Source organism: Chionomys nivalis, chromosome 3, assembly GCF_950005125.1.
Source record: "Chionomys nivalis chromosome 3, mChiNiv1.1, whole genome shotgun sequence".
Lineage (NCBI taxonomy): Eukaryota > Metazoa > Chordata > Mammalia > Rodentia > Cricetidae > Chionomys > Chionomys nivalis.
In genome coordinates, this window is record NC_080088.1 from 112,834,870 (window position 1) to 113,086,910 (window position 252,041).

Consider the following 252,041-nt stretch of genomic DNA (forward strand, 5'->3'; position numbering starts at 1 on the left):
ATCCACCTGCCTCTACCTCCTGAGTGTAGTAATATGAGCGGCAGGGCTGCGTCCCCAGCACCCAGCCGCCCGCATGGCTAGCTTATGCCCCGAAATAATTACATGGAAACTGTATTCTTTTAATCACTGCCTGTCCCATTAGCTCCAGCCTCTTATTGGCTAGCTCTTACATATTGATCTAACCCATTTCTAATATTCTGTGTAGTACCACGAGCTGGCTTACCAGGAAAGATCTTAACCTGCGTCTGTCTGGAGTGGGAGAATCATGGCGACTCAGTGACTCAGCTTCTTTCTCCCAGCATTCTCTTCTGTTTACTCCACCCACCTAAGGGTTGGCCAATCAAATGGGCCAAGGCAGTTTCTTTATTAGTTAACCAATGACCTTCCTCCATCATTTCCCCTTTTTCTGTTTAAACAAAAAAGAAAGGCTTTCACTTTAACATAGTAAGATTACATATAGCAAAACAGTTATCAGGCAAGAATTACAGTTATAATATTTATATCTATTTTATCATAACTAAGGAAAACTATAACTATCTATCCATTCTTCAACTCCATCAAAGACTCCAGAAGGATATAATATTACCTAAGAAAACAAGAGATCCAAAACTCTAGAAATGACAGAGACATCTCACTGCCTGGACAGTCACCCAAAGTTCTTTTGTACTGTTGGGGCATCCATCTTCAACCTTCAGGCTCATAGTATCCAGCAGACATTTTCATCAAGCAGGAAATTCCAAAGACAGTTCAGTCACTTTTTGCTGTGTCCTGCAGAATGTCTCGCAGACTCTTTTAGGAGTCAGGAACCCCGAAAAGCCATCTCACCTTTAGGCAAGTTCAGCAGTCCTCTTTCTGCGGGTTCTCTGTGTCCAGTTTATGCAACAGTCCAGGCAAGAGCAGTTTCTTGCCCAAATGGCTATCAAACTCCTTAAGGAGCCTCTTCGGTGCCCATCTTCCTCTTGAAGTAGATTGGTGCTGCCAGGAGCAGACGTGTCTCATTATCATGAAAAGCCCTAAGTTATTAAAACATTTAAATGCCATATTCTGCAGTCTTTGAAAGATATGAAGAATGCCTATCTAGCTGAAATATATCTATGCACATCTAGAAAATCTAACTAACATGACTAAAAGCTTGACAATTATCGATGATTATCCATTAACAACCTATATACATTACATTTTTTAATGAACTATACAATCACAATACCTTAATCAAGATTAGAAATATGCATATATACATATAACAAAATTGACCTTCAAACCCACACCAATGCAAATTATTCATATCTATATCATATCCCCCTTTAAATGTAAAAGAACATTTATAAACCATATTTGGGAACATGGGCACAGTTTTTCTCTCCAAACTGCTTCCTGCTGTATGGGGGCGCTGTATTCAGATCTTTCATGGTGTAACCTGTGTGTCAGGGTCATCTCAGTCAGCAGTTGAGTGAAGTAATTTTCTGAAAGTGTTCACAGCAACCTTTCAGGAGGGCGTGGTCTATCATACCATATTGGGATAGAAGCAATTAACAGGGTCTCGTCCTCTGTGAAAACAAAAGAAGACCCTCTCCAAAGCATCATATCCTTAGACCCATATTCTGAAATCATAATACCCTTGTATCCATTCTGGTTTAGCTTGGCAGCCCATATAATTAAATGTCTCTCTGTAGTTAGCTCCTTCACAGTCAAAAATTTTAAAGAAAACACAATAATACAAAGAATCCAGACTCTCTGTGAATTTTCCATTTTTACGTGGCTTATTTTTCTTTATTTTTTTTTATCTATAACTATCTGTACTCTGTCTCTTTAAAGACTTTACCCTTTTTTTAAGACATTAACTTTATTCTTTATATTCTTTTCTTCTCTCTCTCAAGCCTACGTACATTCATCCAACAGTGTCTGAATCAGTTCTATTGTGAATCTGTAATTTTTTTACTATCCAGGAGCATTTCTTAAAATGTTAAGCACTTCTTAAAAACTTAAGTTGCACCATGTACAGATAATACGGTACCGCCTGTGTCCTGCTCAGTCCAAACCTTAACTGCGCTGTTATTATGGTAATTACGGTAGTTCCTGCCTGAGACCAGCAGAGTTCCTCATGGTGGAGTTGAGCTGCTCCTGCCTCAGAGCCATTTGGTGCCGCTGAGCCACACACAGTTCCAGGCACACAGCAGTCCACATTGCCATCAAGCAAGCCGTAGCACTTTACTCCAAATGCTCCATTCAAAAGCTCTGTCTCCAGCAGGAGCCAAACAGAGATCGCAATGGCAGCACAGCCCAGAAAGCCGGCATTTTAAAACAGCCAGTTTTTTCCTGTTGCTGAGTCAGGACAATTTCTTTGCCGCACGCAACCCACAAACAGCAAAAAGCTGTCTTAAATTCTCTCTGTGTCCTTTTTAAGCCCTCTCAGGTTTTACGTGGAGTTCATTATCACGCTGGGTGCCACTCTGTTGTAATAAAAGCGGCAGGGCTGCGTCCCCAGCACCCAGCCGCCCGCATGGCTAGCTTATGCCCCGAAATAATTACACGGAAACTGTATTCTTTTAATCACTGCCTGGCCCATTAGCTCCAGCCTCTTATTGGCTAGCTCTTACATATTGATCTAACCCATTTCTAATATTCTGTGTAGTACCACGAGCTGGCTTACCAGGAAAGATCTTAACCTGCGTCTGTCTGGAGTGGGAGAATCATGGCGACTCAGTGACTCAGCTTCTTTCTCCCAGCATTCTCTTCTGTTTACTCCACCCACCTAAGGGTTGGCCAATCAAATGGGCCAAGGCAGTTTCTTTATTAGTTAACCAATGACCTTCCTCCATCACCTGAGTGCTGGGATTAAAGGCGTGCGCCACCACTGCCTGGCTTTATAACTAGCTGTTGTATCTACAAGGACAGAGCTTTTCCGTATAAATTGAGAATAGTGTCCTGGCCATCCTTGATAAACAACAGATGTAAATTGAGTTAATCTTTAGGAGACAGAGATATGTGACCTCTGGGTTAGACTCTGTTTCCGTTATGAAAAACTGGCGCCACCAAAGGAGAGGCATAAGATTCCAGTTACATCTGGAGGTACAGGAGACAGTGGACAAATACAATGGTTTACTTGATGAGCTCTGATAGTGGAGGCTGTAAAGTATGGCAGTCAGTATTTGAGTTTTACCTTGAGATAGTGTGAAAAGCTTTCTGCTATCTTCTAAATTCTCAGCCTAAGAACCAGTTAATCCTAATTTATTAACCTTCTAGTATTACTATCAGTCCCTTTCTGACTAATTGCTAAAGACATCTGTTTTCTCGCAATTAGTGACTTTCATTATAATCTCCTCTGAAACATATTTCATGATGGCTGCCTGGTTACTCATTGACATTAGAATTCACTCCCCTCTTTAGGGTCTCCGCTGACCAACCTACGGGTCAGGGCAAGGTTATAAAAATTCATTTGTTCAGAGCTAATGCCTGGTGTCCCTACTATAAAAAGTGGGTTCAGGCCGGGCGGTGGTGGCGCACGCCTTTAATCCCAGCACTTGGGAGGCAGAGGCAGGCAGATCTCTGTGAGTTCGAGACCAGCCTGGTCTACAAGAGCTAGTTCCAGGACAGGCTCCAAAACCACAGAGAAACCCTGTCTTGAAAAACCAAAAAAAAAAAAAAAAAAAAAGTGGGGTCTCAGATAGCTGATAAGCCTCTGTGCCCCATGTTTTATTTTTATTTTTTTATTTTTAAGTTTTCTTCTGGTTTTCCTAAGATCTAGTTTCTGAAATAAAGTTTGCTTCTGGTTTATTAGAGTTGGTGGTATTCTCATCTTTGCGTGACCCCCCTGGACCCAATAGTCTACAGAGCTAGTTCCAGGACAGGCTCCAAAAGGTACAGAGAAACCATGTCTCAAAAAAAAAACAAAAAACAGCAAACAAAACCACAAAGAGCCAGTAAAAAGGTCTCCAGTTTTTGTTTTGCTTTTTGAAATGAAGAGTAAAGGCATGTATGCATACACACATACAATCACACACACACACCAAACACACTCATACACATGCTCACACACATATTTATACACACACACAAGTAATAAGTCAAATACACACATACAGTCACACAGACACACAACATATTTACGTACATACTCACACACACACTTACACACAAGAAATAATCAAATAAATCCAGCCACAGAGCTGGGCTGATTTCATGCTTCTTTTCACAAGAAATGCCCAGGTAAGGCCAGGGGAACAAGTTAAAGGCAATAAATGGTGAAGGAGGCAGTGCTGTTTCTTTGGGGGCCAGGAATGGTTTGACCATATTTCTCTTTGTAGCCCTGGCTGTTCTGGAACTCGCTCTGTAGACCAGGCTGATCTCGAACTTACAGAGATCTGCCTGTCTCTGCCTCCCAAGCACTGGGAATAAAGATGTGCACCACCACACCCTGACCCAGCTAACACGTTTCTTAAAAAACGTTTTCAAGTATGGCACACTAGCAATGGGTGAAATTATATGGCCTGAATATGGCTCAATGGAGCAGTTAGGTAATTTTAGCATTGGGCAATACACTAAAGATGTATGTACTTTAAGGGGCTAGCAAGATGGCTCAGTGGATAAATGGGCTTGCCAGTGGACCCAATGACCTAGGTTTGATCCCTGGATCCCATTTGGTAGAGGGAGAAAACTCCCATAGCTGTCTTCTGGCCTCCAGACATACCAGGGACTTGTGCCTGCCAAATATATAAATACATGTAATAAAATGTTTATGAACTTTATTGTATGCAATTATACTCCAATAAAATGTAAAATAACTCAAAGCTACTCCTACCTTTGTCCCAGCAGTGTTGGAGAAGGTGGGTGGTAGAAGAGAAGGTGTTGCCAGGGATCTACAGAGTCACTCCCTGCTTCAGAATACAAAATGAGATGCCTCTAAGGGTACAGGTGCTTGCTGCCAAACCTGGTGACCAGGGTTCAATCTTGGGGTCCCCCAGGGTGGAAGGAGAGAACTGATTCATGAAAGATGTCCTCTGACCTCTACATTCATGCCCAAGTCCACACCAACATCATCCTCCTTACAACACCAGCATTGATAAGTAAAACACATTTCATTTTTTAAATTTTTTTTAGCATGTGCATATTTGTCTGTGTGAAGGTGTTCGATTCCCTGGATGTGGAGTTACAGGCAGTTGAGAGCTGCCATGTGGATGTGGGAAAATGAACTTAGATCCTCTGGAAAGAAGTCGGTGCTCTGAACCACTGAACCATCTCTCCACCCCCTAAAATACATTTGAAAAGGGAATTCAGTAACAAATTTGGAACCTGGCATGGTGGTGCATGTCTTTAACCCTAGCATTTAGGCAGAACTTTGTGGGATTGGGGCCAGCCTGGTCTATACAGGGAGTTTCAGGACAGCCAGGGTTACACAGTGAGATCCAGGCTCAAAAGAAAACAAATTTGTAGCCAGGTGGTGGTGGTGCACACCTAGCACTTAGGAGGCAAAGGAAAGTGGATTTCTGAGTTTGAGGCCAGCCTGGTCCACATAATGAGTTCCAGGACAGCCAGGACTGTTTCACAGAGAAGTTCTGTCCTGAAAACCCAAAACCCAAACCAAACCAAACAATAAATAAATAAATTTGCTGCTTGTCAGTGACAAGGAGAGTAACTTTTTTTTTTTTTAAAGATTTATTTATTTATTATGTACATAGTGTTCAGCCTCCATGTAAGCCTGCAGGCCAGAAGAGGGTTCCAGATCTCATTACAGATGGTTGTAAGCCACCATGTGGGTTGCTGGGAATTGAACTCAGGACCTCCGGAAGAGCAGTCAGTGCTCTTAACCTCTGAGCCATCTCTCCAGCCCCCGAGAGTAACTTTTAATGTCTATCGCTAAGCAGCAAAAACAAAACTAACAATTTGAAGAAACTAGAGTTAAATAAACCCCGTGAGCACCTGGCTATAACTCAGCGAGTATGGAGACTCTTCCGAAGTGAGTCCCAGTCCCAGCTGGGCATCTGGCCAGGGGTCTGAGAATCTCAGTAGTTGCTGGGAAGTCAGAGGGAGAAAGTGAAGGGGCAGGCAGCAAGGACCAGGTGCCTAAACTTCCTGTTAAGGAGAGCCTGGAGCTGAAGTGGGGGTTGGGAGTTGGGGGTAGAAGTAGTGACAGCCTTGTCTAGGGCGGGGCTCCCTCTCTCAGCCTGGCAGAGCCTTGAGCCCAGCTGGGCTGAGAAGGGCAGCACACCACCTCCTCCCCTGGGGCTTTATCCAAGTTCCACACAGTCAGTACTGAAGCTGGCAGAGCTCAGACAGATGTTTTGACTATGACATTCAGATTCAGATAATTTGCCACACATGTGGAGACAGAGGGCTATCCACATCCAAATATTAATTTGAAATGCTTTTAGTAGCATATGTTTCCTTATGACATTCTCACACATGCTACCCTCACCCTCTGTTGTGACCCCCATTCTACTGATCTCTTTTCTTTTCTCTGTTAGCCCCCTTCTCCATTCATGTCTTTGTTTTAGACAGAGTCTCTCTATGTAGCCCTGGCTGTCCCGGAACTCCTCGAGATCTATCGGCCTCTACCTCCTGAGTGCTGGGAACAAGGTGGGCATCTCCACACTGGACTGTTTACTGTTTTGGACAGAGGGTCTCACCATGTAGACCAGGCTAGCCTAGAACTACAGCCATCTTCCTGCCTCAGCCTCCCAAGTGCTGGAATTAAATGTGTTCGCTGTCACAGTGAGCCCCAAACTTTCATTTTTAACAAAGGCAAGCAGTTAAGCCGACTCTGAGGTGGTCAGTCAGCCTTCCCACATCACCGCTGACCTTCCCTTGGAAACTCTGAATCCGAGGGAGCCTCTGAGTCACCTTCCCAGTGAGGAAAGTGATTGTTTCCAGGAGACAGGACTGCCATTCTCTGGTTTATTTCTTCTGAATGTATTTATATCTTGTTGGGAACATGTGGGGCATCTGGAACTTTTCTCCATTCCCGATGGGAATGTTAAATGGTGCCGTCACTTTCAGAAACAGTTTGTCAGTTAAAAACAAAAAACAGAAACATGGGTAACCACAGCAGCAGAACCAACAGCAAACCCACAGTTCTAATTTCAAATATTTGAGAGAAATAGAAACATATGGCAATCAGCTGGCTGAGGTCACAAGCCTGCAAAACCAGCACTTGGGAGATGGAGGCAGGAGGATATTGAATGAGGTCAACCTTGGAGCATAGGCAGTTGAGGCCAGAGTGCTGGGATTAAAGGTGTGTGTCTCAGGGTTTTGCTTTTTCTCTTTAACATTTTAAAAATATTTTGCTTTTGTGTGTGTCGGTCGGGCTGTCTGTCTGCCTGCAGAGGACCGAATCATTGGCTATCCTGGAGCTGAACATAGAGGTGGTTGTGAACCACCTGTTGTGGTTGCTGAGCTCCGTACTTGGGTCCTCTGTCAGAGCAGCAAGCTCTCTGAACCACGGAGCCACTCTCCCTCTACACAGCTCTTTGCAGTTTACACGCCAGGTCAGACTTCGAATTTTCACCTCTGTATCCATGAGGTATGAGATGCTCAGGTGAGGTTTTCCACCAAGGCCTAAGGAGGCTTTGGCTGTCGCATCCGAGTCTCCAGCGCCTCCAAGAGGTCTGGCACGAGGAAGCGTTAATGACGAGTGGATGGCAAGTGGGTATTAACGGCCCATGACAAGGCACAAACGCCACCCACCGTCTTACCGGGCACATCGGATCGGGAATGTTGGCCCAGTATCATTCAATCAGTGCCTGAGTCCACAGAGGCCTCCGCTTTCCGAGGTGAGGGGGTCGGGGAACGTACAGACCACGCCCCCTGGTTTCCGTAAGCCAATGGGAATGAGGAGGTGGGCCAGAGGGAGCGGCAGCGCTGCCGACCAATGGGCGTCCGGAATTGCCCCGCGGCCGTCCAATGGGCGCGCCCCTCGGTGACGGTGGGAAGCAGCCTGGTGGCTGGGCCGTTGTCGGCGCGGGGCGGCCGAGGCGTCTGTGGCGGTGGCGTTCCCGCTGGGCTCCGAGGTGAACGTGGGCGGCGGGGTGGGGCGGGGCGGGTGGCAGCGGCGGTGACCGAGGCTCGCGGCGAGAGGTGGAGGTCGGGCCGGCTCCAACCGCTCCGACCCGCGGAGAGCAGAACTGCTGCTCCCCGAGGCGCGGTCGTGGCGTGTGGCCGGGCCTTGCCTTCGCCTCCCCGGGCCTCCTGCCCGCAGAGCCTTCCCTGCCGTCGCTAGAGGTCCGTCCGCCCCGCAGCCCGCTTTGTCTGCGAGCTTTCCCTTAAGACACTCACCTTAGGTTACCTAGATTCGTTTGCTTATTTTCTGGGCTCTGCGACATTGGACTCTTTAATTCGTTAATAGTCTCAGTTGCCAGGCCACCGAGAGTGGCAGGTGGCTTGACAATGCCCAGATCAGCCTGGCGCCCTGTTAGCAGTCAGTACCTAAATCTATTTCTGTGTCATGGGAAGGAGTAATGTAAACATTGACGCTGCAGTTGACAGCGCTTCGCCATTTGTACGGAAAACGAGAGAAAGGACTTTGCCTGGCGTGCCCGGGTGGGAGGGCCTCAAACTTGACAGAGAAAAACCATGGTAGGCCCCATCTCAGTTAAGCAGGCAACTTCACTAGTCATCCTGTTCCTTTTGATGTGATGTACCAACATGAGTTCGCTGCTGCCTTTTTTTTTTTTCGGTTGTGTTTTCTATGAAATAGGGTCTAATGCATCCCAGGTTGACTTTGAACTTACTAACTTACTATATTGCCAAGAAGGTTTTGAACTTCGGATTCTTCTGCCTCCATATATCCCTAGTGGTAATATTACAGGCATGTACCATCATGCCCAGTTTGATGGCTGGTCAGGGAACACAGGGCCCTCCCTGTACCACCTGAGCCCCAGCCGAGTCTCATCACAGCAATGATACTCCTGCCAAAAGTGTATAGCATGAATTTAGTCCCAAGAAAACATCAGGCAAACCCAGACTGAAGGATTCTCTACAAAATAACTAGCCGGTAGCTAGGAACTACTCTTAACTGCTAGTGACTAGCAAGCTGTGATTCAGGTACTAATTAACTGAATAAGCAATAAGAGAAAAAAACTAGAGGGATTTCAAATCAGAGTGAGGAGCAACATCTAAGTGCTTTATGTGTTTCAGGACTGAACCAGAAAAGGAGACTGGTGATCTCACTGACATTTGAATAAAGTCTATAGATTAGTTACAGTTATTTTTAAAATTAATATTAGGACTTAAGAATGTTAACTTTTACTGCAGTTGGGTGAAGGCCATAAGAGAATTATTTGTATTTTAAGCTTTTTTTGCAACATTTTGTAAGTCTCATTTTTTTTAATTGGAAATTTAAAAACCAGTGGAAAGGAATGCCCCGAGTGTTTATTCTTTTGCATGTCATCCCTGAAGCAGAAATGAAACAGAAAGTGACATCTCTTCCTTTGCACTTTCCAGGAAGAGCTAAGATGGCTGAGTTTCCAGATGACCAGGCTGCTCGGCTGTGTGACAACTGGTAAGACATGGGGTCTAAAGGTTGGACATGAGGCCATGCCAGCTCTGTAAAGACTTGGGTGTTTTTTTTTGTTTGTTTGTTTGTTTTTTTGTTTTTTCGAGACAGGGTTTCTCTGTAGTTTTGGAGCCTGTCCTGGAACTAGCTCTTGTAGACCAGGCTGGTCTCGAACTCACAGAGATCCGCCTGCTTCTGCCTCCCAAGTGCTGGGATTAAAGGCGTGCGCCACCACCGCCCGGCTTAAGACTTGGGTGTTTTATTTGCAGGTTGTGACTGGGGGTGTGTAACCATAAACTGTACAAGTCATTGGAACTAGAGCCTTTTAACCATTTGGGAAAATTGCTTGTTTAGAACTTGGTGGGACGGTTTCCTGGGTAGAATAAGGATTGGAATGGATCAAGCTGGGGCTTGGGACTCTGTCCTGCCTTTAATGGATGACTTAGCAAGAAAAGACTAGGGCTGGAGAGACGGCTAAGTGGTTAGAGCACTGTTTGCTCTTCTAGAGGACCTGGGTTTGGTTACCAGAGCCCAGTGGTGGCTCACAACCATCTGAAACTCCAGTCACAGAAGATCCAATGGTTCTGGCCTTTCTGGACAACAGGCACACATGTTTACAGACATGCAGGCAGGCAAAACACCCATATAGAGAATAAAATAAATAAAATTTTTAAAAAAGATACTGGAGATGGGTGGGGTGGCACATACCTAATTCCAGCACTCTGGAGGCAGAGGCAGGAAAATCTTTGTGAGTTCGAGGCCAGCCTGGTCTACCGTGTGCTATATAGGGAGCCCCTTCTCCAAAAAACAAAACAAAAAAACAACAATAAAAATCCTTACTCTTCACCTTTTTTGGAAGTGGTGGTAGGTAGTGGTAGGAATTGTATGTAGCCTTGTGTGTGGTAGGCAGGCTCTGTCACTGAGCTACCTTCTGTCCCTGCAGTCTTTATTCACATACAATAAGCAAACTTGATTTTTTTTTTTTATGTTTACAAAAGTAGATATTTTGTTTCTATTTATTTATTTTTGAGATGGTCTCATGGCTGGCCTGGAACTCTTTGCAGAACAGATGGCATTGAACTTAGAGATCCACCTTCCTCTCCCAGTGTGAAAGGAAGGAGTTCCCCGAGTGGTCCCAGGGTTGTCTTCGGGTGCTTGGGACAGTCTTTGTGAACTGGCTCTATGTGTAGTGATGGAAAAGTTAGCTAAGCAGATCAGTATAAACTTTTTTTTCTTTCACTTGTGGGATGTTTGGAAGCAGGGTCTTGGTATTTAGCCCAGGCTGGCCTAGTATTAGATATGTAACCTCCAGAGCTCTGGGATGACAAGTATGAGTTACATGCTGGGCTCTTCTTTTTGAGATGGTTCATGTAGCTCAGGCTAGTTTCAAAGACAGCGAATAGTCAAAAATGACCTAAATCACAGACCTTCAATCTTTACTTTCCAAGCACTAGGTCTGGAGGTGTGAACTTCCTACTGTTGGTAACTACAGCATGAACTTGTCCAGTCTGGGAGCAGACTCAGCAGGAAGCAGCACACCCAAGGACTGGGATTAAAGGATAAGCCACCATGCCTCCTCACCACCACCTCCTTTTCCCCCACTTTGAGTGCAGGGGATTAAACCTGGGGCATGTGCTAGCATGGTGGCAGGAAACCAATTCCTAAGGCAGCTATGGTCAATTGTTATCGTGTCATGGTTGGAAGACTGCTAGTGAGGTCTGTGCAGCAGTCTTGAATGCTAAACTTAGGATTTTCATGTTTTAATCCAAGTGTTGAAAGAGAAACCTAAAAAAACCCATAGATTTGCTGGGTGGTGTAGATGCATGCCTTTAATTCCAGCACTTGGGAGACAAAGACAGGTGGATCTCTGAGTTCAAAGTCAGCCTGTTCTACAGAGTGAGTTCCAGGACAGTCAAGACTGTTACACAGTAAAATCTGTCTCACCTCCTACCCCCCAAAAGAGAATTTGCAGTGTCAAGCCAAGTGGTGGCAGCGCACATCTTTATCCCGCACTTGAGAGGCAAAGACAGGTGGATCTCTGAGTTCGAGGCCAGTCTGGTCTACAGAGTGAGTTCCAGGACAGCCAAAGTTACACAGAGAAACACTGTCTTGAAAAATCAACAACAACAAAACATACAACCCAGTCAACCAAACAAAACCCCCAAACCATATATTTTGTATATGAGTAAGAGGGTGTATGAATGCTGCTGCTTGCTGTGGTTCAGAGGACATCTTGCCAGACTCTGTTCTTGGTTTCTACCATGCGGTGTCTTTGCCTGTTGGAATGAGAACTATGCAGGGAGGCGAGAGTAGCTGCTTCCTCGTGTGGCTTTCTCAAGAATTTTCCTTCCTCCTTTGAGATAAGGTTTGTTTTGTTGTGTGGCCCCAGACTTTAGTTTGTAGCCTACTAGTTCCAACTCTTGATCTTTTCGCCTTAGCTCCTGAGTGCTGGGTTATGGGCATGCATCACTGCTCCTGACTCCATTCATACACACACTTAAGATTTGTTTGTGTGAGTGGTCTGTCTGCATATATGTATGTGCACCATGTGTGTGCCTCATGCCTATGGTGATCAGAAGAGGGCACTGGGTCCCCTTAGGCTAGAGTTACAGGTAGTAGTGAGCCACCTTGTAGTTCTGGGAACTGACTCCAGATTCTCTGTAAGAGCAGTGAGTGCTCTAATCCTCCAAGCCATCTTCCCACACTTTGCACTAATACTCTTACTGAAAACTAATGAAGAAAGAACTTTTTATTCTTTTTGTGTACATGTGTAGTGGGCATCTTGCCATTTCGCAAGCCCCAAATCTGACTGTCTCTGCCATGACACCTGGCTTTTACATGTGTCTGGGAATCTAAACTCAAGTGTGCTAGTACAGCAAACATTTTATCCACTGAGTGGAACTGCAGTGTGGTGTGCCTGTTCACTTACCACATGGCGGTGGGAGGTGCTGGTGGAGGAGTTTGCTCTGCTCTGCTGCTGGCCCTGCCCTCATGGGTGGAGGGCGCATTTTAGAGAGTGGCTTTCTACTGGTGTTCCCTCTTTGCCACTGTAGACTCTCCGCGCATCATTTGCATGTAAGTCAGTGGCTTTGTCATCATTGGCATGGATAAAGTAAGAAAATGTGACTTGAGCAGGCGGATCTCTGTGAGTTCGAGACCAGCCTGGTCTACAAGAGCTAGTTCCAGGACAGGCTCCAAAACCACAGAGAAACCCTGTCTCGAAAAACCAAAAAAAGAAAATAAGAAAATGTGACTTGAGAAGCAAAATGACATTTGGCTGAGACATCCTGATTTTCAGTCTGTTCTAATTTGAAGGAGTCTAAGGCCTGGGACAGTGTATAAATAACTGTGCTAAGGGAGTTCAAACAGCACAAGGGAGAAGCTAGTGAAAACAAGGTTACCCAGAGCAGAGCAACTTAAAGATGAAAAGCAGCTTAGCACGGCAGACTGACCTAGCCCACGCCTGCTGGCCAGCCTGAGGAACTGTTTATATTGCAGCTTTTGAAAGCTGTAGAGATAGCTCAGTGGTTAGAGCATGCACCACTCCAGCAGAGTATTTGAGTTCAGTTCCCAACACTGACATCTTGTGGTTTACAATCACCTATAATTCCAGCTCTAGGGGAATCAGATGCCTCTGTCCACATGGACACCTGCCCTCATGTGCACATACCCATACATACATGCATGTCAAAAATATTGAAGCTAAATCTCTTTTTAAAAGTTGGGCCGGGCGGTGGTGGCGCACGCCTTTAATCCCAGCACTTGGGAGGCAGAGGCAAGCAGATCTCTGTGAGTTCGAGACCAGCCTGGTCTAAAGAGCTAGTTCCAGGACAGGCTCCAAAACCACAGAGAAACCCTGTCTCGAAAAACGAAAAAAAAAAAAAAAAAAAAGTTGGTTTTCGGGGCTGGAGAGATGGCTCAGCGGTTAAGAGCATTGCCTGCTCTTCCAAAGGTCCTGAGTTCAATTCCCAGCAACCACATGGTGGCTCACAACCATCTGCAGTGAGGTTTGGTGCCCTCTTCTGGCCTGCAGGCATACACACAGACAGAATATTGTATGCATAATAAATAAATATTTAAAAATAAATAAATAAATAAATAAATAAAAGTTGGTTTTCAAATACATAGCTGGGTGTGGTGGCGCACGCCTTTAATCCCAGTACTCCAGAGGCAGAGGTCAGAGGATCTCTGTGAGTTTGAGCCCAGCATGGTCTACAGAGCAAGTTCCAGGACAGCCAGGACTGTTAAACAGAGAAACACTATTTTGAAAAACAAACCAACCAAATGAAAAAAGGTTGGTTTTGGTTTTAGACTGGGTAGATGGTTCAATGATTAATAGTGCTCTTGTTTGTTTGTTTGTTTGTTTGTTTGTTTTCGAGACGGGTTTTTCTGTAGCTTTGGAACCTGTCCTGGCACTAGCTCTTGTAGACCAGCCTGGCCTTGAACTCATAGAGATCCACCTGCCTCTGCCTCCCAAGTGCTGGGATTAAAGGCGTGTGCCACCACCACCCAGTGATTAATAGTAGTGCTTTTACAGAGGAGATCTAGATTCAGTTCCCATATGGTGGCTCCCAAGCTGTCTGTTCCAAGGTATCTGATGCCATCTTCTGGCTTGTATGGGCACCAGACATGTACACATATATACATGCAGGCATAACACCCATATACACAAACTAAATATACCGAATATAAAACCATGTTGGTCTTTAGCCAGGCATATACCTTTGATTCCAGTACCTGGAAGGCAGAGGCAGGTGGATCTCTCGTATGTTAGCGGATAACCTGGTCTACATAGAGAGATCCTGTTTTCAAAACAAAACCAACCTTCCAATCAAACAAGAAAACATTTGGTCTTTGAAGTTTTCTGTCATCTCTCTCTGATCCCCATTTCCCACCCTTTCATTTTCAACATTGGGTTTCTCTGTGTGGCTCTGGCTATCCTGAATCGAAGTCACTCTCTAGACAATGCTGGCCTCAAACTCAAATCTACCTATCTGGCTCCTATATTGTGTGCCACCATACCTGTCTTTCTGTCATCCCAGCACATGTTCTGAGCAAGCAGATATCTGAGTTTGAGGTCAGGACGTCCAGGGCCACACAGAGAAACCCTATCTCGAAATACCAAAAATAAATGAGTAAATAACTAAAGGAAGGGATAAGGTATTCCTCAGCATCAACATTGCATTGGACACAACTAGGCAGTTAGTAGAAAAGTTTGTTGTGATTGAAAATCCTTTCTTCCTAAATGCTGTCTAGTATATTTTGTTTTTATTTTGTATGTGTGCACATGCACATGCATGCCACACTGCAATGAAGGCCAAACGACAGCCTTTGGAATCAGTTCTCTCTCCACCCGCCATCCCTTTAGGATTACATTTAGGTTGCTAGGCTTGGCAACAAGTACTTTGGTTCACTGAACCATCTCACCAGCCCCTGAAATTGTTTGTGGTTACCTCTTTTCTTATGGCATCTGATATTCCAGGACATGGGAATATCAGGGTTTGAAGGCCTGAACCTGAGAGGCTAAGGAAGGAGGTCCAGGCCAACCAGAGCTACAATAGCAACACCCTGTCTTAAAAGTAAAATAGCAAATAAGCAAACAAGACAGAAATAAAAAATTGTTAGTCAGGCAAAGTAGTTAACACCTTCATTCCAGCACTCAGTAAGCTAGGGCAGGAAGATTGCTATGAATTTGAGGATGTCTGTGTTCCAGTGTGAGAATCTGTCTCAAAAACAAGTGGGGCATGGTGATCCACACCTATAGTCTTACCTGGGAGGTAGAGAAAGGAAGATCAAGGTCTTTCCTGCATAGTGACTTGAGGCCAGCCTGTGAAAAGATAAGCATATAACCAAAATGTTCATGGAGACGAAGACCTGTAGGATGGGTGCCCATGTGATGATCACTCTTTGAGAAAAGTCATTGATCAGTTAGTAATGTTTGCCTTTTTTTTTTTTTTTGCTTATTTCTGTAGCAAAAAGGAAATTCCTGTGTTTAATTTTACCATCCATGAAATCCACTGTCAAAGGAACATTGGGGTGTGCCCTGTCTGCAAGGAACCATTTCCCAAATCTGACATGGACATTCACATGGCCACAGAGCACTGTCAGGTGAACTGCCCATTCCCTGATATGTAATAGGAAAATATGTTGTTACAGAGACACTTGATTGACTCTTTTTATCCTAGGTGACATGCAAATGTAACAAGAAGTTGGAGAAGAGGCACTTACAGCAGCATACGGTTAGTCTCACCCTGGGAAGAGGGACTTCTGGGGCCAAGCCCGGTGAGATCAGAGCCACGAGCAGTAAGAAAGCCAATACACAGCCTGTTTTCCACCCTCTCTCGTGCAGAGCCAGGCTCAAGGCCCATTTGAAGCTTTGGCTGACTCCCGCCAGATGGGACTACCTAGCTCTTGTACTCCCTTCCTTTGGAATTTTGTTCTTTCTCCTTTGGAACCAAGTCTGTCTGTCCAATGAGTTTGACCTGTTGATGCCTTCCTGGGACATATGAAACCAAGTCTGTGACTTATCTTATATGTTGAAAGCTGGCATTTCCTTTTATTTTAAATTACTTTTAGTTAGTGTGTGTATGTGCTGTCTGTGCGCCACAGTGCAAATGTGGAGGTCAGGACAACTTGTAGGAGTCAGTTCTTCTTCCACCATGTAGGTCCTGGACTTCAAACTCAGGCTGTCAGCTTTGGAGGCATGCACTTTCACTTGCAAAACCATCAAACAGGCCCCACAGGTTATAATTCTTAGAAAGCATAGCATTCTAGCCAGAGTCGGAGTTTTCTTGCCCTGTGCTGAACTCCAGCCTGTGTATAAGCACCTTTCCGCCTTGCCTTGCAGGAGACTGAGTGTCCTCTGCGACTTGCTGTCTGTCAGCACTGTGATCTGGAGCTTTCTGTTCTCAAGCTAAAGGAGCATGAAGATTACTGTGGCGCCCGGACAGAGCTGTGTGGCAGTTGTGGGCGCAATGTGCTTGTGAAAGAGCTGAAGACCCACCCTGAAGTCTGTGGGAGAGTGGAGGAGGAAAAGAGAAATGAGGCTGCCATCCCTCCTGATGCCTATGATGAGTCTTGGAGTCAGGATGGAATCTGGATTGCATCCCAGCTCCTCAGACAGATTGAGGCCCTGGACCCTCCCATGAGACTCCCTGGAAGGCCCCTGAGAGCCTTTGAGTTGGACCCTTTCCACAGTAGGACTGTCAGCCAGAGGAACACGACAGCCCATTTTCCAGTTCAGAATAATCTGGGTGCGTTGTATTTTGCCTTAGGAAATGAGAGTGAGGCCGCAACCCTAGGACAAAAGGGCAACAGGACTTTGGAGCCAATAGATCTTGATACTAGAAACAGAGGACACTCACTGGAGAGGATGCTAGACTTGCCTGTAGAGCAGGAATGATGGAACCTTGTGGTATGCTGTTGCTGTTAGGATTGATGGTGCTAGGCCTGACAGTGTCCATAGTCCCCGAGGCACCTGCAGAATGCTCTCAGATTCTTTTTTTTTTGTTGTTGTTGTTGTTTTTTGTTTTTTTTCGAGACAGGGTTTCTCTGTGGCTTTGGAGCCTGTCCTGGAACTAGCTCTGTAGACCAGGCTGGTCTCGAACTCACAGAGATCCGCCTGCCTCTGCCTCCCGAGTGCTGGGATTAAAGGCGTGCGCCACCATCGCCCAGCTTGCTCTCAGATTCTTTTTTTTTTTTGGTTTTTCGAGACAGGGTTTCTCTGTAGCTTTGGTGCCTGTCCCGGAACTAAGTCTTGTAGACCAGGCTGGCCTCGAACTCAGAGATCCGCCTGCCTCTGCCTTGTTCTCAGATTCTTAATGGCTCACAGGCACAGGGAAAGGTCAGACTCAGGTTGTCTACACAGCCTGAGTCTGCTTATTCATAGCACAGATAAGACATACGCAGTGTCCAGCATGGTTTCTGTCTCATAGTGACAGCTCAGTAATACTGTTGACTAGTCATTTGTTTATGATCCCAATGGACTGTTGTCTCCCGGCAGGTTCAGAGTCCCTGACAGCAGAGGGTTCAGGTTGCTAGTGAGGTTGGCAAGTTTCTGTTAATCTTGACAGCTTGTCAGACATGGATGGTGGCAATCTCTAATGTGCTAATGAGTTGTTTTCTTCCCAGTTGAAGAACAAGAAAGGCAGGAAAGGAATAGAAGTCAGCAGTCGTCAAGAGAGAGTGCTGAAAATAATGCACACTTGGACTTCATGTTGGCCCTGAGTCTGCAGAATGAGGGACAGGCCTCCAGCATGGCAGAACAGGGCTTCTGGGGGTCTGTGCCTGAGGCGGATCCAGCACATGGTGGGTCCACTTCTCTGGGTGACATAAAGGGTAAGTCTGCTTATTCTGCATAGACTCTACAATGTTTTACTGTTTTTTAATTTTTATGAGTGTTTTGCCTGTTTGTATGTATATGCACCATCTGCACTTAGTGCCTCAGGAAGCAGAAGCACCTAGAACTGGAGCTGCATTGGTGGTGAACCACCACTCAGGTGCCAGGAAGAGAACCGGGTCCTCTGCAAGAACAGCAAGGGCTCTCAACCACTGAGCAGTCTCTCCAGCCCCTCCTGTCACCATAATTTTTGTTAGTTTTACATTATATAACTCATGAATAATTGAAATACTGGGTTGTGAGATGGCTCATTGGTTAGAGGTACTTGTTGCCAAGACCAGCGATTCTGGGTTTGGAACCAACTCCCATAGTTGCTCTTTGACACTACATGAGCCCCATGGCATAATTGTGCCATCTCCCACTACAAACAAAAATTTTAAATAAATAAAGGTTTATTATCATACACTTTTTTTTTTTTTTTAAATATTTATTTATTTATTATGTATACAATATTCTGTCTGCATATATGCCTGAAGGCCAGAAGAGGGCGCCAGATCTCTTTACAGATGGTTGTGAGCCACCATGTGGTTGCTGGGAATTGAACTCAGGACCTTTGGAAGAGCAGGCAATGCTCTTAACCACTGAGCCATCTCTCCAGCCCTATCATACACTTTTAATCCCAGTACTTGGGATGTAAAGTAGGCAAATCTCTGTGAATTCCAAGCCTGGGCTGTATCACAAGAATCTGTCTCAAAAATATAGATTGTATTTATTGTTGTTTTTTTAGTTTTTTTTTTTTTTTGGTTTTTCGAGACAGGGTTTCTCTGTGGTTTTGGAGCCTGTCCTGGAACTAGCTCTTGTAGACCAGGCTGGTCTCGAACTCACAGAGATCTGCCTGCCTCTGCCTCCCAAGTGCTGGGATTAAAGGCGTGCGCCACCACCGCCCGGCTATGTTTTTTTAGTTTTTCAAGACAGGGTTTCTCTGTGTAGTCTGGCTGTCCTCGAACTCACAGAGATCTGCCTGCTTCTGCTTCCTGGGTGCTGGGATTAAAGGTGTGCACCACCACCGCCTGGCTGAAAATACAAGTGTTTAATGAGATAGTCTTTGTATTATTTTTGCCTCCTTACCCCTCTTCTTTTTTTGTTTTTGTATTTTTTGGGGTTTTTTTGTTGTTTTTTTTTTTTGGTTTTTTTGAGACAGGGTTTCTCTGTAACTTTGGAGCCTGACCTGGCACTAGCTCCTGTAGACCAGGCTGGCCTCGAACTCACAGAAATCCGCCTGCATCTGCCTCCCGAGAGCCACCCCTATTCTGAACCGTTCTCAGAACAGTCAGTGAACCCCAAAAGCTCATCATCTGTGCTCTGTTCTCTACACTTACCTCAGTATATTCCCCTTGAGCTCTCTTATCCAAACATATACTTCTTAACAAGAGCACCCTCCTGTGTAAACAAGACAATGTCACAAAAGTTTCTCACTTTTTTGGTGTGTGTGGTTTGTTTTTTGAGACAGTTTTCCTATGTAGTGCTGGGATCAGAGATGTGTGCTACCACCACCTGGCCACGGCTCTTACATACTTAATACTGTTCCTTAGCACTTGTTTTTGTTCCAAGTGTTTATGCATCGGCACTTTTGGTTTGGTTTATTATTATCATTTTGAGACTGGGTCTCATTATACAATCTTGACTGACCTGGAAATCACAGAGATCCACCTGACTCTGCCTCTGAGTGCTGGGATTAAAGGCATGCGCCACCACTGCCCGGCCACACTGGTACTTTTGAAAAGTCCATAGTAGCTATCTGTGCAGAGCGTTCTTCCTCTGTGTTTGGCTGTTTTCCATGTCTAGTGTCTCGATACAGTTCTGTCAGGACTGTCTATAGCTTTTTCACTATTTTCTTTTTTTTTGAGACAAGCTATCTTTGTAGCCTCGCCTCATCCTCCCAAGTGCCAAGGCTATATAGAGTGTGCCATATACCAGGATTCTTTTTTTTTTAAAAAAGATTTATTGGGCTGGAGAGATGGCTCAGAGGTTAAGAGCATTGCCTGCTCTTCCAAAGGTCCTGAGTTCAATTCCCAGCAACCACATGGTGGTTCACAACCATCTGTAATGGGGTTTGGTGCCCTCTTCTGGCCTGCAGGCACACACACAGACAGAATATTGTATATATAATAAATACATAAATATTTAAAAAATAAATAAATAAAAATAAAAAAGATTTATTTTTTCATTATGTATACAGTGTTCTGCATGCCACAAGAGGGCACCTGATCTTACTACAAATGGTTGTGAGCCACCAGGTGGTTGCTGGGAATTGGACTCAGGACTTCTGGAAGAGCAGGAGTGGTCTTAACTGCTGAGTCATCTCTCCAGCCCATACCAGGATTCTTGCTTGGTAGTAAGACTGTACAGCAAGCAATGGGGGCGGGTGGGGAGAAGAGCCAAGTGTGATGGTGCACGCCTTTAATCCCAGCACTGGGGAGGCAGAAGCAGGAGGATCTACAGAGTGAATTCCAGGATAGCCAGGACTGTCTTGAAAACAAAGAACAAAACAAAACAAAATGTACAGCCAGATGTCTGTGTTTCCTGACCCTTTATGATGGGGTTCTTCCTTCATTATGTTTAGGTCATTCCATCTTTACCTAATTGTTTCTTTTCAAGTGTCCTGTTTCCAAACAGTCTTTCTCAAATTTTCTTTTCTTGTGAAACCTCCCCTTGAACCAGATTGTTTATTTGTGTCCTTTCACGGCAGTCCAGCACCTCCCCTGCCCCAAGTCAGACTTGTGTGTCAGATCCTCTACGGGTGAAAAGGTTGACTGCGGGTCTTGTTCCTGTGGCCCCAGGTGCGGCTGATGAGACTCTGCTGCCCTGTGAGTTCTGTGAGGAGCTGTATCCAGAGGAACTGCTCATTGACCATCAGGTGTGTATTACTTGACAGCTTCTGACAGGAACATGAGCAGGCGATCGTCAGTGTGAGAAGCCACGAGAGCCATAATGAGTGCAGTGCCTGTGGTGAGGTGTAACTGTTTCACCATATGGCTGCAGCGCTCAGCCTCATCCCCTCTTAGACTCAAATGACCTTTCTGCTTCAGTGTCCCAAGCAACCGGGACCGTGAGCATGTAACCCTGTGCCTGGTTATAAGGGAGCCATGTTTCCCTTTATACCATATATAGTGAGGTCGAGTCCAGCATTTACAAGGTACCGAGCTCTCTCAGCTTTGGGCAACCATTTCTGCTCTCAGAAATGTTGCTGAAAATTTTGACTACATCTAGTGCTTGGTCCTTTAACATGGATAAAAAGACTGTTTGGCCTCTGTTTTATTGTATCGTCGTGGGCGGTATGTGATGGTGCAGGTGCTGTGGTGCTCTCTGGCTTCCAGCTCTGCACTTGGGGTTGAAGCAGTTTCTTGGAGAAATGTTTTAGCAGTATAATTTTCCCTTAACCTCTTTATTTTGTAACATGTTTTTTGAATGACAGACAAGCTGCAACCCTTCACATGCCTTACGTTCACTCAATACTGGCAGCTCTTCCATCAGGGGGGCAGAGGATCCTGGTGTCATCTTCCAGAACTTTCTACAGCAGGCAACAAGTAACCAGTTAGACACTTTAATGGGCCTGAGCAACACAGCTGCTGTGGAAGACAGCGTTATCATCCCCTGTGAGTTCTGTGGGGTACAGCTGGAAGAGGAGGTGCTGTTCCATCATCAGGTGAGAATCCCTAGAGCCCTCTGGTCCCCATGTGGGTCATCTGGGAGTGCAGGTGATGCCATCCGGCCTCCAGCTGCATCCTGTCCTCAGAGCCCTGCTTTCTAGTAGCTGAGTCCATGGTGTCTGCATTTGAGACTGCAGAGGGCTGAGGATCACCTCCCTGAGAGCAGAGGCATCTTGCATTTGACAGGCAGGCTCTTCTGTCTGCTATTTGAGAGTTAGGTCCATGAGACCTGGGCTCCAGCTCTGGCTTTTCCATGTAGTGGCCTGGTTCTGTGATAGAAGGAGGGGGTGGTACACTACATACTCCAAAGTCCTTTTCCAATATTCTAATCTGGAATCACAGGTTGTTCACAGAATATACTTTTTTTTTTTTTAAATGAAGAGCCAGCAGTACAGGCCTCATTTCTTTCTTTGCTCTTTATACATCTCAGATTTCAAGGACAAGCCTGCTGTTTGTCACCTAGGAGAGACTGGACTAAGCCACCACTCCAATGCTCCAGCCAGATTACCTTTCTGACTTTTCCACACCAGCCCTTGCTGCATCCCTGCGCAGAGCCTCAGGAGCCCATGATGATTGTCCATTCTCAGGATCTGGCTTCCTCTTAGCTTCCAGATTTTCTTAATGGTTCTCAGTGTCCCTGTGGGGTGGATGATCACCCCGTCTTCTCTTGCTCTTCTCCCCAACACCCTAAGTACTAACAGTACTCACTTTCTTTTCCATTTTTTTTTTTGTTTGTTTGTTTTTTAGGAGCAGTGTGACCAACGCCCAGCCACAGCAAACTACCATGCAATGGAGGGCATCCCTACACAGGATTCCCAGCCTGAAGACACTTCACCAGAGCTGCCCAGGAGGAGGATCAAACACCAGGGTATCGGCTGGGGCTGAGCTAGGCCACAGCATTGCTGGCTCAGGGATGCTTCCTACTTCTCACTTCTCCAGGAGGCTTAACTCACCACTCATTGGCACGCATGAGGGTCTCCTGGGGAACTGTTGAGGTTAAGTGATCCCCACATGACCCCTAGCTGTCATCAGTGCAGATTTTGTAGGGTACGATTGTCAGAAACAGCTGTGAATCACAGGTTGTGGGGAGCCACAGCTCCTGACTGCTTTATTATCCTCTGACTGGGCATGTGAACTGTTGCTGAAACTTCCCACCACAAAGCCAATCGCAAACTACTCCAAGTTTGCCAGCATCCGTTCGCTGCTAAGTTAGGAGACCGTCTCTAAGGGTCAGAAAGTCAGCATACAGAGTAGGGAAGAGAGCATCTGACTCCTCTGGAGCTCAGTGGGAAGCAGCTGTCTGTTGTCTGCCCTGCATCCAGCACTAACAGCTAAGTAGCCTTTTCCCTAAAGCCACCACCGCCTTCTCTTCCCAGGAGAACTGTCTTCAGGCTACATGGATGCTGTCAAGCAGGAAGCAGCAAAAGGCTCCACTTACTCGCTGTCTCCCAGCAGAACCATGAACAACGTTACTACCTGTAACCCACTGTTGAACTCAGCATCAGGCTCCAGATCTGAGTGCCAGCCTAGCCCTCCTCACGTGCTGAAGCTCAACAACTCAGACAGCCAGGACATTCGAGGGCGGAATCGAGGCAGCCAGAATGGGCCTGTAACATCTGGGCATGCTCCAGTGATCCACTCTATTCAAAATCTCTATCCAGAAAACCTTGCGCCCTCTTTTCCTCAGGGCCCCCCTGGGAGATATGGAGCCAGGTAAGCAGCAGCCCCAGAGTGGATGGAGCTGATAGTGGCTAAAGAGAGCATGGGCAGGCAGTCTGGGGCTGGCAAGATGGCTCAGTGGGTAAAAGCACTGATTTGAGTTCTATCCACGTAGAAGCAGGTCACAAAGTTATCCTCTGACCACCACATACATTGCACACACGCAGAATAATTAAAATGCAGTGAGTCTTTTTTTTTTTTTTAGAGTGTTGGGGCGCACACCTTTAATCCCAGCACTCGGGAGGCAGAGGCAGGAGGATCTCTGCGAGTTCAAGGCGAGCCTGGTCTATTAGAACTAGTTCCAGGACAGCTAGAACTGTTACACAGAGAAACCCTGTCTTGAAAAAACAAAAAAAAAAAAAAAAGAAAAGTCTGTTCACACTGGTCCATCATGTCCCATGATGCCGGGGTGGAGCCCCATTTTCATTGAGTCTGGATTTTGCCTGTGTTGCCACCATATCTGCTGTGCACAGGGGTTTGCTGTGTTGGTGTCCCCTCCTCCAGCCCTCAACACTTGGTTCCTGTTTTGTTTTTTTTTTTACAGTGGGAGGAGTGAAGGTGGTTGGAGCTCTCGGGTCACCCCTGCAGCTGCCAGCTACCACAGCAGATCCCCAAAGGTAACTGGGGTCCCAGAGTTACGCTCAGGGCAGATGCAGACATGGCTGGGCCTGGTGGGTTGTGAGATGAGAAGTCTTGCTGGGCAGACTCCCAGTGGCTTTTTGTGAGGAAAGCTGTCTGAGAGTAGTTTCCCTGCTTAGTCTCCCCTTGTGTTATTCAACAGGCAAAGCCTCCGAAGCAACAGGAAGCAGGGGATGCAGAGGAGGAAGAGGAGTAATGGTCACTATGGGGGGCTCTTCCTGCCCACCCCTATGCATAGCAGCATGTGCTGGTGCAGTGTCCAACTGCCTCTCCGGCTCATCAAGCAGGAGAGACTTCAGATTTTTTTTCCAGGTTACGGCCATTTTGTGTCTTTGAGATTGTGCTGTGGGTGTTTGGGTTGGAGGGAGGGCTAGCTGGGAGACCCTTGCTGCTACTGTTGGGCAGCAGTGAGATGAGGGCATCTGTGCCCTCTTGGCCCATAAGGGCTCCATCCATAGACATACCATCACCACTGCTTCTTGGTGCTTTGTGGTCCTGGTGGACAGAGAGGAGGGTTCTGGGAATCTCAGAGCTACCAGTGAAGCAATTCTTTGTGAGGGCCTAAGCTTGGGTTTACAGCATGTTAGGAACAAGCTGAGCTGCAGGTACATGGACTAGAGGCCACCTTGGTGCTTCTGGGTCACTCACCACCCTCTATTCCTGATGGGGAATGTATTGCTTTATTCTCAATGTCCCTACCAGGGCCACGCCTGCCCTCATGAGGACTGAGGTTCCAGCCCCTTCCCTTTTTGTTTTACTGTTCTAATTATCTATTTCCTTGTAATAGAAATAAAGTTTGTATTCAGAGCTCAGCTGAGGCTTGTGGGGTTTTTTTGTGCAGATGGTGGAGTGTGCAGTCATTGTATAGCCTAGACTGACTGTGAACTTCTAGTCTTCCTGTTTCAACCTCTAGACTGTAGGCACAGTTGAGGAACTGAGTGAGCTCTTTGTTGGATCTCCAGCACATATTCCTTCTTAGAGTGCCCAGAATCAAGGGGTTTCTTAAGATGGTCCCTTGTAGACCAGGCTGACCTCACCTTAAGTGTTGGCAGTTTCCCCCAGAATTTGTTCTTTGGAGGACACTCAGAGAGAGGTTCACTGTAGGTGTGGAGGTATGTGGGGCCTAGAAGAGAAAAAGGAGGCTTCTTAGGAGCCTCAGTCCTGGGCCAGCCACACTGCTGCACACTTGGAGCCACTGGAAAGCTGAGGAAGATTGCTCAGGATTTGTCTCAAAGCAAAATATACAAAATTGTGAATCCCAAAGGGAGCCATGCCTTTGAAGGACACCCACTTCTACTTCAGCACTCCCGTGAGCCACAAGGATTGAGTAGACAGATGGAAGAACCATCACTTCCATGGATGGAGCATCGAAACTATGACCTACAGCAGTCATATGCTTCGCAGACACCAAAGAGAATTGTGTCCCCAGTGAAACATACTGTAGGTAGATATATCACTCAGACACAGACTCACAAAGGGTGGTTAGTTCACAAAAGCTATCTTCAGTGTCACTGTCATCCTCTTGGGACTTGAAAGAGGTGGCAGGAAGGGTCTGGGGCAACTTGGCCTCTCCCTGGTGAGGCCCAGGCTGGAGCACAGGCTTGCCAGGAAGTAGAGCTCTCATCCCACAGGATGCTGTATGGATGAGACGTGGTGCATCAGCTTGGCTCATTTGTAATCTGCTGTCCTGAATGGCTTGTGAAAACTTTTAAAATACACTCACACATGCCGCTAAATTAAGCTGAGGATAGCAAAAAGATTTCCCTGTATTCTCAGGAATTTGCATGATGTCTCAGCCATCCTGCTGTTCACAGCCATGATTTGAAGCCATTGCTTTGGCATTTTTTGTTCAAACTGTCATATATCCTTAGTGTAATTCCCTCTGAATTCCCAGAGTTGCAGGTATTATATACCCTTGCTTAGTTTTTTTTTAAATTAGTATATATTAGTTGTAATTTCAATATGACTTTCTTATACTTAAAAAGTCAAACGTCTCACAGTGTAATCCTCCTTGGCCTGGAATTTATTAAGTAGACCAGACTGGCCTTGAACTTGTGACAATCCTTGCCCCCCTGGGTGCTGGTACAACTAATGCCTATGTCCTTCCCATATAATGAACTCTGATCATACTTACATCCTTGTTATTTTCCTTTTTCTGGGGGGAGGTGGTTTGAGAGACACGGCCTCCTGTAACCCAGGCTGACCTTGAGTTTTTCCCTTTTCCTCCTCAGTGTACCACTGTCCCTCACTTGACTAGAGCTTAGTCTTTGCTGGTAGGTGTTAACTGGAAACCTGTCTCCCAGTTGTGTCTGTCCCAGTTGTTTGATGTAGCGGGTAACTTTTGCTCGGCTAGGGTTAGAAGGTATTTGTCATTTTCTAGGTTACAAAGTCTCCGCGACAGACACAAAGCTGATTTTGTCCTTTGAAGCTCTGCACACTCGTAGAATTGGAAGTCTACCTTATATGTGTGGCCTGTGCCGCTTCCATATACAGAGCGCCCTCTGCTGGAGGGCGTGTGTCCCTTACCTCTTTAGAGCCTTTGGACTCAATATAGGTAGTGTCGGCATTTCTTCACAGAACCCAGACCACTGCATTCCTCGACTGACCCTAACAATTTTTAAACATCTCTTTGTCCTTTGGTTCTCCACAGACTAACTTCTTTTCATCCTTAAACTGCTTTAATGCCAACCTTCAAAGCCTATCTTCTGTCCCCTCAGGTTGTGTCTGTTGTCTACTTCCTGCTTAGACTCACTCACCAAGTCAGGATGGGCACTAAGCCCTTAGGCAGCTCCCAGCAGCCTTCACTATGACAATCAGCTGGCACTTCCCCAGGTCTGTCTTTCTTTCTTTCTTTAGATTTATTATGTTTACAACATTCTGCCTCAATGTATGCCCGCACACCAGAGGAGGGCACCAGATCTCAGTACAGATGGTTGTGAGCCACCATGTGGTTGCTGGGAATTGAACTCAAGACCTCTGGAAGAGCAGCCAGTGCTCTTAACCTCTGAGCCATCTCTCCAGCCCCCCCCTCCCCCGCCCCAGGTCTTTCTTTTAGGATAGCTGAAAGCCCCTACCCCCACCCCCATCTGCTTGAGATTCTGTTGTTTTCTCCTGGCACACAGCCCCCACCCTTTTCTTTCTTCTTTTTTTCTTTTTTGAAGACAGGGTCTCTACATAGCCCTGGCTGGGAACTCAAGAGGGATCCACCTGCCTCTGCCTGCCAAGGCTGGGATTAAAGGTGTGTGCCACTTTGCCCAGCCACATTCCTTTTTAAAATTGAAACAGGAAACAGCCTGAGTCCTAAGAATGTTTCCTTCAACTCAGTCATTTTACATGGGCTGGCCTTGTTCAGAAACTGTGACCTAAGATGGATCCCTCACAGATATTTCACCGTTCTGTACAGCAGATGTGTGCCCCTGGTTCCACTGTCTTCCAGTCTTCATTAGAGACCTTCTCAGTGGAGCCTCCCAGCAGAAAGGTCTGTGCACACCCAGGGGAGTTGCTCTCCCAGTCACTACTGTGCTGGTTTCTTTCTGGGACCAATGCCTCAGACGCTTGAGGTGTTGCAGGTGGATGCTTCATTCTGCTCTTGCAGACCTCACCTTGCTGGCTGGGTTGGGGCTCTTTGGTGTCTCTCATGTGGGTCCTGATGAACAGGCATCCCTTTCTACTGGTTTTCCACCCAGTAGAGCTGCCGTGGACACATGGTGCAGAAAACCAAAAACCTTCAGGGTCACACTGCATGCCCCAGACTACACGAGTGTCTCTGCCCTAGGGCGCTGTGGAACACCTCCCTGTGTCCCAGCAGTAGTCTCCAGCTGAGGGCATCTCCAGCACTGGGCGAGAAGCCTTCTGAATGTGCTTTTTTAAAAAAATATTTATTTATTTATTATACAATATTCTCTCTGTGTGTATGTCTGCAGGCCAGAAGAGGGCACCAGACCTCATTACAGATGGCTGTGAGCCACCATGTGGTTGCCGGGAATTGAACTCAGGACCTCTGGAAGAGCAGGCAGTGCTCTTAGCCACTGAGCCATCTCTCCAGCCCCTGAATGTGCTTTGTAAGGAGAGGATACTGCAGAGTGGGGAGTCTTTGCTGTGCCCGAGTGTGAGCAGAGCAGTGAGTGAGTGCTGGCTTGTGCTGTTTCCAGTGACAGGATTAGGAAAGAGAAAGATGCTTGGTTGGCACCCACATGGGTCCTTTCTGTCCCTGTGATGAAGATGTATTTAGGAGTCTGAGTGAGGATGACCACGGAGCGGTAGGAGGGGACAAGCAGGTTACAACAGAATTGGGGTCCCTGGGATGGGTGGTCGCTGTTCAAGCAGCTCTAGATGCACTGCCACTCCAAGAAGGACTGTTTAGAAACAGCAAATGCTTCCAGAGTAATAGTTGGCTCTGGAAAAGCCCCATGCCAGGCTCCAGAGCAGATGAGCTGTCAGGACAGAGTGGGCAGCATATGCAGGGCTAGGCTGAGCTCTGACCGTGACTCTTCCCTTCCACATGGACCAGGAAGAGGGTGTTCATAAGCTAATGGAATGAGTGCAGAGAGACCCTGCTAACTACAAATGTTAATTCCTAGCCACTTGTGACATTAGGGATCAGAGCCATCTAGCAGTGCCAGCCTGTGAGCTTACTCAGCAAGAGGACATGATCACACACTCTTAGGGTCAATCAGTTAGATGAAGGTATTTATTGGTGTGACTTTTTCCTGTAGTGAGCTTCCTTTACACAGCATAGTGTAAATGGCATCAGACTGAATGGGAGTCTGTTAACGCAATCATAAATAATTATAATAAATATACATCAAGTAACTTTACAGCACACATTGTTCAGGGCCAAGGTTGGGATCTGTCTGAACCTCAGTGTGCTCTCTAGGAGAAGCAGCTGAGTTAGCAGCAGATATCTCACTCACAGCTGTCATTTAATCAAGGAATGGGCCAAATAAGCTTCCAGAACCCTCCTGAGGAGGTAGCTGACAGAATCCCAAGTCCATTCGTGGGAAGAGGATTGAAGGGAATCAAGAATTTGAGGGTACAGGGATGAAAACCCACTTTAGTAAATTCAGAGGCTCTTTCCTTCTGTAGAATGCAGTCAGGATCCTTAAGGTCGCTGGGGGTGGGTCCCAAGCAGCGGCCACTATCTTCTTTATGACAGGGACTTACTTGGGCACTCCCCTTCAAGTGAGTGCTGCAGCCCAGTGACTGGCATGGCAGTCACACTGAGCTGGGTGTATCTCTTCCTCGGATGGGGTTGGGTGGGGGTCTTTTCTGTAATGGTCCTCAACACATTTCCTAAGCGTAACAGGGAGGAGATGGATGCTGGCATGCCAACCCTAAACCCTGCACACCTTCCGGAAGGCCAGATGCTGTGGAGGAGTGTACCCTCCTTACCCTTCTCGGGACTTCTGTGTGCACAGTATCATACAATAGCTACAGCACTGCCATTCTGTGATGACTGGCAAGGCCCGAATGACTGTCCAACAAGGTGGCATGTATTGTTCTTGAACAAAGTACCATTGGACAAAGACTTATTTAGGGCACAGATGCACTGGGGTAGTAGGCGAACCTGCAGGCAGCTCTGCCCTGGCGCACACACACACATACTTGGGGTGTGAAGGGTGCTGGGCAGATCAGTTAGGGCACAGAGGAATCCCCTGCAGTCTCCGTCTGGGTCACTGATGCAGCCCTTACTGGGTAGAGGCACCTCAGTATTTAAAGACGGGTTGTAACCCTTCCCTGGGTTCCTTCCAGCACTGTGCTGAGGAATGGCCGTCTTTGAGCACAGAGTGGGGCAGGCTTGAATCATGTGCTTTCCTGTGCAGTCGGTGTAGAAAAGGCCCATTCAGCACTATCCCTCCAGCTTGCTGTCTTTTCAACTCCAACCACCAGGAGGTACCCAACCTGTCTCTCTGAACTAAGGCCTGGAGTAGCTCCTGGGTGTCTGCTCCTGAGGAGTCATCAGAGGAAACTCAGCCCAGGGGCCCAGAAGAGACAGGTGGCAGATAGGGTTGTCTGAATTGGGAGGAAACAAGGGGCCTCTGTGGGTTTTTACAAAAAAAAAAAAAAAAAAAAAAAGGAAAAAGGAAAAAGAAAAACAAATAAAAAACTACGGCCAGGAACACACGGTAAAGCAGGAAGGTGAACACAGGAGCTTCCTGTATATCTCTTGCATGTTTGAGCACTAGCTCAACCATTTCAAGATGGAAGAAGCACTAGCTCAACCATTTCAAGATGGCCTCTGGGAGAGATGCCAGCTCAGAGCAGGAGGGCAGGACTGGCCACACACATTTGTGGAGATACTCTATAGAGAGAACAGAACACTTCGTGTGGCTGAGGTCATCTCACCCCCAGCTTTCCACTGGTGACTTTGTGATGAGGAACCAGCTGGAATCTTGTGGCATCAGAATCTGATAGCCACCGAGGACAGTGTCCAGGAAGATCAAATTAGACACAAACTGTCTGCGAACTAAACTATCCTACATATGTACCACAAATAGGCAGCAAAGGAACAGACCCTCACAAAACGGACACATATAAAAGGTGTCTTCCAGGTGGCTCTGGGACACTGACGAAAGTTCAGAAAAGCAAAATGTCGCCGGCTTCTCACTCAGGACCCTGGAGGGATGTGCCTGCACTGGCAAGCTTCCCAAGTCGGCAGAATGATGCCTTGGTGATAGCCTAACCTTCTGGTTCACTCCCATCAGCCACTTAGGGGGTCTTCTCGGTAGTGAATGGCACAGCGCAGCTTCTCCAGCATGATCTCCAGGGAGGAGTACTGGGGAAGCTTGATCATGAACATGCAGGTCTCCACTCGGATGTAGCGGGAGTCGGGGGGACCTAGAGAAGTACAACACCCACTTTAGGGGGCTGGAGACAGGCTAGCCTTTTTGGCACCCATTTGTTTATCTGGCAAATGCTCTGTGTGTGTGTGTGTGTGTGCATGTGCGTGCAGGTACACTGTGTGTGTCTCGGTGTCCCTGTGCATGTGTGCTTGTGTGTCTGGAGGACAGAGTATAACTCTGGGCTGTTCCCAAGGAGCAGGCTGGATTGGCTACAGTGAGCCTGTCTCTGTTTCTCCAGAGCTGGGACCACAAGTATGCCACCATGCCTGGCTTTAAAAAAAAGATTGTGTGTGTGTGTGTGTGTGTGTATGTGTGTAGTGTTTCACATGTCATCAGAAGACAATTTATAGGAGTCAGCTTTCTCCACCACATGGGTCCCAGGGATAGAATTCAAGTCAGGCTTGAACCATCTTGCTAGTTCCTGACCAGCCTGTCTTCCTTCCTTTCAAAATGTGAGTTCCATAGGTTAAACTCCTACTGTCTTCACAAGTACAGTAGTAAAAATCCCCACCTGTCACTAGTTTACACCTATAATCCCAGCACTTGGGAGGTAGAGGCAAGAGGATTACAAGTTCAAGGTCATTCTCAACTACATAGTGAATCTGAGGCCAGACTCAAACAAAATATGCTGTCAAAAAAATCAAAACAGAAATTATCAGTTTCTGCATTTGAAAGTTTAGAAACTAGGCATGTGCCTTAGAGGTATCTAGTCTCCCTAGCTCATGGGGGGTCCCTGGATTTAATTTCTAGTAGAACTAAAAATAAAATAATGGTAAGAAATTTAGCCTGGCGGTGGTGGTGCACACCTTAAATTCCAGCACTCAGGAAGCAGAGGCAGGTGGATCTCTGTGAGTTCAAGGCCAGCCTGGTCTACAAAGTGAGTTCCAGGACAACCAAGGCTATTACATAGAGAAACCCTGTCTTGGAAAACAAAAACAAAAACCAAAAAAAATTTAAAAGGAAGGAAGGGAGGGAGGGAGGGAGGGAGGGAGGGAGGGAGGGAGGGAGGGAGGGAGGGAGGGAGGAATTTAAAGCTATGGCTCCTTGGCTTTCTTTAAAATGCTGGATGCTGTGCAGCATCAGGGCCTGGTGGCAACAGAGCTCACCAAGCCTCCCCCTTCACATATAAGTCTTGGTATGTGGGGTCACTGTTTTCCACAAGGACCTAAAGGTCCCACCTAGAACAGGAGCTGGGAAGGGCAATACCTGCTGTGCCGTCTGGAGGGGCAATCTTCATGGGGTATGGTGGCACATGGGCTGTGTCGGGGCCCCCATCCTTGCAAGGGCAGGTAAAAGGGATGCGTTCCTGGTTGCAGGCAAACTTGATGAACTTGCACAGCTCCTCCTGAGTGAACGTCTCCAGAGCCCCCCAGAAGAGCTCTATGTGTTGGTCTGTCTCCATCAGCCCCACCTGGTACATGGTGTGAGCCTGGGGAAGAAAGGCCAAGGTGTGAGCAGGCCTGGCCCAATCCCAGGCGAGGGGTAGGAGTTGTGTGTGGGCCAGAACACAGAGCAACTGTGGCAAAGGCAGAGTGCTGAGACAGGCCTGAAGGGCTGCCTACCTTTAGGAACTCTAAGTTGATGTATGGGAGGCCACAGGTACGCAATTCCATCTCCAGTGGGCTGAGGGTGGTGAGCAACTGCAGGGGGATGACAGAGCCTAGGCCAGCACGCACAGCTGTTACACACTCCACGTTCTGTAGCTCACGCAACCGCAGACTCCGGATGGCTGCCGCGTAGATATCCTTGTTCTCCCAACTGCTGGGTTGAGGATCAACAGTGAGGGTTGGGGAGAGTGATGGCACAGCTCTTGGGCCTGAGGGCCACACCTACATAGGCGGTTGAGCCCTGGCTTCAGTGGCTCACCTCTCTCCTTCAGAGCTGTGTGGTTTCTCTACCATCCTAACATTGCGACCCTTTAACACAGTTCCTCATATTGTGGTGACCTCCAACTATAAAATTATTTTTGATATGATGTGCAGGATATCTCATATATGACCCCAGTGAAAGAGTCATTTGACTCTCAAAGGGGTCATGACCCACAGGTTGAGAACTACCACTTTAAGGAAAGTCTTTAAACTGAAGGTCATCTTTCCTTTGTGCCTAGTGTCCTACCTCCTATTTTATGCCGTCCCCTACGAACATCCCCCTTACTGGTGTGGTTCACCCCCACCATGTCACACACTCACGCCACAGGGATGTGCCGACCACGGCTGCACAGCTCCACCTCCTCGCCAGTCATGGTCAGGTAGGTAAACCGGCAGCAGGGCTTGGGACCTTCAGGGCTCTCAGTGGCCAGATGCTGGGAGGCAATCTCGGCACACAAGGCCTCCAGCTCACTCTCGTCGTTGATCTGCAGGGCACAGGCAGGGTGAGGCTGACTGATGCACTGCTGCCAAGCCCCTTAGCAGTGGAACTGTTCTCCAGCTGGCAAACATTGGCATAGTCAAAGGCCCAGAGTTGCCACTAGTTCAGGGCTGTGCCTGTATTGCGGGGCAGGCTCAGGGAACTCAAAGAGAGGCTGTCTGGAGGGCAGCCCTCTTTCCCGAGTGCATCTCTTGATCCTTCTGTCCACTTCCAGGGACTGCTGCCACTTTTTAGCAGTCTGAGGCAAGAGCTTGCTAAGCTGCCTTATTTGATGTGTATCCCAGACAGACCATGAACTCATGATCCTCCCGACAGTCTCCCAAGTAACTAGGATTAAACACCTGCTCTAGACACCTGGCCTAAGACTGACTTTATTTTTTTGGTCTGGTTTATTTTGTTTGGGACCAGGTCTCATTATGGCCTTGAACGCCCCCTCTGAAGCTGGAGATCTCTTGAGTCTCATGCTTCCTCCTCCAAAGTACCAGGATTCTGGTGTGTGCTTCTGAGACTGATTTTTTATTGTGTATGGGTGTTTTGCACGCATCTATGTCTGTACATAACATGCATGCACTGCCCAGAGGGAAGGGCATGCAGGTGGGAAGATGGCATCAGATCCCTGAGACTGGAGTTACTGATGGTTGTGAGCTGGCAAATGAACCCAAGAGCTCCTCTGGATGAGCAGCCAGTGCTCTTACCCACTGAGCCATCTCCCCAGCCTTTAAAAAGCTGGTATTGAACTTAGAGATCCAACTGCCTCTGAGTACTGGGAATAAAGGTGTTTGATGTGAGACTGAGACTTGATGACATCAGTTGAACTCCTTGATTCAGTCCTGCCTAAAGTCAAGCCATTATGTTTTTCCCCCATGATTGAAATGTTTTGATGTGTATGAGTGTTTTGCCTGCATGTGATGTACCATGTGCTTGCAGGAACCTGCAGAAATCGGAAGAAGGCACTGAATCTCCTAAAACTGAAGTTACAGCTGACACGTGGTGCCAGGAATCAAACCCATGTCCTCTGAAAGAACAGTCAATGTTCTCAACCCCAGAGCCATCTCCCTGGCCCCTTTCTGAGAATTTCAAAATCAGATTAATTTATGGAGGGGGAGGGCACCTAGTGGCAAGCACCTTTACCTTTTAAGCCATCTTGCTAGCTAGTAAGTATATACATGACTCCACATGTCCACACCCCATCCCGTGGCCCCAAGACAAGGTTTCTCTGTGTAGCCCTGGCTGTCCTGGAATTTACTTTGTAGACCAGGCTGGCCTCAAATCGATGTTCCTGCTTCTTGTCTCCTGAGTGCTGGGATTAAAGGCATACCACCACTGTCTGACATCTATGACTTTTGAGAGTGGACATTTTTGCTTTTGTAATGTTCTTTAGTTGGTTGGAGCTGGGCTTTCTGTCACTTGCTACCAAAGAGTTATGACTTAATTCTCTCCTAAGAAGATGTCCATACTGGGCTAAAGGGACATGACAAGATCTGACCCAGGGGAACCAGCCTACAGCTGAAGGCAGTAATAGTGGGGTCAGGGTCAGAGTCTATCATCCATCCCCAGCAGTGAGGACCCACCCAAAGAGTCCTTAACAACCTGTGAGCATGGTTCTCTCTCTACCACCTGGCTTCTGCAGAACAAACACAGACGGTAAGGCTTGGTGAAAACTGCCTTTACCCACTGTGCCAACTCACAAGCCCAAGAGACAGTACTTGTTCATTAGAGGCACCAGTATTTCTATAGGTCCTGCCTTGTTTGTATACCACTGCTTGTTCCAGCCCCTTGTTCCCACTTAGAACTTTGGTATGCTTTCAGTAAGCACTGCCTAGTAGTCACATTGTGGTGGTTTGAATAAGAATGGGACTCTTATACAGCCTGGGGGTGGTAGTGTACACCTTTAATCCCAGGACTCAGGCCAGAGGCAGGTGGATCTCTGAGTTTGAGGCTAGCCTGGTCTACAGAGTTAGTTCCAGGACAGCCATAGCTACACAGAGAAACCTTGTTTCAGTAAACAAAACAAAACAAAACAAAAAAAAAAAAAAAAGAGAGAGAGAGAGAGAGAAGAATGGTCTCCACAGGTTCATGTATTTGAATGCTTGCTTAGTCATCAGGGAGTGGTACCATTTGAGATGGACTAGGAGGTCTGGACTTGTTGGAGGATGGGGAAGCTTTAGGGTTTCAAAAGTTCAGATTAGGCCCAGTTCCCTCTCTGCCTGTGGATCAGGATGTAACTCTTAGCTACCTCTCCAATGCCATATGCCTGTCTGATTCCTGCTGTGATGATAATGACCTAAGTCCCCAATTAAATGCTTTATGAGTTGCCTTGGTTATGTGTCTGGGGTAGTTCTAATATAATAATTAGCCCACATAGTCTCATAAGGATTGGCACTATTAAGAGGTGTGGCTGTGTTGGAGTGGGTATGGCTTTGATGGAGGAAGTGTGTCACTGTGGGGGCAGGCTTTGAAGTTTTTTATGTTCAGGATACTGCCCAGTGTCTTAGTCAACTTCCTGTTGCCTGCAAGATGCAGGATTCTCAGGCACAGCTCCAGCACCATGTCTGCCTGCATGTCGTCATGCTTCCTGCCCAGACAATAATGGACTGAACCTCTGAAACTGTAAGTGAGCCACGTTAATTAAACGTTTTTCTTCTAAGAGTTTCCATGGTCATGATGCCTCCTCACAGTGATAGAAACCTTAATTAAGACAGTGTTTCTTTATAATAATAGAACAGTGGCTAAGACACACACATCCCCAGCCCGCAGTGGGTATATTCCTGGGACCCTTCAGATGATTTCAGTGTTCCTGCTTTTTATTCTGTTTTGTTTTTACTTTTTTTTTTTTTTTTTTTTTGGATTTTCAAGACAGGGTTTCTCTGTGTAGCCCTGGAACTCACTCTGTAGACCAGGCTGGCCTTGAACTCAGATCCATCTGCCTCTGCCTCTGTGTTGGGATTAAATCTTGCACCACCACCATCCCCACTGTTCAGCCAGTGGTTCTGTTTTTATGCAGACGAACAGCCAGTGCTTTGCTGCTCCCTGTGGTGGCTAAGGGGAACAATAAACCACTTGTCCTTGAGGTCCCTCACAGGCTGACAAGGTGACAGAGGCAAAACAAGAATCAGCCCGAACTCCCTCAGTCAAGGTCCTGCAGAGAACAGCCTTGCCAGGCCTCAGACACACATCTCATCCTATGTCAGCAAAAGGGGACCTGGAGGGAGAAGTAGCTGGATGCCCCTTTCCCAACTCTCTCTCAAATCTTGAAGATGAGGAAAGCATGCATTCCCTGACAGCTTTGTGCCTTGCCCTGTCACCTCTTCCAGACACTCTTCCCTTGGTGCTGGAAGAGGGGAAGAAAGTCCTCAGTGTGGTGTGTATACAGGGAAGGGTAATCTGGAGCTCCTGAGGAGACAGCCTGGCCTATACAGGGACACAGTGGCTCTGCAAAAGCAATGAGACTCTCTAGTGGCTCCACAGGCCCAGCTACAAGGCACGCACTAGGCACCTCCTCCTGGAGGAGGGCTATAGCCTGACCATCTACACATGTGTTCCGAGAGGGCAAAAGGGAAACAGGAATGCCAGCTTCATAAGTCTCTGCTGTCTGCATGGGTCCCACACTCACTTCTTGCTCCCTTTTGGAAGCCCTAACCTGGTGTGTATGCATGTACATACACACACCTGGTCTTTCAGCTGCTGGAATACTCCATTATATCCTTGGTTGTAGACATGGTAAATGCACCCCATAGAGTGGCAGCAACATCCATTTGCTTCTGTCAGTTGCATGGGATGCCTGAGGCTCTGGTCCCAAAACAAGCCTTCTGTGGAGAATCCCAATTCCCTTTCCCTGGAAGCTTAGGTCCTTATGGAGTGCTAGCCCAGGTTACCCTGAGGCCCTGTTGCCCCAAAACAGTGTGCCTTCACTCACACTCTCAAACTTCTTGACGTAATTATAAGTGAGGATGTCTGCTTCTTGCAGGTCCTGGTCAGGATCGAGGGGTTCGCCAACCAGCGTCTTCCAGAAGGAGGGCAGCAGGTCTAGGGGGAGAGGCACATCTGCACGAATGGCAATCCCCAGCAGCTGGCCTAAGAAGTGCAGCAGCTGCTCCTCCCCGTAGGTGATGGGGCTTGGCGTCAGGATGTACTTGCCCTGCAAGATAAGGTCAGGTCACTTCTGAGCATGTGTCCCATGCTCAGTCAGCTGGGCATCAAAGCTACTCCACCTGGGCCAGGAAATTCTGTGGAGAGGGTCTGGACCACAAGGATACTTGCCCCTGCCTCACCTTGTTCTTGTTGACAGCAGAGCTGGGGCACAGCAGGAGCAGTGACAGTGAGGAACTCTGCAACTCCTTACACACCTGCCACAAGAAGTGACGAAAGGAGCCACCTGCAGAGCAGACAGACCATGAGGTCTCAGCATTGGCTGAGAGTTCCCTGGATAGCACTTCCTCCATACAACCATCTGCCAGGCCGGCAAGGCCAACTTATTGCCAAGTCCTATAGTGTGTGGAAAGAAGCCTTGACTGTTTGAGCATGGAGGCCTGAGGTTGAGTCTGCTGAGCTGTTGGCCCCAGCTCTCCACAAAGGTACCTGTGCCCAGGCTTAGTTGTCTCCTGTCATATGGGGGAAGAAATGGAACCTGAAGCTTGAGGAGTAAATGAAGCTAGTGCCAGTCCCAGGCTTGGCTTAACTGTGTCAGCATCCTCAGCGGAAGGGGTTGCTTTTGTTCAGTGCTGCCTCCCACCATCTCTCAGAGCTATCCTGCCTCAGTGAATACAGATGAGAATGGCCAGAAGTGGCAGCATTGCAGACAGCTGGGGCCCCTCTGTCCCCTCTCACTCAGAATGCTCCTGCTGGCACTCATGGGTCAGGAGGCTGAAGGCAGTTCAGGACACTGTAGGCTGGGTGTGGGCCTTGGGGAAGCCCAATCTGGGGCAAGCTGTCAAGGCCTGAGAGGCAGGAGCCTGGTTCAGGCTGGAGTCCATGGTCAGCAGTGCCTCAGCTTGGGGTTGCAACTGCCTTAGCAGGCTGTGGGGATGCTGCAAAACTTTCTGGAGTTCAGGTCCCCATCTGTGTGATGGTAAGATGCTGGTTTTACAGCAAGACATGGAGCCTGCACCTGGCACTCATGGATGCAGCTGCTCACTGCTGTTCATGGGACTCTTCAAAAGTTTCCCTGATAGCCGGGCGGTGGTGGCACACGCCTTTAATCCCAGCACCTGGGAGGCAGAGGCAGGCGGATCTCTGGGAGTTCGAGACCAGCCTGGTCTACAAGAGCTAGTTCCAGGACAGGCTCCAAAACCACAGAGAAACCCTGTCTCGAAAAACCAAAAAAAAAAAAAAAAAAGTTTCCCTGACTGAGGCTGCTTGTGTTATCCATGGGGCAGAACATAGGGAAAGAGGGGGCAGAGTGGGTTCTTCACCCACTTACAACAGGTAAAAGTTCCAAACATGACTGGCAAGGCTAAGGGACATCTCAGCTGTTCTTCCTCATTGCCAATGAGTGTTATGATGCCGAGTGTCACTTTAATGGAGGGACCCCAATGTGTATGAATCATGGGCAACTCAAGCTTTGGGCTCAAGCAGCTGCTTAGCTGTGCCTCTCACTAGGAAAGGTGTGTGGGTAGGACCAGTGTGCTAAGAAGGGTGTGGTCCCCACATCTGGAGAGACAGACCAAGGTCTCAGACAAGTGCAGGCACTAGTTCCCATGTGGTTGGTGACAGGACATCAATGGATGCTAGCCCGATTGGTAACCCAGTACAAGGACATTTGCCACTTTGCATTGAGAATTGAGCCTAAGAGCTCATAAAAGTGCCCTACAACTGAACATACTTCCAGTCCCCTCCACTCCACCCCTGTTCCCCCAGTCCCCTCCACTCCACCCCTCTGCTCCTCCAGTCCCCTCCACTCTGTCCCTCTCCTCCCTCTGTTCCCTCCACTCCACCCTCTGCTCCCCCAGCCCTCCCCCATCCCTCTGAGCCTCTAGCCCTGTACACCTCCAGTCCTGCCATATCCCTAGTCATCTATACTGCCAGTTTCCTACACACCCGGCTCTTTCCACCTAAGCCCTCTCCAGCGCAGCTCTTCTTTCCCCCTACGTTTTATATTTGGGGAAAGCTGTCACAAAATTGCCTCGGTTGCCCTTGAACTCACTCTATAACCCCAAAATGATCTTCAACTTGTGATGCTCCTTCCTGTCTTAGTCCTCCAAATGACTTGGTATGACAGGAATGTGCCACCAGACCCGTTTGTGGCATTTCTTCTCACCAGCAGGGCACTCCTTGGATTTCAGTCCTCCCCCGCCCCGACCCAGTGCACCCAGCCACTTACTGGTGCCATGAACCTCCTCCCCAGTAAAGCGGATGTTGAAGGCATATGTGGGGTCACCACCACTGGCCAGCTTGACACAGAGCTGAGAGGATGGCACAGAGGACAGTTGTCGGGCAGCCTGGCAGAAGTAGGAGTTTTCTGAGGCTCTGATTTCCCCTGGAAGTGGAAGGTAGATCATAAGCTCAGCAGCCACACCCTACCTGTTCACCAGGAGACTCAAGCCTGGCCAGCACAGGCCAGCTTTTCTTCCCACTGTGCATATGTGGTGCTCTGGTAGCTAACCTAGAGGCTCTCAGAGGCTTTTCCTCAAAATTCACACCTGGCTCCTCCCTTGAGTCCTTCATGTTTGCTTCAGGCCTACAACAAGTCTGTCTGTACTACAGGACTAGGGCATGTTCCCAGGTAGAATGGCTTCTGCACCCTCCTACAGTCAGAGAGGAAAGGCGCTGAGGCAGGGAAGGCTAAGTGCCTCTTCTTCCCCTCCTTGGAGCTGGAAGGTCCCATCAGGAGCCTAATACACAGACAAAGGCAGCCCGATGAGTAAGGGGTGGGACTGCCCCACCACTCTCCAGGCCTCCCTGGTGGTTTCAGGCCAGTTTTCCTAAGGACCGAAGCCTGCCTTACCTCCCACAATTTCTAGTGGGTCCAAGGTGATCTCCGGAGCTGCATGGTCCGCTGTCCTCTGCACAGTGGCATTGAGCACTCGATTCATCACAGTCACCTTGGTGTCGTAGAAGATCAGTCCTGAAGAGAGATGTGGGAGAGAGGTGGGTTGTAGTTGCTTCTCTTCATTCCCAGTCACCCCTGCAACCCAGGGAAGACCATGTTCACCCCTCAGCCCTTTGGCAGGTCTTCTAGTCAGGCTCCTGGGTATTCCAGAAACACAGACAAGCTGGGAGATAAAAACACACCATGTAAAATGCCATCTATTTTATGTGTGTGGTACAGGAACACACGTGTGCCTATGCAGAGGACAGAGGTCAACATAAGATACTCTATCTCTGCCTGTCTTATTCTTTGGTGTGTGTGTCTGCAATTCCCTGTGTGGGTGTGTATGATGCAGAAAGGCCTGGAGGATGCTGGTGTTCTTCTGTTACTGTCTTATTCCTTTGAGACAGTCCTTCACTGAAACTGGAGTTCACTGATTCAGCTAAGCTGACTGGCCAGCAAGCTCCCCGAACCTACCTGTCTCTGCCCCAGCTCACTGTGTGTAAACAGAGGACTGGACAGACAGCCTGGCACTAACTAATTCCTAAGGGCACCTTGGAATAAGTGGCACCAACCTTATTTCGGAATGCATTGAACTTTTACAGTTTTTTTTTTCAGAGATCTACTTTTAATTAGCTTCTCTTAGAGAAGCTGCTGCTTGACAGAAGAAAGGTAAGCCTTCCTGCTCGCCAGCTCTGAGGGCGGCCCAGCACTGACCTTTTGCCTCCTTCAGCAGGGCAGCGATGCTGTGTGTGTACATGGGTGTCTGGCGCAGCTCCACTAGGGGCAAGAAGAAGGTCTCCAGTGTGGTGTTGAGAGACTGGAGAAGTGCGAAGCGTAGGCGCAAGCTCTCAATAGGCACATCTGCAGGGAGAAGGTGGTCAGGCTGAGTGCCCACCAAGCCAGACAGTCTGTTCCCAGGAGAACACCTGGATCAGGGGGCTCTCCTCTGTGGCTTTATCCCTGGGAACCCAGAAGAGCTGAGCGAGGGGCTCCCCAGTACATAGCAGATCCAGAGGGGAGGCCCTGGGAATTCAAGTCATACCCCTATCCTTCCCTTGAGCCACGCCAGGGCTACATATGATCTTACTGTTTTTGTGGAGACAGAACCCAAGGCCTTATGCATACCAGACAAGCACTCTACTCCTGGGTTACACTTTCTACCTTACATGTATTTTTTTTTTTTTGTGTGTGTGTTTTGTAAAATTAATTTATTTATTTTACATCCTGAACACAGTTTCCCCTCCCTCCTCTCCTCCCATTCATTCTTCTTACTTCTGCCCCCTACTCCCCCAAATCCACTCCTCTGTTTCTGTTCAGAAAGGGGCAGGCCTCCCATGGGTATCAACAAAGCATGGCATATCAAGTTGCAGTAGAACTAAGCACCTTCCCTTATATTAAGGCTAGGCAAGGCGACCCAGTACAAGACTAGGGTTCCAAGAGTCAGCCCCTAAAATTTTTTTTTTAAGATTTATTTATTTATTATACACACAGTGTTCAGTCTCCATGTATTCCTGCAGGCCAGAAGAGGGCACCAGATCTCATTACAGATGGTTGTGAGCCACCATGTGGTTGCTGGGAATTGAACTCAGGACCTCTGGAAGAGCAGTCAGTGCTCTTAACCTCTGAGCCATCTCTCCAGCCCCCTAAATGGGTATTAAACATTGAAATAATGACAGATTATAAGAAGTGGCAAATGCAGTGCGCAGTCTGGCATGCTCTTTGCCCAGCTGCCTTTGGCAGTGACAAAACAGGGTCACTGGCACACTGCCTTTTAGCTCATTCCCTTTCACAGCTGTGTCCTATCCCCTGTGAGAGACTAGCATCATGGACAACTTGCCCATCTTTGTCTCCCGCATCCAGAAGAACAAGGGTCCTGCCCTTGCTGCCAGGCAAGGCAGTGGCCCTATGGCACCTGTGTGCAGCCTCGCATGGGCTCTGCCAGGGTGATGCCTGGTGGAGTGGTAACTAACTAGTGCTTTCTTGCTATTCATTTCTTGTTTTTAAGGAAAATGTGCTGCCCACCCCATGGACAATCCCTCTACCGCAGGTCAGCAGTGATCTGACCCTCTGACCTCACAGCAACCTGACCTCAGTGGGTGTGGTGGCAGGAATCTCTGTCCACTCTGAGCTCATTACCCAGCCTTGGCTTTGTTTTAATGAGCATTAAACAAAGGCCAGCGTAAGAGCTCCCTCTGCCCTTTTGGTTGATGCACATGGAGAGCCCTAAGTATTCCTGCAACATAGGTGAATGCCCTTGGAGGCAACATACTCGAGAGACAGGCCATCCTGGGGTCGGTGGCATCAGCTGGGTCAAGATACACCTCATGAGGGTGAAGCCGTGCTGGCGTGATAGCAAGATGGCGGCACAGCCTGTTGATATATTGTACAAGAGCCACATCCATCTCCAGAGTCCACTTCCTGGAGGCTTTCTGTGCATGTCGGACGTCGATGCAGGCACACCTGGGGCAGGACAGTTTCCTGGTAAGACACTGTTAGAGCCACACCTAACCCCTGTCTTTCAGGGATTTGGGGGGAGGACCAGATTGCTCCTCATGAGGGAAAGCTTTTCAGAGTACAAACAATAGGTGTGGGCACAGAGGGGCCTTGTGGGAAGTCTGGAAACCCACATGCACAAGTGCTTCCCTCTTATTAGGTTGAGGGATGGGGTCCTCAGGAGATACGGGGACCAGCAGTGACCTGGGCTAAAGCACACCCACTTCTGAGCCTGGGTTTACTTTTCCATAACATGAGTTCAGAATGGCATTGGTGTACTTGTCACAAGAATTCAATGAGAGGTTGCCTGTGAAGCACATGGCATGGTGCCCAAGTGCCCACCACGTAGCTGCTGCTGGTACCAACATGGTTCCCTCAGCTAGGTGACCCCATTCCAGCATTTATCTACACAGCTGTCAGGACAGACAGACCAAGGTGTACTTGAAGTGTGCTTTACTGCAAGGCTATATTGTTTTGTTTTTGTTTTTGTTTTTTTTTGGGGGGGTTTTAGAGACAGGGTTTCTCTGTGGTTTTGGAGCCTGTCCTGGAACTAGCTCTTGTAGACCAGGCTGGTCTCGAACTCACAGAGATCCGCCTGCCTCTGCCTCCCGAGTGCTGGGATTAAAGGCGTGCGCCACCACCGCCCGGCGCAAGGCTATATTGTTGCAGTAACACTGGGTGCAACCTGCAAGTCCATCCCTGGAAACTGCTGCCTAAACTGTGCTATACTTAGCAATGGAACTCTGGGCAACATGGGAATGATTGCATGGAACCCCATAACACCAACTGTACGAAAAACTGAAAAACTAAACCTAATTAATGTCTTCAATAAGCAGATTCTCAAATCAGGGTAGAGTATAAACATAGTCCCCCAGGGCTACAAATGATGGGGCTGGGTTTCCCACATTTGGCAAAATTACAGGGATCAGCATGTTCAGAGTGTAATGGGTAAGCTGCACCCTGGGAAAAGCACTCTGTGATCATGGGATCGCCTCCGCCAAGTAAGTCTCTGAAGTCTGATTTCTCAGAATGTCTATATTGGACAGCCCCTCCTTTGTGGCCCAGCATGTCCACCTATGGACAAGGCTGAGGGACTGTGTGTGATTTAGAGTACTGGCCTCCTCAGTTCTGCAGGTTCCTTGTTTGCTCCATATTCACCTGTGAACAGGAATGAGCCCTGCTCATTCAGTCCATTGGACCTGAAGGCTTGGCCCATACCTTGCTGCCTTCATGGGAAGGGAAACAATGGAGACCCAAGGAAATCTGAGGAAGACTTTAGAATAAACAATGTTCTTAACAGGGACTAAATTGTGTGCCCCAATACAGTGTGACAGCACTTGGAGAGATAACTATGATAATTATAGAATTAAAGCTAAATAAAATCATGTAAGTGGGTGCTGTGGGACAATGGTCTTTTATCTTGCCACTTGTATTATTTTTAATAAAACACTGATTGGCCAGTAGCCAGGCAGGAAGTAGAGGCGGGGCAATGAGAACAGGAGAATTCTGGGAAGAGGAAAGCTCAGTCTGCAGTCGTCACCCAGACAGAGAGGAAGCAAGATGAGAATGCCTTGCTGATGAAAGTTACCAAGACATGTGGCTAACACAGACAAGAAAAATAGGCTAATATAAGATGTAAGAAAGTGTTAATAAAAAGCCTGAGCTAATAGGTCAATCAGTTTATGAATAACGCAGACCTCTGTGTGTTTCTTTGGGACTGAATGACTATGGGACAGGGTGGGACAGAAACCTCAGCCAACAAGTGGGCCCCAACTCAACAGGGTTGATGTCACTTTAAGAAAAATGAGATTAAAGCCAGGCATAATGGCCAATGCCTTTAATCCCAGCATTTAGGAGGCAGAGGCAGATGGATCTCTATGCCTTCAATGTTAGTATGGTCTATATAGGGAGCTCTAGGACAGCCAGGGCTACATAGTGAGACATTGTCTTGAAAAGAAATAAATAAAAAGAAATAAAGAGGGAGGGAAGGAAAAGAAAAGCAAGCAAGCAAACAAGCAGAGATTAGGTCATACAAGGACAGAGAAAGGTTGAATGAGATGAAATGAGCGGGGTACCATGTGCTGGTCACTGGAGGCCCCAGGTACCCTCCAGAACTGGATGGGGAAGTGTCTGCTATTTCAGCCATGTGTGTAATGGCACCAAGAAGTCAAGATTTGAAGGAAAAGAACAGTCTGTCTTCAAACATGTACGAAAAAGTCACTTGAAAATCACGTAAACTCAGGGAGTAGCTTCGAAGGCTAGAGCATCACAGACAGAGCAGACCCTCAGCAGGATGACAGCTGAGATATCCACCTGCCAAAACCAGTTCTATCCCAGACTCAACTTAGAGGAAGGCCCATTTCTCACCTCTCAAAATGAAGGTCATAACCACAGGATAAGATTGCCCTCCAGACACTGCGGATATCTTGCTTGGCTCGGTCAATGACGAATTTGTGAAAGCCTTCTAGGGTCAGGTACTTTTCCTCAGGAACTGATGGTACAGCACGTGCATGCCGTCAGAGGTGGGAACAAGAATGTGTACAATCAGGGTGGAAAGCCTGCACACTGTGGCCCTTCACTGTCTGTCACTGCTCCTCTTGTCCATGGACTCCTCCTCTGTTGTCCCCAGCCCTGTCACAGTGCGGTGCAGCATTCACATACTCCACCTCTCACCCAGGCTTTGCCATGGCTTACCGTCTCCCTTATTTCTCCAAGTCTCAGAAGCACAAGGCTAACAAAGCAGTTCGTACACAGTGAACAGATTTCTCTGCCTGTGCTTAAGACATCAGCGCCCCTCCTTCATTAGTTATTCACTGGTTCAGGCAAAAGCCTTCTAGAAACCCCAAGCAAATTTCCACACCTTTACTTTTCAGTTAAAACTATCTATTCTTCACCTTATATTTATTCCTTAAGCTGATGGCCACAAAGCTGGCAGTCAGGAATACATCCCACTGTCCGCATAAACATTGTCTCACCTCAACTACAACTTAAAAGAGCTTGGAGCTAAAGAGCTGGGCTATCCTAGTGGGTAGAGCCATCCAGGCAGGCCTTGGCCAACAGGCCTGTCCTGGAGTGGGCTGCTGTCCCCAGGATGAAAGCAGGTTCTCCAGCCACTAATGTACCTTCTTGCTTTTTGGTGGGTGACTTTTCTGGATCTTTTTCATCTGGTTTGCTTTTCTCAGGTGACTTTGCCTTCACGGTTGGCTTCTTCTCACTTAATGCAGTCCTGCTACAAACCAAAGCACTGCAGTTAGGGTGTGCATGTCTGCGCCACCTCCCAATATGAAACACAGAACTTCACACACCCCAACTATGGCATAGGGGTACCTAGGGCTGAGTTTAAGGCTTTGTTCTGAGCAGATTACAAAGACAAACCAATGCTTTAAGACATGAGAACTCCTGAAACTCTTTTCAGACATTTTCTATATATTTAGAGTGGCACTGCTCAATAAAGTAGCCAGTAGCAAGATTAGCTACCTAAGGTTAAATTAGGCAAAACTGAGTAATTCACAAGCTCAGGTTCTCAGCTGCACTCACATTTTCAGTGCTGCCGAGAGACCACAGGGCAGCAGTACTGAGCAGCGCAGGGACATCACCGAGTGCTGTCAGCACTGGGGACTCTGCAGGACAGGGCCATTTCCACACAGTGGATTAATGGAAGGGAATAGGGTATCTCTGGTCATTCACAGAATTCTTCTAAATACACTTGCAGTGCAAGGGCTATCAGAACAGTGAGGATGGAGTCATAAACTAAGCTAGGCATGACAAGGAGTGCCAGCGATTCCTGAGCTGATATAGGAGAATCATTAGTTTGAGCCTAGCCGGGGTTGTAAAATAAGATAATGGTTTTTTTTTTTTTTTTTTTTTTTTTGATTTTTCGAAACATTCAACCCCTGCCCTCACTGGTCTTGAGAGGGAGGCAGAGGCAGATAGATCTCTGAGTTCGAGGCCAGTCTGGTCTACAGAGTGAGTTTCAGGACAGTCAGAGATACACAGAAAAGTCCTGCCTCAATATAATAAAAAAAATAAAAAAGAAAGAAAAAAATTACACTAAACATATATAAAGACTCAAATATGGAATATTATATAACTACCAATAAGAAAGGAAGTAGGCTCAAAGGGAGAAGAATGGTTCAAGAGTTAGAAGTGCTTATTGTTCTTGCAGGACCCAGATTTGGTTCCCGCCACTAACAAGGTAACTCATAACCATCTGTAGCTCCAATTCCCGGGCCCCCCTGAGGCACCTGCAAGCATGTGGTTTACACAATAAGTTCATCCAGGCTCACACACCTACACATTAGTAACAAATAAATTTTTATAGAACATTTTTTTCTTTTTTTTTGATTTTCGAAACAGGGTTTCTCCGTAGCTTTTGGTTCCTGTCCTGGAACTAGCTCTTGTAGACCAGGCTGGCATTGAACTCACAAAGATCCATCTGCCTCTGCCTCCCGAGTGCTGGGATTAAAGGCGTGCGCCACCACCACTCGGCCTAGAACAATTTTTTTTTAAAATGTTGTTGTTCCATCTTTTTTTTAAAAGATTTTTTAAAATTTATTATGTATACAATACAGTGTGCTGCCTCCATGTATGACTGCATGCCAGAAGAGGGCACCAGATATCATTGTAGATGGTTGTTAGTCACCATGTGGTTGCTGGGAATTGAACTCAGGACCTCTGGAAGAACAGTGTCCTTAACCTCTGAGCCATCTCTCCAGCCCCCTTGTCGAACATTTTTTTTTTTTTTTTTTTTGGTTTTTCGAGACAGGGTTTCTCTGTGGCTTTGGAGCCTGTCCTGGAACTAGCTCTGTAGACCAGGCTGGTCTCGAACTCACAGAGATCCGCCTGCCTCTGCCTCCCGAGTGCTGGGATTAAAGGCGTGCGCCACCATCGCCCGGCTATTGTCGAACATTTTTTAAAAGATAGGAAGGTTGCTAGGTGGTCATGGTGCACACCTTTAAACCCAGCACTTGGGAGGCAGAAGCTGGTGGATCTCTTTGAGTTTGAGGCCAGCCTGGTCTCCAGAGCAAGTTCCAGGACAGCAAAGGCTATGCAGAGAGACCCTGTCTCAAAAAACCAACATCAAACCAAACCACCCAAACAAAAAGATGGGGAGGTTATTTTTGTGCTGAGCCAAGACTAGTATTAAAACAGAAATATCAGGGTGCTCACACTGTACAGAGTACCCATATTTCCATATGAATATATTCACTAGCATGCCACAGACAACTCTAAAAGGCTTCTAACATAATACAGCAGTCTTAGGGAAGGGGACCCTGAAGTAAGTTATCATTCATTTATTCATTTATTTATGTAGTGCTGGCAACTGAACCCAGAGCCTAAGGCATACTAAGCAACTGCTCTACCACTAAGCTATATCCCTAGCCCTGTTTATTTACTTATTTATTTGAGATGACAGGATTTCAATATATAGCCTTAGCTGTCCTGGGGCTTGCTATGTGTAACAGGCTAGCCTCAGACTCACAGAGGTGGATTAAAGGTGTGTCCTCAGTCTTTTGGCTTTTTGTTTTGAGACAGGCAATTTAGGAACTCACTCTCTGGCCAAATAGGCCTTGAGTCTGTGATCTTTTTGCCACAGCCTCTTCTGAATTTTGTGTCAGTTAAGAAAATGATGCATACGGCAGGGCGGTGGTGATACACGCCTTTAATCCCAGCAGGAAGAGAGAAGCAAGTGGATCTTTGTGAGTTTGAGGTCAGCCTGGTCTACAGAGCAAGTTCCAGGATATCTAGGGCTGTTACACAGAGAAACCTTGTCTCGAAAAACTAAAAACAAGGGGCTGGAGAAATGGCTCAGAGGTTAAGAGCAGGCAGCTCTTCCAAAGGTCCTGAGTTCAATTCCCAGCAACCACATGGTGGCTCACAACCATCTGTAATGGTGTCTGGTGCCCTCTTCTGGCCTGCAGGCATACACATAGACATAATATTGTATACATAATAAATAAATAAATAAATAAATAAATAAATAAATAAATAAATATTTTTAAAAAAACAAAGAAAAACTAAAAACAAAAAAAAAAAGGAAAAGAAAATGATACATGCATATAAATAAAAGGCCCTGGGTCCTGCACACACTGAATGGACATTCTGCTGAGGTATGTACCCAGCCCCAGTCTTTCCCTACAAGGTTTTTTTTTTTTTCGAGACAGGGTTTCTCTGTGGCTTTGGAGCCTGTCCTGGAACTAGCTCTGTAGACCAGGCTGGTCTCGAACTCACAGAGATCCGCCTGCCTCTGCCTCCCGAGTGCTGAGATTAAAGGCGTGCGCCACCACGCCCGGCACTCCCTACAAGCTTTTAGGAGCTCTCTAAAACAACTGCTTTATGTGTATGGATAAAGTCTGACTTATTTCAAAGTATACACGTGTGATGTTTTCTCAAGGTACACTGTCTGCCTGACAGTTCACACGGCCCAGGAGGTGAGATAAAATGTTAACTTGCAATAGATGAGGCCAAGGGCTGATTGGACCTCAGCAGCAGAGCAGTCTCTCAGACGCCTGCTGGAAGGCCACACCATAGCCACCGTCCTCCCAAGCTCCTTGGGTGTGCACCTGAGATTGCTGAGCACGGCTTTGTCCTTGGCAGGTGGCTTGGTGACAGGCCGCTTCGTGCTCACCACCTTCACAGGGTGCTGCTCCTTCCCGGCTTTGCTGTACTTGCTCTTATCCAGCTTGGGTTTGGGCACGCCATATTTCCTCAGGATCTGCAGAGCACACAAGTAGTGAGGGGGATTCTCAGGCCAGCTCAGAAGAGGAACCCAGGCTCAGCACAGAGACTATGTGGAAAGAGTGGCTACCTGTGTGAGCTGGTCCTCCAGCACCTTCTTTGGAGGCCGGACGTTGGTGAAGAAGAGGTGCAGGAGGTTGCCTGGGCTCTGGGAGTTGATCTGTTCTTTGCTAAGATAGATGTCAGAGACCCTAATTGGTTTCGCTGGTGTTAGGCTCAGTGTTTGCTCTGAGTGGGCACAGCTTTTAAATATTTCTGTCAGGACCTCTCTGGCCCCAGGCACCAATTTCTCACCTGTTACAAAATAAAAGGTCAAATAATTTTCATAAACATACCATGCCAGGATACACCCTAGAAAAGCATCTTTCCTAGAAACTGTGGGTTTTGTTTTCAGAGACAAGGTCTTATGTAGGAGAGGCTAGCTTTCAATTTCTGGGATTTTTTTTGTTTGTTTGTTTGGTTGGTTTTTTTTTGGTTTTTTGAGACAGGGTTTCTCTGTAGTTTTGGAGCCTGTCCTGGAACTAGCTCTTGTAGTCCAGGCTGATCTCAAACTCACAGAGATCCACCTGTCTCTGCCTCCTGAGTTCCTGAGTGTTGGGATTAAAGGCCTGCGTCATCACTGCCCAGCAATTTCTGATTCTTTTGCCTGGCTAGCAACCACACATTTAAAATGTGTGTGCATCACGGAGGTGTGTGTACCACATCATATGTGTTGAGAACAACACTGTAGAGTAAGTCTCCTCTCTTCAACATTATATGGGCTTCAGGTTGGACTTGGGTAGCGAGGTTTTTACAGCAAATTCCTTCACTCACTGAGTCATCTCTGCCCACAATCACACATTTTTTGCAGGTAGATAATAGACTAAATTAGGGGAAGTAGTTACTTGGGTCCTCATCCTTAATTACATACCCAGACTTCCTTGCAGTGAGGTGTAACTCTCTGAGCAGGTCTTCTGGGTCAGGTTGCTGTCCTCTCTACAGTTGTTAGGAAGCGATAAGCTTCCTTGCTCGCTCTGGACTCTTAAATCAGTTGCTGTGCTCTCAGGCCTACTTGTCCCACTGCTTAGCTAATTTTTATTATTATTTTTCTTATTTTTTAAAGGTGTGCACCACCATTTGGCCTGATTCTATTTTTAGATTTATTTTTATTTTATGTGAATGACTGTTTTGCCCACATTTAAGTATGTGCACCACATGAATGCCTGGTGTCAGAGGAAGTAAGAAAAGAGCATGAGATCCCCTGGAACTGGAGTTATGGACGGTTGTGAATTTCCAGGTAAGCACTGGGAACCAAACCCAGATCCTTTGCAAGAGTAACAAGTGCTCTTAATTACCGAGCCGTCCCTCTAGTCGCAGCTCATCTTAATTTAAACAGCACAAATGTACTAGACAATCCAAATTAGTAAAATAATACATTGCAGTATGACAGAGCAAGGAAATTAATCTTTGTGCTGTGAGAGAGCATGTGAAACTGGCAGGGTGTACAGGGAGAGAAGCAGGGTCTCTGAGGCTGTGCATGGTGCCACACACCTGTAATCTCACCACTTGTGAGGGTGAAGCAGGAAGACCAGGAATTCAAAATCAGTGTTGGCTACATGGTGAGTCTGAAGCCAGTCTGGACTACGTGAGATCATTGTGTGTGTTGGGGTGGGAGGCATATGGCAAAATGAGGCCCTAGTCTACATTAACAAAGCCTTGAGCACTGTCAACAGAAGGGTTGACTGCAATAAGATCAGAAGCTAAGAGTGCATCTGGATTCAAAGTGGGAGAGACAAGGAAGCAATAACAGCAAGAAGCCCTTGAGCATCCTGTAAATAAATCCTCCACTGTTCATCTTCTAAGGGGACAGCCAAGGTGAGGGGCGAAATACAGCCTCATCTAGGACAGGCTCCAAAGCTACAGTGAAACCCTGTCTAGAAAAAGAAAGAAGAAAAGAAAAAAAGAAAAAGAAAAGAAAAGAAAAAAGAAATACAGCCTCAAAGAAACAGTGCAGGACCTTGGGAGCGCCAGGCAGCTACTCAGGGACAAAATTTAAGGTACCTCCCTCCAAACAAAATACTACCAGATCAACAGTGCTGCTTTAAATTTGCTGGGGCCTGGATGAAGAATCACTAGCATTTTATTCATTTATTATTTATTTCTGAGTGTGTACTTGCACTGACACAAGTGTGTAAGCCAAAAGACAACTATTTGTGTATGTTGGTTCTCTCCTTATACTGTGTGGTATTGGGGGATCATCAGTTCTGATGGCAGGCATACTTATCTGCTGAGCCACCTTGGTAGCCGTCCTCTCTGCCTGTTTCTGAGATGGGGTATTATAGGCTGGAATTGAACTCTTGAGATCAGACAATCCTTCTGCCCTAGCCTCCCAAACGCTGGGACTGCAAGATGCTGGATTATTTCTTCCTGGTCAGATTTTTTCATTTTTAAAAGATTTTACTATTTTTATGTATGAATGTTTTACCTGTATGTATGTATGGGTGCCACATGTGTGCCTGGTGCCCACAGAGATCAAAAGAGGGCATCAGGCCCTCTGGAACTGGAGTTACAGACTGCTGTGAGCCTCCATGTGGGTGCTGGGACCTGAACTCAGGTCCTTTAGAAGAACAGCAATACTCTCAAGCACTGACCGAGCCAATGTTCTAACCCCTGGCTTATTGGGTTTTAATTTTTTTATTTTTTGAGGCCTGGTTTCTCCATTTAAGTCCTAGCTCTTCTGGGAACTAGCTCTGTAAACCAGGCTGGCCTTGAACTCACAGAGATCCCCTACCTCTGACCCCTGGAGTGCTAGGATTAAAGGTGTGCGCCACCACTACCTGGCCGTAGCCCCTGGCTAGATGTAAAAGTGAGACATGAACCCTGTAAACACAAGTAGTCCTGTCTGTGGCTACACAGGACAGTGCACCACAATACACTGTGACAAGGAAGGTCACAGTGGGGCTTAGAGTAGGAGGGTCCTTCTCAGGGTCTCTAGCTGGAACATGGGTTGTGGCTCCCCGCCAACCATCATCACAAAGCCCATAGCACCAGGCTGAATTCTAGTGCTTATTACAGAGATGCACAGACTTGGCCACAATCAGCCAACAGACAATTCAAAAATTTCTGTACACTTAAAACTGTTCACCAAAGGAGTAAATAAAATTGAAATTAAATAAGAATATAACTCAAACCTATATTCTTAGTACTGGAAGGGTAGAGGCACATTGGGAATTCAAGGTCAACCTGGGTTATATGAGACTCTTATTTCAAAACCCAAAATCTGGGCCTGTGAGACAGCTTAGTGGTTAAGGGTGCTTGCCTCTAAGGTTGATGACCCGAGTTTGATCCCTGGGTCCCACATGGTGGAAGGAGAAGGACCACCACAGTTTTCCTCTGACCTCTACATGGGTACCATAATGGGTATGCACACTCACACACAAATAAATACACAGGATTAAAAAATAAAAACTACAAACACTAAGCACATACACCCTGCAGCCCACCTTTAATGGACTTGTCATTGAAGTAGTCTTCTAGTCCCGGGCTCCCCTGAGTGTCAAACAGACTCTGGTTCACCACAGACACTGTCAGAATCTCCTCTGTGGACATCTCCATCAACTCATCCTCACCGTCGAGACTTGATAAGCCAATCAAATCATTATTGTTAAATAAACTTGCTCGGATTTTCTCAATTTTGGCTCGGGACCTTATCTGTATGAACAAAGAGAAAGGTTGGGCTCTGAATGGATCTGCCCTGACAGAGCACGGGTACTGCTGGCCTGCCTTCTTGAGATGCTCCCTCCCAATGCCAACACGGCCATTATAGAACAGCTCACCTGGGAAGTTCTGGAGCCTAAAGACTGGCCAGTCCCCAAGAAGGTAGCCCGGTTGGGAGGGCAACTGATAGAAGTTCTTGCCCTTGGGCTTTACGTAGCCAAAGGAGAGGGCACTTACTCTTATGTGGTTCTGGGTCATGCGCCTGGTTCAGGGCTTTGTGCACACTAAGCAAATGCTGCACCCCACTGCTGGATTTTACCTTTGAGTCTAACTCTTGCAAAAGTGCAGGAAGTCACAGTGTACATGATTCTCACACTGCCAACACAGTGCCTCTCAAAACACTGCCATGGTCCTCCAGTATACCTGCCAGAGACTCTCACATCAATGAACTGCCTATGCCTTATAACACCAGTCTGGATGTCCCTCTTAATAGTTGACCTCAAGAAAAGCAGTTGCTGAGAGGTGCCCAGGAGCTCCCCAGAACCCCATGTTGCCTACTAGCTAACTCCTTGGAAGTAGCTTGGAGAAGCCATGTTGGCCAGGTCAAGGTTGAGTGACTTTCAAGGCTGAGAGCTATTACCTCCACCACTGCAAAGCCTTTGATAGGGCGCGCTGTGAGGGGCTGGGTATCCAGGGAAGTGACCGTGTACATGGAGCCCACGTCTGACACAGATGCTGTCTCTGCATTGTCCATAGGTTCCCCTAGGCTACCCAGGCTACCCAGGCTGCCAGTGCTGCACAAGGAAATGTCCAGGCTCTCCTGGCTGGACACCACGTGGGGTTCCAACAGGACAGGAGGAACAGGTAGCTCCAGGCCTGAGGGAAGTTGGTCCACTGAGAGGTCACTAGCAGTCTGTGAAACACCCTGGGAGCTACAGACTGAGGCCTGGCTGGTAGAAGCTGAGGCGCTGATGCTCATGGCAGGGGCTAAACTGCTGGATGTGCTCCCCTCCAAGCTGTCCACACTGGGGAACCCCAGCAACTTCTCAGACTCAACCTTGCTGTCACCACCCTCGGCCTTGTCTTTTGGCTTCTTGGGGTCTTCCTCCTGCAGTGGGATGTAGATCTCATCTTTGAAGACACCGCCATGGGCATTGCAGGCCTTGCGGATAGCACCTCTGACAACAGCTTCATCCAGGTGTGTAGGAATGCCTGAGATTACTAGCAGGCGACTGTGGGCAGTGGGGCCCACCAGGGCCTGGCAGGCATCAGCAATGGCATCACTCGTCACACCCAGGCCTTGTGGATCCTTTCTGGTAAGGTGCCGGAGGATGATGAGCAAGGTGAGGGCACGGTGGAACCACAGCATGTCCTCAGGTTTGCTCCCCCCAATGCTGAGCATGGTGGAATCTGCATCTGTGGTACGGGAGGACTGGCGCTTGCTGGAGGATGAGGCCTTCTCCCGCTTCATCTTGACTTTCTTCCTCTTGGACAGGAGACTAGGGCTCTGTGGGGTCTGTCCTGGGGAGGAGGAGGATGATGAGGATGAGTCGCTGAGGTTTGGGGTGGTCGTTGAGGTCACCCCACTAGCTGTGACACTGATATTGGTAGGCAGGGTTACTTCAGCAACTGCCAGGCAGCCTTCCATGAGAGCATGGAAGTAGGTGGAAAACCTGCCCTGGTCACCCACAGCTACTACTCCAGAGCCACCACAAGCACTGCCTGAGCCCCAGCTCTGGGTCTCCTCGTCGTACAGTTTATGAAGCTCTGACTGTAAGGCCATCAGCATGGCCAGGCAGGGGTTGAGTTGGAGGGCGATAGAGGAGGACAGGCCAGCGGGGTGTTTCCGTTGCTCCAGGGTGTGTACTGTACGCAAGAGCTCAGCCAAGAGGTGGAAGACCAACTCCTTCACACAGGCCGCCATGTCTGTGGTCCACAGAAAGTTTCCTGAGACAAAGAGAAAACAAAGTAACCATGTCACTGCTCATCATTTCCCAGAACAGCTCTGAGCACTGTGGTGGAGCTTAGACATGGAGAGACCAGTATAGTCTGGCCGGCTGGTTGTGGCCGTTAGCCAACGATTTTGACAGCATGCCACCTTCTTCTGGATCTTAGGCCAGACATCTCTGCATAGGACTAGTCAGAAGCCATTAGAATGCTTTCCAATAGAAAGGATGCCTGCCACTGGGGATGAATAACTCAGTCTACTCAAAAACACACACTGAATGATGATTTAAAGCTGACCCAACTTAGTCAACAAGAAAGCCTTACTCTGGTTTAGAGTATAGCTCAGGAGCAGAGCATTTGCCCAGCATACTCAAGGCCCTAGATTTTACCCCAGTACTGCCAAGGGCAGGAAAGGGAAAAAGAAAGGAATGAAGAGAGGGGACTGAGGTAGGGGAGGGGAGGAAGGAAAAGATGGAAGAAGGGAAGTAGGGGGAAGGAAGAGGAGGGACTCTGAGGTAATCTTTTTAAAGACTGGTTTTTATTTTTTAAAAATAGGATTTACTAAATTTTAATTTATATGTATATGTACCCCTGTAAAACTTTATAAGGTGCCCACATGTACCCACTCAGAAGGTGTAGGTCTGGAACTGGAGTTACATATGGCCATTTGATGTGGATGCTGGGAACTAAACCCAGGTCCTCTGAAAGAGCAGTAATTGCTCTTAACAACTGACCATCTCTCCAGCTCAGTTTTTATTTTTATGTATTTGAATGTGTTGTGTCTGTGTGTCCACCTGCCAAGTGTGTGCAGGTATCCACGAAGACCAGAAGATGATTTCAGATCCCTTGGAGCTGGAGTTACAGGCAGCTGTAAACTACTACATATGGATGCTGAGAACTGAATCCAGGTCCTCTGGGAGAGCAGCAACTGCTCTTAACTGCTCAGCCACCCTCCCACCCTCATGTGTCTGTTTTAACATAGTAGCCTTCAATAGACTACAACATGTAGCTTCACAACAGCCTTTATTTTCCTTGTGTTTCTCTTATACTTACATTTTACAGTTATGACAAGGTATACTAACTTTCCATGTACAGCAAGGGTGCAAAAAACTCCTTGAAAATTAAGTTTAAGCTGGGAAGTGGTGACGCACACCTTTAATCTCAGCACTTGGGAGGCAGAGGCAGAGGCAGGCGGATCTCTGAGTTCGAGGCCAGCCTGGTCTACAGAGCGAGCTCTAGGACAGGCTCCAAAGCTACAGAGAAACCTTTTCTTAAAAAAAAAAACAAACAAAAAAAGAAAAGAAAATTAAGTTTAGAAGAAGAAAGTGGCTGGGGAGGCAGCTCAGCTAGTAAATGCATGCTGTATAAGCATGAAGCCCTGAGTATGATTCTCACATCCACATATAAGCTGGGTACAGTATAACTTTACTTCTGGGATGGCAGACAGGTGACTCCCAGGAGCTTGTTGGCCAGCCAGCCAAGCAAAACCAGTGAGTCTCAGATTCAGTAAAAATAGAGTGGAGAAGAACTGAGGAAGACACCTAACAGTGACCTCGGGTCTCCACACACGCGCACACACACGTACTCGCACATACATGCACACAAGGAAAGGAATCAAGCATGGGTGCACACACCTATAATTCCAGCATTCAGAAGGTAGAGGCAGAAAGAGCAGAAATTCAAATTCATCCTCGGCTATACAGTAAGTTCAAGAGCAGGCTGGCTAAACTGAGACTCAATCTTCAAAAAAAAAAAAAATCCAATGGACCAAACAAACAAACCAGGAAGGAGCTGAATTGAATAAAAGTATTACATTCTCCAAGCACACATGTCTGAAATAAGACATACATGGTACTCTACACATGTAATCTCAGCACAAGAAGTGGAGGCAGAAGAATCAGAAATTTGAAATCATCCTTGCCTATATAGTGAGTTCCAGGCTAGCCTGGCTTACATAAGATCTTAAATTAAAGAAAATCCTACTTGATGGGTGTGATAGTTTGAATGTAATTGTCCCCATAAGCTCATAGAGAGTGGCACTATTAGCACACGTGGCATTGTTGGAAGAAGTATGTCTCAGTTCACTTCCGGATGCCTGAGGATCAAGATATAGAACTTTCAGCTCCTTCTCCAAGCACCATGTCTGCATGCACACCACCATGCCCCACCATGGTGATAATGGACTGAACCTTGAAACAATAAGCCACCTCATTAAATGTTTCCTCTGTAAGGGTTGTAGTAGTCATGGTGTCTTCACAGCAATAGAAACCCTGGCTAAGACAATAAGAAAAGGATTTGTGGGCTGGAGAGATGGCTCAGAGGGCAAGAGCATTGCCTGCTCTTCCAAAGGTCTTGCGTTCAATTCCCAGCAACCACATGGTGGCTCACAACCATCTGTAATGAGGCCTGCAGGAAGAATACTATATACATAATAAACAAATAAATAAATAAAATTTTTTTAAAAAAAAGTATACAGTGTATGAAACCGAATGATTAAAGAAAAAAAATCCAACAAAATAATGTCTTGATCTCTTCACATCAGATGCATACCTGGGTTATGCAGTGTTAGGGATTGAACTCAGGGCTTTGGACATGCTAGGCAGGTGCTTTTCTAGCTGTGCCATAGCCCCAGCTCCCAAATGCTTCTATTCATGTTGGCTGAGACAGGATGGATGCATGAAAACTCAGGTATTTGAGCAACTGAGGATGGTTAACATTTTGGTTCAGTCCCAAGGAGGCAGTTGAGTCCAGAGCTGCAAGGGAACAGGCTGCAGCTGCTTCCACCCAGATGGGGTTTGCACTGGGTAGAGCACTTCCTGGGGCTCCTAAGTCTTCTGCTTAGGTGCAACACCTTCCAGAAAAGGCATTGAGCTTCCTGCTCTCTCAGGAGGAGGCTGCTTGGAAGTTCTTACTGAAAATAAGTTCATTGGTTCTTATGGAGCCTTCCAAGGCCAAGGTTAAAGTTCCCCTGTCCCTAGCTTCAAGGCTTACGTTACCCACACCAAGTCTTTTCTTTACCATAGGACACTTATGTAACAGGACAGGCATCCTCAAACAGAATTCTTCACCAAACCCGAACAAGGCAGCACACATATCTGTTCCTGCACCACCCAGAGTGTCTTAAATGTCCTACAAGTTTGACTGAGTTGCCAATATTTAAAAATTGGGAGGATCACAAAAAAATTTACTTTTCTATCTTTTATTGAAATGAAAATAAAAACAAGTTTGACCGAGTTGCCAATATTTAAAAATTGGGAGGATCACAAAAAAATTTACTTTTCTATCTTTTATTGAAATGAAAATAAAAACAAGTTTGACCGAGTTGCCAATATTTAAAAATTGGGAGGATCACAAAAAAATTTACTTTTCTATCTTTTATTGAAATGAAAATAAAAATACTGGGGCTGGAGAGATGGCTTAGCGGTTAAGAGCAATGACTGCTCTTCCAGAGGACCCGGGTTCAATTCCCAGCACCCACATGGCAGCTCACAACTGTCTGAAAATGCAGTTCCACGAGATCTGACACCTTCACACCAATGCACATAAAATAAAGTTAAATAAATTTAAAAAATGTACCAAAAAAAAGAAGAAAATAAAAATTCTGGCTCAGCATGTTGTCGTATACCTTTAATCACAGTATGAACCATCTGGTTTCCACAGGCAGTTCCAGGCCATCCAGGGCTACAAAGTGAACCACTGTCTACTTAAAAGAAGGAAGAGAGAGAAAGAGAGAGAGAGAGAGAAGAAAGAAAGAAACAAAACAACAAAACCACACACCTCTAGCCAGATGTCATCTGACAGTGAACAGTCAGGATGTGGTCACTGCCAGGTGGACATATGTCAACACTCCTTTTCCTCTGGCTATTTGTGCCAGTGACATAGATAGGCCCCGAGGCATCTGGGACTGCTACCTGGTTTGTTTTATTTTTTCATCAGGGTTTATTTCTCTATCATTCAGAGTCCACCATTAACAAGTCACTGGATTGGCTTTAGCACACACTCATCTGTGCCTCTAGCCATCCAGCCCCTATGTCCAGATTAATATGAAGACTTACTTCTAAACTGTGAGCAGACACATCGTGAATTAAAGTTCAATATTTACTTCAAATATTTTAGAGGTAAGTTTCTTGTAGTTAAAAAATCTGACACCTCAGCTGACCATTTTGTGAGTGTTATATGCTTTAAGTCTGTCAGTAGCTCTAGGGCTGTAGCGTTCCATACATCAGTTATAAAAAACAGCATATGAGGCAAACATTTACATTGTGTTGTTTATAGACAGGGTCTCACAGTTTAGTCCCAGCTGGCATAAACCTCACTCTGTAGACCAGGTTGGCCTCAAACTCACAGAGATCAGCCTGCTTCTGCCTCCATTAATGGCAAACATTTAACACTTTAAAGCATGACAATGCTGTTCTTCACTTCATAGGCAGCTGCTACCTGATGGTACAGTGGTGATACCCTGCAGACCACTGACTAGAGTCAGGACTCCCAAGCCTACTTTCAGAGGAAGTGCTCTGGCAGGTTGCAGCTGCCTGGGCTACCAAACTCCACCTACCCGACACTTGCTTACCCAGCAGTTCCACCACGTGGAGGAGGACTGCAGCAGGAATGGCATCAGGCTCGTCCTCTGACTTCCCTTCACTGTCCTCTGATTTCCAGGACAGCAGCTGCTCTGCAAAGGCCATAGCCAGGGGAAACTCCAGGGGCAGAGAGTGCAAGACCAGCACAGCTCCAGGAGGTGGGGACACTCCTAAGAGAAGGGCCCAGAAAAAAACATGTGTGACTGGCAGCATCTGACCCAGATACATTTGAGAAAGCACCTGCTGCCCAGTGTCTCCAAACAGTTATCCATAGGTATGGCAATCAGAAGCCAGCTGCACCATACCTGCTGGTGTGGCAATGGGATAAAGCAACATCTAGGGAGGTGTCACTGGGCAGGCCAGACATAGTGGCATAGTGGCTCACATTTGCCACCCTACAACTTGCAAGGCTAAGGCAGGAATATTTTGAGTTTGAAGCCAGTCTGGCTACATAGCAAAACAATTAAAAATAAACTAAGTGAAGAAAGAAGAAGATACCAAGTGCCTTGAGTCCAGAGTTAGAGATGGGCGTAAGGCCTATGCTAAAAGGGGCTTTCCTGAAGCCTGCCCAGCTTGAAGACACGGCCCTTTTGCATGGCCACAACTCACTAAGACCTTAAACCTACAAAAACGGCCTTAAGTCCCAAGGACACTCAGGACCCAGGCAGGGGAACTGGGAAGGTTTCTGTGCTCTTTGTAGTGATAGCAATTGTGCTCAGGGCTCTGCACAGACCTCCACCTCCAACTTTGACCATTATTACCTGCTTTCACTGCCACAGCCAAAGTGACCTCCTATGAGAAGCAAAGTGTCAAACCTCCTACCCTGTACTGCAACCCATCCCCTCTGTGAACACCAGGGATGGAAAGTGAGTCTCGAGGGCCTTTGGGCTTTTCCCTCACCTGTACCTTGAGGTAGATGTCTGTATGCCAAAAATGTGAATGACAGAAAACCTCTGTTTTAGGTTGTTATGCTGGAAGTGCACCACAGGGCCTGGCACATGGTAAACCCTTGCAATGAACTACACTCCTAGCAAGATCCTGTGGGGTTTTTTGTTTGTTTGGTTAGTTTGTTTTTTATTTTTTCAAGACATGGTTTCTCTCTGTAGACCAGGCTGGCCTTGAACTCACAGAGTTCTGTGATTAAAGGCATGCATCACCACTGCCAAGCTGAGATTCTGATTTTAATGTAAAGCTTAAATAACAGGAGGTGAAGACAAAAGACTATGGGAAAAAAGATTAAGAAAAGAGTGTAGGAGCCGGGCGGTGGTGGCGCACGCCTTTAATCCCAGCACTCGGGAGGCAGAGGCAGGCGGATCTCTGTGAGTTCGAGACCAGCCTGGTCTACAAGAGCTAGTTCCAGGACAGGCTCCAAAACCACAGAGAAACCCTGTCTTGAAAAACAAAAAAAAAAAACAAAAAAAAAAAAAATGTAGGTTGCTGGGTAGTGTAGGGAACACCTTTAATCCCAGCACTCAGGAGGCAGAAGCAGGTGAATCTCTGTGAAGTTCTGCTAGAGCAAATGACTGTCTTGGGCAGATACAGGCTACTTTTTTCTGGTTAAATAGGTTGAGCAAGAGTGGAAATCTGGAATAAAGATTTCTTTCCTTTCAGTTGGCTTTGTCAAGGATAGGCATTGACAGCTTCATCAAGACCCTAATCCCTGAGGCTTACTAGGGATGCCAGAGATAAGCACAGCAGATGCTCACAGGTCATATCAGAACCAGAGCATTGTCATAACAAAAACTCCAGGAACATTTGGCAACTAGGACTGCTATAGCCAGTGATACTTGCAAGAATGTGACTGCCGTTCTTTGCAGATGGCTCCCTGTAGCTTGAGGAGGAAGGCAATCCCTCTTTGCCTGGGTGGCCTCTAACCGGTGTTAATCTACTGTCTCTCAAACACTGCTCTGAGCAGTCTTTCTTCACTCACTCCTAGCAATGGGACTGGGAGCTCCCAAAAAAGGCCAGTAGAGCACAGCTGCTCATCATCTGCATCATTGTGAGCTGAGAAAGACTTACCTAGTTTGATGTGGACCTTGTCTGTGGAGAGAACCACGGAAGGGTACTGGTCAGCTGTGGGTGGAGGAGCGAGCCCAGTGTTGGCTGGGGAGGCATCTCGGGGGTAGCAGGCAGCTTCAATGAGGTTCAGTTGGCCGGTGCGCTTCACTTTGTGGCCAAGCCCATAGACGAGAACACGTGCCCACGGGGCCTTGTACAGAGAGGAGCTGAGAGGAAGTGGGGGTTAAGACAGACTTGGCCAGGCCATGCACTGGGCATAAGTCATCTCCACCACCTTTAGAAGGTTGTTTTCTATAAAGCCTAGTTCCCCACCGTAGGAGATACAGGAAGAACTGAAAGTTAGCTTTAAAGATAGTGTGCACTCGAGGGCAAGGACAGCTGGACACATGTTCCTGGGGCAGTGCTGCTTTCTCTCCCCAGCACTGACTTCTGGAGAATGGACAACTTACTCTTTGCGGAATCCAGACTGACTTTCTTTGCAAGACACAACAACAAAAGCTGCTCCAGGGAAATTCACATCCATATTGACTTTGGACTCAGAAATTGGGAATTCTTCAGAGGGAAACTGCTCCGGTGCTGTCTGAAAGGAGACATGCAATAAGCAAGCATGGGAAAGACACAGGCAACACACATTCCATCTCCTCATATCACAAGGAAGACAAATCATCCAGGACATGCTGAAATAGGTGCAAGTGGCTGATGGCCTCTGGAGGAGAAGACCACCAAAGGCAGAAGAGTCTTCAAGAATGCCTGCCCAGCGGCTCAAGGGAGAGCACTATTCAGCAAGTCAATGAAACTCCTGTTTCAATGGTGTCCACAGCTGAGATCCATGAGCACAAGCCTATACCTGCAGGAAAGCGCAGATCTGCTTTGTCAGTTCCAGAAGGCTGTCCTCGCCCTGGTGCAGGGTGCGGGTGATGGCCACGCTGAGCCACTCCCTCAGCGTCTGGGAGCTGCCCTGGTAGAAGAGGTCGGTGGCAGAGCAGCTCTGTGAGTGGATACAGTGCTGCAGAGACTGTGCCAGGAGGATGGAGCTGGAGCTGATGGTACCATCTATGGACAGGGAAAGAAAGAGACATTGACAGAACTGCAGCCTTCAGTGCCTGTGAGAGACTGCAAAACAGACAAATAAGCGATGACCCACCAGAAAAGATGGCACAGAGGGGAAATGGTAGATGGAAAGTCCCGAGCCATCAGGACAGTGTGAAGAAGTCAAGGGCTTGTGACCTTTAAATGTATATTTTCTTTTTAGCAGTAACACAGTGCTTCAAATAACACCTTCAGTGGAAGCCCAAGCTTCTTGTTCTGTGTACACGTATGTGTATGTACATGTATGCAGGTGTACACGAATGCCTGGAGGCTGGAGGTTGACATTAGGTGTCTTCCTGAGTAGCTCTTTGCCTTATTTTGTGAGATAGGGTTTTTCACTGAAGCTGGAACTCACCGATTCAGCTAACCTGGCTTGCCTCTCCCTAACAGTGAGGTTACAGATGCACACCACTGTACCCAGACAGGGTTTCTCTGTGTAGCCCTGGCTATCCTGAAATTTGCATTGTAGGGCAGGCTAACCTCAAACTCACAGAGATTCTCTTGCCTCTGCCTCCCACGTATTAGGATTAAAGGTGTGCACCCAGCTTGTGCCCAACTTTTTATATGAATGCTGGCAACCTGAATTTGGGTCCTTATGCTTATAGTAAGTATTTTATTGATGTCATTTCCCCTGCTAAATTTCTTAAAGACCAACATGGGATGGCCCATCTAGCTGTTCCGGGCCAGCCTAGCTTCACTAAGGTGTTGAGGTGGCCAGTGTATTACTCAGTTGTCATGGCAAAGCTCCTCTTATGGTGTGTTCCTTGAAGAGGGCTGATGAATGCTGGTGCTCTGTCAGGCTAGAGGAGAGACGGTTTGTATATGCTGGCTGGGATCCTGTGGCTGTCTAAAATGCCATGGGCTCACAGTGCCCTTGCAACAGAGTCTGGGGGTGGGGGTGGGGCCTGTGCCTCCCTTACCACTCACTCCTATCTTAGGTGCTCAGAAGAAAAAGGGAGGGTGAGGTACTAGAGGCAGACAGAGGAGCCTCTCAGTCATGAGTGGACCAAGGAATGATTCCCTCACTTAGCACTGCCCAAATGGACACAAAGAGCCCTTGCCTGAAGTATTCCAGGCTTAGCTGATTCACATGAGCAGCTTAGGAGCAGGTCCTGCCATGGGAACCTACGTCTGTTTCCAGGGTCAAGCAGAACATCTGTGACAGCAGCTCCATGTTTAGTAAGCACAAGGCAGATGACTAAAGGACTAGGGTGAAAGTGCACTCACAGTTGTCTAAGAGCAGACAGACTGCCATTTCAGGTCTCCTGACCCCACCATGGAGAACTAGCATGCTAGGCAGCCTATGTGACCTGCCTCAACCTTGGGGCTCTTTTCCTCTGGCCAAGTCTTACCTGGGAGCGGAGGCGCAAGGAGCTGATTGGACAGGAGCTGCAGGTGTTCTAATGTAATGTCTCGGATGGCGGGGATGTGGAAGAGGCGAGTGAATAAGTGAGGTAGCTTGGGAGCGAAGATGTTGAGCAGGGCCATGCGACAGTACAGCCTAGCCAGTGCAGCCTCACACCGCAGCAGCTCTCTGAGGGATGAGAAAGGTGAGACATACTGACTGTTGAGCAGAGCTCTTGAGGGTAGAGTGGGGACAATGACAGATAACATTACATCTCAGGCTTCTCTTCTGGCCCTATCTTCTGTGTTTCAAGTAACTCACTTGAGTTTTAAATAAAAGTCACAATAGTTTGCTTTGTGGTTTGTCTTTTTTTCCCTCAACTCAGAAAACACCCTTGAGGCCGGGCAGTGGTGGCGCACACTTTTAATCCCAGAACTCAGGAGGCAGAGGCAGGAAGATCTCTGTGAGTTTGAGACCAGCCTGGTCTACAGAGCAAGTTTCAGGACAGGCTCCAAAGGTACACAGAGAAAACCTGTCACAAAAACAAAAGCGAAAACCAAACCAAAAAAAAAAAAAAACAAAAAAAAAACCTTAAAAAGGAAATGAAAATGTACGTCCACACAAAAACTTGTAAACACAAATATATAGTAAGTGTTTCTAAGGGCCAAATAGCGGAAACAGTCTTAAAGTTTATTAATTTAGTGGTAAGTTCAAACAACTGAATGTGACTAGGTAAGATAAAGGAATAATATATCAATGTTTTGAAGGGAGACCTTTTGAAGAGGTAACAGTTTATGGAAATTAGCAGAATTAGAGTGAGATGGCCACACAGGTGCCAGAGGCAGAAATGAGTCCAGTATGCAGAGAACAGAAAACCCAGCATGGCCTAAGGAGGGAAGACGCCTCCGAGGCTCACAGGGATGTAACAAGAGGCACAGTTTGGAGCCCTCCATATGGGTCTGGTCAGAGGCACAAGCATTGACTTCAACCTGATCCCAACCATTCTTTCCAGAGTGCTCGCACCAGCTGTCTGTGCAGAGAGACTAGAGAGGAAGGCTATTGGTCTAGATCAGTTTTCAATTCAGTTGTCTACGAGCAGATGGCATGGCTATCTCAGGCCCCCCACCATTGAAAACTAGCATGCTAGGCAGCCTGGCTCAACCTTGGGGCTCTTTTCCTTTGACCAAATCTTACCCAACCATAAAGTTATTTTGTTACTACTTCATAACTGCAATTTTGCTACTGTTATGAACTGTAATGGAAATATCGGATTACAGACCCCAAAGGGTCTAGAAGTCTGTGGACAACTTTGGTGTGGAGGCTGGAAGGTGATTGCTCATTTGACCTCCAGATTGACAGGATCAGAGACAGAAGGAAGTCTGAGGTGAAATCTAACCCCACCCCACATGCCACATTCAGGTCAGCCAAACCGTTTCCTCGACTCCACCAAAATGGCCTCAGTCAGTCCAGCTCTCCTTTGGGTTCTGGAAGCCTGACAGCAGCTCATCCCAAGAGGTACTGCAGGTGGTGAGAGGAACCACACTGGCAGCAGCTTGCAAACATTCCTGACTGTCACTAGACACTGCCCTCTGTGAGTGACAGTGAGGACTTCTGTTGGAGTGACAGCTGTGCAGCATGCCATTCCTCCTGCCCTACTGACTTGCTTGAGTGCCACAGACCATGGCCTGTTTGGTTTTTTTTATTTTTTTTTTTCCCAGACAGTGCCTCATTATGTAACTGGCTGCCCTGTAACTCTCTATATAGACCAGGTTGGCTTGAACTCAGAGATCCATCTCCTTCTGCCTCCTGAGTGCTAGAATTAAAGGTGTATGGCCTGTTTTGATCTAGTGAATAACTGAGCTTCAGACAACCCATAGAATAATGTAATATCTCAGTGGACAGCAAGGTGGAAGGCGAGTTTAGATAGAAGCCTAGAGTTGCTAAATACAGTCAAGACAGGCATGGTGGCTTGCTCCTATGATCTGAGCACTTGGGAGGCGAGGCGAGAGGACTGACGACGTGAGTTTGAGACCAGCCAGAATGACATAGTCTTTAAAAACGAGAGGGCAGTTAGAGACATAATCAACTTAGGTCCAAACTGACACCCTAGAGAGAAAATTTTTGCTATCGCTATTTGGCTGCTTTTTGGCTAGGGTCTCAATGTATCAAGCTCAGGTGATCCTCCCAGCTCAGCTTCCCAGCATGGGTTTCCCTAAGGAGGAACTAGGATGTTAAAGGACAGATGCCATGGAATACAGTCTGTAGAGACTTTTAGTAGAGAACTGCACTTGTTACACTGCCTTCCTCTCAACTGCAGCAAGGATTTCTTTTCTTTCTTCTTTTTTTAATGATTTGTTTATTTGCATTGGTGTTTGACTACATGTGTGTCTGTGTAAGAGGGTTAGATCCTCTGGAACTGGAGTTATAGACAGTTGTGAGTTGCCATATGGGTGCTGGGAATTGAACCCAGGGCCTCTGGAAGAAAACCAGAGTCCTTTAACTATTGAGCTACTCTTCAGTCCCACAGCAGGAATTTCTATGATGGGAAGGAACAAACCACAAAAAATTATTTATTTATTTATTTTTAATAAACATAATCCTTGACTGGCCTGGAATTCATTATGCAGACCAGGCTGGCCTCCAAGCCACAGAGATTTTCCTGCCAGTGCTCTTAAACTATGAGCCATCTCTCAAACCCCATAGGGGCATTATTTAACAGTGCATGGCAAAGAATGGTGACTGATATCATTAGATTTTCATCTGTAGAGGGCAGGCATGTCTCCACTGTAGCTCTATCCCTTTCAGAATCCTGTGCTGTACCGTGCACAGAGCCAGTGTTCAGGGTACACTTCGTTAGCCAAGACAGAGACAGCTGACTGTTTTACATGGATGAACTGGATGTCGCGTACCTGTTCCCTCCTGACTTCTTTCCTCTGCATGTCTTCATATTGCCTTTCTAGTTGGCTCCAGCCCCAAGTATACAATTGAGTGCATGTGACACAGGCCATGTGCTTTTAGACCCCTCTTTTCTTCCCAATTCCTACAAGTATTCAACTGTCTTCCCACCTTCCAACTCTTAGCTTTGAAGGAAAAGCCTTCTAGACAAGTATAAATGGGACACATGGAAAAACACAGTAAATAGATCTTTATTCCCCAAAGAAAGAAAGATTCAATTTTACCTGTGAATTTGAAGGTTGGTATTGTCCAGTGTGACCAGTCCATTAGTGGCCGTCCTTCGGTAGCCTGCAGGGGGGCGTTCCAACATATCGATGGGATACCAGTAGCGCACTAGCACCCCTTCACTCCGCAGGTACGTCTCCACCTGCACCAGTTCATTCACCTGCAGTGGAAAAGCAAATATCCAATCTGCTTTTCTGAGACTTTATTTTTCAAGTTCATGCAAAGATATGTACATATGAAACCTTTAGATTTATAATTTGTATCTAGTTGCTATTTTATGAACAAAATTAATGAACCCAAAGTGAATTTACAAAACACATGTTTATTTAATTTTTCCCCAAAAAGTATTTGAGGCAGGGTCTCACTGTGTACTCCTGGTTGACCTGGAACTCAGAGATCCACCTGCTTCTGCCTCCAGAGAGTTGGAATTACTAAAAGATTCATTTTTTATTACTTTTAATTACATGTATATCTGTGTATATCTATGTGTATGTATGCACACTGAGGGCAGTTGACCATGGAGGACAGAATAAGGTGTCAGATTCCTGGAACTGGAGTTACAGATAGTTGTGAGTTGCCAAACCCAAGTCCCCTGTAGGAACAGCAAGTGCTTACCTATTGAGCTATTTCTTCAGTATTCTCCCCCAAATAAATTCTTAATTATAAATTAACACATAATAGAAAACATAAAAAAAATAGTTATTTTAAAAAATCCTTATGGGTAGGTGGGGCTGAAGAGATGGCTCAGGGGTTGAAAGAACTGACTGTTCTTCCAGAGGACCCTAGTTCAATTCCCAGCACCCACATGGCAGCTCAAGACTGTCTATAACTCTAGTTTCAGGGACTCCAACACTCTCACACAGACATGCATGCAGTCAAAACACCAATGCAAATAAAAATAGAAATAAATAAAATATTTTTAAAAAGCAATTGGGAAAAACTGGAAAAAAACTTCAAATCAAATAAAAATTAGAAAGAACAAATTTTGTTAAAATAGCCCTTGTATTATTTTGTAATTTTTAAATTGCTTTTATTTTAAGTAAATCTTTAATAATCCCTAGGTAAAAATTATATTGGTATTTGAATCCAGAATGTATACGTATCAGCTTACTTTCAATTTTCACAAATAAAATTAAGCTATCAGAAAGATTCCCTGCTTTGAAAAAGTTATTAGCAAAGGGGCTGGAAACAAGGCTCAGGCAGCTTTCAAACCTCTGGCCCCCTGTACCCCTTCTCTCGGTCTCTCCTTGGCTCCTACCCCATCGAATCCTTTTGAGCTTCAGGAGAGAGCTTTGCAAAATGGAGGCAAGTACTGATGAGCATAAGACACTTGCTTGGCAGAGGGGAGATCGATACTGGAACAGTCCATGCAATGATGTGATTGGAACAATTTTTCTCTTCCACCATCTCAAGAATCAGAGGCCCAGCCTAAATTTTTAACTTCTGTCTGTAACAATCCTGATGTTGTCCTCAAGGATAACAGCCCACTTTGCTCCACACTGAAGAGATGTGAGGCACTGACAGCTTAGCAGGGCTCCCAGTGCAACTTCATTCCCATAAATGTGAGATGTTCTCATTGAGGCCTTCCACACAGCTGTACTTCCATTTGGTTTCCTTTATTTCTTTATATGGCTTATTTATATGTATTTGTCCATGTGACTATATGCACATGTGTGATTGGGTGCCCACAGAGGCCAGAAGACCCTTCTGATCCATTGGAGTGAAGGTGTCTGACATGGGTGCTGGGATCTGAACTCTGTTCCTAATGATAGAATGAGTGCTTTTAACCATTGAGTCATCTCTCTAGTCCAGTTTCTTTGTCTTTCTTTCTTTCTTTCTTTCTTTCTTTCTTTCTTTCTTTCTTTTTTTTTTTTTTTTTTTTGGTTTTTCGAGACAGGGTTTCTCTAGCTTTTTTTGTGCCTGTCCCGGAACTAGCTCTTGTAGACCAGGCTGGCCTCGAACTCCCAGAGATCCACCTGCCTCTCAAGTGCTGGGATTAAAGGCGTGTGCCACCACCACCAGGCTCAGTTTCTTTGTTTCCTTTTTTTTTTTTTTTCCGAGACAGGGTTTCTCTGTAGCTTTTGGTTCCTGTCCTGGAACTAGCTCTTGTAGACCAGGCTGGCCTCGAACTCACAGAGATCCGCCTGCCTCTGCCTCCCAAGTGCTGGGATTAAAGGCATGTGCCACCACTGCCTGGCTACTTTCTTTGTTTCTAACTTGAAGAGAAATCTCAAAGCACAATCCCCTTTTCATGTGTCTGTGTGGAGCTGAGGACAGAACCCCAAGGGTCTTGCACACATTAAGCATCCCTGCCTATAGTCCCTTTGAATGGTACATGGCATATAAGCCTCTCTACACATACAGGACTGAATAAACCAGAGTGGCTGTTCACTTACTGAATCAACATCTAGGACAACTCCATGAAGGCCAAAAGTTTTTAGCATCCCTCGGATAGCAAATTTTGGCAAGGCTGTTCCCACAGTACTGCTGGCTACATTGCTGCTATCTGGAGAGCGGGTTACAACTGTGAGACCTAGGAGGTAAAAGAAGTACCATGTTACCAGGGAAGGCTACACTTACTATAGGGTCTAAAATAGCTCTGCAACATGTGACAGTACAAAGGAACACACCTCAGCCTGTAAAGTAATAAGAGAATGATAAACTCTTCCAATTCTGAGTTAAGAAGACAAGTAAAATGGGCAGAGGACTTGGATAAATACTTTCTCCAAAAGAAATAAAAAAGGTAACACTTGAAACAATGTTCATTATTACTGATCAATCACCAGGGAGATGTATGTCAGAGCCACAGTGAGACCTCTCATACTAACAGCAATGGCTGAGGTAAAAAGACAGATGGAGCATAGAACACATTGCCACACATGTACAGAAACTGGAACACTCAGGCATAGCTAGCTGGTAAGCTGCTGGGAATGCAGGACGGTCTAGTTGCTTTATAAAGTATTTTGGCAGTTTCTCAAAAGGTTAAACATAAAGTTATCATATCACCCAACAATTCTACTCATGCTTATAGATTCTAATTTACTATAATACATATGCATTTCTCCTAGAGAAATGAAGATATATATCCATACAAGAATGTGTATACAAAAACAACTCTGAGATTCCATCTTACACCTGTAAGAATGGCCAAGATCATTCTTCCACTGAAGGGCATCTAGGTTGTTCCCAGGTTCTGGCTATTACAAATAATGCTGCTATGAACATAGCTGAACAAATGCTTTTGTAATATGATAGGGCATCTCTTGGGTATATTCCCAAGAGTGGTATTGCTGGGGCCTGGGGTAGGTTGATCCCGAATTTCCTGAGAAACCACCACACTGATTTCCAAAGGAAGAATGGATGAAGAAAGTGTGGAATATATACATGTTTTTTTACCGCTGAGTAGTACTCTAATATGTACTACTCAGCGGTAAAAAACAATGACATCTTGAATTTTGCATGCAAATGGATGGAAATAGAAAACACTATCCTGAGTGATGAACATGGGATGTACTCACTCATAATTGGTTTCTAGCCATAAATAAAAGACATTGAGCCTATAATTCATGATCCTAAAGAAGCTAAATAAGGTGAACCCAAAGAAAAACATATAGTTATTCTCCTGGATATTGGAAGTAGACAAGATTGCTGGACAAAAATTGGGAACTTGGTGGTGGGGTGGGATGGGGTAAGGGAAAATGGGGAGAGAAAAGTGAGAAGGGGAGGATGGGGAGAGCTTGGGGGAATGGGATGGTTGGGATAAAGGAAGGGTGGATATGGGAGCAGGGAAGTATATATCTTAATTAAGGGAGCCATTTTAGGGTTGGCAAGAGACTTGACTCTAGAAGGGTTCCCAGGTGTCCAGGGAGATGTCCCCATCTAGTTCCTTGGGCAGCTGAGGAGAGGGCGCCTGAACTGGCCCTATACTATAGCCATACTGATGAATATCTTGTATATCACCATAGAACCTTCATCTGGCGATGGTTGGAGATAGAGACAGAGACCCACATTGGAGTACCGGACTGAGCTCCCAAGGTCCAAATGAGGAGAAGGAGGGAGAACATGAGCAAGGAAGTCAGGACCGCGAGGGGTTCACCCACCCACTGAGACAGTGGGGCCGATCTATTGGGAGCTCACCAAGGCCAGCTGGACTGGAACTGAAAAAGCATGGGATAAAATCAGATTTTCTGAACATGGTGGACAATGAGGGCTGATGAGAAGCCAAGGACAATGGCACTGGGTTTTGATCCTACTGCATGTACTGGCTTTGTGGGAGCCTAGCCTGTTTGGATGCTCACCTTCCTAGACATGGATGGAGGGGGGAGGACCTTGGACTTCCCACAGGGCAGGGAACCCTGACTGTTCTTCAGACTGGAGAGGGAGGGGGAGAAGAGTGGGGGGGAGGGGGAGAGAAATGGGAGGCGGGAGGAGGCGGAAATTTTTCAATAATAAAAAAAAAAAAAAGAATGGCCAAGATCAAAAACACTAATGACAACTTATGCTGAAGAGGATATGGGGTAAAGGGAACACTTCTGCATTGCTGGTGGGAATGCAAGCGGGTACAACCCCTTTAGATGTCAGTATGGCAATTAGGAAACAACCTTCCTCAAGACCCAGCAATACCACTTTTGGGTATATATCCAAAGGATGATCAATCATGCCACAAGGACATGTGTTCAACTATGTTCACAGCAGCTTTGTTTGTCATAGCCAGAACCTGTAAACAACCTAAATGCCCCTTGACGAAAGAATGGATTAAAAAAAATTGTGGTACATTTACATAACGGAGTACTACACAGCAGAAAAAAATAACGACATCTTGAAATTTGCAGGCAAATGGATGGATCTAGAAAACATCATATTGAGTGAGGTAACCCAGGCCCAGAAGGACAATTATCACATGTACTCACTCATAAGTGGTTTTTAGACATAAAGCAAAGAAAACCAGTGTACAATTCATAATCCCAGAGAACCTAGACAACAAAGAGGACCCTAAGAGAGACATACCTGGATATAATCTACATGGGAAGTAGAAAAACAAGATCTCCTGAGTAAATTGGGAGCATGGGGATCATGGGAGAGGGTTGAAGGGGAGGGGAGAGAAAGGGAGGGGAGTGGAGAAAAATGTAGAGCTCTATAAAAAAAAAAGAATTAAAAAAAAAAGAATGTGCATACAAATGTTTACAGTATTCCTAATAGCCAAAAAGTAGGATCAATTCAATCTTCCATCAACAATGAATGAAAGAAAGTAAGAGTTACATCTATACAATGGAGTATTGCTTAACAATAGAGTGAAGTATGGATGAGTGTTGTGGAATATTTAACTGTGTAAAGTCGTGTTACATTTGTTTATGCTGCATTTGTTTAACTAGGCAAAGATGTGTTACATTTGTCTATGCTGCATTTAATTATGTAAAGATGTGTTGCTGTTTCATCTTGCCTGCCTAAGGTACCTGATTGGTCTAATAAAAAGCTGAATGGCAAATAGCGAGGCAGTAGAGGTGGGGCTGTGAGCAGAGAAAATAAGAAGGAATCTAGGCTCAGGTAAAGAGAATCAGAGAGGAGAGAACGAGGGAGAAAGAAAGGGAGACAACTGGGGCCATCCAGCCAGGTGAGCCCCAGCTAGCCAGACATGGAGTAAGACATACAGAAGTGGGGGTGGGGGTGATGATGGGTGGATGAGGAGTAAAAAGCCCCAAGGCAAAACATAGATAAAGAGAAACAGACTAAAACAAGAGTTAAGATAAGGTTGAATGTTAACAACTAATAATAAGTCTTCATGCCATGAATTGGGAGTTGGTTGGTGGCCCAAAAGAAAAATCCTGTTACATTTAGTGCCCAAAATGGGGCCAACATTTCCACATAGGGCCTGAGACAGTTGGAAAAAAAGAACAGAAAAAAAAGAAAAAAGCCAGCACACTAAGTAGAAATAGCAAACTAAGTAAAAATGCCTGCCCCAATGCAGTCACCAACTTCCTAGAGGTGAGGTGGATGAATCCAGTTTCCAGTCAGGTTAGAGTCTGGCTCATACATCAGAGAACGCTGCAAGTGTGCAGATGTAGGCACTGGTAGAGAAAGTTCAGAAAGAAAAAACCTCTAAACAGGTTACAGTGCACTTAAAAATGTGTGTAGGCTTAAGAAATAAAAGGCATGGACAATCATAGAAAATATAATCTAAAAATAATAAAGCCTTTAAAGAAAAAATAAAGTAATATAAAAGGAATAAGCCACATCAAGATGGTAAATATACAGGGAGTGTGGATCCTATATGGTGCCTTGTTGATTTTGAAATTTTTGATTGCTGATAAGCAAAGGACAGCTGCTGAGAGACATGGGATTGTAAGAGGGACTGCTGAATTAAACCTGCCTAGATACTTTAGGAATGCCTTAACTTTAAAACGGAAGTCAAAATATGTATTGAGTTGGGGAAGAGATTATGCTTTTTCCACAAGAAATGAAAGGCTGTGGATTCATGCAATGTTTTTTTTTGTTGTTGTTGTTGTTGTGTTTTTTGTTTGTTTTTCGAGACAGGGTTTCTCTGTAGCTTTGGTGCCTGTCCTGGAACTAGCTCTTGTAGACCAGGCTGGCCTCAAACTCACAAAGATCAGCCTGCCTCTGCTTTCTGAGTGCTGGGATTAAAGGCGTGCGCCACCACTGCCTGGCAAGGATTCATGCAATGTTAATATAGATAATGTTTGACTAGGGAGACCTGAAAATCTTGGCTACAGATATAAAGAAATAAACTAAATAAACTTAGAAAAACTACAAGACAGGTAACATACCTACTCAAACATAAAACAAAAATTATCTTTGGCTGGCTGTGTACAACACACAGCCCATACTTGTGTTAATGCAGATATGTATGTTAGAAAGTTTGTGTGTTTTCAGAGCAAGGGGACCAGACACCAGTGAAATGGGTGACCCAGGTGATCCAGACTTTCAAGAGTGACTTTGGCAGTTTCCTCAGAGTTCTGCATCCAGAATAGCTTCAAGGCTGCTGGCTCACAGACTATTCTAGGCAAGACGTCAGATAGGTCTTGTGCTTTCCCACTGCACAGAGACTGTACAACAATGTTATAGCTAGCTTTACCAGAACTTGACCATTATCTCAATTTTTTTCAGGATTCCTAAAGAAGCTGTTGCACACAGACAACAGAAGCAGTCTAAGAACACAATACCCACATTCCAAGAAGTGGACTGGATGGTTTTTGGTCATTTCATGGGTTTTAGATGTTTGTCATCATTTGGGGGGATATAGGATAAAAAGACAACTATTAACCTCAAATGTTTTATATAGGTATGGACTTTGCTATATTGATACAAATTTAAAGATATTTTTGTTATCCTGAATATATTCTTCTACTCTTGGCTGGGGTATTGTGCTCATGCAGCTCATTTAAAAGTGCAACATATAATTAAGAAATGAAGGTTAGTAGTTTGTCATTTATAATAATAAAACCTGTAGTCTCATATTAGATATGTTTTCAAGGTTAAATAGATATAGATGTTCTTCAAAAACTTCAAAGACCTATACAGAATATGACATTTTAAATGTTTTGTTAACATAGGACTTTTCATTGACAGTGAGATGCATTTGTTCCTGACAGTGTCAATTTACTTCAGAAAGGCTGATGAGCATGGAAACACCTCCCTACAGAGCTTGCTTTCAATGTGGCAAAGCTAGCCATTTGGGCAACAAACTGCTCTTGCCTTGACTGCTGACATATACCATTTAAACTGAACATGTAGGACACAAAGGAAAGCAACTGCCAAATTTTGCCAAAACAAGGCAGGACAGTCCTTGAAATTCCTGCTTCACAGAAAAGTCTGCAAGATATTCTGCAAGACACAAAGGAAAGTGACTGCTGAACTTTGTCAAAATAAGGTGGGACAATTCTTCAATATTCCTTCAATATTCCATAGAAAAGTCTGTCATATATTCTAGGCCTGTAGGCCAAAGATGGATGTCCCAATGTTGTAGAGGAACCCTGGGTGACTGTCCAGAAAGCCAGATGTCTCTGTCATTTTGGACTCAGGTAATATTATATCCTTCTGGTGTCTTTAATAGAGTTGAAGACTAGATAGTTATAGTTACAGTTTTCCTTAGCTATGATAGGTAATTTAGGCACAGAGCTTTGGACTCATCAAGATAGGATAGATAATATAGTGATTTCTCTAAATTTGTCAAGTGCAAAGGGACTGGATATTCTACATGCAATTTTTTCAAAGATTTACTTATTATGTATAGACAGCGTTCTGTCTGCATGTATGCCTGCACTCCAGAAGAGGGTACCAATTCTCATTACAGATGGTTCTGAGCCACAATTTGATTGCTGGGAATTGAATTTAGGACTTCTGGAAGAGCAGTCAGTACTCTCAACCACTCTCCAGCCTTACCTGTAATTCTTACTTGATGACTATTCTTACTGTATATAATCCTACTATGTTAAAGTTAAAACCTTTCTTTTTATTTAGTTAAAATGGGGAATATGAGCCTGGGAAGAGAAGTCCGACCTGAAAGAGCACATGTTAAATGATTCCATTTGTAACAAACATCCAGAATAGGTAAACACACAGACAAGAAGCAGAGACACAGTTCAGAGTCTAGGGAGAGGGAAGGATGGGCAGATGGAGAGCACAGAATTTCTCTGCGGATATGAATATTCTAAAGAATTAGATAGAGGAAATAGTTTGGTAGATCCCATGGAACTGGAATTCTTGGTGGTTGTGAGCTACCATGTGGGTGCTGGGAGCCAAACTCAAGTAAGTCCTCTACAAGAGCAGCCAGCACCCTTAACTGCTGAGTAACTTCTCCAGCTCCAGCTATCATGTTTAGGTTAAAAAAAATGAGATTAAAATTCTTTGTGTATGTGTTTTTCTGTTGTTTCTTCAAAATGCGTAACAGATTATTTTTGTGAAAAGCATATTTAAATTCTACAAAGCTCTATAAACCATGGTCATATGGTTTTGGTGTTTTATGTGTTTTGTTGTTTGTTTGTTTGTTTGTTTTTGAAACAGGGCTTCACATAACCTAGGCTGTTCTCAAGCTGTAGCGAATGCTGACCTTGAACAGATCTCAGTAACTCCAGGAGAGTGCCACTATGGCCAGCTAAACTTGTGGCTTATTAACTCAGAGTCCATGCCCGTGCCAGAAAGCCTACCTGAAGCCCCACTTCCTTCCTTTACTCTCAGCCCTGCCACAGCTGCTTATGCCTAGTGAAGTTTGGGCACATCGGGGAGACTACCAGAGACCACATGACTTCTTGTGACCTCCTAGGACACTTGAAGGCTTCACATGAGAATCTGGAGGTCAAGTCACTCAGAGAAAGATCTCTCTAGGGAACCAACAGCTGCTCCTTTCAGAGGAACTGCCACACACAGAACAAGGAGGAAACAAAAGCAAAACCTTTTCGAACTTTGTCAATTGTAAACTTGTTTGCTTCATCTTTAATGTCCTCAATGGTGGGAAGATAAAGGTCTCTTGGGATGCCGCCGTTCTCCTCATAGAGAAATTCAACTGTCTGCCGGGCGATATCCACCATGCCTGCAAACATAGCACACCGAGTAACTCCTCAGGAGACATAATCTTCAGACCAACAGGGCACTTACTCGTGCCTGGAACGAAACAATGGAGAATGTTTCCGTGCCCATATTGGGAGGACAGTTTCTACTCAGTTTAAATACTAAAGATATCACTTCTAGGAGCCTCAGATCTACCTTGCTAAGTGTGCCAAGGAGTGAGAGCACCTGAGTTAGCGCTGCTGATGTACAAGAAGTGAGAGCACCTGAGTTAGCACTGCCAGTATGCATCAGCAGAGCAGGAAGAGCTGGAGCCCCAGACCAGGATGGTTAACAAGACATACAACTATGCTGCATTTAACTCGGGCTAACTGAAGAACAAATGGGGCAAATAGGGAGGAGGAGAACATAAGAGCAGTGTTTGCTTCTGACTCTGCACACTATTTAGAAGGCAGAGAGGACACTAAGAACCTTCTACTCACTACTGAGATGTGCTGTGGGATTTTTGTTTGTTTTGAGAGGATCTCACTAAGTGGCCCAGGATGGTCTTGAACTTGTCATTTTGTATCACAGGACTGCACCACTATATTAAGCTGCGTTGTTTTTCCTTTCCATAGGAGAGGATATGACTATACTTATTAGCAAAAATGGCATTATCATATTAATTATATTAATAAGCCAAGTAAAGAGATGTTCAAACAGTAACAAAACAAAAAGCACTGTGGGGAGTTCAGCAAGGTGTTTCCTTTTGCTGTAGCTGTTTCAGACCCACAATCCTTAGCCACCACGGACAAGACAATATGGGTTGACAGGAGACTGTTTTTAAACAGCCCAGCCATCATACAGCTACAGTCTTCCATTCACTGGCCTTTCTATAATGAAAAGGGGTAGCAATGTGAGCACTCTCTAAAGGAAGTTGCAATTACAGAAGGACGCCATGGAAAGCAGCAGCAGTCACCAGGGTGGGCAAGAAGCTGGGCTCAGCATTATAAGATTACAGAACAGTAATCTTTGTATCTTTTTCAAAAGGAATAGTACAGAGGAGGAAAAACTACTGTTTAAGGAACAAGTCAGGGGACACAGGAAAATCCCATGTTAAACCTTCCAGGTCTTGTGGGTGGCCCATTAGCCTTCCCCATAGGACTCAGTGACAGCAGCTGTCCTCTGGGTGCTGGGAGCTATCACCCAACCTCCTTCTCACCTTTGTCACCGCTCTGTTGAAGGGGAAACGACACCACCACCATCATTGTTGTTATGACACTGAGGACTGTATTGAGAGCACTACTATACACCAGGATGTGATCTTAGGAACATTCATTGATTTCACACATGCTCATGAGGTAGAGACTCCATTCAAGATGGGGAAGCCCAAGCTCCATCAGCTAATAAACAGCCCATCTATGATTGCAGATGTGAACACTCTTCACCAGGCCACACAGCCTCCCAGGGCAACTATACCAGCTTCACAAGTCACACTGACAAGGAAGATCAAGTCTAGCAATGAGGGCAAAGGACCCTGAGTTCACTGACATGCATGGGGTAAGACACCATCAAGCCAGATATGCCATGTGAGGAGCACTTCTTCTCAACTCTATCTCCCTCATCCCTCAAGCCTCTGAGTGACTCTTCAGGTAACAGAACACAGCAGACCTAGTTGTAAAGCGCCCTTGATCTGGTCCAGGCCCGACTTTCGCTCAGCTTCATTGCGGAAGCGTCTTCGAATGGTAGGAAAAACCTTGGTCTCCCATGCTTTCACCAACAGGGCATAATGGTCCTCCTGCGGGGAGAGGAAGCCCGTGACCTGAGGAAGAGCTTCATGGCGGCACCTGTAAGACCCGCCCTGCTCGAGCCTGGCCTAAACACACACATCCAGGCACACCCCCACCCCCAGAAGCCCTTCCTCCTCAGCAAGTGCCTCTTTCCCTTCAAAGCCACCAAAGGGTTCTCACTATAGCCTAGGATACCTGCTGAGCTACCATCAAGGTACTTCACCCTTCAACAGGTAGACCTCTCTAGGGCAGCCCAGCCTACTAGACATGGCTGCTCATGGGTGGTTCAGAGTTGGCATTTGCCAAGGTAACTACTCACACAAGGACACAGCTGAAAGCTAACATCATAGGTTTATTCCCGAGGCTCTTACCTGTGGGATGTCATCATCATCATCGTCATCACTTTCATCATCTGCAATGGGAGGTGGATGGGGGTCTGGGCCAGAGGTGATGAAATTCTCATAGCTGAGTTCGACTTTATAATGGCAGGAGGTATCACTATCGTATTCTGTAACAAAACACAGTTAGGCCCTTTCCCTTTCTTTACCTTCTATCTTCTTTCACAGGTCTAGGGATGGGATCTTATCTATTCTAGGTATGGCTTTTACCACTAAGATACATGCCTAGCTTCTGTCAATGTATGTATGTATGCATGCATCTATCTGTCCGTCTGGCTGGCTGTGTATCTAAATGTTGAAATAGGGTCATGCTAAGTTGCTCAGGCTGGCCTTGAACATACTCTATAGCACACACAGGCCTTGAATTTATTATCCTCCTGCTTAAGCCTCCTGAATCACCTGACCAGGCTTAATATGATTTTTTAAAAATGATCAGCCGGGCGGTGGTGACGCACGCCTTTAATCCCAGCACTCGGGAGGCAGAGGTAGGCGGATCTCTGTGAGTTCGAGACCAGTCTGGTCTACAAGAGCTAGTTCTGGGACGGGCACCAAAGCTACAGAGAAACCCTGTCTCGAAAAACCAAAAAAAAGAAAAAAAAAAAAAAATCAGGAAACATTGCAGTTTTCTATCCATGTCCTTAATTCTACCAATTTATTATTGATGATCTCAGTTTAAAAGTATTTTTAAAAAACGAGTAACACTATCAAGTGAAGTAAGTGATTTCACACAAATGTCGGGGTTCTTAGCTTCCTACACGTACTTCCTATACCTACACTTTTATGTAGTGGGAACACTTCCAGTTTGATACCTTCTCCTGTATCTTTTTTTAGGAAAGCCTCTCACTGCACTTCAGATGCCCACCCTAAGTGGACTTGTGAAATTCACAGCACTCCTGATAGCACTAGCAGCAGGGCTAAAAGATGATGTGACTTACGTTGCTGGGCTGTGGCCACTGCAGCAATTCGGCATGGTGGCCCATGAGTGCCTGGGTCTGATGCAATACTGGTGCCAGCATCGTTGTCACTGTCAGATGCCATGGCAAATGGCAGAGCCTCAAAGTTAGCGCTGATCTCCTCTGCCAGATCAGTGCACAGGTCTGCAGCATTACGATGGGCCTGTCCTTCCGCATATGCAAATGGGCGGGAGCCAAAATTGGCTCGAGTTTTTGTGTTCTAGAAAAAGCAAATAAAAGATTTAGGATTATTTAGATTTTCTTTCTTTCTTTTTAAACAACAAAGTGCACTTCAGTGAATATTAAGCCTAAAGAATGGCCCAGGAGTGGGAAGCAGGAAAAATAGGCAAAGGAGCAGGTATGTGTGTGCTATGCCTGGAGTGCTGCAAGACCCACCACACATGCTCAGGTTCCTTGCCACTCACTGTCTTTAAGGCTCTTACCCTCTCCTGGTTACCAGTATTTTACTACATAGCCCATGCTCACCTCAAACATTCAATAATCATCTTCTTTCAAAATTTATTTTATGTACACAAGAATTTTGCCTGCATGTATGTCTCTGTATCTCATGTGTGCCTGGTATCTGAAGATGCTAGAAGAGAGTGTTGGGTCTCTCAGAACTGCAATTATAGGTGGTTGAGCATCTCCAGCTCCAACAATCTTCTTAACTCATCTCTCAAGAGCAGGATTACAAGTGTGCAAAACACACCTGGTCAATGGCTCTGTACCCAGCACTATTCACATGCTACTCATCTCTCTCTGTCTGCAACATTCTTCCCACTAACTCTCCAAGACTAGCTAATGTCCAGGCCTGGCTTAATCATCATGTCTTCAGAGGGCAGGGATATGCTTGGTACTCAAGAGACTAGTTCCCACTCTAAGTACTTATTAGTTTGTGATTATATATGTTTCTGTGATTATCTGATTAATTTCCAATTCCTCCAATTGATTATAGTGTGAGAGAGATAGACAGCATCAACATTTTGTTCTCTGCTTCAATTCGGAACATGATGTAGGGCTGACACATAGACGCTGGGTATTTATTTGCTGAATGAATGAAAGCAAGAGACAGGGTGAGACAGGAAGACCAGAGAAGCAGTTCATCTTGAACATGGGTTCTGCTGCTGCCTAGCTGCTGAGTACATGAGGATGGGCATCTGGACTGGGAAGTGGACACACAGGGGCTGCAGCATGTCATCAGTAATAACGTCCCATAGAACAGCAGGTGTTCCTGGGTGCTCCTTCATAGTCAACAGAAGGGCAGGGAGAGAGGGAGGGAGGGAGGGAGGAAGGGAGGGAGGGAGGGAGGGAGGGAGGGAGAGAGAGAGAGAGAGAGAGAGAGAGAGAGAGAGAGAGAGAGAGAGAGAGAGAGAGAGAGAAAGCGAGTGCACGCACTCTGGGGGAAGAGGAGTATTGAACTTTTGAGTCTTTACCAGAGGACAACTGTCCAGATTTCTGCCATACTACATGACTTAGAAGGTCAGTCTTATAAGCCTTTTTTAAGAGACATTTCACTGCCATTTCTTTCCTTGTTAAGGAAGGATGGCTAAGAGGTGGTCACAGCAGATTCGTACTAAATTCTGGACATAGCATCGTTCAAATTAAGACTGCAGGGTCCACCAGGGGAAGGAAGCACTTGTCCAGGCTTGCCATGTCCTATCACTGTGCAAAGAATGGCTAGACAAAAGCTTTTCTCATGTCCCTTCTGGTCAGGAAGACATTTCCTTAAAGAATTTATTCTTCTTTCCTATCATGGTGACTTGCCTTTTTCTGAATGTGCACCACAGGCCACATTCCCCCAGAGACATCTTCCAGGTATGGTGTGAGCCGCTGCCCGCAGTATGTGAAGTACACCCGGCCTTTGGCTGGCTGCCCTGGAGGAGGTGGGGTCCCCTCGGTCCTTTCCCAGCCAATTCCTGCCACATCACCTACAGCAGAGAGCAGGAAGGGCACACATTTTCCCATTTTACTATCAAGTGAACTGCTAATTTGCAACCCCGTGACTGAAGGACTAAGTTACAAGATAGCGGCTTTAAGGGTAATGGCTTCAGAATGTGGGAGTTGTGTTGTAACTAGCAGACAACAAGGGCAGGTGTTTGGCTGTCACTCAGAGACAAATGGCCCATTTCCAACTGCCAAGATTATTTTAACTTTAACCCATCTAGCTCTAAGGCTGGTCCCCACAGAAGCATGCAGAGTCAGAAGGCCCCACTGCACTCACCAGGAGAGAGTGTGACATCTAGGCGGACACTCTTCCACTGTAGCAGACTGGAGCCATTGTAGTGTACAGCTCGGCCATTGCTGGGAGGAGAACAAGGGGTCAAAGCTGAGACTCACCAGCCATGTGGCGGGACAGAAAGAAGAAAGGAGGGAGAGAAGGGGCAGGCAAGGAGGAAACCCCATAGTTGTAAGCAATGCTTTCCTAAACACTAACAGATTTCCAACTGGCACTATCTACATATGGCTTGGGGATATTATACTGTGCCTTTAGTATTACAACAGCCTAGCAAATCCCTAGCCTACATCATAGCACCATGGTATATGGGTTCAAATATGTTTGGGAAATGAAGAAAAACAAGTCTCTTGTTGCAGGATAACTAGGAAGGGATGGTATTGAGGAACCATAAACAACCAAAGAGAAAAACAACATTTCGCTGTCCCCACTTCCTCAGACACACAACCACACTTTAGCTCCCTGAATATCCATAAACACCTACAGGAAGTCACTTTCCCAAGAATACTGACCCACTTTTAAGACAAGGTTTCACTATGAAGCCTTGGGGGGCCTCGAACTCGCTATATAGACCACGTTGCCCTCAACCTCACAAAGATTTGCTGGGATTAAAAGCAAGACCATGTCCAGCAGCACTTTTTCTCTTTAGCTGTAGCAGGAACAGTCACTTACTTGTGGAAAAGGCAAGTGCCAACTGGATTGGTCCATGCCCCATCACGCTTCTCAGCTTCTGTAGCAAAGCCAAATGAGACGATTGGTCCAGTGTCATCATCAGTATCTCCATAGGAAACAATCTCAATCTCCCAGTAAAAAGACGGGGCCTGAAGAGACACCAGAAGAGGGTGAGACTCACAAGGCAACAATAGACAAGGCACACCACCTACCTCTTCTTACCAGTTTCAAGTACAGGAAGAGGCAGGGTTGCCATGAGCCTCTCACCTGAACCGGCAGTGGGGAGGTGGCATAGATAAACGTGCCCCGGGGAAGACCTCCACCAGCGCTGGGGTCAGCCAGGAAGGTGACAGACGTGAGGTGAGATGAGAACATGCAGGCACGAACTGGAGGGAATACTCGAGAAGGGCTCCAGGTGATCTCTTTGGGCTGCAGGAGGAAGAATTTCACTCAACAAAGCAGGCAAATCTCCTTACTCTCTCAGAGAAAAAAATCATTTTTATCTGATATGATTAAAATCTTGTTTCTCTGCTCTTTCTATTTTAATTTTTTGTTATATGGCTGGGAAGGGATTCCAAAGTTTTACATCTGCTAGGCAAGGACTCCCATTCAACTACACCATCCCTGTACACCCCTAAATATAAATTATATTAAAAATGTATCTTTGGGCTACAGAGATGGTTTAGAGGTTAACCGCATTGGCTGCTCTTGCAGAGGATCTGAGTTTACTTCCCAGCACTCAATTCTAGGGGTCTGATGCCCACTTCTGGTCTCCTCAGGTACTGTGGTGTATACACAGGCAGGCAAAACAACTACACACAAAGTAAGTCTTTAGAAGAGGAAAGCCTTATTTCTATTTTATTTTATTTTGTTAAGTCTAGCTTTTCCCCCAACATAAACTTAATTTCTTATTTTATATATATATATATATATATATATATATATTTTGTTTTTTTGAGATAGGGTTTTTCTATGTTGTCCTTGCTGTCCTGGAACTTGCTCTGTAGACCAGGCTGGCCTTGATCACTTTCCCTGTGTCTAGTCCTACTGAAATTACTCTCCTGAATCTCATCTGCTTATCTTCTTACTCAGCTTTCCATTTCTCCTTCTCGTGCTTATAATGATATATATATATATATATATATTTTTTTTTTTTTTTGGTTTTCCCCTTAAATGACATTTTTCTCTCATCATGCTCTCCTCACATAGTTCAATGTATACATAAGACAATCTTAGTTCAGTGCATAAAGAGAAGCTGTATTCCAAGGACACTGCTCAGATGGGTAACAGTGTGTGCTGTAGGTCAGCTGCTTGTCTCCTCATGCTTCTAATACTTCACTCAAGTGCCAGGCTTCCCTATGAGACACAGCTCCTCTCCACCCACCAATTTCAACACATCCTACACAAAGAACTGTAGCCATGAGAGGTTAAGGCTGCAATCACAGGCCTGCCAATAGCAGCCCAAGGAGTAAGTGTACACAGTGTATAGATGGTGGACACTGCTGTTGATGGACAGTACAGAAAGGGACTCACCAGGGAAAAGCCAGATGAGAACACACTTGCCTTTTAAACCACACCTCACTGTTTTCACCATGGTAACTGAAGATGCTGAGATGCCAAGTGATATTTGTGCATGCTTTTATTAAATGCAGCAATTTATTTACATGCCTCACAAATATAAAAATCTGTCCATCTCAAGTTAAAAGTATGTGTCTTTTGGTATGTTTGTGGAGCCATGTAGTCATTACCACATTCTGGTCTAGAGCATTTGTTTTCTAACTGTAAGCAATCCCACGCTCATCAGAAGTCAAGCCCTAGTCTTTCACCTGCTTCTCTCCTCCCCAAACCCCTGTTGACATCAATCTGCTGCTTCATCTTTTCTGTACACACAAACAGAATCAGGAAATCTATGGTACAGTGTAGGTGGCCTTAATGCAGTTATGCCATAGCTTGTTGCTTGAATATTATATTTTACTAACTCATTCAACATTTGATGGGCATTTCAGGTCATTTTCACTTTTGACTATTGTGAATAAAGTTGCTACAAGCATAAAAAATGCAGCAAAATTTCATATTTGCTATTTCTGTTTTAATTTCTATCAGTCATGTTCTAATACAGTGGTTTTCAACTTTCCTAATGCTGAAATCTTTTTTTTGTTGTTTGTTTGTTTGTTTGTTTTTCGAGACAGGGTTTCTCTGTGGTTTTGGAGCCTGTCCTGGAACTAGCTCTGTAGACCAGGCTAGTCTCGAACTCACAGAGATCCGCCTGCCTCTGCCTCCCAAGTGCTGGGATTAAAGGCGTGCGCCACCACCGTCCGGCTTGCTGAAATCTTTTCATACAGTTCTTTGTGCTATAGTTACCGCAAACCATAAAATTATTTTCATTGCTACGTTGTACCTATAATTTTGCTACTGTTATGAATCATAATGTAATAGACAGAGGGTCACGACTTACAGGCTGAGAACTACTGCTCTAATACAAAGCACATAACTTTTTAGTTTTGTGGGTTTATTTATTTATTTTGCATACATGCAATGTAGATGCACTGGGTGTCTCCTTCAGTTTATTTTTTGAGATAGGATCTTTCACTGATTTGGTTATACTGGCTGGCCAGAGAACCCCAGAGGTACTTCTGTTTCTGGTACCCTGGTATGGGGATTACAGGTACATGTCTCCATGTCTGGCTTTTACAAGGGTGCCGGGAAACCAAACTCAGGTCTTCAAGTTTGCACACTTTACCATCTCTCCAGTTCCCTAATTCTTTTAAAAAGTGTTTTTGTTATTCATAATTCAAATAAATTAATAAATTCTGCTCCCTAGTATAATGCTCCAACATTCAGAATGTCAGTTCAGTATTCTTTGACATCCAAAGGTGGCAGTACAGCTGCAAAAGGACTGGACAGGCTCATTTTAGGCAAGAGTTCCTCCTCTATGCTATACTCTCAGCCCCACACGCTCGTTCTAATGCCGCACTCCACTGCCTGTCCTTCTTTAACGGCAGAGTCACAGTCTGCAGGGAGGCATTTAGGTCTCACCTGTCTCCGATCAGCCTGCAGTGGAGGTGGAGGGGGTCGAGCACAGTCCCGGTAGAGCATCCTAAGCCGTTCACACTGCACCTCAACAACTGCAAGCCTCTCTCCTGTGGAGGGACACAGAAAATGAAACCTGTGAAACAGCTCCAAGAAACAGCAATATTCACCTATAAAGACCATCTCCATCCTTACAAAACAGAAAACACCCTGCACCATTTGTCTCCTCTCAAAGTTCAGCAGCAAGGCACACTGGGCCCAGGCCTGGCCCTGGAGTAGAGCAGCCTAGATTTGGAGCATCAGCAAGGATAAGGTACTCCCATGTCTTTCAACTGCAACCCAGGGCAGTGAGGGCACCCATGCCTACAGGGGTTTTGAAGATAAGATGGTGTGACTCAAGCCGAGTTTTCAGGCAAGTCTCAGACACTGGATAAACACTCAGCAAATGACAACTATGATTCTTATCATCTGAAAAATGGAGCCCACCTCTTTATTTTGTGTTTTTAAAATAGGGCCTTTGTATTTAGCTAAGGCTGACCCAAAACTATTTAGCTCTAGCTGACCAGGAAGTTCTGATCCTCCTGCCCCAATCTCCAAAGTTACAGAAATATAGGAATACCCAACTCATGCCAGGTGAAGGCCATTACACTTAAAATTCAAGTTGATTTTAAATATTAACATTGGCTGGGCATAGTATTGCATGCCTTTAATCCTAGCATCCAGGCTGGTGGAGCTGAATTTGAAGCCATCCTGGTCTACATCAAAGTTTCACATACTGGAGAGGTGGCTCAGCAGTTAAGAGCACTGGTTGCTCTTCCAGAGGACCCTGGTTCAATTCCCAGCACCTACATGACAGTTCACAACTAACTGTCTATAACTTCAGTTCCAAGGGATCCAACACCCTCACAAAGACACATCTGTATATGAGACATATAAAATACAATCAAATCCTTAAAAATTAATTAATAAAAAAAGTTCCAAACCTGCCAGGGCTACACAGTGAGAAAAAAACAAAACAAAAACCCTGTAATTCTTAAATGCAGGCTATCCTGAGGAAAGATGTCACCACAGACTCTTCATATTAATGTAAATGTAGAAGAGAAAGTACGAAACACTCAGGCATGGGCCTGGTGCTCACTGAAGAGTACTGCTTTCCTGGCTAGCAGGGGCTGAAGGGAGCCCTGTCTTTGGAGCTCAGCGAATGTGGACTGTGAGTACTCTCATCATTCCACAGACATGGCACCGGCACTCATTTGGCACTCACCAGCACTGCACTCCTGGGCTACGAGGTTCAGAACTTCCACAGCTGCTGGACACTGCTGTATGAATTCCTCACAAAACAGGCTGTCTTCTAAAAGCTGCGCCATGACCAGGCATGCTCTTAATGTTAAAAGATTCACAACATTTCAAAGTCATCAATGTTCATTCTTTAAGATATCAACTGTGAAACATTTCAATCAATTTTGTCATTTTTACATCTTATTTTTCCACAGCAGACTGGCTTAGAAATATATAGTTGGTCCTCCATATCCATGAGGGTCTGGACCTATGGATCTGACCATCCAAACTGAAAATATGTGGAAAAAGCTTCCCCTGAAGGAATGTATATGAACATTCTTTTCTGGTCACCATCCCTGAACAACACTAACTAGCACCACAATCCTTCCACAGCATTGGCACTACACAGGGAATCCAAGAAATCCAGATACTCCTTACAGTACATGGAGGACATATGGGTCCCATGCTTGTGTATTCCGTCCCATTCTACATGAAGGTGTGAGAAGCCACAAGTTTGGCATTTGAGGATGGCTCTGTAACCAGTTCCTCAAAGACACCATGAAGTGGCTGTCTAAGAAGCCTTTTCCCCAGTCATTGCTGCAATGCAGTTTCCACCAGGAGATACAAACTGCTGGGTGGCCACTTGCCAAAGCTCCGCCTCACTGTGCCTTGTGAACAATGACAGAGCTCCGGAAATAAGAGGGAAACAGAGGTATAAAATTTATATGCTGATCTCTCTCATTTGAGTCACCAGACATTTGAAAAGTTTCTGAGAAGTTCATTGTCAAGAGAATTGTGTTACTCTTGTTTAGCAGAGAGTAAACATATTTGTAGGCAAAGGTATCCCCTTTCTGACATAGAAATAAAAGCATTCTCTCATTTTCCTGTCACCAGGTTGGAAAGTGATGGACCTGAATCATTTAAGAAAAGTAGCTGGGTGGTGGCGCACGCCTTTAATCCCAGCACTTGAGAGGCAGAGGCAGGCGAATCTCTGTGAGTTCGAGACCAGCCTGGTCTACAAGAGCCAGTTCCAGGACAGGCTCCAAAGCCACAGAGAAACCCTGTCTCAAAAAACCGAAAAAAAAAAAGAGAAAAAGAAAATTAGCTGGGCCGGGCGGTGGTGGCCCACGCCTTTAATCCCAGCACTTGGGAGGCAGAGGCAGGCAGATCTCTGTGAGTTCGAGACCAGCCTGGTCTACAAGAGCTAGTTCCAGGATAGGCTCCAAAACCACAGAGAAACCCTGTCTCGAAAAACCAAAAAAAAAAAAAAAAAGAAAATTAGCTGGGCAGTGGTGGCATACACCTTTAATCCAGCACTTGGGAGGCAGAGGCAGGCGGGTCTCTGTGAGTTCAAGGCCAGCCAGGTCTACAAGAGAAACCCTGTCTTGAAACCCCCCCCCCAAAAAAAAAAGAAAGAAAGAGAAAAAAAAGAAAAAAAGAAAAAAGAAAGAAAAGTGGCTTGTGGAAAAAGAGGGGCATGACTGGGAAAGGAGGGAGGGAAAACGGGGAAACTGCGGTTGGCATGTAAAATAAATGAAATAATTTAAAAAAAGAAAGAAAAGTGGCCATGTGATCCTGCAGCGAACCAGGTTCTTCATGCAGAGCAGTCAGTGCAGCATTAAGTGTAAGTCAAGAAGCACACTACAGCAGCGGGTCCTCTCGGGAGAATGGCTCAGCCTTCTGAGGCACAGTAACTTGGGAGGCAATCGGAGTTGCAGGAACTGAGACATGAGCTTTGGTTTATGGTGTTTGACAATGTGCCTGTTACCTAGCTGACATGAGCTTCAGGCTATGAACCCTCTAAGGCCAGGCCAACTTACCTTGTTCGAATTTCAGCCAAGAGCCGGACAACTGCCATGACAGGTGCTGAGCCATCTCCTGTTGCAGGCAGTGAGGTGTGGATAGAGAGGCTTCCCTCCTGAGGGAGCAGCATGGACTGCACCGCCTGGACTACCTTCTCAGTAATGGACAGCTTATGAAGAGGCAGCGCCTATGGTGGGAGTGAAGGCACCACAAAGGGGACAGGGAACAAAGGTGTTATAAATATGTGGCTATCAAAATCACTGCAGAAAATCATAAACTGGGTCAAAGCAACCAAAAATAACATAATCTATGAAATTTCCCCAGCTAACAAATGATGAACTTTCCCACCAATGCTGAAATCTTTACAATCAGTATGTAAACACATATCACAGGTGAACGTGAATCCCTTCTCTATAGTGTTTGCATGCCCCACAGCAACGTAGTATTGACAAAGCAGGTAAGCATCACCTTACCTCTGACCTTGGAACACAAAGTCTAGACAAGGGAATAGTCAGTGTGTCTGCTGCTTGAGACGTCCTTCGGCAGTCTACAGGAGGGAATCTTACTGTAGCTATACCTTCCTGTTCATTGATAGAAGCCACAACTCCAATGCTTCCTGATATTCCTCTACCTAAAACCTAGAGATGGAGATTATTAACACTGTCAGCCATGGTCAAGTGGGAGCAGCTATCTAGAAGAACAAGAGGGAAGGACTATACAATTATCACTGTCAGTGCTATAATAAACCACTGATTCTGATGGCGATCCAAGCCTAAGACGTGATCAAAATAGCAGGGCCGCAACCTCACAGCAATATGAGGCATACCATCATCTCAAACTTTCATCATCAATGCTACCCTAGGATACGAATACCATAGTTAACATCATACGGTTCTGCATTAGCATTTGAATAATGTACAGAAGGATGTCGGTGAGAACCTAGGACTCTCTCAGATTTGTTCCTTAGCATCAAGGAACAAGGTCCTTCTGGGTAAATGATAGCTGTCTAAGGCCACTAATGGAGGAGCAGTAATAATGCCTGGGGAAAGCAGTGGTGGGTTACCTGGACCTCGGAGCCTATCTTGATTGTCTCTTTAAAGCCTCCAAGTGCACAGAGTGCAGCAACAGCCTGGCGTGCGATCCTCTGAAGTTTGGCAAGTTTCCTGCCACTGCTGCTGCCGTTTTCCAGGATACTTTCTGCATATTTCCCCAGTTGTGGAATGTACATCAGTGCTCTGGACAGAACCTGTGTGTAACAAGGAGGATGACAGGGCCTGGAAAGACAGCTCCATAGTTAAAAGCACTGGCTGCTCTTGCAGAGGACCTGGGTTTGGTTCCCAGCACCCACATGGTGGTTCACAACTATCCTTAACTCTAGTTCCAGGGGATCTGATGACAATCTCTTCTGACTTCCACAAACACCAGTCATGCATGTCGTACACATATGTAGGCAATACATAAGGTATGCAAATGTAGACAATACATTCACACTAAGATAAAATAAATGAATCTTTTTTTGTTGTTTGTTTGTTTACTTTGTTTTACTTTTGAGACAGGTTTCTCTGTGTAGCCTTGGCTGCCCTGGAATTCACTCTGTACACCACACTGGCCTCAACTTCAGAGATCTGTCTGCCCCTGCATCTTTAATACTGGGATTAAAGGTATCTGGCCTTTAATTGCCTAGCCAATAAATAAGTAATAAGGGGGAAAAAAAAGGAGGCCAGGCACTGGGAAGAAAATATTGGCTACTGGTCCCAAGAACAGTGGAATGACTAACAGTGCCCTGAGGTCCAGCTATCACATGAACTCTGCATATAGAAGAGACCAAAATTACTATACTAGGTGTGACCAGTAACATTCTGCCCTCAGGTACCTTTGTATAATCAGACAGATCTAGAAATATACAACTTCATAATATGGGAGACTCTAACACTGTATTACAAACCCACTAAAATCAAGCAGTCATTCACCTGAGGGGGCAATACCCAAGGCCTGTATCTCAACATTCAGCTCTGGTCTGAAGAGTGGCAGTGGAAATGGGAACTAGTTATAGAGCTGCAGTTCAGGCAACTAGACTACCGTTGTGATGGAGCAATGCAAGACGGAGCACTTGGCAGTGCAATCACACACAAAGGCCTCCTTAGGACTGCAGGTATGCTGAACATGGCCAATAAATCAAGGATACATGACACCATAATGTCAGTACCACGCTGATGCAAGCAAAAGGAAACAAGAACTGCCACTGTCTCCCTGACCACTGTCCTGACATCTGCAAGTCTGCAAAGTCAGAACCAGCAGAGGCAGGAGAGACTCCAGGAGAGCAGGACTGTCTGACTAATTGGGAACACTCTCTCCTGGGAAGACCCTTGCTATGTATGACTATAATGCTGCTTCATTCTTGCTCCTTTGGCTGAGCAGAAGCCCCATGCTAACCTTTTCTGCCGTTGTGGTCCAAATCTGAGCAGCATTTGATTCAGGCGCCATTAGCAGGCTATGAAGCAAGGCAATCACTTCTGCAGCCATGCTGTTTGCCACATGCCCACTGATGAAGGGTCGCACAGGGTCAGTCCTACAAGTGCCAACATGAATAACTTTCAATGCTCAGTGATGTTTAAAAGTACAAAAAAGCGATTTCAGAGTGAATGAGGATAAAAAGATTTCCTGCTTATACATGGCAAAGGGCTTACATTTGACTGGGAGTTTATTGACTGACAAGTCAAGCAAAATCAACACTAGGAAGAAACCACTTCTTGAACTTTCTTTGTGTTATGTGAAGATCTGAGTATCGTCTGTCTCCCAAGGGTTCACAGTAATTAAAAGTGGTACTGATGGTAGGCAGTGAAACCTACGGGAGGTTCTTAGATCACTGGGGACTTGCCTTTGCAAGGCTTATTTCCAGCTAGGGCTATATAAAATAAAAGCCTAAGTTTGGCTCATTCAGTGCTCCTTTAGCTCCTAACTTGAAATGTAAAACAGTTGCTTCCAACAGGATCTGTCACCATATGACACAACCAAGAACTGGGCCAATACCAGTACTATGCCCCAGAACCTCTAAACCAGATCTAACCAGTATCTCAAGTTAGGAAGTGCTGACTAGCACACTCTGCAACAATGGACCCTAAGCAGTTTTTCTGGGTTTTTTTTTGTTTTGTTTTGTTTTTTTAAACCACAGAAACCTTGGAAATCAAAGACAGGCACAGGCTGCAGCTATTCCTCACCTATGAGTGCACAACACCATGATAAACTCCTTGACTCTAACGCTAGAAAGAGAGGTGTGTGGTCAGTTGGGACAGTGAGGAAGCACTATGTGCAAAGCAGTTCACTAACACTCAGAAGACTCCCTTAGCTGTCATGTCCACTTGGCTCTCATGGCAGCTTCAGTACTGCCTCTGTGGTTCTCCCCTGGAGCAATCCTACAACCATGAGTGGTTCTGGCCTCTCCTTATTTTCAGCAGGTTAAGGAATAGTATACAATTAAAACCCTACTATCAAACACATTATGCAGTACGTCTGGAAGAATCCCAACAGGTGGTACCTCCTTGAGAGGCCTACCTGGCGAGTTCAGAGTTCCTCTCTCGGCAGATTGAGGTTTGGGCAGTTTTCTTTTTGTCTCCCGTAGACAGGCCGCTCACAGTCTCTGGGTTGATGGATTCCACTGGTGGTCCGACACTGACAATGAGGCCTGACTGTGCCCACTTGGTTGCTTTCCGAAGGGCAGCTGAGGCCTCCTCTGTGATCACTTCACAGCAGCCACCCTGCATTTGGGTTGAAGACAGCACACTGTTCATTTCATTCTTCCTAACTTATGTTCTCTCAGATCTCTTCCCCGTGACCATACACAACGTGAAACATAACACAGGACAGACATTTCCATAAACTCGGAATCCTTTAGGTTTTGCTTTGTAAATGGTGACTTTGTGATTCTTGGGTTCTGCTCTAAACACATCTTACAATCTGGTTGATTGGTTTTGAGTTAGGTTTGTTTCTAGATGCACTAATGAATTTAGCCATCTCTTATTTATAGATACAGAAATTCTATTTTATTTGGTTTTCAAATAAAACAGAAGAATATGCTGTTGTCTTATGATGTACCCCTGGATAACCTGGAACTTTTTTTCTTTTTGGTTTCTTTTCTTTTCTTTTCTTTTTTTTTTTTTGAGCCTGTCCTGGAACCAGCTCCCACCTGCTTCTGCCTCCTGAGTGCTGGAATTAAAGGTATGTGCCGCCACCACCCATGCTTGACACTAATGAGTATTAACACATCTCATAACAATACCTGTTTTAAAAAAGTTGTTCATCATTGTTGCTTTTATTCCTTTAATGAGTTGTGAATGTGAGCATGTTTTATATCTTTATGATCTTTTTGTCTATAATTCTCTTTTGTCTGTCTTTTTGAGATTGGTTAGCTTCAAACTTGTGATATAAAATGGGAAACCTTAAACTTCTGACCCTCCTGCCTCTTCCACATCTTGAGCACTAGGATTACAGGTGTATGTCACCACTCCTGGTAAAACAAAGTGCTAGGGATCAAAGTGCTGAGTTGCATCCTCAGTCTTTCACCTCTCTTCAATTTCGTAACTATTTTATGACTATAAAACTTTCTTAAAAGGGCTAAGAAAAATATATAGGTCAAAATTAAGTTATTTTCCTAGAAATGTAGTTCAGTTGGTGGAGTGCTTATCAAGCATGTATGAGACTCTGGGTTTAATCTTCAGCCCTGCAAAACCAGGCATGGTGTCGTAATCTGTAATCCCAGCACTTAGGAAGTGGGGGAAGTAGAAAGTTACTCTCGGCTTTTAGTAAATTTGAGCTAACATCTCATATATCTTATTTATGTTGCTCAGGTTAGCCTTAAACTGAGCTTCAGCTGGGACTACAGGCCATGTCACCACACCCAACTGAATTAACTCTTAAAATAACGACTTCTTTCAAAAGCTCAAAGTGTGACAAATGAGTTCTTCCATCAGCTTTCCTCATGAGGTTACCTTGGTCATGTCTCGGTCCATCTTCACAACTTTTTCCATGTTGGCGCCGGTACCAAGTCGAAAGGGTCGTCCTTCTGAGCTACTGCAAAAAAGAAGGCAAAGAGGCCTTTTACTTTACGGAGAGTGTCAGAACGGGGCGTGTGTACTCAGCAAACAGTGCTCAGGCCCTGTTTAGATGCCAACACTGGCTTCATATTTTGTGTGTGTGTGTGTGTGTGTGTGTGTGTGTGAGAGAGAGAGAGAGAGAGAGAGAGAGAGAGAGAGAGAGAGAGAAAATACATGCTCCACAGCATGGGTGTATATACACCATAGGACAATTTATAGGAGTCTGTTCTTGCCTTCCATCAAGTGGCTTCTGGACACAAACTTGGGTCACCAGGCTTAGTGGCAGTGGGTTTTATCTGCTGAGCCATCTTACTGGATTTAAAATTAGCTCTTAAAAATCCATAGACTCTTTTTCGAAAAATAACTTTCATAATTACAGATATTTTAGGACCCAAAACAAAGTCTGTTTTTAAGAATTCAGATAAATATGGCAGTTTTACAGAGTTATAAGACAGTTATAAGGAGGTAGCCTGGTACACAGGAGGCACTTTGAACACCACAGTCTGCCAGGAGGCTCAACAGCAGCATGAATGCAGTGCCTGAGGGAAGGCCTGCCTTTTGCTCCTAATAATCTAGCACCCTCTCCTCCAGAATGGGCCTCATTATATCAGTTTTGTGATGGCTGTGCAGTCACATGTTCTTGGAGAGTTCTTCACCTGAGCACTTATTATGACCATGCTCAGATGAGGTCACTTGTTTTCATATGCTGTCCTGGCAAACAAGGGACCCAAACCACAAGGATGACTTTACAGATCACTCATATGAAGGGAATCACTTGTCTAAGTTCCCCAGCAAGCATCCCCACTGCCTTGTAAGGATAATTACATGTTTTTGTTTCCTTGTTGAGCCATTGTATTATTTATACTTCATTCAATTAATGTTTTAAAAACTTTCTTCTTTTCTGCCTTAGGTGAAGAGTGCCAACATCTGAAGCACTGTCTTTCTCACAGCCAGAGTCACTGCAGACCCACAGGAGTGACACAGTGACTGGCTCACCACATGCTTGAGTTCTCTGCTGGCTTAGACAGGAAGCACCAAGTCACAGCTCACACTGGAGTTCTGGAGGCCTAGGCCTGCGTTCAGGGGTGGCAGTGACAGTGCGTGCCTACTTGGGTTGTCAAGAGGGCTGAAGCAGTCACCATATGCACAGTGCCTGTGACATGGGTGGTCTCTGGTGGCACTGCCTCTATAGACATTGCAGTCACCTCAGCAATGGCTGGAGGACTTCATGGGAGGACTGATCTTCCCGCTTGTGGATGAATATGGAGAGCTTGCCGTCCACTGCTTCACTCTCTTCTCCAGGGTCTTTATCTCCTTTTAAGGGATTCTTAGGACTGGTTTTTGTCAATGTGGTGTCAGGTTCAGAAGCAGTTGGAGAAAGAACCGTCTGACATCCTTAAAGCAAAAATCAAGGTCCACTCAGAAACACTGCAACATTGTTTGTGCAGTTCCCCATACATAAAAAGCTTCTCACTTCTCCCTCTCCCACTCTCTCTCTTTATCATGGAACACACAGGTACATTTGGGGCCTGGCCACAAGCAGGAGCTGAGCTCCCAGCACCATTTTCCTTTTCAGGCACTCCTCACCTGGGACCACATAGTCTGCTAGCTTGGCTAAGAGCAGAGAGGCGATCTTGGAGGCTGGGTCACTAGGGTCCTCCTGCTCACTGTTCAGGGAGGGGACAGAGTAGCTCCAGGGTGGGAGCTCCACATTCCCACAGTCCTCTACACTCATCAGAGGCAAAGCTGCACGGCACAGCTGAAGAATGATCAGCACTAGCTTTGGGGATGGACGCTGGTCCAGCAGTAGGGAGAGGAGTTTTGATACACAGGCTGGCTGGCTCAAGATGGCTTTCCCTATGTGGCTCCTGCAAGACAGGGAGAAAAAGAGTGCTACGCTGAGAAGGCATCATCCACAGACATCAGAAACGAGTGCTCCCTAGGTGAAGCTAGACAAACCAGTGAGCTCAGACCACAGGAAGAAGGCATGGACTTGATATTATGTGTGCAGAGAACGGCAGTCTAGAGCAAGCAAACAATAAGTGTTTATAAAACTAACCAATAACACCTGAAAAGGATGATTTCTGCATCTTTTATGGAGCCTCGAACTCATGTGTCCAGAGGGTTTCAAGGAGCACCATGGCTAGAAGCCCAAACGAGGAGCTATGCAGTTCTGCATTCATGCCCTCAGAAAGCGTGTGCCAGAAGCAAAGCTGTCACAGCACCCCAGTCCCTAACACCAGTGACTTGCAACAGCTAAACCTAGTGGGCCAGCAAAAGCCAAAGAACACACTATCATGTAATGACATGGGAATGCCCATGGAGTGATCTGGGATGACCACATACTGTGATTATGTCTTATAACCATTGGTTAATAAAGAATCTGATTTGGCCAACAGCCACGCAGTATAGTGCAGTGGGAAATCCAAGCAAAAGTATAGGAAAAAAGAAGGCAGAGTCAGAGAGATGCCAGCAGTCACTGGAGGAGAAGATGTCAGAGCAATACTAATAAACCATGGGGCACATGGCATTACACAGATTAATAGAAATGGATTAATTTAAGAGTCAGTTAATAATAAGCCTCAGCTAATAGCCCAAACAGTTTATAGTTAATTTTTAAGTCTCAGAGTGGTTATTCAGGAACTAGTGGACAGGAGAGAAACCTCCAGTTAGAAATCACTCCTCTTTAAAGATATAGTGCAAAAGAACAAAGTAATTACAAGCCCTGACTGATTCGATGAGTGTGTGGTGCAGAGAATGGAACTTGGCTGGGGTCTTGTACACATCAGATATCATCAAGCTACCCACCAGCCTGGACTGATCCTTTACATTACTTTGAGATAACCAAAATTTGGGTTTGAAATGCAGGTGCCATCAAGTCATAAAGCAAACAACAGTGTATTACGCTTCTAGATAATCCTCACATGTTGAGACTAAATACTATGTCTAGATGACTTTTTTTCTCAAAGCACCAGTATATCAAAAAGGTCTGGGAACTTGGATATTCCAACAACAGGAGTAAAAAGTTACTCCAGCCACTGAAGGGGAACAGGTTGCTCCAGGGCCTTCCATACCTGGAGAGGTCATTGAGAAGACTCAGGACATCTTGCAGGGCATCATTTCCAGCAGCCTGGTTGCCACAGCACTCAGTGGCTCGGGCAAGGTGGTTGGTGAGAAGACTGGACACCTGACGGGCCAGCCCTGAGTGCACAGCCTCTGTGGAGCCACCTTCAGAGGTAGAAAGAAGGAAAGGAAGAGCAGTGAGCACTAAAGGAGAGCATACCAGTAGGTATAGTGAGTGCTTCCTCTTGGTTTCTCTCCATCTCCCTGTATGGTGAATCTTCCCTATCTATTCCCCTACATTAAAGCATCCATTAGACTCATTTTATCTTGTTCAATGTTCCATTAACCAGTCAGAGTCTCATTAAACAATATCTATGCACCAGGCGGTGGTGGCGCATGCCTTTAATCCCAGCACTTGGGAGGCAGAGGCAGGAGGATCTTTGTGAGTTCGAGGCCAGCCTGGTCTACAAGAGCTAGTTCCAGGACAGGCACCAAAAACTACAGAGAAACCCTGTCTCGAAAAATCCAAAAAAACAAAACAAAACAAAAACAAACAATATCTATGCATAACAGTAAATACTGAGGGAAGACCTTCTCATGAGAATAAAATACAATTAATTCATACCCGTCTGTTCCACAGAACTATGTTAGTACCTCCACTGGGGCCCGGGTTCCTGTCATGCTATCATTATTTGTTCACCAATTTTGTTTTTTTTAAGATTAATTGTTTTAATATGTGTGTTTCTGCATACTGTCTGCACACGTATGTGCAGACGCCAAACAGGTGAGAGAAGGAATAAGATCCCCTGAAGCTGGAGTTACAGGTGGTTGTGAGTTGCCCAATGTGGGTGCTGGGAACAGTACTTTATCCTCTGAAAGTAGAGCAAGCATTTTCGAGCTGAACCAACTTTCGAGCCCAAGACCACAGTTCTTAAGGGAACAATAACTTAACTTCTTTTCTATCTACTCTATAGTATAATAGGCTTTTAAGCAATAGAATACAGCCACGTACACATCTTTAATCCCAGTATTTGGAAGGTAGAGGCAGTTAGATCTCTGAATTCAAGGCCAGCCTGGTCTACATAGTTAGTTCCAGGGTAGCCAGGACTACACAGAGAAACCCTGTCTCAAAAAACTATGAAAATTAGAAAAAAAGAAAAAAAGGGAGACATTAGAATACAAAGTGAGGGTTTGCAAATTGGCTCAGTGGATAATCATGCTTATTGCCAAGCCAAACAACCTGAGTTTAATGCCTGGGACACACATGATGAAAGGAAAGAACTAACTCCCACAAGTTGTCCTTTGGACTCCACATGTATACCCACATACACATGTATGAACACAAATAAAAAAAAACTCACATACAAATATATGTAACAAAAAATTAGGGTATGGTAGCATACACATTTAATTCCAGCACTCAAGAGGCAGAAGAAGCAAGTGAATCTCTATAAGTTAGTTTGGTCTACACAGTGAGTTCCAGGATAGCCGGGGCTATATAAATCTCACAAAAAACAAAAACACAAACAGAAAAGAAAACAGAAATTCTTTTTAAAAAAGTACAATGAGCCAGGCAGTGGTGGCACATGCCCAGCGCTTAATCCCAGCACTCAAGAGGCAGAGGAAGGTGGTTCTCTGTGAATTTGAGGCCAGCCTGGTCTAGAGCTAGCTCCAGGACGGGCTCCAAAGCTACAGAAAAACCCTGTTTTGAAAAAAAAAAATGTACAGTGAATGAATAGGCAGATAGACAGACAAGGTAGATACCCAGACCTTGGACACTGAGGAAGAATGAATAGGCAGATAGACAGACAAGGTAGATACCCAGACCTTGGACACTGAGGAAGAATGAATAGGCAGATAGACAGACAAGGTAGATACCCAGACCTTGGACACTGAGGAAGAATGAATAGGCAGATAGACAGATAAGGTAGATACCCAGACCTTGGACACTGAGGAAGAATGAATAGGCAGATAGACAGACAAGGTAGATACCCAGACCTTGGACACTGAGGAAGAATGAATAGGCAGATAGACAGACAAGGTAGATACCCAGACCTTGGACACTTGAAAACTATTCTTTAGTTAACTTTTAAAAAATTAAGGCCAGGGGAAGTAGAAAAAGACAAGATCTCCTGAGTAAATTGGGAACATGGGGACCTTGGTAAGGGTTGAAGGGGAGAGGCAGGGAGAGGAGCAGAGAAAAATGTAGAGCTCAATAAAATTCAATTTTAAAAAATCAACAAAAGAGTAAACTACAAAAGAAATAATTCAAAAATATCTTTTAATAAAAGTTTAAAGTCTTCAAAAAAAAAAAAATAATAATAAGACCGGGAGGTGGTGGTGCACGCCTTTAACAGAGGCAGAGGCAGGCTCACCTCTGTAAGTTCAAGGCCAGCTTGGTCTACAGGAGCTAGTTCCAGGGTGGCTAGGTTGTTACAAAGAGAAATCCTGTCTCAAAAAACAAACAAACAAACAAACAATATTAAACGTAGCTGGGTGGTGGTAGCACACACCTTCGATCCCAGCTCTTGGGAGGCAGAGACAGGTGGCTTTCTGAGTTCAAGGCCAGGCTGATCTACAATGTGAATTCCAGGATAGCCAGGGCTACACAGAGAAATTGTGCCTCGAAAAATGAAAAAAGAGTAAGTAAGTAAGTAAGTAAATAAATAAATAAATAAATAAAATAATTAAACGTACAAGTGTTTTTCCTGCATGTATGTATGTGCACCATGTGTGCCTAATACCCCCAAGGTGAGAACAGGATGTCAGGTACCCTTGGACTGGAGTTACCTATAGATGTGAGTAAACATGCAGGTGCTGGGAATTGAACCCAGGTCATCTGCAAAAGCAACAAGTCCTCCCAACCAAGAGTCAACTCTTCAGCCCTTTAGAGTTAACTTTTAAAGCTGGACCGCACACCAAAAGTAGAATATGAAAATATCCTCTTTAAAATACAGTGGCACAATCATTTCACAGAAATATGGAGACTGTTAGTACCATATAAACAATTTCAGAGAAATTATCTCAGTTTTGGGGCTAACATCTTCCTTACTGGGCAGGATGTTACCTGGTGTGCCACAGGGCATCTGTGAGCTTCCACAGTTGGTGAGGACCACCTGATTAATATTGCCTTCTCCTATGCCACTCACAGGGATAGAGAGGAGTCCCACTGCTCACCTTCTTCTTTCTCCCACTCCACACAGCGGTTAGCCAACACCTGGAAGGCAGCCCAGGCCATGGTGGCCACCTTCTGCTTCTTTGTCTGCTTCTCACTAGAGCTGGACTCGGTCTGACTGCTCAAGCTACAGAGTCGGTCCATGAGCTGCACAAGGCCACTGCGGACCAGGCACTTCTCTTCACTCCTGGGGAAGGGCAGAAATGGAATGAACCACACAACTGACAAGGCTTTGTGAAGATCTCAGGAAGGTTCGAGTTATTAGAGAGGGGTGGAATATATTGGTACTTTGTTTGTACCATTAGGTGCTACCATGTATATTCACCCAGGACACTTTTCCTATTATGGTGAGCCCTTAGAGAAGGGCTTTCAAAATCAGCTTTGTTCATATAGAATGTCAACTCAATAATAGATAAAATAATTATCTGTTTTCAAAAAAGAGTATTCATGTGTTGTGTCTCCACATTTATCCATGCACAGTGTGTGTCTGGTACCATTGGAGGCCTAGGAACTAGGGTTTTAGACAGTTGTGAGCCGCCATGTGGGTACTTGGAACTGAGCCCGGGTTCTCTGGAAGAGCAGCCAGAACTTCTAACTGCTGAGTATCTCTCCAGCCTCCCCCAACAAGTAATTATCTTATTATAGGGTGTTCAAATGAGTCCATGAATAGTTAACAGCTCCAAGCTACTAATTAAGTGATCCAAAAAGAAAATAATTGTACCAAGACAAAAGATGCTTGCCAGATATGTCTTTTTTTGAACCTCCATATCTGCACAGTAATATAATCCTAATGGCAACATTTGGTTACACAGCAACTCAACTAAGGAACTTTAGACACATGCCAGTAGGACAGAATCTTTAAAAGGTATTAGATAACCAAAACAAAACAAATCCAATTATAAGATTTTATTTTTACTTATGTGTATGCATTTGTGTCTAGTGTGATGAATATCGTGTGTGCAGGTGGCTGCACATATCAGAAAAAGGTTTTGGATCCCCTGGAACTCATATTCTCAGCAAGAGACATCTTTCTAGCTCCCCAAATACAATTTTATAAATTAAAAAACAAGATAAAACAAAACAAAAAAAATTGCCTTCTGCTTAGTTGAAAACATTGAATATAATCTACACTTAGCAAATGGCATGTACACACTCACCTAGTGTAAGGTATGGTACACAGGAGTCCAATGCTGTTTGCACAAGCAATAGGGTAACGAGCACACAGAGACACCACAGAGGTCATGGTCTCACCAAAGGCTTCCTGGACCTGCTCCACCATCCCACCACAGGTGAGCTCTTCAATTCTATGAGACAAGAAGCAATGTGTAATGAGGGAAGCACAAGAGCCCTTTCAAGAACCCAGTGCTAAAAATCCAGAGCTAAAAAAAATCTTGGAGATCACCAAGCTCAGTGTCAAAAGCTGGAGAGCCATAGAAAAATGTTGGGAAGGATTCCCAAGGGTCCCTTAATAAAATGTTCCACATGTAGGAGAACCTCAGGCAATCTTGGCTTAGGGAAAGTTACAGAGGGCTCTCTACTACAGGGTTCTTCAGACCCTGTGATAAAGCTAAACACACAGCAGTTTTAAGAGCGGGGAATGCATGTAACAATAAGCATGAGACATGTCTGTCATATCCTGGGCAGTACCGAGGACTGGAAAGGTAGGGACACTAATGCAAAAGCAAAGATCTAGACAGGTTAGACAGTATCTCCTTCAAGTTCATGCTCCAATTATTAGTAGAGGACAAGAGCCTGGGAAATGAAAAATAATCCTTTTCCAATGAAAAAACACAACATGGGACTGATTCTATTTCAATTAATATTAACTGAGAGCTGAAGTTATAGTTTTACTTACAAAGATTTGCAATGTAATTCTGTCTATGATAACAAAAATAAACATAAATAATGTAGAGTTTAAAAATAGGGAACTGGGTCAAGAGACAGTTCAGTGAGTAAAGGCCTTGTCTGCACAAGTCAGAATTTGCTTTCTGGAACAGAAATTTAAAAAGCTGGATGTGGTGGCACCTTTAATACCACACTCCTGGGGGCCGGAGAGATGGCTCAGAGGTTAAGAGCATTGCCTGCCTTCCAAAGGTCCTGAGTTCAATTCCCAGTAACCACATGGTGGCTCACAACCATCTGTAATGAGGTCTGGTGCCCTCTTCTGGACTGCAGACATACACACAGAATATTGTATACATAATAAATAAATAAATATTAAAAAAAAATACCACACTCCTATGAGGGTGAGGGTAGGGGGCAGAGGCAGGAGCAGCCTGAAGTCCATGGGTTGGCAAGTCTGGGGGATGCACTGCTGTGACAGAAAATAGACCGTCTCATCAAGGTGGAATGAAAGAACTGAGTCTCAGAATTCTCCTATGACTGCCACACATAAACCATGGTTTTTGTGTGACTGCCTGTACACATGCATGTCCATGCATACACACCCGCGCGCATGTACAAGTACACACATACACAGAACAGGAACTACCGTAATTACCATAATAACAGTGCAGTTAAGGTTTAGACTGGACAGGACACAGACAGTACCGTATTACCCCTACATGGTGCAACTTAAGTTTTTAAGAAGTGCTTAACATTTTAAGAAATGCTCCTAGATAGCAAAAAAATTACAGATTCACAATAAAACAGATTCAGACATAAAAGACCACAGTGTTGATGAGTGTATGTAGGTTTGAGAGAAAGAAGAAAAAAATATAGAGAATATAGATTAAAAGAATTAAAGAAAAATAAGCCACGTAAAAATGGAAAATTCACAGAGAGTCTGGATTATGTACATTGTGTATTCTTTAAATTTTTGACTGTGAAGGAGCTAAGTACAGAGAGACATTTCATTATATGGGCTGCCCAGTGGAACCAGAATGGATATCATAAGGGTATTATGAGTTCAGAATTTGGGTCTAAGGATATGATGCTTTGGAGAGGGTCTTCTTTTGTTTTCACAGAGGATGAGACCCTGTGGATTGTTTCTATCCCAATATGGTATGATAGACCACGCCCTCCTGAAAGGTTGCCATGAACACCTTCAAAAAATTATTTCACTCAACTGCTGACTGAGATGAACCTGGCAGACAGGTTACACCATAAAAGACCTGAATAACAGTGCCCCCATACAGCAGGAAGCAGTTTGGAAAGAAAAACTGCGCCCATGTTCACAAATATGGCTTATAAATGTTCTTTTACATTTAAAGGGGGATATGATATAGATATGAATAATTTGCATTGGTATGGATTTTAAGGTCAATTTTGTTGTATGTATATATATTTCTGATATCAATTATTGTGATTGTGTAGTTCATTTAAAAATGTAAAGTATAGCCGGGTGGTGGTGGCGCACGCCTTTAATCCCAGCACTCGGGAGGCAGAGGCAGGCGGATCTCTGTGAGTTCGAGGCCAGCCTGGTCTACAAGAGCTAGTTCCAGGACAGGCACCAAAGCTACAGAGAAACCCTGTCTCGAAAAAAAACAAAAACAACAACAACAACAAAAAACAACAAAAATGTAATGTATAATTGGGAAATATAGGTTGCTAATGGATAATCATCAATAATAGTCAAGCTTGTAGTCATGTTAGTTAGATTTTCTAGATATATAGAGATATATTTCAGTTAAATAGGCATTCTTCATATCTTTCAAAGGCTACAGAATATGGCATTTTAAATGTTTTAATAACTTAGGGCTTTTCATGACAATGAGACACGTCTGCTCCTGGCAGCACAAGCTACTTCAAGAGGAAGATGGGCATCAAAGAGGCTCCTTATGGAGTTTGATAGCCATTTGGGGAAAAAAACTGCTCTTGCCTGGACTGTTGCATAAACTGGACACAGAGAACCCTCAGAGAGAGGACTGCTGAACTTGCCTAAAGGTGAGATGATCTTTCAGGGTTCCTGATTCATGAAAGAGTCTGCAAGACATTCTTCAGGACACAGCAGATAGTGACTGAACTGTCTTTGAAATTTCCTGCTTCATGGAAATGTCTGCTGAACACTATGGGCCTGAAGGCCGAAGACGGATGCCCCAACAGTACAAAAGAACTTTGGGTGACTGTCCAGGCAGCGAGAGGTCTCTGTCATTTCTAGAGTTTGAAGTTTCTTATTTCTTGTTTACTTAGGTAATATTATATCCTTCTGGAGTCTTTGATGGAGTTGAAGAATGAATAGATAGTTATAGTTTTCCTTAATTATGATAAGAGATAAAATAGATATAAATATTGTAACTGTAATTCTTACTTGATAACTGTTTTGCTATATGTAATTTTACTCTGTTAAAATGAAAGCCTTCTTTTTTGTTTAAACAGAAAAAGGAGAAATGATGTGGGAGTGATTTCTTTCTAATCTGTTGCTTTCATTGGTTAATTAATAAAGAAACTGCCTTGGCCCATTTGATAGGCCAACACTTAGGTGGGCGGAGTAGACAGAACAGAATGCTGGGAGAAAGAAGCCGAGTCAGTGAGTCACCATGATTCTCCCGCCGGACACAGATGCAGGTTAAGATCCTCCCTGGTAAGCCACCAGCTCATGGTACTACACAGAATATTAGAAATGGGTTAGATCAATATGTAAGAGCTAGCCAATAAGAGGCTGGAACTAATGGGCCAGGCAGTGTTTAAAAGAACACAGTTTCGGGGCTGGAGAGATGGCTCAGTGGTTAAGAGCATTGCCTGCTCTTCCAAAGGTCCTGAGTTCAATTCCCGGCAACCACATGGTGGCTCACAACCATCTGTAATGAGGTCTGGTGCCCTCTTCTGGCCTGCAGACATACACGCAGACAGAATATTGTATACATAATAAATAAATATTTTAAATAAAAAAAAAAAAAAAAAAAAAAAGAACACAGTTTCCGTGTAATTATTTCAGGTAAAGCTAGCCGGGTGGCGGGAAGTAGCCCGCCGCTCCCACACAACACAGGGAAACACAGAGAAACTTTTTTTGGGGAGGGGGACAACATTAGCAAATGCCCCTGTGTGCTTTGGCCCCTGGTGGATGGAACAGTGTGAATTAAAGGGAAACCACTGACCTGGGTCCTCCCTGAAGGACCATTGTCACTGGCCCCACCAGGTGTGTCACTCCCCCAACTCGCACGGCAGCAGTCAGCAACTCCCGCATGTGCACCAGGGCCTGCTTCCGAGTGTTTCCCCGCCGCCACCTTGTCTGTGCAGCCAAAAGGAAGCTGCTACTGGACACCTGAAATGTACAAGAACATGGACACTGACTTTCACAATCATATATGTTTCAGCTGCCAAAAGCCATTCATTTGCATGTTGTGACCTACCGCTTGGTCAGGGTTGGTGCCAATGAAAGCAAAGAGCTGCCCAAGAAGGACGCTGTAAGTGGGCTTATCCCTGCTGTCCTCGATGGCCAGTGACTGCAAGAGTGTAAAGGAGCTACTGCGGTGACTGGTCACATGACGACGTCTACAGAAAACAAAACTGTAATAAATGAGCAAACAACCATGCTCAGGGAGGCTATCTGAACACTGTGTGCTCTAAACATTAGGATCCTGCCATGGCCAAAAACTGTTTACCTCTGATTTGCTCTAGTAAATTCCAAGTCTTCGTTACCAATCATTTCCAGGTCAGAAGGAGCAGACATGCTTCGAAGGAAAACTGGCTGCCGGACAGCGTGAGATGCCACCTTTGTTTCTGAAGCTGACTTACATGCTGTAAGAAGAAGGAAAAATGCTTAACACTGCTGTCTCGTCTGCAGAGAGGTAGAGCACAGCTAAGTTTAATGGAAGCACCACACCAAGTGCATCTTCACTTTATTTTTTTTTATATTTATTTATTATGCATACAATATTCTGTCTGTGTGTATGTCTGCAGTCCAGAAGAGGGCACCAGACCTCATTACAGATGGTTGTGAGCCACCATATGGTTGCCGGGAATTGACCTCAGGACCTTTGGAAGAGCAGGCAATGCTCTTAACCACTGAGCCATCTCTCCAGCTCCGCATCTTCACTTTATGTCAGGGATCAGCCGGTGATCGAGCTAGCAGACAATACCCAACAAACTAAGTGGTAACTTTAAAAACCTAAATATGTCACTAAACTTTATCTTAGCTTGAAAATTTAAAGTCTTTTGTTTTTATTATTAAATTAGATTTCCAAAGAAAGGACAAAGATTCATTTAATAACTATCATTATTCATTTCATTTAAGTATTCTTTTTATTGTTTTGAGACAGGGTTTCTCTGTGTAACCTTGTCTGTGCTTGAACTCACTCTGTAGATCAGGCTGGCTTCAAACTCAAGAGATCCTCCTGCCTCTGTCTCCCAAGTGCTGGGATTAAAGGTGTGTGTCATCATGCCCAGCTTCAATATAAGCCTTCTCAAAAGGAAGGGAGCTAGGGCTACAGCTCAGCGGTACATCATTTTCTTGGCATGCAGAAGGTCTTAGGTTCAGTGTACAAGACTGAAGAGATAGGCCGGGCGGTGGTGGCGCACGCCTGTAATCCCAGCACTAAGGAGGCAGAGGCAGGCGGATCTCTGTGAGTTCAAGGCCAGCCTGGTCTAGAAGAGCTAGTTCCAGGACAGGAACCAAAAGCTACGGAGAAACCCTGTTTCGAAAATCAAAAAAAAAAAAAAAAAAAAAAGAAGAGATGAAAAAGGTAAGAAAACGCAAAATGGAAACACCAATTCCTTTCCCTCCTAATTTTTTTTTGTATTGGGCTTGACCGTGGCTACTGCATATTAATTAGGCATACAGGCACTGACCCACTGTGCTGTATCCCTACATCTTTACAGGGCAGGGCCTTGGCACTGTCTAGATTGGCTTTTGTTCTCTAGTTGCACAATTTGGAACCTGAATTTTTTTTTTTTTTGCCAGCCTCCAAATTTCTTCATTAAAATAAATGCAGAATCATTTATTTCAGAGACTGCCTTTCACTGTGTGTACATTTAGGAATATTAAGCTGACTTTGGGCTATTTGAGTGACAGCTCTACCTTCATTATAGTTGTTGGAGAAAATATTACACTTGAGCTAGACCATGACTGTATTTTCCTGTTAGATAACCCATTAACAACAAGACAATGATTGTTTTATTTTTTGATTTATTTAAAGATTTATTTCATTCTTAAATGTGTATGCACATGTATGCATATGCATATATGTGTATGCACACATATATGAGTGTCAGTTTCTATGGAGGCCAAAGGAGAATGCCATCTCCAGAAGCTAGAGTTACAGGTGACTGTGAACCTCCTAACATGGGTCTGGGAACTGAAATGGTATTCTGCAGAGCAGGAAGGATTCTTAACAACTGAAGTATCTGTCTAGTCCCATAGTTGTTTTATTTTACTTTTTAAATTTTTAAAAATATTTATTTATTTAAATTCTTTTAAAATGTGTGTTGGTATTTGCCCTGCATGTATGTCTGTGTGAGGGAGTTAGATCCACTAGAACTTCAGTTACAGACAGTTGTGAGCTGCTATGTAGGTGCTGGGAAATGATCCCTGGTCCTTTGGAAGAGCAGCCAGTGCTCTTAACTGCTGAGCCATCTCTCCAGCCGCAAGTTGTTTTATTTAAAATAAATAACTAAATTGAGGGACTGGGGAGATGACTCAAACATTAAAAAGCTTGTCATAGCATCCTGAGAACCAGTATTCAGACCCCCACAACCAATGTAAATGTCAGGTGGGTATGGTGACCCCCAGAATAGGCTGGCTAGTAAGAAAGACTAGGCATATGGGTGAGCTCTTGGTTTAAGCCAGAGGCCTTGCCCCAAGGAATAAGGTGAAAGAGCAATTAAGGATAATTCCCAACCTTAGGCCTCAAAGGCACAAGAACACGTGTACCCCCATACACACATATGAAAAGGGGGGAAAACTGAAATAAAATAAGTCAAAATTGTAGGGAAAAGTCCTTTCACACCTTAAGAGTAGGCAGCTTAAATCTAAAATATGGTAAACCTGTTTCTCAACTGCTACCAGCTTGTTATCTATGATTGCGAGCCCCCCTGGAAAGTATCATCAACTTTATTGAGTGACTGAAGTTTCCACTAAAAATAGGCTGTTTTAGCTAAACAAAGGCAACGGTGACCAGGAATATATATAGTGAACCACATGGGTAACTATTTCCTTGGGAGACACATTTTCAAACCAAAAATTAAAATGTGGAAGAGGGGTCTGGAGAGAAAGCTCAGAGGTTAAGAGTACTTGCTGTTCTTTAAGAAGACCTGGGCTGGTTCCCAGCATTCAGATGGTGGCTTACAATCATTTGTAACTCCAGTTCCAGGGGATCCAATGCCCTCTTCTAGACTGCCAGCACCAGACACAGACATACATTTTGGTAAAGCATTCATATACATAAAATAATTGTTTAAAAAAAAAACTTTTAAACTTTAAAAAACTGTGATCTAGGGGCTGGAGAGATGGCTTGGGGTAAAAGCACCAGCTGCTCTTTCAGAGGTCCTACCTAAGTTCAATTCCCAGCAACTACATGGCAGCTCATAATCATCTACAATGAGATCTGATATCCTCTTCTGGTGTGTGTATACACAATAAATAAAGAAATCTAAAAAACCTGTCATCTGGGGATTTGCAGTAATAATCAATTCATGGCAAGTCCTGCCAGAAGATCCTATATAATGAAAACCCAGTTTTGCGTAAAGAAAAAAGACTCAGTCTGGTGGTTCTGGTATACACCTTTGACCCCAGCACTTGGGAGGCAGAGTTAGGTAAATCTCTGTGAGTTCCAGGCCAGCCTGGTCTACAAAGCAAGTTCCAGGACAGCCAGGGCTGTTAAACATAGAAACTCCTTCACTCTGTCTTGAAAAAACAAAAACAGAGATACACCAGGAAGGAAGGAAGGAAGGAAGGAAGGAAGGAAGGAAGGAAGGAAGGAGGGAGGGAGGGAGGGAGGGAGGGAGGGAGGGAGGGAGGGAGGGAGGGAGGGAGGGAGGGAGGGAGGGAGGGAGGGAGGGAGGGAAGGAAGGAGGGAAGGAAGGAGGGAGGGAGGGAAAAGACTGCCACATAAAAGACTCACAATGCTGATTACATAAATGCTTGTTACTCTGAAAAATAATAGCATATGTAACTATGAAAACCATGAGCTTAAAACAGGGAGCATGGAAGCATTGATTACATAAACACACGCCATTGCACTCCTCAGATGCCCCAGGAGGAACCTTCAAAGCCAAAGGGGATCCATGCAGGATGACTCCATAGGGATTAAAGTCTTAGAGACTAAAAAAAATAAGAGGGAAGAAGGAAAATGCTTATATTTTCTTTTTTGTTGTTCTAGAAAAACCCAGGAGTGGATTATTTAACAATAGTTGATGTCTATTTATGAACAGAGCCTGGAGCAGTACCAGGTGTCTCTGCTGGTGTCCCTGAGATGCTCCTGGTGAGGCCTGACTGGGCTGCAATGGTGACGTGCAGCAGCAGCTCGGCTCGGTTCATCAGACTCTTCACCAGCGTCTTTGTTTTGGCCAGGGGGTGAGAGGGCTTCTGAGTGAGAGAATTCACTTCTTGGAGGAACTTCTCCCTAGAGAGAGAGACTAGGGTGGATTTAGTTGTTCTCCAGCTCACCCCACTCAGCCTTCAGGGATGAGGACAGGAGCTAAGCAGTTACCTAGTGAACACTGCTCACCTGTCCCTTCTCCATCCAACGGTTCTGCTTTTTTTGTTTCAAATGCCTGTATTACTTTCTGAGCATTCAAAGAAGAGCTATAGACTTACCAGTAAGTAACTGAGTATCTGGTGAACATGCAACACAAAAAAAACTAGCAAGAACTGGACCTGCAGTGTTCTGAGCACCAAGGTGAGAAGCCAGTTTGAGAGTGAGTAACGGCACTAACCTCAGTGAGAGAACCATGTTTTCAAGATCATTTCCATCAAAGGAGACTTCCTTCATTGAACACAAAAGTTCTAGTTCTTTCATTTTGTTCTAAAGAAGGAAAAATCAAGAAAAGATGGTACGCATGATCTGCAAGAACCAGGTTTACTATCTATCCATTACTTAGCAGAACAGAAAGAAGTTAAGGTCCAACCACCACCTTTGATCTGTGCACTCTGCTGCTGTCAGAAGTGATCCCTGCTTTTGTTTCCACTTTCCAAGCTGCAGGAATTAAATCAGTGCCTTGGACAGGCTGAACAAGTGCTCTACTGCAGGGATACAGCCTCAGACCTAACTTTTTGACACAGTGTCTCGGTTTGTAGCAAAGGCTGACACCGAATTGACAGTCTTCCTGCCTTGACTTCCTTTTTTTTTTTTATTTTTTTTTTTATTTTTGGTTTTTCGAGACAGGGTTTCTCTGTGGTTTTGGAGCCTGTCCTGGAGCTCTTGTAGACCAGGCTGGTCTCGAACTCACAGAGATCCGCCTGCCTCTGCCTCCCAAGTGCTGGGATTAAAGGCGTGCGCCACCACCGCCCGGCTTTGCCTTGACTTCTTGAGTGCTGGAATTATATACTCTATTTGATAAAATTTAAAAATTGCATGGCCTATTTTCTGAGGACTTACGACTCAAAGTGTATTTTTAAATTTTTGTTAAGATTTGAAAGCAAAATTTGATAATAATGGGACTATCTTTTCCTTCTATTTACTTATTTGCTTACTTATTACTGTGAGAGTGTGGGAGTATGTGCATGTATGCAACAATGCCTGTGTGGAGGTTAGAGGACAACTCCTTTCAAGGCTGGGACTCTGGTTAGTTATTAGGCCTGGTGGCAAGCACCTCAACCCACTGAGAATCTCACCAGCCTGATAATGGTAACTTCTTTAGCCTTCTTCAACGCTATTCAACCAGTTAAAAATCAAGGACTTGTATACTAACATGCCAATCTAGCTATTTTCATTTAACCTTTCAGAGAATGGGTATGTCACGCAGTGTATAAGGTTCCAGAAGAAACACTACTTTCTCTGCATGCATGAGTGTAGAACCTTTGCTCTATAAGTGGTCCCCAGTGGGGACTCACAGTGCACTCACCTCATTAAAATGGTAATCATAGAAGAAAGGCATGTTGTTCTCCAGCTTGCCCTGCATGGCATCCTCAACCTCACTTTGCCACTTCTGCTCCAGTTCAGCCACACTCTAGAAGGGTTGAAAACACAACATGTACACAGATGCAAAAAAAAAAAAACAAAAAACCGAGGACAATCTCAAAGTTTGGAATCTGGGGTAACAGCTATTGAAAATTTATTTAACTTGCCCCCCCAAAAAAACTGTTTCCAATAGTTGATACATTCCTCCTTTTCACTTACCTGCAGCTGTCTCTCCATGGCATTGAGTTTCTTAAAGGTCTCTCCCATAATTTTACACAACAAATCATACTCCTCAGCATGTTCTTCCTGATACTGGAAATTGATCAGGGACTGCAGTGCATCAACCAAGTTCAAGTGCTTAATAACGCAGGACACTACCATTTCCTCCATGACGTCAGGCTGAATCACTTCTCTGTGGTGATAATGGAAACCAGTCAGGTGTATGATAAACTTAATTTAACAGCACCATATGCAACTGGCTAGAAATCATAGGCTTTGACTCAAACCCTGACTTACCATAACCCTTGTATTATACTAGAGGAAGAGATAGTAGCACTGCAGATGGTATTTGGTAGCAATTAGCTTAGCATAGTAGCTGATAAAACTGACACTGGCTAATGAAGCTGAAGATCAAAATTAAAGAGATCTCCCTTAGTAAGACTTGTATATTTTGAGTTAGAGTCATATTACAGCTGGAATAAGTCTAAAGCTCTTGACCAGACGTTCTGGAAGCTGAGGAGCTGGCTCACTGGGTTGGATAAATAAGCCTGAGCACAGCCACATAAAAGTCAGATGACAGTTGGGCAGTAGTGGCACACGCTTTTAATCCCAGCACTTGGGAGACAGAAGCAGGCGGATCTCTGAGTTTGAGGCCAGCCTGGTCTATAGAGTGAGTTCCAGTACAACCAGGGCAGTTACTCTGTCTGACAAAAAACAATCAAACCAAAAAAACCAAAACCAAAAACAATAAAAGTCAGGCAAGGCTGCACATGGCTTCAGTCTCAAGGCTTGGTACAGAGACTGGAGGATCCAGGCACTTGATGGCCAGCATTGCCAACTGTCAAGCTTCATTTAGTAAAACCCATTTCAAAAGCAAGTGGCTGGGAGTGATAGAGCAGGATGCATATACTAGGTTATACAGAATACTGTTTATGGATCTGAGAGGGCTCAGTGGAGAAAGGGACTTGTTTTTTTTTTGTTTGTTTGTTTGTTTGGTTGGTTTTTCGAGACAGGGTTTCTCTGTGGTTTTGGAGCCTGTCTTGGAACTAGCTCTTGTAGACCAGGCTGGACTTGAACTCACAGAGATCCGCCTGTCTCTGCCTCCCGAGTGCTGGGATTAAAGGCGTGCGCCACCACCGCCTGGCGAGAAAGGGACTTGTTGTCAAGTCTAAGAAACCAAGTTTGATCCCGTGGACACACATGGTAGGAGACAACCAACTCCTACAAGCTGTCTCCTGACCTCCACACACGTGCCATTGTGTGCATAGGAAAGGGAAGACCCATGAAGACGACTTCAGCTGAGAACAGCACAAGCACATTTGTGACTCTAACACTTGAGCTTGTCTCTTCCTTGGGAATCAGAAGTAAAGACATTTTTCTATACTGTATGGAAATCAAAAGATGCTGAGGTCAGATGGAAGGTCAAATTGTCAGAGGAAAATTTAGAGCTTTACCAGGCATTGGAATTCCATAGGAAACATTTTAAGACACAGCTAACAGTCCCACCATTAGATCCTCAGTTTCAACAAGGGTGAAGTAGGGCTGCACACCAATATTGCCAGGACTGCTTGGCTGTGACTGGAGAGCCACAGAATGAGAGCCACTGATTGCAATATTGCCAGGACTGCTTGACTGTGACTGGAGAGCCACAGAATGAGAGCCACTGATTGCAATGCTACCTGGTTGGCTCACTAAATACTCAGCTCCTGTCCACCACTAAACAAAATGTTTTTACATAACTGAACTAATTTTTTTTATGGTGTCAGGGCTCAAACCCAGAGACTTACACATGATAGGAAAGCACTCTTCCACTGAGCTAACACCAAGCCCAAGTAAACTTAAAGTTCAAGGTTCACTAGCTAGACATAAAATGAAGCATGGTCTCCCCATGATCTGAACATACTTTATACTTGGTCTAAACTGAGGTCGTGCACGCCCAGAAATTTCCCTGAGCTTTATCATGATTCCTGGAGGCAGCCTGATCCGAGGCAGGTCAAAGTAGTTCCCAACGGGAGGCACAAGGACGTCTGAAGGGTAGGTAAATTCTCTGTCTTCTTCTATGGTCAGAGGCAGTGGAGAGGGACTCGGAGTAAGGGCAGGGGAGATAACACCATTGGCCTCCACCTGCCATTGGCACCTGGAAAGAGAAATGAGGCTCTTCACTCCTTCTTAACAAAGATTACTAGAAAGTCATTTGAGTGGTTGTAGCTACATCAGATACAAGAAAGCTCATATGATGTGTTCAGTATGTATTCAGCAAACCTTCTCCAAAGGCTACTGAGCACTTTGTGGAAGCTACCTCCTTTTTTTCCTGGGAATCTACATCCTTTCCAACATATACTTAAGAAACCCTGGGGCTTCATAGTAAAAGCTGAAAGCATCACACGGTTACAACCCCCATTATGTCTGATTTGCTCATCATACATCTACCCTACCTGTACAGTCTTTGAGCTGGAGAAAAACTCATGCAGTTCCAAGAAAAGTTAGCAAAGTAAGACTGAGAAGGCAGGAGGTGTCATTTTTATCCCATTCCTCAGATACTAAGACACCAATGAGAGGGTCAAGTAGTGGCACATTTAACTGAGAAATGCACCGAGTGCTGTTTACCAGATGAAGTCTACTGTTTGTGGGCAAAAGTCTCTCCATGCAGACTTTCCGTTACCTTTGTAAAAGTTTGGAACGCAATAGTTCCTGACAGGCTTCCTCTTCTTTGGTAATTTCTGGTCCGTTGTACAGGATTCTTAACATGGAACAAGCTAACACAGACAGACCTAAGGCCAGGTCTACCAGGAAGGGCAAGCCTCCCGAGACATCCTCCGAGGACTCCTACAATACACACAGGGGCAAATGACATGCACCGTCAGTGGACACCAGCAGAGCACTGCAAGCTGAACTGCACCACACTGGACCATCCCCACTGGGTTTCACAGAGCAGCACTGGGTACAGTACCCAACATCAGAAACAAAGGGTGGCACTGGAATGACCATTGAATGAGGTCTCAACACAGTTCTGAGGAGTGAACTTCACCTTAGAAACAAGCACAAACCACGTGCAAAAAGCTAGAATGCTTTATTAGGTTATGCCTAGTCAAAGAAGAGTTATTCTGTCACTGAGTGCACTGAGGTTACAGGGAAACACCTGCATACCTCCTGGGTAGCAGTCCTTTTTGCCTGATAAACAGAGGACAGAGACCCCTGTCTCATAGGGTGCACATGCTAGCTGGCAGCTCGGCCTGAGAGGTGGAGGCTCTGTGCTGGGTCAAGTTCTAATAACCTCCAAGTCTATAGTATAACCCAAGGGGGAAGTCCAACTGCTTATGCCAACTGAGTGTTCCAGCTGCCTTTGCCCTGTGGGAACATGCTAGAGCCAGGTCACCTCTTCAAGCCTCAAAGAATCCTAGCTACAGGTTTCTGTGCTGCTGAACTGACTTTGGGTCCCATCTCCTTTAATTCCACAGAACGACCACTCACTCCTGCTAGGTTCCTATTTGTTGATGAGGAGACAAATGAAAGAGTGGTTCATATTTTGCCCTGTTTTCAGGGCAAATATGATCTATGTCACCAAGGCACACAGGACAGATTAGGTTCAGTACCTGAGCGCGAACTGTGCAAGCAAAGCCCCACATGGCTTTGTCAGGAGTGTTGTGCTCACGGCCACTTCTCATCTCAAAGGAGAAGGTGACTGTATCGCCTTCAACCTTAAGATTTAAGGGGGAAAATGAACTTTAAGAAAGACAAATAATTTTCAAGAGAGCGATGTATTTCAGAGATTGATTTTTTTGAAAAAAAATTTTTTTTTTTTTGATATACAGTCTTACTCTGAATTCATAATCCTCCTGTCATCCTCTAGAGTATTGGATCACAGGAGCTTACCACCAAATCTCTGGCTTAGAGATTTACTTTATTTTATTAATTCATTTTTTTTTAAAGATAGGGTCTCGCTATGCAGCTCTGGCTAGCTGGAACTCACTATGTAGACCAGGCTGGCCTCAAACTCACTGAGATCCACCTGTGCTCTGTTCTCTCCCCTCATTTCTTCTGAACCTAACTTGCACCAAGGAGGAGGCAAAGAGTAGATCAAGATTTAGCTCACCCAGACATCTGGGCAGACCATTGTCACTGGCTAATTAAAGTGTGCAATGTGTTAATTGTGTGTGCAGCATACAAGCTCAGGAAACATGCTAAGCATATTTGGGGTCAGTGGGCTTCTGATCCCTATTTGTGCTCTGGGCACACACTAGTGAGTAGCTCAAAGGCCCAGATTATAAGGCGTAACCCTACTCATATCAGTTTGAGAGCGGATTGTTATTTTTCTTCAAAGGACAAATTCATTTGAAAACATTAAGTCAAAAGTTTTAAATTGCAGCATAGTGTGGTCCTTGTTCACAGCAGGACCCTGGGAAGGACCAGCAGCCCAACCCCCAAGGGAAGAACTAGCTACGATAGCTGCTGACCACAAAGAACCCTGTGGATGGATTCAATCTCTAGCATGAACAAGGGTCTGATGTTCTGAAAGCAAAAGGAGGGTAATTCTGAAGAGAAATGGGAAAGTCGTAGGTCTAACAACCTGGAACCACCCTAACTAACTAAAGTCCCCATGGCAAAAGCTTTCTGGGGTTACAGTTAGTCCGTGGCCCATGAAGTATGGTCACCTTTCTTTTCTAGAAAGAGGTTGTGACTTGATACCATACCTTCACCAAGTCCTTCGGCCAACCAGTTCCTAAGACACTACGGCTGCCATATCCCAGAGTGTTGCCTCCATACTCAGCAACCTTCCTACTGTTTGTGTTAGGCCCCGCGTATATCACCAACTTCAAAACAGAAAATAGACTGTTAGACTGTAAAAGAAAAACAAAAACAACATCTACAAATAAAGAGGCTGCAAAAAATATTTGTAAAAAAACATACATAACCAGAAAATGGTGTCATTATAACATAACTAATAGATCTTCATATTTAAGGTCTAACTGATACAAGTTTGGAAGCAATCAGCTATTGGTGTTTATAATACATCCAAAGAAAAATAATGACTAAAATTATTAATAAGCATCTTTCTTTCTTTCTTTCTTTCTTTCTTTCTTTCTTTCTTTCTTTCTTTCTTTCTTTCTTTTTTCTTTCTTCCTTTCTCCATGACAGGGTTTCTCTGTGTAGCCCTGGCTTTCCTGTAACTCATTCTGTAGATCAGGCTCACCTCAAACTTAGAGATAGATCCACCTGCCTCTGCCTCCCGAGAGCTGGGATTGAAAGCGTGCACCACCACCACCCGGCAACAGGAATATTTCTTATGTTTTCAAATCTCTATTATTACAGGGACATGAAGGCTTAAATAGTTATGCCTGGCTATTGTGCATTTCTTAAATAGCTATTTTCATCAGAGTTATCTGAACTCATTAATAAAAGGTATAGTCTGGCCCCTGAAGTTCTCCCCAAAATTAATAAAGTGGGCTAATATAGGTAGGTTCTAATACCTAATACAAAATAAAAGGACCCCCCCAAAAAAATCAATCAATAAATAAGGATTAAAAAATGCAACAAAGTGAAAACAAGCCACACATTCTTGGAATGTTGCTTAATGGCATAAAGAGAAATGACAAAGTATGGGTCAGGAAGGTGGCTGCTGCTTGTAGGGACAATTTTCATCTGTTAATACTGTTCTCCTATCACCCATTTACATCCAGTTGGCTGATGCTCTTTGTTATTAAAGTTGTATCTTCATGATATATGTACATGGGGCATGAGTGCCTCAGCCGTGTGGGAAGATGAGAGGACGACTTTGTGAAGTTAGTTCCCTCCTTCTACTTGTGAGTGGGTTTTAGGTATCTATATGGGTCATTAGGCTTCTGCTACATGAGCCTTATCTACTGAGCCCTCTGGCCATCACTGGATGCTCTTCTAATATAAAAGAAAGAGAGCAACAGCTCACTTGGCATTCAAGTATGTCCAGAGGAAAGAGCACTCTGGCTTCCATAACTACCAAGTCCAAGGGCTACAGTGCACTCTGTCACACCCGGTAGCTAAGCTCGGATGTGAAAGCTGCATCTTTAACACTGGATGGATGTTGTTAGCTAGTGAGCTCTTATCTTTTAGACTGCTTGCTGACAGCACCCAGGGACCATAGAGAGAGAAAATATGTTTGTCTACATAGTAAGCCTCCTTGTGAATCATAATTCTAATATACAGGGCAGGCACTAGTTAGTTTACACTGGAAAATGCAAATTATCATTTTTAAAGGAAAAACAAAACGATACCAACTAAAGTGGTAACTTCTGTTTGCACATGAGGCACTGCAGGTACAACACTTGAACTGAGGAGACAAGCAGGCTGGAGCCAGGCTCCACAAAGTATCTTAGCTGCAGGCAAAGGTGAGTTTTGAGGACACATTTTCAACTCCTCCATACATCTAGGATTCTCGACTCTCCTAAAAATCTAACAGGGAAGAGGATTTCACATCTCTTGGTCATGTGTCTCACCTTCTCAAGGCAGATGTGGCTAAGTTCTTTACCTTTACCGTAAAAGCCTCCTGAGATGGGATTAAGATCAGTTGCCCTTACCGTTCACAAAGGGCAGAGATGACATGTAGCTGACCAATGACATGAAGATGGCAAATGCAGTGCTACTCTGTGCTCTTTCACTAGCCTTTCCTCATCAATCCAATGTGGTTGTTTACAATTCAACATCAACAGATGCAAACCCTGACTTTTCTAAATGGCTGTTAAGCCACCAGTTGGGAACTGGTGTAATGGCCACTGCTCTTCCTCAAAATCTGTAGGTGCCTGAGACAATGACAAAGAAGAAAACACAAACCAGACTAAAGCACATCTGAACCTTCTAAAAGCCACCTTCTTCCATAGGACACACGAGAAGCCCCAAGAACTGAACAGGGAGATCTTTTCAGATGAACAGTCATCACACATCTACATGACCCCCAAGACGGAAGGTAGGAGGCAGCAGAGTCACAGGAAGTCCTCTGTCCAAGCTCATGGACACTTACAAAGACAGTGTCTACATGCCCTAATAGTCCTGTTCTCAGACACAGAGCTGTGGCTCTTCAAATCCCTCAGTCACTATATTCCAAAGCACTAGCTGAGGGTAGTCTCCTGAGAGAGACCTATAGGCAGAAATTAGTCAAGAATGGCAGCCAGTGCAAAGGAAAATAAGAAGCAGCTAAGTTGAGGCAGCAGTGACAACCCATTCCTGCTTACTTTGTCATAGTCGTATTGCGACGAGCATCTGCTATCAAATCGTAGATACAGGCAGCGAGCTCCTGGGATATGAACAGTCTCTTTAAATTTATAGTTATCTCTGACAGGGTGTACTGTTTCCACAGTCTTCCCAGCAGCCCATGGAGCAGGGATCTTTAAGCCAGTGAGAAAGCCTGGCTCTTCCTTTTCTTCTAACATTCTAAAACCAGAGAAAGAGAAAGTGGTGTAGCTTAACAAGGAAACAAAACAAAAACAAGCATAAAGTGCAGAACACAGGTTAAGAAACTGTTTTAAGTTTCCCAGAGCACACAGTATGACAAACACCCTACCATGTAAGTACTGAGCAGCAATGGAAAGCATCTGAGAATGCTCTATACTCATGTCTTTATCTTCTTGTTGGCAGGCAATATATTACTTCTCACACACAAGCTTAGAGCACTGCACATGCATTCAGGAAAAGACCTTTGATAATTCTCCTCAGAAGTCCTGAGGGTGGGGCTGAAGACAGTCACTTTCCCAACCCCACAGTCTCAGTGCTCAGAAACTGTGGCAACCCCACAAGTCTCCAGATGCTTTCCCTTGCAGTTTTACTCAGGAAAGGCGCCTGTGAAAGCCCCTTCTCCATTCTCATCCAACCTGCAAGAATGCCATGGAGCCTGAGGCTATCCAACACAAACTTAAACTCTGAACTTGACTGCATGAAGTCAGTTCCTTTGCTTCAGCTTCACCACGGAGCTGTGCTGATGCCAGTCACTCAATGCTAAGGAAAAAAGTTAGGCCCAGCATTGAGGAGGCACAACCTGGAGAGTCAGGCGTTCAAAGACAGCCTGAGCTACAGTGAGTGTTTAGCCAGCCTGGGACACTGGAGAATGTCTCAAAAAAGACAGAAAGGGTTGGGAAGGAGAGAAGGAAGGAAAACAGCGAACCACATGGGGAAGCTTCTGCCTTATAGTCGCAACTCCATGATTACTGAGATGGGAGGACCATTTGAACCTCTGCCCCTTTAAAAACAAGCCAGGCATGGTGCACACACCTTCAAATCCAGCACTCAGGAGACAGAGGCAGGTAAAATTCTGAGTGTGAAATCAAAGTGAGCTTCAGGCCACCCAAGACTATATAATAAGACCCTGTCTAATAACAAAACAACAATAAAACTACATAGCAAAAAATAATAACAATATAAATAAATAAATCTGCCAAATTCAATGTTTCTTGCATGTTTACTACTATGAGAGTTTCAATTCAATCTTAAATGTTCCCCTTCTCATAAGGGAATATAGTCTAACTTGTCCCTATAAATTGAAAACAATTCTATAGCTACCTGTGAAATTCTGGCCCCAAGGTATTTTCTTTTCCAGTTAAATAATCCTAGCTAAAAGTAACTGTTGCAAAAGAAGTACAAGGCTTTCACCAGAAGAAAGTAAAGGAGCTGTGTGCACGTTACCTACCTCTCCTCAGGGAACAGCCTGCACTTCTGGTCTGAGGTGCCACACGGGGAACAGCGCACCTCAGCAAAAACCGGACACTGGGTTTTAAGCAGCAAGGCCGTCTGAAACACAAAACCATCTGATGTCTTAACTGGGGTGGCTCGCGACACAGACTTACAAGTCACACTTGCAGCCTTACAGTCCTAGTTGCCCTCCTTCTCTTGGAAGCACCCATTAGTAAGGAAACACACACACACTCACATACACACACACACACACACACACACACGCACACCTTGCGTGTACTTTACTCTCAGCTATTTGAGGACTCAGAATACTAGATGTGAAGCAGGCTGTCCAATTCTGCACATTAGTACCTCTATACAATTGGTCAACACCCAACACTTGCTAGACCAGAGCTAGTCATTAAGTCACACAAACAAATAAAATCTGTCCCATAACACACTTGTTTGTTGTTTAGGACTTGGAGGTTTTCTTGGCAAAAACTGGCTGCAGTGTTATCATGTCTTCTGTGGCAAAGTGAGGTGTGCAGAGAGCAGGTCAGGCCCACCTGGCTAGTGTAGAGCACAAGCTGCACCAACTGCGGCATCAGGGCGTCGGCCATGGTCAAGGTCTGCAAATTGGGGTGCATCAGGGAGGTCAGCAACACTGGGAGAAGGTGCCCAAGCATAGTGGCCTTGGTAACTTGTTCCAAGCCTTTTAACCTACAAGCCCAGGAAAAAAACACAGCCTAAGGAATTTCATACATGGAGAACAACCACCACATTCCATGTCTAAAAATTCCCTCAAACATATCTCTTTAAACCCGTCAATTCCATCCATTTCTCAAACCCATACCACTTTTCAGTCCAGGTCATACGCTCTGGGCCCCCACAGTAATTCATTAACAGATCCTGAAATGCTGTGACTCTAAGCACTCAGTGCCTACCCTTCCAGGTCTCTGGCCTCTGGTCTGCAGGTTCTCTACTATGCTGAGACTGAAAGGAGAGATGGAGGGCTACAAAGTGAATTTACCAGCTCAGAGTACAAGACCTCCACCTGGGGAGTAGCAATTGAGGCTCATGTGCATTTTAGAAGCAGGCAAAAAAATTGTTTTAATAATTGTAATGGTGGCAAAATATACCTAACATATAATTTATTATCCTGATCATTTTGAAGCATACGTTTCAGGGTTAGAATAATGTTCAACCATTACCACTGCCTATCACTCTAATTCTATCCTACAAACCCAAACCCTATACCTGTTTGGGAAGAACTCTCCTCCTCCAGCCCTAGTAACTACCACTCAACTACCTTCATGTATGGTTTTGGCTACTAACTAGGCAGATTTAAAATCTGTCTTTAAAGTCGCTCTCTTAGTATCTCATTTCCCTGCTAGAAGGATCAAAGCCTGCCCATCTCTCTAAGAAAGAAGGGAGCCATGAGTCCTCCAAGGTTACTGAGGTATTAGAGTTGAAAGGAGAAGTGGGTGCCCCATTTCAGCATCCCCCATTACATTCCGCCTATGCTGCAAGTGGAGATCAAATGTCTTCATAAGCCTTGGTGCAAAGCCTACCTGGGTTATAGTGTTCTCAGCCTAAATTCCCATTTACCATCTTTAAATGAGCAACAACCAACGTATGGGAGAGACACAGTGAAGCAAAGACTGCTGCAAGGTCACATTAGGTCAATATATCATAAAAATACAGTGTGTAACTATTTTGAAAAGCAAGCATGGAAGAGATTTTGTGAGGGGCTCATATCTGGAGAAGTCAAAGACAGGAGGTCTGTTGGAGGGAGGGGCCACTTGTTCTTCCTGGCCACCCTGCTAGCTTTTACTCAAAATAATCACACAGAAAACTATTAATTAAATCGCTGCTTGGCCCATTAGCTCTAGCTCCTTATTGGTTAATTCTTACATCTTAATTTAACCCATTTCTAGTAATCTGTGTATCACCATGTGGCAGCGGCTTACTGGCAAAGATTCAGCATGTCTTACTCTGGCAACTCCATGGTGTCTCTACCTGCCTCCTCTTCCCAGCATTCTGTTTAGTTTTCCCTGCCTAGCTCTGTTCCCCTATAGCTCTGCTATAGGCGCAAAGCAGTTCCTTTATTAACCAATGAAAGATCACGTAGTTAGAAGGACCTCCTACACCAGTGATCGAGGCATTGTGTCAGTGACACTTGCGCAGCACACAGTTATCTATACCACTATGTCACTTTACCCCAAAGGAACCATGCACAACACTGGTTAAAAGCAAATTTGAGCTGGGTATGGTAGTGCACATCTTTGATCCCACCACTTCAGAGGATCTCTGTTAGCTCAAATCTGGTCTTATCCAGACCAAATATAGAGAATAGTTCCATAATAGTCAGGGTTATGTAGAGAGACCCTGTCTCAGAAATGAATGAATGAATGAATAAAATAAAACAAGGAAGAAAAAGAGTAAGAAGAAAAGCAAGCAAGGCCAACTTGAGGGCAATGGCAGTATTGGAGGCCAGGCTCCCAACGAACCTTGCCAACATTAGGTCACAGTGCAAGCATAGGTTCAGTCTCACCTAAGAGCATATTAAAATGTATGAGTACCCTTGGTGTTACAGCACCATTTCAGCCTTTCTCACATGCATGTTTGTATACTTTCTAAAAAGTCTCATTTGATAAGCTGCAGCTGGTAATCCCCATGCTCACCTTTGCTCTCGGTCAGCTATGTCACTGTTTATGAGGGCAGTGGTGACCTGCTGCAGCATTTCCAGTACTTCATCACATCCAGTCAGGATCTGGGTGGCAAGAGCCAAAATACTGGCTTTTAACTCCTAGGTAGAAAAAACCATGAGGTTAGTTTCCAGCATTGTGATGAATAATGCACGCTCACAATGACAACATGACATGATGTGTTTATTCAACAACACATTTCCAGATGAAATGATGTGGCCAGAAGCCCAATGCAGTGAGCTCCTCTTGGGTGGCAGGTAAGAATTTGACTTGGGAGGCCAGAGTCTGGAGCGCAGTTAGAAATATGCAGTATTTCACAGGGAAGGCACTGTGTATCTAGCAGCAAGGCCTAGCTCCCGTCCCATTCAGCACAAGAGTGCTCCTGGAGGCCCAGACACTGTCCGGGTGGAGGACTGCCTTGGGTGGTATGAGCACAGCTAAAGAGAAAAACACAACAGTAAAAAGCACATGTACAGGCAGTGAGTAAAATGAGACAAACCACAGCATGCTGAAATAGAACAAGTAGCCTTGTCCTAAAGTGTTGGCCCAGCACATTTAAAATGCAACACACTGAAAAGCCCAGTTAAAGCAGTAGCAATGGGCTACTGAACATGAAAGAACAGGACAGACTGTCTGGGAATGCAAACTGTTAAGAAATACAAGGCAAGAGCACAGAACAGTTCAGTTCACAGCTAGTTTCTCATTTTTTTTTTTTTAAAAAAAAGAGAACTAACTCTACACGGCATCTGTGCCTTGTTTCTACTTGGAGGTGCTACACCACCTAGCTCATTCTGCTCTTGACAAGAGTCTTTCTACATCTCTGTGCTATTCAATTAAGAATTTATAAAAATTCGCTGGGCAGTGGTGGCACACGCCTTTAATCCCAGCACTCGGGAGGCAGGGGCAGGCAGATCCCTGTGAGCTTGAGGCCAACCTGGTGTAGAGTGAGTTCCAGGACAGCCAGAGCTGTTACACAGAGAAACCCTGTCTCGAGGGGGGGGGGGGAGATTGTTTTGTTTTCTTTTAAATAAGAGTCTTACCATGTAATGTAGTCTGGAACTCACTGAAAGCTGGGCCTCAAACTGAAAAAGATTCACCTGACTTTGCCTCTTGAAAGCTGGGATTAAAGGCATGTGCCACCATACACAGCTCCAATTTTTTTTTTATTTATGTGTATGTATGTGAGACTACACAAGTTTATGGGTACCACATGTGTGCAGGTACCTAGGGAGGCCACAAGAGGGAATTAGAATGTTATGAACTGCCACGTGGGAAAGCAGGAACAGGACTGATTCCCTCAAGCTTTCAGCAAGCACTTTACCTGCTGAGCCGTTTCACTTAGTATTGAGGCAGGATCTCACACTGTGGTTCAGGCTAGCCTAGAATACACTATGTAGCCCAGGCTGACCTTTGATTTTCTACAATCCTTATGGCTCAGCCTCTAAAGTTCTGGGATTTTGGGTGTGTGCCAACCGATCAAACTCTCAAAAATGAAATTTTCAACAGCAATGCAAAAAGGGCCCTGAGTGGCCAGGCGGTGGTGGCGCACGCCTTTAATCCCAGCACTTGGGAGGCAGAGGCAGGCGGATCTCTGTGAGTTCGAGACCAGCCTGGTCTACAAGAGCTAGTTCCAGGACAGGCTCCAAAACCACAGAGAAACCCTGTCTCGAAAAACAAAAAACAGAACAAAACAAAAAAAAGGGCCCTGACTGTCTATCAGAATGACAACAACCACTGCTATAAAAACATCTGTGCACTGCACTGCCATATTATCATATGCAAACAAAAGGCTGAGTTTACAAAGATGCTCATTTAAAAACAGTAACAGAAAACTAAATGAACTATATGGTTAGAAACTAGTCAAAGATCAAAATTTATCGTCTTAAGTTATTTAAACAAAAAGAATATAAAACCACGCAAATATTGGAAGTGGTTAGAATGTAATGCACTCAAAGTGACTTTGAAGTGTAGTGAGATCATTTGTGGGTCAAATTTTTCTTTCTTTTTTTTTTTTTTTTTGGTTTTTCGAGACAGGGTTTCTCTGTGGTTTTGGAACCTGTCCTGGAACTAGCTCTTGTAGACCAGGCTGGTCTCGAACTCACAGAGATCCGCCTGCCTCTGCCTCCCAAGTGCTGGGATTAAAGGCGTGCGCCACCACCGCCCGGCTGTGGGTCAAAATTTAACAATTCTTACAAAACAAAAAGAAACAAAGGCACAAAGAGACCACCCAGAACAAATGAATAACACATTATGAGAGTGTCACAAACATGGTGTAAGCACTGGGCAATGACAGAGAGACCTATGAAATGAGTGACTGAAGCCCTCTCACAGCAATATCAACAACACTGTGAATCTGACATCTTCTACACAGAAATTCAGCAACTGTGGAGGAAGCATCGTTGAAATAGAGCTTGTGTTTACCTGTACCTTCAATGTCTCTCCCTGCAAGGAGCTGTCACTGTCATCATTCTCATCAGGTTTAATCAAAATAGTGTTACTGAGAAGGTGATTCTGAACTGCCATCAGATAGCGCAGGCAGGAAGATGCAGCCTTTAATACAAATAAGGACATTAAGTGACCTCCCTGAGACTGAAAGGGCTCGTTTACCCTCACTTTTTTAAAAGATCTCCACAAGAGAAACAAAAAGAGGAAGCACATAGATAAGAGAACACAATTTCTCAAGGAAACTGCAGGCACGAGGCTTTCACTGTAGGTGCTGGCTGACACACTTACTAGCCTTCTTGCCTTCCACCATGTGGCCCTTAACACTCTCCCCTGCCTCTCACTCACATCTCTACAGCAGACTCCACCCAAACCCTTCAGGAACTTACTGGTTCCAAGCAGCCTCTGAAATGCACTGAGTTAGGAAACAGGACTAAATTAACAGAGGAAACCTCCCACATAAGACAGAACTCCAAATGTAGTAAACCATAAGGCATCTCAGGAAGCAGTGCCTCTGTCTTTTCTCCCTTTCTTGGGAAAGTGCTCTTAGGGATTTGCCCATGTGCACATTTCCCAGGTAAGCTCAGTCCACCTACAGACTCTCCTGAGAGGAGACAACACTTACAGGTACAGTTGAAAGGAGCTTCTGAAAATCATCTTTGGAGACGGTTTGGCACTTGGTGATTAGGATACAGGACTCTCGCACAACAATCTTCAGGATATAGTGTAAGAGCTCATCATTGAGTCTTTAAAACAAGGAACATAAATAGCACACTTGGTAAGAGATAATGAAACAGCTAATTCACTCTTCCATAAAGTCATAAACCAACGGGACACACCACAAAGCAAATTTATTTTTACAAAATGTTGCCCTACCTCCAAATTCAAGTATTTTAGAAGTAACTATAACAGAAAAACAAAGTCATCACCTCCTAGCTCCAACATGCAACTTCTTTTTGGTTTTTTCGAGACAAGGTTTCTCTGTGTAACAGTCCTAGCTGTCCCAGAACTCACTTTATAGACTAGACTGGCCTCGAACTCAGTGAGATCCACCTGCCTCTGCCTCCCAAGTGCTGGGATTAAAGGCGCACGCCCCCACTGCCCAGCACATGCAGCTTCTTTCACAGAGAGCAAGCCAGCTGCCCATAAGATTCCCCTCACCCATCGCTTCTGCTAAGGACTCCCCAGACCCACAGCTTCACTGTTGATATTGACCATACTGAGATTTCAACTCCTAAGACAACTGCAGGATTTACTATTTTTCATTGGGCCCAGAATTTAGGCTCAACATGCTAGTTACCTTATTAGCTATAACAGAAGATTAAAATCAAGCACATTTAAATGTAAATTATCACTTATAAAGAAGGCTAGTAGTGCCTAACATAGAGAACATGCTGTGGTCTGCATGAGACTGTACCCCTAGACTCAGGCATTTGAACACATGGTCCCAAGCTACTGGTGCTATTTGGAGAGAGAAGTCTTAGGGGTGTAGCCTTGCTAGAGGAAGTGTGTCACTGGGAGCAGGCTTTGGGAATTTAAAACCTTGTGCCACTTCTAATTTACACTTTATGCTTCCTGCTTCTGTCATCACACCAGCTACTTGCAGCCATGCCTTCTCATCATGATGCACCCTTATCCTTCTGAAATAGCAAAACCCAAATAAACCCTTTCTTCCACAAGTTGCTCATGGTCGTGGTATTTAATCACAGCAACAGAGAAGTAGTGGGTGTCACCTGTAGTGATCGTCCTCATCACTGCCGAACCGGTTGTTCTGAAGCTGCTCAGCTAGGTTGGTTAGGATCACGTCTCGCAGCTGGGAAAGTCCGCTGTTTCTCTCTCCTGATATAGGACAAAACTCCATGAATGACCCTGTTAACAATACTTAGAAAACCCACTGGGTTGCAGTTCCAGTATCTGGGAGGCTGGGGCAGGAGGACTGCTCAATTTTAAGAAGACTGGGACAATATCTTAACAAACTGCACCTCCCACCCAAAGAAAACTGATGTTATTTTTAAAAAGGTTTCAAAGAAGCAGACTAGGAGCACAGCATTTAGACTCGTGCAAATAGCAGCAAAACAGCATCACAACCAGAGCACAGCTAGAGGCAGGACATTCAAATCAAGTGTGATTTGTCTTCCTAATATATTATAAAGTGTGGTTTTATTACTTCTTTAGGTTAATGCTGCTTTTAAATGCTGACTGTCATTATCATGTCATTTGTTGCTGCGGCTGCTGCTGTTGTTTAAATTAAGTGTATGAAAAACTAACAAAAATCTAGGGTTAGAAATCATCAAGACAACTGGATGGTGGTGGTGCACGCCTTTAGTCCCAGCACTCAGGAGGCAGAGGCAGGCAGATCTCTGTGAGTTTGAGGTCAGCCTGGTCTATAAAGCAAGTTCCAGGACATCCAGAGCTACACACTGAAACCCTGTTAGGAAAAAAAAAATAATTGATCTTAAAAAGAGGAAAGAAAAGATATTGGTTTGGTTTTTGGTTCTTGTTTTGTTTGTTTGTTTAAAACAGGGTCTCACATATCCCAGGGTAGCCTGAACTTTCTACAAAGCTGAGGATGACACTGAATTCCGCATCATCCTGCTTCTACCTCCCACATACTGGAATTGCAGGTGCACTGCCATTCTAAAATAGGAAGTGATTTATTTTTAGATGTGCTAAACATCCAGAGTCAAGACATAGGAAGAGATATAAAACTTCATCTTTGAATTGTGGCTTCTGCATTCAACCTGCAGTGCTGGTCTCTATGCATACACATTTTGCTGTCTGTCTTGGGTACCAGGAAACTAGGGACTCTGTTTTTTGAGACAGGGTTTCTCTGTGTAGCTTTGGAGCCTATCCTGGAACTCACTCTATAGACCAGGCTGGTCTCAAACTCACAAACATTCCCCCTGCCTCTGCCTCCCGAGTGCTGGGATTAAAGGCGTATACCACCACAACCCAGCAAACTAGAGACTCTTGCATGCTAAGCAAAATTTCACCCATGAATGTATTTTACCTAGATACATGTATACCATATACAAGCCTGGTGCTGGCACATGTCAGAATTGGGCATCAGATCCCCTGGAGTAGGAGTTACAGATGTTTGTGAGCCACCATGTGGATGATGAGAACCAAATCCAGGTCTTCTGAAGAAAGTGTGCTTAAGTACTGACCCATCTCTCCAGCCCCAAATACACACTTTCTCAAGTATGTTGACTAATAGGAAGAAAAAGAGACTCCTCCTCTGTATCAGTCAGTGTCCAGCTGTTACCTTGGGAACAAGAAAAACTAGCAAAGTCTAGCTATTCAGCTGAAAGTTCAAGGCCAGCCTGAGAAACTTAGTGATACACTCTCTTTAAAAGTAAAAAGAGAGGGGGCTGGAGAGATGGCTCAGAGGTTAAGAGCATTGCCTGCTCTTCCAAAGGTCCTGAGTTCAATTCCCAGCAACCACATGGTGGCTCACAACCATCTGTAATGGGGTCTGGTGCCCTCTTCTGGCCTACAGGTATATACACAGACAGAATATTGTATACATAATAAATAAATATTTAAAAAAAAAAAAGTAAAAAGAGAGAACAGGAGAAAGAGATGGCTCAGTGGTTCCTGGCCCCTATATGGCATCTCAACATCATCTTTAACTCCAGTTTTAGGGCATCTGACACCTGTCATTCCACAGGACTGAAGCTATGTGGTGCCCAACATTACATGCAGATAAACAATCAAAATACAGAATAAAAATAAAATTTTTTCAAGTAAATAGAAGGCTTTGGAATATAATTAATGGTAGAGTACATGCTTAACACATTCAAAGTCCTAGGTTCAATTCTTAGTAACACACGCACACACACAGACAGACACACAGTTGTTCAAGGATAATCTCAAGATAATTCTCACCTTCTGTTAAGACCAGCTTAAGTAAGTTATTGATTTCAGTTTCACCTGGGTATAAGATATTTAAACCAGAGCTGAAACGACAGAAAAGTCAAAAAGTTTTTTTCTTAAACATTTCAGAAAATATACGCTCTATTTAAATTTTTGTTAGAGATGTCAGCCTGGCCAGATAAGTGACAAAGAGAATTTCTGATCTCAGCTTTTCATGAAGTCTGGAAGATCAGGGCGGAAAATGGCATCAGAGGTTTGTTTCTGTTCTGTTTCTTTGCTTTTTGGCTTTTTTTTTTTTTTTTGGCTTTTTCCTCTTCCCTCTCTGTCAAGCTGTGGCATGTTTAGCACACAGCCTCAGGCACAAAAGAAACTGTCACAAAGACGGGACAGTGCCTATACCCTGTCCAGGAGTTTCTGCCTCGCACCACATTTGTTCTGTTGAGGAAGCAACTCAAAATATTAACATGGTGAAAAGAAAGAGAAAAAAATAAACTTTACCCTCTGTGTCATTCTTGCCAGAAAAGCCTTCCAAACCAACCATCCAAGTCTCCATCAGCCTCTATACTACATTTGCTCATGTTATAATGCTACTTCTATGAAAGTTGATTGAAATAAAATAAACCAAAAAATTAGAAAAATAATATTGAGGCTATTTGAGGTACATATGAATTTGAGGCCAATGTGATCTACACAGTGAGTTCCAGGCCAGTCATTGCAACATAGTGAGATCCTGTCTCAAAATTTAATTAATTCACAATAATTTTTTTTTTTTTTTTGGTTTTTCGAGACAGGGTTTCTCTGTGGTTTTGGAGCCTGTCCTGGAACTAGCTCTTGTAGAACTCACAGAGATCTGCCTGCCTCTGCCTCCCAAGTGCTGGGATTAAAGGTGTGCGCCACCACCGCCCGGCCACAATAATTAATAGCTGGGAATGAGGGCTCTGGCCTGTAACTCCAGAAATTGACAGATATAGGAAGATCTAAAGTTCAAGGTCAGTCTGGGCTATCTCAAAACACCCAATCTCAAACTAAGAAAAAACAAAACAAAAGAAAAATGCCCAAAAAATACATAAACAAAACAACAAGACAAAATTCTCACTGGACTGTGGCCCACAAATTCACTAATGAAGAGACTGAGAAGATGCTAGTGGAGTAAAGTGCTTGCTAGGAAAGAATAGGAGCCGACTTCCATCTCCAGTGCCCATGTAGAAAAGTTGGACATCAGCACACACCTGATTCCAGTGCAAGAGTCAGACAGAACTCCTGGGCCTTGCTGGCCAGCTAATCTAGTCAACTGGCAGGGTCCTAGTTCCATGAGAGGGACCTGTTCTTCTTTTGAGACAGGGTCACACTGTATAGCTCTGGCTGGTTTGAAACTCACTACGTAGACCAAGTTGGCCTTGGACTCACAGAGATAGGCCTGCCTCTGTCTCTAGATGACTGATATTAAAGGTGTGTGCTGGTATCCACATCTCAACGGGATTTTTTAAAAAATCATTACTATTATTATTTGTATGTGCATGTGTTTATGTGTGTATGACGTGCATCCAGGCACGTTCATGCCAGTGTACATCTAGAGGTCAGAGGACAACAATCAGGAGTTGGTTCTTTCCTTCTATGGTGAGTTTTGGGGATTCAATTCAGGTCATCGTTCTTGGGTGGCAATGAGTCATCTCAGCAGCTCTCCAACAGGATTTTGAGCAGGTTAATGAGGATTAGCACAACTAAGCCCTACACTACATCAGCTTCCCACATAAGCCAACCTCACAAACCTACATGATAGGTGTCCTTTTTATTCCATCTCACAGCTGAGGAAACAGAAACAACAAACTATGGCCACAGCCAATGTGAGTAGCAGAGCAGACTCTAGACACCAGGGCAGTTCCACACCAGAGCATGAGCATGCTCCACACTCACGCTTGAGAACATCCTAGCTGCCTGCAACTGTCCACTCACAACCCTTCTAGAGAGTTTTGTTCTTTTCACAAAGAAAATGTTCTTCCATTGGTGAGGTCCAGATTCTGGTGGGTTGAGCTATCGAGGCATTCACAGAGGCTTCTTTTGCAGAAAGCACTAAGAAAACCCATTTGCTGTTTACCTGATGGCAAGACAGACCTCCTTCTGAATTTCAGAGCAAATTTGGTCTTTCGGTGCCATCAACAACTGCCAAAGAAGCAATCCTGACCGCCGAATAATGTCTCGGTTCCTTTCAGTTTGTGGGCTGAAGAAAAATTTAAACACCACCTACAGAAACATAAGAGGCAGAGCTAAGTATGCTCATTCCACCAGGGATAAAATTAGCTCTCTAGAAGAAAGCACAGGATAGCTGTTCTTGTGAAAAGATAACCAGGTGCATTTTCAACTCCACTCTCTTCTACACAATGGGATATAGTAAACATCTTACATACATTAACAGCAATGAGACAACATCCACTCCACTAATCGAGGTGCAATGTACATGATAGATGACAACCCTAGTCAGGGGACTGCCAGGAGGTAAGAACCTCTGTAAAAACTGAGGCTGCTGAAGGTGTTTCTTCTGGGAGGAGGTGGCTGCTGCCATCTTGCTAAACTCACACTGAATGTGTACCTGAAAGACAACGAGGATGCAGCGTACGATACAGGTGTCTCCATTAACCATGGCCTTCTCCATGATGTCACAAATGCTGCTCAGATGGCGTGCCTCAATAGGGTGCTGCTTGCCCAGGACACTAGTGATGGGAAGATTGGGGTTCGTGGCCAAAAGATTGAGCTGGTGAATGCACATGGCGCCAACATGGTGCAGTAATTGGTTTATGACCTCATTCGTGCTGATGGCCTCTTCTGGAAGATGCAAAGGAAGCATGGTGAGGAAAGACATGACAAGTGTCCCAGAGGAGTAACTCTCCAGTGTACAAAAGCTATGCACACTCAAGGACAGACTTGTGGTACCCCTGGATAGCACTGTTGCTTCAGAACCTTTCCTGCCACAGTGTGGGATATAACATAGGTAGCTACCACTTACTAAACTGGTTATGTGAGCTTAACAATGGGATAAAGTTTGACATGCATGGTTAGAAACTTAAATTCTTTTAGTCCTATTTTATAGAGCAGTAAACGAAGAGTGGGAAAGGTTAAGTTACCCTAAAACACCCAATTATGAAGTGACAAAGCTAGGGCTTGAACTCAGGCCATCTCAGCCCATGCTGGCAACCATTCTAGAAGACTTAGAGACATCTTCCATGGCTGCCCTATGGAAGAACCCCTATCCACAAGCAACCCCCTTGTATCAAACTCAGCATTTCTATTCAGTTGGATAGATGTTTATCAATTAAACCTCAAGATTAATAAGCATTTTCTTATATAATTACTTTATGGCTCATGGATGGTTTCAGGCATTCAGAGGATGGAGGTGAAGAATAATCTACATAGGCAAAGTACAAGAAAGACTACTTAGGGAGCTAGAGAGACAGCTTAAAGGTTAAAAGCAATGGTTGCTCTTCCAAACGATCTGAGTTTAAGTCTTAGCACCTACAAGGCAGCTTAAAAGACGATAAAAGAGCCGGGCGGTGGTGGCGCACGCCTTTAATCCCAGCACTCGGGAGGCAGAGGCAGGCGGATCTCTGTGAGTTTGAGACCAGCCTGGTCTACAAGAGCTAGTTCCAGGACAGGCTCCAAAACCAGAGAAACCCTGTCTTGAAAAAACAAAAAACAAAAAACAAACAAAAAAAAAAGACGATAAAAGGATGCAAGCATGGGCAGATATGAAGACAGGGCTCTTGGAAACTCCCATGACTAAAAAGAAACCTCCTGCTTATCTTTTACCCTGAGGGTCCCACTAGATCCCACTTGCTCCTGTCTTGGGAGTCTTTTGTTTGTTTGTTTGTTTGCTTTTTTGTTTTTTTCGAGACAGGGTTTCTCTGTGGTTTTGGAGCCCGTCCTGGAACTAACTCTTTTTTTTTTTTTTTGTTTTTGTTTTTGTTTTTGTTTTTCGAGACAGGGTTTCTCTGTGGTTTTGGAGCCTGTCCTGGAACTAGCTCTTGTAGACCAGGCTGGTCTCGAACTCACAGAGATCCGCCTGCCTCTGCCTCCCAAGTGCTGGGATTAAAGGCGTGCGCCACCACTGCCCGGCCTGGAACTAACTCTTGTAGACCAGGCTGGTCTCGAACTCACAGAGATCCGCCTGCCTCTGCCTCCCGAGTGCTGGGATTAAAGGCGTGCGCCACCAGCGCCCGGCCTGTCTTGGGAGTCTTAAGATTTTGAGCAAAGACTGTTCATCTTTACCGAGGACTTCTGCCAAGTTGAGGATCTATAGAATAAATGAGGTCTGAGTTTAAGTTAGATACGTGGTTGGACAGGAGTAAGGATTCTCAGTGTAAAGTTTATGAAAGACTCTGGTCGATGAGAGGACATGAGAATAAAGGGGTGGAGGCAGACTGGCTAGCAAGAGGAAGCAAGGACTGTGAATGGGAAGACAGTAAAAGCTCAGGCAGAAGCAGTCATTGCAGATTGGTGGGAAATGGCAGGGTTGGGATATATTGAATGTGGGAGCCAAAAGGATTTGGTTCATTGAAATTCAAAGATAAACTGGGTTTGGGAATGTAGTTCAGCTGATACAAAATGATTGTCTAAGGGGCTGGAGAGATGGCTCAGAGGTTAAGAGCACTGCCTGCTCTTCCAAAGGTCCTGAGTTCAATTCCCAGCAACCACATGGTGGCTCACAGCCATCTGTAGTGAGATCTGGTGCCCTCTTCTGGCATGCAGGCATACATGCTAGCAGAACACTGTGTATATAATAAATAAATCTTTTTTAAAAAAATGATTGTCTAATATGAACACGGCCTGGATCCCCTCACATAAACCTGGCATACTGGCTCACACCTGCAATCCTAGCACACAAAGGGAAGGGGGTTAGAAGTTCAACGTCATTCTTGGCTAAGTGATAACTTTGAGTCCAGCCTGTACTACATGAGACCCTACAGAGACTGCTTTTAATCTCAACACTTGGGAGGCAGAGGCAGTCAGGTCTATGTGAGTTCAAGGCCAGCCTGGACTACAAAGTAAGTTCCAGGACAGTCAGGGTTCCACAGAGAAACTGTGTCTCTAGTAATACATTAATTAATTAATAATAAATAAGTAAATAAAGCCTAAATTATTCAGTTTGATACTGTGAAAGAATGGAAATCCATATACAGAGATTAGAAGGGCAGATTAACAGGTACAAATTTGTAAAGGAAAATAAGGGGTGCTTTTTGCCATGTAAAGCCCCACATGCCCACTGTATAAGCAAGCGGAGCTGCGTTCAGAGTCTGGAGAAGACCAGGGACTTGGCAGTGATGGGTACATAGCACAATCTCTTTTTTTTTTCTTGATGCAGGTTTAAAAACAACTTAAACCGGGATGGAGAGATGGCTCAGAGGTTAAGAGCACTGCCTGCTCTTCCAGAGGTCCTGAGTTCAATTCCCGGCAACCACATGGTGGCTCACAACCATTTGTAATGGGGTCTGGTGCCCTCTTCTGGCCTGCAGGCATACACACAGACAGAATATTGTATACATAATAAATAAATAATTTAAAAATAAAAAAATAAAAATAAAACAACTTAAACCTCAGGATATGATTCAAATACCTTATGACCTCTAAGGTATTATACCTGGGCTGGGGAAGCTCAGCTGTCAAAGCACTTGCCTCCCACTGATGACCCTAGTTCCAACCTCCAAAACATGAAACAAGACCTCCAAAACATGAAACAAGACATAACACAAAAAGTCACTCCCATTTTATGGGTACAAGGCAAGTCAATCGTTTTTTAACAAATTTATACAAATATGATTAGGAATCCCAGGCAGCGGTGGCTCATGCCTTTAATCCCAGCACTTGGGAGGCACAGGCAGGCAGATCTCTGTGAGTTCGAGGCCAGCCTGGTCTATAGAGTGAGTTCCCGGACAGGCTCCAAAAACTACAAAGAAATCCTGTCTTGAAAAACAAAACAAGGGCTGGAGAGATGGCTAAGTGGTTAAGAGCACTGCTTGCTCATCCAAAGGTCCCGAGTTCAATTCCCAGCAACCACATGGTGGCTCACAACCATCTGTAAGGAGGTCTGGTGCCCTCTTCTGGCCTGCAGATATGCTCACAGACAGAATATTGTATACATAATAAATAAATAAATAAATATTAAAAAAAGAAAAACAAAACAAAACAACAACAAAAAAGAAAATTAGGAATGAAAGCATAGAAATTACTATTGACTCTACAGATATTAAAATAATTGCAGGGGATGGCAAGATGGTTCAGCAGGTAAAGATGCCTGATAACTAAGCCCAGAATCCACATGATGAAGAGACACATACACATACAAGCATAATCCCCAGAATCTACATGACGGAGAGACACATACACACATGAGCCTAATACACAGAATCCACATGGTGGAGAGACACATACACACATAAGCCTAATTCCCAGAATCTACATGGTGGAGAAATGTATACACACATGCGCACTCAAGCCTAATCCCCAGAATCCACATGGTGGAGAGACACATACACAATAAATAGAAACGTACTAATACATGTTCACTCTCTTTCCAGGGGTTGTACTAAATGCCCTTCCGTTTAGGTATGGTCTGTGCCTGTTCTAGCCAATGCACAAAAACTGGCAGGCACTACTAAAAACAGCGTGTCAGTTTCAGCATCCCTCCCAACATGACAGGTTGATATAAATTCTAGGATACAGTGTGAAGCAAAGGGGACAAATCTTTGTGCTATTCTTATTTCCATCCATAACTCGAGTTTAGGCACAGTATCATGAAACCCAGGCTAGCTTCAGGTTCCCGGGTAGCCAAAGAGGACCTTGAACTCCTGATCTTCCTGCCTCTGCTGGATATTCACCACACTGAGTTACAGTACAGCTTTGGTTTTAGTAATTTCTTGGGGTGGGAGATGTAGCTCAGCTGGTAGAGTGTTTGTCCAGTATGTATGAAGCATAACATAAACTGGGTATGTGATCCCAACACTAGGGAGGTGGAGGCAGGAGGATCAGAAGTTGAAGATCATCCTTGGCTAAATATTGAATTTGATGTCAGCCTGGAATACATGAGACTCTGTCTCAAATTCAATTACTTAATTACTTCTTTATTAAAATTCAATTAACTACTTCTTTATTAGTGTTTTCAATTCATAGTCATCAACTCTTTAATTTTTTTCAATATATTTCACTTAGTTTTTTTAACATGTCTACAATGGCTACTTTAAAGCTGTCATCTATTAAGTTCAACATCTGACTTCACCTATGTGTGCAGTTGGGCTGAGTTTCTCCTTTTAACCCCTTGTTTCCTTATTATTATTATTGTATTTGGTGTTAGGGATGGAAGCCAGGGCCTTGCCCCTAAACATCATCTATCCTATATTGAGCGACTCTCTTAATTCTAGGTTTTATTTCAAGACATGGTGGCTGTTAACCAACAGTCATAGGTGGCACCCAACATGCTGAGCTACTAATGCTCAATTCTATAAGGGTCTACTTGCAAGGAGGTACCCCAGCTGGGCACTTATAAACTCTGCCCTGATAAGTAACTTCTGTCTGTCCTTCTGACGATGGATTCACTTTACATTTACCCAGACATGAACATCAACAGGGATCCTTTCAGGCACCCTATGGAGGCCCCAAGATTCATCAAATCTCCATCTACTTTGCTGTTCTGTTGAGCCCCTGGTCTCTCTTTGGCACCAAAGGAAATGCTGCTGCTGCAGCAAAAGAAGCTCAGCCCCAAATCCTGTCAGCCCTTAGGAAGCAAAGCTGTTGATTTCCACAGTGGGCCCAACTCTGGCATAATCAGCTAAAAATGCCACAGGCTTCCACTGTTTTTACCCAAAATGTTGAGGATAGTGTGGTAGTGGTTGGTTTTGTTTGTTTTTTATTTGTTTGTTTGGGTTTGGTTTGGTTTTGGCTTTTCAAAACAGGGTCTCTCTGTGTAGCCCTGACTGTCCTGGAACTCACTCTATAGACCAGGCTGGCCTCGAACTCAAGAGCCCCCTGCCTCTGCCTCCCAAGTGCTGGAATTAAATTTGTGTGCCCCACCACCTAACTGTTGTTGCTTGGCTTTTTGAGAAAAGGGCTCAATATGCAGTCCTGGCTGTCCTTTGTAGAGCAGGCTGGCCTTGAACTCACAACAATTTGTCTACCTCTGCCTCCTTGAGTGCTGTTGTTCTTTTTAATATAGTAATTGTGTTAACCAGTTTCCAAAATACGGATAAAGATGGGTTTGCTGTTGTAGATAATGTCTGTTTTAATGATACTTTACAAAGAGAGTATTTGCTGAGTTACTCTCTCTTCTGTAGCAAGATAGTTGATCTCAATGATGTCAATCAATATTGCTGGGCATGGAGGTGCACACCTTTAAACCTAGCACTGAAGAGGAGGGGCAGGTGGATCTCTGAGAGTTTGAGATCAACCTGGTCTACACGGTGAGTTCAAGGACAGCCAGGCTCTGTAGAGACCTTGTCTCAAAAACCAACCAACCAACCAACCAGCCAACCAACAGTCAATATTAAGAAAGATAATATAAATTTGGGTATAACTAAGCCATTGTCAGTATAAAACATTAATACAGCATAGAATTCCAGTCCAAGAACCAATAATCAATGTTGTGTTTTGGATTTTACTTTGAGGCAGGATCTTAGTCAGGCCCAATTTGAATTAGAACTCACTCTGTAGCCTGAGCTTTCTATGTGCTGAGATTACATGGGTTCCTTCTCAGCACCAAGAATCAAATTTTATATCTACATTTAGATTTTGGGAGGGACACAGAGATTTTCCTTTTAGAAACCTACAAGTTCTTCAAGGCCTCCACATTTACATGCTTTTTGATTTACAGGATTTACATGCTTTCTCCTTCCCAATAGACAGTCGTCCCTGTCGTGGACAACAGTAGGTTTTAGCTTGTAAGTTCCAAGAAGGAAGCTGTGGATACAATCTGTTGCTAGCCCACATTACCACCTAACGCTGCCACTCTAGTTTGTTATATTTGGGAGCTGACAGTGCTGCTCACCTTTGGGCTCGGTGATGATATGGCTGACCCCCAGTCTCTGGCACACATAATGAAAGGCCTGGTTCCCAGGATTGCACCACTGATCGATATAATCATTTGAGCAGGTCCACAGCATGTTGTTCACGGTATCATAACAGGCACCTGCAAACAACACAGTTCACTCAGCGGCTGTGCCATCACATCTGCACATATATTTCCCACGGAACTGCCAAAGAACAAAGGGCGAGAATTTCCCCCAGTGCTGACAGTCACAACTCTACTCCCAAAGAACTATGTAACAACACATTAAATTGGAACCAAGAAAAAAAGCTTAAATTTAATTTGCAGTTTTGCTCAGTTCCTATGCGAGAAGGAACAAGTCATAAAATACATGGTTTGCAGCAACAAACTTCCAAAAAGGATTCAGATGGCTTCCATGAAAAATTCAGGACACCAGGAATGGGTAACACTGTTGAGTCCACAGAAGTGGATCCATTCCACCTTGACTAAAGGTCAGAGAGTTTAAGCTTATTCTTGCTCCTTCAAGGTTACTGACAAGAGATTTGATGTATGGTGTGGCTACTATCAAACATATCTTGACCTAGGTATAGTTACTTGGTGAGACGGTAATCACTTTGTACCTTGTAAATAAACACAGTATTCACTGGACTGCACTTATGTGTCTGTACTTCTTTTGTATCTCTGTTTATTCTGCCTAGTATTTCTAATCCACATGTTCCTGCCCCAAAACATATGGACCTGTTGAGGCTGGACCCCAACAGATGTCACCTCAACATGTAGCTATGCCATAACACCAACATACAATAAAAATCTCTGGAGAGTCCCAAACTTCTGTATGTACCCCTAGTAGCCAGGACAAAGAGCAAGTCCAACATATGGGATTGGATCCGTTTTCCAATGTGTGTTCTTCAGCAGAATAAACCTCTATTTGGCATAAACCCTGGAAACTGTGATGAGCAACGTCTTACAACATAATGTGAGCGTCAATGGCAGTTCATCTGAGAATCTGACACGTGGCAGCTTCCACACTAAGTCCCTGAGTATTAACATGTATCTCTTTTAAGGAAAGTGGAATGCCATAGAGAATTGGCAAGATTTTCAAGAACACTTGAAATGCTCTTGAAATAATCACTCAAGATGAATCTTCCAAGGAAACAAGTGTATTTGTGTCTTACCCAATCCTGGTACAAGAGCACCACGCCCCAGTGAGCTTCCAGCAGCATCTATGAGATCCGCACGACTTGTGAATTGGCCATCTGAAATGTTATATACCAAACTGGAGGCCAGGACTGTGGAGACAGACAGCTCTTTAATCATCCTGAAGACACTCTTTAAAACTTCCATTTTAGGCTCCTAACCAGACTTCTTTTGAAAACAACAAAGATAGACAATAAACACAGAAGATCCCTGAAAAAAAATGCTGACCAAACGTCTTCACAATATTTTTGAAAGTGAATTTAAAACAGCAACATTGATATGAAGGAGCCGGGCGGTGGTGGCGCACGCCTTTAATCCCAGCACTTGGGAGGCAGAGGCAGGCGGATCTCTGTGAGTTCGAGACCAGCCTGGTCTACAAGAGCTAGTGCCAGGAAAGGCTCCAAAACCACAGAGAAACCCTGTCTCGAAAAACCAAAAAAAAAAAAAAAAAAAAATGTAAACATTGATATGAAGGTGTTTTTCTAGTTTAAAGGATCAAAAGAGAAAATGGAAAAGGGACAGGAAGACTCAAATCACAGGATGGCAGCGTGTTAGGAAACATTTCAGTTGGGTCTTATAAGCGCTGGTATGAGGCTGTTCTCCCCAGCTCTCATTGTGACTCAGATACTTGGACTTTTCCCTCAACACAGGAGAGTGGAGCAGTGAAAAAGAAGGGCTTTGGGTGTCTAGGTTTGAATTCAGCTCTACCGCATCTGGATGGCACAGGAAAGTCATTAGCCTCTCAAGCTCTTCACTTGCAAAACAGAGATCATATAAGGTGCTGTGCTGGATAGCTTTATGTCACCTTAACACACGCTATAGCCTCTCAAGAGACGGCAACCTCAATTGAGAAAATGTCTCCATAAGATCGGGATAAAGGTCAGTCTATAGAGTATTTTATTAATTAGTGATTGGTGGGGAAAAGCACAGCCCAAGTGGTCCTGGGTTCTATTTTTGGAGGAGAGAGGAGGCCATTTGTTTGGTTCCCGGCCACCCGGCTAGCTTAGACCTGAAATAATCACACAGTAACTATATTATTTAGAACACTGCTCGGCTCATTAGCTCTAGCTTCTTATTGGCTAACTCTTACATCTTAATTTAACCCATTTCTACTAATATGTGTATCACCACATGACAGTGGCTTACCAGCTAAAATTCCTAGCATCTGTCTCTGGTAGCTCCACAGCTTCTCTCTGATTCTGCCTTCTTCCTCCCATGCTATAGGCCAAGCCAGTTCTTTATTCATTAACCAATAAAAGCAACCTTCTATAAGAAAGAAAGCTGAACAAGGCAAGAGAGGCAAGCTAGTAAGCAGCACCTCTCCGTGGCCTCTGCATCAGCTCCTGCCTCCAGGTTCCTGCCCTGTTTGAGTTCCTGCCCTGGCTTTCTTCAGTGATGTGGAAATGTATGCTAAATAAACCCTTTCCTCTCCAGCTTGCTTTTGGTCATGTTGTTTCATCACAGCAATAGACCCTGACTAGGACAGGAAACCTATCTCATAGCTGCCATGCAGAAGAGGTGAGTTAAAATGTCAAGCACATACATGTTAGTTGCTATTGCTGACATCACACCCACACCAACAACTGTTTTGTGTATGTACAGAGTTTTACCATGATGTCCAGGCTAGACTTAAACTCCTAATTCCCTACTTCAACTTCCCCTGTGCTGGAACTACAGGTTCCTGCAGCATCTTGCCTATATTTATCTGCTTACATTCTTTTTTGTGTATCTGTCATGTTTTTTTGCCTTTGTAGTCTGGCCTCAAATTCACTATGTAGCTCATGCTTTCACCCCCCCCCCAGGGTTTTTCTCTCTTTTGATTTATTTGTTTGTTTATTATGTATACCCACTCCAGAAGGGGCACCAGATCTCATTATGGATGGTTATGAGCCACCATGTGGTTGCTGGGAATTAAACTCAGGACCTCTGGAAGAGCAGCCAGTGCTCTTAATCTCTGAGCCATCTCTCCAGCCTGCGACAGAGTTTCTCTGTGTAGCTTTGGAGACTGTCCTGGAACTTGCTCTGTAAACCAGGGTGGCCTTGAACTCACAGAAATCCACCTGTCTCTGCCTCCCGAGTGCTGGGATTAAAGGTGTGTGACATCACTCTCCGGCACAGCCCATGCTCTTGATCCTCCCAACTACTAGAGTAGCAGTTCTTGGCCTGTGGGTTGTGACCCCTTTGGGGGTCAGTCGCCTATCAAATATCCTGCACATCAGATACATCCATAACAGCAGCAAAATTATAGCTACGAAGTAGCAATGAAATAACTTTATGGTTTGGAGGAACGTCACCACAACATGAGGAACTGCATTAAAAAGTTGTAGGATTAGAAGGTTGAGGACCACTATATTAAGGTCTTACGGGTATATTCCAACATTCCTGGCTCCTTTCCCCCTCAACACAATCTCAGTACTTTACCTCTTACATTTTTCTTTTCTTATTCCACCATTACAATAGTGGTAACTATACTACTTCTAGACTAAACTATACTATTTCTCCCCCTGCCCCTGAGGATGAAACTCAGGACCTTGACCATACTAGATAAATACTCTCCTGAGCTATACCCCCCCTGCCCTGTTTTTTGTTTGTTTGTTTGTTTCATACTGTTCCAACCCACAAAATGATCTTACCCAAGTTTCTTCTCCAGTGTACTTCCTATCACAGAAGCCCTTACTCTACTTGCACACATAGATGAATTACACTTATTTCTCACAGCCAGGCATGGTGGTGCACACCTTTGATCTCAGCACTCAGGAGGTAAAGACAGGAGGATCTCTGTGAGTTTGAGCTCAGCCTGGTCTACCGAGTTAGTTCCAGGACAGCCAGGGATACTCAGAGAGACCTTGTCTCAAAAGACAAGACAAAACAAAAAATACCCATTTCTTACCATTCCAACTTGAGACCCCAAGAATTCTCTCCTTTCTAACTCCACAATGACCTCTACTCCCACAATCTGCAACATGCACACCTGGCCCCTCTTTCCAACAATGGCCATTTCTCATTGTCACTCCTCGAAGCTCCTAAAGGTAACTTCAGACTAACTACCTAGCAGTTCCATGGTCTGAAGGGAAGAACTGGTGTCTCCTTGTGCTGAAACTATGGTGACCAATCTGTAACAGGCCACAGAAGGAAGTATTTCCTGGGCTGATATGAAACCATGGCATCAATTGTGTCCTCATGGAAAATGGTCCACGAAGAGCCATTCTAATCAATGAACCTAAATTCCAGTAAGTGAAAAAGCTATGCTAGGGAGATTAAAAACCCAAGAGACCTTTAATCCCAGAATAAGGAGGCAGAGACAGGTGGATTTCTGTAGTTCTAGGCCAGATAGGGCTACATGGAAAGACCCTGCATGAAAAAATAGAACAAGTTTAAAAAGTTATATTTTGAGGGCTGGGTATAGCTCAGGGGTAAGAACATACACAGGCCCTACGTGCCATCCCCAGCACCAGACAAATCCTCAGTCTGTAACTCACTGACCATTATTGTTTTGTATCATCAGAGAGTAACAATGATTGATAACAGAGCAAGTTTACAACAATAAATAAAAGTGCTTTAAATCTCAGAGTTACAGACTGTGGTAGTTTGAGAAACATTCCGTATTGGCTCAGGAATCTGAACACAATCCTCTATTGGTGATGCTGTTTGGAGAAGTTATGAGGAGGTGCAGCCTTCAGGAGGAAATATGTCACTGGGGACAGGCTTTGAGATTGCAAAGCCTCGCACCTTCAAGATCATTCTCTCTCCTTCAAGCTTGTGAAGAAAGATGTAATTTCTGACTGGGTGTGGTAGTGCATGCCTTCAATCCCAGCACTCAAAGGCAGGCAGATACCTGTGAGTTCAAGAAGAACCTGGTCTACATAGCCCTGGGATAGTCAGGGCTATGTAGAGAGACTTTGTCTCAAAAAAAAAAAAAAAAAAAAAAGTGATTTCTCAGCTTCTTGCTCTGCTGTCATGCCTCTCTTCTATGACAGACCCTTATTCCTCTGGAACAGTATCAAAATAAACTCTTTTTCCTTAAGTTGCCTTTGGTCATGGTGTGTTATCAGAGCAACAAAAAATAACTATTACAAAGCTACATCAGGAAGAGCATTCCAAACAAAATATACTTACTTTTTAAAGATGACAAGCCACTGGTTCCACCAAAAAGAGAGCGGGTGGCAGAGCTGCCAGACCCCCCTGGAGGTGGGACCAGCATCACCAAGTATGTGCCACAAGTGTACATGGGTGTCTTCCGCAGCATTTTCAGAGGAAGGCCACAGCTAGTATTTGCTGGAGAGGGGAATGAAAATGTTTAGTAAAAGTATTTTGCATAGACTCAGATATAATGAAGGAGTCCAAACTGAAACAAAGTTAGGCCATGATTAGAAAGAGAGGGAACTAGAGATGGCTCAGTGATTATGAACACAAGCTGCAATTCCCAACTCCTATGGAGCAGCTCACAACTGTCTGTGATTCTAGTTCCAAGGGATCTGAATATCTCTTCTAGCTTCTGAGGGTACTCAGCACACAAGTGGTGGTGAACAGACATACATGTAGGGGAAACACTCATCATATGGAATAAAGGTGTTACCAATGTCCAGTATGCCTTATGACTCAAATCTAAGAATGAATGTTTACAATGAATAAATCTCAAAACTGAATCCCAACATCAATTAACTGGGAATTGATACTCTTTCCTTCCTTCCTTTTTCTTTCTTTTCTCTCTCTCTCTCTCTCTCTCTCTCTCTCTCTCTCTCTCTCTCTCTCTCTCTCTCTCTCTCTCTCTCTCTGTTTTGTGTTGTGTTGTGTTGTGTTGTTTTCCAGACAGGGTTTCTCTGTGTAACAGTTCTGGCATCCTGGAAATTACTTTGTAGACTAGGCTGGCCTAGAACTCAGAGATCTGCCTGCCTCTGCTTACGGATTAAAGGCACATGGGGCTCCTACTGTTTTTTTTGTTTTGTTTTGTTTTGTTTTTTGTTTTTTTTCGAGACAGGGTTTCTCTGTGGTTTTGGAGCCTGTCCTGGAACTAGCTCTTGTAGACCAGGCTGGTCTCGAACTCACAGAGATCCGCCTGCCTCTGCCTCCCGAGTGCTGGGATTAAAGGCATGCGCCACCACCGCCCGGCTCACATAGTAATTTTTAACCTGCATGGCTTATATAGTATTCATTATATATACATTTCTTACTATTTTGGGGGGGAGTCACTGACATAAGATACCATCAATAGAATAATTTTTGTTTCTAGTCAGGAGATATGGAATGCACATCATCTCCCCAGCATCCAGGCACTAGTAGAGCGGACTTAAGGACTGTCTGTAGCTGAGCTCAGTGAAGACCAATGACATCAGCAAGAAGTACACTAGAGCTTTCGGAAGCTGTCAGGCTACAAAACACAACAGAGAGAAAAACATTCTTGGGGTTTAGATTAGAAGAATATGGGGCTGGAGAGATGGCTCAGAGGTTAAGAGCACTGACTGCTCTTCCAGAGGTCTTGAGTTCAATTCCCAGCAACCACATGATGGCTCACAACCATCTGTAATGGCGTCTGGTGCCCTCTTCTGGCCTGCAGGCATGGAGGCTGAACACTGTGTACATAATAAATAAATAAATAAATAAATAAATAAATAAATAAATAAATAAATAAACAAACCAAGTTTTTAAAAAAAAAAAGATTAGAAGAATATGTAAAATGAAACCTATTCTTTCTCTTTTTTTAACTTTTATATTTTAATTTGCCCAGAGAGAAAAGAAAGACACTGTCACTCCTGGCGATGGAGTGACAGGTGACAGTGTAGGTGCTAGGAACCTAACTCCAGTTTTCTGAAAGAGCAGCAAGGAAACCTACTCTTTCTGATGTTTTGAATACTTCTGCTTCAAACAGCTCCATTTTTTAAAAAGAACATAAGCTCTCAACAAATATATTCTTTATTCAGAACAACAATTTCTGTGGTAATAAAAACACAAAAATGTAATAAGTGGAAAACTTCAGAAACTTTGCAGCTTAATAAGTTCACCAAAGTGTTTTCACAGACTTACTGACAGAAAATATGTTTTAGCTTGTCACAGAGTAAAACTCCACATTTTAAAAATTATTTTTACTTTCATTTATTTGATGAGTGGGGTAGTATGCATACTTGCGTGTGTGTGTCAAGTGTGTTTATCCATGGATGTGGAGGCCTGAGGTCAACTTCAGGAGATATAACTAAGGAGTTGTCAACTTTATTTTTGTTATTTCTGTTTTGAGGCAAGGTCTCATTTACTGCCTTGGTTGGCCTGGAACTAACTATGTAGAACAAGCTAGCCTTGAACTCACAGAAATCCCTAGTCCTGGTAATACAAGAGTGTACCTCTATAACCAGCTTTTATTTTTTTTAATGCTAGGAGAAAATTCAGGTCCTCATGCAGGCATGCTTTGCATGAACTTTACTAACTAAACTATCACTCTAGCTCCAAAGCTAGATTTTGTGAATGTTCAATTAATCACAGACCCATAGGAACTAGAACTAGTGGATTTTCAGTGTAGTAGCATGTTAGTGAACACAAAAACTCATATAGGGCTGGAGAGATAGCTCAGTGGTTAAGAGCATTGCCTGCTCTTCCAAAGGTCCTGAGTTCAATTCCTGGCAACCACATGGTGACTCACAACCATCTGTAAAGAGGTCTGGTGCCCTCTTCTGGCCTGTAGACATGCACACAGACAGAATATTGTATACATAATAAATAAACAGATTTAAAAAAAACTCATATAAAGGTACAAAAACCACATTTTGAGTAACGAGCAGTTTTTACAAAAAATCTAATTGTTTGTTGTTGAGGTTTTTATTTTGTGTGTGTGGTTTTCAAACAGGGTTTCTCTGTAGCTGAGGCGGACTCATTTTCCCAAGTGCTAGGACAACAGGAATGAGCAGTCACACCCTACTAACAATTCTAAATATAGTATTGCCTTCTGAGGTCTAGATGGTTCTGTGATTAAGAGTCAATGTTGCTCTTCCAAAAGATCCAGATTCAATTCTAGTATCCTCATGGTGGGTTACAACAATCTGTAACATCTGTAACTCCAGGTCCTGGAGATCCAATACTCTCTTCTGGCATTCATGGGCCAGAAGACACAAGTGTCGTACACAGAAACACAAGCAAGCAAAACATACATACACATAAAATAAATGTATACAACCTAACAGCTGGGTATGGTAGTGTGGAAGAGAGAGGGAATCAGGGCTGGAGGCAGCCTTGACACATGAGATCACAGTGGAGGAGCACTTGCAAAGCTGGGAAGTAGCCTGTTCTTTTTTTTTTTTCTTTCGTTAAACAAAGAAAACAGATTTACTAAGTATACTGAAAAGAATTTGGTAGGCATGGAGGTAGGACTAAATACAGATCAAGATTTTACATGAAAGTGCCTACTTTCTGGGTGTCTTCTTTACATTTATTTACTATGTGCATGTATGTGTACATATGGTGGTCAGAATACAATTCTGTGGAGTCGTTTCTCTGTTTTCACCTTTTACGTGCGATCCAGGGACCAAATTCAGGTCGTCAGCCTTGACCACAAATACCTTTACCCAATGAGCCATCTTACAACCCCCAAAACATTTACTTAGGTAAAAATAACTGTTTTGTGCAAAGCATCTCCCATGATAAAGCAAGCATTAACAAAATACTCACATTGATACCACAGAGGCCTTGGCAACAAGATATTGTCCTTACAGTCTAATATGAGCAATAAAGTATTTACTGAACAGCCTCATTTTTTTTTTTTTTTTTTTTGGTTTTTTGAAGACAGGGTTTCTCTGTGTAGCCCTGGCTATCCTAGCATGTTCTGTAAACCAGGCTGGCCCCGAACTCACAGAGATTCACCTGCCTCTGCCTCTTAAGTAATGAGAGTAAAGGAGTGCACCACCATCGCCCAGCCAATCAACTGCAAGAGCTTTTCTTCCCAGTATTTCAAACAGTATAAGGATTAAAGCAGAGACTCAAATTCATTTTAGCTCAAATTCAGATACTCTTTTTTTTGGAGGGGGTACAGTAAGGTGATCTCACATAGCCCAGGCTGGCCTCCCACTCATGACTCCCCTGCCTTAATTTCCTAAGGGCTAAGGCTGCAGGTGTGTCCTGATGAGGCTAGCTGCATTTACAAATCTTTCCTGACAGTGATGGTGCAGAGAAAACTACAGGTAAGGCAGAACTGTTACAGGGCTCACACCCTGTCCACAGTCCAGACCCACTGGTCACTGCAGGGGAGGCGCAGAGAAGGTGGGCTCTGTGTGCTGCACTGAGGAGCTGTAGGCAGGTCAGGAAGAGGCAAACGCACCTGCTTGATCCTCCTTCAGGGTGTTGGAGATGGTGGAGCCAGTGAGGGCCGCCAGTGTTGCCGACGGGGAAGCTCTGTACCGAGACAGTCGGCTCAGGAGCATCTCATTGATGCTTTTAGCGGATTCTCCCTCTTTTCTCATGAGGATTGTGCGTTCCTGAAGCGGGCTGGCTACAAATACCCCATTTTCCACCTAATATTTAAAGAAAAAAAAAAAGAGAGAACCTGAAATGATGTTTCCATCCAGTTAGCAGATATCTTCTGAGACTACTTCTGTGACCAGAAAGCTTACAAAGCATTTTCCAGCCACCTGAGCAAAGGCATCTTTCTAGGCAAACCACTTCCATGCTCCAGAGGAGCTGCTTCAGACAGGGAAGGCTAAGCTCATTCTCAGAACTGTCATTTTTCATGGCAGCTCATATTCAAAGTGAAATCAGACAACATTAATACATTCTGCAAATTATTGTTGCTTATAACCCTTATATTGAATTCCATAGGCAGCTGCTCACTAATTATGAACCTTCTGGCAGATACAAATGAAAGAGAGGAAAACAAATCAACTAGCCCTTGATTTGTTGCTGAGGACAATTGTGAGGTTAACATGGTTTGAAAATGTAACTGGTTGTTAAGACCTAACCACGCTTCCCACAGAGCCAGTTGCCTGGACATGGCAGAGCAATCCTGTAGCAAGCCACCCTGGCTAAAACACACAGCAAGCTTCAAGCACACCTTGGCTGGCCTGCCAGTTCCCTAACTCAACACTGACTTTTCCCCCAGCAAAGTCCCTCAACAATGAGGATCTGACTCGCAACAAACCACCTACCTGCTTTCCATCCCTCAATCTTTCTTTTCTTTTTTGAGACAGGGTCTCATGTAGCCCAGGTTGGCCTCAAGTTCATATACAGCCAAAGGTGGCCTTGGACTCTTGATGCTCTGTCTTTCAGTGCTGGGGTTACGGATCTGAATATCATGTCTCTGCTTTCTTTCTTTTTTCAAAAACTTTCCTAGCTTTTCTCTTTGCTGAAGACTTGGATCACTTCCCAGGAACTTCTCTTCCTCGATTCTTCTCTAATTCAAGGCCCTGGGTTCTCCCCTTGCTGATTTCCCAGGGAGAAGCATCTCTCTGAAGCCATTTGAGATTGCTCCCAGGTCCTGGCTTCTCTCTTCCCTCTTTCTTGCCTTTCTCCTGTCTTCTCTGTTTTCAAACACAGAACATTCCACTTGGATTCACTGTTGAATGACTGAAATGGCTAGGAGGGAAAGGCCCTTGCTGCCATACCTGATGACCTGAGCACAATTTCTGGAAAACACACAGTAGAAGGAAAGAACCAATTTCTACAAGTTGTCCTGACTGCCACACACACACCACAGCATGTGTTACCTGTGTGGGTTTATGTGTGCGTGTGTGTGTGTGTGTGTGTGTGTGTGTGTGTTTGAAAGAATGTAGGTTTATTTGCTGTTTTGTTTTGTTTCCTAGACAGGATTTCTCCGTGTAGCCCTGGATCTCCTGGAACTCACCTTGCAGACCAGGCTAGCCTCAAACTCAGAGATCCACCTGCCTCTCCTTCCAAATGCTGGGATTAAAGGAGTGCACCACCACCACCCAGCTTTAAAGAATGTGTCTTTAAAACAGACTTTGATCCATCTCAGGAGGCCTGTGTTAACCAATGCCCCTTGAAAACCCAGTCTCCTAGATATGGAGGGCCTCAGAAACCCATCCCACCAGGGAAGACAGCAAGCCTGGCCTGCTGCTTGCAACCCCTGAAGCCAAGAATGAGGGTACCATGGGCCAAGTCTTTAGAAGTCCATAGAAAGCCAAGCCAGGATCCAGAGGGTAAGGCTGACAACAAATGGCAGAGAAAGCACACAACTGAGAGGTGCCGTCCACAGACTCCAGGGCAGCTGCACACATGGTCACAGAGGATAAGGGAAGGCTTTTTGGGGAGCCCCAGACTGCGGCTCCCTTTGCTTCCTACTCCTCCTAGGTTTGGCCTCCTTAACTCTGTACCGTCTCATGAGTACCACTCTGGACAGATCACTGTAACCTAAAGACTGAATCACTCACCTTCCCCCTAACTCCCTTGCAGGTAGCCTTGGCCAGAGAGACCTTTGGAGTTTCTATTTTTATAGTCTCCATGGCATAGCCCTTCCCTGAACTGCTACTGTAAGCACTTACTTTGTATAAGTAAGTAGAACCAAGAGGGACCCTGCTGGCTACTCTCCGCCTCCTAGCTCTACATTTCTATTTATGGAAACCATTGCATTTGGTATCTAAGACCTCAGCTGGAACACTGTACCCAAATTTCCCAGGGCTGACTCAATCCCATCATTCAGACCTCAGATAGCAGTCAACTCACAGAAGCCTTCCCCGCTTGCCCGTCAGTGTCCTCACGACCCACAACTGAGCACATTCCACGGTTCTGCTCCTGCACATACGCATCTCTCTGAAATGACCACACAGTTACTCATTCATGGCTTGTCCTAGAATGCCAGCTGCCTGATGTTTGCCTGGGAGAAAGTGGTTACCACAACATCCTCAGTACTGGGGAGGCATTCCCTATAGGCCCTCCCTCACATGCAGCTCCAGCCTCTGTGGGAACACCCCACTTTCTCTACAGCTTCTGTCTTAAGCTACGGTCCCCTTATCTCACTGCTCCCACCCCTGCCTCTAGCATTTCTACTTAAATCGCCTTTTGTCCCCTAAAATTTAACACATCTACTTCTTACTGCATTGTTTTACCCCCACGCTCATGCTCTATTTATTTATGCTACACAACTCTAAATATAACCCTGTAAAAGCATCCAAGACAAAAATCGATCTCATTAAGACTGGCATTCAAAAGCATTACCCATCTGGTCCTATGAGGAAATCAATAGCTAATGTAAAACAGTCTCTTACTGCACTTAGTGCGCTGCAAACTGAGATGACAAAGCACCAGTGAGCAGTAGGAGGAACAGGTTTAGGGCATGAGTACTAAATCTGTATAACTTCAGTGATGGGGTGACTGTACTCTGAACCAAGAAATCACCTTCTTGTGGACTTCACCTGCACCCCCTTGCAAAAGGGTTATTTATCCCTTGAGTATGTTAACAGTTTATAATCCCTCGTGGAGGAGGAAGAGGAGTAGGGAGGATCAGAGACCCTCACTTGAAATTCCAGCCACTCCCTACCACCTGTTGTGTGTACCTCAGTATCAACTACACATGGCCTTGGGGAACGGCTATAGTACATATAGACCAGGGAAGAGTTGGGAAGAGAGTTGCCCTCTCTGAAGCTGCAAGGAAAGTCCTGGTGGGAGCTCTCCCATTCCCATAAATTAACAGCTCATCTATAAGGCTGTAAGGAACCCTAATAAACTTGTTGCTTTTGAAGAGTTTAGCAACACCATGCAGTTCAGAGAGGTGCATGACTACTAACCTCAAAAGGAGAGTACAGCTGGGAGCAGTGAGTAGTAGCACAGTTAGCTGTGACAAGGGGCTTCTCTCCCAGTCCAGGCCTCTGGCCAGCTCTAGCCAGTCTTCTACTGCTACGTAGTGAATTTGCCACACACCAAAAGTCACTTTAAAACAAACATAAACCCTGGACTGGAGAGATACCTCAGTAGTTAAGAGCACTTGGTTCCCACCATCTACTTAGGGCGGCTCACAACTATAATTCTAGCTCCAGGAGATCTAATGCCCCTCGCCTCTGTGGGCACTGGCACTCACGTACACAGACACATAATTAAATATAATTTTTTTTTTTTTTTTTTTTTTTTAGTTTTTTCGAGACAGGGTTCCTCTGTGGTTTTGGAGCCTGTCCTGGAACTAGCTCTTGTAGACCAGGCTGGTCTCGAACTCACAGAGATCCGCCTGCTGGGATTAAAGGCGTGCGCCACCACCGCCCGGCTAAAATCTTTTTTAAAGTACCATAAATTCACACCCTGTCCTGTTTAAGCCCTTTATTGATTTCCCAGATACACCCATGATACTGGGTTGGTGAAATGGCCCAGTCAGTAAAGACGTTTGCTGTCAAGCCTGAGGAATGCAACTCCCAAAAGCTGTCTTCTGACCTCTATATTCATGCCATGGCAAGTGCTTCCCCTAACCTGCAAATAAATAAAGGTATTTAAACAATCCATGCTACTATGAAGGTAATGAAGGTTAACATCTGCTAACCTTCTCAGCCTTGGCTGCTTTAGCCTGGCCCTCTGTCATCATGTTCTCAGTGACCATGGCCTGTCCCCTCTTGGATGCCACACTGGCCTTCTACTGCAAGCCTTGTATACTTGCTGTCCCCTCCTTGCAGACTGTCCATCATCGAGGTGCCATGTCTCAAAAAATCCTTTGGTCTCAAGCAAACTGCTCACCTTGCCTATTAGGAAGGGCCCACTAGCCACCTAAGACAAAGGAGGCCGTGTCCTCCTCCCAGCTCTGCCCTACTTTCTTTCCTCCCAACATTTAACAGCAGCTGTGTTTATGTTTTTTCTTCCCCTTTTCTTAATTAACTCCCATGCTCCTACACAAGTCAGCGAAGACAAAATTTCACCAACCAGCTACCCAGACAAAGCAATATAGTAATTACTCATTGGCAAATGCTTTTAATCCAGCACCCTCAGAGCAGAGGCAAGCTTGGTCTATATAGAAAGACCCTGCCTTAAAAAGGAAAACAACCACAAAAGGCTCGGGTGAATAAAGATGGGTAGCTCACTTATCCACATCACAGTTTGTGAGAACTCTCTCTTTGGGAGAAGGGAGAGAGACCCAGGACTTTAGGAGAGAGCACAAGAGGGGTAAGGTGCCACTGAGTCAGACCACGAGAAGCAGCAGCAGCGTATGGTTACAGGAACAAGAGACCTTCCAGGACAAAACAAGCAGGACCTAAAAAGAGTGTTCTGAGAGGTACAGAGTGACAGGAGTCCCCAGCAGGAGCTCAAGGCAGGCTGCTGTGCAGGCAGTTCTGTAGCCTCAAAGGTTGGAATTTTAAGGGTCTGGAGTTTGAGGAGGCCTGTATCTCCTGAGCATAATGATGTACCCTGTGTGCCCGCACAGTTGAGTTCCCCCACTCTGAATTTGACTATATTACTGTTGCACATAACATGAGGTTCAGGAACCATGATGAGTGTTCAGCTACCTAAAGAACTCCTTCCTGTAAACCAGGCACCATGAGACCCTGCTTTAAGCCGGGCGGTGGTGGCGCACGCCTTTAATCCCAGCACTCGGGAGGCAGAGGCAGGCGGATCTCTGGGAGTTCGAGGCCAGCCTGGTCTACAGAGCTAGTGCCAGGACAGGCTCCAAAACCACAGAGAAACCCTGTCTCGAAAAACCAAAAAAAAAAAAAAAAAAAATGAGGCCCTGCTTTAGTTGAGACTACTGCATAATGGTGAGGGACCCTAGGGATGAGTGGCCACCTTCAATGTCACAGTCCAGTCAGGTATGATGGCTGCTGTGCCACAGGCAGCAGAAGAGCCACACATTGCCACAGCTAGAAGTTGCTTGTTTGAGATGGCCAGTTATGTAGGATGCCCTCTACACTCCCTCCCGCTTCTCTCCACTTACTTCTCCCTTTTATTCTTTCTTTTCTTTCTTTCAGAGTGAGCAGGTTAGTTTTTTGTCAACATGACATAGCTAGGTAGTCTTGGAGGAAAGCTCCTCAAACTAAGAAAATGCCGCTATAAGATTGGCCTGTAAGCATTTTCTTTCTTTCCTTCTTTTTTTGTTTGTTTTGTGTTTCTGGTTTTTGGTTGTTTTTTGTTTTTGAGACGGGGTCTCACTATATAGTCCTTGCTATCTTGGAACTCACTATTAGACCAGGCTGGCCTTGAATTCACAGAGATCACCTGCCTTTGCTTCCTAAAGTGCTGGAATTAAAGGTGAGTGCAAATTTCCTGGATTAGTTATTGGTGGGGGAGGGTTCAGCCTACCATGGGGTCCTGGGCTGTATAGGAAAGCAGGCTGAGTAAGCCATTGAGAGCAAGACAATAAGCAGCTTCCTCCATGAGCTCTCTTTCAGTTCCTGCCTCCAGACTCCTGCCCTGACCTCCCTGAATGGTAAACTATGTCCTTAAGCTAAAATGAAGTCTCTCCTCTTCAGACTGTTTTTGATCATGATGTTTATCACAGCAATAGGACCTAACGAATACAATGTGTTTGTATGGGTATGTGTGTGTCATGACACTTGCTAGGAGGTCAGAGGACAACTTGTGGAAGTCATTCTCTCCTTCTACCATATGAGTCCTGGAGATTGAATTCAAATGTTCAGGCTTGGTAGCAGGTTCCCTGACTTACTGAGCTGTCTTACTTATATTCCATCTCTTACATCATATACCTGTCTTCCTATAATGATTAGTTAATCATTGTAAAAGGCATTTCATTACAAGTCATTTTGAAAGACAAGTCATTTAGTTAAATCCTGACAGTTTATCCATTTGAGTTATGAACCTCCAGTTCCTGGAACAGGTTCTGGTTGGGAAGCCAGTCTGAGTACCTGAAGCAGAGAGTCATATACCAAATGGAGAAGAAGAGCAGCTAGAACAGAAGGAAGGGGTCTTGGAAACAAGTTGTTGCTCATGATTGCTAGGAGAATCGGCATACAAGGCCAGGAAGGGACCGGTCAGTGAGAAGATGTGCTCTGCATTGCCACAGGAAGGTGAGCAGTTTCTGTCACACTGTATTGATCAATTACATCACACACAGCTACAAGCTTGAGTAAAGAGAAGGCTATTAGACCACTAACAACAAAAGTAAGCTGCTACTAGACTGGAAAAGAGCCGTGCAGTGGTGTGATGTGTGCACCTCAAGGAGACTCAAGGGAGAATGGAAAGCCAGGCATGGTGGCATACATCTTCAATTCCAGTACACAGGAGGCAGAGGCAGAAATATCTATGTAAGTTTGAGGACAGCCAGGGCTACACAGTGAGACCCCATCTCAAAGACAAAAAAGAAATGAAAGAAAGAAGAAAGGAACAAGCCAAGCATGGTGGCTCAGCTACGAATCCCAGCACTCAAAAGTCAGGAAGATTGCGAAGCTTAAAATAGGACCTGTAAGATGCCTCACAGGTACAGGTGTTGTCAACCCAAGTCAGTGGAAGGAGAACTGACAACACAAAGCACAAAGCTGACTTCTTTCAGTCAGATCTCCCCCAAATGATTCAAAGGTCTCTTTTAGCCTAAAGCAGACTCCCCTCCCCAGTATTTGCTTTCTGCTCTAAACAGCAAGGCCATTTCAGCTGTCCCAGCACTTCCAGCAGGTGTGGTCTTTGACTGCATAACCAGATACAAACACAGCTTTGTGTTGTCTTCGCAGTTGGTTTATACTTTGGGAATCAGTTTCCCATGGGTTGTGAAAATATGTCTCTATTTTTGCATCGAGAAACCTACTGACTAGCCTAGTCTTTTCCTAATTACTCATCATTTGGTATATATGTGTGTGTTTTATTTCTAGAAACTTCAAAATTCTCACTTTATTTTGGATAATCTAAAATTTTACAATAATGTACCGTGGTGTAGGCATTTTCCATTCTTGTATCAGATGTCTATTAATCTAACAACCCATACCATTCAATATGAAATCTCTCTTAATTTTTGTTTTTTAGCCATGTGATAGTGGCATATGCCTTTAATTCCAGTACTATAGAGGCAGAGACAGGAGCCCTGGCCTACAGAGTGAGTTCCAGGACAGCCAGGAACACACAAAGAAACCCTGTCACGAAAAACAAAACAAAAACAAAATCATTTTACTTTATGTATGAGTGTTTTGCTTGCATGTATACATATACTACATCTGTGCAGTGCCCAAGGAGGCCAGAAGAGAGTATTGGATCCCCTGAAACTGGAGTTTAAATGGTTGTGAGCTACCATGTAGGTACTGGAAACTGGAGGTGACCATGTGGGAGGAACTGCAGTTGGCAATAGAGCTTTTAGAGTACAGTTCACCAGTTAGCACAACTAAACCCTGCCCGGAGTGGGGGCAGGGGGTTGACTCCAGTGTGGCTGTTGAGTGGAAGAATTCCACTGTATCTAGTACAGTGTCATTGTTTCATGAGAAAATCCCACTCCTCACTGGGCGATTTACCTGTAGATCATAATGACTATGATTTTTATAGAACAATGATGCTTAGTTGGATCAATGATTTAAAGATACAAGTGCTTAAGACAGTTAGTGAAGATGATTAAGGAATTGGTTTAGGTTGCTCTAACAATTGCTTCAATGAAAGAGATATAAAAAGGAAATAAAATTAGAAAACACTATCCTTTTGCTATGTGAGACTTGATGAGAATAAAAAATGAGATCAAGAACGTTTCACACATTATAGATAGTTCCACGGATTCTGCCTGTGGAAAAACAAGTTTATGATTCAAAAAGGCAATTATGTCCTACACCCAAGGTTAGGTATGAGTTCCTTGGTCATATAGCTTACAGATTTAATCACAGGATTCAGAGTGCCCTCTGAAAAAATTAAGTTGTGAAAGGAAATTAAATGACTCTATTGTGTGTAAAGAAAAAAAGAAGGGCTGGAGAGATGGCTCAGTGGTTAAGAGCACTGCCTGTTCTTCCAAAGGTCCTGAGTTCAATTCCCAGCAACCACATGGTGGTTTACAACCACCTGGAATGAGATCTGGTGCCCTCTTCTGGCCTGCAGGCATACATGCAGGCAAACCACTGTGTATGAAAGAAAAGAAAAGAAAAGAAAAGAAAAGAAAAGAAAAGAAAAGAAAAGAAAAGAAAAGAAAAGAAAAGAAAAATAGATTGGTTATCTAGACCACTATGTGCATGGTTTTGTAGAGTAGAACAAGGGTAAGAATTTGCTATACTGTAACCTCAAACTGCTGCCTGCCAGTACAAAGGAATTGGCTAAAATATACTTGGCTTGCTTTAAACTTTCTTAATCAATAATAAAAGAATCATTGCCTTCGGATGAAGATGTTATGGTGAGAAAAAAAAACAATACAAGGGAAAATTAACTACATGTGTACCTCTAAGAAAAATATGTAATGTGATCATTGTATGATTTCCTCTTTTGTAAAGATTTTAATTTGTTTTTAGAAAATTAGTAATTTGTGATTGTGAGGTGATCTTTTTGTGTAGAAATTTCTGCCTTAGGTGGTATAAAAAGAATAGGAGAAAATTAAGACAAGTAATTAAGTTTTGCTTCCTTGGATAACGCTCCTGTGTGTTCAGTTGCCAACTCCATATCTCCTCTCCAGCTTCTCTGACCTGCTGGAGCTGGACTTCAGAAAGAAACCAAACTCTACTACCCTGGAAGAACAGTCAGTGCTCTTAACCTCTGAGCCATCTATCCAGTCTCCTCTTCATTCTTCCTTCTTTACACATGGCCTTGCTGTGTAGCACAAATTACCCTTAAGCTGGCCTCAAACATGATCCTCTTTGTCCCAGTCTTCCCAGTCACCTGGCTTTCCCAAGTTTCACACCTGGCAAGCTACACTGGTTTTCTCATTGCTTAAAATCATCACTTATTTTCTTAGTTGGTTATAAGTAATCCTTTATTTACCCACTACTTTCACCTGAATCTACTTCACTGCCCTGCAGCCAGAACTCAAGCTCCACTTGATCAGGAGGAGCCCTGTGTACCTTGACCATTTTCCCACCCAGATGGTAGAACACTGTTGGCTCACAGTGAGTATTCAGTTGACATCCAATACCTTCTCATAGCTCCAACTGTGACATCCCAGGTGTTTATTTCTGCCCATGGAGCTGTTCTTGCTATTTCAGTTATGCCCACAAGCATTTCTGCTAAGACTCTCTTGCAATATATACAGTAATGATACCGCCTCTCGTGGCCAGATTACTCTGCAGAAAGCAAGGATCCAGTGACCCCACATAGCCCTAAACCACAAGTATCCAAGGACATGCAAGAGGAAAACCAGTGCTGACAAAACTGAACACACTTTAGGTACTATAAGGGTTGCAGGCTCTTTGTATATGAACCTGAAATAAAAGCAAAATATATTTTTCTGAAATGATACAAAATGAGAGTTAAACTCACCACAAGTTCAAAAATGTCCATGAAGACAGAATGTCCCTTTGGGGTTTTCTCATTCAGACTGGCAGGAGACCAGATCCAGTAGAAGTAAGTACCATCCGAAGAGAGGTGCACAGTGCTCATGGTACTGCCTGTGGGGAGCGGACTGGCTGGCATGGGCACTGTCTGGCACACCTGGACAGGAAAGAAGGCCCTTCATTAGAGGAATGCAAAGATTCTGTTTGCTTGTTTTTAAGATTTATTTATTTATTATATATACAATGTTCTGTATGCATGTATGCCTACTGGCCAGAAGAGGGCACCAGATTTCATTATAGATGGTTGGGAGCCACCATGTGGTGCTGACAATTGAACTCATGACCTCTGGAAGAGCAGCCAGTGCTCTTAACCTCTGAGCCATCTCTTCAGCCTCATGCTGGCCACTTCTATGGACTGCAGTCTCCACTGGACCAAGTACACCTAGCATTTGACACTGGAAGGGACTGAACAGCCCTTGTTTTGTTTCTCAAGACAGGGTCTCACTATATAGCTCTAACTGTCTGGGAACTCACTCTGTAGACCAGGCTGGCTTTTGAAATCACAAAAGATTTGCCTGCCTCTGCCCGAGTGTTGGGATTAAAAGTGTGAGCCACCACACCTAACATAGGATGCAGAAATTCTAATCTGACGTGACAGCTCATTGGCACTTTGTACTCCAAAAGGAAAATTCATTAGGTTTCTCATCAGAACAAAACTGTTATTTATACCCATGAATAACATATAAATAATAAAAATTAGTAAGAGCATAAAAGTTCATAAAATAGACCGTAAAATATGAACAGTCAAGCAACAAATGAAAATAGACTTTAATTCAAGTTACATTTTGATAGAAAAATATTTCCTAAATCTTTTTTTTTTTTTTTGGTTTTTCGAGACAGGGTTTCTCTGTGGCTTTGGAGCCTGTCCTGAATCTTTTGTTTGTTTGTTTGTTTGTTTTGTTTGTTTTTTTGTTTTTCAAGACAGGGTTTCTCTGTGGCTTTGGAGCCTGTCCTGGAACTAGCTCTGTAGACCAGGCTGGTCTCGAACTCACAGAGATCCGCCTGCCTCTGCCTCCCAAGTGCTGGGATTAAAGGCGTGCGCCACCACCGCCCGGCTCTAAATCTTTTGAATCTGCTATGCATGTATGTTCTAACATTGAAAACAAAATTTAAAAAGCAGGCATGCTTATAATCCCAGAACCAATGAGCTGAAGGTAGGGTCAGGAATTTAAGGTTATCTGTGGCTACACAGTGAATTCAAGGCCAGCTTGGGTTACATGAAATTGCTTTGGGGCGTGCGGGGGTGGGGAGGATGGGGAGGTCTTTAAGCAACACATGATGGCACACTCCTATTAATCCAGCAATTCAGAAGCTGAAGCAGGAAGACTCTACCATGAAACACACACACACACATGCACACACATATTCATATGGGGATGGGGTAAAGTGAGTCAACATGAAGTTCTAAATAAGTAATAACTTGAAAAATTCTCTTAGTATATAAATTTCAAAACATAAGCCATATCTAACAGCCAAGAACCACATACTTATGTCCAAAGCATCTAAGAGCCTACTTAAAAGTGACTTAATAAATATGAAGAGGGCATGAGGGAAGACAGCAGAAGAAAGTTAAAAGGAAAAGCAGAGAAAGGGGAGACGGAAAAAGGAGAAAAGAAAAAAGAAAGCCCCTGGTACCAATAGATAACACTGGTTCCAGGCACATTATTATTGCTGCCAGAGAGTAAGTAGTGCTTAAAATGAGAGGAAATGATAGCCAATAAAGATGTACAGGTTTAAAAAAAATATCCAAACCAGACCCGGTGGTGTGCGCTTTTAATTCTAGCATTCAGGAGGCAGAGGCAGGAGGATCTCTGAGTTCAAGGCCAGCCTGGTCTACAGAGTGAATTCCAGGTCAGCCAGGGCTACACAGAAACCCTGTCTTAGGGAGAAAAAATAAATAAACAAACCAAAGAAAGAAAATTCAAAAATAGAAGAACTGAAAAACCCAAATAAAAGCCACTAGCGCAAAAGCAAACCATGCTTGCTGACTGGTGTGGTGCTGTGCTCCCAGCAGGAGGTTCAGGAACCTTCCTCAGCTACAGGGACTTTAAGACCAGTGAGGCTAAAAAACAAGTCTGGGCAGGTGGGTGTTATGCCAAAATCCGCAAAGTCCCCACAAAAGTCAACAAGGAGACCGAGTTCCGTATGTAAAAGCTAAGAGCATTTATTATAATTAAGTTTGCAAATTTGGTCCCTCTGCATGTCCAACGTATTGGAATAAACGGAGAGCCCCAAGCTCAGCTAGAGTTGGGTTTTTATAGTAGTAAAGGTGGGGGTGAGGGGTTTCTGAGGTTCAGGACCCCTGATGGCTGACATTTGTGTAGGGGTGTCCTGGTGAGTGTGTAACTGAGAGAAGGTCACATCTACAGTAGTTGGAAAGGTAGGCATTTCCTTTGGATGGTCTGTTTTTAGGTGGTGCTAGGTTCCTCCCGCAATTGCCTCAGGGTAAACTACTGAGACTCAGGCCTCCATTTAAATTTATCGAAGGCCAGAGTTCTACTCAGGCAGGTGATAATGGTTGGAAGTAAAGAACTTCCTTTGGGTGATCTGCCCACACTTAACTTATCATGGCTGACCCCCAACAACAGGCAGGTGGCTCAGAGAGCACAGTGCAAATGTGACCACCTGAGCTTGAGCTTCAGGACCCAGAGCAGAAGAGAACCAACCCCTCTAGTCTAAGAGATAACTGTGGCATGAATACAACACACACAGAGCTGCCATGCTGGGCAACTCCAGCTCCAGGGGTATGATGTCCTCTTTAGGCCTCCACTGGCACCTGTACATTCACAGGGTACAGTCACACAGACACATACAAATAATAATTTTAAATAAAAAATTTAAAAATCATAAGGACACATCCATGGGCAAGATGGCAAGCTGGTCCAGTGACTAAAGCCACTTGGTACCAAGTCTGACTATCTGAATTCCATCCCTAGTACGCACAGGATGGAAGGAAAAGATGGACTCCCAGAAACAAGTGTCTTCCCCAAAAAATGAATGAATAATTAAATACAATGATACAAATAAAAATAGCTATAAAATTGTATAAAACATTCATTCAAATAGAAATAATGAACAAATAAATGTGAAGACAAATTAAAAAGCGTATTCAGTCAAATCACCAAAAAAAGCCCAAAGGATAACAACAGACAGGGGCTGTGCCGGGTGTGTTTGTGCCTGTGTGTACTGGCTGATATTACTTCTGCTTCCAAAACACAGACAGCACGGTGCTCTGCTACTCACCTGGAGGGTATTCTGGTCTAGGACCTGAAAAAGGGAGTGGGGTTTATTGTCAAAAGACACAGGGCGATGGAGGAGGTGGCCACTGCCATATGCCACCCATCCTGGTTCCAGCTCCTCATTGCGGCAGTACACAAATCCTCTGGAAGACAAGAGATACAGTGAAATCACAGGCTCCATCTACAGCCCTACATGGACTACATAGGTCTACACAAATACAAACATTTCTGACCTCATTCTTTTAAATGACTAGGCAAAATAGCTAAGAGAAAAGGAACAAATTTTTTTGTTTTGTTTTGCTTTTGTTTTTTCGAGACAGGCTATCTCTCTAGCTTTTGACCAGGCTGGCCTTGAACTCACAGAGATCTGCCTGCCTCTGCCTTCCAAATGCTAGGATTAAAGGCAGGTACCACCACTTGCTAAGGTGCAAGTTTTATATTAACATCAGAACTAACAAATTACAACAAACATTTAATTTCCCATAATGATGAAGGAGAAAAAAAAATCAGAGAAAGAATCTGACTGACTAAATATATCTCAATTAAAAACATCTCAACTTGGGGCTGGAGAGATGGCTCAGCGGTTAAGAGCATTGCCTGCTCTTCCAAAGGTCCTGAGTTCAATTCCCAGCAACCACATGGTGGCTCACAACCATCTGTAATGAGGTCTGGTGCCCTCTTCTGGCCTGTAGGCATACACAGACAGAACATTGTATACATAATAAATAAATTAAAAAAAAAATCTCAACTATAGTTAGACAGAAGTCACAAAACTTATATCTCAAATGAAAGTCACCTTTAACTAATGTCAAATCCAAATACAAAAAATTATTTAGCCGGGTGATGGTGGCGCACGCCTTTAATCCCAGCACTTGGGAGGCAGAGGCAGGTGGATCTCTGTGAGTTCGAGACCAGCCTGGTCTACAGAGCTAGTTCCAGGACAGGGCTCCAAAACCACAGAGAAACCCTGTCTCGAAAAACCAAAAAAAAAAAAAAAAAAAAAAATTATTTAACCATAAACATGTCCATTTATCAACAAGAAGTCATGGCATTGCTGCATTAAAAAAAAACCTTGAGGCTGTAAGCAGAGAAATCAGGAAGTGATCATGAGTTTAGTGTTAACCTTGGCTAAATAGTTTGAGGTCACCCTGCGCTATAATGAGACCATATCTCAAAAAAGAATAGGTAAAAGAAAGAAAGTCAGGTGCTGCATACCTTTAATCCCAGCACCCAGTAGGGAGAGTCAGAAGGATAACTGAGTTCAAGGCCAGCCTGTGGCTTGGCAGTTAAGAGTGCTTCCTGCCCTTGCAAAGGACCTGAACTCGGTTCCCAGCACCCATATGGCAGCTCATACCTACCTGTAACTAACTCCAGTAACCCCACAATACCAAAAATAAAAATCTTGTGCTGGAAAGATGGCTTGACAGTTAAGAGTACTTCTTTTTTTTTTTTTTGGTTTTTCGAGACAGGGTTTCTCTGTGGTTTTGGAGCCTGTCCTGGAACTAGCTCTTGTAGACCAGGCTGGTCTCGAACTCACAGAGATCCGCCTGCCTCTGCCTCCCGAGTGCTGGGATTAAAGGCATGCGCCACCACCGCCCGGCTTTAAGAGTACTTCTTGCTGAGAACCTGGGTTCAAGTCCCAGCACACACATGGCAGCTTACAACCATTCCAGGGGATTTGACACTGTCTTTTGACCTCCACAAGCATCAGGCTCACACATGTGCATTGTACACACACACACACACACTTAGATGCAGGCAAAAACATTCACGTACATAAAATGAAATAAGTAAGTCTTTATTAAAAATAATGCAACTAAAATAATTTTTTAAAATGCTGCTACCCAAAAGGACTTTCTGGCTAGGTAGCCAAGCACCTAAGTCACAACAAAGCTGGAGTATTCTTATAGAGAAAGAGCTGGGGAGACAGGGTCTGTTTGTAAGCTCAGACTTGCTACTTGGTCATTATAGGAGAATCAGGACGCTGGCTGCTGTCTCTTTCAAGACTTGAGTGAGAGTTACAGTCACACAGGGCAAGGCTCACAACTGACCTGAGAGTGCCATGCAGTCCAGAGCCCAACTTGCTTACTCCTCTTCCAGCTGAGTTGGTGGTGTATAGGTAACGTCCATCTGCGGTGAGACAGCGCCCCAAGTCAGCATCTGAAATCAGTCCACACACAATGAGGCTATAAAAATGCTTTTCTAATTAAAAAAGAAAAAGTCTTAGGAAATTTACTGACATGAATCCCCAATTCAAATAACAATTTCAATGTTACCTCAAAAGTAGATTAGATGGCTTGAACCCCCAAATTGAACATAGAAGAAGCAGGTGGAAATTGGAACTAGTTTCAGGGAGTGACAGCATATGGTTATTACCAGGCCACTCAACCCACCTGCCATATGAATGTTCTTTTCTTTTTCAAAAAGCAAAGACCTGAGTCAATTTTGACATCTCTAACTGACCTGCAATGACTGAGAACAAATGCTTAGTAAGAATGGCTCTCAGGAACCAGGATTTCATTAGGAGACCGTGGCCTCTTCATCAGTAATATAGGGGTAATAATATGTACCTCAAGGGCTGCACTGCAGCTAGAGGAGACACCTAAGTAGTAGCTCTCTGGTACCAAACCAATGTTCCCTGATGACAATGGAATTATATTGTTATAGTAATGGCAAATGTGGAATTAAATAAAATCATCTTCTTTGGATTTGCCTTTTGGATATCCTAATTTTATCTGGAAAGAATAACACGAAAGCATGACCTCCTTTTATTAAAAAAAAAAAGTCTTATAATATTTACTTATCTATTAGTAAATGTGTGTGTGTGTGTGTGTGTGTGTGTGTGTGTGTGTGTGTGTGTGTAGAGGAAAATCTGCAGACTGTTCTCTCCTTCCATGTGGCACTCAAGGAGCAGATTCAGATGTCAGACTTATCAGCAAGAGCCTGTGCCTGATGAGCCATCTCCCCAGTCTGCTTCTCTTCTTATAGTTCCCACCTGGCTATGGGTTCCGCATTCTTAAAAACAGTTTCTCTATGTAGTAGTTAAATGATTTACTAAATGATTTTCCCAAGAATTTGTCTTAAAATAAGGCTATAGGTAAAACTTTTTTTTTTTTTTTTTTTTTTTGATTTTTCGAGACAGGGTTTCTCTGTGGCTTTGGAGCCTGTCCTGGAACTAGCTCTTGTAGACCAGGTTGGTCTCGAACTCACAGAGATTCACCTGCCTCTGCCTCCCAAGTGCTGGGATTAAAGGCGTGCGCCACCACCGCCCGGCTTACAGGTAAAACTTTAAGTGTTCATTTTTATAATCTTTCCCTCATTGTACTTTAAGGGAGTTTGCCTGCCTAAAGTATGTCGTCACACTAGAGGAAATTCAATGTCACATCACTCAAACCAGCACTGGATTTAGATTTAATGTTCAGTCTACTAATGTGAGAGAATAGAGATCTACTAATTCCTACCCCGCCTCCCCCAAAGGAAGAAAAACAGTGAGAGCACTGCCTGCAGAGGTCAGAAGATAGCTATTCTCTGCCACATAAGTGCTGGGAATCAAACCCAATCTCTGGAAGAGCAATCAGTTCTCTCTCTCTCTCTCTCTCTCTCTCTCTCTCTCTCTCTCTCTCTCTCTCTCTCTCTCTCTCTCTCATACACACACACACACACACACACACACACACACACACACACACGCCCATTGGGGGCGTGTTCGCCTCGGGCTAATGTTTACGGATAAATCTGCTGGGCGTGAGCCCAGCAGCCCTTTTCTTTTGCTCCGCTTTTCCAGTGCTCCGCGGGAACCTGTGGTCCTGTAAGTCTATTTCCTTATTAAAGCTGTATATATCTATATAATCTGTCTACATTCATTTGCGCCACCACACACACACACACACACACACACATTTTGTTTCTCCAAGTCAGGGTTTCTTCATGTAGCTCTGGCTGTCTTGGAACTATCTCTCTAAACCAGGCTAAGTTAAAACTCAGAGATTTTTTCTGCCTCTGCTACCACCACCCGACTGCAATTGATACTTTTGTTTTATTTTAAAATTTGTTTGTTTGTTTGATGTGCACTGGTGTTTTGTCTGCATATACTCTGTGTGAGGGTATCGATCACCTGGAACTGGAGTTACAGACAGTTGTGAGCTGCCACATGGGTGCTGGGAATTGAACCCTGGTTCTCTGGAAGAGCAGCCAGTGCTCTTAACCACTGAGCCATCTCTCCAGCCCTGAAACTAGTACTCTTAACCTTTACCTTTGGGCCATCTTTTTAGCTCCACTTAATTAATTGATTGACTGATTGATTTAGAGGCAGGGTCACACTGTAAAGCCCTGGCTGTCCTCTAATTCACAGAGATCCCTGCCTCTGCCACTGAGTGCTGGGATTAATAGTGTGTGCCAACCACACCCTGTGACATCTTAAATATTTTCACTTAAAACTATTCAATTACATTTACTTGCCCATCTTTAGATCATAGTCCAAGTCCTTTAGTGTGTGTGTCTGACAAGAGACAGAAGTGAAGGGGACCAACTACACAAAACTGGCCAGGAATTGATATTCTATCTAGAGAGGCTGGGACAAAGGGACTCCTTGAATCCTGGAGTTTGAAAGCAACCTGGGCCATACAGAAAGAATATGTCTCCAAATCAAAGGGAAAGGAAAGGGAAAAAAGGAGTGGGTGGAGAAGAGGAAGGAAGAAAATAATAGGGAAAGAAGGAAGTGTGGAAGGAGGAAAAGGAGCAGAAAGAATTACTCTACAAGTACTCTAAGAAACACACCTTTCACCTGAACACAAAAGCAAACACATCAGCCTGATGCTGTCCCCTCAGAAACCCTCCCCTAGGGAACAGCAGGTGGTTTGAAGAGAGAATAAAAAGGCTTTAGCTCAAAGCAGAGTTTGGAGCCCATTCCAGGGGGCGCAGCCTGGGCACAGCAGGTGGTCTGCTTCTCTGGCAACTCTGTGGCCAATGCCTTCCTTGCCCCTCCTCTCAGCCCTCTCCAGAAGAAAGGGTTATAAGAGAATGGCTCTGGGCTGTGAGGTGCTGAGCAGCCATTGCTCACGCTGCACTATGTGCCTTAGACTTGATGGGGAGGAGTCTCAAAGAGAGCTGAGAATGAAGGAGTGTGCTGTTCAGGCTCTCAGCTCAATCTATACCCATCTACCCTGCAACAATTTCTCAGAGGCACGAGGTTTTTTCTTTTCTTATTCTATTTCATCAGTTATCTAACAGCTAATGACATACTATGATATAATGTTACAGTAAGTAATGTCATTATAATAACTGGTGGTCAACTACAATGACAAATCAGTTTAGAAACAAATCCTACTTTTGGCAAGCTATACTGCCCAGTGGGAGGACAGTGCACAGTGTAGAGCAGAACTGATGACCTGGGTGCTGTCTAAACAGTTACAGAGCCAATGCTGAGGCCCCAGTCACTCAAAGAGTCTGGCAAGGAGGTTACTTAAGAGAGCCTTTGTCATTTTTGCTGAGGTCATGTAATAACTTGGCAGGTAACCCTATAAAACTGTGTAAAAATACCTCAACACTTCCTACTTTGTGTAAAGGACTTAACAGTTCAGGCTTTCTTCCGTCTTCTTTTGTCTTTAGTACAGGAGGGACCATAATGAGCAGAGTGAACTATTAGAAGAAATGGCATCATGGGCATGTCTGCCCATCTTACAAATATGTACTGCAGCTTCAGTACCTGAGGAGCAGGAGCCACGTGAAGTAACAATGCCACCTGCTAGGGTTATGGCATGGCCCTTGGCTACAACAGTAAAGCATTTGCCACAGTGATCTAAAACCACTCTTCTCATATTTTACTGTTAATCCCAGGACACTAGCCCTTGCATTCATTCCCATTACCTTTGTTCTCAGAACTGGAGCCAGTGTTGCTGTCTGGTGCAGGCAGCATGTCTTCATACCCCCAGGATACTATGTGTTTTCCCCCGAGTAAACAGGATGGGGATCCAGGTCCCCCTTCCAAAAGTAGCAGCCTGTGGGGTGAAGAATTGCAAAGACCTAAGAGTGCCCATTCCAGCAAACCAGAAGTCTACTTACCAGCTCAAAAAGCAAATGCAAATGGTTTAAAGAAATATACATCTGAATACTATTCACAGTATATTTTAATAAAAAATTACAAAGCAATGTTTACAAAACTTTGGGCCAGGTAGATGGCTTGGTGGTCAGGAAGCACCAAGGTCATGCAAGGTGATAGCCTGAGCTCAACCCCTGGGAGGACCATGGTGGTACACACCTCTAATTCCCAGCACTCCCACATTGATATGGAGTGGACAGTGGCCCAAAAGCTCACAAGCCAGGTAACCTGGAGTGTGTGATACAGAAACAGGAAAGAACCTGCCTCCATCAGGCCAAAGGAGTGATCCCTGCAAGTGGCTTTCTTCCACAGTCATACCACATACCTTGGCATGGTATCAACATCCTCAAAAAATTTTAATTTATAAAATATAGTCATTCTATTTTTATTTATTTAATTATTTGGAGAGGGGGCTTTAGATTTTAGTAATGTTGCCTCATGTAACCCAGGCTAGCCTTGAACTCCCTGATCCTTCTGCTTCTACCTCCCAAATGCTGGAATTAATAAACATGCACCACTACACCTGGTTTTACATTCCCAGCCTAAATGTATGTTTATTAAGTGGACAAATATGTATGAGGGGAAAAGAAACAGGTAAAGAGGGTCATGTGTAGGAAGCACACCTACCAAAATGATACAAGTGGTATTACTGGATAAAACTGAGAAAGATTTCAATGTCTTCTTTACACCTGAACACACTGTCATCTCATATCACAGTAAAAATTCATCACAGACTAGAACTGGTTTTTTTTTTTTTTTTTTTTTTTTTGGTTTTTCGAGACAGGGTTTCTCTGTGGTTTTGGAGCCTGTCCTGGAACTAGCTCTTGTAGACCAGGCTGGTCTCGAACTCACAGAGATCCACCTGCCTCTGCCTCCCAAGTGCTGGGATTAAAGGCGTGCGCCACCACCGCCCGGCTAGAACTTGTTTTTAAATTAAAAAATACACTCTAAGAACACTTTGACATCCTTAAGCAGTTAGCTATGAGTCTATATTTATTCAAAATTATCAATTAGCAAGGTTTAGTAATCTGTCCCTAAAAGCATTCACGCACAAATCTTATTTAGAAGGACAGGATGTAAAGGGACAACTCACCTATATAAAACATCGGCAACAGGCAGGGAGCCCAGCTCAGTCTGTCTCTGTAGCAGATGGACTGTGTGGACAAAAGTCTTCAATGATCCCCTAGAGAGAAAAGGAAGGAATGGAAAAGCAAGCAAGTTGGGCAGCTAGGGCTCATCTTATTAACCACAGAAGGTGCCAAGATGGGTCTATCTGCTTCTACAGTTCAGAAAATGTACAAACTTCAACCATCTTACCCACAGCCACTGGCTCTGGTAGGACGTGAGTAGGAGGCCAACATAATTTCAACTATGGAGATGTTTGCTTGCTTTCCCGCTGACAGAAAAATCAAAACCACAAAGCTCGAGTACCAAGCACCTGGGGGTATCGTGTATGGACAGGTTCCATCACCATACCACCTGATCCTCAGGAAAGACATCACAGGGTGAGTGAATCTCAAGTCTAACAGTGTTTCCAAACTTGACCTTGAAGGCTTTGTTAAGTTCATCCACTTCACACATCTCACTTGCAGGACTCACTATGCACTGACTTCCTCATGATTCCCAAAGCTAGAGACTCTGGGAAGTCTGGGATGTCAGCAGGACTGCAAAGAAGGTACTTTCAAGAAGCACAAGGCCCACCTGGCAGCACTCCAGGTATAGATGCCCAGACTAACAGCCGCCTGGATCTGAGGAGCTACCTTGCTTGTCACCCTCTTCTCTTAAGCAAGCCTTAATTGGCAGGTATTCTGTGCCTAACCTCAACAGAAACAGAGTGCCTATCACAAGACCTAGCAGACTCAGGCTTCCTTTTAATTTGATCCTTGCACTATCTCACACGTTCAAAGGAAAGGTTAAGGCAGGGAGGCAGTGTAATATAAAGGCACTGCCTGTAGCCTGGAGACACAGACATTGAAACTGGGCACTGCCACGTCTGCACAATCTGTCCTGTCCCCTAAGTCCTGTGGATTCTGCCTCCATCTGCTCAATAGGCACAACTCCCTGGGAGACACTGAATTACACAGAGGGACAAAGCACAACATTTGGAGAATGAAGAGCCACCAACTCTACATCATTCCAGCCTGCTGGCTTTAGTCACATTTTAAGAGAAATATGTAAAGTCTTTCCATGGCTCACAACCCCTATGTGATCTAGGTTAGACCAATCTCACCTCCTATCTCTTCCAGTCTTCCATGACAGTCCAATGACCCTTCTTTGCTGCCTGCTGCCCCTTTTCTATAGAGCTCTCTGCTGCTGGCTCTTGTGCTAGCTCTTTCTCATCACCCAATCTTCAGTTCAGATACCAGGTAGCCAGTCAGTTCTGCCCCTGCCCCACCTCCACTTAGCTATCCTCCACCAAAACATCCTGGTTTTGGCCTGGAAAGATGGCTTAGCAGTTAAAAGCACTTGCTGCTCTTTCAGATGACCTGGGTTAAGTACCTACACGATGGCTTACAACCATTTGACAACTCCAGTCGCAGGGAATTCGATGATGCCTTCTGGCCTCTGCAGGCACCAGACACATATGTGATATACAGACATAAAATATATCTAAAAACATTAAAAAAAAAAAAAAAAACCAGTCCTAGGATTGGAGAGATGGCTCAAGTGATTAGGAGCATTGACTGCTGATGGAGGAAGGTCATTGGTTAAATAATAAAGAAACTGCTTGGCCCTCATAGGTTAGAACATAGGTGGGTGGAGTAAACAGAACAGAATGCTGGGAGGAAGAGGAAGTGAGCTCAGATGCAGGGCAGCTACTCTGAGAGACAGATGCCATGCTCCCCTCTCCCGGGCAGACACAATGAAGCAAGCCGCCAGGTCAGACATGCTGAATCTTTCCCGGTAAGACTGGTGCTACACAGATTACTAAAAATGGGTTAGGCAAAATATGAGAATTAGCCAGTAAGGGCTAGAGCTAGTGGGCCAAGCAGTGTTTAAAAGAATACAGTTTGTGTGTTGTTGTTTTGGGGCATAAGCTAGCCAGGCGACCAGGAGCTGGGGTGGCAGGAACGCAGCCCGCAGCTCCTACTACAGAAGACTGCTCTTCCAGAGGACCGAGGTTCAACTCCCAGCACCGACATGGCAGTTCAAAACTGTTTGTAACTCCAGTTCCAGGGAATCTGACACCCTCATACAGACAAACATGCAGGCAAAACCCCAATGTACATTAAATAAATAAATCTTGGGAAAAAAAACCACACAATCCTGCCTTCTTTTTCTCTGGTTATATCACTCTCTGAAATTACCTGATACATGTACGTGGCTGTCCTGCCTCATGTTCATATAAATTCTGAAATTTTAGGGACTCTGACTGTTCACCACTGTTTCTTAACCACAGAAAAGAGTTCCTGACATAAAAGCAGTGAGTATGAAGGTTTTGCAGAATGAAGCATCCCTGGACCACTGAACTGCCAGCTCTATAAAATTAGAGGCCTGAATCTCTATGGCCTAGGAGTTAGCAAGACTCTTACATGCCAGAGAGATATTAGACTAGTATTACTTGTAAGCCAGGTTTGTAGCTAATGCCTGTGAACAGAGCTAAGAAGGGAGAATCATGATTTCCCTAACAGGCCCCCCCAAAAAAAAGAGCCTCACCCCCCCACCTCCAAATGCAGGAGAAACTGGAAACTTCCTCTCTGATGGCTAGCTTTCAAAGTTATCAGGTGGACTGCTGGAGGAGAAAACCTATCAGTCTCACTCAGCGATAAAGATTTAAAAGACTGAGCAACATACCCTACTGACCTGCCAGGCAATAAGGGCATGACTGCTGGAGGGAGAGGGAGTCCACTCAGGGAATTCCCACCTGGAACAGTAAAACTAGACAAAAAGTCTGTGGCGGGAAGACGACAGGTCCTCGTAGAAAAGCTACTACGGTTGTTCTGTTATGGACAAGTTGTGCCATCAAACTGTCTTCTAAACAGTTATGTTTATGCTCATAGCTTAATGCTGCTGCCAACTTTGGTCAGAAGTGTCATTCTGCAGTGGGTATCAGTTAAATACTCATAACTAGCTATAGTACTGAGCATAAGTGACTGTTGTATGCTCAGCCCTAAACTGGGCATGAACATTAGCCCTCCAAGGCTCAGGGAACTTCTTGGTAGAGGTATACAAAGACAAAGCTGGGAAGGAATGGAGTGCTCTGAAATGAGGTCTTCTGGGTGACATGACTGTGTGGTCATAGTCACAGCAGCTGTCCACTACCTGTATGAGACCTACATAAGACTGAGCCATCCACATCTGTGATGGAGTGGAGAGGGGCTCAGGAGGTTTCACCCCTTCTGAGGCAGTTAATGGTTGCTATGGGAGGAAGAAGCATTTTCATAATGATTTAGCCATTGGTAAGGTACTTATGCTCCTATAAATAACCCCTTACCAATGCTCTTGTAAGCAAACTTAATTAAAAATGAAGAGGGGGAAGAGGGAGAGAAGGGGAAAATGTTGGAGGAGGAGGAATATTCATTTCATATTTGTGCCAAATAGAATTTGGAATCTTAAACACATAATTTTAATAAGTATTGTGATTAGAATGAATTTTAGTTCATAATTAAAAAGTGAGTTTAGTGATCCAATGTTCAATAACGAAATGCTCAAAACTAAAATATTATTCCCAGCATCCTTGCTAACGATAGTAATGTCTAAGTGGGAATTTTCTCAAAATGGAACTTTCACATTGATAATAAATCTATTCAAGCCTCAAAATTGTTTTTTGCATATGCAGAAAAATCAATCAACCTAACCTAAAGCCTTTACAGAGAATCTTATTTCTGTATCATCCAATGTCTCCAGAAGGAAACTCATGTCAGAGTTTGCAAAATCAGCTGCTGTCTTCAGGAACTGAGACCAACCCATGACAGTTTGCTCCGGGCAAGGAAGCAGACAGTGTAGAATGATGTTACCCTGCCTTTAATAATAACTGGAGATTCAGTCAATTGCAGATCAATTTTGAAGCCATAAAGAAAAATCCTCTGCCAAGAGAGTTTCCCCACATAAACCTGGGTTAAAAAAGGATGATCACACCCTGCTCCTCCCCCCCAAAAAAACATTCTGAGGAGGAAAGATAAGTGATTGACACTAGACACTAGACAGGCAGGCCATGGTTGTAATGGGTCCCTGACAATATACTCTGAGAGGAACAAGGGCAGTGAACTTCCTCACACGAGATCATACATGCTGTTAGAATTACAAGCTGCAGACCAGCCTGGGCACTGCAGCAAGACCCTGTGGGAGGGGAAGGGACAAATCCAAATCTGTTTCCTAGCAACAGCATGTCAAGCACATCAGTAGAGAGGACAGCATGCTACTATATCTTGACATAAACCGAGACATCTTTCAGTTAAAGCAGGGCCCAAAACAGGTGAGGCGGCTCAGCAGGCAAGAGCACTCACTACCATCCTGATGACCTGAATTCTATCTCAAAACCTCCATGGTGGAAGAGGAGAACTGAGTCATGCAAGTTGTCCTCTGATCTCCATACTCACACTATGTCATATGCATGTACCCCACATACACAATAAGTAAATGTAAAATATTTAAAATATATAAATGGGAGTCCAGAAATACAGTCTATGACTTAGTCTTGTGACAAGGTGAGATCCTGTAATTTGCTGAAAGACCCCTTTATTGACATTGAAAAAAATAATTAACATTTCTATAACATTTTGCCTTTCCTTAAAGGAGAAACACAGACATAGTACCCTCTGCTCTGTGGAAGATGGACCCCGAGAGTGATCAGCTGCAGTAAAGGCTGCTGCTCCTAGCTGTCACTAAAGGAGAGCTGGACTCATGAAGTATGACTGAAGCTCTGACATTCAACACTAAAAACAGAAGCACATGCTGAGATACCCATAAAATAAACCTGGTGCAAGTGCACGAGGCAGAGAGTATACAAGTGGCACATTGTGTCATTTTCCTTACCTGGCACATGCCAAAGCCACCAGGGCAGCGGCAGCATTCTCCTTCTGTTTGTGTGGGATGTGTCGGCCTGTGTCCGAGGTCTCCTCTAGCCAAGAGCACAGCAAGGTTTCTATCCCATTGAGACAGTCAGCAGGCTCCTTGGTCAAGCTCAGAGGCTGGCAGTCACGCAGGCAGTTCAATAGCACCTCAGCAGTTATGTTACAGAGGGAGGGGTCTGTTCTACTCTGGGACTGAATAAGGGGGAAGACCAACAGGAGGCCCACCCGGGATGTGAAGGGCGCTTGCTCGGGTTGCTGCAGCAAGCCCTGGCGCTTGAGTAGGGCCAAGGTTTCTTCATCACCAGAGCCTTCCCTTTCATGCTGTTCCTCCAGGGCCAGCTGGCGCTGGGCATTCCACAGTCCACGCAAGGCATTCAGGCGGTATTCTAGCAAGCGGGCATAGGCATTGCTCTGATTCCCACAAACAGAGCGCAAACGTTCTGCTAACTCGGTTGGGTTCTTGGTCTCAAATGTTAAAATCTAAAAAAAAATACAATAGAGAAGTGGGTATGTATTGCCTTCACCAAAGTCATTATGGAAGCAAATATGCCCAGTAACTTCTACAGAGTCCACAGTACCAGGCACGATGACTCACAACTTTAATTCCAGCTCTCAGAAATTATATAAGATTCACAGCCTGGGTTGCAGAGTGATACCCTTCTCTCAAAAGCAAAACAAGGGGATAAAATGCTTGCCTATATACATGAGAGTTTGGACCTCCACCATATATGTAAATGCAAGGCAGTCATGGTAGCCCACCTGCAATCTTAGAGCACTTAGGGATACAAATACAGAGGAACCCCGGGAGCAAACTGGCTAGCTAAACTAGCAAAACCAGTAACTTCTGGGTTCAACTAAGATCCCTGCCTCAATATATAAGGTTAAGAGCAATCATAAAAGACACTTGATGCCAACCTCTGTCCCCAAACACACATACCACAGACACACATAAAGAAAAACAAAGGAAAAAATTCTAAAAAGTAAAAATAGTTCACATCAAAACTTATTTCCATTCCAACCAAACAGAAAACATGACCTGTAAAGTTGGTTCTTCACTGATGGATATCCCCGTACCAGGTTTTTCTGGTAAAGTTCCTTTTAAATTCCAGAATAGAACACCCAGGATGATGGCTCACCAATAGAGTGCATGTTTAACCTATTTCGGTACAATCCTCAGCACCAAATATATATATATATATGCACACACACACTTATATATACACATGCACACGCACATACACACACGTATACATGCATGCAAGCATAAACAGAGGTTAGACTTACTGAAAAGTCCTCAAGATAGTCAGCAGTGCTAACCAATAATCCCAGCACTCAGGAGGCAGAGGTAGGCAGATATCTGCTCGAGACATCCTGGTCTACAGAGCGAGTTCCAGGACAGCCAGAACTATTACACAGAGAAAACTTGTCTCAGAAAACCAAAAAAAGAAGAAAGGAAAGAGAAAAGTCCCCCAAGGGACTGGAGAGATGGTTCAGAGGTTAAGGGCACTGGCTGCTCTTCCAGAGGTTTTAAGTTCAATTCCCAGCAATCATATAGTGGCTCACAACCATCTATAATGGAATCTTTTTTTGTTTGTTTGTTTTTTGGTTTGTTTTTTTTTTTTTTTTTTTTTTTTTTCGAGACAGGGTTTCTCTGTGGCTTTGGAGCCTGTCCTGGAACTAGCTCTGTAGACCAGGCTGGTCTCGAACTCACAGAGATCCGCCTGCCTCTGCCTTCCGAGTGCTGGGATTAAAGGTGTGCGCCACCACCGCCCGGCCTATAATGGAATCTTATGCCCACTTATGGTGTAAAGGTATACATGCGATAGAGCACTCATATACATAAAATAAATATATAAATCTTTAAAAAAAAGAAGAAAGGAAGGAGGAAAGAAGGGAAGGAAATAAGGAAGGGGGAGGGGAGAGGAGGGAAAGGGAGGGGAGGGGAGGGAAGAAAAGAAAAGTCCCTAAGACAGTCAACAATGTTGGCTAATAATTCCAGCACTCAGAGCAGGATGTTCAAGGCTGCTCCCAAGGAAGAAAGAGAACATTATGGAGTACTCAAATCATAAAGGCAAGGCATGGTACAGAGAGTCAAAATGCAGGAAGTTTTTTGCTTTTCTCCAAGTCTCTCCGATTTGACTTTCCCCAGGGACAGGCCCAACCACTCCTGCATGCTGCGTGAGATCTACATCCTGAACTCCTTTGCTTCACTGTCTTGAGAGCACTGACTCTTTCTTTTTTTTTTTTTTTTTTTGGTTTTTCGAGACAGGGTTTCTCTGTGGCTTTGGAGCCTGTCCTGGAACTAGCTCTTGTAGACCAGGCTGGTCTCGAACTCACAGAGATCCGCCTGCCTCTGCCTCCCAAGTGCTGGGATTAAAGGCGTGCGCCACCACCGCCCGGCCACTGACTCTTTCTTAATTGAAATTCTAAGTTGCTGAAAATTTAAATAACACCTCCTGAGAACCATTCATTTTGGCAAAAAAAAAAAAAATGGTGAATCCTGAACACATAAGAACTGGATGAATCTTTATCACAACACAGACAGACAAGTTAAGGGCAGGCGACAGTAAGAACAGAGTGTATCTTAAGACCAAACAATGGTGAACATCCCACATTTATTAGTGGGCATTCTAGGCTTGAAGGATAAAGATCATATTTGTTTTTGACAATCAACTTGGTAACAGGCATTAGTTAGAGACTTTTTTGTTTTGTTTGGGTTTGTAGCTTTGGAGCCTGTCCTGGAACTCACTCTATAGCCAGGCTGGCCTCGAACTCACCTAGCAAGATCCACCTGTCTCTGCCTCTCTGGGATTAAAGGTGTGTGCCACCACCACCTGGCAAGGAGTTAGAGACTTAATACTTATAACAACTCAGGGTCATAACTCATAGTCTAATTTTTTTCCTTCCTTTATCCTTTCCTTTATTCCTTCTTTTTTTTCTGTAGACCAGGCTGGCCTTGAACTCATAGAGACTTGCCTACCTCTGCCTCCAGAATGTTGGGATTAGAGGCGTGAACCACCACCACCCGGATCTAGAATAGTTCTTTCAAGTCAGTGATAACAATGTAACTAGAGCACTTGTAATAAAAATATACACCATATTGTACAGTTTTATTATATTCATTGCTTATATTAAAATTATATTTTCAGTTTATATTGCTATTTATTGTTTATATAAAATATTATATTTATAGAGTTAACTATAGACTATTTCGTGCTTATCAGTGTATTTCAGAAACAATGTTGGAGATTTCTAATAAGAATAAATTGTTATTTAGTGATACTGAGTTGCTTTTATGATTCATGAGTTCAGAAAATGCTTATATTGAACTTTATACTAGTTACTTCAGATACCCTAAGTGGATGATCAGTGTATGAAAGTAAAAGTGTACACACATGTATTGTATATCCAGGAGTAAGACTGGGTAGAAGAAATCACAAAATCTGAGTTATAATTAATCAAGTATTACCTGATCTATGCACTTTAATGATAGTTGTGTTTATTGACTTGGCAGCATCCAAAGTTACCCATTAGATTATAGCATCTCCTCTGCAGCAACTGTCCACTTTAGATCCTCCAATATGATGGTCATAGTCATGGCCCAAAGCCTTTTCCTGCAGATGTCCTACCTTTGGGTTTTAGTAAATCAGCTTCAGGGACACTCTATTCTTGTACTTATGAATACTGAATGACTTGTTTCAGGTCCTTATGTAAAATCACTGCTCTCCGTAACTGCTCCTAACCAAAATACCATTAGAAAATTAATATTTTTCTCTTTAAAACAAGGGAATGCTATTTAAAGAAAAGGGACGCTCCCTGTCACCCTTAATCATAATGGCCACTGAGTAGTACCTTAGTGGCAAATGCTGAAGTCATCCCAGTTAAGAAGGTGACTTACAAAGTAACTCACAGCCTTAAGGCAATTTTATTATTTTTTATGTGTATGGATTTTTAAAATTATTTATTTATTTATTATGTATACAATATTCTGTCTGTGTGTATGTCTACAGGCCAGAAGAGGGCACCAGACCTCATTACAGATGGTTGTGAGCCACCATGTGGTTGCCGGGATTGAACTCAGGACCTCTGGAAGAGCAGGCAATGCTCTTAACCTCTGAGCCATCTCTCCAGCCCATGTGTATGGATTTTTAAACTAGCAGTCATTCTGGAAAGTCTAATAGAAGGGAGGAAAATATTCATTGCAGGCTAAATCTAATTTTGACCAAGACTCAATAGTTGAAATAAGACAAATTGCATTTCTGAGTGTGGTTAACACACACCTATGACCCTATTACTGGAGTACAAAAGAAAGGAAGATCAGGAATTCAAGGTGCTTCTTGGTTACATACTGAGATTATGGCCAACAAGGGTACATAAGACCCTTTCTCAAAAACAAACAAACAAACTGGGCTGGAGATATGGCTCAGCAGTAAAGCGTGCTTACTGCTCTTGGTAAAGACACAGGTTTGGAGTCCTGTCCCAGCCACAGAAGAAGCAAGATGTGACTACCCCGCCAAATAAGGTACCGAGCCATGTGGCTAAAACAGACAATAATAATGGGCTAATATAAGTTATAAGAGTTAATAGGAAGTCTGAGCTACTAGGCCAATTAGTTTATAACTAATGTAGACCTCTGTGTGATTTCTTTGGGACTTAACAATTGCGGGAACAGGGCAGGGCAGAAAACTCAGTCAACAAATGGCGCCCATGTGGATAACTGCATCCACATAAAGCCTGAGAGAGCTTGGGAAGTTATTCTAGACAAAAAAGAATAAAGTTAAGCACAGCTTATTGATAGCTGTATATTCTATTTGCTAGATGCAAATGCATCTCATTTAAGAGAGGTTTCCTGACACAAAACAAATGGTATTGATGAAAAGCTGTGACAGAAAATTAGGTAGGCAGAGTAAACAGAACAGAATGCTGGGAGAAAGAAGCCAAGTCAGGCAGTCACCATGATTCTCCCACTCCAGACAGACGCAGTTTAAGATCTTTCCTGGTAAGCCAGCTCATGGTGCTACACAGAATATTAGAAATGGGTTAGATCAATATGTAAGAGCTAGCCAATAAGAGGTTAAAACTAATGGGCTAAGCAGTGTTTAAAAGAATACAGCTTCCGTGTAATTATTTCAGGGCATAAGCTAACCAGGCGGCCGGGAGCTGGGTGGCAGTAACACAGCCCGCCACTCCTTCCCATCTACAAAGCTGACAGCATACTTTTTGGTTTTCAGTTGTAGCAGGAAAAAAGCCACACCATTTTAAAATGCTGGTTTTCTGGGCTGTCCTGCCAATGCAAACTCTGACTCTTTTTGGCAGGAGGTCCGGCTACAATGTGGTTTGTGAGCAGACTGCTGCAGCTTGCTTGGTGGCAGGGACCTTGAAACGCCATAGAGATGAGGCAATAAATAAGACTACAGCTGGTACCTTGCTACAAGGCTGGAATCTCAGAAAGCTAAAGGATGGGCTGGATTCAACTGTCAAAGCCACGGCTTTATTCCTACCCATATTGCTTAGCAAATTAAAGACTCATGTGGTCAGAAAAAGAGAGAGATATAAAGTAAAGATAAATTCAAAGACAAAAAAAACTCTAAATGGGTTTACTGTGTGTTTAAAAATATATGTAGTCCTGGGAGAAAAAAAAAGAAAAAAGAGAGTAGTTGGGTGTGGTGGCACACACCTTTAATCCCAACACTTGGGAGGCAGAGGCAAGCAGACCTCTGTGAATTCAAGGTGTGGTGGCACACACCTTTAATCCCAGCGCTTAGGAGGAAGAAGCAGGCAGATTTCTGTGAGTTCAAGGACAGCCTGGTCTACAGAGTGAGTTCCAGGACAACCAACAAAGATATACAGAGAACCAGTCTCAAAAAGCCAAAAATTAAAAGTAAAAGAAATAGAGGTTAAAATAAAGCCACGTAAAGATGAAAAATACACAGAGTCTGGACACTGTATGTTATTATGTTCTCTTTGAATTGTTTGAATGCTGAGGAAGGAGCAACAACTGCTATAAAATATTTGTTTATAAATGCTGCTGAATTAATCCAAGATAAGTATTTTGAAAATATCTTGACTTCAAAATTGAAGTCAAAACATATGTTACTTTAGAGAAGAGGTTTTGCTTTTGTTTCCACAGAAAATGGGAGGCTATGGATTTATTCTTAGTTAAGAAAAATCAGGTTTGGCCGGGCAGTGGTGGCGCACACCTTTAATCCCAGCACTCAGGAGGCAGAGGCAAGTGGATCTCTGTGAGTTCGAGGCCAGCCTGGTCTACAAGAGCTAGCTCCAGAACAGGCTCCAAACTACAGAGAAACCCTGTCTCAAAAACAAACAAACAAAAAAGAGTGGATCACTGATCAACTAAATTCAACTCTCAAGCTGAATAACTCTACCCGTCTTGGAAACATGTTCATTCAAACTCACTTTCAACGACTCCTATTTTTCAAAAGGTTCTTTACATAACTGGTATCTGTGATATTAAGTTCCACTTTACTTCATTAATTTAGTCTTTAGTTGGTGCCAAAACTGGAATGAACCTGGGCTTGCTACTTGATCACTTGGCTTTGGCTTTTGGATAAAACTTTCTCTGGAACCTGATTTTCCCATAACTTCTTATGAATAACTGCTCCTGACAGAAGGACTTAGTCACATTAAGTGATTCCGGCCACAGTAGACATTGTGGCTCATGCCTATAATCATAGCACTGGGGAGATGGAGGCAGCAGGATCAATAGGTCAAAATGAGATCTAGCTACAGAGTGAGTTCAAGGGCTACTAAAGAGACCCTATTTCAAAACAATCCTCTAGCCCTCAAAAAAAAAAAAAAGCTGATATAATCTTTAAATGCATCAGAATTTCAATGTTTAAGGGCTGGAGAGATGGCTCAGGGGTTAAGTGCATTGCCTGCTCTTCCAAAGGTCCTGAATTCAATTCCCAGCAACCATGTGGTGGCTCACAACCATCTGTAATGAGGTCTGGTGCCCTCTTCTGGCCTGCAGGCATACACACAGAACATTGTATACATAATAAATAAATAAGTATATATATAAAAAAGAATTTCAATATTTAATCTGCAGCTGGACTATCTTGTTTAGTTTCAAACATCACATTTTAATGTTAATATACTAAAAGCCATGGAGAGGCAGTAAAGGGACAAATTTTATGATAAGTGAGTTAGTTATATTACAATGAGTCTTTAATAAAGATTGTGTTATTTTTTTAAAAAAAAAAAAAGACTGCGTAGAATTACTTAGGGAACCGTCTTTTTAATTTTTAAAAGAGATTTATCTATTTATTATGCATACTTTATGTATTTAAATGTATTATGTACATTTTAAGATGCCCTTAAGAAACTACAGAGAGCATAAAGGTAATGACATGACTGTTATGGAAAACATGTCACAGGAGAAATGATTAGAATTTGGGGTGCATAGCCTGCAAAAGAAATGAGATGAGAAGGCCACCTTCCTGAAATGGAAAGGTTATCTATCATGTGGAAGATGAAGACAGTCTCTACTGGCCCTGAATCAGGAACAGTTAGTTAGTAAGGTGCATAGCACAATAAAAATCTTGGCTAATAATTCACAGAATGCCTCCAAGTCCTTGTATGGACCTGCTTTACAAAAGCCCCTTGTACAAAAAGATCTGTTTCTTACATCAGCTTAAAAGGTCTAGTCAGGTACCCTGGAATCTGCAGTAAGAATACTCTCTAGATGCTGGAGAGATGGCTCTTCCAGAGGTCCTGAGTCTAATTTCCAGGAACCATATGGTGACTCACAACTCTGTGGTGAGAGCTGGTGCCATCTTCTCGTGTGTGGATATGCATTCAGGCAAAACACTGTGTACACAATAAATAGATAAATCTTTTTAAAAAAAATTTTAAAAAGTTTCCCTAAGTAATTCTACATAGTTTTTTTAAACAACACAACCTTTATTAAAGACTCATTGCAATATAACTCACTTATCATAAAATTCGTCCTTTTACCCCCCCATGGCTTTTAGTATCATATTTTAGAATATTTTCATCAACCCCCTCAAGAAACAATGCATCTAATATAATCACTCCCCATTTTCCAAATGATCCAGCCCTGGAAAAACCTATTTTAATCTCTAACTACAGAGCTGTTAGTCCCTCATATCTCATCTTAATGGAATCATACTATGTATGGTGTTTTGTGGCTGGCCTGTCTCCCTTAGCACCTATTTTCAAGGTTCATGCTGTTGCAGTGTATCATTCCTTTATCCTGTTCTGACCCATGTTTGTTTACTCTTCCATCAGGAGATGGCCATGTTAGTGCTAATGAAAAATGGTGCTGTGAACACCCATGTGCCAGTTGTATAGACACGCTTTCATTCACCATGTTATAACCCCAGGACTAGGACTGATCAAGTCACCATCTGAGGGACTGTCATCTAAGATGGCTGAGTCATCTCATGACGCACTGCAGTACATGAGGATTCCAACTTCCCCACACAGTTGCTAACTCTTGTTACCTTCGCATCTTTCCACCAGAGCCATGCTATCGATGTGCAATGACATTTCCCTTGGCTTGAGCTACAATTCTCTGGTCACTAATGATGTTGAACATCTTCCACAGATGAATCTGTCTATTTCTTTGGAAAACAACTAGTACAGGGATGGGAGTACGACTCGATGACAAAGCACTTGGCTACAGGAAGGCCCTGTGTTCCATCCTTAGCACCAAAGAAAGAATTAAAGAATAGACCATTTGAAGAAAGAGAATTTTTTCCAAAACAATAAGTACAATAACTGCAATGACAGAAACATACCAACTAAGTTTAAACCTGTCATGGTGATATGTCTCAGGACAGCTTGGTCTACACATTAAGTCACCAACCCAAAAAACCCAACACCAACAATGATGGTGAGTATCACAGAACTGTTTAGTGAAATATCCTATTGATAAAATATAAAACCTTGTGGGGGGTGGGGGGTGGTACACTCCTGGGAGGCACAGAGGCAGGCAGATCTCTATGAGTTCAAGGTCAGCCTGGTCTATAGAGTGACTTCTGGAACAGTTAGGGTTACACAGAAAAATCCTGTCTTGTAAAACAAACTAAAAGCTGTAGCACTTGGGAGGCAGAAGGCAAGTGGATTCCTGAGGGTCTAAGGCCAGAGCATTCTACATAGCAAGTACAAGCCCAGCAAGGGCTACTTATTAAGACCCTGTTACAAAAATTTTTAAAGGAAAGAAAATGTACCTTACTGACTTCTTATAGCTGCTGTAACAAGTCACCACAAATATGTTTTTGTTTTGGGGTTTTTTGTTTGTTTGTTTTTTGAGACAGGGTTTCTTTATGTGGCCCTAGCTGTTCTGGAACTAGCTCTGTAGACCAGGCTGGCCTCAAACTCACAGAGATCCACCTGCCCCTGCCTCCGAGTGCTGGGATTAAAGGCGTGTGCTACCACCACCCAGCTACAAATGTGGTTTAAGAGAACAGATATTCTTGTATAATTCTGGAGATCAGAGTCCCAGTTCACTTTTTTTTTGTTTTTGTTTTTGTTTTTTCGAGACAGGGTTTCTCTGTAGCTTTGGAGTTTGACCTGGAACTAGCTCTTGTAGATCAGGTTGGCCTCAAACTCACAGAGATCTGCCTGCCTCCCAAGTTCTGGGACTAAAGGCATGTGCCACCACCACCTGGCTCCTGTTCACTATTCTGGGTCTAAAATCTACAGTAACACCAGAGGCTCTTGTAGCTTCTGTTAGCAGCCAGCAACACTGGGCTGGTGGCTGTACTCCTTCAATCTCTGCCTCACTTCTCCCGGTAGGTAATCTCCCCTACCTCTCTTTATGTGCCTGACTGTATCTAGAGCCTCCCAAAGCTGTAAAGACTCCTTTTCCTTAAAAAGAAGCAGTTAAAGTTCCCAGGACAAGATCTTTCCCACTAGTACTCAGGAACTCAAGGTCTGGGTTACCTCAGTTATTTATTTTATATGTGTTTTGTCTGCGTATTTTTTTGTGCACCACTAGCATGTAGTGCCCACACAGGAAAGAAGAGGATATCAGGCTCTTGGAACTGAAGTTATAGACAGTTGTGAGTCATTCTGAGGGTGCAGGAAGTTCAACCTGGTCCTCTATAAGAGCAACAAGTGCTCTTAACCACCGAGCCTGGTCTCTAGACCCAACAATTATGTATTTCTATTTTTTATGTGTATGGGTATTTTGTCTGCATGTATGTGTACCATGCGCATATATTTGCTGCCTCCAGAGGCCAGAAGAGGGCATCAGACCCCATGGAGCTAGAAGTAAAGCTAGCTGTTAGCTGTCATCTAGGTGATAGGAATCAAACCTAAGTGCTTTGCAAGAACAGCAAGAGCTCTTAACCACTGAACTATATATGTATGTGTACCACCTGTATGGAGTGCCTACAGAAGCAAGAAAACGGCACTAGATTCCCTGGAACTGGAGTGACAGAGGCCATTAGCCATGTGGGTGCTGGTAACCAAATACAGGTCCCCTGTAAGAGCAGGAAACAAGTACTCTTAACTTCTGAAACATGTAGCTCCACTTCTTCATGTGTGCTGTATGTGTGTGTACATGCATGTGTGCATGTGTGGGGGGTGTAGGTGTATCTTACCCTCTGAATCATCCATCACTCTAGCCAAAATACCTTCTTGATGTTGCTTTTAACTTCACTTCTGAGTTACAAACTATCAAGAAATGATACAGGATGAATACATCAAATATTCATCCAGACATAATGGGGCAAACTTTTAATTTTTAATCTGAGTACTTGGGAAGGCAGATCTCTGCGAATTCAAGGTCAACCTGAAATAGCAAGTTCCAGGCAAGCCAAAGCTAAATAGTATAAGGTTCTATGTTCAAAAAAATTGTTTTCAATAAAAAAAGGGAGAACTGGAGAGTTGGCTCAAATGGTGAAAAGCACTTGTTCCCATGATGACTCATAAACATCTGTAACTTCAGTTCCAGGGATCTGATGCCCTTTTCTAACCTGTGTGGGCATCAGGCATGCATGTGATGCACAGACATACAGACAAAACTCATACACATAAACATGTTTTAATAAAAAAAAGAAAGAAAGAAACCAAGCTGGACAGAGGTGTTTTGCCTGTGTGTATGTCTGTGTGAAAGTGTTAGATCTTCTGGAACTGGAGTTACAGACAGGTATGAGCCACCATGTAGGTGGTGGGAACTAAACCCAGGTCCTCTGCAAGAGCAGCCAGTGCTCTTAACTGCTATGTAATTTCTTCAGTGCCCACAAAGTATTTTTTAAAGAGGGAGTTCATAGAAAGCATGGTAATGAGGGAGAGAACAATCTCCACCAGTGACTAGAAGCCCAAAGCTACAATAAGAAGTTGCCACAAGCCAGGTCTTCACCTTGACAAACGTAACATGAGGTGGGTAATGGGGAGCTGTCCTACTTTACAGATGGATGCTGGTTTAGGTCAAACTAAAGCCCAGTCTCTGAGCTCAGAGCCCACATTCTAAACTATCCCACATATTTCCTACATGAGCTTCATACGCAGCATTCAAAGAACTAGTTGCAAAGCTACATCCCTGATGGCTTTCACCAGAGGCCCAGAAGCACTGCCTGTCACATCATAGTAATTCTCACAGATACAACCTGAGACACCTGCCCATACACTACCCAAACTTTATTTAGAATTAAACCTATTACTGCATATAAAATAGTCATTGTTAGCCGGGTGTGGTGGTACACACTATAGTGGCACGTTATTTGTATTTTAATACATAAATCTTGCCTGAAGACCAGAGGCAAAGCTAAACTACTAGAAGTCAGGTAATAGTGACACATAACTTTAATCCCAGGTTTTGGGAGACGAAGGCAGGTGGATCTCTGTGAATTCAAGGCCCCCCTGGGCTACACAAGATCAATGCAGAAACAAATCCAGGTGGTGATGGCTCACACTTTTAATTAAGGAGTCATACCTTTAATCCCAGCACTAGAAAGGATATAAAATGGGAGGAGAGGCTTAGTCTGCTTAGTTTGTGATCGCCCAGCCTTAGTAGAGGTAAGATTTTTCTAGTGGCTTGGCTACTTTGCTTTTCTGGTTTTCTGGTTGAACCCCAATTTCTATCTCTGGGTTTTTATTATTTGTGCTACATTTGGTCCCCAACGTAATATATCACTACAACACACCTTTAATCCCAGCACTCAGGAGGCAGAGGCAGGCAGATCTCTAGTTCCAGGACAGCTTGGATTACAAACAAACGTGTGTGTGTGTATGCAGGTGTGTGTGCATGTGTGTATGGACACTAATACTGAATTATAACTTCATATTGTTTCTTTTTCCACAAATACATAAATTTGTTGTAGAAAATATATATTTCTGAGTTTGCCATGGTTAGTGTATGCCTGTGATCCCAGAACTCAGAATGCTGAGACAGGTTCAAGAGATTCAGGACAACCCGGACTACATAGCAAGATCCTGCAGGACTCAAAGGAAAAAAATAAAGAAAGAAAACCAAGAAAAGCCAGGCAGTGATGGTACATACCTTTAATGCCAGTACTCAGGAGGCAGGATCTCTGAGTTCAAGAACAGCCTGGTCTATAGAGTGAGTTCCAGTCAAACCCTGTCTCAAAAAACCAAAAAGAAAAGAAAACCAAGAGAGCTGGGTATGTTATTGTACACCATTAGTACCAGCACTTGGGAGGCAGAGAGGCAGATGGATCTTTGTGAATGAGACTAGCCTGGTCTACATAGTGAGACCTAGGATAACTGAGGTTGTACAGAGACACATACCTCAAAAAATAAATTAGATAGATAGATAGATAGATAGATAGATAGATAGATAGATAGATAGATAGATAATAGATAGATAGATAGATAGATAGATAGATAGATAGATAGATAGATAGATAGATATGGAAAAACACATACATAAATACATAACTAAGTATTTTTTAAAAAGGAATACCAAGAGTCTGGAATAAAGTTAAGTAAACTTCAGGAACTACCTTCCATTTCCATTCCCTCCTGCTAACCACCAATGTTCATGGAGCACACACTGGACTCTTAGTGTGGATCTATGCTTCACAAGCTTCCTTACACTCCAATGATCCAAGGAGAAAGACATCACTCTGGTCCATAAAGCAATGAAGCTCAGAGCAGAGCCCATGACAGGTGGTGAGACTGCTGACTTACAACATAAGGACAGTATGTCGTCCCAAGCTGTGTTTGCTCTTGTGCCAATTGCTTGCCAGATGAACCTATAAACACATTCCATTTAGATGAGTGATGTGTGATAGGACAATACATATAATGCTGAGTTTGAGCCCCACCCCCAGAAATAGCTTTCTTATTAGTTTATCAGGCCATAGAAATGATAGGCCATGAAATAAATGCTGAGATATGGTGAATTTGTATAAAAAGTTGAACATTTTAAAGATCAAGAATTCAAACTGAAGGTGGAAAAACTCTTTTTAAATTTTATATTTAGGAGACTGGAGAAATAGCTCAGTAGTTAAGAGCACTGGCAGCTCTTCCACATCTGGGTTCAATTCCCAGCATCCACATGGCAATTCACAACTGTCTGTAATTCCTGTTCCAGGTTATCCGACACCCTCTCCTAGCCTTCACAGATACTTAGGTACACACATACTGTACAGACATACATGTAGGCAAAACACTCATTCATACACATTAAAGTAAATAGGCCTATCACTGGCAGTGGAGGCACACACCTTTAATGCCAGCAGTTGGGAGGCAGAGGCAGGAGAATGTCTGACTTCGAGACCTGCCTGGTCTGCAGAGCAAGTTCCTAAACAGTCAGGGCTATTACTAAGAAAAATCCTATCTCAAAAAACAAAAACAAACAAAAAAGTAAATATATTTTTAAAAATAATAAATTTTATATTTAGTCAAATCACTATAGTACAGGAAAAAATGATCAGAACAAACTTGTTTAACTCAAGAGCTGTTATACAAAGGATCCATATTAGGAAGTCCTGTGCTTCACTGAGGTGACCCAGCATCTCTATTTGCATAAGGAAGTGTAGAAGCAGAATAAAGCACTGGCCATTTTTGTTTGTTTGGTTTGGTTTTTAGTTTTTGTTTTGAGACAGGATTTCTCTGTGTAGCCCTGGCAATCCTGGAACTCCCTCTGTAGACCAGGCTGGCCTCAAACTTGATATGGGAGTCCCCTCTGTATGCTGTGATTATCATAAATGAATAAAGAAACTGCTTTGAACCTATAGCAGGGCAGAACTTAGCTAGGTGGGGAAATATATATTTCGTGTGTGTGGTAAAGAAAAGAAACACGGTCAAAAATGCCAACAGCAGAAAGATTATGGCTGGCTTTTAATCTCCATTTTCATGCATACAATAACCATTATCTCTGAATAGGAATGGAGAGGACACTGTTATAGGAAAATCACTAGACTATGACATCTAGCAAATAAGGTATGCTATGAAACAAAATAAAATTTCTGTTTCCTTAAAAATTACAGAGAAACACAGAAACACTTCAAAATAATGTTAAAGTCCTGTTCATGACATCAAGTCAATCTCTAGTAGTCTAACTGGCAAACAGAAGCCTTGCTTCTAGGAACAAGTTGGAGGAAAACACACAGCTTTGCTTTACCTGTTGATGTATGAGTCTCAACTTATCCATGTTGAGAACAGATGGCAAAAGAAATTGGTCCAGGGTGTCACTATAACTGTACAAATATGGTGGTCATCAGGGAATACATTGTTCTTCATTTCAACCTTTTCCTAGAAACAATGCCTGGATGTTGTGGAGTGAAAACAGGTGAGCAGGTGTGGGAGGATTTTATTTCTGGCAAGAGCTGATGGCAAAGAAGAACACTAAATGTGCTGCTTTCTACTTAATTCCAAAGATGCAACAAGGAAGGTTGGAAATACCTTGAATAATTTTATATCTCTAAAAGTCACTGTATTTTGAAAAATGTTACTGGTAGTAAGAATATAGTACTTTTATTTTTGTATAAAATGTCTTCTCAAAATTCAAAGCCTAAGCCGGGTGGTGGTGGTGCATGCCTTTAATTCCAGCATTTGGAAGAGACAGATGATCTCAGAATTCAAAGCCAGCCTGGTCTACAGAGTGAGACACCTTGGGAGAAGTGTTGAGGGGGGGACCTAAAATAAACATGATATACTTACAGTATACCCAAACAATAAAGATAATAAGAATTTCTGTAGAAATAGCAGGTTACTAAAAAAAAATTTTTTTCAGTGTCAGTGAGATAGCCCAGTAGGTAAAGGCACTCACTCACCACTAGGCCTGATGATCTGAGTCTTAGTCCCCTAGACCTACAAGGCAGGAGGAGAGAACTAAGTCCTGAAAGTTGTCCTCTGACATAGCATGTGTGTACACATACACCACACATAGCAAATAAACAATAAGAGAAAACATTATTTCGTATAGTTCCTCCAGCTTTGGTTTTGCAGAATTTTACAACATAGCTGTCATGCTCTCTTATGTCTACACAGACTCAAAAATTTGCTTCTGGAGTTTCAAAGCATCTATTTTGGTTTTCTTTCTCAAAGATGCATGCTAACCAGGAGCCCACCAGTGAAGCAAAACCACCTTAATCCATTATGTCCTTCTAAGCATTACATGTTAGCATTCTTAGATGAATCCATTCTTTAAGACACACTCTTGACACTCACTATGCACACCCAGGCTGTTCTGCCATGATGCTGACCCACATGCCCCTTACAGCAGATTGTCCTTTGTTCCAGGTCACTAGGTCTCTTAATAAGTTACTAGTCAGTTCTTCTGGTTAACTGGTTAACATGACTAGTTTGGTAAATCAAACCAAATAGTGAGTATGGCTCTGTAGACATTTATGACCTAAGAAAGAGTGCTTTCATGGTAGCGATCCAGGAGAGGAAATGGCAAAGAAGTCATCTCCCCCATGCAAAATGTGCAGTCGGCTGGGTCACTGGGTACCTTGTTTCCTAGTCTATAGGAAGAGCAATACACCTGGCTTGTTTTCTTTGATACTGATAAGTAAACAATATCAACAGAATTTACTTTTTATTTGACATGAGGTCTCATATAGACCAGGCTAGTCTCCAGTTTGAACTTCTAACCTTCTGAGTGCTTAGATTACAATCATATGACACCCCATGCCTCACTTTAGAACAGGAGTTCTACAAAGGGATGGAGCCCCTCCACCTCAGTGGGGTAACATTAGCATCTTTCCATTTGTGTAAGCAACTCTCAAGGCAGAGTAAAGGAAAAGGTTAGTCTTGGTGGTAAGGGAATGAATCTGATAGTAAGCCTGAAGCAGGCACCTGTCTGTCTATGTAGGAGCATCAGATGGCCAGACCTTGAAGCCCTGCCCAATTTGCCATTATCAGTTTCAGAGAGAATTCAAATTTCCTTTTTCCAAAGTAATTGGAGTGTAAGCAAGAAGAAAGCTCCTGGTGCAGGAAGGGGAGAGGGTTCCAGGACTAGTTACCCAGTCAGAAGTGTGGTTGGACAATATCAGGCTCTCCAAACACGAAGGGCGGAGTAAGGTTGCAAGGTTTGCATCTGCTGCCTGCTAGAACACAGATAAGGAAAAGGGTACAACTGGCTTCCTCCTACTATCTCCATAACATGACTCACAACATGGACAGCTTCTTAGCTAAACAATTTAAAAAATCTTTTAATGGTGAAAACCCAAATGAGTGCTTTAGGAAAGAAGACTACTTAAGCAGATACACCAAAAACCATTTTAGAAAACCCTAGATCTGTCTATAAACCATTGCTAGTGGCTATAGATACAGAGGATTTCACTTTAGTAAACAGAAAAGGATGGCTCGAGGTAGCTCAGCTGGTAGAGTGCTTGCCTAGCATGCACAGAGCCCTGGGTTTCATCCCCAGCACCACACAAAACGGGGCAATTGTGGTGCAAACCTATATTCAGTACTTGGGAGGTAGAGGAAGAGCACAAGTTCAAGGTCATCCTCAGCTAAGTGGTGAACTTGAGGCTAGTCTGGGCGACAGAAGAGCCTGTCTCAATCAATCATTCAACTGGTAGAAAAGACACGGGGTAAAAACAAAAGGTGTTAGTTAACTTTCTGTGTTTGTATCCATGCCATTGAACAAATCATGAAATATCATAACATTCCTGGGAATAATATGCTGATGGACACAAGTTTCCATTTGCTAAGGATGTCAGCACACTACTTAGTAACAACATGAGTAAGCACTGCTTATGAACACTTAGAAGGCAAAATTCTACAAGTGCCTCCCAAGTGTTGGGATTAAAGGCATGTGTCACCCACCCAGCAACACTGGATTATTTTGAAAAATTCCAGTCAGGCGGTCTACAGAATGAGTTCCAAGACAGGTTTCAAAGCTATCCAGACAAACTCTATCTCGAAAAACAAAACAAAACAAACAAACAAAAAATACTTTCACATACCAAAGCAAAACCCAATATAGGACCAACAGGATGGTTCAGTGGGGATAGGGTGTGTGTAATTGGGGACTTGCAGCCAAGTCTGACCACCTGGGTTCCATCCCTGAAACACACAGTAGAATGAGAAAACAGACTCTTACAGGTTGTCCAATGACCTCCATGTGTATGCTCACACATATGCACTGGCACACACACACACACACACACACACTAAAAAATAGAAACATATATATACAAGTAACTTCTAAACTTTAACTTGAGAAGTTAGGCTAAAAGAGCCTTCAATTCCTATCCTAAGATCTACCTGCTTGCTAATGATATTTCAAAAATGTACCTTTTTAAATGTGGAGGATAGTCCTAGACAGCATTTAGACAATAGAATATGTGTTCAACAAGATTAACAATTGTGGGGGGCTGGAGAGATGGCTCAGTGGTTAAGAGCATTGCCTGCTCTTCCAAAGGTCCTGAGTTCAATTCCCAGCAACCACATGGTGGCTCACAACCATCTGTAATGAGGTCTGGTGCCCTCTTCTGGCCTGCAGGCAGACACACAGACAGAATATTGTATACATAATAAATAAATAAATATTTAAAAAAAAAAAGATTAACAATTGTGGTTTTTTATATACTGGGTTCCTAGAGAGGCAATAAGAGGGAAAAACCAAGGTGTGCACCAAAGAAAGTCCTGTGAGAATGAGAGAGCCACACTTCAAATCTCAGAGCATTCTGGGTCCTCACTACAAAATTATATTCTCAACAATAATCTCTGCTAGCTGTTTCAAACTCTAGTTCAACTGCAAGTAGCATGTACCACTAAGAGATTGAAGCTGAGCTGGGTGGTGGTGGCACATGCCTTTAATCCCAGCACTTGGGAGGCAGAGGCAGGCGGATCTCTGTGAGTTCGAGACCAGCCTGGTCTACAAGAGCTAGTTCCAGGACAGGCTCCAAAACCACAGAGAAACCCTGTCTTGAAAAAGCAAAAAAAAAAAAAAAAAGAGAGAGAGAGAGATTGAAGCTGGGGCAGATGAAACGAGCTCAGCAGTTAAGAGCATTTTCTGCTCTTGCAGAGGACCTGGGTTTGGTTCCCAGCAGTCATGTAAGTAAGGTGGTTTACAATCACCTCCAGTTCCAGAAGATTCTCGAGCCTCTGTGAGTATCTGCATTCACATGCACATATACTCATACACAGACATCCGCATACACATAAGAAAATAAATCAAAATTAATGAAAGAAAAAATGGCACTGTATAATAAAAAACTTAAAAAAAGATGAGGGCCAGGTGGTAGTGGCACACACTTTTAATTTCAGCACTCGGGAGACAAAGGCAGGCAGATCTGTGAGTTTGAGGACAGCCTGGTCTATAAGAGCTAGTTCCAGGACAACTTCCAAAGCAGCAGAGAAACCCTGTCTCAAAAAACAAAAAATGAATAGTGGTCTTCAATGGCTTTTTAGAAATGTGTTATTCCATTTCATTATATGGGCAGATTTACCTGGCCACATTCTAAAGTTCCTATATAGACATGGATATTGGCCATTAGCAAGCAAAAATATAATTCTTTAGGTTTCTTAACACTCAAACAATTCTTTTTTATTTTTTTGTTTCTTGAGACAGGGGACAGACAGGGTTTCTCTATGTAGCTTTAGAACCTGAAACCAGGCAGGCCTTGAACTCACAGAGACCTGCCTCTCTGAGTGTTGGGATTAAAGGTGCACACAACCACTGCCTGGCCCTCAAACAATTTTTTTGTTGTTTTGAGACGGTGTCTCATGTAGCCCCCTTCCGACCTCCAGAGTAGTCAGAAGTAGTAGAAGACCTTGAACTCCTGCTCCTCTCACCCGCACCTTCCCAAGTGCTAGGATTGCCAGTCTTATCCACCACACTCAGTTTCTGCAGACATGGGGACTGAACCTAGGGCCTCCTGCACACTCGGCAAGCATTCGACCAAATGAAACACATCCCTAACCATCAAATAAGTGTTGATTTTTGTTTGTTTGTTTCTTTCTTTGATTTGTTTTTTCAAGACAGGGTTTCTCTGTGTATCTCTGGGTGTCCTGGAACTAGCTGGCAGACAAAGCTGGCCTCGAACTCACAGAGATCCACCTACCTCTGTCTCCCTAGAGCTGAGATTAAAAGCGTGGGCCACCACTAACCAGCCAAAAAAGTATTTTTGTTTGTTTGTTAATTTATGAAGATGAAACATAGTAAGCAAAAGGCATTACACCCCTAACTGCTTCTCAAGGAGTTGGTCAGGAGGTCACCTGGCTTAGTCACTGACATCTCCAGAGACTCTTAGGAAAATGAAGTCTACCCTCCACCATCTGCACCACAGTCTATATTTATTGTCACAGATAAACTCAGCTACAATTTGATTGACTAAAATGCAAGGACAAGACAACTCCAGCCGGGCGGTGGTGGCGCACGCCTTTAATCCCAGCACTCGGGAGGCAGAGGCAGGCGGATCTCTGTGAGTTCGAAACCATCCTGGTCTATAAGAGCTAGTTCCAGGACAGGCTCCAAAACCACAGAGAAACCCTGTCTCGAAAAACCAAAAAAAAAAAAAAAAAAAAAAACCAAAAAAAAAAAAAAAGACAACTCCAATCCCAAAGAACATCAAATAACTGCTAAAACTAAAAGGGCCATCTTGACTGGCAGAACACTACATCCACACAGAGATGAGCCCCAGTAGTACTGCAGTTATCGCCACACTGCAGCTACCAGCTTTCCAAAGACCGACTAAAGTACTGCCAGGATATACACAACACTCATGGATAAAGTTAGCTGCTGTAAAGCTTGCTAAGAAGGGTACAACAGCATATTAAATGCTATAATTAACAAGAATCAAAATATAATACAAAAAAAAACATAATATGCATTATATTTCCTCTTTTTTAAAAGGATTATTATGGTATGGTTAACTCATTCCTTTGATCCCAGCTTTTAGGAGGCAGAGGCAGGTGGATCTCACTGAGCTCAAACCAGCCTGATCTATACAGGCTAGCCAGGACTACAAGGCTCTATCTAAAAAAGGGGGGAGGGGCTAGGTTATGGCTTAGTGATTAAGAACACTGGATGCTCTCCCAAAGGACCTGGGTTCTATTCCTAGAACACACATGGGAGCTCACAACCATCTGTAACTCCAGTTTCAGGGGATCTGACACCCTTTTCTGGCCTTCATAGCATTAGGGATGCATGTGGTACACAGATATATATTCAGGCAAGACACCAATACACATAAAATACTCAAAAAAATTTTTTCTTTTTTTTTTTCAAAAAAATATTTTTAAAAAAGATTTATGTCACCCAGTGGTGGTGCACACCTTTAATCCTGACACTCAGGAGGCAGAGGCAGGTATATCTGGGAGTTCAAGGCTAGCTAGCCTGTCTACAGAGTTTCAGGACAGGCTCCAAAACTACACAGAGAAACCCTGTCTCAAAAAACAAAAACAAAAAAATTTATGTCTTAATTTGCTTTAATCTTGCTATGATAAGACACAATGACCAAAAGCAATTTGTGTTTATTTAGCTTACAAGCCAAAGCAAGAACTCAAGCAGGGCAGGAACCTAGTGGCAGGAATTAAAGCAGAAACCATGGAGGAATGCTACTTACTGACTTGCTCCTCCCCTTCTTTCCCTCCCTCACTCCTTTCTTAGGTGTTTTGCCCATATGTCTGTCTACGCACCATATGAATGCCTGGTGCTTGTGGAAGTCAGAAGGTGTTGAATCCCCTAAGACAAAAGTTACAAACGGTCGTGAACCACCATGTGGGTGCTGGGAATCAAACCCCAGTCCTCTGGAAAAGTAATCATAGCTCTTAGCAAATTTGCACTCTGCAATCCACTCAGCTTTCTTTCTCATATAACCGAGGATCACCGCCAAGAGGTAGCATTTCCTGTAGTGAGCTGGGCCATCCCACATCATTCATTAATCAAAAAGAAAAGATCTCAGCCAGGCAGTGGTGGCGCATGCCTTTAATCCCAGCACTCGGGAGGCAGAGGCAGGTGGATCTCTGTGAGTTTGAGACCAGCCTGGTCTACAAGAGCTAGTTCCAGGACAGGAACCAAAAAAGCTACAGAGAAACCCTGTCTCGAAAATAAAAAAGAAAAGAAAAGAAAAGATCTCTATAGACTTGCCTACAGGCACAATCTGATGGAGGCTTTTGTTTTGTTTTGTTTCATTTTTTTGTTTGTTTGTTTGTTTGTTTGTTTTTCCGAGGCAGGGTTTCTCTATGTAGCTTTCGAGCCTGTCAAGGAACTTGCTCTGTAGGTCAGGTTGGCCTAGAACCCTGCTCTTCCCAGATAATTCTAACTTAATTTAAAATTAAAAAAAAAAAAAACAGGCAGAATGATTTTTTTAATTAGGTATATGTGTGCGTGTTTGAGTATGGGTATGTGAGCATGAGTGTGGGTGCACTTGGAGACCAGAGGAGAGACAAATCTGAAGCTGGAATTACAGGCAGTTGTTAGCCACTCCACATGAGTGATGATAACAGAATTTGAGTCCTCAGCAAGAGCTCTTAATCTGTGCTGTCTCTCTAGCCCACTATATATTTCTGTGTGTATCTTTTTCTTCAACATGAAGGTAAATTCATATTTTGTTTATTATTGCCCTGTGTGTGTGTATGTTTGTGGAGGCATACACATGCCACTGTACACGTGTGGCAGTCAAGACAACTCTGTGGAATTGGTTCAGCCGTTCAGCCTTTACAGGGGTTTCAGGAATCAAACTCACATCACCAGACGTATACAACAAGCCTCTTTACCCCCTGATCCCTCTAGGTAACAAGCATCTTTCCCACTGGCACCACGGTGGGGAAAATTTTTAAGAAGTTATTTGTATTTGAAAACAAAGCAGAGTTGAGCTAAGGGATGTAGTTCTGTTGGTAGAGTGTTTGACTAGCACACAAGAAGTCCAGGTTTTGATCCCCAGTACCACAGAAACTAGTCATGGGGGCACATGCCTCTGATTCCAGTACTGGGAGGGCATCATAGGAGGATGAAGAATGCAAGGAGAGCTTCTGCTATTATGGCAGAGTTCTGAACCTGCCTCGGTTACAAAATAAGATCCTGTCTTAAAGAGATGGGGGGCAGGGAGTGTGCACTGGTGACTTCTGCTTTAAATTACAATAGACATGACTGAAAGAACATGTTAGCATAGCTGCTCTGCATCGACAGATGGCTTAATGAATGTGTGAACATAGGCAAAAACTTTTAACACTTAAACATTTTCTATCACCAAAGAATTTGTGTTTGAAGCATCATCATCTCCGAATGATGATCCCATGAGAGGCAATTCTCAGTAACTAAGTATCCTGAGTGGCCTGATATGTCAACACAGAAAAAAAAAAAAGAAGAAGAAGAAAAAAAAGACAATGGAGAGAAAGGAAAATATTAGACTATATAAGAGACTATAAGAGACTATATAAGAGATCCCTTTATAAAAATTCTTTTTTTTTTTTTTTTTTTTTTTTTTGGTTTTTTGAGACAGGGTTTCTCTGTGGTTTTGGAGCCTGTCCTGGAACTAGCTCTTGTAGACCAGGCTGGTCTCGAACTCACAGAGATCCGCCTGTCTCTGCCTCCCGAGTGCTGGGATTAAAGGCGTGCGCCACCACCGCCCGGCTTATAAAAATTCTTGAACTCGCTGGGTGGTGGTGGCGCACGCCTTTAATCCCAGCACTCGGGAGGCAGAGGCAGGCGGATCTCTGTGAGTTCGAGGCCAGCCTGGTCTACAAGAGCTAGTTAGTTCCAGAACAGGAACCAAAAGCTACGGAGAAACCCTGTCTCAAAAAATAAAAAATAAAAAAAATTAATAAATAAAAATTCTTGAACTTAAGCCTACAGGAATAAATTACACTTTGTCCCATGAGTTTATAGTAAAAATAACTAACACTATTATTCTTTTTGAAGACAAGACCAAAGCAATATATACCAATTTAACTATCAATAAAAACAATAACTTAATTTTTCAAAGTTTTAAAGAAATTGAAGGATAGCTATTCATCCATGCTAATGCATGATTTTAGAAGGTACCATGCTACCTGGACGGCGGTGGTGCACGTCTTTAATCCCAGCACTCGGGAAACACAGGCAGAAGGATGGATCTCTGTGAGTTCAAGGCCAGCCTGGTCTAAAGAGTGAGTTCTAGGTCAGGCTCCAAAGGTACACAGAGAAACCCTGTCTCAAGGAAAAAAAAGAATGTACCATGCCAGTTAAAGAATCCAGTATTTCAACTATAATGGGTGCTTCATTATCAAAGCTTACACCCCACATATGGTGTTATTATTAAATGTCATGAGCTAGTTGCTATTCTGGGTAAGTTCCCTCATTCATTTCATTCATTTATTTCATTTATAACTATCATTTACCCTCACAGAAAAATAGTTCATAAACAAAAAGTGGAAGATTTTAGTTTTGTTTTTGAGGTAATGTCTCATGTAACCCAGGCTGACCTCAAACTTACTTTGTGGCCAAGGATAATTTTTTTGTTGTTTTTGTTTTATTTCATTTTGTTTTTTGAGAAAGGGTTTTTCTGTATAGTCATGAATGTCCTGGAACTTGCTCTGGCTGGCCTTGAACTCAGAGATTCATCTGTCTTTGCCTCTTGAGTACTGGAATTAAGGGCATGTGCCACTACCACTTGGCGCCAAGGATAATTTTTAAAGTCTTATCCTCATGCTTCCACCTCCCAAGTGCTCAAATTACAGGTATAACATTAACATATCCAACATATCCAATTTTATGTGATGCTGGGGATGGAACCCAGGACCTCATACATGCTAGGCAAGCATTTTACCAAATGAGATACATGACAAGCTCCAAGGAGTAGAAGTTCTGGTAAGTGGCAGTGCTGGGCTAAAAGTCATCTAGATATGCTGTTGGTAGTTATACCTAGCTTCTTCCATGTCCACACACAACCAAGAAGATTCCTTGGGTCTGAAATTCCAGGTTGACACTAAGTACATCATCATCCTTTAAATCCTTGAGAATGACAGCCTATACAGCTCATAGTATGAACTCCAAAAATGACAGGTAGGGAAGGACAGCAGCTAAGTGCTACATCTACCTGGGTTGAGCAAGGCCCTAGGAACTTCCAAGGGTAGAGAGAAAAAAAAACACCTAGTTTAAATGATGTTCAAAGCAAACCGGCTATACAACAGAACATTTGTGTCAAGCGGTGGTGGTGCCCACCTTTAACCCTAGCACTTGGAAGGCAGAAGGAGGATCTCTGTGAATTCGAGGTCAGCCAGGTCTACGGAGTGAGTTCCAGAACAGTCAAGACTACACAAAGAAACCATCTCGGGGATGAAGAAAAAAAAAAAAACCAACTTAGAACATTTGCTGTGCTGTGCATGAAGATGCCAGTGCTGCACCAGATACATACTTATCTCTTAGCTCCAGAGCAGGAAGGGGGAGGTGTGGGCACCAAATAGAAGGACTCTAAGAGGCTGGACATAGTGGTGCACACCTGTAATTTAAGCACTAGTGATGCCAAGAGTTCCAGGATAGTCAGAGCCACACAGAGAAACCCTGTCTTGAAAAACAAAAACAAAAAACAACAACAACAACAACAAAAAGTGCTTCCTGGGCCAGACATATGTCTCAGCAGACAAGAGCACTGGCTGCTCTTACAGAGGACCAAGATTAGAATCCCAGCACCCACATGGCCACTCAAAAACATCTCTTCGCCGGGCGGTGGTGGCGCACGCCTTTAATCCCAGCACTTGGGAGGCAGAGGCAGGCGGATCTCTGTGAGTTCGAGACCAGCCTGGTCTACAAGAGCTAGTTCTAGGACAGGCTCCAAAACCACAGAGGAGAAACCCTGTCTCGAAAAACCAAAAAAAAAAAAAAAAAAAACATCTCTTCAGCTCCAGGAGATCTCCTTCCCTCCTCTGGCCTCCAAGGACACCAGGCACAGAGATGGTGCAGAAATATACATGTAGGCAAAGCAACCTTAAACATAAAATTAAAAAAAAAAAAAAAACTTAAAAAAAAAACAAACAGCACCAAGCAGTGGTGTATATACCTTTAATCCCAGCACTCGGAAGGCAGAGGCAGGTGGATCTCTGTGAGTTCGAAGCCAGCCTGGTCTACAAGAGCTAGTTCCAGGACAGGAACCAAAAAGCTACAGAGAAACCCTGTCTCAAAAAAATCCAAAAAAACAAACAAACAAACGCACACAAAGCAGGGTCTGGTGACACACACTCATAAAATAAGAAGGCTGAAGGAGGAGGATCATGAGTTAGTTGATGGTTGGTCTAGTTTACATAAGCAAGGCCTTATCTCAGAAAGAAAAAAGACAAATATGAATGAAAGATGGAAGAGAGGGATGAAGGATGGAAGAGAGGGTTGGAGGGAGGGAAGGAGAGAGACCAGGGAGGAGAGGGGAGGGAAAATGAGGGAAGACAGGAGACAGGAGCAAAACAAAGCAAATATATCAACTGTCACAGGACGTAAGAGGCTTTTCTATGCCATCCAGTGTTGCATTAGACTTTGTACATCTGCAATCAGTAATACAAACCACAAATACACACGAAGCACATACAGAACAGAAGACACCCATTATAAATATAAACCAAATGTCAACATTTTGTTAGCATAAAACCACTACTTGAATGAAACATCTGCAGTTGTTAGAGTTCCTAAACCTATAATTTGCATGAAATAGTTTGCAGGTGGCTGGAGAGATGGCTCAGAGGAATAGAGCACTGGCTGCTCTTCCAGAGGTCCTGAGTTCAATTCCCAGCGACCACATGGTGGCTCACAACCATCTGTAATAAGATCTGGTGTCTTCTTCTGTACTGCAGGATACATGAAGGAAGAAACCTATATACATAATAAATAAAAATCTTTAAAAAAAAAAAGAAATAGTTTGTAAATTATACATTTCCTTATTGCTATCCTAAAATTGCCACACACATGCTTTGACCTAGTAATGCAAAATGTTGGGGTGAAACACTGGGAATTCAGATGCATGTACTCCAAAGTTTCCCATCATGGAACATGAACTTCAAAATTCTACATAAATAGTCAACACTACTAGGAGATAAATCATATGGCACAATTAATATGCCTTTATGTTATAACCTGTCTGAATGAAAATGAAAAAAAGAACTAAGAAAGGAAGGATATGACTGATCCTGGGTTTTAGCGCCAGATAAATTAATAATAATAATAATAATAATAATAGAAAGGAGATGACTACTCCTAAGTATGGTGGAGGAGAAAGTTTATTATAGACAAAAGGGAGAAAACAGTCAGAGACTGGGACATTTGGGAGAGTCCAGAGGGAACATGGCTAGACTGAGCCAGGCCATGTGAGAAGATGGGGAGAGGAGAGCTAGGAGGAGACCCAGAGGCCAGGAAGGTAAAAGGGTAGACCAAAAGAATGTAGATAACCAAAAAGGCTGGATTATGGTGGGGGTGGGGTATGCCAGCCATACCCTGTAACAGGTAAAGGACCATGGGATGCAGGGAGAACCTGGTGGCCAGGTTCACTTTGACATGTTAAATAGGCACCTCAGCCTATTTGTCATTTGTCCTGGGTTTAAGACCTAACACTGGGGGCTGGAGAGATGGCTCAGTGGTTAAGAGCATTACTTGCTCTCCCAGAGGTCCTGAGTTCAATTCCCAGCAACCACATGGTGGCTCACAACCATCTGTAATGAGGTCTGGTGCCCTCTTCTGGCCTGCAGGCATACATACAGACAGAATATTGTATACTTAATAAATAAATAAATATTAAAAAAAAAAAAAAAAAGACCTAACACTGCTAGTAGGGATATTTTGCAGGAACATACCTTAACAATCACAACAAACTTCTAATTCAAACATATAAACACTAAAACTCTGACTTCAGTTCCAGGGCGTTTGTTTGTTTTTCAAGATAGGGTTTCTCTGTGTAGCTCTGTGTAGCTGTCCTGAAACTAGCTCTTGTAGCCCAGGCTGGCCTCGAACTCACAGAGATCCACCTGTCTCTGTCTCCCGAGTGCTGGGATTAAAGGCGTGCGCCACCACTGACCGGCTAAGTTCCAGAGCTTCTAAAACCCTCACACATACATGCAGGAAAAACATCAATGATCATAAATTTAAAAAAAAAAAATCATTTAATCTCAGCAATTGGAAGGTAGAAGTAGAGGGACCTTTGTGAGTTCCAGGCAGTCAGGGCTACATAGTGCTACATAGTGAAATCCTGTCTTTTAAAAAAAAAAACTAAGGGCCAATAACATAGTGGATGGGTAAAAGCACTTGCCAGGAAAGCCTGACACCCGGAATTTGATCAGGGAACACAACAAAGGTGGAAGAAAACCAAGTCCACAAAGTTGTCCTCTGACCTCCATGCATGCCTCTATCTCCTCACACAAATCCCACATAACACACAGAGTAACAACAAATTTATTTATTTATTTATCTTACTATTTTGGCTTTCCAATACAGAGTTTTCCTGTGTAGCTCTGGCTGTCCTGGAACTCACTCTGTAGACCAGGCTGACCTCAAACTCAGTGATCCACCTGCCTCTGCGTCCAAGTGCTGGGATTAAAGGCATGCACACCACCACTGCCCAGCCAACAAAAGATTTTTTTCTTTTATTTTTTTCCTTTTTGGTTTTTCAAAACAGGGTTTCTTTGTATAACAGCTCTAGCTGTCCTGAAACTTGCTCTATAGACCAGGTTGGATCACAGAACGCCTGCCTCTGCCTCTTCAGTGCCAGAATTAAAGGCGTGTGCCACCACCCATTCAGCAACAAAAATTTTTAAATCTTTTGAATTCCTATAAATTTGTATTTTAAAATAATAGCTTTGAAGAAATTTCAGTAATGTCACAATTACAGTACATTCATGAATTACCATGCAACCATGAAAGTTGTGTTTTAAATCTATTTCAACAAAATGTACGCAATACATTAGTAAAGAACACAAAAGAGCCTGTCCTGGTGGTACACCCCTTTAATTGCAACACTGGGGAGGCGGGGCTGTCAGATCTCTAAATTTTTTTTATTCTTTTATTTATTTATTATGTATACAATATTCTGTCTGTGTGTATGTCTGCAGGCCAGAAGAGGGGACCAGACCTCATTACAGATAGATGGTTGTGAGCCACCATGTGGTTGCCAGGAATTGAACTCAGGACCTTTGGAAGAGCAGGCAATGCTCTTAACCACTGAGCCATTTCTCCACCCCCAGATCTCTAAATTTTAAGCTAAGCTTGGTCTATATAATAAGTTCCAGGTCAGCCAGGGCTACACAGTAAAACCCATGACTTAAAAACAAACAAACAAAATTTTAAATACAGAATTACTGGTAGTATGTAATCATTGTTTTCTATACATAAAAATGAGCTGAAGAAGAAAATAATAGTAAAAATAAACCTAATTTTTCTCTAATTGGTATTATTCCAGGCTACTTATTGTCTCTCTCATACACCCCATATTTTCTGCTTCTACAGTATCTCCATATTAATTCTTTAAGGCCAAAAGGTACACAGCACAAATACAACACACTTAATATCAGCTTCCTTAACACTCCAAAGTATGCAGACTAACACTTACATTAACATTTTACAAGAAAACTTTAGCCGGGCGGTGATGGCGCACGCCTTTAATCCCAGCACTTGGGAGGCAGAGGCAGGCGGATCTCTGTGAGTTCGAGACCAGCCTGGTCTACAAGAGCTAGTTCCAGGACAGGCTCCAAAACCACAGAGAAACCCTGTCTCGAAAAAAAACAAACAAACAAAAAAGAGAAAACTTTACATTTTTTTTTAAGTTTTTGAGACTGTGTAGCCCTGGCTGTCCTGGAACCAGCTCTGTAGACCAGGCTGGCCTCAAACTCACAGAGATCTGCCTGCCTCTACCTCCCAAGTGCTGGGATTAGAGGCATGTGCCCTCATTGCCCAGTTTAAAAACAATTATTAGATTATTTATTGGGAATGGGGGTGCGGTATGCACTTGCTACAGTGTGCCTGTTAAGATAAGAGCACCATTAGAGAGAGTCCTTTCTCTCTTTCCACCATGTGGGTCCTAGAAATCTAACTCAGATCATCAGGCTGGGCATCAAGCGCAGTCCATAAAATGGAACTTTTTAATGGAATCTAGTTCAGCTAAACAACTTCAACATCCCTAGTCCATCACAAACTACAAAATCTTCCTTCTTTCTTGCTTACATATGAGCGTAGATTTATTATTTAGATTACTGGCCAAAATAAATATATGCCAGGAGGTGAATAAGACCAAACACAAGCAAGGTACTCTGAAGCAAAGTGATGAAAGCAGAAGGCACCCACAGATAGCCATGGTTTCCTGGGGTTGACAGGCACTGCACACATTTCCAGGTACCAGTTCCACGTACTGGACCCATCTATAGAATGAGAGTCAGTAGCTTGAGTATATGAGAAATTTAAGCAAAACCACTGAGTTCTAAAATAGTCAGGACAGTGTGCAGGAAGAGAGGTCCTAGCAAACTGGTGTATGAATATAAACTGGTATAGACACTTAGGAAATTGATTTGGCAGTATCCATTAAAATGAACAACAAGCACCTTGATGTGATGTCTCAAATCTACCCTAGAAAAATACTCACACATTCAGATATGCAGAAAGAGGCACCAAAGGACTGGTTTTGATAGTGAGAAACAACCAAAATACCCACTGTGTTGAGCTGGTAAACAGTACCTTCTGAGATGTCCCAGTCCCAATTTCTAGAGGTATGGACATGGCAAAGGAGACTCTGCACATGAAATTATGCGAAGAATGTGAGATGGCAAGCTTTTGATCATCTAGGGATCAAAAATGTCAGTTATGTGCCAGGCATGGTGGCACATGCCTTCAATCACAGCAGTGGGGAAGCAGAGGCAGGCCGATTTCTGTGAGTTCAAGACTAGTCTGGTCTACAAAGCGAGTTCTACCGACAGTCAGGGCTACACAGTGAAACCCTGTCTCAAAAAACAACAACCACACAAAAAAAAAAAAGTAGCAGTTAGGCAATTCTTGCAGCCTCCTCCTCTCCTTTTGAAATAATTGCATTTGTCCATAGTTGGTCACATGCTGTTTTTTACATTTGTCAGGGACTCCTGACTAAACATCTTGTAAAGCAGACTACACTCCTTTACACTGCTGTAAAGGAAGATGGGAGCAGGAAAGGGAAGAGAAAGCAGGATGATTTGGGGAACTGAGAGTCTTTGCATAACTGACACACAGGCACCTATGGCTTTGAAAAGAACAGGTACAGGACACCCACCCAGAAGCCAAAAGGGACAGTCAATATGGAAGCCAAGAATACAGATAATAAACAGTGTTGATTTACTTAGAAAGACTTGGACCACACAATAGGAGAAATAGTGAAGTGAAGATCAGTTATAATCTCATGCACATCACCATACTGCAAATAAGTTGTGAGGCAAAAAAACTGAGGATCAAAAAAAAAAAAAAAAACCTATCTCTCTGAGGCTGGAGAGATGGCTCAGTGGTCAAAAGCACTGACTGTTCTTCCAGAGGTTCAATTCCCAGCACCCACATGGCAGCTCACAAGTGTCTGGAACTCCAAGATCTGACACCCTCACACAGACATACACACAGGCAAAACACTAATGCACATAAAATAAAAATAAATTTTAAAAAACTATCTCTGGCCGGGCGGTGGTGGCGCACGCCTTTAATCCCAGCACTCGGGAGGCAGAGGCAGGTGGATCTCTGAGTTCGAGACCAGTCTGGTCTACAGAGCTAGTTCCAGGACAGGCTCCAAAGCCACAGAGAAACCCTGTCTCGAAAAACCAAAAAAAAAAAAAAAAAAAAAAAACTATCTCTGCTTCTAGAAAAAGAAATCTGTAGACAAGATGGTTTGACTTTCTGTGACCACCTAATTGATATTCATAAAAAAAACTTTCCAGAAACAGCAACATAGCCTCTTACCAAAATATAATAATCATAATCCTGCCTCAGCTTCCCAAGTACTAGGATTGTAAGTGTGCACTGTCATGCCCAGCTTGTCTTGCTATGTGGCCCATACAGGCCTCTGACTCATAGCAATTCTCTTGTCTCAGTCTCCTGGGTACAGGGTTGTGGTCATGTACCACCACACCTAACCAATATTCAATTCTTTAAATTCATTTTTTATTTTTGGAGAGACTCTCATGTAGCCCAGGCTAGCTTTAAGCTTGATGTGCAGCCAAGATCTTAAACTTCTGATCCTTCTGTCCCTACATCCTGAATGCTAGCATTAAAGAAGAGTGCCACTATGCTAGTTTATGCAGCACTAGGAATAACACCAGGGATCTGTGCATGTGAGGCAAGCACTCTACCAACTTAGCTATATTCCTAGCCCCTACATTTCTAAGACAATGACTATCTAATGTGTTAAGAATATGAACCCCTGCCGGGCGGTGGTGGCGCACGCCTTTAATCCCAGCACTTGGGAGGCAGAGGCAGGTGGATCTCTGTGAGTTCGAGACCAGCCTGGTCTACAAGAGCTAGTTCCAGGACAGGCTCCAAAACCACAGAGAAACCCTGTCTCGAAAAAAGCAAAAAAAAAAAAAAAAAAAAAAAGAATATGAACCCCTAGCCGGGTGTTGGTGGGAGGCAGAGGCAGGTGGATCTCTGTGAGTTCAAGGCCAGCCTGGTCTACAAGAGCTAGTTCCAGGAAAGGCTCCAAAAGCTTCAGAGAAACCCTGTCTTGAAAAATAAAAAACATAAAAAAAAAATTTAAAAAAAGAACATGAACCCCAGGCTGGAACCAGACAGATTCCAGCCTCTACTTTGTCACTACGATCTCTGTCAGATTACTTAATTTTTTGCCTACATCACAGTTTCTGCAACTAACCTCAGAAGGCTTTTGTGGGGATTAAATGGGACAAAAGTCATGAAGCATTTCACAAAAGCCTGACATGAAGTACAATGTGCTCTTGCCATAGTGGTGGTAGAAGTGTTGACAATGCTGACAAAGATGTTATACCAAGGGGATTATGGTAGTGCACACCTGTAATCCCAATGCCAGAACTCTAGAGAGGCAGAAAGATCAGTTCAAGGTCATCCTTACCTCCTATCAAGTTCAAGGCCAGCTGGGACTAACTACACAAGACCCCATCTCAAAACAAGGTGTGACTTTCAATCCTTAACCATACTGCCCCTGACAATCCTCATACCTTCGTCCCTACTTCATATGCTGGCTTGCTCAGTCTTTCATCCAAGCTCACAGAACACTAGTGACTTGCATCAGTGCTTGATGGCTGTATGCCAAGAAAAAACTAAAGGTAAACAAGGACAGTTTTTTCATTCATTATCTCCCCATTCTAAAATCTGGAATTCTAGCTCAGCTCTGAACTTTTCCACAGCAATCACAGAACAGACTAAATGAAGCCCGAACCTTGTCCGGAAGGTTCTATGTGCATGTCACGACATACAAAGCCTTGGCTGCTTCAGCTAAGCAGCTCCAAACCCAAATGTTCTTCTCTTAAACTGTAAAACAAACAACACACAAAACCCTGCTGCCTTTCACTTCCCAAACAGTACCCAGAACACACTCTGGGCATGCGGAGATTGTGTTTGCTTACTGAAATGTAACTGGCATACAATAAACTGCACATATTTAAACTGTAGGATCTGAGTTGTTTTGACACATATACATATGAACATGAAACGATACCACAACCAAAACACCCATCACTTCAGAAGTCTCCTCGTGCTCCTCTACCATTTTCTCTATCCTCCCCAGCCCTCCTCTTTCTCTCCAGGCAGTCATCACAGACTACTTTGTATTTTCTAGAATCTCATATAAATGCAATCTTAAAGGGTACGCTGTGTCTGGCTTCTAGCACCCAGCATAAACCCATACTTTAACAACAGAGCATGACTTTTTATTGCTCTTATTCCATCGTATGGATATTCCACACTTGTTTATTTGCTGACCTTTTGGACATTTGGAGTGTTTCCAGCTTGACATAGTCACAAAATTTACATATAATTTCATGCTTAAATCTTTGTATGGGAAGCCTTTAATCCCAGCACTTGGGAGGTAGAGGCAGGTGGATCTCTGTGAGTTTGAGGCCAACCTGGTCTACAGAGCAAGTTCCAAGACAGGCTCCAAAAGCTACAGAGAAACCCTGTCTCAAAAAAAAAAAATTAGAAAAGCTTTGTATGGGGGCTGGAGAGATGGCTCAGTGGTAAGAGTTCTTGTTCTTTCAAATGACCTGGGTTTTCAGTTCCTAACACCCACATGGTGACTTACAATCATCTGTAACCCCAGTCCTAGGAAATCTGATGCCTTCTCCTGAGTTCCCCAGGCACTGCACACACAGGCAAAACTCATGCACATAAAATAAAGAAATCTCGGGGCTGGAGAGATGGCTCAGTGGTTAAGAGCACTGACTGCTTTTCCAGAGGACCTGGGTTCAATTCCAGGACTGTCTCCAAAGCTACAGAGAAACCCTGTCTTGAAAAACTAAAGCGGGGAAGGAATAAGTCTTTGCGAGGAAAGTGTGTTAATGACTGAGGGAGGAGAGGAAGTCCTCACAATCATGAACAACGAGAAGCAGGACTCAAGAAGGATCTTAGGAGAGAGTGCTTACATTCTACGAGCAGTTACAGAAAACAGATTTGATCCCCAGGGACATACAAAAATAAAGAAAAGAAAAACAAGAACCATTCATTTTGAAAATGTTTGAATTTTAAAAAAAGGAAATAGCCGGGCGGCGGTGGCGCACGCCTTTAATCCCAGCACTCGGGAGGCAGAGGCAGGCGGATCTCTGTGAGTTCGAGACCAGCCTGGTCTACAAGAGCTAGTTCCAGGACAGGCTCCAAAACCAGAGAGAAACCCTGTCTCGAAAAACCAAAAAAAATAAAAAAATAAAAAATAAAAAAAAAAATAAAAAAAAAAATAAAAAAAGGAAATATTTGAATTTAAAAGAAGTCTATACCTAAACCAGTAAAATGGCTCTCTGGGTCAGGGTATTTGCTACCAAGTCTGACAACTTGAGTTCAATCCCCAGGACCAACCAGTCAGAAGACAGCTGATTCCCAAAAGTTGTCATCTGACGTCCACACAAACACCCTGGTATTCCAAGACCACAAAAACACACACACACAATCAATCAATCAATGCAATAAAATTATCAAATAAACTATAGGGTAAAAAATATTTTGGACACATTAAGAAAATAGCTTCTCTATCAGTGTATAGGTGAGTGTGTACGCATGTGCGTGTGTGTGAGTGTGTGTATGTGTGAGTGCGTGTGTGTGTGAGAATGAGAGAGAGAGAGAGAGAGAGAGAGAGAGAGAGACACTTGTCTCCAGGTGGAGTTTGTAAAATAAATACAAAATAGTAAATAGCAGCAAGCTTTTGAAACTTCAACCAATTGATTACCTTTATTTAAAACATTAATGTTCAGCTGGGCTGTGATGGCACACTCCTTTAATCCCAGCGCTTGGGAGGAAGAGGTAGGTGGATCTCTGTAAGTTCAAGACCACCCTGAACTACAAATCGAGTTCCAGAACAGCTAGGACTGTTACACAGAGAAACCCTGTCTCAGAAAAAAAAAAAAAAAAAAAAAAAAAAGCAAAACAACAACAAAAAAACCCCCTAATGTTCAATGAAATGAAATTTAAAGTTCAATGTATTTGAGTTGTGTATATATGTGTGGTAGGCAGCACTAAACCTGGGGCTTTGTGCTTGCCAGGTAAATGATTCTCCCACTGAGCTTATCACTTCTGAGCTGCATCCTTTTTTCTTCAAGTTTATATTTATTTCAATGCTTAAATAATAATTTTCTAGCACGGAAAGGGAAGGGAGAGGAGTGAAGAAGGGGAGAGTACGAGGAGTGAATACGGAAAAAGCATTGAACATTTGAAAGCGATCTTTGCGAAGCTCACCACTATAAACATGCACACTAATCCCCTGTATAGCACAGGCTGGCCTCAATTTCTCTATCCTCCTGCTTCAGCTTCCCAAATGCTGGGGTTACAATGTGTACCACAAAGATAGAAGGCAGTTATTTCAAAGGACAAGAAAAAGGGGAGGGGGAGACAAGCAAAATATATGTATGAAATATCACAATGACATCTATTATCATGCTTCCTAATTTTAAAATTAACATAAAAAGAATAAGCCTCACTCTGCATTCTTAATTCACTGTGAAGCTCAAAGCCCTTACTGCCAAGGCCCCACCTGATCAGCATTCCTGACTCCTATCACTCCTTTCCCCCTCTGCTTTCTGAATAAGGGCTCAGAGCTCCGAACAAACTAAGGACAATTTCCTCTCAGACACTTGGCTCCAGATGTCCTCTCTGTATAGGACGCTCTTTGCTCCACAGTCATGTCACACTCTCACTTCTTTCAAGACTCTGCTCAAAAGCCAGCTTGCACTTTCATCTGCCTGCACTCTCCTTTCCAGTCCACTGGATATGAAGTAAGATCCCATCTCTTTACCTGGTTCATCTTCTCCACAACACTTATACTTATCATCACATACATGTGCACTAGCGCGAGCACTCACACACACACACACAGAGGCATATACAGAAGCACATACATGCACACACACAAGTTGTTCCTCCACATTAGTGGGCTCCATATCTTCACATGCAATCAACTGTGGATTGAAAATATTCAGGAAAGGGGGCTGGAGAGATGGCTCAGCAGTTAAGAGCACTGGCTGTTCTTCTAGAAGACCCAGGTTCAAATCCCAGCACCCACATGGCAGCTCACAACTGTCTGTAACTCCAGTTCCAGGAGATTTGATATCTTCATACCAATGCATATAAAATAAAGTTAAATAGGGCTGGAGAGATGGCTCAGAGGTTAAGAGCATTGACTGCTCTTCCAGAGGTCCTGAGTTCAATTCCCAGCAACCATATGGTGGCTCACAACCACCGGTAACAAGATCTGGTGTCAACTTCTGTCTGCAGAGACACATGCAGGCAGACCATTGTATAAATAATAAATAAATTAAAAAAAAAATAAAGTTAAATAAATTATAAAATTTTTTTTAAAAAAAGAAAATATTCAGGAAAATGTTGGGCCAGTGATGCATGCCTTTAAAACGTACACTGGGCAGGCAGAAGGAGTTCAAGGCCAGCCTGGTCTACAGCCTGGCCTACATACTGAGACCCTGTCTCAAAAGAAGAGGAGAAATTTCCAAAAAGTAAACCTCACTGGGCAATGGTGGCATTCACCTTTAACCACAGTACTTGGGAGGCAGAGGCAGGGTAGATCTCTGTGAGTTCAAAGCCAGCCTGGTCTACAGAGTGAGAGTTCTAGGACAGGCACTAAAACTATACGGAGAAACCCTATCTAAAAAAACAAACAAAAAAAAAAAAAAAAAAAAAAGGTAAACCTCAGATTTGCTTTGTAGCAAGTACCAAACAGAATCATCCACACAAACACATGAAGTGATGGGGAAGCATCCCCTTTGTCATTGTTAGAACATGTCATCCATGCCCTGGCTGTGTGCAATGTGACCAGGCATACAACACATATACAAAAGTATGTCTAATCATTATCTCCTAAGCAATATAATGACCACTTGCCTACCTTGTACTACTACACATAGAGATGACTTATATGTAGCTGTAAAAGTCTATGTGCTAAGCTAAGAGCCTCAGCATTGGTGGGTTTGGGTATCCGACAGTTCCTGGGTCCTATTCAAGGACATTGTGGGGCTATGATGCAGGATACTTATTGCTGTAGTTTACATCTTCAAGCTGAAATATAAGTTTTTTAGAGAAGGAAGCTTTCATTTCATCCACTGCCATGCCCTCAACACCCAAAACAGTAGACCTCAATTACTGCTAAATTCACAAGATAGTACTTGCACTAATTAGTTGAAAACACTATTATGTGGTGGGCTCTTTTTTTGTTGTTGTTATTTTTCCTTCAAAAACAAATCTATAATTTACTAGGAAGAAAATTTACTGCAGATGCTCTGCTCAGGTCGATTTTGATCTCCTTAGATTTTTATTTTTTAAATGACATGTAACCTCGAACAGCACTGAGAGTAAAAGAACACTAGAACCCAGAAGCAGAAGGCCCAGGTCATCTTACTGACATAGCTAGACATGCTATACCCATCACAGCAGAATCCTTCCTGATCAATTTCTAAAATGAAGGAATCACTCATATCTCCAAGGGGCATCATCTCCAAAGTCCCTTCTGTGGTCTAAAATTCTATGACTCTACAGTCTTATCTATTATGGTTGTCCTTCATAAATTATTCAACTGAGTTCCAGTCTTTTTTTTTTTTGTGTGTGTGTGTGTGTGTGGTTTTTCGAGACAGGGTTTATCTATAGTTTTGGAGCCTGTCCCGGAACTAGCTCTTGTAGACCAGGCTGACCTCGAACTCACAGTGATCCACCTGCCTCTGTCTCCCAAGTGCTAGGATTAAAGGCGTGTGCCATCACTGCCTGGCTCTGAGTTCCAGTCTTATTTATAATTCAAAATCATTAGTGGAAGAAGTCTATAATTATAAAACCCTGTGGCCGGGTGGTGGTGGCACACGCCTTTAATCCCAGCACTTGGGAGGCAGAGGCAGGCGGATCTCTGTGAGTTCGAGACCAGCCTGGTCTACAAGAGCTAGTTCCAGGACAGGCTCCAAAACCACAGAGAAACCCTGTCTCGAAAAACCAAAAAAAAAAAAAAAAAAAATTATAAAACCCTATGAATAATCCCAGCACTGGGAAGGCAGAGGCAGATGGATCTCTGTGAGTCAAGGCCAGCCTGGTCTATAGAGGAAGCTCCAGGACAACCAGAGATACACAGAGAAACCTTGTCTCAAAAAAACAAAATTATACAGATCACTGCTATTCCCTCAGAGTCGACTAGAGAGAACTGGGAGACACTATTTCATAGGTTGTTAACATCCCAAAAGATACCTTTTCAACTATGCTAAACTTTAATCATCCTGAAACATGAAAAAGAAACAGTTGCTGGACAGGAAACAAAGTGGGGTTAGGAAAGCAACTCTGGATGAAGAGCTTGCTCTGCAAAATGAGGGTCTGAGTTTAGGGCTGGAGAGACTGCTTGGTGGTTAACAAGATCTGAGTTTAGATCCCCAGCATTCCTATAAATCAATCCCTAAGTATTAAAAAATATCTAAGGCTATGTGCGGTGTGTACACCTTCAATCTCAGGACTTGGGAAGCAGAGACAGGCAGATCTCTGTATGTTCTATAACAGCCTGGTCTACACAGGGTTCTGGGACAGACAGAATTATGAAGTGACACCCTGTCTCAAAAATAAAAATGGAGATCTTGAGCAAACTGCACACTTGCTCTGCTCTTTACTTGCTATACCCACACAATAGATACAACAGTTGCAATGAGTAACAAGACTTAGCTCCTAGAGTCCTTTGAGAATCTAACAGGACAGCACCCAACACGAGGGATACAATTAAGGAATATTATTAAATAGTTAGGTGTGTGAATAGCAGACTACTTGCTTCTCCAGATACTGCAGTATGGAAAGGAATGAAAACAGAACAGTTCTCCATTACTGCCAAATCCAGTGTGTATCACTCATTCACATATTCCTTTAGGAGAAGAATTAATCTAGTTGGTCAGTCTTTCTTTTAAAATGAATCTGGAAATAGCTGGCAAATTCACTCAGGGCACATACAGTGAATAACTCAGTTGTTAAAATAATTCTATTTCTTCTAATCAAAAAACTCAATTGCATATACATCAGTCTGGGCTCGAGAGAATTTGGGTTAGCCTCCAAAAAACAAAGAGCACCTTCCACCTTTACACAGCAGTGCCCACTAAATAAAGGGTCCACCATCATACCATCAGAGCCCTGGGGTTTTCAGGCAGTTAAATCAGAAACCCCTTGCTTTTTATAGAATAGGCACAAATAAAACACAATTGTATTAAGATTTCACGTTAGGAATTCTCTACCAACTTATATATCGCCCATGTTATCGTGGCTATACTGTAAAATATGTCAATTAAGAGTCATAAACGGTTCCAGGACAGGCTCCAAAACCACAGAGAAACCCTGTCTCGAAAAACCAAAAACAAAAAAAAAAAAAAACAAAAAACAAACAAACAAAAAAAAAAGAGTCATAAACGGAAATTTTGAAGCAACCTCAAAAGCAGACACACAAACACAGCGGACCGCATTCGGATCTCAAGCACGTCCCAGAGTGGTGTCGCTGACTGTGATCGGATCTCTGCCGTTTCCAAAAACACGCAGTAATGAGATTTTAATCCATTTCTATAAATGTCGGTGGTACTGAATGCCAAAGCGCATGGAAAACCGCAAAACACAAAAGATTCCGCATACAGGTTCTCCTGTCTGCTGCGTACCCCAGGGAACCCTCCATGCGACAATACGAATTTCACCACACTCTATGCTTCCTGCACACCAAAATGTCACCCCACAAAGTGGAGGGGAAGCAGGGTCAACAGCCAGCTGACCTGAATAAAAACACGACGGCCAACATTCCCACCTCTAGGCAAATACGAAACCGAGCTTACTCGGTGGAAAGTTCCCATATGCACATTTGGGTTTTTGGGGGGTGGATGGGGGCGGGGGACCATCACAACTAGCTGATGCACCTGCCACCGCTCCTGAGACTGGGCTTCTTAGCGACCCCGCTACGCGCGCGCGCGCGCGCACACACACACACGCACACACACATCCGCCCTTGACCCTTCCCAGGCCGCGGTGCAGCATCCCTTTCTCGCTGTCCACACAGCCGGCTTCCCTGACAAAGGCCCGGGTGTCAATCCCAGGCACCGCACAGACAGGTTGCAGGATTGCTTACGGTGAAGGAAGCCCGGCAGCTGTCACCTGGTCTCCCCAACACACACGAGTGCACTTGCGCGCCCACGAAATCAACACAGGGCTGGGGCTAAAAAGAAGCAGAGCGTGTGCAACCGTTCAAAATACAAAAGGTCTCCGGAGCGCAGGCACCTGGGCGCGGCCGCCCAGGGACTCCCGGCGCGTGGGGGAGGGGAGCGGCGGGGCGGCGGCTGCCCGGGCTCCAGGCCGCGGCCCGAAGATGCTCTCAAGAGTCGCACACACACCTGCCGCGGCCTGCGGGGGCCTCGCTCACCTCCAGGTCGGTGTCGGCGGCCTCCGGGGCGCCGAGGATCTCGCTGGGCAGCTCGGCCAGGTCGGTGACCCGGATAAGCCCGTCGTGCAGAAAGATGGTCTCCTCCTTCACCGACAGCCACTGTGCCGAGTCCGCCGCCGCTGCGGCCGCTGCCGCCGCAGCCGCGGCTGCCGATGAACCCATGGCTAAGGGAAGGCGCTGTAGGGACGCCGCCGCCTCAGCAGCCCATGGCTGCCCGCCGCGCCCGCCTTGCCCACGCGGCACCGCCCTAGGCGTTCCGCGCAGCCATCCCTTCCACACGCCAAGCCCGGCCCGGGAGACCCCGGCCCCGCCGCCGCCCTGACTGGCAGGATCCGCCTCTGCCGCTCCGCAGCCAACTGTCAGTAAGACGCCATCTTGGGGGCGGGGTTCCCGTCATGCCCCGCGGGGCGGACAATACAGGCCCCGCCCTCCCTCCGATCTGGTCCCGCCTACCTCCCTGCCTGGCTCTAAACCCACCTGCAGAGTCATAAACGTGACCTCTTAGGCTCCCCTTCTACCCATGCCATCTGCGGAGGTCTGTGGACTCGGGCGAAGACGACCCGGGTCCTCTTCCCTCCTCCTTGCTCAGGTGTGCACCGGTTGCTCAGGCCAGAGCCTCTTTTTGGGAGGATGGTGGAGGGTCAACACTTTTATCATTTAAATGAGAGATACTTTCAGAAGTCTCTCATGAAATATTGGGTGTAATTCAGTGTTAGCGGGCCAGCCTAGCATAGCTGAGGTCCTGGGTTCTATCAACAACATAATAAATAAAATTCATGTCTGGTGGTGCACAGCAGTTCTCCCAAGCGCTTGGGAGACAAAAGCATGAGGACCACTGAAAGTTGCAGGCTAGCCTGGTCTATATAGCATGTTTCAGGTCAGCCTGGGCTACATAGGCCCTGTGTCCAAAAAATAAAATAATTCGGTAATTAAGTAATAATACTGAAGACTGGTATATAATAGGCATTACACAATGAGTCATGAGAACTCACAGTAGGTGGTTAGTATTATACTGAAAAGGAAGGTGTAAAAAAGCATTGACATCTGATAAAAATAAACTACCTATCAACTATGATTACCTTCAGACTAGAGAGATGGTTGACTGGTTTAAGAACACTGACTGCGGGCTGGAGAGATGGCTCAGCGGTTAAGAGCATGACCTACTCCTCCAAAGGTCCTGAATTCAATTCCCAGCAACCTTGTTCTTGGTTTCACAGAGGTAAGAAAGTCCTCTCTTATGGAATGCAGCAGGCATGTACCTAAAAAACATGATGCATGCTTAGCATACACGTGGCTCCAGGTTGCACACCATCACCCCCAAAAGGAGTCCTAAAGTATGCCTGTAATGTTAGCGCTCTGAAGACTCAGGATCCAGAGTTCAGAGTCATCCTTTGAAACATAGCAAGATCAAGGTCATTTGTAGAAAGAAGTTTCTGTCCTGCCTGATCCCACAGCCGTTCAGTCCCAAAAAAACACTCAGAGGCTTATATTAATTATAAATTGGCTGGCCTATTAGCTCATGCTTATTATTAACTAACTCTTACAACTTAAATTAGCCCAAATCTTGTCTATGTTTAGGCCCATGAATGGTGCTTTTTCTCAGTAAGGCATTCTCATCTTGCTTCCTCTGCTTCCAGCTGGTGACTGGATCTCTACCTTTCCTCTTCCCGGAATTCTCTTAGTCTGGTTACGCCATCTGTATACTTCCTGCCTGGCTACTGACCAATCAGCATTTTATTAAACTGATATGAGTGACAAATCTTTACAAAAGCATTATTCCACAGCAGTCATCCTCCCAAACACAGCAAAATCAAGGTCAACCTGGGCTATATGAGACCCTGTCTTAAAGCAGAAACAACAATAATATGGAGCCAAGATTACTCTTCCTGGGCCGGGCGATGGTGGCGCACACCTTTAATCCCAGCACTCGGGAGGCAGAGGCAGGCGGATCTCTGTGAGTTCAAGACCAGCCTGGTCTACAGAGCTAGTTCCAGGACAGGCTCCAAAACCACATAAAAAAAAAATTACTCTGCCTGTAATCTCAGCATCCAGGAGGCCAAGACAGAAGGACTGCTATTGGTTTGAGGCCAGCCTGGGCTACATAGTGAAACCTGCCTCAGAAAACAAAGCAAGGAGATAGCTCAGTGGGTAAAGTACTTGCTTTACTGGGTTTACATCCCCAGGATCATGTAAAAGCTGGGCATGGCTGTGTGTGGCCCCTAGCACACAGAGGTGTGTTCCCCTCAGGTGGCAACAGGAGGACCTCTGGGGCCCACTGGCCAGCCAGTCTAGCCTAAATTATGAGCTCCAAATTCATTGAGAGACCATGTCCCAAAGAGGTAGGACTGGAGAGAGGGCTCAGTTCTTAAGAGCACTTCCTGCAGCCAGGCAGTGGTGGCGCAAGCCTTTAATCTCAGCACTCAGGAGAGAGGGGCAGGCCAATCTCTGTGAGTTCAAGTTGAGGCCAGCCTGGTCTACAAAGTGAATTCCAAGATTGAACTGTTACACAGAGAAACCCTGACTTAAAAAAAGAAAGAGAGAGAGAGAGAGAGAGAGAGAGAGAGAGAGAGAGAGAGAGAGAGAGAGAGAGAGAGGAGCACTTCCTGCTCTTACCGAGAATCTGATTTCAGTACCCAGCACCCATGTTACCGAAACTCCATGGCCACCTGCATTTATGTACACATTTTCACACACACCCCACATATACATAATTTAGAAAAAAATATACCCAGCATAGTTGCACACACTTTTAATCCTGGCACTTGGGAGGCAGAGGCAAGCAGATCTTTGGGTTTAAGGCCAGCCTGGTGTACACAGTAGATGCCAGGTCAGCTACACCATGAGACCTTGTTCCAAATAAATAAATAAAGTAATAATAAAGTGAAGAACAATAGAGGAAGACAGCTGACATCAGTGTCCTGCCTTCACAGTGACTATTTCATCAAATCCCCAGACAGTCTCCCCTGACAGATACTGTGTTACAGTTTGGACCTGAAGCGTTCCCCCTAAGGCACATGTGTTGAAAGCCTGGGGCTGGAAGCAGCTGTGTTTGGAGGTGGAGTTTGAGGAGGTGTTTGGGTCAGGAGAGCTCTGACCTCATCAGGGGGTTAACCCATTGATGCCTTCAGAACTGAAGAATTGGCTGTTGAGTAGGTCCTAGTGGGGAGACTTGGCGGTAGAAAGCTTTATCTTCGCCCTGTCCTTCCTTCCACCTCCCTCTGTGCCAGCCACTGTGACGTGAGGGCATTTCTCTGCCACCTCTCCCATCACCATGGAGTCCTGACCCACCACAGGCCTGAAAGCAATGGAGCCAATCGGCCACAGGCTGAAACCTCGCTCATCTGTAAGCAGATCTTCTCAGGCATTTGGTCAGAGCTAAGATGGCCTCACCTTCAGTTGGCAAAGCAAGCTTCAGTCCCATTCTCCCCTCAATGGCACAAAACAAGTCAACATCAAAGCTTGGATTCCTCCTGATTCCTCCACACCCCCAGATTCCTTATTGTAGATCAGGTTGGCCTCAAACTCACTAAGATCCTCCTGCCTCTGCCTCCTAAGTGCTGGAATTAAAGGCGTGCATCACTTCTGTTCAGCTCACTCATATCTTCTAAACAGGTAAAACGTGCAGGTTTTAAACTCTTGATGCCCATCTTAGGCGACTCAGAGATTTTTCTCTTCATGTTTATATTTTAAGATCAGCAGTCAAGAGGCCCAGAAACTATTGACCCCTCCCCAATAAGTGAAAAGAGTCCATGCTTAGACTTGAAAGTCCTTTAGACTGAATAATGAATATTTTGACAGCAGTAATTAATCAGTCAGCAATATGAGGTGGCTCAAGAATTAATATTTATAGATCCCCCTCTAGACACAAGGCCATCTGTGGGAATTTTTAGAATGGATCTTTTTCCTATAGTTTGGAGCAGAACAAAAGTCACTGCTCAAAAGAACTTCAGCTCCAGGCAGGGAAAAGAACCCTACTGAGTCATGACAGGGGAGGGAGAGGGGGATCCCTTATAAACAAGAAAGAAGATGTATGGCTTTTTTGCATTAAAAATTTACAGAAGGCCAGATGGTGGTGATGCAGGCCTTTAATCTCAGCTCTCAGGAGGCAGAGGTAAGAGGATCAATGTGAGTTCAAGGCCAGCCTGGTCTGCAGAGTGAGTTCCAGGACAGCCAGGGCTGTTCAGAAAACCCTCGTTTGGAAAAGCAAAAAACGAAAACAAGAAAATTATCTGTTTTATTTTATGTGTTGAGTGTTTTTTTAAATATTTATTTATTATGTATACAATATTCTGTCTGTGTGTATATCTGCAGGCCAGAAGAGGGCACCAGACCTCATTACAGATGGTTGTGAGCCACCATGTGGTTGTCGGGAATTGAACTCAGGACCTTTGGAAGAGCAGGCAATGCTCTTAACCACTGAGCCATCTCTCCAGCCCTGTGTTGAGTGTTTTGTCCCCATGCATATCTGTGCACCACATGTAAGCCTGGTAACATGGAGGTTGGAAGAGCACTAAGGTCGACCAATTGAGCTACATTCCCAGCCCCAATGCATGATTTACGACTTCTTTTTTTAAAATTGTCCCTTCCTTCTTCCTTCTCTTTTTAAATTTTTTATTAAATTTATTAATTTTACTTTTATGTGTATGAGTCTTTGCTTGTATGTATGTATGTATATATGTACGTATGTGTACCACAGGTGTGCCTAGTAATCACAGAGTTCAGAAGAGGGCATTAGATTGCCTAGAACTGCAATTACAGGCAGTTGTGAACCATCAGGTTGGCCCTGAGTCCTCTGTGAGAGAAACAAGTGCTCTTAACTACTGAGCCATCTCTCCAGCCCTTTCTTTCTTTCTTTCTTTTTTTTTTTTTTTTTGGTTTTTCGAGACAGGATTTTTCTGTGGCTTTGGAGCCTGTCCTGGAACTAGCTCTTGTAGACCAGGCTGGTCTCGAACTCACAGAGATTCACCTGCCTCTGCCTCCCAAGTGCTGGGATTAAAGGCGTGCGCCACTACCGCCCAGCTAGCCCTTTCTTTCTTAAACGAGGCTTATAGCCCAAACTGCCCTTGAACTTGCTCTGTAGCCAAGAATGATCCTTTTTTTTTTTTTTTTTTTGGTTTTTCGAGACAGGGTTTCTCTGTGGTTTTGGAGCCTGTCCTGGAACTAGCTCTGTAGACCAGGCTGGTCTCGAACTCACAGAGATCCGCCTGCCTCTGCCTCCCAAGTGCTGGGAACCAAGAATGATCTTAAACTTCTTGATCCTTCTAACTCCACCTCCAGAATGCTGGGCTTACCGTTGCACACCACATATCCAGCTGGAATCAACCTCTGTACCCTTTCTTTGGAGAAGAAAAGAATCAAAAGGGGGAAAGGGGCAAGGGGCATGTTGACTGGGTAGACCCTAGTCAAGAGCTCAGAGGAAGATGGATCAAGTAGGAAGAGCATATATGAGTCACCCACCCCCATAGGAGAGCCACCTCCTCCAGAGGGAGTGAGTTTGTGGGTACACAGGTAGTGCCCCTGCTGTTGATGCAATGTTTGCTGGCCTTGGCTCTAGCTGGGGCTCCTCGGGGATTTTGTAATGTCTCTTGCTTCTGTTAACATTTCTGTTCCAGCTGATTGTCTGAACTAAGCCCATAATCTTTATTGGGTGTTCAGATATGCAAGTGTGGAGTGGCGATAAGCAGTCTCTAAGAAGCTGACTGACGGCTTAAAGATAGTTCTGGAAAGAGCTGCCAGGCAAACTTATAGGGAATTGACAAAGACAGGAAAAAGCTTATAAAAACATCCATCAAACACACATGAACATGCAGCAGAGATTATTTTCATCTCACAGTATCAAAGAGGAAACACAGATGCCTTCGCTAGAAATCTCCTTTTGAAGGGATCCAGAAGGCCACATTCATTTCAGAGACTCATCATTTTCTGCTCTTGGGTGGGTGTGCAAGCACAAAGGCAAGGAAATCCCATGAAAGAAATTCTAAAAAATCTTCTTGGAGCCCCACAGAATTAGCAGAACTAAGGGACAGCCTCCACCTTGATGAAAACCCCAAGATGAAAAATACTGTGTGCCCGCCCCCTGGCGGGCCTCTGAGTCATTGTTGCCTTAAATTACATATTCCAGTTTGGGAATTTGTAAAAGTATTCATTCAAGCCACAAAATCCTTAGATTAAGGCCAGGGGTGAATGCCTTTGTGTGTGTGTGTGTGTGTGTGTGTGTGTGTGTGTGTGTGTGTGTGTGTGTAGCTTTGGCTGTCCTGGAACTCACTTTGTAGACCAGTCTGACCTCAAACTCATAGAGATCTGCCTGCCTCTGCCTCCCTAGTGCTGGGATTAAAGGCATGCATCACCACCACCACAGGAGCCGAATCTTAATAATAAAATAAAATAAAAAAAGAAAGAATCTTTTTTACTTTTTAATTTTATGTGTTTGAATGTTTGTTCTGCATGCATGTCTATGTACCATCATGCATGCAGTACCCATGGAAGCCAGAAGATGATGTCAGCTTCCCTTAGACTGGAGTTATAGATAACTATGAGCCGTCAAGTGGGTGCTGGGAATTGAACCCTGGTCCTCTGAAAGAGCAGCCAGTGCTCTTAACCACCAAGTCATGTCTCCAGAAACTTGCTGCTTATCAATATTCTTATCTTGAAAAGCTCAAAAAAAAAAAAAAAGAAAAGCTCAAAGATCACGTGATGTTCTTGTTTCTTCCTATCTCTTCATGATCTGTGAGTTCGAGACCAGCCTGGTCCACAGAGCTAGTTCCAGGACAGGCTCCAAAACCACAGAGAAACCCTGTCTCGAAAAACCAAAAAAAAAAAAAAAAAAAAAAAAAAAAGAACTATCTCTTCATGATTTTAGGATAGTTCCAGGCTGCTTCCTGGAACATGCTTAATTTCACATCTCTTTGGTTTGTTTTTAATTTTTTTTTCGTTTTGTTTTGTTTTTTCGAGACAGGGTTTCTCTGTGGTTTTGGAGCCTGTCCTGGAACTAGCTCTTGTAGACCAGGCTGGTCTCGAACTCACAGAGATCCGCCTGCCTCTGCCTCCCAAGTGCTGGGATTAAAGGCGTGCGCCACCACCGCCCGGCCATGTTTTTAAATTTTAAACAAGATTTATTTATTTTACTTTACTTGTGAGTATGACTTGACTGCATACATCTATATCACATGTATGTCTAGTACCCTCAGAGGTCAGAAGAAGGTGTTGGATCTCCTGGGACTGGGGTTACAGATGATTGTGAGCTGTGGCTGCTGGGAATTGACACAAATTCTCTGCAAGAGCAACAAGAGCTCTAAAGTGCTGAGCCACTTCTCCCTCCCCTGGTTATTATTGTTGTTGTTTAAATAATTATTAGAAATTTACATCAAAAAGCCGGGCAGTGGTGGCACACATCTTTAAATCCCAGCACTTGGAGGCAAAGGCAGTCAAATCTTTGAGTTGAGCCCAGCCTGTTTAAAAGAGTGAGTTCCGGGATAGCCAGGGCTACACAGAGAAACCCTGTCTTGAAAATCTCAAACCAGCCAGGTGGTGGTAGCACACACCTTTTATCCCAGCAGTCAGGAGGCAGAGGCAGGCAGATCTCTGTGAGTTCAAGGCCAGCCTGGTCTACAGAGCTAGCTCCAGGACAGCTAGGGCTATTACACAGAGAAACCCTGTCTCAAAAAAAGCAAACAAACAAAAAGAGAAAAGCCAAAACAAAAACAAAAAAAGACAAACAAACAAAAAATTGACATCAGAGATCTATCTGTGTGTGAGAGGAGGCGTGCATGCCTACGACTGCCAGCTCACTGGGGATTCTAATGTAAGGCGCTGAGGATGCAGCTGAGTGATGAGAGAGCTTCCTAGCATATACAAGTCCAGGATTCCCTCACTAGCACAAGAAAGTAACAGTAAGCTAAAACCAGGACCAAGGATGTAGCTCAGCAGTTGGTAGAACATTTGTACAGCATGCACAAAGCCCTCGCTTCAATCTCAGCACTCCACATAATCCAAGCGTCGTGGCACATGGCCTGCAGTCCTATCCCTCAGTAGGTGGAAGGTAAGAGGATCTACAGCTCAGGTTATGTATTGAGTCTGAAGCCAGCCTGGACTACACGAGACACTGACAAAAAGGAGCCAGATGTGGCGGCACACAGCTTTAATCTTACACACTTGGATCTCTGTGTGTTCAACGCTACATATCGAGTTCCAAACCAGCCAAGGTTGCACGGTGAGACCCCATGTCAAAAGACAAAATTAAAGGGGGAGGGAGGGAATGGGACGAGGTGGGAGGGGACACCTCAATTCAGAGTTAATGAAACAACTTAATTAATAAAAAGATAAAATTAAACATAGATTAATGAGGGAAGAAAATTTAATTGGGCATGACGGTACTGCACAAACATCAGACTGATCAGATTCTCTATTTCTTCTCTCTGAAACTTTGTGCATGTGTAGTAATGATTCCTTTGCTCTTTGCCTCTGGCCAGCCTCGTGTGACCATGGCCAGCTTTTCTTCTATGACATCACCTTCATTGGATCAGGTAGTATTTGTCAGCCTGTGCCTTAATTACTGCACTTGACATAATATCCTCCTGATCCAACTGTGTGCTGGAAAATACCTCAACACCTCCTTCAAGGCTGAGTAAGTACTTCATTGTATAGATTTGCCACATCCCCTTCATCCAGTGATATAAACATGTTCTGAAGGGACTCTAGCCAGCCTGAGCATGGTAAACATGTTCCAGTAGACCTTGTCTTTCTCCCCCATTCCCTCTGCCTTGCTAAAAACTGTTAGATTACATTCCAAAACTAGCTACCAAGAGCTATTCATTATTTGGCCACTTCCTCCTCCTGAGACTGACTACCGAGGTCCAGCTATTATAGTATTGAAGTCTAGCAATCAAAACCCCTTTTGACTCACCTAATTAACATGCCCGATTAAAATTAAACACCTCATCCTTAACACAAGGTTTCCCCTTTTGCCTTTATAAACTGCCTCTTGTCTATGGGCCACATCTGTCTCCTCTCTATCCAGAGGCGGTCCTTTGCTCCCACCTCACCTGGGTTGTTCCCTTCCCCTCTCCCTAGCTCTCTAACAGCTCTCCTGTCTTTGTTTGTCTCTTATTCCCTTTTGTTTGTCCTTCTGGGGCATATAAATTTCCCTTGTGGTGAGAACTTGATCTTGGGGTGTCCTGTTCCAAAACCAGTCTGATGTGGGAGTCCCCTCTGTATGTTATGAATATGTTTTATTACCATTGGTTATTAAAGAAGCTGTTTCAGTCAATGGCTTAGTAGAGTAAAACCAGGAGGGAAATCTGAACAGAGATATAGAGAGAAAGTAGGTGGAGTTAGGGAGATGCCATGTAGTAGCCGAAGGAGAAGCCATGTAGTTGCCAAAGGAGAAAAACACAAGCTGCCAGCCAGAACCTTACCGGTAGGCCACAACCTCATGGTGATTCACAGATTAATAGAAATGGTTTAATTTGGTTAAGAACACCGGCTGCTCTTCCAGAGGTCCTGAGTTAAATTCCCAGCAACCATATGGTGGTTCACAACCATCTGGCACCCTCTTCCAACGTGTGGGCATACATGCAGGCAGAATGTTGTATACATAATAAATAAATAAATCTTTTTTTTTTTTTTTTTTTTTTGGTTTTTCGAGACAGGGTTTCTCTGTGGCTTTGGAGCCTGTCCTGGAACTAGCTCTTGTAGACCAGGTTGGTCTCGAACTCACAGAGATCCGCCTACCTCTGCCTCCCAAGTGCTGGGATTAAAGGCGTGCGCCACCACCGCCCGGCTAAATAAATAAATCTTAAAAAAAAAATAGAACCCATGTTTATTTCCACTCTCCACGTTCAGTCTCAACCCCTTTGGCGAGGGGCCTAGCACCTCCCTCCTTTAAAAAAAGAAAAAAAAAGAAAGAAATGGTTTAATTTAAGATGTAAAAGTTAGCCACCATCACCCAGCTCCATAAAGCATTTTTTTTTTTTTTTTTTTGGTTTTTCGAGACAGGGTTTCTCTGTGGTTTTGGAGCCTGTCCTGGAACTAGCTCTTGTAGACCAGGCTGGTCTCGAACTCACAGAGATCCGCCTGCCTCTGCCTCCCAAGTGCTGGGATTAAAGGCGTGCGCCACCATCACCCGGCCATAAAGCATTTTTTAAAAAAGGGTACTCCTGCCGGGCGGTGGTGGCGCACGCCTTTAATCCCAGCACTTGGGAGGCAGAGGCAGGCGGATCTCTGTGAGTTCGAGACCAGCCTGGTCTACAAGAGCTAGTTCCAGGACAGGCTCCAAAACCACAGAGAAACCCTGTCTCAAAAAAAACAAAAAACAAACAAACAAAAAAAAACTCCTGGTCAGAAAATAATTACAAATACACAATAAAGACATTCAGGGGGCTGGAGAGATGGCTCAGAGGTTAAGAGCACTGACTGCTCTTCCAGAGGTCCTGAGTTGAATTCCCAGCAACCACATGGTGGCTCACAGCCATCTATAATGAGATCTGGTGCCCCCTTCTGGCATGCAAGCATACATGGAAGGAATGTTGTATACATAATAAATAAATAAATAAATCTAAAAAAAAAAAAGACATATTCAGATGAAAAAAACCTCTCTGAATGGGTCACAGTGTGTTTAAAAATATACATAGGCTTGAGAAAGAGAAGAAAAAGAGTATAGACAGTTATAAAAAGAAATAAATATTTTTATTTTTTTCTTTTTTTTAAATATTTATTGATTTATTATATATGCAATATTCTGTCTGTATATATTCCTGAAGGCCAGAAGAGGACACCAGACCTCATTACGATGGTTGTGAGCCACTATATGGTTGCTGGGAACTGAACTCAGGACCTTTGGAAGAACAGGCAATCTCTTAACCGCTGAGCCATCTCTCCAGCCCAGAAATAAATATTTTTAAAAAATTAAAACAAAGTCTTTAAAGAGACAGAGTACAGGGCCTGGAGAGCTGGTTTGGTGGTTAAGAGCACTGGGTGCTCTTCCTGAGGATGTGAGTTCAATTCCCAGCAACCATATGGTGGCTCACAACCATCTATAGTGGGATCTGATGCCCATTCTGGCCTACAGGCATACATGCAACTACAGCACCATATACAAAAAATAAAGAATAAATATTTTTTTAAAAAAGAGACAGAGTACAGATAGTCATAAATTAAAAAAATAAGAAAATAACCAGGTGGTGGTTCACAACTTTAATCCCAGTACTTGGGAGCAAAGGCAGGAGGATCTCTGTGAGTTAGAGGCCAGCATGGTCTACAAGAGCTAGTTCCAGGAGAGGCTCCAAAGCTACAGAGAAACATGGTCTTGGAAAAGAAAGAAAGAAAGAAAAAAAGAAAGGTCATTAAAGATGTAAAATACACAGTCTGGATTATGTATATTATTGTGTTTTCTTTGAATTTTGTGATTGTGAATGAGCTAAGTACAGAGAGACATTTCAGTATACAGGCTGATAAGCTAAACCAATATATATGTTTTAAAGTTATCTTGACTTCAAAATATGTTGCTTTGGAAAAGATGTTCTGGCTGGGCAATGGTGGTACATGCTTTTAATCCCAGCCCTTGGGAGTCAGAGACAGGGAGATATCTGAGAGGTCAGCTTAGTCTAAAAGAGCTAGTTCCAAAAAATAAATAAATAAAAAATAAAAAAGAGCTAGTTCCAGGATAGCTAGGACTGTTACACAGAGAACTTCTGTCTCAAAAAAAAAAAGAAAAAAGAAAAGAAAAGAAAAGAAAAAAAGAAAAAAAGAGAGAGAGAAAGGAAGGAAGGAAGAAAGAAAAGATTCTGCATTTGTTTCCACAGGGAATTGAAAACTATGGATTCCTTACTGGCTAGTATGGTTTGATCAAACAAAATCACCTGAAGAAATGGCCCAGAATGTCCAACATTCATGACAGCTTCAGGAATGCTGGCTGAGATGAACCTACCACACAGGATACTCCATGAAGGACCAGATTTACAGCACCCTCAATCAGCAGGAAGTAGTCTAGAGAATAGTAGTGTAATGCCTACTCTATACGCTAGACATTAGGGTATGGTTCATGAGCTGGGCAAGGGCCTGGAGACTGAAACACAGACACACAAACACACAGTGACACAAATAACACCAAGAATGCCGCCTTTATTGTGTTCCAAGGAAGCTTATATAGGATCTTCTTCCACGCCCTAACTCTCAGCTACAAGCCCATCAGAAACCATTCCCCTGCCATTAGGAACTCCTGAGAGTCTCATTATCAGAGCAGCAACAAAACAAGTTGTTTGCTCAGAGCAGATGCAAGCATACGAAAACAAGCTGTTTACTCTGGCAGGCAGGGGGGTCACAGGAAATTCAGGGTCTGGGGGTCCACAGTCCCCAACATCTCCCCTTTTTCTATGTAATTAGACCAAGGTTCTGGACTGGCATGTGCATGGCACAAATATGATGGAAAGAAGGAGAGCAACCAATCTCATGCAAATTCCACAAGAAATTCAACTGTTCTTGTTTCAAATGAATGATATTAAATGTTGCTACTGGCTAGGAAGATAGTCACAGCAGCTGTCTGGCTGATGGCAATTTTGGCTGCCACGAAGGAGGCTGCAGTGGTATCCGTGGGACAGGATGGCTGGACAGTCATCCTTGAACTCCAGATCCTCCTGCCTCTGCCTCCTTCAGCAAATTCTACCAGTGTGCACCACCACAACCGGTAGAGACAGCTCCTCCAGGCCAGGACCTTACTGGGCCAGAGCAACATGCCTCCAGCCACCGCTGGGAGCTGGGGCAGCAGGCAGGTTCTGGGACCTTCCTAGGCTACTGCACAGGTCCCTTGGATCCTGTAGAGCCAGGAACTGCTGCAGCCTCCCTGCCTTGCCGCCACCTTCTCCATAAGCCATGCGCAGATAGGCAGCCTGGCAGGGTCTGGGTGGTTCCAGCTAGCCTCGGATCCAGCCACTGACGCTGCTTATGGCATCCCTCTCACCCCACAACCTTCAGTAAACAATCATTTAGGAAATTTTGGCATCCTTCTCTCTAACCTCCTTCCTGCTATTAGTTGGGTGAAGTATTTTTAGGGGTGTTCAAAGCTACCTTTCAGGGGCCTTGCTCCATCAAACCACATTAGCCTAGAAGGATTCCATAGGTCCTCATCTTCTGTGGAAACAAAAGCAGAATCTCTTTTCCAAAGCAACAAATCCTTAGACCCAAATTTTAAAGTCAAGATACCTTTCTTGGCAGTTCCCAGAATAAAAAGTCTCTCTCTAGTCAAAAAATTAAAAGAAAACACAATATACATAATCCAGGTTCTCAGTGCACATTCCATCTTTTCAAGGCCCTCAATTCACCCTCCTACCTCCTCTTTATAACTTTCCTGCTGGCCAGTATTCCGGAGGGTGTACCCCCAGAGAGTCTCTAGTTCACAATCTCAACCGTGCCTAATCGCTATTGGGCGAAGGTCTGGGGATGAAAAGACACATAAACATATACCCATCTTCAATTCACCCTCATCATTCCAAGGGCAATTTCTCAGGGATCCCTGGCTCCTGATCTCGCAGGGGGCCTCCATTTGTAACTCAATGCCTGCTGTGCTGTGCTACAGTATGGTTTGTGAGTTGGGTGCATGGGTCTGGAGATTGAAACACACACACACACACAGACAAAGACACGGGTAACACCAAGAATGCCCACCTTTGTTGTGTTCCAGGGAAGCTTATATAGGGTCTCCTTCCATGCCCTAACTCTTAGCTGCAAGCCCACCAGAAACCACTCCCCTGCCATCAGGAACTCCTGAGGGTCTCGTGCTCAGAGCAGCTGCAAAAAAAGTTCAGAGCAGCTGCAAGCACAGGAAAACAAGTTGTTTACTCCAGTAGGCAGGGAGTCACATGAAATTCAGGGTCTGGAGGTCCACAGTCCCCAACAATGTTGAAGGAAGGCTGCCAGTTAGTTCCTGGCTCCTGAGTTCTGAAATAACCACACAGAAACTATATTAATTAAATCACTGTTTGGCCCATTAGCTCTAGCTTCTCTTACATATTGTTTTAACCCATCTCTACTAATCTGTGTATCACCACGAGGCTGTGGTTTACCAGGAAAAGTTCCAGCATCTATCTCTGGTGGGGCTACATGTCTTCTCCCTGACTCTGCCTCCTTTCTTCCAGCATTCAGTTTAGTTTTCCCTGCCTACCTAAATTCGGCCCTATCAACAGGCCAAGGCAGTTTCTTTATTCACCTATGGTATTCACAGCATACAGAGGGGAATCCCACATCACAACAGAGAACAACACCCAAATTCCCTAAATGATTGTTTATAAATGTTTGTTTACATTTAAAGTGGGATATGCTATAGAGATGAACACTTTGCATTGGTATGGATCTTGGTTTAATGATACAAATTTAAGGTCAATTTTGTCATGTGTTTATTTCTGCTCTTGATTAAGGTATCGTGTTTGTACAGCTCATTTAAAAGTGTAATTTATAGCCGGGCGGTGGTGGCACACGCCTTTAATCCCAGCACTTGGGAGGCAGAGGCAGGTGAATCTCTGTGAGTTCGAGACCAGCCTGGTCTACAAGAGCTAGTTCCAGGACAGGCTCCAAAACCACAGAGAAACCCTGTCTCGAAAAAAAAAAAAAAAAAAAAAAGAGCTAGTTCCAGGACAGGCTCCAAAGCCACAGAGAAACCCTGTCTCAAAAAACCAAAAAATTAAAAAAAAAAAAGTGTAATTTATAGCCGGGCGATGGTGGTGCACGCCTTTAATCCCAGCACTCGGAAGGCAGAGGCAGGCGGATCTCTGTGAGTTTGAGGCCAGCCTGGTCTACAAAGGGGGTTCCAGGACAGGCTCCAAAGCTACAGAGAAACCCTGTCTCAAAAAAAACAACAAAAAAAAAGTGTAATTTATAATTAAGAAATACAGGTTAATAGATAATCATCTATAATAATTAAGCTTGTAGTCATGTTAGGTTTTCTAGATGGACAGAGATATATTTCAGATGGATAAGTATTCCTCAAACCTTTCAAAGACTAACAGAATACGGCATTTAAAAAGTTTTAAGAACTTAGGACTTCCCTGTCTCGAAAAACAAAAACAAACAAACAAAAAAGAACTTAGGACTTTTCATGACAATGAGACTCATCTGTTCCTGGCAACACCAATCTACTTCAAGAGGATGATGGGCATCAAAGAGATCAAAGAGGCTCCTTTTGGAGTTTGATAGGCAAGAAACTGCTTTTGCCTGAACTGCATGATGGCATGCTGTATGAACTGGACATGCAGGACCTACAGAAAAGTGACTGCTGCACTTGCCTAAAGATGAGACATTCCGAGCCGGGCGGTGGTGGCACACGCCTTTAATCCCAGCACTTGGGAGGCAGAGGCAGGTGAATCTCTGTGAGTTCGAGACCAGCCTGGTCTACAAGAGCTAGTTCCAGGACAGGCTCCAAAACCACAGAGAAACCCTGTCTTGAAAAACAACAAAAACAAAAAAACAAAAAACAAACAAACAAACAAAAAGATAAGACATTCCTTTGGGTTCCTGCTTCATGAAGAAGTGTGCTGGATACTATGGGCCTATAGGCTGAAGATGGATACCCCAATGTTACAGAAGTACTTTGTGTGGTTGTTCAGGTAGCAAAATGTCAATGTCAATTCTAAATCTTTGGAAGTTGCTTACGATGCACTTCCTGTTAACTTAGGTAATATTATATACTTCTAGGGTCTTTGATGGAGTTGAATAGTTATAATTATAGTTTTCCTTATTTATGATAAAAGATAAAGTAGATATCAATATTGTAACTGTAATTCTTGCTTGATATCTGTTTTGTTAAATGTAATTTTACTACATTAAAGTTAAAACCTTCCTTTTGACTTAGAAAGAAAAGGGAAGATGATCTGGGATTCTCCTCTGTCTGCTATGATTATGTTTTATTATCATTGGTTATTAAAGAATCTTTTTTGGCCAATGGCTTAGTAGAGTAAAACCAGGTGGCAAATCCGAACAGAGATATAGAAAGTATGTGGAGTCAGGGAGATGCCGTGTAGCTGCCAAAAGAGAAAGACACCAGCTGCCAGCCAAAACCTTACCAGTAGGCCACAATCTCATGGTGATTCATAGATTAATAGAAATGGTTTAACTTAACATGTAAGAGTTAGCTAGAAATATGCATAAGCTATTGGCTAAATAGTGTTGTAATTAATATAGTTTCTGTGTTTTTATTTGGGTCTGGGCAGATGGAAAATGAACGAGAAGTCTCTGCCTACACCAGTTCTTTCATGTTCAGTTCATATCTGGGCTGCAGTCAAGAATGACCATCTAAGACTAGAAAGATGACTCAGGTTAAGGGGACTGGCTGCTCTTCCAGAGCACCTGGGTTCAATTCCCAGCACCCACATTGCAGCTCACTCCTGCCTGTTAACTTTAGTTTCAGGAGATTCAATACCTTTACACAGATTAGATATGCAGGCTAAACACAAATGCACATGAAATAAAAATAATCTAAAAAAATGCTGTTATATACCTTAGTTTCCTGGTTTCCCCAGTCTCTCTCCTAACCTAAACTCTACACACAGTGAACATTAAAAAAATATAGCATTGCTAGTCTACCTTTAAATCTGTAGTGCACCTGCCTAGTTCCCAAAATCCCGAGGGTTATATTCCGACACAGCTATAGTATCATTTCCCATAGTTCCCTGTGGTTCACAGCCTGATTAACTTCATTTGTGTCTTACCCAAGCTCTGGCTGAGTCTCTGCTAGATTAGAAACATAATTCTTGGGGCAGTTTGAATGAGAATAAAAGCTTAGGTGCAGCTGGGTGATGGTGGCGCACGCTTTTAATCCCAGCACTTGGGAGGCAGAGGCAGATGGATCTCTGTGAGTTCGAGACCAGCCTGGTCTACAAGAGCTAGTTCCAGGACAGGCTCCAAAACCACAGAGAAACCCTGTTTCAAAAAACCGAAAAAAAAAAAAAAAAAAAAAAGCCTAGGTGCATATATTTGAATATTTGGTTCCTGTTTGCTGGAAATGCTTGGGAAGGATTTTGAAATGTGGCCTTGTTAGAGAGCTTGTGTCACTAGGGATTGGCTTTGAGGTTTTCAGAAGCCCATACCAGGCCCAGTCAGTGCTCTCTCTGCCTTGTGGTTATGGATTAGACGTAAGCTCTTAGCTATGCCTTTAGCACCATCCCTGCCTGTCTGCTGCCATGCTCCCTGCCACAATGTTCATTGACTTACCTGAAACCATAAACCCCAATAAAACTTTTCTATAAGCTGCCTTGGTCATGGTGTCTCTTCACAGCAATAGAAAATTAAGAAAATTCTCAATTCTCCACTTCCCCGTTTATTCAAACATTAAAAATGTTACTGAGGGTCTGGTCATTCTGTTTTTTGAGATAGGATTTTTCTGTGTAGCCCTAGCTATCCTGATGTCCTGGATCTCACTCTGTAGACCAGGCTGGCCTAAAACTCAAGAGATTTGCCTGCCTCTGCCTCCAGGCACTACCTGGTTGTTCATCTCTTCTTAACCTGTTCCTCAAGGTTCCACAATGGCTACTATGTTTGGGAGAAGTCAAAAAACAGTTGCTGATCAGTGAGATGCCCTACCCACCCTCCTGCATACTCACCATCCTTGATGTCAACCCCAGCTCCCACTGCTTATGGTTCAGGTAGCTTCCACAGCCACAGGCATAGTGGTGGGCTCAGCTACGGGGCACATAGCGAGTAGTTGCTCCAAAGGGACCTTCCCCAGCCTGTGGTCCAGCAGGCTCTCAAGTGTCTTGCCATGCATGCCTAGCAGGTGGGGACCCTGCTCCTCTGAGATCAAGCAGTACGCGGACTGTTTGACCTTTCTATCCCTCTGTGAGAAGTTCAGTGAGGACCTGAAACACTATAATACAGCCAAGGTCTGGGCTCCCTGCTTGAGGAGTCCTAGGTTATGACCCTGTTCTTACCCCATCTAACCCCATCTAATCCCTCATTGACAGCTGGACCACGATGAGATTATACCTGGGACAGGGATTAAGGAGGGGACTTTTCATCCCACAGATTAAAAGACATAAACATTCAATTAAAGAGTTTACTTTAAAAAAATTAATCCATGCCGGGCGGTGGTGGCGCACGCCTTTAATCCCAGCACTTGGGAGGCAGAGGTAGGCGGATCTCTGTGAGTTCGAGACCAGCCTGGTCTACAAGAGCTAGTTCCAGGACAGGCTCCAAAGCCACAGAGAAACCCTGTCTCGAAAAACAAAACAAAACAAAAAAAAATTAATCCATGGCTTAAAAAAACTTTTTTTCTCAGGTTTTTTTCATTTTCAAAGTTCTACATCATAACAATTTTAGATATTTTAGAAATTTCACATCAACAACAATTATGTTGAGCCTAGCTAAAAGTTCTGTAACTCACCCCATACTATGGTTTTTAAAGCTATATAGAGGACATTTTTTTTTTTTTAAATATATGACTATCCTGGGTTAGTTTTTTCTGAATTTGTATCCACCAAAAGTTGTGAATGTTTTTTTTGTTTTTGTTTTTTTCGAGACAGGGTTTCTCTGTGGCTTTGGAGCCTGTCCTGGAACTAGCTCTTGTAGACCAGGCTGGTCTCGAACTCACAGAGATCCGCCTGCCTCTGCCTCCCAAGTGCTGGGATTAAAGGCATGCGCCACCACCGCCCAGCAAAAGTTGTGAATGTTTTATCTGAAAACAGGGCCTAAGCAAAGGTCTACAAAAGATTAGGTTTCTACAATCTGGTTATTAGTTTCCTTGCTTACTGCATCTGTGTTTCTGTGTGCATGTGCCTCCATTAGTCTTTGTATATACATGTTTATCTGAGTACACACGCATATGCATGTCTATGTGTATATATTTGCTTATATGTATACATGGGTGTAAGTCTGTATTTGTTGTTGAAGTAAGAACACACTGGAAGCTTGCTTGCTGTTTTGCCTAGGCTGGCTGACCAATGATCCCCTTGTCCCTGACCCCTACTCCTGAAGCTGCAGGCATCTGAAGCCATATAGTTTGTGTAGGTGCTGAGGATTTGAACTCATGTGTGCAGAGAAAAGCGTTCTCAATGCTGAAGCAGCAGCTTACACATCTCATGTTTTCTTCCTTTTTGAGCACCTTATGCTGCAAAGAGATTTGTGCATGTTCCCGAGAGGTCAATCTCCAGTAAAAATAAAGCCTTTTTTTTTTTTTTGGTTTTTCGAGACAGGGTTTCTCTGTGGTTTTGGAGCCTGTCCTGGAACTAGCTCTTGTAGACCAGGCTGGTCTCGAACTCAGAGATCCATCTGCCTCTGCCTCCCGAGTGCTGGGATTAAAGGCGTGCGCCTCCACCGCCCGGCATAAAGCCTTTTTTATGCTCACACAAGCACATCTGTGCCAAGACAAATGAAACTTCTAAGAGGGTAACAAATGTGAGGTACAGTGGGTCTTACATTGAGTTTTCTTGCTCCTGGGAAGGGGATGCAAGCAGGAAGACAAAGCGCTCACCTTTTCTTTTGGTATTTTCAAGACAGGGTTTCTCTGTGGCTTTGGAGCCTGTCCTGGAACTTGCTCTTGTAGACCAGGCTGACCTTGAACTCAGAGATCCGCCTGCCTCTGCCTCCCAAGTGCTGGGATTAAAGGCGTCCACCACCACCACCTGGCTACTCAAGGCCTTTGGAAGAGCAGGAAATACTCTTAACCACTGAGCCATCTCTCCAGTTTCCTTACTCCACTATTCATCTGTTGAACATGCAAGAAAATGCAACAGAGAGCAGGGCAGTAGTGGAGGACACCTGTTAATTCCAGCACTCACGACTGAGCTCGAGGTCAGTCAGGTCTATAACTGAATTCCAGGACAGCCAGGGCTGTTACACTGAGAAGCCCTAATTTATTTCCCCCCAAATGAGCCAAATCTATGAGAGGTCCACAGCACAAACCACTCCCGGGCAATCCTACTTGTTAGGAAGCAAAACTATACCTGCAGTTAAAGCTTGCCCTGGCTGTGTGTATGTGTGTGTGCCCCAAATCCAACACCAGCTGGAGAGAGGGGCAGAGGCAGCAGGATCCTGAAACTCTCTAGTTGGCCATCCTAGCATGTGGGTTTCAGAACAAGCAGCAAGGGCCAGAGGAAGACACTGGAACACGCACAAAGCCCTCATCCAACATTCGAACACAAAAAGAGACACAAAGAAGCCGGGCGGTGGTGGCGCACGCCTTTAATCCCAGCACTTGGGAGGCAGAGGCAGGAGGATCTCTGTGAGTTCGAGACCAGCCTGGTCTACAAGAGCTAGTTCCAGGACAGGCTCCAAAACCACAGAGAAACCCTGTCTCGAAAAAACAAAAACAAAAACAACAACAACAAAAAAAAAAAGAGACACAAAGAGACACATAAAGCTGTTTAATTAGGTCATCAGCAATTTAGAAAACCAGTTTGTGAGGATACATCCCGTTCGTCAGAGAGAACTGAGAGCGCAGGTAGCCCTGCAGCTGAGGAACAGCTTTGATCTTTGGCAGAATCTGCGAGTCCACCGCTTTCTGATCAGCCTTGCGCTGCTCTGTAATCTCGTATTTCTAAACAGAGAAAAGGAAACATTTAAAACCATCACTTCCCTAGAAAAAGACCTACTTGTCAAGAACTGATAAAGCCTCCCCCAGGGGCTTATCTACTCTGAGAGTAGACTAAGGACACTGAGGTCACATTTACCATCTAGAACAATCTCAAGTCAGAAAGTTACTTCCTCACCTCCTTCTCTGTGTCAAAGATCTCGCCCTCCTGATGCCTGGGCTTACGCAGCTGCTTTTTCTTGAAGTAAGCATCAGTCAGGTGTTTGGGGATTTTAACTGTGCTGATATCAACTTTTGTAGAGGTGGCGATGACAAACTTCTGATGTGTTCTTCTCAAAGGAACTCTGTTGAGGGCAAGAGGTCCTGGGGAAAAATTTTAAAGTTTGAAAAATAAGAATTGACACTCAATAGTCAAGATTTAGCATGGTGACACATGTCTTTAACTTCAGGACAAAGGAAGACAGATCTCTTGAGTTTAAGGCGAGACTGGTTTACATAGTGAGACCCTGTGTCAAACAAAAAAAGGTTAACTTGGGTCTAGGAGCAGAGACCTGAGATGGTTCAATGGTTAAATATAATGGCCACTCTTGCTAAAGACCCTTAAATTCCCAGCACATACAGAGAGGGCCCACAACTTCCTAATTTGAAAAAGTGTTAAACCGGGCGGTGGTGGCACGCCTTTAATCCCAGCACTCGGAGGGAGGCAGAGGCAGGCGGATCGCTGTGAGTTCAAGACCAGCCTGGTCTACAAGAGCTAGTTCCAGGACAGGCTCCAAAACCAGAGAAACCCTGTCTCGAAAAACCAAAAAAAAAAAAAAAAAAAAAAAAGAAAAGAAAGAAAAAACTGTTACCTGCTCCAAAATCTGTCCATCCAGGGATTTTTTTCTCACCCTGCCTTTCCAAGGGACCAGGTAAGAAGAGAGTCGTCTGCTACATAGATTGGCTGAAATCATGGAGTACCCTTATGGGGAACCATTGACTCTCTCCCTTCTGCCTGCCTCTGCTCCATCCTACCTAGCAACCATTCTTTTTTCTTTCTTTTTGGTTTTTCGAGACAAGGTTTCTCTGTGGTTTTGGTTCCTGTCCTGGAACTAGCTCTTGTAGACTAACTAGGCTGGTCTAGAACTCACAGAGATCCGCCTGCCTCTGCCTCCCGAGTGCTGGGATTAAAGGCATGCACCACCACCGCCCGGCTAACCATTCATTTTTTATCTGTCTACAAACTCCTCATGCAGTGTGCAAGGCTACAAGAATATCATGGGAAAAAAACTTGCAGCACTTAAAATCTAAGTGTCTATTACTGCTGCTCTACTCGGCACACTCTGCACAGAGTGCATTTGTATGTGCCGCACTACAGTAGAACTTGCACGGATCCCCTTTTCCTTATATTATGTAGGTCCAGGAATCAAACTCAAGCTCTTAAGCAAACACATTTATTACCCACTAAGCCAACGTGACAGGCAAATATATTCTTGCTCTAATTAAGCCTGATTGCTGTAGAAAAATAAACTGTAGCTGGTGAGATGATAGCAAGACCTTCACATGGGCTATGTGTACCTCCTGCCACAAAAATCTAAGTGTGTGTGTCTCAATTCCACAGCAGGAAACCTGAAGCAGGGGGGAGCTCTGTAAGTTTGCAGCTTGATTCTGGAGCAAGCATGTCTCAAGTCAAGAATAGTGATTGGTACCTGGAAATCTCAACTCTTAGGAAGCAGGATTAGGACAAGGCCATCCTGGGCTCTATGACATCCTGTTAGAAACAAATATACTAAGGATTTTCTTACCTGTCACAAGCAGTAAACCACTGCCCAGTTGCTTCAGGAAAACCACTCTCTGGATATCAAACAGAAAATGACATTTAGCAATTGTATCCTGACTTCTGACCCAACATAAAATTGTTACTGTAATTTTGCTACTGTTATGAATTTTAAGTATCTAATAATCAGATGGTCTTAAAGTGATCCCATAGAGGTCAAGACCCACAGGTTGAGAACCACTGGTCTAAAGGCAGGCATGGGAGTGCACACGCATAACCTGGCACTCAAAATGTAGAAGCAGGAGAATCATGGGTTACAGGAAGTCTTGTCAAAGTTTTTAGAAAAAACAAAATACCCAAAACCACCACCAAAAGGCAATTTCTAAATTCTATCTACACACGGTGCAGCTAGTCTCTTAAGCAAGCAAATCACATACATATTTCACCAAACACAGCATATATAAATATTAATGGGAAAATATTATGATCCAGCCTCCACGGGACACTGCTCACCTTGCCCCTGTGGCGCCCAGTAAGGATGATGAGGACAGTCCCAGGAGTGATGCTGGCACGCAGGTGTCTCACATGCTGACTGAAGGGCTTTTTGCCATGGCTCAGCAGCTTCCGAGGCACATCTTCGGTAGGATAATACCTGGGCTGAAGAGAGTGCATGTACCACACTTAAGAAAGCTGTTCAGATAAGAACTGAGACAGCCTCTGGGTAAACCCCAGAAACAACCAGGAAAGAAAATCTCCTAATCCTGGGATGATAGCCCCTCTAAGCCCCCTCTTCTGCCCCTCCTAAATCCTTGGATTAAAGGTGTGCCCTACTACACCTGGCTTACTTTAACCAGAGCCAGTTCTCCAGTCCCTCAAACTTTTTTTTTTTTTGGTTTCTCTGTAGCTTTGCTGCCTGTCCTGGAACTCAGAGTTCACCTGCCTCTGTCTCCCCTCCCTAGTGCTGGGATTGAAGGCAAAAGACACCACTCCTGGCAAGATAAGGTTTCCCAGACAGCCTTGGCTGTCCTTGAACTCAGAGATTCCTCTGCCTCCAGGTGGCCGGCTCCAAATTCTACTGTGATTCTTCAAAATACGTCAGCCGGACATGGGGGGGGGGCAGGCTGAGACCCCTTCTCAACACACAGTGTGTTGTCTCATTAAGGTAAAGTATGTTTGACATACTTTAACTCCCACCTCATCAGACTCCCAGCAGTAGAAACACAACTTCCCATCTACCCACAAAAGACAAAAGAAAAAATGGCACAAAAGTAGTCAGTGGTACAAGTTAGTTAAATTAACTCACACAATCCCCACTTTGCAGTGCTGGCAATGGAAAAGCCAGAACTTTGGGTGTGCTATACTCACACTGAGCTAAACCCAGCCTAACAACTCATTCCTAAGTACACCAAGCCGCTTTCAGGCAAGAGGAAGCAACAACACAACCCAGTATTTAAGAACCTAAAAAAGTTTCTCCTCAGGCCATCTGCCCCCCCCCCCCCCCAAATCAACATCTCCACATCATTCAAATTTAAACTCACTGCCTACCCTCCTCCAGATCTTACCATTTTTCGAAGCTTAACCACCCGGGTACCACCATTCTTGTCACCACCAACTGGTTTTGTGACAGTGGCAAGGACCTTTTCCTTTTTCTTCTTCTTTTCAACCTACAAAGACAAACCCATCAAGGACTGTGGCAGGCGGGACAACCGTAGTGAAGGTGTAACTGAGGGGCATTTCCCTCCTCTTACCTTGGTTTTTGCAGCTGTGTATTTCCTTTTGTACATGGCCTTTCTGGAATACATAGCAGATCGGGAGTACCTGCCAATCCCTCTAACAAGGACTGGATTTCGGCTGCAATGGGGCTTCCCCTTCTTGAGCTTTTTAGCCTTAGGGTTACCCTTTTTGGCTGCACCAGCGGCAGGGGCATCACCGCCAGCCTTCTTGGCTGCAGGTTTCTTCTCTTTTGTATCAGGTTTCTCGGCTTTTTCACCCGCCATCTTGTGATGTAAAGAAAAAAAAAAGGCATTTCATCAACCGTTTATCACAAGTCAATACCAAAGCCAACCCTCTGCTGCTTGCAACAGGTCTCCCATGCATGTCTCAAAACTTAGCAAACTTATTCTCCCAAGTCTACACAGCAAGGAAGCCGCTGCTTTTAAGCTTGTTTTCCCATCTTAACTGTGCGACCCACTTCAGTGCCGTGGCCTACAGGCAGAGGCCAGGCAATGGTTCGGGGCCGCAGGTTGCTCTAGCACGGGACACTATGACAGGCCCAGGGAAACGGGCTTGCCATAAATCCAAACCCATGCACCTACTCCTAAATTTTAAGACCACTCTCTCTGGGGCCGCCCTCGGCTCCCGGTGCCACTAGGCTCCCAACTCGACCAAAAGGCAACAATCGGCACTCTTCGGACTTCCGGAGGAGCCGAGGAAGCCTTTTTTCGCTTCAGACGCAAAAGACAACGTGGCCGAGGCGAGCTCGGCGGAGAGTTCTGGAACCCCGACACCGGCTTAGAGAGCGCACGCCACCGTACAGTCCTCTAAGACTCCCCAGGCTACGGCAGCCGGCAAGGCCCGGCGGCCGTCTCGGGCGCTACGCTCGCTCTTCGGCCTTTTCCAACCCACACCGACAGAAATGACGCTCCCGAGAGACCTGGTGAGTGACCTCGACCATAGCGGGCCCTGGGCGGTGGCCCTCGGATGTCCCCTGCCTTCGGATGGCCCAGGATAGGGGTCCTGAGAGCGGCTCTCGCACAGACGCCCGCCATTCCTACCTTGCAAGATGGGAAAGAGAACTAAGGTCCCGGCTTCCGGTCTATAAGCAATGACGGGAGGCGTCCAAAATCACTTCCTTCCTGTTTGGGACATCATGGGAAATGTAGTTTTTCGTATACCATGACCGCTGCAACGTGTTCTTTTTTGTTTGTTTGTTTTTCGAGACAGGGTTTCTCTGTGGCTTTGGAGCCTGTCCTGGAACTAGCTCTTGTAGACCAGGCAGGTCTCGAATTCACAGAGATCCGCCTGCCTCTGCCTCCCGAGTGCTGGGATTAAAGGCGTGCGCCACCACCGCCCGGCAGTGCAACGTGTTCTGACTAGGGAAGCATTTTCCTTAAGCGGCAAGGGCGGATGAGAGGCTCAGCGAGTAAATACGTTTCCTATCAAATTATGATCAGAGTTTGAGCCTGGATCCTGTAAAGTAGAGAACGGACTTTACAGAGCTATCCTCTGATCTACATGAACGCACACATATAAAATGATAATAAAAAATAAAATTTCAAATTAATAAAAGAGTTTTTGTTCATATTTAAAGTTAACCTAAGCTAATATTCTTTGAAAAATAAACAATAAAGTATATGTGACGGTTTCTTTTTTTATTATTACATTTTTATTTATTTTATGTGTATGTTTTTTTTTAAAGATTTATTTATTTATTATGTATACAACATTCTGCCTCCATGTATGCTCACATGCCAGAAGAGGGCGCCAGACCTCATTACAGATGGTTGTGACCTCTGGAAGAGCAGCCAATGCTCTTAACCACTGAGCCATCTCTCCAGCCCTTATGAACATCTTTATGTGAGTATGTTTGTAAGTAAGTATGTGGAGTGGGTGCATGCCAACATCACATAGGTGAAGATCAGAGGACACCTTGGGGGAGTCAGCGCTCTCCTTCCAACACATGAGTCCTAGGGACCCGACGCAGGTCATTACATCGGCCCCACACCTAACAGTTCTTTTCCACTTCACAGTGCTTAGATCAAGTACACATTGTTTGTGATACTTCCTGACTTACTGCCGTCTATTTGTCTGTTGCCTGTTGCTAGAAGTAGGAACTTTTCGCTCGGATAGTTATGTGTTTGTGTGCAAAGTGTGTGCATGTGTGTGCATGTGGAGGTCAGACGACCACATACAGGAATCCATTCTGTAATTCCACCCTGTGGGTCCCAGGGGTGGAACTCGGAGCTTTGTGACAAGCACCTTTACCCACTGAGTCATGTCCTTGCCCTTCACTGTGATTTCTTCTGCTCCAAACTATCTGCTCCCTGATTGAGTCTCCAGGACTCTCTTAGGCTTTCTCTGGTTCTGGCTAACTGAGGTGGACATGACATGACAGAGGACCGCAAAGGAGAACTGTGAAGGAAAGATACCTTAGAGCAGGAGCCAACCTGATTCTCCCTTTCTCCCCTGACCACGTCTTGTTTTTTTCAAGACAGCGTCTGTGTAAATCAGGTGGGCTCTAATGCACAGAGATCTGCCTACCTCTGCCTGTCAAGTCCTGGGATCAAAGGCATGCAGTACCATGCCCGGCTCCAATCTAATTATCAATGATTGTATTTTATGGCAATTGAGGGTCATTTGCTGTCCAGGTACAGTCTCAAGGAGAAGCTTTTTTTTTTTGTTTTTTCGAGACAGGGTTTCTCTGTGGCTTTGGAGCCTGTCCTGGAACTAGCTCTGTAGACCAGGCTGGTCTCGAACTCACAGAGATCCGCCTGCCTCTGCCTCCCGAGTGCTGGGATTAAAGGCGTGCGCCACCATCGCCCGGCTTCAAGGAGAAGCTTTGACACTTCTCTCTCTCTCTCTCTTTTGAGAATGGGAATGTTAGCACATTTTTTAAAATTCCATTATTTTGCTAGTTAGTTAGTGTGTGTGTGTGTGTGCATGTATGTGATTATGCACGTGTATGCAGATGCATGTGAGGTGTGCAGGGAACCATGCACCAATGTTTGGAGGCCAGAAGAGTGAGTGCCCAGCCCTAGCACTCTCTGCCTTGTTTGCTTGAGATAGGATCCCTTTCTGATCTTGAAGCTCATTATTTTTTGGAGGGGGTTGGTTAGGAGGCCAGGAAGCTCCAGGGATACTCGTGTGGTATTTGACTGCTGAGGATCCAAACTCAGGGCCTCATGCTTGCTCTTGCCCACTAAAACCTCTTCTCAGCCACTCAACATCTCTATTTGTTCATTTTCTGTAGGGAAGTACTTCTCAGCAGCCGTTGCTACAGATAATGTCATGGCAGAGTACGAAGTTGCTCACTTGAGCTCCTCCAAAGCTTGGGACAACAGGCTCGGTAAGTGACCCATGCTAAAACAGTTGTCTAGTGTCTCAAGGTCTGCCGTTCCTTTCCCCCTCACACAGAAAAGGACGGAAGGATAGAAGGGAGAGAAGGAGGGAGGGAGAGAAGGACGGAGGGAGGGAGGGAGGAAAGGAGGGAGGGAGGGAGAAAAGAAGGAAAAGTCTGATAATGTCAGAGTCTCTCTCTCATCTTGGGAAGTACCAGACCCGATAAATGATCTGATACTGAAGTAAAAGCATAACTGACCTCCCTCTTGTGTTTGGTTGTAGTATTGAGAAACATACAGCTACAAGGTTAAAAATTATTAAATTCCTTTCTAACTTTTTGAGACAGGATCTTACTGTGTACCCTAGCTGCCTCAGATTCCTCTAGAGGAACCAGACTGGCGTCAAACACCCAAATACACTCCTGCCTCTGTCACCTAAATGTTGGAATTAAACATGTGAACCACCATAAGCAGTATGTGGCTTTTTGTTTTATTTTGTAAAATTTTCTATTTTGCAGGTGGCAGTGGTGCACGCCTTTAATCCCAGCACTTGGGAGGCAGTGGCAGGCAGATTGCTGTGAGTTAGAGGCCAGCCTGGTCTACAAGAACTAGTGCCAGGCCAAGATCAAAAACACTGATGAGGGGGCTGGAGAGATGGCTCAGAGGTTAAGAGCACTGGCTGCTCTTCCAGAGGTCCTGAGTTCAATTCCCAGCAACCACATGGTGGCTGACAACTTATGCTGGAGAGGTTGCCAGGAAAAGGGAACACTTCTGCATTGCTGGTGAAAATGCAAGCCGGTACAACCCCTTTGGATGTCAGTGTGGCAATTTCTCAGAAAATTAGGAAACAACCTTCCTCAAGACCCAGTAATACCACTTTTGGGTATATATCCAAAGGATGCTCAATCGTGCCACAAGGACATGTGCTCAGCTATGTTCATAGCAGCTTTATCTGTCATAGCCAGAACCTGGAAACAGCCTAAATGCCCCTCGATGTAAAAATGAATAAGAAAAATGTCGGCTGGGAGGTGATGGCGCACGCCTTTAATCCCAGCACTTGGGAGGCAGAGGCAGGTGAATCTCTGTGAGTTTGAGACCAGCCTGGTCTATAAGAGCTAGTTCCAGGACAGGCTCCAAAGCCACAGAGAAACCCAGTCTCGAAAAACCAAAAAAAAAAAAAAAAAAAAAAAGAAAAATGTGGTACATTTACACAATGGAGTACTACACAGCAAAAAAAAATAATGAGGCCGGGCGGTGGTGACGCATGCCTTTAATCCCAGCACTCAGGAGGCAGAGGCAGGCAGATCTCTGGGAGTTCAAGACCAGCCTGGTCTACAAGAGCTAGTTCCAGGACAGGCACCCAAAACTTCAGAGAAACCCTGTCTCGGAAAATCAAAAAAAAAAAAAAAAAAAAAAAAAAAAGAGCCGGGCGGTGGTGGCGCACGCCTTTAATCCCAGCACTTGGGAGGCAGAGGTAGGCGGATCTCTGTGAGTTCGAGACCAGCCTGGTCTACAAGAGCTAGTTCCAGGACAGGCTCCAAAGCCACAGAGAAACCCTGTCTCGAAAAAAAAAAAAAAAGAAAAAATAACGACAGCTTGAATTTTGCAGGAAAATAGATGGAGCTAGAAAATATTATTTTAGGGGCTGGGGAGATGGCTCAGAGGTTAGGAGCACTGCCTGCTCTTCCAAATGTCTTTTTTTTTTTTAAAGATTTATTTATTATGTATACAACATTCTGCCTTGATGTATGCCCGCACGCCAGAAGAGGGCGCCAGATCTCATTACAGATGGTTGTGAGCCACCATGTGGTTGCTGGGAATTGAACTCAGGACCTCTGGAAGAGCAGCCATCTCTCCAGCCCCCTTTTCCAGAGGTCTTGAGTTAAATTCCTAGCAACCACATGGTGGCTCACAACCATCTATAATGAGATCTGGTACCCTCTTCTGATCTGGTGGCATACATGCAGACAGAACACTATATACACAATAAATTAATAAACCTTTGAATAAACAAAGAAAACATTATTTTGAGAGAGGTAACCCAGACACAGAAAGACAATTATCACATGTACTCACTCATAGGTGTGTTTTTTTTTTTTTTTTTTTTTTTTTTTTGGTTTTTCGAGACAGGGTTTCTCTGTAGCTTTGGTGCCTGTCCTGGAACTAGCTCTTGTAGACCAGGCTGGCCTCCAACTCCCAGAGATCCGCCTGCCTCTGCCTCCCGAGTGCTGGGATTAAAGGTGTGCGCCACCCCCGCCTGGCTCATAGGTGGTTTTTAAACATAAAGCAAAGAAAGCCAGCCTACAAACCACAATCCCAGAGAATTTAGACAACAATGCGGACACTAAGAGAGACTTACATAGATCAAATCTACATGGGAAGTGGAAAGTATAAAAAGACAAGAACTCCTGAATAAATTGGGAGCATGGGGACCTTGGGGGAGGATTGCAGGGGGGAGAGGAGAGGCAGGGAGGGGAGCAGAAAAAATGTAGAGCTCAATAAATATCAATAAAAAAAAAAAGCCGGGCGATGGTGGCACACGCCTTTAATCCCAGCACTTGGGAGGCAGAGGCAGGCGGATCTCTGTGAGTTCGAGGCCAGCCTGGTCTACAGAGCTAGTTCCAGGACAGGCTCCAAAGCCACAGAGAAACCCTGTCTCGAAAAACCAAAAAAAAAAAAAAAAAAAAAAAAAAAAAAAAAAAGATGTGGCCCAGATTGGAGGCTTGTCTTTGCATTTCTTTTCTTTTTTTTTCTTTTGAGATAGGGTTTCTCTGTAGTTTTGGGGGCTTGTACTGGAACTAGGTCTTGTAGACTAGGCTGGCCTCGAACTCACAGAGATCCGCCTGCCACTGCCTCCCGAGTGCTGGGATTAAAGGTGTGCATCTTTGCATTTCAAAGATCCAGATCAGAAGTGGCTCTTCACATGTCTAATCTAATTGATCTAATTGAGCAAAAGTTCCTCACGGGTGTACTCATCCATTTTTGAGTTTTAGTAAATTTAAGATATTGTCATATTGATGACCAAGAATACCTCTCAAAGACAGTAAGCATTTTAACCCCAGAGCCATCTCCCCAGACCCTGGTTTCCTTTGTTTGTTTGTTTGTTTGTTTGTTTTTTGGTTTTTTGAGACAGGGTTTCTCTGCAGCTTTGGAGCCTGTCCTGGAACTAGCTCTTGTAGACCAGGCTGGCCTCGAACTCACAGAGATCCGCCTGCCTCTGCCTCCCAAGTGCTGGGAATAAAGGCGTGCGCCACCACCGCCCGGCCTTTGTTTTTTGAGACAGGATTTTGTTATGTAGCCTCTGCTAGACTGGTGCTTGCTAAATAGCCCAGGCTGGGCTCAGACTCTCAGCAATCTTCCTCCCTCAGCCCCCAAGTATTGGGATCTCAGGCAGGTACGTGTTGCACATCTGTCTTAAAAGAATTTGGCTTAATGCCAGGAAGATCTGTTGCTTTCAGAGTTGAGTAAGAATCCAGATAAGAGTCTCTCATTAAGCAGCTGAGGCTGACTCAGAAGTTTATGTGACATCCACTTTGGCCTCAAGAGCTGCCTGCTTTAGACTCTCAAGGGCTGGGATTTGAAGCTTGTCTAGTCATTCCCAGTGAATAAACGATCTTTATTTAATCTTATGGCACCTAAGTATATGTGTGATGATGTTTGAGGGTATGTATACATGTTCCTGTTTGTTCATGTGGGGGTTGAAGGCACATGTGTGCTATTGTGTATGTGTGTGTGTGTGTGTGTGTGTGTGTAGGTTAGAGGTCAGAGATCCTCCATTGCCATCTAGATTGAGACAGGGCATCTTTGCCATTGCATTTTCCAGGCTGGCTGATGCAAAAATTTTTGGAGATTCTCTTGTCTCTGTCTCCCATTTGTTACTTGCTGGGGTTACAGACCCTGTGCTGCTATGTCCAGATTGTTCTGGGTACTAGGGATCCAAATTGACACTGAGAGGTTTGTTGGAAAGTATATTTACCCATTGCACCATCTCCCCTGAATCGCTTAGTATTTATTCATTTATTTATTGTTTGAGACAGGGTTTCTCTGTGTAGAGAGAACTGTCCTGGAACTTGATTTGCCTGCCTCTGCTGGAATTAAAGGTGTGTCCCGCCACACCCCCGCTAAGCCTATTTACCAAATTTCTTAAAAGATCTTATTTATTTTTTATTTCTAATTCTGTGTGTATGTATGTGAATGAGTGTATTATGAATGTGTGTGAGAGAGTATATGAGTGTGTGTATGCATATGTGTGCATGTTTGTATGATTGCGTGTCAGTTTGTACAGGGCAGCATAGAGGCCAGAGGTGTCAGATCCCCTGAAACTATACTTATTGGCAGTTGTGAGTTGTCTGAAGTGGGAACTGGGGATTGAACTTGAAGTTCTAGGCAAGAGCAGTGCATACTTTTAGCCACTGAGCCATCTCTCCAGCAACACTTATGTATTTTTTTTTTTTTTAGTTTTTCAAGACAGGGTTTCTCTGTGGTTTTGGAGACATTTATGCATTTTTGAATGAGTATTACATAGTTCAGGCTAGCCTCTAACTTTGTAAGTATATGGGGTAACCTTGAACTTCTGATTTTCTTGTCTCAATCTTTTGATTTCTAGGATTACAGGAGTGAGCCACCATGTCTGGTATACAGGGTAATGGGATCAAACCCAGGACTTCATAAATGCTGCAAGCACTCTGCTTACTGAGCTGTACCCTCAGCCCCTAGTAAACTGTGTTGGGTTTGTATGTGTGCTTTGTTTGTTTTGTTTTTGTTTTGAGAAAAGTTCTATGTAGCCATGGTTGTCCTGGAACACAATATGAAGCCCGGGCTTACCTCAAATTGATAGAGATCCACCTGCTGCTATACCTTTCAAGTTCTGGAATCAAAGCCATGTGCTATCATACCCAGTTTTTTAAGAATTTAAAGACATGATAGCGCACACCTTTACTCCTAACACTCGGGAGGCAGAGGCAGGTGAATCTCTGTGAGTTTGAGGCCAGCCTTGATGTGGGAGAGTCTTCTGTTTTGTATTGATTTCATTGCTTAAATAAAGAGACTGCCTTGGCCCTTTAATAGGACAGAAAATTAGGTAGGTGGAGTAGACTGAACAGAATGCTGGGAGAAAGAAGCCGAGTCAGGCAGTCGCCATGATTCTCCCACCTGAGACAGACACAGGTTAAGATCTTTCCTAGTGGGGCTGAAGAGATGGCTCAGAGGTTAAGAGCATTGCCTGCTCTTCCAAAGGTCCTGAGTTCAATTTCCAGCAATCACATGGTGGCTCACAACCATCTGTAATGAGGTCTGGTGCCCTCTTCCGGCCTTCAGGCATACAGACAATATTGTATACATAATAAATAAATAAATATTAAAAAAAAGATCTTTCCTGGTAAGCCACCTCGTGGTGCTACACAGATTATTAAATATGGGTAAAAGCAAGATGTGAGAATTAGTCAATAAGAGGCTATAAATAATGGGCCAGGCAGTATTTAAAAGAGTACAGTTTCCGTGTAATTATTTTGGGTAAAGCTAGCTAGTGGCCAGGAGCCGGGTGGCGGAAAGCGGTCCGCCACTCCTATCACCACACAGCCTGGTCTACAGAGTGAGTTTCAGGACAGGCTCCAAAGCTACAGAGAAACATGTCTCAAAACAAACAAACAAACAAGCGAAAAAAATATACTTAGCCAAGCTAAAAATTTAAAAATCCTTTTTGGCCAGGCAGTGGATTCTCTATTACATTTATTTATTATGTGTGCATGTATGTGCATTGTACTCATGCCAGGGTATATGTGGCAGTCAAAGGACAAATTACAGAAGTCAGTTCTTTTCCTAGAGCCATTTTGCTGACCTCCAATAAAGTATCTTTAAATGAATATATTTGAACTTGTTATCAGCCAGTCACTGTACTAAACTCTAGGCACATGTAGCAGAAGGAGACAATGACCTTGTCATTTAAGGAGCTTGCGGTCTGAAGGAAGACACAGAAAGTTTAGTCCCAGTGATCCTGAAGTGTGTTAGGGGCTGATAGAGTCATGAGCAAGCATAGTCAGACCCACAGGAAGAGGCATTTACTTATTTTAGAAAGTAGTCAAGGGGCTTGCCAGAGTGTTATCCCTACTTAAACTGGAGTTTAATATTGCTTGCCAGTTAGTTTCTAATGGGTCAAAGGTTTGAAGACTATTCCAGACCTTGGCTGGTCATGGAACCCATTTGTTAGAATACTTTCCTGGCATAGGTGTGGTTCCCAGCACTGTATGAATCTTGTGTGGTGTAACTATAGGATTATATGCCTGGAATCCCAGAACTTGAAGGTAGAGGCAGGAGGACTGAAGTTCAAGGTCATTCTCAACTAGTGGTGAGCTCAAGGCCATTTGGGACACCATCTCAAACAGAAGGAGGTGGGTGATGAAGTGCAGTTGCTGATCTTCCACGTCTTCCAGGGTTTGTTTCCCAGCATCAACCTGGTGGCTCACAACCACCTGTAACTCCAGTTCTAGAGGATCCTATACTCCTTTGGAATTTCTGCAGGCACTGCACCCCCTCACATATATACACATAACTCAAAATAAAAGAAACTTGTATTTCTTTATTTTTTTTAAAAAAATATTTATTTATTTATTTATTATGTATACAATATTCTGTCTGTGTGTATGCCTGCAGGCCAGAAGAGGGTACCAGCCCTCATTACAGATGGTGGTCCTGGGAATTGAACTCAGGACCTTTGGAAGAGCAGGCAATGCTCTTAACCTCTGAGCCATCTCTCCAGCCCTTCCTTCCTTCCTTCCTTCCTTCCTTCCTTCCTTCCTTCCTTCCTTCCTTCCTTCCTTCCTTCCTTCCTTCCTTTTTTTTGGTAGGGTTTCTCTAGCTTTGGAGTCTGTCCTGGAACTAGCTCTTGTAGACCTGGCTGGCTTTGAACTCCCAGAGATCTGCCTGCTTCTGCCAGCCAAGTGCTGGGATTATAGGCGTGAGCCACCACTGCCTGGCACAAATCTACATTTTGAAAAGAATACTCCACTGAGTTTGGTGATGCATGCCTATATTCCTAGCAATTTGGAAGGCTGGGATTAGCCTGGTGGGTTGCAGGTTACCCTGTGTGACTGTGGTCCTTGACAAATGGAGGTCCTGCCTCTAAAAATAAATGAATTTTTAGCCGGATAGTGGTGTACACCTTTAATCCCAGCACTAAGAAGGCAGAGACAGGCAGATCTCTGTGAGTTCAAGGCCAGCATGATCTACAGATTAACTTCCAGACAGCCACAGCCAGATACACATAAAGAAACCCTGTCTCAGCCGGGCGATGGTGGCGCACGCCTTTAATCCCAGCACTTGGGAGGCAGAGGCAGGTGGATCTCTGTGAGTTCGAGACCAGCCTGGTCTACAGAGCTAGTTCCAGGACAGGCTCCAAAGCCACAGAGAAACCCTGTCTCAAAAAACCAAAAAAAAAAAAAAAAAAAAAAAAAAAAAAAAAAAAAAAAAAAAAAGAATAAAAGAAACCCTGTCTCGAAAAACCAAAAATGAACATCAATTAAAAATTAAAAATGAAAGGAATATTCCAGACATGCAGAACTAACCTTTGAAAAGCAACTATGCCAGAAACACGAAGAACGATGTCTTTGGCAACTGTTGGGTTCTGTGGCTTCCACTATATTTGCAAGGGTCCAACGGAAATATTCTAGCTTCAAGGCCTTGGGCCTCCTTCCCAGAACAAAAGAGTGACACAATTCCATTGGAGTTCTAGATAGCTCTCGACAGAGTGCGCAGAATATAGCCTAGGGTGTTTTCCATACTTAAACGCTCCAAGTCTCCTTTGGAAAGGAGCTAAATAAGAAATGGCGTTCACCAAGAACTCTATCAGGCACCCTCCTAAGCACTTCACAAACTCACCCTGGAGGGCAGAGAGGGAAACTGAGGTAAGGGAGGTCCTTTGGCTTGCTTGCTTGTGACATTCATGTGGGCAGATGCAGGACTCCTGTGACCCTTCCTCTTAGATTCCTGGAAGAACTCCTAAGCAAGGGCAGCTGTCTTTGCATCACGAAGATAGGAGAGGCTTCTTATCCCAGAGGGAGTTGCCTCCAGGCTGAGGTTAAAGGCAGAAACCTGGGTCCTTATGACGGAAAAACCCTCCAGGGACAGGAAGTAGATTGTTTCACAGCATGTGGGGGTGGGGGCTGACTTCACTCAGTGTCAAGAGAGAAAGAGGTGAGTGGTGGGGAGATGAGGGAGTGGAGAAGCGAGCCAGGATTATTAGACCATGTATTTATTCCAAAAATTTAGACCGTACCCTAAAGGCAGTGAGAAGCCATGGAAGGACTCAGTGTGAAGAGTACTGGGGCTGCACTGTAGATGAGATCACATGATCCTCAGTGTGCATGGAGATGAGCTCAGGGACCCCAGCAGAAGACTGAATCCCAAGCCGGGCGGTGGTGGCGCATGCCTTTAATCCCAGCACTCGGGAGGCAGAGGCAGGCGGATCTCTGTGAGTTCGAGGCCAGCCTGGACTACAAGAGCTAGTTCCAGGACAGGAACCAAAAAGCTACAGAGAAACCCTATCTCGAAAAATTAAAAAAAAAAACAAAACTTAATTCCAAAAAAAAAAAAAAAAATGGCACAGGTGTAGAACCTGTACACATCTCCCATATACTTTGATTCTTCTTTGAATGATGTATGGTGTCTGATCCAATGAATACAGTTGTCATCCTGTATTGTTTAAGGAATTTTAAGAAGAAACTGAAGCGGGGTTGTAACTCAGTGGTAGAGTGCTTGACTAGTGTGTGACAGGCTCTGGGGTCCATCCTCAACATCACAGCAGAGGGTCGACTTTATTTAAGCATAGAAAATGTGTGCCTATAATCCCAGTGCTCCTTGGGAAAGGGGAGAGAGGAGGATTGGAAGTTCAAGGCTAGTCTTAGCTCGTCTTGAGTTTGAGGCTAACTATTCTGGCCTACATGCAATGCTGTCTCCTTTTTTTTTTTTTTTTTTTAAATATTTATTTATTTATTCTGTATACAGTATTCTGTCTGTGTCGTATGCCTGAAGGCCAGAAGAGGGCACCAGACCCCATTACAGATGGCTGTGAGCCACCATGTGGTTGCTGGGAATTGAACTCAGGACCTTTGAAAGAGCAGGCAGTGCTCTTAACCTCTGAGCCATCTCTCCAGCCCCCTGCTGTCTCCTTTTTAACCTCCTTCCTTCCTTCCTTCCTTCCTTCCTTCCTTCCTTCCTTCCTTCCTTCCTTCCTTCCTTCCTTTTCTTTTTCTTTCTTGAGACAGGGTTTCTCTGTGTAACAGTTCTGGCTGTCCTGGGACTCACTCCATAGACCAGGGTGATCTTGAACTTACAGAGTTCTTCCTGCCTCTGCCTCCCAATTGCTGGGTTAAAGGCATGCACCACCATTGCCTGAGATCTTACTTCAAAAGTAAGAAAACTAAGCCGGGCGGTGGTGGCGCATGCCTTTAATTCCAGCACTTGGGAGGCAGAGGCAGGCGGACCTCTGTGAGTTCGAGACCAGCCTGGTCTACAAGAGCTAGTTCCAGGACAGACTCCAAAGCCACAGAGAAACCCTGTCTATAAAAACCAAAAAAAAAAAGCCGGGCGGTGGTGGCGCACGCCTTTAATCCCAGCATTCGGGAGGCAGAGGCAGGCAGATCTCTGTGAGTTCGAGACCAGCCTGGTCTACAAGAGCTAGTTCCAGGACAGGCTCCAAAACCACAGAGAAACCCTGTCTCGAAATACCAAAAAAAAAAAACCAAAAACAAAAACAAAAAAAACAAAGCCAGGCAGTGGTGGCGCGCGTCTTTAATCGTAGCACTTGGGAGGCAGAGGCAGGAGGATTTTTGTTAGTTCAAGGCCAGGCTGGTTTGAAAGAGCTAGTTTCCAAGAAAGGCTCCAAAGCTGAGAAACCCTGTCTCGAAAACCAACCAATCAACAAATAAACAAAAAAGTAAGCAAGCAAGAAAAAGAAAATAAGAATGAAAAAAAGAAAGAACCACTTGGAATGTGATTATTTGTGTGAAGAGTTGGGAGTTGGGAATGGTGCATCTGCGGGCCTAAGAGTCCAGGTGCTAACGTTACATCCATGGCCCACATTAACTGCTTGAACACTTTCTTTTTTTTTTGTTTTTTTTTTGTTTTTTCAAGACAGGGTTTCTCTGTGGTTTTGGAGCCTGTCCTGGAACTAGCTCTTGTAGACCAGGCTGGTCTTGAACTCAAGAGATCCGCCTGCCTCTGCTTCCCAAGTGCTGGGATTAAAGGCGTGCGCCACCACTGCCCGGTTCTTGAACACTTCTTATGAATATGTTTTGTATATTCATTGGCATAGAAACAATTAAATTATTGTTCATCTTAGTCAGGATCATTTATAGTCCAGGCTAGCCTTGAACTATTATACTGCCAAGACTGTCATTGAACTCTTTTTTTTTTTTTTTTTTTTTTTTTGGTTTTTCGAGACAGGGTTTCTCTGTAGCTTTGGAACCTGTCCTGGAACTAGCTCTGTAGACCAGGCTGGTCTCGAACTCACAGAGATCCGCCTGCCTCTGCCTCCCGAGTGCTGGGATTAAAGGCGTGCGCCACCGTCGCCCGGCATGTCATTGAACTCTTGATCTTTTGCTCGCACCTTCCAAGTGCTGGGACCACTGGCATGTGCACTGTTGTGCCTGGCTTTAAATTTGTGTGTGAGTGTGTGATGTGAGTATGTGTATATGTGAGTGTGATGTGTGTGTATGTTGATGTCAGTGTGTGGTGTGTATGTGTGTAATGTTTGTGGAATGTGTATGTGTGATGTGCATGTGAGTGAGCGATGTATGTATATGTGATGTGTGTGGTATGTATAGGAATGTGTATGTGGGAATGAGTGATGTGTGTGAGTGTGATGTATGTGAATGTGTGAGTTTGATGTGTGTGTTTTGTGTGTGAGGGTGTGATGTGCATGTGTGTTTGATATGTGTATGTGTCTGTGATATGTATGATGTGTATTGTGTATGTGGTATGAGTATATGATGTATGTGTGTGTATGATTTGTGTGATGTATGTGAGTGCTGGTGTGTAGACAAGTCAAAGTCAAAGGACAATTTTAGAAACCCATTCTCACGATCACCATGATACTCCATTTCCCCCAGTACAAACCAAAGGTACAGATAGCCTAGAGGACTGAAGCCTATGACTACTTGACTACTCTCTCCTTCCCTTTTTCTATTCATCTTTTAAGAAAATGTGCCTCTCTGTAGCACTGGCTGTCTAGTACTCTCCCTTTAGTTTAGGATGGCCTTGAACTCACAGAGATCCTCTTGCCTCTGCTTCCTCTTCCTG

The 252,041-nt window shown here is 44.2% G+C and overlaps 3 protein-coding genes and 1 non-coding gene across 12 annotated transcripts; 1 reads left to right on the plus strand and 3 right to left on the minus strand.

Annotated features, from left to right (window-relative positions):
* The first annotated feature begins 7,924 nt into the window (after positions 1 to 7,924).
* Trafd1 (TRAF-type zinc finger domain containing 1) lies at positions 7,925 to 24,705 on the plus strand. Its single transcript, XM_057765683.1, has 12 exons — positions 7,925 to 8,003; positions 9,436 to 9,493; positions 15,460 to 15,595; positions 15,673 to 15,726; positions 16,335 to 16,740; positions 17,618 to 17,824; positions 20,666 to 20,742; positions 21,301 to 21,531; positions 22,283 to 22,403; positions 22,912 to 23,248; positions 23,799 to 23,871; positions 24,036 to 24,705. Exons 2-12 carry the CDS (start codon positions 9,447 to 9,449, stop codon positions 24,087 to 24,089), a joined length of 1,743 nt encoding a protein of 580 aa, XP_057621666.1. The 5' UTR covers positions 7,925 to 8,003; positions 9,436 to 9,446; the 3' UTR covers positions 24,090 to 24,705.
* A 5,243-nt stretch (positions 24,706 to 29,948) lies between these two features.
* On the minus strand, positions 29,949 to 213,798 carry Hectd4 (HECT domain E3 ubiquitin protein ligase 4). Of its 9 annotated transcripts, none has more exons than XM_057763496.1 (76): positions 213,410 to 213,798; positions 172,969 to 173,486; positions 168,086 to 168,175; positions 166,761 to 166,891; positions 162,947 to 163,055; positions 160,900 to 161,038; positions 157,583 to 157,753; positions 147,597 to 147,789; positions 143,417 to 143,575; positions 139,279 to 139,392; positions 138,104 to 138,244; positions 131,666 to 131,898; positions 131,174 to 131,319; positions 129,091 to 129,161; positions 126,936 to 127,041; positions 125,828 to 125,948; positions 125,188 to 125,310; positions 122,737 to 122,861; positions 120,619 to 120,772; positions 120,069 to 120,169; positions 118,621 to 118,819; positions 116,110 to 116,229; positions 115,012 to 115,116; positions 114,081 to 114,244; positions 113,322 to 113,555; positions 111,419 to 111,611; positions 111,144 to 111,248; positions 110,016 to 110,104; positions 109,527 to 109,702; positions 105,746 to 105,881; positions 105,494 to 105,635; positions 105,239 to 105,405; positions 101,360 to 101,506; positions 100,205 to 100,389; positions 97,039 to 97,192; positions 95,552 to 95,832; positions 95,170 to 95,359; positions 93,860 to 93,941; positions 92,427 to 92,629; positions 91,308 to 91,443; positions 89,938 to 90,120; positions 89,348 to 89,512; positions 88,892 to 89,061; positions 87,058 to 87,173; positions 85,800 to 85,903; positions 83,031 to 83,192; positions 82,764 to 82,912; positions 82,080 to 82,159; positions 81,623 to 81,786; positions 79,841 to 80,078; positions 78,879 to 79,015; positions 78,389 to 78,515; positions 76,626 to 76,763; positions 69,616 to 69,752; positions 67,219 to 67,379; positions 64,047 to 64,228; positions 62,453 to 62,658; positions 62,055 to 62,185; positions 61,606 to 61,811; positions 59,577 to 59,756; positions 53,700 to 55,006; positions 52,846 to 53,053; positions 49,434 to 49,657; positions 49,189 to 49,340; positions 45,748 to 45,854; positions 44,993 to 45,116; positions 42,402 to 42,592; positions 40,847 to 40,993; positions 40,046 to 40,165; positions 39,422 to 39,577; positions 37,374 to 37,477; positions 37,019 to 37,240; positions 32,925 to 33,088; positions 32,298 to 32,493; positions 31,942 to 32,164; positions 29,949 to 30,730 (listed from the first exon to the last, which is right to left on the minus strand). In XM_057763496.1, exons 1-76 carry the CDS (start codon positions 213,590 to 213,592, stop codon positions 30,594 to 30,596), a joined length of 13,254 nt encoding a protein of 4,417 aa, XP_057619479.1. In that variant the 5' UTR covers positions 213,593 to 213,798; the 3' UTR covers positions 29,949 to 30,593. The 9 variants fall into 9 exon arrangements, with proteins under 9 accessions (XP_057619479.1, XP_057619474.1, XP_057619477.1 ...); XM_057763491.1 differs by having other exon boundaries at positions 105,494 to 105,650; positions 116,110 to 116,256; XM_057763494.1 differs by having other exon boundaries at positions 125,182 to 125,310.
* A 19,960-nt stretch (positions 213,799 to 233,758) lies between these two features.
* On the minus strand, positions 233,759 to 238,485 carry Rpl6 (ribosomal protein L6). The gene is made up of 7 exons (XM_057764803.1): positions 238,467 to 238,485; positions 237,441 to 237,689; positions 237,255 to 237,356; positions 236,206 to 236,349; positions 235,721 to 235,769; positions 234,115 to 234,299; positions 233,759 to 233,942 (listed from the first exon to the last, which is right to left on the minus strand). Exons 2-7 carry the CDS (start codon positions 237,687 to 237,689, stop codon positions 233,790 to 233,792), a joined length of 882 nt encoding a protein of 293 aa, XP_057620786.1. The 5' UTR covers positions 238,467 to 238,485; the 3' UTR covers positions 233,759 to 233,789.
* LOC130872306 (small nucleolar RNA SNORA42/SNORA80 family) lies at positions 237,869 to 238,001 on the minus strand. The gene has a single exon (XR_009056914.1). It is a non-coding gene; the product is annotated as a small nucleolar RNA SNORA42/SNORA80 family (small nucleolar RNA).
* Positions 238,486 to 252,041: the final 13,556 nt, after the last annotated feature.

Excerpts from the sequence above, each read along its gene's own strand:
- Trafd1 (XM_057765683.1), top strand. The coding sequence starts at position 9,447 with ATGGCTGAGTTTCCAGATGACCAGGCTGCTCGGCTGTGTGACAACTG. Across the intron at positions 16,741-17,617 it reads TCCAGTTCAGAATAATCTGG|TTGAAGAACAAGAAAGGCAG; the intron begins GTGCGTTGTATT and ends TTTTCTTCCCAG. Across the intron at positions 20,743-21,300 it reads AACTGCTCATTGACCATCAG|ACAAGCTGCAACCCTTCACA; the intron begins GTGTGTATTACT and ends TTTGAATGACAG.
- Hectd4 (XM_057763488.1), bottom strand. The coding sequence starts at position 213,592 with ATGGGTTCATCGGCAGCCGCGGCTGCGGCGGCAGCGGCCGCAGCGGCG. Across the intron at positions 109,703-110,015 it reads AACATGGTTCTCTCACTGAG|GGAGAAGTTCCTCCAAGAAG; the intron begins GTTAGTGCCGTT and ends CTCTCTCTCTAG. Across the intron at positions 67,380-69,615 it reads TTGTCCTAGATGTTGATTCA|GTGAATGAACTGGTGCAGGT; the intron begins GTAAGTGAACAG and ends TTTCCACTGCAG.
- Rpl6 (XM_057764803.1), bottom strand. The coding sequence starts at position 237,689 with ATGGCGGGTGAAAAAGCCGAGAAACCTGATACAAAAGAGAAGAAACCT. Across the intron at positions 237,357-237,440 it reads ACACAGCTGCAAAAACCAAG|GTTGAAAAGAAGAAGAAAAA; the intron begins GTAAGAGGAGGG and ends TTGTCTTTGTAG. Across the intron at positions 233,943-234,114 it reads TCTTTGACACAGAGAAGGAG|AAATACGAGATTACAGAGCA; the intron begins GTGAGGAAGTAA and ends TTCTCTGTTTAG.